General features: G+C 38.2%; 3 protein-coding genes across 39 annotated transcripts; 2 read left to right on the forward strand and 1 right to left on the reverse strand.

Moving 5' to 3' along the window:
* Positions 1-383: 383 nt before the first annotated feature.
* On the forward strand, positions 384-146353 carry CLASP2 (cytoplasmic linker associated protein 2). 33 transcript variants are annotated; one of them, XM_071429702.1, is made up of 43 exons: positions 386-597; positions 12381-12459; positions 24658-24761; positions 28075-28166; positions 28487-28562; positions 30044-30141; positions 37044-37114; positions 57596-57742; positions 73073-73152; positions 78569-78661; positions 79313-79458; positions 80882-81017; positions 84140-84210; positions 85917-85976; positions 87077-87154; positions 87716-87883; positions 90520-90575; positions 91711-91881; positions 95165-95188; positions 97963-97980; positions 99904-100005; positions 100142-100168; positions 103082-103108; positions 105040-105210; positions 106121-106228; positions 109923-109985; positions 110657-110763; positions 114084-114107; positions 114565-114809; positions 115367-115430; positions 120497-120660; positions 121367-121445; positions 121598-121648; positions 126204-126347; positions 130038-130181; positions 130524-130630; positions 131982-132135; positions 132868-133096; positions 137419-137612; positions 138405-138533; positions 140204-140410; positions 141533-141649; positions 142701-146353. In XM_071429702.1, the coding sequence occupies exons 1-43, from the start codon at positions 403-405 to the stop codon at positions 142785-142787; spliced, it is 4707 nt and encodes a 1568-aa protein (XP_071285803.1). In that variant the 5' UTR covers positions 386-402; the 3' UTR covers positions 142788-146353. The 33 variants fall into 33 exon arrangements, with proteins under 33 accessions (XP_071285807.1, XP_071285806.1, XP_071285833.1 ...); XM_071429706.1 differs by lacking the exon at positions 114084-114107 and having other exon boundaries at positions 384-597; XM_071429705.1 differs by lacking the exon at positions 95165-95188 and having other exon boundaries at positions 385-597.
* A 12820-nt stretch (positions 146354-159173) lies between these two features.
* On the forward strand, positions 159174-194712 carry UBP1 (upstream binding protein 1). 4 transcript variants are annotated; one of them, XM_071429738.1, is made up of 16 exons: positions 159174-159842; positions 168934-169085; positions 174113-174189; positions 176385-176490; positions 177099-177205; positions 178380-178532; positions 178671-178781; positions 179331-179438; positions 185927-186030; positions 186696-186750; positions 186933-187026; positions 188342-188432; positions 189486-189592; positions 191328-191470; positions 192045-192096; positions 192836-194712. In XM_071429738.1, exons 1-16 carry the CDS (start codon positions 159730-159732, stop codon positions 192871-192873), a joined length of 1611 nt encoding a protein of 536 aa, XP_071285839.1. In that variant the 5' UTR covers positions 159174-159729; the 3' UTR covers positions 192874-194712. The 4 variants fall into 4 exon arrangements, with proteins under 4 accessions (XP_071285839.1, XP_071285840.1, XP_071285843.1 ...); XM_071429739.1 differs by having other exon boundaries at positions 186936-187026; XM_071429742.1 differs by lacking the exon at positions 191328-191470.
* A 228-nt stretch (positions 194713-194940) lies between these two features.
* Positions 194941-246448, reverse strand: FBXL2 (F-box and leucine rich repeat protein 2). 2 transcript variants are annotated; one of them, XM_071429743.1, is made up of 15 exons: positions 246128-246448; positions 232313-232374; positions 218430-218484; positions 216929-217003; positions 213944-214038; positions 211677-211745; positions 211495-211590; positions 211062-211188; positions 210795-210869; positions 207519-207649; positions 203561-203621; positions 202046-202090; positions 201688-201744; positions 197795-198007; positions 194941-196827 (listed from the first exon to the last, which is right to left on the reverse strand). In XM_071429743.1, the coding sequence occupies exons 1-15, from the start codon at positions 246128-246130 to the stop codon at positions 196720-196722; spliced, it is 1272 nt and encodes a 423-aa protein (XP_071285844.1). In that variant the 5' UTR covers positions 246131-246448; the 3' UTR covers positions 194941-196719. The 2 variants fall into 2 exon arrangements, with proteins under 2 accessions (XP_071285844.1, XP_071285845.1); XM_071429744.1 differs by lacking the exons at positions 216929-217003; positions 218430-218484; positions 232313-232374; positions 246128-246448 and having other exon boundaries at positions 211495-211609.
* Between the last annotated feature and the right edge of the window lie 25351 nt (positions 246449-271799).

Here is a 271799-nt window from a genome sequence, read left to right on the forward strand (position 1 = left end):
CCAGGAGCCCGCGGCCGGGGTGCCTGCGAGCCCCTCCATCCGCAGCGCCTGTTCTCGAGCTCTATTTCCCGTTCCCCGGCGGGGGAAGAGGAGGGGCGGCGGCGGGGAGCCCTGTCGGGATCCCTCGGGACGGCGCGGGGGCGGCTGGAAAGCCCTGAGCAGGAGTGAGCGGCTCCCACTGAGCCCGTCACAGCAGCGCCGGGTTCCCTTCCCGCCGGGGCTTCCCCCTGCGGGGCCGCGAGTGCGCATGGGGGCGGCGGGCGCGGAGCCGGGAGCGCCGGGAGCGGCTCCATGAGGACAGCAGGCCTGTCCGCGCCCCCGCCGCCCGCCCTGCCCTGCCCGCGCTTCCGACCCTGAGGCCCTCGGCTCGCCTACGAAGAAACTTTTCCGCAGCGTCCGAAGATGGAGCCTGCTGGCATGGATTATTTCTGCGAGCAGGTACAGCAGAAGGACGTGGGCCGCAGGATGCAGGTCGGCCAAGAGCTGCTGGAGTACCTGGGCGACCCGGCGAGGTCCCCCGATCTGGAGCAGGACCAGCAGCGCCTTGACAAAGTGATCGACGAATTAACAGCGTGGGTCAACTCCAGTAATTTTAAGGTAAGGCTGCTCGGCGGGTCTCAGTCCAGGAAGACCATGATTCATCATGGTAGGGAGGTACAGAGCCCCGGGTTACTTTTTTAATCAGGTAAGAGCAGAAGTAAAACTACATTTGTGCCAGTATTATCCCTCCCCGCACAAAGGGGAATTCCGAAATTTTGGAAGGGTGGTTAATGTTTTATTGTTTCTATCCTTAAAAAAGCAGTAATATGGGTTTTGGTTTTGCCTTTATTGTTGGCTGGGTGGTGTTTTGGTTTTGGTTTGGATTTCAGGGTTTTTTCACGGCATTATGTTAAACCCCCTCACCCCTCCCCCCGCAACTATAAGGCTCACTCGGGTTGTGTTTCTTACTCAGAAACAAGAGAGATGATGATTATTTTTCTTATTTTTTCCTGGCTACCACTCCCCTTCCATGGTCTCTGCACTTGGGTGTAGTGTTTCATGGGGTTGCCATCGTTTTCTGCAGGCCGTAAAGAGTGCTGCTCCACCGGATTTGTATCACGCTGCGTGTATTTTAGGCGATTTAAGGAATAATTGGCTTCTTGGGGTTCCTACTGTGTGTTGAAAGTTGTTTATATCGTCTTTAGGTGACTTTCCCGTACCTGGGAAGTTATACAGTATCCTCACAGCGGCCCGATGATGACTCACGTTTCGCTTTTTCCTGTGTGCGTGTGTCTTTTAGACGGAGCCACGGGAAAAGAGCGATCACTCCCTCACACAGCGTTAACACTTGCGAGTTGTTCTGACGTCGGTCAGCCGATAAGGCGATTGACAGCGCAGTTTTTGTGCCAAGGACAATCGTGTTCGCATTGGCGATTTTTTAATTTTATTTATTTATTTTGAATTTCGCCCTCCCCGCGGTGCGTGTGCGCGGCGCGGCCGGGGCAGGCCCGTGCTGCCGCCGCCGGGGGGCGCTGCCGGGCCGCGCTGCGCGCCCGGGGCTCCCGGGCGGGCCCGCTCCGCCCTGCCCTGCCAGTGTGATCCGCCCGCACTTTGGACCTTTAAACTCGCTGCTCTGAGCTTGTTCTTGCCTTTTTTTTTTCTGTTTTCTGAGACAGAGGAGGAGGGCGCAGAGCAACCTCGAAGGGCAACGTGTTCCTGAAGTGGAATTTTTGTTTTCCTCCTCCATTTGCTTTAATCCACCAGTGTTTGCACGTAGCAACTTCTGAGATTGAGGTCTGAAAATAATAAAGGCTTAACTCTATTTGTGCATATGATTTATTTATTTTGGAAGCAGGTCTGTCAGTAAAGGTCGGGTTAGCTTGAGGAAGTAGCGTGTGCTGGACAAATATAATTTATTTGCCTTTAAATCCGTCATCTGAGGGTAGCTGGTGGTGAAAAAAATGATTAGTGCAAGACCTAGACAGGTTTTTAAAAATACTCTTTTTCGTGAAGAATGGTAGCTACTTACTTAACAGGGTAATGTAAGAGTTTCTTCCTGCACTTGTAAATTAACAGAATTAGGCATTAAGCCTGGAAATTCAATTTTCAAGATGTATTTTTAATAGTGCAAGACATTTTGTTTGCTGTTGATGTAGGGTGACAGAACTCCAGAGCTGTTGGGACTGTGGGATCAATGAGAACTAGGCAGCGCTCCACAAGCATCAGTCACAGAAGGGAGATCCCCTAGTCCAACCTCCCTGCTAAAGCAGGTTCACCAAGAGCAGGTTGCACAGAATCACAGCCAGGTGGGTTTTGAATATCTCCAGGAGAGACAACACAACCTCTCTGGGCAGCTTGTTCAAGTCCTCTGTCATCCTCAAAGTAAAGGAAATATTTCCCTTGTATTCAGATGGTGCTTTTGTGTTTCAGTTTGAGCCTGTTGCCCTTACGACATGGCTGGGTACCACTGAAAAGAGTCATGTAGAATGAGAGTATTACAAATTCTGAGAATTTTAAAGATAGCTTGCAAAATCATTACAGTATTTTTGTTACATCTTCTTTATGTCCACTTACTGGTGGCTCCTTGTTGTGTTTCAAAGCACGTCACATATGTTAGAGCATGGTGCTAGTCATGGGTTTGATTCCTCTAGGGGTCATCACTTCAGAGCTGGGCTTGATGATTCTTGTGGGTCCCTTCCAGCTTGGAAGATTCTGTGGCTATATTAATGGCAACAGCTCAAGATCTTGGGTGTTTTGCTCATGATCAGTACCAGTGTTCCTGGCTGTGGCAGTGACTGCCAGTGTGTGCTGCTTCAAAATGAAGATTAATATTCTAGAAAAATGGCATGTGTTTTATTTGTGTATTTTGTCTCATGCCAGCATAGATGTTACACATTTAGTTGTTGTGTCCTATTTTGTTATTACACTCAGGCCCTGAACAATAGAAAGTAATGAATGCCACAGACTCATGTGTCTTCTCAAAAAAAACCTAGTGATTTTTGATTGCTGTATTATTTAACATATTGTTAGTCACCCTCTACTGAGAAATGGATACATAGAGCACTTAACAGTTCTGCTTATTGTCTTTCTTTTGTATCTTGCTAAAGGTCTTGCAGGTCTCCAGAGTCCTAAAGTAATGAATCCCTCCCAGTTGACATGACTGGTGATATCACAAACGGTGATAATGGCTGGAGACTCAGAACTGCTGAGCTAGATGAATTGGAGATACAAGTGGGGAATGCTGGAGGAAATTTTGATGGAGAGCATTATTTCTGCTTGTGGTGATGGGTATGGATAATAAGGGGATAACCAATGTGACTTGCCCTGAATGTGCCATATTTTTTATTCCCACTGAAAGCTCAGTTCTTGCATGCAGTGTACTCTGCTGACTATAGTGAAATTGGAGATGCATGATCTGAGAGCTCTGGTCTCAACTCTTAAGCTGTGCCTGTGAAGAGAAAACTTTCTATGATATGCCACCCTAGAAAGTTTTTGGCTCATGTAACCAGAAGGGAAAGACTCTGGAGGAGTAATAGAGTGTTGGCTTGACAGGCTTGATAGTGAGTGGGGAAAAAAGAGAATAAGCATTCAGTAAACAAGCTGGACTCAATGATCTTAAAGGCGTTTTCCTAAGCGATTCTTAATTCTAAATGTGGGCTAGTTATCAGCAAGGTTGAATTAACCCATCCCCAAAAGATTTTGGCCACATAAAACAGAGAGTGCTTTTGCTGTTCTGAAGTTTGCAAATCTTTATAGTTATTTAATAAACAACCTGGCAATTCCATACTGAGAGAGCAGATAGGAAAATTTCTGAGTTCGTCTAGCTCATTGAAGTGGAAAACACAATTACTAGGTTGAGTTACTGGTAAAACAAAAAGGTGGGATTAAGAATGTGTTGACTCATCTGCAGGTGGTTCAGGGTTGTAGCGAAAATTGGTTGCAGAACATAGGGAATGACCTAGAGAGAGATGAGTCAATGTTGAATTATGAGGACTTCAGTTGCGATGTGTATGCAGTGATGGATTGGCGTACAAAGACTCTCAAAAGCTTTGCAACATCAGGGAGTATACAGAAGATGTGCATAATTTAAACTTTTATTTTGTATCTCACTAGAATAGAATTCCCCACTGAACTCAAAATTGGTTGCTTGGTGATCTGGTTTATTTTGTATTGGTTGGGTCTAATCTCTCTCCTACAATGCAGAGATTTGTGGTTTTGGGTATATGTCAGACCCTATCCCCTCTTCCTCAGCTGTTTTCCCAAGGCTATGAGGAGTAAGAGTAGGTGAGTTGAATGCAAATTATTAAGAGTTGAGTGGTAGAATTATTCTGCTGGTATTTGGTCTCAATCTGAAATATTTAGCAGTCTCAGGAAATGAGAACAGTGCTACTTTTTCTGTTTGGACTCTCAGGTGAACTTCAAATAGTAAATGAGTTACCCATTCTGAGCGTGGTACTACTGCTAGATACTTGCTGGTGTTACTGGGTTAGCCTGGATCTTCATCTATGTATACATGGGTTTTGTTTAACACATGTGTTAGTTCTCTCTCATGCTCCGTAGTCACTTGAAATAATTACAAGATTATCTAACTGTGCAGTCTGGTGACTCAAACTGTTCTGTGTCTGACTCAAGTAATCTGGAAATCTGCTTTGAACTCCTGCTGAAGAGATGTGGGATGGGGAAATACTGCTTTTAATGTAGAGCTTTGCAAATTTACTCTTGGTTGTTAGTATGTTGTCGAGTCTTTTAAGAACGCCAAAATTGAACAATTACTCTCATTAAAATTATTGTTGAGCAACAAAGCCACCTTTTGGTTCTTAAAAGAAATCACACCTGATCAGAACTTAGAAAAAAACTATGACTAAAATGGTGTTAGTTTCTCCAGGTAGTTTTATATGAGAAGAGTAATCAGGAATGTTTGTGACTACAAGTCACTTTTGGATTTCTTACCTTTGTGGTCAATATCTTAGCTTGTTTTATTCCTCAGCTGCAGTAGAAAAGTAATTAGTAATCACTAGTTTTATGCCAGAGCAGCAGATTGTTTGCCATGGGAAAAAGAAAATCTGATTTCACTCTATTTCTTTCTGATAGTGTGGATAAGCTGTTTCTTTTAGGCAAATCCTTGGAATTATCTCTTATTCTATGCATCTTGAAGAGTGAGATTTTTCTGAGGTTTGTCTCAATGCCAAATACCAAAAGATACTAAAATACCAGTAATGTTGGTGTTGCATTTTTGTATTTCCTTGGTTTGGCAAGTATTTATTTTGGTTTGTCTTTAGTTCAACAAAAGGCCAGCAGGAGGAGCTTTCAATTTCCAGAAAGGAAGAGAAGATTTGAAGTGTAATTTTGCAGTAGGTAAAGACAAATGGTTGGGATGCTTGTCTGAAGTACTTGCAGAGAGATGACAGCAGTTAAAACTTGGCTGACCACACATATGTGTGCGAAGTGGAACCTACAATATAAAATTACCTGAATACAGTGGAGATACTGAGATCTGAAAAAAGAGAGTTCAGAGATAAAACATGTAGAGTTGGACATTTAATTAGAAATGACCAAATGCACAAATGCAGGATGTGGGGTGTGTGTGTAGCAGACCTTAGGAAGAAAATGTGTGGGTTGTTTTGGAGCTGAAGTTGAACACAAGCCAACATATGCTACACAAAAGGCAAATGCCGTAGTGACATAGTGAGTTGTAGGACTGTAAGATGCAGGACAGAGAAATGGAATAAAAGAGGACCCTGCTAAACATTAATTTTCAGTTACAGTGTAGATTCCAGTATTTCCTTAATCTTTGTTAGCAAATGCTGGTAATTTAAATGTCTTTGTTGAAGAATAAAACTTTGACTTTGAACTCTTTGCTGAATTTCATTCTTTTTTTCTTCAAGTTTTGTTTGATCTTGGCTGTGTGGGAGCTACTTTCTTTTTTCTATGTAGTGAGAATGTGGTTTGTCCTGTCCATGTGTGAATCCAATTTTAGTTTTCAAATTCAATTATTTGATTTCTTCTTGAGTAATAATTACTATTTTTAATGTAATATTTATGTTCTCTTCATGATACATTAGGTGTAATGGAGTATTAGCCAAATAATCAAGCAGATCTCCTGAAGACAAGGGACACTTCCAAGAAGTTTTAATTATTTTAATTAAAATTAATTTTATCTGGTCTTTAGTTGGGAATGGGGAATATGTAGTCTTAAAGTCTCAGGCATCTCCTTCAGAGGTGGAATTGACAGTTCTCAGTTGTCTTGCAGCTTCAGTTTGTGTTATCCAGCCTAACTGTACTCGCTGTTGAAACTGCAGCTCAGCTGCTCATGGGGCCAGGTGTTCTGTTCTCACTGTTGTTCCTGAGGCACTTAACGTTTTGTCAATGTTCAATTCATTTCCCAGTGTTTCAGCAAGCTGATTTGACTCATGTTACAGGCGATTTCAGTGCACCAGATCAAATGCATCTGCAGGCCAAGAGGGATAACAGGAGCGTCACTTTTAGCCTGCAGTTTGATTGATTTGGGTGTGGGTAGAGAGCCTTTCCAAGCCCTGTGCAGTGTGTCAGAGGAGAGGTGCGTCCTTCAGAGCAGAGCTGGCAGCAGTCAGGGCGTGTGAGCCCAGCGATTTTAGCAGCTTTGCTGACTGAAGCAGTTTCTGTCCCTGGCTTAGGAGTGGTGCTGGTGCGTCATGCCTGCATGGCTCTGATGGCAGTGCTTGTGAGGCTGCCCAGCTAGCAGGCTCAGGGGGGAGACATGGCTCAGGAGGTGCCTTCTCTTGTTCTTTGTTGTGCTGGTTCCCTAAAGTGGGCTGCAGTTCAGCTGCGTGAATGCTGCTCTTCCCCACAGCAGAGAAGCTGCTGCAGAGGTGGGAGTAAGTAGCAGAGAATGGGGGTCACTGTATGTTTGATACAATTTAAATAAGAGGAAATGGGAAAGGAAATTAGAGACCTTGGGCACAAAAAGAATTAAATTCTTTTGAAAGAACCAAGTCCTGAAATAAAGTGTTTCTTTGTTTTGCACCATCAATGTGCTTAGAAAGGCTTTCGACTGCAATTTTCTTCGGGGAAAAAAGTTTTTTAATTAATTATTTATTCAAAAGAGAAATGCCATACATCTCATTGTCTTCCCACTGAATCTTGCTTTTAAAGAGGCTCCGTTTTGAAACTTTATGTGCTGCACTAGAAAAAGTTTTAGCCAGACAATCTCAAAAACAAATGGCTTACAATGTCAAGTGTTGCTGCATGTACTTTTGGGTTTTGCTCATGGTCCTTGGAACAATGTTTATGAAAAATTTCTTACAATAGGTAAGGGAAGAATGTTTAATCCACATGTGAAGTAAACTGGAGATGCTCCTGTAATGGATCAAGCAGGAGGCAGTACACAAATTTTAGAATACTGTATTGTCCACATAATACAGAACAGTTCGGAGATCATGCTTGCAGTCTGAATTCAGTTTGAAGATGATGAAAGATTTTAAAATAACAGAAGGTTGTAAGCTTTTTTTTTCCAGTGATCATTTTGAGTGTTACATCAATGTGTTCTAAGAATCAATTCTTAGAATTGGCTAAATGTCTCTTAATTAATGTGAGCAGACAAGATAGGAAGCTAAAGTTCCCAACTTGGGGAAAGGGCATTAAAGCATATTTCCGTTTATTTTTAATAACCTCTACAATTTTTTATGAGACCACTTTGCTTGCTTGTTCTGGCTGCAGTGCAGGAGAGGTCAACATAACAGGGACATTGCAGAATTGTGCCTCTTGGGAGGTCCCCTGAAGAAGCCAAGCCTTTCAGTGCAGAAATACACTTGTCACTCTCTAGATAAATACAGGTGATTCATTCAGCAATCCTCTGGTAGTGTGGATGCACTGCATCACTGAAATATTCTGTGGTTGGCCATCACAGGAGAATTGTGAAGGAAAGGTTATCAGAGGTTTGATAGTCTGTTGTATTGCACTAGTTTATTTAGTTGTTGTTTTGCACTGGAGATTTGCACTGAGTAGTCTTTATATTGCACTGAATAGTTTATGTTATATCACATGGTTTGTTCACACCGATTCTTACAATAGTCTATACCCCTTTTGAGACAATGAAGTTGCAGCTGATAGGTAGTTTAACAGTAACAAAGATGGGACGCTTAGGAGAATCTTACCTTGTAGTCCAAAATATAGTTGCAAAACATCATTTTGAAGGCAGTAGCCTTGCATTTTTAGGTAGAGGGGGCTCTGCATTTGCTAATGAACTTGGACTCCAGTTGTTGATCTTGAAGACTTTTTTAGATACCAGCAACTCTGCTCTCTCCATGCAATGTGATGTGATACGTATTAAGAAAAAAATCATACCATTGGAATTGGAAGTGTGTCATTAGTGCTTTGAAGGTGAAAGAAAAGCAAGAGAATGGAAATAATGCTTTCTTGTCAGCTAAAATATCTACAGTATAGATAATGTGTGTGGTAGCTTCAGCAGCTGGGTCTGCAGTTTTTGCTTCTGTCAGCAGAGGCAGCTGTCCAACTGCTGCTGAGGGGCAGGGAGAATGGAGTCTGAAGATGTTGTGGCTGGGACTGAAAAACCACACAGGTTGAAGAAATGACCCAGAAAAATGGAAGTGTCCTTCTGCTCATGGGGCCAAGGGCATGCTTAAGTATCTGCAAGCTTTTGAGTTAAGGGAGGGAATGGAGTATGGATAGATCTCTGCAGATGGGGGAAGTGGATAGAATTGAAGTGGGAAACAGTAAAGGGAGCAAGAAATATGGAATAGGGGAGCAGAAGTGTGTCCTGAAAGATGAATAGAGAGAACTAAGAATATGAAACTTGAAGAAGTGAAGTACAAGATAGTGCATGAACATAAATATTTTTGTTTCACGTTGAGCTGCTTGCAAGGTTCTTGAGATTATGAGAATTAAGAACAGTGTACCTTGTGTCTTGACTGACAATACTTTAAAAAAAATCATCCCATGAAGTTTTTGCATGTATCTTGTTCCAGCAGTACAGTGCTGGAACAATGCTTGCTCTTGCAGGGCGTAGTTGTTTGGCATGCTGTGTCCTGTTTGTCGGTAGTTGTTAGTGATACCACAGCTGTCCCCATGGTGACAGGAAGTCCAATGCCTTAAATTCATTCTTTGGAGTCCCAGATAGGGACCTCCATAATTCCCCCATTAGATTCTCATGACTAGTTCACAGATCCTGTTCTACAGAACCCATATTTCCATATACAGTTCAGAGATCCTATGACCAAATCCAAGGACATTTGTATTAAGGTCATTTGGCAAGTTACACAAGTAGAGATGTTTTCCTGGTAGTGTCCTGCTCCTAGCTGTCCCCCACAGGGATAGGAAATTACAGAACCACAATGAAAATAACAGTAAGTATGCATGGTTATCCAGGTATGGTTTGAAGTATTTCTTTTTCTAGGAGAAAACTTAGGTGCCTGGAAGTTGTCCACAGAAGGGCAGGGGAAGTGCTGGAAAGTGTGTGCAGAAGGAGAGCTGGAAAAAGATCAAGTTTGCAGAGCAAGAATAGGCTCAATTACTAATCACTGGTTCTATTCATAATCGTTTTTTGGTTGGAACATCTTGATTTCACTAAAGAGTCTGGTCTTTTTTTATCCAGAACAGATAAAATATTTCTCAGTTGGTTTGGCAACTTTGTTGTGATCTGAGAAGTCAAGGATAGGCTTAATACTGGCTTGTTAAAGAATAGCAAATAACCAACTCTAGTTCAAATGAGCCTAAATTTCTTTTTCCCTATGAACTTTAAAAGCACTGTTTAAATGCCTCAGACAATGGTAAACTGATGAATCACTCTCAACATACAAAGGCTCTTTCTAGACAGCGAGCAAAAGGCTTAATGAATGCAGAGTAAGAAACAAATCCATTGATTTTAATCCCAGAAGGCATTCATCCTTCATTGGAGCTGTTGGGGAAAGAGCAATGATGCTGGTGAAAGGTTTTTCTGTTGATAGTGGAGAGCCTGTGTTGGTAAATGGTCCCACACAGTGCCTCAGAACCTGGAACCTCTTTGTTGCAGGTCTTCTGCAGAACCTCTAAGTTCTTCCTCCATTTACAATTTTTTATTTTTTTTTTAAATGATGTTTACATGACCCCGTATAAATCTGGAGCTCTTTCCAAAGGGCTGCTTGAATACTGCACAGATGATACCTACCAGGAGATGCTGAAGCTTAGAGCATTGTGTATCAGAACAGAGAAATATTAAAACTGATGTACAAAACCCAGCAGGTGGTAGTTCACTTGCTATCCTCTGTAGTTGTGTGGTACAGCTGACTTGTTTTGTGATGTGGAATGAAAGCTAATTTTGTAGCTAGAGCAGTTTTCCATTACTTCAGCTTGTGGCCACACTGACATTTTAACTCTTCAGTTATTGTGACTTTTCAAACCTGTTACCTTTTCAGAGTTGCAGACTACAGAAAACTTTGCATGAGGTAAAGCTCATGCACGTGTGCTTTACTCTAAGTTTCTGAGTTCTTCATGAGGATGGAAGTCTTCAAGACAGATTTTGCAAAGATAATCTAATGTGTGGAGAAGAGAGAAACTTTTAAAAATGTATCTTAACAGATGAAAAGGCTCCTGTTTTGTGCAAAACACTTGCATGGAAAGGTACCTTAAAGTTGTCAGTGCAAGTCTCAGGTGGGTTTGTAGTCAGGAGAAAGAAGCATAGGAAAACTGTGGCTCCAGAAGGAATTTATTTCTTTCAGACATTCGTTTTTAGACAGAGCTTTTGACTATGGTTTCATATTGCTTGATAAGCTGGAAAGTAACATTTAAGGAAAAACCTTGTGGAAAGCCTTGACATTACCACAAAAGCTAATTTATATGTCTTTTTTTTGTCTAAGTAAGTTACTAGCTATAGTATTCCATTTCCCTAATATGTAGATAGTTACTTGTTGGCAATATATTAATTTAAGCCAGTGATGCCATCTATTTATATATATATTATCCTGAGTTTTATTATGTAATAGAATTGTGTCTGGGTGAGTTGTACTAACTACCAACTAAGTTTTATATCTCCTTTTTAAAAGAAGATCTGTTGTGCAAATACCGAATTTATTAAAACCAGCTTCATTGTGTGGTTGTTTCTAATCCTAGGTTTTTTGAGGGCCTTATTTTTCTAGTTTTCTGTAGAAACAAGGCTTGCATGATGCTGTGTGCGTGGGCCATGTGTATCACATGCATATCCAGTCTGATTTTCTTCTGGCCTTCTGCCTAGTGTGGACAATTGAGACAGATAGGGATCTTAAGGAAACAGAGGGGTCCAAAAAATGCAGATCCAAATGTTATGAAAATAAACAGCTAATAAAGGAGAGGAATTCTAGTCATGAGTTCATGGGGGAAAACGTGCAGTACATGTCTTACTAGAAAATAAAGAGGAGGAAAAGCTCTAAGGAACACCCAAGCTTGAGGAGGTTGTTCCTTTGACAAATGGTTGTTCCATTTGCACCTTCATGGGCAGCAGCATATTGGGGTAACTACAAGTTGTGAAAATGCAGGTTCTGGTGTTCCTTATGAGCTATTGTAGGAAATACAGAAGGAGGTATTGGAACAATATGCAGGATAGTAAACAGCAAAAGAAGTGTCCCTACTTCTTAAAATAATTTTGTCCAATTGATAATTTCTGTTTGTGTTTTTGTTTCTGTATTAGTGGATATTGTTGTCTCATCTGGTTGCTGTGCCTGAATGGGAAATTCCTCAAAACTCCAGTAGTATTTTGCATTTCCTTTTTTTTTTTTCTGTTTTGGTTTAGTTTTTGTTTTGGGTGTTTTTTTTTTTTTTCATTATTGTGGGTTGAGTTGGTTTCTGTTTTGGTTTAGTTTTTCTTGTTGTTTTCATTTGGTTTTAGGGGGGGTTCTTTATTATATGTTAATGATCAAATGAAAAATTAAGCTTCCCTAGTTTAACAAGCAAGTGGAAAAATGGTCTACTCTGGACCACTAGGGAAAGCAGAATTAGCTTCTCAATTATTTTCTTTGGGGAGTTTGGAAAATGATGTAATGACCTTAGTGGATGAGCTAAGTGGCCAGAAGTAAGCTCCTGGAGGAAGCTCTTAGCATCTGGGAAACGTTTAAAACATGTCTTTGTTTGGGTTTTGTGGTTGAAAATAGGAAAACATTGGATTTCTAATACTTATTTTCTTCTGTTTTAAGACAAGAATTGAAAATCTGAATTGCTCTGGTATATGTAAATAAACTTGATCCATTTCAAACATATTTTGATAACTTTGTCTTGATAGGAACTTTGAAAGAATTGTTAGCTCTTCAACTGAAACTTTAAGATAGCTTTTCAGCATACTTGCATTTCTATGCTTAAGTTATTTGCAATATATTCTAAAAATTATTTGCAATATATTCTAAAAACCAGATCAAAATCATTGATCTGGTTTATAATATCTAATGCTTTTGTTTCAACAGGTAGCACTACTGGGATTAGATGTTTTAGGTGCCCTTGTGGACAGACTATCAGGACGCTTTAAACCCTATATAGGAACTGGTAAGTGAAATACAACTTTTTTTCCTAAGACCAAACAGTAAAAGACACTTCCCCCCTCTCCTAGGAGCTGAAGTGGAACATGTTGAAAACTTCTTGAGCTAATTATAATGTACTGGCAGGCATTTTACTGGTGTTGGAATTGAAATAATTATATAGTAGCATGTCAGTATTCATTTGTCACTGATTTCTTAGGTGGTGGTTAGGACTTTTTAAAGGTTCCAGGAGTGCCTTTCCAGTAATTATTTCCATGCTATATAGTTGCTTACCACTCCCTGAGACAGTCATCTAAAATTTACATTGAAACACAAGTCTTACCTTCAACTTGTGTTAAAGATGGAAGGTTTTATTTGCAGATCACTTTAATCAGAGCTTTATGCCTGCTGAAGCCTGTAGTCTCAGAGGATTATGTGGTCCACCTTCTGTTAGATAACTTGGCTGTAGCTTTTAGTAGTCTAAAGTTTTTATGGGATGAAAAAAAGTACTAACTCTTATTCCTATGTGAAATGTTTACTCAAATGAATTTCAGATTAATGGATTTACATGCGTTGGACTATGAGACCTTTTTTCTGGGAGGTACAAGCAAACTACACTTATCAACTCATTTTACTGCTGGCTTTGAAAAGAGCTAGTGATATTAGGATATTAATGTTGGTTTTATAGCACTGGCTGTTTTTGACAGAAGCTTCTAGTGAATGTCCTTTTTCAAAATTTGAGTAAGTTACATCATTTTCCCTGATCCCCAGCTATCTCAAATTGTCTGTCAAAATTTTATGTGTCTAGTTTTGTTATTAAGAGCTTTGAAATAAAATTTCAAAGTTCAGGAATACAAAGTATAATTTATGACAAGCTGCTAACTAAATTAATTGAAAGCTTACTTCAGTATTCTGTGGAGCTACTGCAGTAGCGTGCTACAGAATTGAAATCTGTTTTGTTGTGGAGAGCTTCTCTTTGGCTGGTTAATTTTGTATTGGAGCAGTGTAAGGGAACTGGAGGCATATTGTGCTATGCACAGTATTGATTTTTGAATAGTCTCCATTTGTAGCTATAAACACTGTTTTGCTCCAGAGTTTGGCTAAGTTTTGGTTTTTATTTTAAGACTCTGTAAAACCTAAAATTACAGTCACATTATTAAAGGATGGTTGGGAAGCTTATTCAGTTTTTCTCTGTTGTTTTAAGTATGAACTATCTGAGAATAGTTTGAAAATCCTCTTGTGGATTTGGGCTTTTCTTGTCACAGTAGTTGAGTGAGACTATGTGCAAACTGCATATTTAAATTTCAGTAGTATTTATATTGAAAAGCAGAGGAGAGAGAGAGAGTACTGGCACTGGGTGACCGCTGAACACACATAACATCTGAAGCTGTGTATTCTCAAAGTATTTTTCAGTTAAGCTAAGAAGCAGTGCTTTCAACTGAAACTGATCCTCAGAGCATCTCCAGTATCAAGACTTCTAGAATATGCAAGTTACTGTTGTTCATGATCAACTTCTGTATAAACAAACCTAATAGTCACAGAAATCTTAGTCTCAGTAAAGGCAGAAAACAGTATTTTAGCTTACTTTTAAAAAGAGTGATATGAATTCTCCTCAGTTGTTAGCTCTCTCTCCAAGTTTCATAACACGATCGGAATATCATTCAGTTTTTGTCAGTGAAGCAGTAATATAAAAACATTATTGTAACTGTATCAGGTTTCTGTAGTCCAGGGCTTATGAGAATAATTAAAAGTACATTGGTGAAGCAGAGAACTGCTTCCTTCAAAAAAACTTAAAGAACTTAAGGAGTTTCTTAAATCATGTTCTGTTGACTCTGCAGATTTGTCTTCTAATGTAATCTGACTCTAGTAAGTCAGACCAAAGACTTGTATTTGACAGTGATTTGTTTGCAGATGCCTGAGAAGAAAGTAAGGACAGGAGAAACAGGCAGTGATAACTCCTTCATCAGTAGGAGTTGTCAGCAGTCTTACAGGTTAGGGCCAGCTGAGGCACATGGTATCTTCAGTGTCTGCCCTTTCACTTTGTTTTCCTACAGCTTTTTCTGTTTAGTTTCTGACCCACATTTGGGTTTTGCAGTGTTCTGTAGAAGTACTTAAGTATGCAAAACTTGTTTGGGCTGATTGCCTGAAAAACTTGGTGCTTGCTAGATCTTGTGTTAGAGAGGTGAGCCAACATTTCGTACCTTCCTGACTGCCAGTTTCTATTTATTGATCTCTTCCATGCCTGTCCTCTGCTATCCCTCCCTCTGCCTCAGCTCAAAGACACAATGGAGCTGTTTCTTGTATATACCTGTTTGCCCTTTCAGTGCCTTTCTGTTGTGGGTGCATTTGAGTTAAGGAAGCCATATCTGTCACACCATACCAGAGAGGTGACATATGTTCATAGTGGTGCAATTGTATTTGTTTGTATTTGTCATCTATTACTTTTGTAGTTATTGATTATAGATTCCTCTGTTGCATAGCTGCTTCCTGAAAATTGACCTAATACATGCATGAGACTGTCTACTACAACACCCTGTTTCCTGTGCAGTGATGGGGGATTTGGGGCCCGCTCTTCAGGGCAGTGTCTTTGCTCCATGCCTCTGTCCTTAGGGCAAGACCCCTTCTTGAGAGCTGTGTGAAAGTCCAACTGCACTCTGTTAGCTGAGTTACCTTCTGCACAGGTGTTTGCAGAGAGCTCTTACAGCCCTGTGAGGTACCACTTCATTCTTTTCATTTGACTTCCCAGACGCTTCTCCAGCTTGTAGCACTACAGTGCGTAGTTGTGACCCAAATAGGGCACCTAGTATTTGGCCTTGTTGAACCTCATACAATCCATATCCACAGTTATGCATTTGACAAGAAGCAAGTATTCTATGCAAACTGCCATTTTAGGGGGGGTTTTGTTGTTTTTTTCTTTTTTTTTTTAAGCTTGGTTATGTCCAGTTAAGTGATTCTTTGATCTGAACATTGTTAGTGAGGTAAATAATCGTGTATTGTGGATGTGCAGTGCATTCAGGTGATATGAGGAGAACACAAAAATCATGGAATTAAGCTTGAAAATGTTGGGAAATTTGTAAGCAAAGTAGTTCAGCTAAGCAGCAAGTTCTTCAGGTCCCACAGACCATCTTAATAGTAATTTGTAGGGTAGGCTTTTACTTTCTCTATTTTGGTCAAATAAATGTAAATGTATTACTTTTTGCAGGCAAACATAACAGAATTTTTCCAGGGAATTCAATTATTACTTTGAAATATTCAAACTATAGTTAACTTCTCATTTATTGCAGTAAGCTATTGTAGGTACTTCCATTCTCAAAAAAAATAGGGATTCCACCATAACTACAGCAAAGCAGGATAGATGTAAAATACCTACCTGCTTTGTTCTCTGCTTTTTTTAAAATACAATGCAGCCTCTTTTCTATGTAAAGCTTCAATTTTACAGCTGTTTTCACTTATAACATACCTGCAACCTTAAATGTATTTTTCTTTTAATAAACAGTGTTTTATTTTGGTGACCCTGAGATGGTTTTATTTGTGATTCAGATCTCAGTTAATGATGGAAGTATAATAACACATTATCCAACTGCAATATGGGAAAACGTATTCGACCTTTTCCCACCCCATCCCAATTTAATTTCCTGTTCTGTTTTGATGGGGGTGGATTTCCTTAAGTGCAGAGGACAGCTAATGTCACTGAATATTCACCCCCTTAAACATTACAGGCTTCTGCTATGAAGTGAAAAACATGAATGCTTTACTATTACTTCAGTCTTTTCAACCTACATATATTTACATTTGGGCAAAACCAATACAAAAGTGGTAGAGCAGATACCTTCCAGTATTCCAAAGAGCATGTATTGAAGAATAATGCCTGATAAGAGACTTAATTCAGTTTCCTAGGCAACTGTCCAATGTTGCACTAAATTTCTTATAAGGTGTTACCCTCTTATGATTAACAACAATGAGCGTGCTCTGCAGCTGGCATCAGTGTTCTGGGAGTCTAGACACACAAATTTGGAATCTTTCTTTTAGTACTTCCACTTAAAATCTTTGAAAATACTTTGAAAGCAATAAATACCGGGGTATGTGTTCTTTCATAAGACTGTGTTTGTATTCTGGGAAAAATAAAGCAGTGTTTGAGTGTTACATCTTTTGGTATTTAAAACTACTGCTTGTTCTGTGATTAAAAGAGATTTTACATAAGAGTACATAATTACTATATCACAGTCTCTTTTCCCAGGTGATGACATAATTATTAAAATAATTGTATATATCCAAAATAAAAGAGACAATTAGAATTATGGGCATATGTGTCTGATGATAGGATTTCTGGGAAAAGTGTCTGCTCAGACTTTTAGTTTTGTTGTCTAAAACAAGTGAATATGACTTGGCCTTCTCCTTATTGTCAAAAGGAAAAGAAAGAATATAGTAAAGGTATTACTAAAATAATTAAAATAATACAGTAAAGGAAACAGAATTTGTTTCAGTTTTACAGTGCAGTATTAAACCATGACATATTTTTCTGCATATATTGAACTGTCCATTAGTCTGTTACATAACTGTATTGTCACTAGCTTTTACATACAACCCTACAAAATGTTGCAAAATATTGTACTTACCTGAAAATTAAAGGAAATGTAATTGACAGTTAAAATGACGACACAGATTATATTTGTGTATGTACCTGTATGTAAAAGTCCCAATAGGGATACACATTTTACACACAAAAACTCCATATGTAAATGTGTTTATATGTCTAATAGTAGTTTCAAATTTATCTTACTATGAAAAGAAACCACCGGGCAAAAATAGTTTTGGAAGATAGTTGTAGTGCCATATATTAACATGTGAAACAAATTTTAAGTGTTTAAATTTTTTACCAGGTAGTTTCTAGAAGTGTTGGAAGAGCGTTTAAATTAGTGTCCTCAGACTAATTGAAACGCTCCATCAAATTTATTGTACCAATGAAGCCTGCAACTGTGGCTGAAGAGTGCACCCATCCAGAACATGAGCAGTGGCTTAAAAACTGGCTGGCTGGCTGAGCCCAGAGGTTGATGGTCAGTGGAGTTAAATCCAGTTGGTGACTGGTGGCAAGTGTATTCCCTAGGACTCAGCACTGGGGCTGGTTCTGTTTAATATTTTTATCCATTATCTGGACAAGGGAATGAAAGGCACACTCAGACAGTTAGAAGATCAGACCAAGCTGGGCAGGAGTGTTGATCTGCAGGAGGGTAGGAGGGCTCTGCAGAGGGGTCAGGACAGGCTGGAGCAGCAGGTTGAGGCCAATGGTTTGAGGGTCAGCAAGGCCAAATGCCAAGTCCTGCACTTGGGTCACAACAAGCCCAGGCAGAGCTGCAGGAAGAGCACCTGGGAGTGTTGGTTGACAGTGGCTGAACATGAGCCAGTGTGTGCCCAGGTGGCCTGGAAGGTAAGTGGTGTCCTGGCCTGTATCAGGAGTAGTGTGAGCAGCAGGAGCAGGGCAGTGATTGTCCCCTGTACTTGGCACTGGTGAGGCCACACCTCGAATCCTGTGTCCAGTTTTGGGCTCCTCGCTGCTAGAAGGACATTGAGGGGCTGGAGCATGTCCAGAGAAGGGCAGCAAAGCTGGGGAAGGGGCTGATGAGGAACAGCTGTGGATTCTGTAGCCTGGAGAAAAGGAGGCTCGGGGTGACCTTATTGCTCTCTGTAACTACCTGCAAGGAGGTTGTAGCAAGGTGGAGGTTGGTCTCTTCACCCAAGAGACAAGTGATAGGACAAAAGGAAATGGCCTCAAGTTGTGCCAGGGGAGATTTAGATAGGATATGAGGAAAAATGTTGTCAAGCACTGTTACTGGCCAGGGAAGAGGGTGAGTCACCACCCCTGGAGGTATTTGAAAGTCTCCTGTAGATGTGACACTGAGGGACAAGGTTTAGTGGTGGCCTTGACAATGTTGGGTTAGTGGTTCGCTATGATGATCTTAAAAGAGCTTTTCTGACTTAAATGGTTCTGTGTTACCTGATGTATTTTAAAGCAGTTGTAAGGGCTTGCAACATGCCTTAAGTTTTTGAGTGAATTTGATTTGAAAGCAGTTAGTCCAAGAATTTGGAAATACTTGTTTGAGGAAATCAGTGTTTAGTAAGTGACACCCAAATTGTAAGTTTTTGCTTTTTCTCTTACTTAATGATTGAATGTTTGGGTGGAAAAGACTCAAGTGTGCAGTTTATTCAAGCTGTGACTCTCTAATAAGTGGTTTTAATGTGGTATGGAGAAATGCTTTGAAAATCCATGAAATCCATGAAGACCAAGAACTGTATTAGGATGAGCTACCATGGATATATGACATGCAAAAAAATGCTGGATCTTCAGGTGTTAGTTCCTGACTTAATTTTATTCTTATTTTTCATTTTGATTAATTTAATTGAAATGTTGAGACTAAAGGCATGTTCTGCTGAGGATTCAAGATTAAAAATGCTTGCAGAACAACTACACATAAAACTTGGAATAATTAGGTTGGAAGGGACCTTCAAAATTATCTGTTCCGTGTCTTAGCTTAAAAAATGGCCCAGCTATGCCGTTAGAGAAAACTTGGAAATTAAATAACTCAAGAAACTGAGTTGTTCAGATAAAGTAAAGCAGGCTTTTCTATTTATATAAAAGATGTCTTGTCTCAAGGATGCCTTGTTGCATCTAAAGGCAAGTCAGGTGTTTTGTCTGATATTGCCTTTTCATTTTATAGCTTACTGACCTCAGGAAAAGCTGTGTTAGATTGTTGTAGGATTTTCTTAAACAATAAAATGCTGACTGTTTCATTTTTTTTTTTCTTTTTTGGAAAAGGCATTTAGTGGATAGCCCATTATTTGTATTTTTTTTTCCTCCATAATAGCTGCTTTTATATTTTTAGATGTAACAAAAATACTGACTTCCTACAACACCTCAGAAAATCCTTAATTTTTTTTTTTATTTCCTCTTTAGTTAATGGTCACAGCTGAAGGTCATAACTGATTAAAGCCATAACTTTTTTCATCTTTGTGATTAGATTCTCTGAGGTTTCAGTTAAAAAAGAAAATAGTAAAAATCTATGTAGGTGTTTTGGTTTTTTGGGGCTTTTTTTTGGTCCTGGCTAGCTAGTGCTGGAGTTTATTAGTAGTGGGAATTCATTTTACCTGAAATGATCCATGCCTGAGTGGTAAGTTGTGATTTAAAATACCTTCTGCTTGCTGTCCATGGGCATTTCAGTGTATGACACCTAGAAATGCAGTGCTTTTAACTCAGAGCAGAGAAATCCTGGCCTTCTTTGCTTTCAGCTTGATTCTAATTAATTCTAGTTATGTAAAAAGCCTAGCTTAGAGCTTAAAAATTTCAGAAGATGCCATGAATATTTGTTCTCAATCTTCTACTTTTCTTTCAGGTTTAATACACCTCTTGAAACTCTTTGGCCGTTGAGACTGTTCTCATGTTCCTGAGACTGACACCTTGATAGGCACTTGGATAGATCATATAAAAAAAGCTTTTGTTTCTTCCTCTCTGCTACTGATGATGAACAGTATTTGTCATTAATCCCACTAATGCTTTTTTTAATTAGCTCCTGGAGAGACCCCAAGAAGCACATTAGTGTCTGAAATTGCTGTTGATTAAACTGGCCAGGACTTTATGTTGAGGAGGGGAGCACTGAGGCCCTCTCTGAGAGCCTGCTTATGATTCTTTGCTTAGAAGTAGCCCCTTGAGCACATGGATCTGTCAGGCTGGCCCTGTGGCTGGCTCTGTGGGATCCTTTTCTCTCCTGTGCATCCTGCCCAGAACAGAGACTGCCCTAATTGCAGGGGCAGCTCTTTCCCTCCCTCCTTTTTAATGACAGCTGTTCACTGCTGCTGCCTGAGCTGGCAAGGTTTCTCAGGAAACAAGGAAGATATTGCTGCCTAGGTTTAATCTCTTTCTGTCCTCAAAGACATTTCTTTTTAGTAACAGAATTTTTGCCAACATTGATAACATTTCCTCAATAAAGATTCCTTTTTGCTTAATGCTTTTTTCTAAGCCTGTAGTAATGGACTATCTAAATACCTATCATAGAAATAGGTAGACCTGAGACTTAAAATGACCACAGGTGTAAAAAGAGCAGCAGCTGTAAGTGGTCAGAGGAGAAGAAAAAGCAACAATACAAACTGAAAAGCTCCAGAAGGAACTCTTATGAAAGTTTAACAGAGGGAAATTGTTTGTGCTACCTATGGCATTCTTTGCTGCAGGGGTCATATAGTTAAACTGCTCAGGTTTTTAAAAATACATTGTTGTTCTAGGCAATTTCTGCAATTTACTTGTCTTATTTTCAATCCTAGTAGAGGAAATAAATATTTAATCTCTCAGGCTGCTCTCTGACTCTGAAGGCTGGTTTTGGCCTTTACTCATGCATCTACTGTCCCAACTAGTGATGATAAAATTATTTGATGAATTTGGATAAAGGAAAATTTATTCTGATTTACTGAGATAAGAGAAGGAAGGCAATGGAAAAAGAAATTGATGGTATAATAAGCTCTGGTATGGATATAATAGAAAGGAAAAAGGCATAAATAGCAGCTCAGATGTAAATGCACAAGCATTGTCAGCCAGTTAAAGGGGATGATTGTCCTGCTCTGCTCTACCCTGGAGTGGCCTCACCTCAAGTGCTGAGGGCAGTTTGGGGCACCAGAACATAAAAAAGACATTAAATCATTAGAGAGTGTCCAAAGGAGGCCAACAAGGATGGTGAAGAGTCTGGAGGGGAAGCTGTGTGAGGAGTCACTGAGGTCACTTGGTCTGTTCAGCCTGGAGGAGACTGAGGAGACACCACATGGCAGTCTGCAACTGAAGAGGAGGGGAGGGCACTGGTCTCTGCTTTGTGCTGAACAGCAACAGGACCTGAGGGAATGGCCTGAAATTGAGCTAGGAGCAGTTAAATTTGGATATCATTAAAAGGTTCTTTGCCCAGAGGAACACGCTCTCCAGGGAAGTGGTCACAGCACCAAGCGTGACAGAGCTTGGTGCTGTGACCACCACAGAGTGTTTGGACAATGAACTGAGGCTCATGGTGCAACTCTTGGGGTGTCCTGTGCAGGGCCAGGAGTCAGACTCAATGATCCTGATGGATCCCTTCCAACTCAGAGTATTCTGTGACTATGAAATATCTGGTCAGTTTGAGGTAGATCTGGTAGAATTTATGTCTGCTGTGGAATATTTTGCTAACACTTTTAGGTTTTGTTCAGTAATCAAAACCTGTAAAATTGTGATGTAGAAATCTTAGCAGGAAATCCTTGGGAGAATGAGATTTCTGCAATGTAGAAATCTTAACAGGAAAACCTCAGGAGTGGCTGGAAGTGGTAAGAAACTTTGACAACATGCTAAAATGTGGCGAAAAGGCAAGTTGAATGAAATAGTGCTTCACAAAAAATAAACAACAGCTGCAAAAGGAATCAGTCTCCTAAATTTACTGTAGTTTTTTTCTGCATATCAGCAGAAATAAATAATAGAAAGATGTCTTATGTTATTAGGTTTTCTAAAATCCATTTGAAATAATTTAAGAATCTAGGCAACAGAAGATAAAAGATGGATAAGGTTAATATAAAGCAGTAGGATTGTTCAGTCCAGACTGCATGTGACAAATTATACACCTCATTGAGTAATTTGTTAGGAGGCTGCCATATTGAATACAGTCTTCATGTATGGTCCTACTTCTTCTTTGTCACCCTTCTTTTAATTCTGACATCTGTTTCAGATTGTTGAGTTTGCAGGCTCATGCCAGGAAAAACCAAATGCATTTATTTGCATTGCAGTATAATGAGAGACACTAATTCAGTAATGCTGGTGAGAAAGCTTGTACATCTTAAAGGAAAAGTAGCAGCCAAAATGATGTTCTGTTTTGAAACTTGATCAATAGGAAACCCAACTTCCAATGATTTCCTGTTGGAGCTTATTCTGACAGAGAAGATGAACAGCCACACTGGAAACCAGCTGGTGGTTGCCAGCATTCAACAGCGTAATTTCTTTTGTCTTGTGCAAATAGAATGTATCATGCCTTTTAAGGGGTCTTACAGAAACTTGAGCTTTTAGGGGGAAAAAAGCCAAGCCTGCAGCCATTGGGGCCCTTTAAAAGCTCCCACAGCGTGTTGTCCCTCTGTCAGAGCTCCAGGAGTGGCAAAGGCTGCTGTGTTCAGTAGCTGCACACACTGAAATCTGGGGGCTGTGTCATGGCTTAGTTTAACTCAGTGACCTCATCTCTGTTCAGCAGCTTCTCCTAGCTGTTCTCTGTGCTTGTCGTGGTGATTTGAGCAGAGCCCTGGTATCTGCAGCTCCATCAAATGACTCAGAGTGCTAATTAGTCACAAAGGAGCCGTGTTCCCGCAGAACTGGCACTGGCTGTGTTTGTTTCCTTCTCTGTAAAGCCAGAATTGCCTTCAGCTGCCCAGCAGTCAGGTCAGTGTAGAGACATCACTAGTACTGTAAGGAATGGGGACAGGGTCAGTTCAGAAGTGCTGGAAATGGACACAGAAAGTACTGTTGGCAAGGAAAATGTAATCAGTGATGTGTAATATGAGTGATTGGAAGTTCATGGGAGTGGTCAGCTGTGTACTCCCAAAAATAACTTCTTAAGGTCTCGACTTTTTTCTCTGTTCACAAAATGGGAAAAAACCCCAAAACCAAACCCAACCACCAAACAAAACAGAAACACTCCTTAAAAGCCCAAACCATAAAGACAAAGTCTCACACTATCAAAACAATGACAATCCAACCCAAACAAAAAACCCCCAAACTTTTCTTTTCAAACTGTAAAACAAAAGTAGCTGTACTAATTTCTTCAGAGGAGGAAGGGTAGAGAAGATAGATGAAAAGCACAAAACCTTGGTAATGGTGGCTGAAGATGTCAGTGGACTATCCAGAACCAGTAGAATTAAATACTCAGATTAGGACACTAAGAAAGCCTTCAGGTATCGCGGGGGGGGAAATTCCAACTTCAGCAGTGTATTTGTCAGAAATAATCGTGGCTGCTGTTTTGATGTAGGAACAGGGGACTCTGGGAACCTCCTCAGAATGTATGACTCTCTTCCCTTTATTTTGCTGGCAAATCTATTGTTTGCTTATTACTATAATATTATTAAGTACTGGTAAAATGACTTCAGATCTGCCTTTCAAACAATAGCCAAATACAGTTATTTGTTTAGTGAGTAGAAATTCTTTAGCAGTCTGTTGAGGTCAGGCAGTAACTGCAAAATATTCTCAGGTGTTCAGTGATGTACCAAATATAGCAAAAAGTTATTTAGCTGTGAAGATTTTTTTTTTTACATGGAGTACCTTACATCACTGTCCTGTGAGGGATGACATCTCCACCAATTCCACCAACTCCATCAGTTGTGCTTCCTGAAGGAAAGCAGCACACTCGGTATCATCACCCCTCATTTAGAAGAAGTGGTACTGAAAGCACTGGGGGGAAGAATCTCACAAAGGGTTGGTCACAGATGGAGGATTGGGAACCAGTACAGCAGCGTGTCTTGCACAGCATGGAGCTGGCTATGTGTTCATTGGGATATCTTTCCTAATGTCATAGCATTAATTTATCTGATTTATCTAATTATAAACTTCTGTCTGGAAAAGCAAACAAAAAGAATTGGCAAGTCCCTTGATTTTGATTTTTACTTATTTTTAGGGTGTGAAATCATCAGCTGTCGTGCAATTTTCCTTAAATATTGTTTGAGGATGCTTGTTTTAACAGAGCAATTTTTAACTGCTTGTACTGAAGTAAGGCTGGGTTTCCTGAAGATACACTGTGTGAATAAAAGGATTTAGAACTTTTGATTTTCTTAAAATAAGCAGCAAAGTCACTGATTTTAAAATAGTTGTATACTTCTATTCCAATTGTTTGCCACTCACCATGCCTAGCGTTATTTTTTAGAAAAGCCAGACATTCTGAAGCTAACTGGAACACTTTTGAAGATGAAATGCAAGTCATTCACACAGTTTTGAACATGGGAGTCTTGGTTTCTTTTTAACCTGTTGAAAGTTACTATTTTCTTCCATTTCAGTCTTATGCATTTGTTGTTAGTCTTATAAAATACTGAGAAATGCACTTGAGGCTTTAAAATATTGTGGCCTACTTAAACTCATCTTTTATTTTTGAATGACATGTATATTTCATCTGTTTCAAAAAAATACCTTTAAGCATTAGAAAATCTTCATTGGGTGTTTAATATTTTTTTATTTTCTCTTTTTTTCCCTGTCTTTCTGTAGTTCTCCTGGCTTTGATAGATCGTATGGGAGATGCCAAAGACCAAGTTCGAGAGCAAGCACAGAATCTTATATTGAAACTGATGAGTGAAGCAGCACCACCCATGGTATGATTGCTTAATGCAGATTCAGATGGAAGCCTCCAGTGAGCTTATGACTTTTGTATGAACTCTGAACATGTCACAATGTTATTGCCACTGTTAATGGTGTAAATGTTAAAGATACTCTTAATGGATTGACACTGATGTATTGTTCAGCTAAAGATAAAAATCTTGGCATGATGTGATTCTGCATATTTTGCACATCATAGCTTAATTCTGAGTAGATGTTTTTATGGCATGTGACAGGGCTTTGTTAATTAAAGGATTTTCTGGGTTTGGACAGTGGGAATAAACAAGTTTAAATAGCTCCAAATTTATTTAAAATTAGATTTGTACTTGAACATGAAGGACTAGTCCTACAGTTAAGGTGCACATTTTCTAATTTAAGAGAACCTGGCCTTCTAGCTGTATGACAATGATGCTCTGTGAATCATGGATAAACTGAGGTGGGGATAAGTTGCCCTTTGGCTTGTCATTTTTGGTTGTAAGGAGGGTTGCTTAACTCAACCTTCAGTTCTAAGCATTATGTGGCTTCTGAGTGCTTAATCTTCTATCTTGACTCTGCAAGTCTGAAAAATGGAGGATTGTTTAACAAGATTATATTCTTGAATAGTGATGTGAGACCCTGGATGTGAATAAGAACTTACTATTTGAGTTTTTAATTCCTGAGGAAGCTCTGAGTTCTAATTCTAGTGGTCAATAGGGAAAAAAAAGGGTTTTTGTATGTGCTAATTCCTGGCTTTGTCTATTCAAAGATTCAAGTTTGAATGTTTGTATGCAGTGAATAAGATGTTGTGGACTTCATCTGGAGTGAGAAAATTATTGTCAGTTGCTTTGTTTGTCGGTTAAAACGTGTAGCATGCTAGGCTATTACAGAACATGTTTATCTCCCTTTGGCTACAGGTCTGGTTGGGATTTAGGCATTAGGGTCTAGTAATATCATCCACAAAGGCCTTCCTTTATCTATTCACAAGCTGCAGTGTCAGTCATATTTATTGACCAAAAGACCTGGCAGTATTTTTTTGTGTCAAAGTGCCAGCAGTTCATAAATGACATGTTACTGTGCCCAAAATGCTCCCAAATACCTGGCATACAGACCAGCACCTCCACAGCAAGAGCATTTGGACAAGTGCACAGCAGAGCACCTTGGAGATACCTTCAGTTGCTGATAAAGAAATTGATGGTAGTTGCTTTGTGCTAAACCCTTGTCAGGAAAGTTGTACATTGTTGTTCAGTCTTTGTGCAGAGTTGTTAGGCTGTACATAGAGGTGATGGAAGGAAGTTTCCATCCCCTGTGAAGATGATGCTGTGTCAGAATGCATATGAGGTTTGTAGGGTCCAAGGAAGAGCATGTGTGTTTAAGACAAGGTCTGGCTCTCCTGGTAGCTCCCCCAGGGTGGGAGAAGCCTCACTGTGGTTGTCTGCTCTCAGGAGAGCTTATGGGTCATTACAACTTTGGATGAAGAGCATCAATCATCCTTGCAGCAGGGACCAAAACAGCAGAGTCTTTCCTGTGCTTCCAACACTGAAATACAGAGCTTTAGGCTCTCTGCTGTAGTGAAGTATCCCTTTAGAAGAGCTGAATGGAATAATTGTTTGAAGATAAGTCCTGTAAATATCTTTCTAGTCAACTTGCCTCTTCTAGAATGTTGTTGAATAATATTTAATTTGTCCTGCCGTTAAATCCCTTTACTTGTTTTAGATGTTTGGGGTTTTTTTATTTAGTTTATGAGCAAGAACTAGATGTAGCTGTTTATGGGCAGGAAGGCATAAAAATATAGGTGGTATAAATGTGCATGAAAGGGGCAAAGAGAGGTTTACATCAACTCTTGCTAGGAACTTGCAAGAGTTAAAATTTCTAAGCAGCCATTTGAATTTCTGTGCTGAAAAAAATTTAGTTCTTAAGGAATAATTCAGTGAAAGACAAAATTTCTCTTTTGTCTGCTTTATTTCAGTAGTCTGAAGTTCCCTCTCTACCTGTATTTTTATACATCCAGCAATGAGATTTCCTTTTTCCCACGTTTGTCCATGACAGTGGGTTAATTGGAAGGATGTTTTCTTCCATAAAATCCTGTTCTTTGTTTTTAAGCTATGCAGTTTTGGCAAGCCATATCCTGCTCATCTAAGGTTTGTTTTCTCTAAATGCAATGAAGTATAAAACAAACAAACAAAAAACCCAGATGGGACAAAATTATCAAGCAGGGCACTAATTGGAAAATTTTATGTCTGCTCTGAAGCGTGCTACCTCATTAATAAAGAGGGTGCATATTCCCTGCTCTTATGCTCTGTTTCTCTTGATCAACAGCTGTTTGGGAAGGCTTTATTATTTTTTTTTTTCCAGAAAGCCGATTGCAATAATTAGTATGTAATACATTTTAGCAGCTTTGTGTGGCGTCATTATAGGTTGCAGTTGCAGCACTCCGGGGTGCAGTTGGCGGGAGGGAGGTGCCTGGGCTGCAAAGTGTGCAGCTCCTGGCAGTGTGCAGCCATCCATCGCTAGGCAACGCTGCCCGGATGCTGGCCGGGCTGCAATGGCAGCGCTGCAGCTGGGGCGAGCTGCAGGCTGAGCCCGTGCATCTGCTCCCAGGGAGAATCCCCCAGCTCCTCTGCTCCACCTTTGTGCTTCCAACACCCTGATACACGGCTAGAGCACGGCAAGGAGATGGAAAGGTGAGGGGATAAAGGCAGCAGGCAGAGAGCCAGGGCGGGCAGAGGAAAACGAGTGCGCAAGGAGGTGAGCGAGGGTTCAGCGAGCCCAGGGATCGTACCACAGGAAGCGGCAGCAGCACGGAGAGGAGAACCGAAAGCAGAGCAAAAATGGAAGTGCAGGAATTAGAACGAGAGGGCAAGAAAATAATCAAAAAATGAAGAAATAGATCTAAAGCAAAAGTAAGGGAGAAGTGGGACAGCAGGAGGAGGGATAAGGACAACCTAAAATGGATGTGAGGAAATTTTGGCAGGGAAACAGAATATGAAGCAAAAAGAATATAGTAACTTCTGCTTGAGTCAGTAGTTTGTAATGTTAATGTTTGTTTTGTGTGCATTAACTGTAACAATTCTGTATGTTTTAAGAGCTGTTTGTTAAACAAGGAAAATACTCAGCTAGATTGCTGAAGGACTTTTTTTTAGGAATTGGTTTCGGTGTAGAATTAATCTGTGTTGTGTTCCATATTGTGCATTTCATAAGTTAATTTTATCACTTTTCCAGTTGACCTGCCTGTTATTTTTTTTTGCAACTATTATGAATGTAATTATATGGAATAGAATTATGTTGTATTGTGCTCCTGGTAATTAAAGACCATTATTTCTGCTTTTATAGTACATTTGGGAACGCCTTGCTGTTGGTTTTAAACACAAGAATTACCGATCCCGAGAAGGAGTGTGTTTGTGTCTTGTTGCTACCTTAAACATGTAAGCTTTTTGTTTCTATGGAGATGTAACGGTTCTATCCTTCTGAATATCATTTTTCTCTGAAAGTAATCCTTTAGGGAGTCTGCTTCAATTAAATTAATATATGGGAAAAATCAAACAAGTAGTGGGCTGTCTGAAAGAAAGACTAAAGCTACAGAAATTTTACCTTATTTAAACGTAGATAAAGAACTAGTAAGAGAGGGGCAGAGCTTGATTGATGTCAGTTTGTATTCTATGAAATCTAAGCCAAAAGTTCACTTCTGCAAAAATAATTTTCTGTTTTTTTCTTAAAAAACACTCCTCTTTTTTTTTTTTTTTAGTTACGGTGCGCAGCCATTAATCCTCAGCAAGTTGGTACCACATCTGTGTATAGCATTTGGTGACTCCAACAGTCAGGTAAGGATTTCAGTACTTACTGGGCCTTGAACAACTATACTTTGACAGAGCAGTGAAAGCAAAATAAATATAAGTATTGAAAGAAAAGCCGATAAGAGTCCTTGTGTGCAGCAGATCATTATTTTCTACCATGAGAAAAAGCAAGCCCAATTTCTTCTTAATCAGTCCATTCACTGGAAGATCCAAGTAGAGTTGCAAAGGCAGCAATATCACGATATACTGGTCCCTTTAGTTTTGTCTTCAGAAGTTGAAACTAGTAATTGCTGAAAGTAATTGTTTCTTACAGAGCATGCTGAAAGGAAATAAATAAAAAAGTAAGCTATTGACACAAAAAATTACCTCCAGAAGCAGCCCTTATATGAAACCTGCGCTAGTTTGCTGAATTTGCTGAAGTTAACATTATGTATAATTATTTTCCGATTGGAACCCAAATGGTATTTAAGAACAAGGACTGTCATTAAAATCATTAAAGTAAGCAAAAACATCTGCAGTGAAAATCAGGAAGTAGTTCATAATGGTGACGTCTGAACTTCAGAAAATCTTCCGGTGGAAACAGTTAAAATATCTTGATTTATCTGAAGTTGTGTTTGAGGGAAAAGACTATGAATATAATAAGAGAGAAGATAACATTGGTAGGAGATGGACTTTTAAACAGGATTGGTCTTTATACTTAATTTCTGAATGCAGCAAAGTTCTTATCTCCCCTGTGCTGCGTAGCACTGTTCTGTTCTAGAGGAATTCTGTTGAGAATTTGTCCTGTTTGCTGATCGTTAGTAAAGATGTAGTTCACATCTTGCTAGAGCAATTGTATGTTTAGTTTGAACTGCTGCAAAGAACAATACTAAATTAATTCCAGACATTCTTTATAGTGAAAAATGGCATTTACTAAAATGCATTTTTGGCAGTTTTTATTGTGATGACCATGGTTTAAAATTTTTGAAGAGGCACTCTATCTCCTTTCTTTCCCCTGTTCTTTCCCCTTCCACTCTCCTGCCCTATTCCCTTTCTTGTGCTGATGTCATGCCACCTGATTCCAGTTGAAATAAATAAAGAAAATGCTGATCACTTTGGTCCACTCTTGTGGGCAGTCTTAGTCTTCCAGAAGGACCTTGCTGTGTGTCAAAACAGATGAAAGCAAGATGAAATGTCAAGACTGAGTGCAGGAGCTAACTTTTGAAAGTATTGCCTGCTGTGAGCGAGTCCTAGATAAAGCACATTTTTTCCACAAATGCTATTCTTATGTCAGATCCAGAAATTCCCTCTAAAGCTGTTATTTCTAGGATTTTTTACCATCTGGACATGCTCTCTAACTTGGAACAAATACCATCTTCATATAACAGTTGTATTTCCTTTCCTTTTCACCCTCACTGTTTCAACTGAATTGGCATACAGGGCCATAGAAACTCTAAGATGAGTGGCCTGTCAGCAAATGTTGTTTTGGTTTCTATAACCCTGAAATTAACAATTTAAACTGTTCACAGGTGAGAGATGCTGCCATACTAGCCATTGTAGAGGTTTATAGACATGTGGGAGAGAAAGTACGAATAGATCTTACAAAAAGAGGAATTCCTCCTGGAAGGTGAGCTAGCTGTTCTGATTTTGTAATTCTGAGCCATTTATGTTTTACTGTTTTTTATCTGAACTTTAAACTCACTAAAAACTGTGGTTTAAAATTGCTGTAGTTTTTATTCTATATTCTAGTTAGTTTTGCCTTTCAGTATGATGTTACTAGAGTTCCTGATTGTGTTGTGTTGATTAGTTTATATGAACGAAAATTTGTTTTTATTATTATTAGTATTATATTAGTTTATATGAAACAAAACATTGTTTTGTTTCTACCTTTGATTAATTAAGAAAGCTAGACAGAGCTTGAAATTGCACTTCGTAAGAAAGACTGTTTATTCCATAAAGTCTTTAAAATTCATTGTTAAGACATTTTATACTTCCTAAAATGTGTTAACCCCTTAGATATTAGCATACCACTTTACCATCACCTCCATCTCACTTCTTTTTGATAAAGCTGAATATGTCTACTACTTGGTTTCAGAGAGAGTATCAGATGAGTGCCTTATCAGACCCATCTAAGAAACTAAACTAAGAGCTAAAACTTAACTCTCCTAAGAGAAGGTTCTTAGGAGACTTCAGAGCACTTTCCAATACCTAAATAGGGTGTAAGGAGAGCTGGAGAGGGACTTGTTACAATGATGTGATAGGACCAGCGTCAAGGGCTTTAAACTGGAAGAGGATAGGTTTAGGTTTGATATTAGTAATTAGGAATTCTTTTCTGTGAGGATGGTGAGACACTGAAACTGGCTGCCCAGAGAAGCTGTGACTGCCCTGTCCCTGGCAGTGTTCAAGGTGAGGTTGGATGGGGCTTTGAGTAGCCTTGTCTAATGAAAGGTTATCCCAGCCCATGACAGAGGGGTTGGAACTGGATGATCCAAAACCATTCTACAGTTCTATGAAAGAAGAAGTGCCATGGAAGAAGGATGTTGAATTTATTGTTTCTTATTCCATGTAGAGTTCAGCCTGTTGAGAGACAAGTTTACCCTCCCTATGAGAATGAGAAGTTGCACACATTCTCTTCTATTTAATGATAGTCTTGTTTTTAGACTAGTAATGGATTATATGATTACCACAGAAGTTAGGCCATATTATTACTAAAATTCAAAAAATTAAGTTTCCTAGCAAATCAGTGGAACATATCCAAGAAGATCTTTCTTGCTTTCTTGCATTAAGATCGGGCCTTGGACATCTTTTGGAACAGAGAATTAAAGAGTGCAGGTATCACAACCTTTTTGCAATGAACGTTGGGTCTGACTGTAAGTTTAAGTTCCTCACCATTTACAATTCCATGTGATACAAGCCGAGTACATCTTGGGATCCAAATAGGATTAAACACCATAGGTGCTTTGTATCCTTAGGACAATCAACAGCTTCTAATTTAGTTGCAGTAGGTGCCAAGTTGTTGTTTCTACTGTCTGAATCAGCTGAATACAAAATTCCCCCTGATCTGAAAGCAAGCATGGTTGTATAATTTGCATTTACATAAAGAAGCAAGACTCTACTTGGTGCATGTTAAATGGGTTGTTGCCACTAAATCTCCAACCTGACAGTCAGGACTAGTGTTAAATAGTACACGAGCTGAGAGTGTCAGTGCTGTGTCCTCTGCAGTAGGTTTCAGGTTGGGATAAAGGGGGGAGTTATATTTTGCTTGAGTTAAACGTGAGACTGCTACTCTCACCATCCATCCCTGACAGAAAGCAGAGTTCCTGTAGTCCTGTCTTACTCCTTCACACAACTAAGAAGGCGTTTGACAAAGCTCAGGAAAGACAGATTAGCTCTGTGGTAGCTCAGACTGTTGTTCCTTCAGAGGCAGACCTCATTTAAGACATTTCTTCCCCTGTGCCTGTCAGAGGTTTTCCCTTTGCTTAGATACAGTAAAATTTTCAGGTGGTTATGCAGGAGCTATGATCTGCATACGGGAAAAAAACGCCTTTGATGTAGAGTATCATCATTATTTTGAGGGGAATCTGTGTTCATGTGTGTGTGTCTGGGTTGGTTTTAAGGGTTTTAAGTATTACAGATAATCTGTAATTCAGACACGGCTGCTTTCAGTTGTTGAGTTCAGCCTTAAAGAACTGCATTGCAGCTCCTTTGCTGTAAGTCAGTGCATTAAAAGATACATGTAAACATAAATATTAGCAGAAAAATCTATTACTTTAGTGTTTGGTGCACACATGAATCAATAGAATGTAGGCTTGTTTTGTTTGCATAACAAATTACACATTACAGAGCTGTGTGTTGCTGCTCGAATGCACTCCATCCTAGAGCACTGGAAAATAAGAGCTCCTGTCTGCTGAAAGGAAGGCAGGAAAGTTAATCAAGCATTGTTTTGAGAAATTGTTCAACTTCCTTAAATATGCAAATGGTATATACATGTTGTGTCTGTATAAAGCCAAATGCAGTCCGTACTTTAATAATAGTAGGCTTAAAAGGTTTTCTAATCTGCACCTGGTAGGGTTTGCCTTTGTGGAGAATCCTGGATTTTCTGCAGGGCTTTACTGGACCTGTCGGAATCTAAGTAATGAATAAAATATGGGATCTTACTTTTGTAGTTCAATTCGACTTATTTATTATTTATTTTTCTTCAGTGCATTTCTCTTCTTTACTGAGATTAATTGGTGAGTTTGTTTATAAATGAAATCAGTGAGTTCCTCTTTCTATTTGTTACTTTTTAACTTAGAAATCTCACATTATTATTATGATTTTTGCTTGAAGCACTTTCTTTTTCCAGAAAAATCAGTGTAAAGTCAGTGGCTGGAAATTTGGATGTTGTTTTCCCTTTTGTTATAATTGCTTCCAGAGAGGTTTGACAGTCTTTGGTGTCAGACCTGAAAGCAGTAGTGCTAATATATTTGTGAATACTGAAAATGGATGTTATATTTACTGCTCAGTGAGCCAAAAATACTGAAGAGGTTTTGTTCTCTATGGGCCAAACTGAATGTTTTACAGTATGGAATCTGTGTGGCTGATCTTCCCTGAATGGAAATAGTATATGTGGCTCTGGATAGCAGTTACTTAGTCTGAGTGTTAAAAGCTTTTATCATTGAGGAATTCGTCTGACAAATTTCCCCACTGTTGCTTGAGAAACAGAAATGCAAAAAACCAGTCATTTGTTTAGTTCCCATGTCTAGGGCCAAACTTCATTTCCTAAAATGCTGAAGCATATTGCAGTATGCGTTTCTGAATACCACATTTTCTACTTATCTGTCTAGTTCAAGTTGTAGATGAGGTCCATCTGTGTGTCCAGATGTGGACACACGTCTTCAAGATCTTTTTTTTTTTTTTCCCCTTGGAAGGGGGAAATATGGAAAAACAACTGCAGAGTTTCATATGGGCCATTTCCTGCTTTAGACTCAGTTTGGACATAAACAACAGACTAGTTCACTATCCGTTCTTCTTTATCCTTCTGCTGTTGATAGGGGAGTGGTGCTCTTTTGCCTCTTCACCAAAAGGTCCACACTGTTAGGTACCCCCTCTGCCCATCATATGAACAGTTGAACTACAGCAAGCATGGTCATGAAAAACAGCTTTTCAGTGTGAAATGTTGTGCACATTCTGTGGAAGCATCCATGTTTCCATGTGTGTGCACGTCAGCTCAAGCTGTGTCCTAGCAAGGGTACATGTGTATTCCTCCTGTTGCCCATCCTCACCGCAGTATGTTCATATTTTGATTGAGACCCGTTGCCTGCTGGAGGAGAGGGTTTGGCAGGTTGCCAGGAGCCCCCATTTAAAGTGCTAAAACTTCATGCATTCATTCATTCATTCACTGACAGCCCATCCAGGACTACCTGCTGTCCCAAATGTGGTTTTTGTCAATGGGAATTTTCTCATCTATATGAGAAGTTGAGGAAGACCTGTCTATGGCTATCTGGGAAAAGGAGATAGTATTTCTGTCCACCAGTGACATGTGGTGACTTCAGTGGTTGATTATGATTGCCACATCCAGAGTTGGGCTTGAAGATATGAGATGAAGGAGTAATAATGCTTCCTTTCTCAAAGAACCTTCCTTATTGCCAGTAAAACTGGTCTTCATCCAGCTCTGTAGAATTTCTTGGACTCCTCTTGGCAGGCTCTCGTTTGCCAGGAGCTGAACCTCCTGTAAACATTCTTAAATTGATGGTGGTTGCAATAATTTTAGAGACTCTAGCCCATACCGCCTTGCTGCTTGTCACCATGTGAAGAAATGAGAGAGGAAGGTAGTAAGAAGAGCAGGTTGGGAGGAGAGGGAGGGAGAAATTTGTTGTGAGAGACTTTGCAAAGTAGTAGTTACAGATCCTGTAAGCTCTTCTAAAGAGAGGGTTGGTTCTACAGTAGTGCTTTACCATGTTGACAGCTGTGTTATAATTGGCTCTTCTGTTGTTGTTGCAATTATGACAAATACTGCAGAGTGTGTCTCTGGTCATAACGACATGCTTTGAAAGTGTGAGGAGTGGCAGTACTGTGTGTTGTTCTCCAGCCTGCAACACTGACAATGTAGCATCCACTGCTGACAAACACATTTTTTAAAATTGTTTATAGTTAATACTTTATCAAATATTTTGCCTGCCCAGAGTGAGAGGCAACATGTATATTATTGTAACATATTTACAAGGAAGCATTTTGCTTTTAGCTTCTGTTTAAAATACTCAGGAAAGCATTTTTGAAAACAAAGTTCAAAAGAGCAGGAAATATTTTTTTTTCTTTTGAATTCTCTAAAATATTTGTGCCAAGTGGATAACATCAGCTTTACAGGATGTAAAAATCAAAGTGAAATTTTAAGGCAAATCTGTTAATCTCTCTAGTCATATTTAGTTTCTCTTGGGATGACAGTTTTAGGCTTTCAGATATACTGTTAAGTCTTCCTCATTAACTATGTGAACTGCTAATGCAGCGTTTGCTGTGAAAACCAGCACTGATGAGGGGAACTCACAACAATCTCTGATAAACACACACATGAGGCAAACACATTAACTTCTTGTTATGAAAGCAAGATGGCCTAATGCATTGTTATAGATATTGATTCTCGTGTGAACTCCTGGCTTGGTACGGTTGAAAGCACATAGCATGTTAATGGGATTTCATGTGTCATTAGTAAATTCCAGTACCCCAAAAACATTTCATTTCAAAAGGTTTTTTTTCAAGTCGAAGTGCAGAAAACCCCATTTCAGTATATACTGCCTTTGGTTTGCAAAACTGGTCTTTTCAAAATTTGAGGTTTAATAGTAAAGCAGTGACATTTGTGAATTGCTGCCGTTTCAGGCATTTTGCTGTGGCAGCACTGGTTGGAAATGCAATGGTGGTGCAAAAGAGAGGGGATAATAGGTTCCAGACACAAGCTGGTGAGTTTGCTAGGGAAAGATTAGGCAAACTACTACTGAGCTACATCTAGTTTTGAGATAAGTTGAGATGGTAGAATAACTGCTGGTTTGTGTTAGGGGTTATTGACTTAAATAAATAAAAATAATGCATTGTGAGAGTCCTAAATTGTTGGAAAGGTGCGGCGGAAGGCTCAAATTTTTTATGGTATTGTCTGTCTGCATTTCATTTTTTTATCACATTCTTCATTATTAGGTAAATGAGGTTTATTAGATAAATGAGGTCCCAGTGAGTGAAAGGGATATGCAAGTCTCAGAGAATGTAGACTAAGGGCACTGCCTCTCTGCATGGATCATTGCATAAAAGTGATGTGTGCATAATTAAATGCTGAAGTGAAATCTTTGTGTGTCCTTGACTTTTCTCCTTGTGAGAATTTTCATAACCAGGTGTAGTTCTTACCCATTTTTCTTGTTTTGTCATAAAACAGTTTGGATTGTGAATTGTAAAGACAGACTATCAGTGCAAATTTTGAATCAGGTAGTATAGTCTCTGGTTCTTCTGATGTAGCTGAACTGTACCTGTTTGGAGACCTGCAGACTGTCATGTGATTTTTAGTTCATAACTTTGTTCATTTAAAATCAGGATTCACTCCTGATAGTCCTGGAGCTAAAAATCCCTTGTGCATGTTACATATTACCATATTCCAAGTAGTCTAAAATTCAGAGAAGTCTTTGGAGAAATACAAGAAAATATTCTCAGTTGTTTGCAGCTGAACAGTGTCAGTACAAATCTGTTGTTAATGTGTGGGTCACATTTTTCTGGGAGATACTTCCACTGCTTTTATTGAGTTTTCTGCAGAAGTGATGAGAAAGGGCTGTTGAAGTGTTTTGCCAGCTTTCTTGATTGAACACCATTTTTGCCCTGTGGGACTAAATTGCAAATATAGGATTGTGGAGTTTTTTGGTTTGGTTTATTCTGAGTTTTGTTGGTCTGTTTGCTGTTACCATGTAGCAAAGCATTTGCAGTGTATTCTCTGTTCTGGCAGTTAAAATCAGTGGTGTGTGGGTTGGACTCATCTAAGTGTTTAGGGTATCTTAAGTTTAGAAGAAAGTCTTGTTGTTTGGCATTTTTTTCCCTGTGGAAGTGCTAACTAGCACAGAGCTCTTTTCATAACCAAACTGAGGAAATTTTGTGGAACAAAAACTTTGAAGAAAAGTATTAATAGTCATAGAACAAATTAAATAGCAGCTCTTTTTCTTCTAAGTGAACATTCCATAGTTCAAATTGTAACCTTTTATTATTGAGTATGAATAAATATATATGTAGACTATATATACCCAATATGTGCTATTACTGAACCTGAACTATAGGTTATTTTTAATCATGCTCATAACAATACTCAATTTTTGTTCTTTGCTAAGTTTGCTTTGTTTTCTATGCATTTCTGTGAAGATGCTCAGCTAAAGAGGAATCCTTTAGGAATTGTTTCTTCATATACTTAATCCCTTGTATATTTTGCATTGCTGCTTTATATATGCTAATAAACTAATTTCTGTTTTTACCAGTAGCCGGTGGGATTTCAGAGATGTAAAAATCCTTTGTTGTTTTTGTTCTTTATAGGTTGCAAACAATCTTTGCAAAATTTGATGAAATAAGAAACTCTGACAATATGATTTTAAGTAACGTCAGTGGTGAGTATGAAAGATCATATATTTATAATCAGCTTTTGATTAATGCAAGATAAGTTTTTAAATACTAGCATTATCAGTGTGAAATGGATGAATAGCAACATGTAAATGCTAAGAAAATGAGACACTTGGTGAAACAAGCTTGTACACTTTACTGGAACTATTTGCGGGATTGTGGTCAGAATACAATTGGAAAAGGTGTTGAAACTGCATGGAAACAAGCAGTGAATATTTAACGAGTTACAGATGTGCTCAGTAGAGGATAGAAGAATGCTGCAAAGTGTTCATGTATGGGAAAAAAGATCAGATGAACCTTTATCCTTAGTATGTTTCTAAGAGAAAAATGTACTTTAGTGATGGGTGTGTTTGATACTTTCTCTGTTAAAATGATGTATCATGATTATAATACAGGGAGTTTTAAATTAAAGAAATAGGAGACTGCAGCATTCAAAGACAACTTAATTGTTGAAGTTAAAACTTCATTGAGCTTGAGCTCCTTATTTTGGTGTATTTCAGGAAAAGACAACCAGTTATACAGAAAATCCCTGTTGCTTCTTACTGCTTTATTGCTACCGTATTTTTTAGTATGAAAATTTAATTTAAAACTGTAAATTATGAAAAAAGTGTTACATAACAGCAAAACAAAGGAGGTGCCTTGGTAGTGGCGTTAGCACAGTCAGTTTTGGAAGCCTCATTGTCTTCTGCAAGGAATCAATAGATCTTGTTTTATTAGGAAGTTTCCTCATATTGTCTTTGGAAGTAACTATGTTGACTATGGTCTGCTGTATCTAAAAAGTGTAATTGTTCAAGAGTAGAGATATTTTGAGGAATGTATATAATTCCTTAATGTACTCAAATTTACCTTTTTAATTTTAAATTTTCTCACCCTTTTCTTGTTAGTGTGAAAACAGAAGTGACTGTAGGTTCAAAGGAAAGTGGTTTTGTAACCTGTTCTTTGACATAGCAAAAGTTTTCATGCTGCATTTTGCTTTGAAATAAAGCATTGCTATTCTTGAACACTTAAAAATTGATTTGTAAAAATTTATATTTTTTTTTAAAACCCACAGCATTCTAATTTGGGTAAGAATGTTTACATAAAAATGTAAATGTTTATGTTCTGTTATATTGTAAACTTACTCATTATGAAAGGGTGAACCATTATCTTTTGCATATTAATACAGCTGCGTAGGTTTCATAGGTTTGAGAGATTCAGAGATGCATTTTACATGTGTATTTTTTCTGTCAGTAGTTCTCAGGAGAACAGAGAAAGTCACAAAGGGGAATATAAGCATTGAAATTATTTAAATACATAAAAATATATATACCATATTGCTGGAGTAGTTAACATAGCACTTCTGTCCTTTTTGTCTCCATTTAAGAGAGTTGAGAAAGTTTATTTTGAAGCTATTTTTATCTCATGTGCAAAACACAGATATTGATGCTGATCTATGACAGTATAAACTATGTATTTGTCTTGTGGGTAGCAATTTCTATGCAAAAGTTACTGTGATCCTGTTTTGGTACCATAAATGACAGAATCCCTCTTAATACTTTGGTTTCAGTGTTTTTGCTTGAACCTAGTTCATCTGTTGCTTCCATCTAGGCAGTTTTTCAATGTTATTGAAAGGTATTCTTCCACTGTTAGTGCTTTATCTTGGCTTTGTGCTTCATTATTCTCTGAAGGACAATTTGTATTTACTGCTTGCACGTGTAGATTTAAAGTTACTGTTGAATTCCTGTGGCCTTGGTTCCAACTTTTCTTTCAGGGGCTTTATCAAACATCTCTGGATAAAGGCCAAATTTTAGTGACTAAATACATCTGTTACAGTGTTGAGGATTTTTTTTTTTTTTTGTGCTTTGTATATTTTGTAGTAGGGTTTGGGATGGTAGGGGGTGAATAGGGTTGTCTTTCCCAAATGGGGGGAGGCAGAGGCAGGGTGGAAAACACTAAACCACTTCAACTGGCTTTAATATCATTAAACTTCATAATTTAATGGGCCTTCCTAACACCAAAGGACAGCAAATGGAATGGCTTTTTTGCCAGGTGGAGTTACTGTCCCAAGTAGGGTGACTGTACTGATGGAGGTCCTGTTCAGTGTGTGATGGATAGGGACAAAGTTGTTAATACAACCTCAGAAGATGTCATCTTCTTCATAGGCCTGAGTTGCACTGCTGTGGTAGTGAATATTTGGTGTGTTGACCTAGTTTCTGAGAATGCAGAGATGTGACTTAGGATTCTCTCATCAAATAATACTAACGTCAGTTGTTCAGTCTTTTTATCCAGCATGTACTTAGGAAGAAAAAAAGGAATAAAGAGTCAAAGCTTGCAGTTTGGAACAACCTGATTACAAAAACGTTTTCCATACTTTATTAATAGTCAAAACAAATATATATTTTTAAAAATACTGATCTAATACTTGAGAGTTTTAAAAGACATCATGTTGGTATGCTTAGGTATGTGGGAGAAGTACAGGTAGGACAGGAAAAAGTCTCCTTCCTGCCATCTTAGCACACTGGTAGATGTAATATCTTACTTTTTCAGTGTGCTGGAGGGGATCTAGTGAGAAGAGTCCCTTCAGTCTTATGTTGCCTCTTTCCTTTATTGAATCTGGTCTCTGATGGAATGGTAAAGAGCGGGGGAGAATGAGTTACTGTTAGGGACTGAGAGATCCTCTTCAAGGGTAGACAAGGTGGGTGGAAGGCACATTCAACCACTTATGGATGGAACAATTGGGGTGGGATGTAAAAAGGAGTTTCAAAAGCCAACACATGAGGAGGAGGTGCCATGTCTAACAAGGGAACTGGGTAGGAATCTTAGTGCTTTTGCTTGATGAGAGTGGCATACACCCTTAAATAATATCCCACTGCTAGCTTGCCTCTCCAGCTGACCATTGATTTTTTATTTTTTACTCTAAGATGTGTATAGTAAAATCAGAGATCATTTATTTAATATGAATTACATGAATGAATGAATGAATGAATGAGCTGCTAGGCAAACCTTGGGATTTATTTACATTCATAATGTTGCATATTAAAAGAATCATATCAGGATGTTTGCCTGTTAAGCAATATCTTACACGTGTTGCTAGTTTTGCCCTTTCACTGTACGAGAACTATATGTAGCCTTCCAAACTGGAGAAGATTCTTTAAAGGCCCCCCCCCACTTTTCAGCAAGTGAATGTTCATTTCTATGGAAACAGAACTGGCAGCCAATCTCAGCACTACAAAAGCCCTTGTTTCTGCTGCCTGAGATTTGTAAATACTGTTTTCTTTAAGAGAATTCAAGCAGACTCCTCTATTGGATAGTAGTGTCATTATTGAGACAGGGAATTAAAACAAAAGTAGGGAAACTATTAATACTGAGCTCCCTGCTGCACTCAGCAGAATGATTGGGCTGAAGATAAATCATACATCTCTGTTCAACCCATGCACTTTTTCCATTTTAATATTTAATGGCTCAAAGGACTGGCTTTACAAACACAAAATATGACAGGTAGGATGTGTGATGTTAGTATCATGGTGTAGGGGAGCTGTGTTATGAGTGATAAAGATACAGCTGAAATACGTGTTCACCTGGAAAAAAAAAGGGGCAAATAAAAATCCATAGCACTAGTGTGTATCTGTTTTTCCACATTACACTATTGTTTTTTATTTCCATTTGCTGTTTTCTATTTGGAAATATAGTTACTATGGAGACAGTGACGACATACTCTTAATAGAGCTCACCAGTGCAGCACAACATGAATATATATCGTTTGGGAATACTGGTGATAGCTGCTGTGATTATTTTATAGAGGTTTGGAGCTGCATGTATTCCTTTGGTGTGCTCATTGCAAGCGGTCAAAATGTAACCCACATCATTTTCCATTACAGCTGCTCTTTCCTGATGGCTTATCATTTTAAACAGGAAAATTTACTGACCAGTGAAGTGTACTGGTCAGTTCAAGCCCATGTGGAGGAAAAGGGCCTCATCAGGCCGATACTTCCACTGGTTTTTAAGGAATTTGACTGAGTTTTTTGGTTGTCACTACAGGGAACTGTGTCTGGCTCCTTGCAAATGCGTGGTTCTCATGCTCTGTGCAACAGCATATGCTGCAGTCTGCCTGAGTTTTAAACTTTTCTTTTGGCAAGACTAAGTAAATTGGTACTACTTACTTGCTACTCTTTTTTTTTGATCACTCTGTTGGATTGCACTGTCAACTCTCAGCATGTCACGCAAAAGGTACATTCAGGTACAAACTCTGATCAGCAGCTCAGGTCTGGGCAGGCTGTCACTGATGCTCCCCAGCGTGTGTTGCACACATGCTTTGGAAGGAGTTTCTCTTTCAAAGGTGCGGGGGGGTTCCAAAGAAGTCTTCCGAAAACTCAAAAAAGAGGCAGCAGCTTTCTTCGCGGAGCCCTTTCCTACTTCCTGTGTCTTTATTGCTTTGTTTCATTTCGTGTTACGTTACGTTTTGGTTGATCTCTGTTCCGCAGAGCGCTCGTTCTTTACCGAGGCTCCTTCTCCTCCTCTGGTTTCATGTTCCGTGGTGGTGGTGGGGGGGCAGAGCTTCCCCCGGGGCTGTGGGCTGTCCCCGGCGGCGGGGGGACGCGGCGGGCCGTGACGGCGGGGGCGGAGCGCCCGGGGGGCCGGGCCGGGGCCGGGCCGGCGCGGAGGCTGCCTCGCAAGGCGGGACTGCTATTTTGAAGCGAGGCGGCGGCTGCAGCGGCAGGGAGCCGGCAGGAATCCGGCCGGGACCCGCCGCGCCCGCCCTCCCGCGGCACCGGCGGGCATGATGGCTGTGGGGGACGGTGAGTGGGGAGCGCCGTGCCCTTGGGGAGCGGCGCGGGGCTGCGGGGGCTCTCGGCAGCCCGGGCGGGCCGGGGAGCTCGGTATGGCAGGTTGGGAGCGCGGGCTGACGGGCTCGGCTTCCGCCCGAGCCGGGCGCTGGGCGATGGATGCTACGTGCAGCAGCCGGAGGGTACCCGGGCACCGAGCGTGGCAGCTCCAGCCCTTCTTGGAATTTTAACCGTGCCTGGGTTTCTGGGATGGCCCGTGATCTCAATTATTTACTACTCTGGCCGATTCCGCTGTGCATTTTTATGTTGGCGTTGTGTTTACCCCTCTCGCCTCGGTGTTACTTGTGTTGGCCACCTCTGCAAGATAAGGCAGAATTTACTATACTGCTCTGTAAACAAGCGGATATTAACCTGCCCCGGTATGTGAAGAAATTGATACTTATTGGGCATAGCCATAAAAGAAGAGCCTTGCTGCTAAAGCTGAGGATGTATATTTAATAAAGACATGGGATGTTACTACGTTTCCTTCACTGCACAGTGTATTGTTACACAAACCAATGGAAAGTAGGTCAGTAAAGCAATACAGACTATATGGTTGTGTTTTCGTTAAAAACTAGACTTATGTTTTATCTTTATGGCTCCCCTTGGGTTTGCATGTCAGCCAGGTTCTCTGAGCTTAATACCTTGATGACTTTAAATATATGCATTATTATTTCTGGAGAGACTTGAGGCACATTCATTGGACTTGCAGCAAGTTTAGGGATGAGGTAGGATGGCTGTGCTTTCACAAGTGACAATGTATGCAGATTTGCATAAAGAAGATGGTTTATAAAGATCACAGATTAAGATTAAATCTTTTATCTGAATTTGCTGAAACAGTAGTTGTAAGAGTCCTGGGAAGGACTCTTTATTGAGGCAGCCTGAAATGTGTGCTTTTCACTTAGTTTTTTCAAATGTCAGAGACCAAAAGAGATAATGATTGTGACCAGAGCAGTGAAATTATGACTGGATTGTACAGTCTAAAAAAAAATATGGGCGGTTCTCTGATGTTTGTATTTTTGTCATATGCAAGGTGCAATGGAAGTCATGGTCTCTGTAGAACTGAATAAATACCAAGCTCACTCTTGCTGAGATTTTTTTTTTTCTTGGAAATGTTTTTCTTCATCTTTATTTCCTTCCTGTGAGGCAACAGTTCTCCATGGTGTAAACATGAATTGTGGTAACTTGCAGATTAAGAATACAAGTTGTAGCATGTTAAGAAATAGCCGTGTTCTCTAGGCAAAGCTGTAGGATTTTTGTCGTTCTGTAATGGTCGAGGTTTATAAAGTGAGGGTGGTTGTGGAGCTCTCTTCTGTATAATTTAATTCGTCATTAACAAAGGCACTAAGAACAAAGTACTGTTCAGGCAGTCAGCTGACATTCTGTGTAGGAGCTTTGAGCAATAATGCCAGATACAATTAACAGTGTGTAGGATGATTATGTAGCTGTTGGTCTCTCTTAAAACTACTGCTTACCACATTTACAAGGAATTCAGTCTTCTGATGTTGTGTTATGAAACTGCAAGGGAAAACAAAACCTTAGTTACTGTTAAGAAAACTTCTTAATATTTTTTTCTAAATTTAACGATGGTTTGGCTGCGTCTTTTGTTTTGCAAATATTCTGTATATCGTCCTAATATATGCAACATAGAAGAAAATGTTTTAAGGTTAGTGATTCTGCAGCCTTTGAGAAATGACTTTTCTCTGCAAAATGTCACTTTGTTGTGGCCAGTATGTATGTTTAACTTAATATTTGTGAGACTAGGCTGAAGGCATTGTGCAGATACTCCAGAGAGCAGATTTTTTTACTTGTTTTATTTGGTTTGCTCACTTAATCAGCCTGGATATATTACAGAATTGCAGAGTATGTTTGGAAATGCTATTTAGAAGTGGTAATGTCAATTTTGTCTTGAATGCAAAACATTGGCTTATGGGAACTTTCTGGATTTTTTTTCCCAGTTTTCTTGAGCACAAGCAGAAATGTAAATAAAACGTGATGCTTAGCAGTTGAATCTTAATCTGATTTCTCAAGTGAAGATTAAAGGGAAGAACCAGATTTTCTGTTTGCCCCCATGTTAACTGTCTCAAGCTCTCCAAGCTATTGTTGGAAGAATGTGGAGGGGGAAAAAAATTATCCTGTGCTTGTGGCCCAGCAAACAAATGGACCGTAACTTCTACTGTAGTGAGTGCATGCCAGTGGGAAAGCATGCGCTGCCTCAGCCTTAAAGGCATTTCACATCCTGGTGTGAGTGCAGGTCTGGGATTGCCCCGCAAGTTGTGGAGGCTGCTGAGGAAAGCCAGCCAGGAGCTGTTCCTCACTCTGGTTTCCTTGTTCCTTGGGGAGGATAATGCATCTCTGCCATTATCCCTTGGTAACCAGATTAGGCTGCTGAGGAGGTGGCGGACGGAATCACGGTGTGTGCATTGCGTTGTGTGCTCTCTCCAGGGTTTGTAGTTCAGCAGCTTCCACTGGTGTTTCCTCACCTTTTTGGCAGTCTGTGCTGTGTTACCCTGCGATTTCATAGGTGAGGGACTCCCTTGATCCCAGCTGAGCAAGGTAATTAGGATAAGGACAAAATTATCTCCCTAAAACTACAAATGGCCTTACAGGGAAGATCAGACATAGGTTTTCTTAAGATCTACTAAACATATTGCAGTACCAGACATAAGGTATTTGAGGGCTATCTAAAAGCATATAATCAGCTTTGTAAGAGGACATATTTGGTACACACATTTGTTGCACTAGTGTATACTAAGTATACTGTTTTGTGTCATATAATGAATAAGCACTTCTTTATTTATTAGTGTGTTTTTATGTAAATGGCATACAATGTAATGATGTTTCATGACTTTAAGCACTTGCCAGATTTTAGATGATAAAGCATATGTGACTGGTTTATAAATAGAAATTATCCTTCTATCTTACTGCATGTGCATATCAAATTTTGTGTTTTGTCTTCTTTCAAAATACTTGATTAATCTATGCATGGTCCTAAAGTATGAGAACAATTATCTTCCATTCCCTGATGTTCTTCTGAGGGAAGGCTGTCTTCCTAAGTCTTTAATCTGATTAACTAGTTTCTGTGAAGTGTGGGTGCTGTACAGCTTTAATATTTTACTTTTGACTCAAAAAGGGATTGGACATATTAAAGGCACGGAAGCTACAGTGATGTTTGAGACATTAGCATGATTTAAAATATATGTTATTTTAGTGCATGTGGATTTCTGAGGTGTATTTCTGATTTTTCTTAACCTCTGGTAGGAGACTTTTTAAACCAACAGTCCTGTGAATGCTGATAAATAAAGCAATTGGCCTAGAAATTGGCCAGGCTGTAACTGTGGTGCTTTGTACCATTCAGAGCTGTCCTCCTGGGTGTGGGAATATAAAGAGTAGCAGAAGTTTTTGTGAGGGATAGAAGTGTATCACTTATTCCCTTTTCTGTTCTTGTTTGGGCCTGTGTTTTCTTTACCATGCAGACCACACCTGCAGTGGTATGGTGTCCTTTTCCTGGACTATGGAAGGATTATGCAGTCCTTTTCCTGTAGTTGCTCCCCACCACTCCTCTTCCGTTATTAGCAGTTGGTGGGCACATGGTTTGGGACATGGCTGTGCCTGAGAAAGCAAGGACAGATACCATGAGCTGCAATGTGATTTCTGTTCGGAACCAGTGCAAAGCTTCTTTTCACAGCAAGGTCATATGCTACTCCCAGTGATTAACATAGATTCTGAGTTGTGTTTTGTCTGTAGAGTGCAAGTACTGTTGCTAACAGCAGTAAAAGAACAGTGGGAAAGTGTAGCAGCTGAGTGGGAGAGGGAGGGAATGTGTAAACAAGCCAAGGGCTGTATGAAAAGATGGAGAGAGAACGGATGAATACAGCAAGGTTCAAGAGTGGTGTGAATAGAAAAAACAATTGAAGGAAGAATTCAAGGTGAAACTCAGAGCATTTTTAATTTAAAAAACAGAGCTGCAAAATATGACAGACAGTTGTTTTCTCAAAACCAGCATAGCTTCTAGAATAATAAGAGCACCTGATTTTTTAATATATTCTAGGGTAATAACTACAAGTTTTGTCTTCCTGTTTCTAAATGACATTTTCAAAATGTCAAAGAATTTTGTGGGTAGTGGTGGTTGTTGTTGTTTTCATTAAACATGAAACATAAGTTCACTAAAAAGATTCCAGATATGTTTAATCTATCATCCAAAAGTGTTGGTTATCTGGAATGCTGGAGTCAGTTTTTATTAGCTTTTAAGAACAAGTTACATAATAAAAAAAAATTATTTTGGTGTTTTCCGTTATATCTGTATATTTTTGATTATTGTTTGGTGGTGTTTGGTGGGGGGTTGTTTATTTTAATTATTTTTTCAAGTACATTTTGGGGAAAAAAAACAAACCAAAAAAACCCATTAAAATTGTGAACAGCCGCAGGAGAAATTTAAGGCCTACTAAGGGTTTCCTTTCATAGATGTTGCACGAATCTTCCACTTGACTGATTGGATATTTGCCTTGCAGGGTTTATTTTCATCTTTGTTATCTATGAAATACCAGGAGTATTTCCTTACTGTTACATGTTATTTTTAATAAATACTGATGAGCAAGTAAGCTACGTTTGGATCATTTCAGTGTCTGAAATGCCTTCAGAGGTGAAGGGTCTCCTGTAGTATTGACCTGAATCAGAAATTCTATTCTGTGTATTGTATTTATAAAAGCATCTTAGTTTTAAAGACTTGTGGTTTGAATTTTGTCTGCTTTCTTTGCCCAGCTCGTTCATCAAAATGCACTTTCATAGCAACAGCTGGAAAGAGCAGTTGATAACTTGAAAAAATGCCTTTTGAAAACCAGCTGTGTATGTAGACGCTTACAAGAAGTAACTACAATTTAAAACTCACAGGAATTTCCCAGCTATATGGAGTGTAGACAACAAGATTTTCATGGTACCAGAATCTCTCTGGTACCTCTTCATGTGTGTTTAATTGATGTGAAAATTCTTCTGTTCAACTGAGAAACGCTTAAAAGCCCTCAAACTTATGGATAGTTGGAGCCTGAGGAAAGGTGAGAAGGACTGAAGTTGTAGAGCATAGCTCTTTAAGAGCCTGCAGAAAAACCTTACTTTCTTCAAATTAGATATTTTTGCTTTCATTAGATGTCAGGAGCTGCGTGGTGTTCCATGATTGCCTAAGCAATGATCATGAGTAGATTTCTATTTGACAAAAAATCCTTTTATCATTATGGATTGTTTTGTTTGTTGACCTGATAAAAGTCCTTTGGTCAATGAACTTACACAGTGTGATGTTGGCTATTGAACTTAAAGGTCAAACTTCCTACATTTCTGTGTAGGTTGTTTTTGTTTAAAATTTCTTAGCATTGTTGAGACGATTTTTACAAACTCATTAGAAACACTGTGAGGGAACAGTCTCTGTATATTATTTGGGAGTTGGATCATGTTCCCACAAAATCAGAGAAATGGCAGCTACTAAAGCTGGCTAGCCATATACCAAGCACTTCAGATTTTCCAGATCTGGTGTGAGTTTTTTAGCTTCTGGGGTGCTGGTGAATGAGAGGCTGGACATGAGTTGGCAATGTGTGCTTGCAGCCCAAAACCCAATTCTGTGCTGGGCTGCATCAAAAGCAGAGTGGTTAGCAGGGCAAGGGAGGTGATCTGTTCAGTGAGTACACAGGAAGCCACAAAGATGATCAGAGGGCTGGGGCACCCCTGCTGTGAAGACAGGCTGAGAGAATTGTGATTGTTCAGCCCTGAGCAGAGGAGGCTCCAGGGAGACCTCACAGCACCCAGCACCTTCCTGTACTTAAATAGGGGGCATACAGGAAAGCTGGAGAGGGATGTCTTACAAAGGCATGGTGGAATGGCTTTAAGCTGAAAAAGGTATATTTAGACTAGAAATTCTTCACTTGAGGTGGTGAGGCACTGGAGCAGGCTGCCCAGAGAAGTTGTGAATGCCCCATCCCTGGAGGAACTCACTGCCGGGTTGGGTGGAGCTCTGAGCAACCTGGCTAGTGAAAGGTGGGTAGGAGGCGGCCCATGGCAGGAGGGTTGGAACTAGACAATCTTTAAGGTCCCTTAAACCCAAACCATTTTACAATTTTATGTTAAGAAGTCCAGTGTTAGGAGAATTGGGCCTCTTAAAACCGCCTGTTTTATTACCCACAAGTGAAGTGGCAGCATTGAGAGTAAAAGAAAGATAATTTGCCATATTTTCTTAATCTCTACTTCTGACTGTGTAAGGCAGAGATCAGGTGGGTCAGTGAGCCAAAAGACCATTAGCAACCTCTTTCATTCTGTGCTGTGGAGTGCATGTTTTCATGTGCAAATACTAACTTGTAATTCCTAAGCTACCTGGATCTAAAATGCAGAAAAATAAATCTCTCAATATTTTATCTGCTGTGTGCTCATATTGCACTTTCTGCTTCTTGGATCCTTGTTTTATCTGTCAATCTGCCTTGCTGTTTTACATTTTCAACATGTAAGTGGAGTTGAACGTGCAGAAATTGGCCACACTAAAAACTAATGCAAATGTTAGCTGCTGTCATGATCTCTCTGATGGTAGACTTTGATTTGTCACTGTCACGCTCTAATAGTAAATCCCAATTTAAGCTCCCTGTTTGTCAACCTTCTAATTGATGTTGCATACATCCAGTGCCCCTTCCCTATCACATACACTTGTGATGTATGTTAAACATGAATGAACACTGTACTTAGGGGTGCCTCTCTTACCTTTGCTGTGATGTAATTGATAGTTTGAAAATTCAAGTCATTAAGCCCAGGTGCTTCTGTGTCACTGAATTAAGTACTGGAAGTGTCCTGAATGGAATATTTTCTCAATGGATATCAGTTGTTTGACTTAGCTGAAGATAGGTAAATATGGTGGTTCTTTTTGCTATTTTCCTGAAATTACATGCATCAATAATGCTAGGCATATTATTGCAGTTCATGGATAGTAGTTTCTAGATAAAACCCACTTTTGTGATAAATATATTGGTTTTAAAATAGGTCATCAATAGATTCACTGATAATCTATTGAGAATTGGATACTTGATGTATAAGCAAAAGGAATTTGTGAAGAAAGAGATAAAATTACTTCTGGGGATGAAATAATAAAGACAGAAATTAAACCAGACCTACTGAGCAAAGACTGTCTGCTGGCTTACATAGTATTTTAAATGCAAATAGTGGAGTTGATACTTCAAGAAGATACTTCAAGTGGCAGTGTTTTAGAGGGCATCTTAAGCAACTGAGTGAAGGGTTTGGCCACAAGTGAGGACTGAATTCAGAAGGGCTTCAACAGTTAAATAAACCATCACTTCTGATAGAAATTAGGAGCCTTTTATGTAAAGTGGCTCACAAAAATTTACCAGGCATCAAGTAAAAGCTCTGTTAGGGCTTTTTCTTTTTCTTTTTCTTTCTTTTTTTTACCACATTTTAAAATGAATTACCTGCTTTTATTTTAATCAGTGTCTGGATAGGGAAACTCTCTGAGGGAGTAGTCACTCATTTAGCAGAAATCTTGAGTGCTCCAGAAGTTACTGTCTTTCTCAGCTTTAATTCTGGTATTTCATAAGAGAGCAAAAAATTTGTGCTGTGGTAGGCATGTTTTACTTTGTGCTAAAATAGAGGAGTATCCTGTCAGTTTCTGTGTTACAGCTAGTGATTCAAAATTTGTGTTTAAAATGCCAAAAACTTTCAGTCTTTGATTTCTTATGCAAGACAGGTCTGTGTCCTTCTACACCTTGTTGCCTTCCCCCTGCCTAAAAGGCACCTGACTTGTTAATGCCGGACATAATGCAGTGTGGTCCAAACAGCATGGCCTAGAGCAGTAACATAGTCCAGATGTTGAAGAACAATAACGTTACGTAGTTTTATTTTCAGCCTTGCTGTTTAGTCTTGAATCCTATTTTAGAAGCTGACCTTGTCATGAATTCTGGAGAACCTCATTATCCTTTCTCTTCCCCTTTTACTGAGAAAATTATGCTTTGTTTGCTAATAGGTTGTAGGCTATTAAGTGTTGATTCAGAAGGCCATTCATTGAATGTGCCTCAGGAAGGATGTAAAGACAGTGAAATTGATGATTTTTAAAATACAGTGATACTGGTGGCATCTTCAGTTTTCAGTAAATTTGCTGGGAAATGTTCAGTAACATTTGGGAAATGTTACACATTTGTAACAAAAGAAAGTCCAGTTGCAAGAATTTAGGAAGGACTAAATTATTTATTAATTAATTTAAATATGTGGACTATGGTAATTTTACAGATATTGGAAAAAATTAAAATATGGGAGGATTTGCAGAAACTGTCTTCAACTTTAATAGGTAAAAATTAGATAAGTACTTGGGTTTACAGGAGATATTCTAGAGCTAGAAATGGGAATGAAGCTTTACTTGGGGGCAAAATTAGCTCAGTTGCTTATTTGAGCTTACTGCAGCTTTATTTGAAACCTGTAAAATCTGTCTTAAGTCTTGTCTTACATCCAGACAGTAGTAAGATAAACTGTAAGACTAACTTTCCTATGGGGTTAGAAAAATAATACTGGGGATATGTTAAATTTTTTTGAATTCATCTTTTTTTAACATAGTCCTTCATGAAACTGTGGAGCAGAATAGATAAATGTCTTTGGAATAGGCCTGTATTAAATGTGGATAATTTTTTTGGCATGTGCCATTGCCACTCCTAAATATTTCTTTTTTAAAATGTTTGTTAGGTCTAGTATTTTCTTCCTTATTTTCCTTGTTTTATTTTGTCCTATTCATTGAGGGTCATATTTTAAAAGAGATCAAATGCATACAGCAGAACAGATCAAGGCATACAGCTTCCCCCAAAAGCACGTGTGAGCTTCTTTCAGTGCTGTAACTGATTAATGGACTGTAGGAGAGCCATATTTTTCTTTGCTTGTTGAAAAATTAGGGGAACTTTATTAAAATTTGAGATCAGATCAACAGCAAAATTTAACTGATAAATATTTGACTTCTTTCAGTTACTGACTCTTGCTCCCCTTACTTGCTGCCGTTTTGATTCTTTTCTTTTTTTGAAGACACCAGTTCACTGGAACTGCCTGAAAAAAATAGCATATGAAAGAATATGGTTGGTTTTAGAACTCTGTTGGATTTTTGAACCAAGTTTTGCTGTTCTTCAAACACTGTTCTCCTTGGTATTTTTTTGTCTTGTTTATCCCCTATGAAGTTTCTGCAGAAAAAGGAGTCTCTCCTGGTAGGAGTTTGAGATTTTGTTGGTGAGCATGTATTCTGTGCATGTATTGCACAGAAGAGAACTATTTGCCAGCACTATCATTGGTACAGTTGCTTCCTTCAGGAAGGCAAAGAGGAGCAAAGGAGGTAACATGAAGTAAAGTTAAATCCATCAGTAAATGGCCTCATGTTACTTCTGTGCCTCCACTGTTGTCCCAGGAAGAGCCATGCTCCATCACTTTGGGAAGCAGGCCTTTGTTTGAGCATGAGAATTTGTCTCTCAATGGTTTAGGAACCCAAGACCTGCTGTGGCATGAGGAGAACGCCAAGGAATGATGCCTTTATGATAAATCTGAAGCTTCTTAGGTGCAATTCATCTCTCCAGCTGTAGGTGTCTGGTGTCGCCACAGGCCCCCAGCTAGTTAATAATTAGCATTGACTCCATGATTCTCAGCAGGCTGATCAATCACTTTATTATTCTATACTTATTAAGAAACCCATTGCCCTTGCAGACAGTCACGATACAGGTGGACCCAACTGGTCCTTCCATCTAAACAACCATCACCATTGGCCAGTTAAGAAACCATCCTTTGGTAAACAAATCTCCATAACACATTCCACATGTTCAACAGGTGCAGCAAGTGAAGATAAGAATTATTTATCATTCTTTTCTCTGATCTTCTCACAGCCTTCCTGAGGACAGTGCCTGGGAAAGTTGTGCCTGTTGCTCTCTGTAGGCAGAGAGCTGCTGCCACAGTCTGGTGCCACACACTGGAGGTGCCTTGCAGGATCCTCAGTAGCCACGTGGAGTGAGCGGGTGTGACACAAGAACTGCAAGAGATCTGTGGCCTTCTGGAATGTCAGCTGGCCGCCAGACAGGATGCCCAGGACTGTCTAAACTGGTTTTAGATGACTGTGCTTAGGCAAATGAATCCTGTCCTTTGTGTCAGGACAAACAGATTTGGACTGTATGGAATGCCTGATGTGTAAGGGATAAAGTTCTCACTCAATGATGTGGGACATTGGCTTGAAGTATGGATTAGAGGGATCAGCTAACTTGATGCATGTGTAGTGCTTGCAGCTTCATTTTCATGCTTGACTAAAGTTGTTGTAGGCCACACCAGTTCATCTGGAATTGAGCTAATGATCCAGTCCCAGATGTTCCAAGTAATTGATGCAGTCTATGTTTATAAGTCACTGAAGGGAGACTGGGTGGGTGTCTTGGTAGGCACAGAATGGGGGAGTGACTGGGAAATTTAAAAGAGTTCATCTACTTGGGGTTCTTCTGCTTAGGCAGGATTTTGCAGTTGTCCTCATAAATATTTTGTGGTGTGAATGAGGAAGTGTTAACAGTAGGTAAAAACCAGTATTTGTTGGCAAAGCTTATAATAATCAGTTATTGAAGTAAAATTGATACAAATGTTTTGAACAGAAGTCAGTTTAAAAGCAGTTTCATTAAATATGTAAATATTACGTATACTGTGTTCTCTAGTTTGACTCTTGTCAGTCTACAGTAAAATACTGCAAGTTGGTATTTACAAACCCTAGTTGTGTTAGATATGTAAGATGTTGCTACTGAAAACAGTATCTGGATTTGCCTTTATTGCCAGCTTTAGTTAAGTTTTACTGCAGCGGATCCAGTTTTTTCACCCTCATGGTGTCACTTGAGGATCTCCTTTAAGTCAGTTAACTTTTGATTTCCTGCTGCTGAGTAGCACAGGTAGAAGATAGATCTTGTATTTGTACTGCTGTGTAGGTGATACTGTGTTTTATTTCTCTGTTATTGACTATGACTTAGAAAATGTTAAGACACCAGAATGTCACATTAGTTATATGAATCTTCAAACCAGCTAAGGTGGAGGCTTGAGTTGCAGTAACAATAAATGTATTCTAATTTAATCTTCTTTGAAAATGAAATATTTTTTCTCTCTGGATATGAAAAACTTGAGATTTCTCCCTAGATTCTCCTTGTCACTGGATATATCTTTCCATTTACTGGATACATAATTACCTTTACTGCTGTATAGGCAAATGGAGTAAGTAGATTGTTCTAGAGTTTAAAATATTGGGAGTACTAGAATGTTCTTTGAATATCAAGTTTCATTATAAATGTTTATGCTTTGATCTCCCGGAATACTTCAGAAAACATTCACTACATATTTGTGATTTGGCCCCCAAGAGTAATACTACAAGGAAGATAGCACATATATTTTGTTTATTTTTAGTTCAAATGACATCGTTTGTTTCTTAAGAGTTTTAGTGTTTAATGCTCTGTGATAGTTCAAGTTTTGATCTGTCTGCATGCATTTAATCTTCAAATAACTTTGGTAAATCATAAGGTCTGAAAATGTAGTGGACTTTGGGTTCTGATGTGTCCTGCAGGTTGGTTTGGCAGCTTTTTACTGGAAAGATTTCTTAGACAGCTCTTCAGAGATTTTGTAGAAATGCACAGCAGTTTGTTGATAGCAGTTCACTTGGTGCACTGTACCTGCAAAGCATCCCCTATGGGCAGATATCTGCCCGCCATTAGAAGAGAACGCTTATAATGCTCAGATCCTGAGTTCCTAGCTTTGTGAATGTAAAAACAACCTTTTCTTGAATTTTTTCTTCCCCTGCTTTGAAGTTGTTCATCTGGAAGAGAGCTTGTACCAGAGTGAAAGCATTTGGTGCTCATCAGGTTTCTTCAGGAGTTTTTGGCAGTACAAGATTCCAGGGTCTTCTCTGTATGGTGTGCTTACCTCCAAAACTCCCTATGCACTATGGTTTAAAATACTGTATATCAAGTACAAGAACATGTTGTGGGATTTAACTGAGGCTCAGTGTCTTTAGTTTATTGTGTTTTGCTTTTAATATGTTCTGTGGGTTGCTAGCAATTCATACAGCTTTTTATATTTAGTACCTTGGAGCTTTGTTTTAAAACACTATTTGAATAATGCTTTCTCAGCTGTCAGGTCTATTTGCATATGTAAAATTTGATCCTCTGAAAGTGTTAAAATGACCTAGAATGAAAATTATCCAGCCGTTTTAGTATGAAAAAAGTTTGCATCTATCAGATGGCTTTGTTTTGAAATGCCAATTACATTTAGGCTTTTATGACTTCCTGTTATACAGATATATTTTTGTAGACTGCATAAAACTAACATTAGAGGCACAGTTTGATACTGAAATATAGTGATCCCTGTGCTCTGTGTGTTGGCTGTCAGGAGCTCCATCCCTGCTCCTTTGGCCAGCCAAAGGCACGTAGTAAAGCCAGATTGAGCAGAACTGCTCCTTGATTATGCCCTGGGGACCAACAGTTACAACTGGAGCTGGGCTTCTCCATGCTCTAGTACATGGAGCTTTTTCAGGAGCTACCAACAAGTGGATCATTGCAGATGAGTGAGAGCACATGGAGGGTGCACTGTAGGGGAAGCAAGTATTGGGCTCTGTTTTCATGAAGTGCTGTAAATACAGACTTCAGGTTTTGGATCTCCACAGTGTAAGGTATATTTCTGAAAATGGAATGTCCCTAAAATCACTCGGGATTTTGATGGTAAATCCTAGGGAAGTAAAAGTGTAAAGGCCTAAAAGGGTGGGGAAAACCTGTGGTTTCTTTAAAAGACAGTATGAAATTTTCCTGCTTATGTTTATTTAAAAAACAAACAAATCCAGAACAAAAGAGGCTCAGCTGCATTATCACTTCAGTGTTAATAGAATTCAAACAGATCCTTTTCAGCCATTAATTTTACATGCTTATGGTACTGTGCTCTTACTTTGGAACACTTCAAGTAACTGCACAGCAATTTTTAATTTATTTTAACATAAACCATGAAAAGTCTGGTTAAGAACACCCATGTATCAGTGGCTTAAATGAGTTCTGTGCATCTTAAAAAAAATAGACATTTATTTTAAAAATATGAGTTTTATGTGGACTGAAAAACTGTATATAACTATTTCATAGTGTAGATTTTTAATCCAGTGTTAACAATTATTAAAATGTATGAAAAAATACTCTTTAACTAGGCAAAGTAATCTGACAGTATTACCAAGAACATCATTTAGTGTATCCTCTAATATACACAGTACGTCAGTAGGTCGAAACATTTGTTTTTGCATGTTTTTTTTTCTGGAATTCTATTTGCACATTTTGGGGTTGAGCAATACCTTGTAAAATTACCCATCTTTGGTACATCTTTAATACTCCTTCATAATGAATTGTTTGGTAAAAATAAAATTATTTTATCTGAGTCACTGGTTCCCAAAGTACACAGTTGTTTGGGGTTGTCTAGATTTTTCTTGATTAGGAGATGTTGCATAAATGAGGAAATGTTTAGTTTCTATTTTTAGGATTGTATTGCAAATAACTTTATTGTTTCAAAGGCTTGTGCAATATTTGCATATCAGCGCAGCATTATAGAGCTGTTGGGTAGTAGCATGAAAGTCTTGCCTGTTTCTTCATCAGATTTGGAAGTGCAGCAACAGAACTGTTTTTGTTTGCGAAGCCTGTTTTCACTTTTAGTCTGTTTTCATGATTCCATACTCACGTGTCGGTGTTGATCTGATCATGCTGTTCAAAAATCTGCAAGATATTTCTAATTTAAAATTACCTGTCATGCTGCAGGTATCCTAGATATTAACCCTTGCCATTTACCCTTCTATGACAGTGTTTAAGTCATTTCACTTAATCTGGCCTTTGTGTTAGTGGTTTTCCTTGCTCAAATTCTTGATGTCTGGTTCTATTTAAGATAGTGAGAGTAAAAGCATCAGGAATCAAAATGTATTCTGGCTCAGCCCGTATGCTGAGCGGGAGTGCTGTTTCCATGGCAACACACAGGACAGTGAGGGGGAAGGCTGATGCCTTTTCCTCCCATTCGGAGAGTTTACCGATCCAAACAATTACTCTTAGCAAGATTCACTTAAAAATCCATGTTTATAGGAGAGGAGCAAGTAATATTAATGCAAATTGGTAATATGCATCCATATTGTTCTTGTGATGGTTTGTTTCTTTGATCATGGAGATTCATCAGTGCAAAGCATAGCTTTTGGCAAATGCTAGAAAAATGTGCTAACTATAGCAGCAGTGATGTTGGACACATTAAATGCAGGGTGTTGTGACGTTCGATGGTGTTGCCAGTGCTGCTGGACAAAACCTTGCTATACCCTTTAATGTAAGCTGCCTTCCTCTGGGAGGCTACATTGTTAAATATAGTTGACATTTCCCTGGGAGCGAGTACTGAATTAGCAAAGGGTAAACATTTAACCATTCCAGAGATGATGAAGTTTTGCAATATATTTTTTTTTTAACAGATGGCAGGTTTTAGAGCAGGTAATATGCTAAATTGGTTTTTCATTACTGTAGTGCAGCTGTGTCTCAGCCTCGCCCATTTTATTTATTATAGGAACCATAGGCTGGATGTTTTCTGTGCTCAAGCTTATAGATAAATCCTTCTTCCCTAAGTGGGTGGGGAAAACATTATGTTCTACTGTTGGAATATGTTGGGGTTCTTTTAAGGCACAGTATTTTGAATTGAGACTGTTTAGTCACTAGGCTTGAATTTCTTTCATGATTAAAAATACACAAACCTGAAATTATAGGAAAGAGGAGTGCAAGCCCTCTTTCTGAATATTGTCTGCCTGTCTAATTTTTCAAACGAAGGATTGGAATAGTGGCAAATACCATGTGTGGGAATGAATTTATTGGCATGGAGAATTTTCACCTTTTCCTCTGGCGTTGGCTCCCAGAAGATGATGTCACCTTGCAGCTCATTGGTTGTGCAGCACCTAGTGCAGGGAAAGGAGAGAAAGATGCCGGCACAAATCTCAGTGGTGGATCTAGGGTGTTTGCGAGCAGATTTTGATAGAATCTTGGATTAGTATTAAGAATTTACTGCATGTGGCCATGTGAGGTGCTGGGTCCGTCCTAGGGTGAGGGGATTGAAGAGCTATCAGAGGAATGAGGCGGCTGATCTGCAAGAGGATCTGTGATTGTAAGTTGAAAAATCTGGGTGGAAGGAAGGAGACAGGGAGTGCTAGTTAGACACATTGTGGGAGGATGTGTAGCAGAAAATGCATGCATGAGTGAAAGAAAGAAAAGGAGAAGCATTTTTCTTCGGTAGACTGGAATGATTAAAATTATATTAAGGGCTTTCATTTGGGGAAAATATTAAGAAATTATTAAAAAAATTCGGGCTCTGCAAAGATATTTTTCCTTTGTGGGAGTGGATGTGTAGGATTCGTTTTTTTATGCTCAGTTCTACTGTGGTTAATTATGAAGCTAAAATAATATTTTATAAGAATGTGAAATGTGGAAAATGCTGTTTATCTCCCATTGTAATTTATTCCTAGATCAGAAACAGGACAAAGTGATAAATACTTGTTTTTATTTATGCATTTTGTGAATTTCTGTGAAATGTGAAGGAAAATAGTTTGTTAGGAAATGAAAATACACCCATTCTAATAGCTCTATTTTTATTTAACGTATCTTTTTCTAGACAAAAGCTTTGATGATGAAGAGTCAGTGGATGGAAATAGGCCATCATCAGCTGCTTCAGCCTTCAAGGTTCCGGCACCTAAAAAGCCAGGAAATCCTTCAAACAGTGCAAGAAAGCCAGGATCAGCTGGTGGGCCTAAGGTTGGAGGTAATGTAAAGCTATTCAGATTCTAATCAGTGTTCCCAGAAACCTTGCCAGAGAGGCACAAAACAGAGAACTTTGGAAGGTGATGTTTAATTCATGACTGCAGTATTTTTGCAGAGCTGAGAACAGTAAGGGACCCTGTTTTATGTAATTATTCATCTGGAAAGGTGTGTGCATATCTGTCTGTTTTTGTGAGTGTACACTGAGCTTATAAAGGTCTCTCATATTATAAATAAAATTAATGTCTGGAGATAGCATTTATGTTGGTGAAAGGAAAAAAATACATATATATATATATATGCATATATATGTATGGGTGTCTCTGCTGGAATCCACACTGCATTTATTGTATATATAAATATCCTGTGAAATTCTGGAGAAGGTCTGTGTAGATTAATTTTTTACTGTAGGTCTGCACTGCTTCACGTGGCTAGAAAGGATTAGCCATCACCCAGAGCCTTCATCAGAGGTGTGTGTTACATCTGGATGACTTTTATTATTATTCTTTTAACTGTCAGTATTGTGAAATTGGTTGTGAAAGATAAAATACAAGGGCCAAAACCCTTGGCAGGATTTTTTTGCATGGTGTAGCTTTAAAGCAGTGTATGAGGAATGCTTAGTAATTATGATCTTAGAACAGGGAAATCCGCATTTTTTTAGGGCGGGGGTAGTCTAACAAAAGCAACTGTTTACTGTTAAAGAAGTGGCTGCTTTTTTGATGGTTCATGTACACATTCAAAAAAAACCCCCATAATTCTGTGAAAATATACCATGCTTCAGGTTCAGGGTTCTTATGAATAAGTGATTCTTTTAGTAAGGGGTTTTTGTAAGAGTAATTTTTCCCATGTTCCTATTCATGTAATCTCATATGTGATCTGCAAAGCAAATATAAAATTTGGAAGAAAATATGCATGGCAAATAAGCTGCTTTAAATTTTCACATTACTAAGATACAGTTGATGTTTTGAAAATTTATTGGTTTTCAATAGTAATCTTAAGAATTCCTAATAAATTGAAATGATTTCCATAGGGCTGCATCAACACTGTCATAGTGTAACTGAGAATTGATAGGAATATATATCAGAAAATACCACCTAAAAGACTCCATAAAGGAAATTATCCCACTGATATTTATTATTGTTGTTATTATAGCACATAGTAAGTGTTATAAATGAGTAAATATAAATCAATAACTAATTATAATGTAATCACTTTAACCTGAAGCATGGGTGTTTTTTGCATGCAAGACTAACATACACAGTACCAGAACTGAATGCTTAGGATTTGTCTTTATTTCAATATGGGCTTTTAATAATATTTTACTAAATATAGATGGTTTTAATGTATTTTTTTTTTTGCATGTAGGCTTTCACTTTACATGCTCTGCAGTAAAAACATGGAGATACAAGGTGAAGGGAGATAAGAACAGAATAACCACTCACTGATTTTTCAGTTTATCTGAAAATATAGTAGTAGTAAAGCAGATTAAAACCCAAAAAATTTGTACACTATTTTTTATCTTTTTCCTATATTGCCAAACTTTAAAAGAATTAAAATTAAGCATGCTAAAACCAGAATACTTTGGTCATTCCTTGCTTTATACCATCTCCTTTCAACTGAGGAAAATATTGGGGTGTGTTTACATACCCATCTATTTCCCTTCTTTTTTCATTCTGTAGGATGTCTGTAGTCAGAATTTTAATACATTATTTACAAATCCTGCATCTTCTAGCCTAATCAAGAACATTGGTGTAGATGTCAAATGTATTTCTTAAACAATAAGGTCATAGTCTCTTCCAGAAGTGAGGAGTTTTCTGTAATAATCTTCATATGAACAATGACACTAGGTCAGACAAGAGGCCTGGGCAGTCCACTGTCCCATCTGACAGTGGTCAGAAAGGCCTGCTAGAGACATGTACAGGAACAGGAGAAGTGTCTAGTGGCACACTGTCATTATGGGACAAAATGCTGGTTTTAGAATGCTTTATTCCACAGAGGACCATGGTCTTTAGAGAGCCCAGTTAGGGCATCCTATTCTGTTTATCCTAGAGACTTCCTGGACCTTTCTGGCTGCAACAAAACCTTGATGCTCTTTCACATCCAGTTTCTGTAGGATCAACTTTGCAGATGCCTAAAGGACACCTGTGATTTTTCTCCAGCCTCAAAATTGCCATCTCCATGGAGTACATTTTTAGTTCTGGAAGTTGTTTGTTCTTGCTGATGTAGTAAGAATCTGCTGTATCCTACAGTCCCAAATCCTTGTGCACTCCACTGCATTCCAAGTCAGTAGTCAGTGGGTGTGCCATTTCTCGCCTTTTCCTCATAAGCTGGATGGGTATTTCAGGCTTTCACTGCAGACCTCGTGCTTCTGCCACCTGTTGGTCCTGCTTGTCCCTTTTCTCTGACTCTCAAATATCCATTAATCCATATTCAGATGTTACAGTTCAGCCTTGGAGGAAGGAGCAGCTCCTTTAACTGTGTTGCTTTTTATTTCCCTTCCACAAAAATGTCCAAAGTCATGGAAGTGACCTGCAGTTGAAGCAAGTTTTTACTGCAGTTTCTCCTCTTCAGCCTTCTGTGACCAGGCAGAATTTATTGCAGATAGAAATTGTGTTGAGCAAAGACTGAGATTACTGCAAGTTCCATTCATTTAAACTGCCTTTTATATTTTAAAGGATCCCAGAGATCCTTTTCATAGAATATTGCTTGACAAAGGTATATTTTCCTATAAGTTGTAGGTGGCAAAGTACAGTTTTTTTCCGTGGGCCCAGAAAGGGTTGGAGGCCACCCTGTCTTGAGGCTAAGAAAATTGAAATCTATAGCCATGCCTTTGGCTTTCTTACCTGCTGACACCTGCTGAATTATACCTCAGATGCCTGTGTGCTTGGCTTTTCATTATATACGTCATGAAGATGGTTCTTAAGGAAGAAATGGGTAATTCCACCACTGCCTAGATATGCTGTTCAAGTGAAAGGACCCATCTGATATTAAAAAAAAAGAATTTCTCACTGTTTTGGGCATTTTCTTTTTAATGTAGGAAACATACTTTGGTGGCACTGGAAGTGCAACGTCATTGTCCAGGAAGGCAGGTAAAACAGGTCTTACATGAGCAATAGCAGTGTCCTACTCAGCCTGGAATTCTCTCTCCTTGTGCTGGGAATGACTGTGCCAGACATTTTCCTATTGGCAGTCGAGATGGGAAGGTTTGTAGAACTTGTGGATTTGCTGACAGGCATGATCAAGCCTGCTGAAGACAGCTTGCCAAAAAAAGTACCAGATCAGGCAGCCACAGTGGTTTCCTGCCCTGGGAGTAAAGAATCCAGCAGGCTGTTTCTCCTCCAGCTTTTCTGCTTGGAGATGTTCAGACCCTGAGCATCTTGTTAGTGATGAATGAGAAGTGATAGGTCTTCCACTTAATGGGACAGTGCTTTGTTTGGCATATTTCTTATTCCATGGTCAATACACTTTGCCAAGTTAGACTTTTGCCAGCAAGCACACAGCTGATCTACTTACCTCTGATACACTTGCTCTCAGCTCCTCATTCAGGTGGTAGAGCCTCTGGAAATACCTCTTTGCTCTAAAGCCTTCTTATTACTGAGGATATGCACTCTGTGTCCTGCCCTTGCAGAAATTGGATACTCAGGGGCTTTTTCTTGGCAGTATGGCTCAAACAGCTCTTACTTAATGGTAAGGGACACCATAATTCACAGTAGAAAAAGGCTTGAGTTCATGTCAGCCAGATGAGCTATATTCCTCTCCCAGTGCTGTTCAAGATCTCTCAGAGGTCTTTGGCAAGTTCTCTTGCAAATTTGAAAGCCCTGTTCCAAGTCTTCTAGGGAATTGCCTGCTTGTATACCATTTGGAAGCTTTATGTAATCGAAGTGTGGGTAGGAAACCTCAGGCTGCCTTAACAAGAAGTCTGGCATCCTCTCTTTTCCCAAAATGTCAGTTTAGGTCAGTAGTCTTCAAAATGGGTTAAATGTAGAAATGGTGATTCCTCAAGAGAGCCATGTGGCCTTTGGAAGAAATGCTTGCTGATGAAATATAATAGTGACAGAAATTTCTGTTAAATTTCTTTTGAATTTTTTTACAAAAACCTCTGTGGGGTGGAGCATTAGTCATAGTGTTGTAATTTGAAACAAGGTGGACTTCATACTTCTTGCAGTATTTTCACCAGGAAGATACTGCATGATATATTTTTATCTGTATTTCATTGGGGATTTTTTAATCTTTAGTACTTTGGCAGGCTGGCAATATTATGTATTGGTTATTGCTTTACACTGACAATATTGTTACACTTTTTGATGTATCTAATGTATCTGTAGAAATCAAGTAACTGGAAAACCTGGTTGAACCAGGTGAGCAGTTTGGCAGTAGAAGGCTGCGAGCACTATAGTAGTGGGATACTATACATGAGGGAACTGTAGAAAGCTGTTCCCAGCTTTAGGAAAATTTAAGCTAGGTTTTTGTATCTGTCATTATGCTTTTCCCCCCTTCTCAATAAGATGTACAGATCTTTGTTGAAAAGTATTAAAATGGTGCTTATTTGCTTTTTTTGGCTTGATTTCCTAGCAGAAGACATTTTGAAGCCTTTAGAGGCTTTAGTAGGACAAAATTTAAATGAAAAGGCCCTGCATAAACAAGTGTGAGACTGAAAGATAGGTGAAATCTCAGCCAGTTGAAGTTAATCTCATTAGAACTAGGTGCTGTAGTTAAGAAACATTTGTGTTAGAAGGGTTTCAGTAATTGCAGAACTGTAAATACACAAGGTTAGTGAATGGACTTGAAACAAGATAGAGTCATGTTCACTGTATCGATCGTCTCCAGACTCAAGAGAGTTCTATGTTCACTTGTACAAAAACCAAAAGAATTCATAATAATCAATGCCCACAAGGGGTTTTTTTTAAAAATTTTGAATACTGAAGTTCATTCATGTCTCCTCTCTTATTCTTGTTAGCCCTCATTAAGTAATTTCCAAAGTGCTCTATTTGTTGTGTAAAATAAACTAGGACTTTTTGGTTTTCCTTGTTCTACCCCGGCCCTTTGTATGATGTAAAGCTGCTCTGAGGTAATATTAGTCAGCAAAGCACCCCTGACATTCTGTGGCACTTTGTTTCCTTTTTTATTTCTGGGCGGTGGTGAAATTCAAGGACTTTTCTTCAACATCCCAGCTGAAAAGTCTTTTTGTCATTCCGAGCAGCCTTAGAGATTAGCCTTGGGTGTCAGAGTCTGAATCAGAGAATTTGTTACAGAATGCCTGTTTGCTTCCTTTTCCCCACAGTTAATGTCAATTAACTTCCATCCCAGGAGATCCTTGCCCATGGAATTGCTGGGTTGCAATCCTATGGTCATGAACTGCAGCTATTTTAACCTAATATAGAGTTCAGGGAGGTAGGAGGACTTTCAGCTTTCTGTGTTCCCTGAGAGTTACTGGATTTTGTTGTTTATTCCCATGAATGGCATTTGAGGTTAGGGATCCCTTCCATACGATCAGTCCTCTGTTCTCCTTGGACATTATAAATGGTTGTGCAATCACTGGGGTTTCCATTCCTGTAGCAAATACCTTCCTTTGAAGCTGTCTTCAGGAGGGGGATTGAAAAACCCACCTTAGCAAGGCATCTGAATGAAAACAAACCAACATGATAAATTATGAATATATCTATATGTATACACATCTATACATATACCTTCAGAAAATATGTCTATGTGTCCATAACACTGTTCATTAGCCTCTCTGGTTTCTGTGTGTCACTGAAGTGATAGTTCATACTACCCTATTTTTCACTAAATTTCTAGAAGTTTCAGTTAAATTGTAGGATTCATTATGTTGGTATAAGCATGATAGAATATCAGACAGTCATTTCCCAAAAGGCTCATAGTCTGGAAGTCAGCTTGTAAATGGATAAAATAGGGAGAGAGTACCAGTGGAGCACAAAAGAAGAGGTCTGGAGATAAAAGCACACCACAAGATGTAGTCCAGCCTGCTTGTGACATCTCTGCCTGGGGTTCTAGTCCCAGACATCCTACTGGCAATCATGGTTGTACCAGACAGTGATGAGAATAAGGAAGACAACCCAGCCCTTGTTAGCTGCTGACACTGAGTACCGATTATTTGAAGCAATAGGAAGGGGAAGCAATTTGTTTGTATTTTCATGTGAGTTAAACTAGAAGAAAAAAGAGGAAGAAGGGAGGAGGAAAGTGGACTAAAATCAGCTGACCCTGCTGCTTGGAGTCCTTATGGACTGTGACTGTGTTGAAGAGTAAGCAAAGACAACCATTCCAAAATGTTCCTGCATTGCTGCTTTGTGGAGTAGCAGGTGTGATTTCTCTTCATAGGGGTGGTGTGTTGGTGTGTGGGAGAAGAGGCTTAAGAAACTTGTTTCATTTCTTTTGACAATGGTATATGCTTTCAAACAGAGAAGCAGGGAATGGAATTTATTTTTGTAATATAAGTATTTGCACCTGTGTTGGAAATTATTTTTTGGAACGTATAAATTAAATTATTTTTACAGTGTAAGAGAAAAAACAACACTTCAAAGTCAAGTTACTTCAACCTTCTGTCTTGCCCTAGTGAACTTCTAGAAGATAAAAATGTATTATCTAGAACATGCAAAAATGGTAATTCTGTAGTTTGTGGTGACAGGTGGTGTGAATTGTTGTTATTAAAGTGTCTGTTTAAATTGTTCCAGAATGGAATACACAAATGGATACTGACAACAATAATGAAAATTCTATATTACTGAAACTATTACGTCACAGTATCTCAAATCATTCTGTTTTGGCATCAGAATTACAGATGGTATAAACCAATTGTTTGTGTTCCTGCTTGCTCTCAGTAATTTCTGTAATGTAAAATAATTAGTGCAATTTTCCCCATTCAAATGTAAAACTAGGATGAAATTAAAGTAAAATGTAAATAGTTTATTAGGAAGTTACATTAAAAACTGAAAATAAGACTAATGCTATCATGTTCATAAAATTAGCATAACTTCCATAACTCACCTGTTGAAACTGAACAAATGGGCCAGGGTCACAAATGTATGACCTTTTAATTATTTATGAAAACTGAGTGCCAGTAGAGAAAAGAAATACATGAGTGCTTTGAAAGATTACCATGGGAGCGTGAACATTGTGCATGAGTAGAAAGATGACTGGATGAGCTTCCAGTTGAGTAGAAACCAACATTAATCCATTTGAGATAAGCCTAAAAAGTCAGGCATCTCTGTTCTTGCTGCTCGTGGAACTGCTTGTCTTCTTCCACATCCAGGCTTTGGTCTTACCTAATGTATGCTGTCTAAACTTTGTGCTAAGTATAGCACTGTTATTTTCCTTGTTTTGTAATATTCGTATTTACTGTGTGCTTGGTAAATGTTTATTAATTCAATTGATTGCCACAGCATATCTGTCAAGAGCTAGTATTATTAATCTTTCATACCTGTGAAACTGTGTACAAAGGAATTGAGGCTAAACTTGTTGAAACTATGTATTCAGTGTTAAGAATCAGCTTCAGACATTACTGACTAAGTTTCTTGAAGCATGTTATATTCAATACATAATTCCAAAGGAATTTGCACGCTCAAGAGCAGCTTCAAATTTTACCGTATGCATGCTGGTGCTGTCATCTTCAGTCCACCTAAGAGCTATTTTGTGCTTCCTTTTAGTACAGGAGTCCTATATTTGTACCTGATTAACATGCCACACCTCAAGGCTTGAGATGTGCTATCCTAATAGTTGAAAATCTGGCACCACTTTCTTCCTTGTAAGTGCAGCTCACTTCTAATTTCTGCTTGTCCCTCCTGCTCCTGTTCTCTCATGGAGTGTATAATTCTATGGAGAGATCTGCTTAGCATCTCAGCCCTCAGTGACAGCACACTCACTTCATGAGCAATGTCTCTGGCATGTAAGAGGAATGTTTTAATGGAACAGGCGCAGTACAGGTGGGCTGTTTTGGGAAGTTCTCTACTTCTACTGTCTGCCAAATTTCTAACGTAGGCAGATAAAGTAAGGAATACAAGGTATTGTAAAAGTATTTCAAGATACTGTGCTGTTTTGTTCAGTTTATGCTGCTATTCCAGTTTGAATGACTTTCTCGGTGCCTCAGGGATGATGACTTTGGCATTGGAGGAAGCGGGGTGGACAAGTCAGTACAGAGTGAGTGTCAGTCACTGGGGCTGAACATGACAGAATTCATCTGTCAGTTTCCTTAAAGTGGGCTTTATAGTGAATGCTTTTCTGTTCTGCTTAGTCACTTGAATTATTTTCTAAGCTGGTTAAAAACAACAGGAAGGCTTTGCCAGTGGAGATGCTGGGGGAAAAATAAAAGGTTCTTTTGGATTTTTAGATCTGATGATTTAAAAACATTTTTCTGAAATTCATTTCAAAAACTCTGGTGGCTTGTGTTGGAACAACTGAACGGGTTTGCTGATACTAGTTGCCTACCTGGGTGTCTTTGTCAAAGGCAGTTCAGCTTCAGTCAGAGGCATTTTAGGCTAAGTTACTGAATCATGAACTGCAGTGGCCCATGGGACAGGTACAGGTTCCTTTTGCTGTTCTCTCACTCTCCTGTTTCCCTATATGCAGATAATAACTACCATAAGACAAATGTGTTGAGCAACCCAGTAAGTTAATCTCCCAGTGAAGTTCTATTTGAGAGGTTTCTCTGGTAGGCAAGGTGTGTGCTTGCAAAAGTTTATAATAACAGAGAGGTTTTGGAGAATGGGGAATTACTTGTTTGCAGATCAGATGCTGCTCTCTCAGGAAATGGACACAAGGCACCAGAAATTTAGTGATGAAAACTTCTATCTAAGCTAGGATCTCTGCAGCTCTTCATAGTTTAGTCTTCCCCAAAGCTTTATTGGCAGAGTTGTGGCGATTAGCAGCATGATCTGTTTCTTAACTTGCATAGCAAAGCCAGTAAGTGATGCTGACAGTATAAGTTACTTAAACTAACATAATTTTATCTAAGTTGGTCTAATTATATCCATCCTGTAGGATTTACAAGAGTAACTATCTGAAACTATCATTCTTGTTTAAAAAAATAATCTTGTCTAATGTTGATCCAAGTGGTTTTTACTTGAGCAACTGCTGCTTCTTTGTTGCTCTCAAATGTTTTCCTGACCTAAGGCAAACTGAAAGCATCTATATACTAAGTGACTGTCACTCACCTGAAGATGAAAGAACACCTTTGTGCTTCATGCAGATACTTGAGACTGAAGAATACTTATTTGGTAGTTTTATGAGAGGTTTTATATAGGTTTGTGAGTTGAAGTTCACAGATCAGTTTTTGAAACATGTAAATAAGAACATTTAGAATGTTAGAATGTGTTAATACAACAAGGTCTCTATGCACAGTATATCAGATAGCTTTAGCTAACTCAGTAGTTTAAAACCTGAAGGGAAATTTCAAAACTTCTCAGTCTCCAGCCAATTTTCTGAACATTAGGTTCCTGTTTTACAGAACCAGACTTATGGAAACATGCTATTCTAGACTATTTTTGTAATCTTATGATACCTGGAAAGATAAAGTTATGAGTTACTGAGATTGAGATCGGTCTGTACAGGAGGGTAGTATCACAGTCATTGCCTTAAAAGTCACCCTTGCCATCTCAGAGGTTGTAATTCAGATCAGGAAGCACTGGAATTTCCTTCCCTGGCCCCCAACAGATACCACTTTAAAAGTAAATTATAAGGCCTGACCCAAGGATAAACAAGTAGATGTTGCAAAGATTGAGAGCTACAGAAGATTCAGGAAAAATCCCAGTTACAGAGACTAACAGACAACAGAATGCACATTCAAAGAATTAAATATGACCTTTGCAACATCTGCCCACTATGGCTGGGAACAGAATGTGGTTATTATTGCAAGTACCATGCTGAAGAAACAATTAGGTTTTGTGCCTTCATCATTGATAGGGTTGTTGTGATCTATTATTTATAGTTTGTGTGTGTGCACTGGCTTGTTTGTTTATCTTTGTTTGGTGTCAGCAGTTTCCTTAGATCCACTCCCTGTCTTGTGAGAGGCGCTGTCCATTTCACCATGTAGCTTCTGAAGTTGTCCTTCCTTGAGTTCATTTTGTTTAAGTATTGCTCTATTCCCCTCAGCCTATACTTAGACTTTCAGCAGCTGTACTTTTTTACTGCCTGGTCTAATTTCCTTCCTTGTCTAACTCATTCGTATCCTGAGTCAGCTGCTGGATTGTGCTGCCTTGGTGTTTGTATGGCCCCACAGTGAGGCAGACTAGGGAACTTGCTTAGTGAAACTATTCATCTTGGCCAGTTTATTTTATTCTTGGTTTAGCCCCTCCCTGTAGTGACTTAGTGTTCAGCTGTACCAGTGCTGGAGTGAGAGAGGTCAGTAGGAGTGAGTGGGAGTTGCCAGTTAACCTATTATATGAAAAGCTGAGTAAGTACTTGAGCTTATCCTGGCCATTTATCCCACGCAGAGCTGAAGCTGCTGTCTGTTCCTAATTTACAGCTGATTGTTGATTAACCTACAAAGCCAAAAGGGTAACAGTAATTTTTTCTTTCAGTTTAGAATGAACTGCATCTTTTGCTTCAGTCTCTGATAGGTAAGAAATGAAGCTTTTGAACTAGGTGAGACAAAGGCAAAACATTTTGTTGTATTTCAGAAAGAAAAAAAAAATGTACTCCCCATCATTTTACTGTAGGTATTTTTAAGTAAGATAATTATTGCCTACAGTTAGAGTTTTCTGAGGGATAAAAGAAATCTGAGAAACAGTATCCCTTTCAGAGTTTACTAATGTTAAATTGAGATGCATGTTGTATCAGAAAATAGTTAAATTTTTTAAGGGAAACATTTTGAGAAAACGATTTAGGAACAAAAAGTGAAACTGCTTTTGGGTATTTGTTACTCCTAAGTGTCTATACCCTGGAATTCCCTTTTTTCACAGGGAAATTTTTTGTTTGACATTTTTGTCAAAAGACTTATGAAAGTAGAAAAAAATAATTTGACTAGTAAAGGCCTGCTACGAAATAAAAACGGAACAAATTTTTTTGTACTTTTAAGCCAGCACTTGTATACTTTATTTAACAGTTAGACATGCTTTGAATAAGCAGTTCTCTTTTTCAAAACAGGAATACAAGTGCAAAATCACATCAGCATCTTTGTTTTTCCATATTGTTTTGTCATCTCATGATGTACAGATTTGTAGATAATACTGGGGAGAGCATCAAGGCCATAAAGCAAGTGAACATTCCAAAGCTGTGATATATTGGAAGTATTTCAAGTGTTTTAGTCTGAAGAGGGAAAGAACTCAACCACAGGAATTAACTCCTGGGTGAAAAAATTGATTTCACAAAAGACTGGGTAGTTCCCTTGCTTGCATACAGTACCCTTTCTGGTGTTGAGTTATTCCCAGTGCTGAACTCAGCCTTATGACTGCAATAAACTGTCTTCCAAAAAAAGACTCCTAGGGCCTTGCAAAGTGTTAGAAACCTTTAAGTATTACTCATGAAAGTGTCATCTCTTTAGCAGTCTGCAGGAAGTGAGGGATTTTTTTTTTTGGCCTCCATTTCTAGACTCATTGAGCTTCAGTTTAAAAAACAAAGCAAACCTGAAAATACACACACAAAAAAGAGAAACCTATCAAACCCCCACCACTCCACTGTAAAACTGAGAGGGGCTTCAGGTGCTGTGATATGCTTCCATTTCAAGTCTGTCTGTTATGTTTGGTATATCCTCACCAGCTTCCTGAAGTGGAACTGAGGCTTCCAGGGCTCTATGGGAGTTTATCTAACTAAAAGGCTTGAAGGATAAGAAAAAGTAAAGGTTAGGAATGAAAACTAACAAACAATGCGGATAAATGTCTTGCATGTATTTTTATTCCTCTCCACGAGAGAATTTTTTCTTCTCGGTCTCAGCTGAAAAAAAAAGCTCAGTTGGATTTAAGTCCAAAGACAGGGTAATATAATTACCCAGCTGATGTGGCTCTGAATTTTAGCTGCACTTAAAGATGTTAAAAATGCAGTGGGGTTAAAGCCCCCTAGAATTGTTTATAGTATTCTTGCCTTTAGGAACGTGGTAGCTGAACTTGTCCCTATTTGGTCAAAGGACTGTGTGTTCCCTGGGGAGCCTTGAACATGCACTGTTCAGTGGAAGGAATTAATACTAGAGAGAGATACAAGAAATTTGTAATCACAACCTTGGTCTGAGAAGGTAAGCAACAAAACAGCTTATATGTGTGCTCTGTCAGATATATCAGTTTGGGGTCTGGAGGCAGCACTGTCTGAAATTGAGAATTTAGTAAAGCTCTGGTGTTGCTTTTGTGGAGGAGAGTCAAGCCTTACAAAAGCATGAGAGATCCTTTGAAGGCATCTGCATGTGTATGACTGTTATGTATCTTGTGAGCACAGTAAAATAGTTTCTCCTGAATTGGGAAACAGCAGGTGGAGTTCTGTCATTTTTTGATTGTCTCTACAGAAACAGTGACTTGGTAAACAGACTTGGTAAAAATACTTACAGAGAGATGGAAAGGGAAAGGGAAAAATTGAACAGTATTTTTCCTCTTTAAGCAGTGTGGACTTTTGACTTCTATACTATATGAAGAAAAGTTACTTCATACTTTGTTCTGGTATGCATATGTCATCATGTAGTTGAGGAGAAGGATCAGTGAAATAGAAGTGAAATGTGGTTTACAGATAACTTTGAACCATATTTTTTTTTTTACCAGTCAACAAGATAATAAAACAACTTTTGGAGAAAGAAAATTGGATTGTAGATGTGAACTAGTTGTTAAAACTCAGGAAGATGGAGAGTTCTCTGTGTCTGGACTATGTCAAATGGATTTTAAATAGTAGTCTGTCCCTCTTCTTTCTCTTTTTGAAGTAAAAAATTGTTATTCTTTGGATAAAGGATTTTCCTTAATCCTCAGGAGGCATTACTAGATGATGTTCAGGTGTTAGAAATATCTGTCATGTAATACATGCTGTTTCCTAATTTTAAAAGTGATACTTTAGGGTGGACTGAAGGTGACAGCATGTACTTACTTAGCAAGGGCAACTTCATCTTCTTTTAATCTTTATGACGTACAGCAGTGAGCTAGAAAGACTTGCAACCCAAACATTTTTCTATATTTTTGTGTTCATGGCCTATATGTGTCAATTTGTAATGTTTCTGTAGTTCATTCCCTAGAAAAAAAAATTGGTAAGTAAAGGATGGGAATGCAAAGTACTTTTTTCCCTGTGTTAGCATAGGTATTTGTGTATTTATGTAATTGAATAATAATACAGAACTTTTATAACCTTACTTTTCTATTTACTTTTCACGGGTAGGTATTGTATATTGACTCTATTTTGTTTCCATGAGATTTAAATGTCAGAGTATTTATGGCCAAACAAATGAGGTTATGATCTGAGCATCGAAGCAGCTGTTTGTGCCACCTACTTTAATGTGGTGCCTCTGGGCCAAATTATTGCTTTCAAGGTGTCTCTCCACAAAATTCTGCTCTGACAAGGATATTCTCCCTTTGAAGAGCTGTATAAGTTTGTGTGGCAGAAGGGTGTGTTCTGGGTGTAAATGAATCTTTCTCTCTTCATTTTTTTTTTAGCTGGTCAAATAGTCATTAACTTTATGGAAGGGTTTGTTCCCTCTACTCTCTGGAAGGAGAAGAAATAGGTGGTTATAATTTCTTTTTGCTCTTCTGGCTGCCGCTGGCAGTTGTGACAGATGGTGTTGGAGATACACACATTGAAATGTGTTGTGTACAGCATCTCTTTGCAGCATCCTTGAGCTAAGGCACTCAAAAGCTATTAGATATTCCTATATCATACTGCAGGTACTGTGTTCAGGTTCTGTGTTTTTACACTAATGAGCCACAAAGATATATGAGAGCTCTTGTTCTGCACAGCAGTGTTGAGATCTAGTAAGTTTGCCACCAAATTTGTAGAAGTAGTGCACCCTCGTGCTTCCAAACTGGACATGTATACAAAGACAGCAGGCATAATTTCCTTCACTAGAATTAAGTGATCAGGGACTGTAAACCATGGCTCTTAGAGTGCAGCCACCAAAATTTTGATTCATCAAGAATTCCTGGCTTTTTTTTCTTGGTTGACCATTCAGCCTCTTAAATGCTTTTTTTTAATGGTTTTTATTTGTTCTGTAGTTAGTGAAATATTTGTCTTCTCTGTGTGATGCCTCTATTTCATTCTGCCAGTTAGGAAGGACATTCTGCCATCTACCCTGTAGGCCTCACTCTGAAAGAGGCACTTGTTCCCAAATGCTCATTTGCTATGACAGATTATGTTTTTCCTTTCAGAAAGGAAATGCTCAACCGAACTGATTCCATGTGGTTAATATGTTTTGTCATATTACCTTCCTGATGCAATTATTGAAGATACTTAAAGATTCTGCCAAGCTTCACCTTGTGCTTGGAGTTCTAGACTTGTAGCATAGCCTGGATTTGATGACCTTTGATTTGATAGCAAACTTGAGCTCATTTCTTTAAAAAGGGGGCTTTCTTGATAAACTGAGTTTTTTCAGGAGAGCAAAATCCAGACATTGTTTTCAGGTAGTTTTCTTGCTTAGAGTTGTCTTAGCTTCTAAGACAAGATGTTAATAAAATTTGCAAGGTATACCAGTGTGAAACCAGCAAGTTACCTGTCAGTATTCTTCCCTGGTCCTTCTGCTGGGCATCTTTGGCTGTCATGTGAAAATAGTTCCATCATGAGTGGTCTGAAAATAAGGTCACTGAAGTTCAGATTTTGCTCCAGTGCAAATTCTCCTCACTGTGTCTTTTTTTTTGTGGCTGAAGATCTTGTAACCTTAAGACTAAGAAATGTGCCTCACACTTCTTAGCTTCATGTGAGCATACTGGAAAAGACAAAAATCAACCCCCAGACTTTTAGGGTTGATTACTTAAGGCACATATGTTAAGATGAAAATTCATCCTGAGGAATTCCATTTAGTGATAAATAGCTCTTGCTCTGGTAAATAATTTGAAATTTGGGGCTTTATTTTAGAACATTTTTATTGTGAGGGTCTCAGAATCAAATGCAAACTGCTGCTAGAGGATTGTTATATAAAACATGTTTCCAGTTAGACACAAAAATAAAAATTATTGCACCATTAAAGTTGTCAAATTGGAAATTACTTGGAATTGCTCATTTGGGGTAAAAAAAGGTCATTTATTTTCTTATGGTGAAGTCAGAATTCAAAGTCTTGTGATTCTACACACAATGTACAATTCTGCACAAAAATGCAGCATTTTTGTAAAATATATTAAATGTTTGAAAGTAGGTATGGTGAAAGATGGTTGTAAGAGATTTCAAACCTTGATGTATATTACATCCTATTTAACAGTATTTTATGTTTATTTAGGTTCCTCTAAAGAAGGAGGAGCTGGAGCTGTGGATGAAGATGATTTTATTAAGGCATTTACAGATGTTCCTACTGTACAGGTAAGATGCTGTGTATATTCATGTTTGTCTTCAGAAATATGTTATTTGCAATAATGGGTTAACCTGCTTTTTAAATTTACATAATTTTATATTGTTCTAAGCAAGCATCATTACTTTTCCCTCTGTCTGACCTTAGAGTCTCCATGGAAAGCTCTTTATATTTTCCCAGGAGTTACCAAAAAAAGTGCCACTTTTTTTTTACTCTCCTACTAATTATTACCACATTGTGTTTTGGCTAAAATGCCTTATTACTTTTCTCAAACTTTTTCAGGGAAAGTAATTGGATGTTTTAGTAAGAAAAAGATTACCATGATGTTTGGAAAGTTTGGGGCTAAAATTTCAAGGCATAATCAAGTAATAATAATATAGGCAAATAATTTAAACAGCAAGAATTGTATTTTCAAATTTGCCTGAATTGTAATGATGTGTGTCTGGTATACATGTCCTTATTCTAGTAATACTTTAAAAAATTATTCTAGTGCCTTATTTTCATACTAATGAACTTGTTGGATTCTGAGTTCTTAATTAAGAAGATCAGATTTGAATTTCTATTCTTTTAGTGTGGGAATTGCATGTATTTGATACTTTCACATAGTTGAGTCATTTAATATGTGTGTAGTGTACGAGGGCTATTTTGACTAAGTTTTCCTTGAGGAGCTGAGGTGTGGAACACAACCAAAATCTCAGTAAGCCATAGTTGCCAAATGACAGAAGGATTTTGTAAGACTCCCCTTTCCTGATATGTACTTTTGTTCTATTTTTATTTCCCAAGCATAGTTATTTGTTAGATCTGCTTCTGCAGGCAGCAATACTGTCTGCTTTCATGAGGGAGCCCTCAATCTCCATGATCCCTGTCACATCAAGGAAGTCTTTGTCTAACACTGTAAGAGCTTTATGTATCTCTGCCTCTTCCGACTGTGTTAAGAATTCTTCGGAGGATAAAAACATGCAGCTCTTAATATTGTTTATCCCTGTTAATGTTGAACAGAGCCATGTTCCACAAAACAGAGAATGTGATGCTTATAGTTCAGTGCCTTAGTGTGTGCAGTCCCAAGGACAGAGTCCCACACAGAGTTCTCTGATTACTCAGGCTGGTTGGTAACACTGCAGGAACAAAACTGGGGTGACCACAGGACACAGACCAACACATGTTATTTTCTGTCTGATTGCTCAATGGCCTAGGAAGGCAGGTCATTCTCTAAACTGCAGGAGATAGAGGAGAAAGACATTTGTCTTTACTAATCTCCCTCAAGCTGAGGTGAGGAGGCAGGAGAGAAATGTGTGGCTGACTCCAAAATTACCTATTTGTTGCATGGATGAGCACACAAGAAAAAAACATTTTTTTTTAGTGTCCTTAGGAATAATGACTTCCTTGCCAACTTCCTGCTTCTGGTCGTGGACAGTCTCTGATCTTTCAGAAAAAAAAAAGCAAAGCAGATTTCATGTTTTGCAGCCATGTTAATTGTTAAGGAAGTGGGAAATTTCTGTTTGACTTGTGAAGAAAGAATGTTTATGACCTACAAATATTGGTAGTTTACCAATAATTATTCTAAAAGCATAGGACAGCCTGAGGAGAGAGAGTTGTTTGGATGTTACTGGGCCCATTCCTGTGTCTTTTCTGTTTTCATTACATTTATGGGTTTGAGTAGTGGCTTCAATGAAAGTAAGAAAGAAAAACCAGATTAAATTCTGGATCAAGATTAAATGCATTTGAATTAGTCAAATAAATTGAGATTACTTAATCTGTAGGTATGTTTTAAATCATCCTTAAAAGTCTCCAATGACAGATCTGTCTTTCCAGTAAGCTGTTCATATGACTGCTCATCTTTTTTTAGGAATGTTATGTTGTTTACCTGTACCCAGTTTTTAAATCCCCATATTGAAAATACTTTCCATCTGTACAGTTATTATTCCTACTTGTGTTTGATCTTTTAATTTTTCTGTCTTTGATGTTACAGTTGCCTTTAATGAGGTGTGTTTATGTTGCCCTCTAATGGATAGCAGCAGTTTATGAACAAGATGGGTGATTTTAGATGTAGTCTCATGGATCTGTGTGCTAAAAAGTACTGTAGTGACATCATTGTGCACTCATATTCAAGGTTACAACCGCCCTGTTTTTACAACTTAAGCCTTTGCTGAAACAGAAGAAAATTCTGTGTTCAGATTATTAGGAATAACTCCTGTTAATAGCTAAAATTTGTTTGAAAGAAGTTCGGTTCTTTTTATAAGGTCTGATGTGGGAACTTGTGAGCAAAAAATGCATTATGTCATTGGCTGAACACATAGTTTCATCTTAAAAGTGTAATTAATTGAGGCCTCCTAAAAGTGTAATTAATTGAGGGCAGGGAGAAAAGAAATTATTAGAATATTACTTTTTATTCCTGTGAAATTAAGGTAGGCATGTATAACATTGAAAATACAGGATTTTTCAGTGGAATTATGGTTTTCATTTCATGACAAAATAAAATTATACCACTTATTAAATTCTACACTGCAATGCCAATTTAAATATTCCTAAGTTCAGTTCTGTTTGTGCCAGGTAATTAAAGAAAAAATTCAATTCCTTGCCTGGAAATGCTAATGGGATGGACATTAACCCATTGCACAGTTGCTTCTGTGTTTGCCTGGTGCCCAGCAGGTTTTAGTCTTTCAGCAATAACTATACTGTACAACATGGTCTCTTATGACACAGAGGCTGACAGCAAAAAAGTTATATTTTCTGGATTTGCTTAATGAAACAGCTTGCAAAAGGTTTTTGTACCTTGACCAGGACTTCAGACTGGGGTTTGAGTGTGCATTGAACAGTCCTCAGTTAGATGCCACCAAAAGGCATCATCCTGCTTCCATTCTTGTTGCACCTTGCTTTGTGATAAAGTCACAAAGCTGAGTGATGCTGAGAAATGCTGAGTTGGCAAAGAAAATCTTGCCTCTCCTCTTGTAGGATGAGCTTTCTGTGTATTAAAGGTCTGAACTGAGCAGGAGACAGGTCAAAGAGAGAGTTATGGTAAAGGGAGATTCTGAGGAGGTTGAATCATGTCATGAATTCTGATGGTGTGAAGTGTCACTGTAATATGAAACTTCATCTTGAGTTAACCAGTGACCAGACCTTTACACTTTCAAATAAAAATAAAAAATTTCTTTCAGAATGGAAATTAATTTTGATAAAAAAGCTTACTGAGACACACATAATACTTTTTTTTTTTTTTTTTAAGAATATGGTACTTGGAGAATTAGTGTTAGAATAAACTAGGGTTGTTTAACAACTATTAATAGGCTACCAGTATACACAAATATCTTAAATGGTGATACAGAACTCATGTTTTGTGGGCGGTGGAGTAGAAAGTATCTTACACTTGGACCCAATTTTTTTCATTAAGTCATTTCTTCATTTTAAGTAAGTTATACATCAGATATTTAGTGACTTCCAGTGAAGGAAACAGTAATCATGAGGAATAGCTTTCTGGTTTTTATGGATGCAGTCATGTCTCCTGTATAGAAGTGCAAAGCTGCTTCCACAGTGTATCCTGGAAGAGCTCACACAGCTGCATGGTAATAAAAATCTCACTTTTGTTGGTAAAGTATATTCAGAAATTGTTTTCCACCTTACAGTGAAGCTGGTCTGGGCGTACTGAGTAATCTGTTTCTGAAAAGGTTCCTACCCTGTTTATTCTGGAAATCCAGTATGAAGGTGTTTCAGAGCTGTGATGTCTTTCACCTCCTCCATATTTCAGCATGAAATATGCATACCTTCATAACCATATTCTGTTAAAGTGTTGGGAAAAGAGTGGATGTCAATAGAGTTAAGATTCCATATCTTTTGTAAGTTAAAATAATTTGATGCTCCAGAAACAGGAAAACTAGACCGCATTTGGAATAACCCTTACAGTAATTTGAAGATGCCTGGGAAATTAAGATATTTTAAAGAAAATATCATTCAGCATAACTGCAGAACAGAAGATCATCATTTTAATGATGATCAAAGATGCATATATATGTACTAGAACAGTGTGTTCCAGAGACAGAGCTCTTAACCAATCTCTGCAAAACAAGGTGTCCTAACCACTGGCTCTCATTTCCTCTGTGTGCTCTTGCACATACAAAAATTATGTCTTAAATAATGAGAGAGCTTCAGGCCCTGCTGTTTAGGTGCTACATAAGTTATCATGCTGGTGTCCAGCTTTCACTGTAGAAAAGTGTGAGTTTCCTTGAAGTCCTGACCCACATCTGCGAGCCCCATGGCTTGGAGGTGTCTCAGGTGGTGTCTGGTATGGGCTTGTGTATGGGCCAGTGAGTTTTGCCTAATGGGTTTACATAAAAAAACTCGTGATCTGAAAAACTGGAAATGTTAGCCTGAGGATACTTTAAAAAAAAAAAAAAAAAAAAAAAAAGAAAAAAAAAAAACCACCAAAAAAATGAAACCCTGGCCAGATTAGCTTTCTGTTTAGTAATTTGCTTCATATTCTCTTACACTTGTTCTCAATCTGAAGGGAGAAAGAACATTAAATTTTGTGTATGCAGTGGAAACAGAAAAAAGCTTCCTTTGAGTTATGTCTAGGAAAATAGAAGGGGGAAATCAGTTAATTGAAAAATAATATTTTTTCACGAGTAGTTTTTTTATTCCTTTCTTCTTTAAAAATCTGTTCTTATACATGTACAGTTCAATAAAGACATTAATGCATTTATAACCAAATAGTGACTGTTGCATGATTAGATTGTTCAGGCTTCAATATTGGTGGTCTTACTGTATAGTGAGAATTTTGACTAGAGGTCCTTATATTTATTTACTGACTGTATAAGTTAATAAATGTTAGTCTTAAAGTAGCAATACATAGAGAAGCTGTAGAAGCCTTTTAATTTAATTTTTCAGACAAATTTTCATTTTAGTGTTCTCACAGCCCAGTTAGTTCCTTAGAGAGTCCCAGCTCCAAAAGAGTTGCAATGAATTGAAATGTTGGTTGAGTTTCATTATCAGAGTATGAAAATGAAACTGAGTTTTAGTAGTATTGCAGCAGATTGTCTAAAACCTCTGCTCCTATTGCATTATTTATTTTTTTAAGTGGAGTTAATGGAATTGTGGCTATGATTATCTTATCATAAAGGTGAAGGGTAAAATCTTTGTGATGAGCTAAAAGGAAAGGAAAATGCTGAAAGGAAAATGTTGCTTCTTCAGCCTTTTTTTTTAAAGATATCACTAAGTAATGAATATTCATTACTTAGTGATATCCTTACAGATTGGTCTTAAAATGCCCATTTATAACTCTTACACAGATCTCTGGAACTTTGGGGGTAAGATTTGTGGAATTAGAGTTGTATTTTCACTCTTCACAAGCTATTTTTCTTCATCACATTACCTGGGATATTAACAATATGAACTTCCTGTTTGGTTTTTTTTTATTATTTATTTTTCATACTTCAGATTTATTCTAGTCGAGAACTTGAAGAAACGTTGAACAAAATCAGGGAAATTCTCTCAGATGACAAACATGATTGGGATCAGCGAACTAATGCGGTAAACTTTTTACCTCATTTTAGGCTTGGGTGGGTGCATTTCATAAAGCACAGACAGTCAGATATTCTAAAATTTTTTTTTCCTAAAGTCATTGCATTCCATGTAATGAAAGAAATTCTCATCTTAATTTTTACACTTTGAATTTCTCTATACCAACTAAGTTTGAGTATTTTTTTAAGTCTAAAATGCATTTTTGCTGACATTTCAGTGGAAACTTTTCTAAAAGCCATCAAAGATGTTTAAGTTTGGCATTTATATAAAGTTGCATATTCTACAGGTTAACTGCTAGCATTTAACTGCACACAACATCTCTTGTGTGCAGCTATGAAAAGTTCCACTCACAGGGTTAAAATTTTTGTGTCTATGTACCATTTATATTTTTTAATCAGGTTTATGGCATCTTAATGCTTATAAACAGGTATGTGAATGGAATTATGTGTTTGTGTATTTGTATTCTGGATTATTTATTTTTTTTACCTCTAAAGCTTAATATAAATTTTTCACAGTTCTTTTTAATTGCCACCATATATTTTGAAGATTTTGCTTTAAAGACATGCTAACATGTATTTTTGCATAGTGAAGCTGTTCCTTTTTCTTTTGTTTTGAAATGCATATTGGCAGTGTCCTAACCCCACTGTGTTGATTTTTTAGCTGAAGAAGGTTCGTTCCTTGCTCGTTGCTGGAGCTGCACAGTACGATGGGTTTTTCCAGCATTTGCGGCTGTTGGATGGTGCTTTCAAGCTGTCAGCCAAGGATCTCAGATCCCAGGTGGTCAGAGAAGCCTGCATTACTGTAGCGTAAGTACAGCTCCTGTGCCTTTGGGCACCTTGCTAGATGCTGCTGTGGGCTTGGCTTAGAGGTGCTTTACCAGTGTCCCAGGAGAGGTTCTCTTGTTGGGCTGATGTGCTCTGTGACTGATAGAGTCAAGTCAGGATCTGAAACCACAGAGGATAAGAAATGCTTAAAGGAATTTGTTCTCTGAGGGGATACACATAGCTGATAATCCTATAATGAATTGTATGTGAATAACCAGTTACCACCATTGCCAAGCTATCATTAGTGCAGGTTAATGCAAACTGCTGTGAATGATATTGGGGTCTTATCTTAGGATCACTTATGCTTGGGTGATTGGCACAGCGCTTCACTGGCACTGCTTGTAAAGACAATGTGGATAATGCTGTAGTGGTTTGAACATAGAGCATTTTGCTGAGGTAATACCTCTCAGGAAATCATGGAATTGGTTTGGGTTTGAAGGGGCCTTAAAGATCATCTAGTTCCAACCCCGTTGGCAGTGCAGGGACACCTTGCACAGGACCAGGTTGCTCAAAGCCCCATCCAGCCTAGCCTTGAACACTTCCAGGGTTGTCTCTCTGGGCGAGAGACAGATAACCATGATAATTTTAGAAGCTGTGGCTAAACTGAAATAAAGTCTTCACCATTAGCATCTCGTGAACTCCTTTAAATTCAAGGGCAGAGAGGAAAACCAGAACAGTCTTTCCCATTTTCATGTTTTCCATGACTTTTTTATCCTCTGGAAAGACATTAGTGTAACCACTGATTTTCAGTGGCCATCTGAAACAGGACCACCATGGAGTTAACCCTTGCTATTCTGGTTTCCTGTTTGAACAGACTGAGGAGAAATGCTGAAGCATACAACTGCCCTTTCCAAGGAAATTGAGACTTTGAGAAAATTGTAATAACCTTTCCTAACATGAAGTCAGGAGCAGTTTAAAAGTACTCTGCAAATATTCTCATGCAGGCCTAACAACCTGGAATTCTCCTTGATCCCTAAAACTTTGATATATTTGATGTGTCATTTGCTGCTGGCTACAAATCCTTTTTTATGTAGTCTTTCTGCATGAAAGAAGCATTTGTTGTCACCAATGGACAGTTAAATTACTGTGTGTGACATGTGTTTTAATATTTGTTAAAACTGAAAACCTAACCTTTAATAGACAAGGGAGTCAAATTTTATGGCTGGCTGATTGTGGTGAGTTCAGTAGTTTTGCCTGCATTCAAAAGGAAAAAAAAATCTCAATAATTTATTTAAAATTTTAGATTTATACATCTCAAAGTCTGTTAAAAAAAAGAAATACAGTGATACTTTATTTGGACATGAAAATTTAGGCTTTCCAGTTGTAGTACTTGTTTTTTCATTATGAAGCAAAGTTATTAATGTTTTTTAAGACTAAGAAATTAATTTATGTTTCCTCTAAACAGCCACCTTTCAACTGTTCTGGGAAACAAGTTTGACCATGGCGCTGAAGCAATTGTGCCTACTCTTTTTAACCTGGTTCCCAACAGCGCCAAAGTGATGGCAACCTCTGGGTGTGCAGCCATCAGGTTCATCATTCGGGTAGGTGTTCCAGTCTCACTTCGCCTGCTAGGAATTTTCAGGTTGTGGCTGTTGGCAGAGATAACAGCTACACTGAAATATAGGTTTTTAAATCATTCTTTAACAGAGGAGTAATGTTTCTCATGGGTGGACAAATACTACATATTGTTGAAACCAATTGGCAGCATTGTTGTAGTAAAGATGGAAGAATAGGTGCCAACAGCTACTGTTTTTGTGTTTCTGGAATTTTTTTGTAATGTGTTAATTGAAAAAAGACCAAGTGTGTTTCAAAGGGTAACTGCTTTTCACTGCCTTCTTGGACAAAGTTAAGCTAGTAGCTAAGAAACTAGTAAGAATTTAAATAGTGCAAACAACAAAACAAAGCTATTTCTTTCTACATATACACTTACCTCCAAAAAAAATTTGGAATCATGGAGTTAATGATAAAATGTTGAAGAGGCTACACATACCTGGATCAGTTCAGAAAGCACAAGTTCATGAAAGAAAAGTCCAGTAGAGAATTGAATTTTTAAATTCAAGAACTTTCTAAGCTGAGTCCCCAAAGCTATAGCCTATGGAACAGAGGAGTGCTCTGTCCTAGCTGTTTTCTACTGAATGTTCTTTGAGCATCTACTGACTGGTGTCTCAGGCAAGATATTTAGAGTTTGGGACTTGTACTGCTACTTTTGTGTTTCACATAAAGTGGGAGATTGCCTGTAGTTTCTGCATTAGAAGTTGTGGCGTTCTTAATGCCAGGCACTTACTGCAATTTACTGTGATCTCATCGGTGGTTTTAATTTTGTACATTGTAGGAAAACCTAAGAGGTTTCACAACTTACACCTTTTGTGGCCATCTTCAGTATGGTTCAGAATGTATATTGCTTTGTCTCTCTTTGCCTCTGAGAATGTGCTCTGAGACCTCTGCATGCATGACCTTTGCATCAGCACTTGGGCTAAGACCAATAAATACCAAATACCAAAATCCCTTGGTATTTTTTTCCCCAGACTCTTACACTCCACTGTGAGTTGGCACAGACTTGAGAGGGAAGGAATACACCTTACACAGGATAATTAAAGTTGCAAGAGAACAATACTATTTGCAGTAGTGTAAGACAAGCTCAGGCATGTAAGAAATTATAAACATTCACCAATTACATTAAATTGACTTTATTGGTTTAGTTCATTTGAAGACAAGCTTACACAGCTATAGTTGCCCTGATTTTGTTTAAATTTCTGTTCTTCTAAGCTGTGACTTAACATAGTGGATTTGAAGCATAAAAACAAGAAAATCTTATCCACAGTGTTCAAATACTCAACCAAATAATATGTGAGGTTTTTTAGCAGAAAATTCAGATTTCAGAATTAAATATCAAAAAGAAGTGCAGCCCCCATGCCTGTTTGGGCTTCTGTCCTTTGGACGAAATGAGTATTGCTCAGGGGGTCTTTGATCAATTGAATATTTAGAACCCTAGCTACTGCAGTTTTTGGAGTCAGTGTTTTACTCAAAAATTCCCACCAGCATCCAGTGACAGCCAGTTCAGATTCTGGTGCTTTCCTTTGTAATTGCTGTAGAGTGAGTCTGCATAGAAACAGGGAGGCTGTATAATACCAGTGATCTTGAGGAGGTTCATCTCTTCTTTGTGCCTTCATTGGATTTCATGTTTCTTCTCCAGGAAGTTCTTACAGTGTAGTCCGATTTCTCTTTCTTGACTCTTAGTACATCAGGAAGGCAATTAAAATAAACGTGGGGGGCCAGGGAGGGAATCATGGAGAGATGGCATGGTGGCAGAAATCTTTCTCAGAAGGAGGTGGGATTCAGGTTTGTCAACTGATCTTCAAGGTAGTTTGCAAGGAAGCACATATCATTACATCCTCAAAGGAGCAGAAGATGAAGTATCTCATGTTACAAACAGAATTAAAGCAAGCCTGAGGCTTTGATTCCTTTGCAAAATACTTTCTAGAAATTACAACATCGATAGCTCCAAACAACTTGAATTTACAGGTTTCTCCATCTGTAAAAAACTATTTTTACCCCTGATTTGTTCCTTTTCCCTTTCTGGAAGTCATATGCTTCTTTTCAATCTATACAAAACACAAACAAACCCCCTAAAACTGTTTTTAAAGTATATCAGGACAAACAAACATAACTGTTAGGCTCTTCCAGAATTTTTGATTAATTCCTTCCTAATCCTAAAATTGGCAGTGCTCTGTGAACGATGATTATCTCTGATTTTTTTGTGATTTGTGTGTTTATATCCTGCAGCTGTGATACATGAGAGAGTTTAAATTCTTCAATACTGTACTTCTGAAGATCTTGGATTTTTTTAAATTAGCCTACTCTTTCACACTGTATTGGGGACTGTTTACTGTAGGTATTTAATCAAGAAAGGACTAAAGAAATTAACTGAAAATAGATTTGTTGAACCACATTACTCTTACTTGAAATTAAGATGGTAATGCTTTGTGTCTACAATTAGTTAAGAAAAGCTGAAGTAAGGCAGCTTTAATTCTGAATTCTGTAATGCATTTGGGTTGAATGTAGTTTATCTTATGCATAGTTTAATAGTTTTCTTCTCCCATCAGGTGTTTCCATATAGATTATCTATATAGGCTTGCTTATATGTCAGTGCTTTTATTACTTTATTGACATATTTTGCATTAAAGGATATTTGATCCTTGTGGTACTAATCATACTGATCCTTGTAAGAATGCTTATATTTTCATATTCATTGATTCACTTTTTGCTCTATAACCCTGACTTTTAAGACAGCTATGTCTATTACTTCTTTTTTTTCCTATGGCAAAACTAAAATAGCATCAGCTTTCAACTCCTCTGAGGAGACAGCTACTTTTGAACTTCTTATATTACTTTTGACAGCAAAGTATTGCATATCATGATGTTATTGTTGATGGCACTGGAAGTGGTTTCTGCTTGACCTTTTGGAAGAAAATAGCTTTCTTTCAATTGACATGCTAACAGCAGTCTTTCATTTAATAGTATTCTATGATTTAGTTTTGGTAAGCAGTTTAAATGATTGCAGTTTTTATTATGGTGTTAATTCTGTTTGAATTAATAAGTACAGTACACATTCAGGATTCAGGAAAATGCTTTTCTCATTAACTACTGTGTCCTTTTTTGGCAGCATACTCATGTGCCACGACTCATACCTTTAATAACAAGCAACTGTACCTCAAAATCAGTTGCAGTTAGAAGGTGAGTACATTATAAATGAAAATTACCAAAGCTGTTGCTTTTTAAAATATGATTATCATATGTTGAAAATTAACAAATTAGAAGATTTGTGGCCATAAATGCTGAACACACAAAACTGTTAGCCAGCGAACTGCTAACTGCAAAATTTAATTTCAGCCTTGAGACAGTGGCAGCTACCTTAGGACACAGAGCATCCATGTGTTGTGGTGTTCAGCAACTCAGCTACATCTCCAGCATGTTGCTTTCTCTGAGAACATGATGCTTGAACACAATGATTTTTTTTTTTGACAGTGTCATTTTCTGCACCAAATCACACAAAAGCAGTTAATGCTGTTTCTGGACCGACAGTAGTCCTGAAAGCGATGTCACTGTGTGTATGCAGGAAACAACTTGGGCATCTGAATTACTTTCTTTGAGTCTAAGCAGCTTTTGCATCCAGAGCAAGTGTTACCTCAACCCAGATTGTACTGACCTGCCACAGCTTCTGGTTTGACCGCTTAACAGTTCACAGGGCTGCAGTGCCTCCACATGCTGTGCTTTTACTGAGGAATATTAGACTGTAGGTGGCTGTGGTACTGCAGTTCACAATCTAGTGAGCATCACTGAAGGCGTTGTCTCCATTGGAAAGACAGCAAACCACTAGATTGGTTGTAATAGTGAAAAGCATTGCAGGGTTTCTTGACATGCCTTGCCGATGTCCAAAGGATTTGAGCGGAATAAAAACCAAATTTGTCCCTCCAGAATAGGTCAAAAATGCTGAATAACCAGAAAAAAGAGAGTTTCAGGCTGTCAGGTTCACTACATGTTTGAAAATTTTCTACACCTCCCTAATCTGTGTCAGTTTTATTTTTCATCAGGATCTAGCTTCAGACATAATTTTTAAAAGTATGCCCTTTTGCTACTGGCAGTTTGCTAAATTGTCAAGATTCCCAAATTAATAATGAATACAGTTAGATATCTTCATTAGTACAGTGCCAGAAAATCTTTTGCAGTGCTTTCTATATGCAGAGCCCTCTGCTAATGGTCTCATGTTTTCCTTTATGCTACAGACTCAGTAGTGACAGATGGAAGGATGGGAATAGTGTTTGGGACAGAAGTATACCGCCACAGAAATCCTATATTGTGTCTTTAATATTTTTATGTTAGTGTTAATATTTTATAATTATTATCAAAATTTTAAAATTAAAATTACATATTATATAATATACAATATATAATTATATAGTAATATAATAGCTTATATTTGTATTATAGATAAAGACATTATAATTATATTTATTATTAATATTTTAAATTAAATTTTTATATTCATAATGATTATTAATATTTTAATTGATTTTTAATGTTTTTAATTTTTATGTTAGGATTTTATACTCGGTACAAATTTTTCAACCTCATTAATTTATATCTGTTACTTTGGGACTAATACAGTTAGCATGGGGTATGTGTAATAACATGACTTGAACAGCACATTGTTAATTGAACCATGTCTGTTATTTTGAAGTTTAAAATTAGTTAGCCTGCATGTTTGCTTAATATAGAGAATATTTTAGCTTTCCAATAAGGTGACCAATGCCCTTATTTGACAGATAAAGGTATTTTATTTTATTTATTTCCCCCAGGGCGGGAGAGTAAAGTTAGTGTTTATTCCACAAGCACATTAGAGAAATGAGTATTTAATTATGACTTTGGTTCTGTGTTTTTAGGCGCTCCTTTGAATTTTTAGACCTGTTATTACAAGAGTGGCAAACACATTCACTGGAAAGGTATGGGCTAGTATGCTTTTTCCCCTAAAATAAACTGCTAATGTAATTTAAGACAGAAATATTGTCGTTGAATCCTTTAATTGGATTATGTTGTTCAGTGTTGGCCAGCCTTTCTGGCATAGACAGCCTTTCTAGCACAGCAGGTCATGCAGCTAATTCAGGTGCCAGGGGGAAGGAGAGCTGTATGTTCCAGCCTTGGCTTCCTGTGGCCTCCTCTCCTTACCCTCTGCCTCTCCTATCCTGCATGTGAGCAATGCATATACAGGTAAGCAACTGTCTTTTCTCCTGGCAGGGGGAGGTCTGTGTTTGCTGTGAAAGAGGGCAAGTGGGCTTAGGCTGGAGGACTTCTTGTGCTAATGAGTGAGGGCACATTGTGGCTTCTCCAGATAGATAGGAAAACTGTACGTTCATCAGTTCTGCAGGTTGGTCACTGTAAACACAGGGTAGGAGCAAAGAGAATAAAAGGCATCCAGAACTGGCTCTGAAGAATTCATCCAGCTCCTTCCAGTCACATTGCTGCTTCCCCAGGGTGCTCCTGAGAAGGGGAGTAATAGGGAAATAATTTATGCCAAAGTGTCTAAAAAAACCCATAAAACCACTACCTCTCCCCCAACCCCCAAATAACAATCCTCCCACCCAAAACTTACCTTGAATTAAAACTTGTTTATCTTCACAAGTTTGTGTTCTGAACTTGTATTCAGGTTTAGAACTCATATGCCAAAAGCTTGCAGAGCTGAAAGAAAACTTACAGTCTTAATTTTTCCCCTTTTCCTACTATTGATATAACAGTGGAAATAGGTTTTCCATTTCAGGATGGCAGATGTCTTATAAAAGGTATTTTTAAATAACTTTTTAAGTGTGATAGGTGGGTGAATGTCAGAAGTAGATTAAAATCCTTTTAGATTGAAGGAGTAAGCTGACCTAAACCTTTACAGAAGGTACAGTTATGTCATCAGTGTGCTTAAGTGTTTGTTTACTGCATATTTTGGAAAGAACTAGGATTGCAGCTGTTTTTTACTTGGTGAAATGTTAATTAAAGTGTGAAGCTACTGCTTAGAATTTGGAGTAGCAAAATAGCATGAAGAATGTCTTTCTTCTAGGCATGCAGCTGTCTTGGTTGAAACAATCAAGAAGGGTATTCATGATGCTGATGCAGAAGCAAGAGTGGAGGCAAGAAAGTGAGTTTTGATTAATTTTGCTCTGAAAAATTGCATGTGCTAAATGAGTGATAGAAGGCTCTAATCCTAGGTGAGCTGCTATCCATGGCTGAAGAAGTTACAAACAACTTTGTTTGAAAATTGATGTTTTTTTGTCCTGAATTGCTACCCAGTTTCTTTTGCAAAAGACATTCTCAAAGCTAAGTCAGTCAATGAAGTTGTGCAGCATTTGATGATTCCACTGAAAGAAGAGTTAGAAAGGTTGATACTGCTGCATAATCATTCTGCTCCCATTAATTAAGTCTTTAAACAACTGCAGCACTTTGAGAAGGCCAGAAAACAATTCCTTTTGCTTCCCCACACAACTGGTGAGTGAATGTGAGACATTCAGAGGATAGACTTAAGTTATTTTGAAAAGATTAATTCAGTCCATGCAGCTGACTTGATGAGCATTGCTGTGTGCTTTACATACTCTCAGTTCCTTTCACTCCCATCCGTGGTTCATTCTGTAATCTTTACTTCCTGACTCCACCCTTTAAAGAAAACACCGAGCATTTACATGTGGTTATTCTTTTTTTGCAGGGCTTATCTGGGTCTTAGAAATCACTTTCCTAGTGAAGCTGAGACTCTGTACAATTCTCTGGAGCCACCCTATCAAAGAAGCCTTCAGACCTACTTGAAGAATTCTGGCAGTATAGCATCTCTCCCTCAGTCAGACAGGTCATCCTCCAGCTCACAGGAGAGCCTCAAGTAAGGGTTACTTCACTGTTTCTGAGCCAAGAAACAAAACTTTTGTTTTGAGAAACAAATGCAGCAAATTATCCAGATTCCTGTTGAGTACAGAAAAGCTGCAGTTTTATTTTGTGACTTCTAATTTTTTTAATAAAAATTTCTTTTCTGGTGTTTTGTCATGTGACAGTGTTACCCCAGCAAAGTGCAAAGTACAGACAGTCTTTAACTGGACATTAGGATGCTGTATTCATACATTCATTCCTTAACAGCTGCTTTAAACACCAAAATATCTTCAAGGTTTATATTGATGTCCAGCATTATGATGTGCTGAATAGGTCTAGGAAAGCTATAATGGTGTAATTCCTTTATCATCTCTTTTCACTGGCAAGCATGAAAAGAACATCAACAATGAGATTTGTTGGAGATTGGTTTGGGTTTTTTTCCCTGTCTTCACAGTACTGAATATGTATTAGCAGTATTTCATAGCTCTGCCACTTACTACAGGGTGGTCTGTGCTGCAGTCAGTGATGTATTAAAATGCATAGACAATCTTGAGCTGAATAAATTAAAGTTTTCTTAGGTACCAATAGTAAAAGAAATCTACTGGCTTTTTAGCAAAAATGTGAAGTAGTAGTAGAAGTAGTATGTGGTGATTTTTACCTTTAAATGCTGGAAAGCTTCCTCAAAGTATTTCAACCTTTAAATATTTCAAATCATCATTATCAAAACCAGAGAGCTTGTCTGCTCACTTGTTACTTGAAGGCAAAGACGGCTTCTCACATATTGGAATATTTTTTTTTTTTTCTGGCTAATGCCTTAAATACCAGAGGTTTACCTTATCTTTCCTATGATACTTGTAATTATAAAAAATTGTTTAAAAAATAATTGTCTGTGATGCAAGCAATTGCCAGCACTTCATTTTCCACAAATGTTTATTCAAAGATTAAATATTCTTGTTTAAATTAATCTATGTTCCCCATCTGAAAATAAAAGTGCTGTTAATGAGTTACTGGTAATATATTGTTAAAAACTAAATTGCAGGGAAATTAGAATCTTAAAATACCCTTAAATCTTCAAATGTTGCTTCCCATGTTGCAAGATGTGTAAGTGTTACAGTACAGGAAGTGAGGGGTAAAATAAGAAATTAACAGAAGAGGTGATGATATTGGAATTTAATGACATTGTAATTGATTTATTACAAACTTTGCATTCAGATGGATGTTTGTTACCCAAAATTTTATTTCTGGCTTTTAGTGTAGTGAATGCTGAATTCCCCCTTTATAGGCTAAATTAGGAAATATGGGTATGATTTCCTAGAATTCAGATACTCTGTGATTTTTGACCTTCTGAACTTACATTGCATACAGGTCATTAATCCAGAATTGTTTTAGAGAAGATGGAGGAATGAGAGAGAAATGTAGTGACTTCTGCCTACCTGTATGAAACTGTTTACATAAAATGTCAATTGCAATAGATTGTGGCAGTTGCCTGGGACTTCTGTTTGGAGCAAGTTGTAAGGTCAGGAGCTCTACTTCAGCCTCCTTACCTTACTTGAGGCAAAGTACCTTCAAAACACTAGTTAGTCATGTCAGAAAAGCAGGTTTATTCAGAGCAAGCTGCAAACACATATTCTTCTGTGAGGATTTAGGTTATGGTGCTGACCTTTATATTACTGCTGAGCACCTGAGTTAATAACTGGGATAAATCCACAGAATGAGGCGTCTCTTTGGTTTAAAATTAATCTCTTCTAGGTTTAAAATTAAAGGAATTATTTTTACTAAAGCTGAGACACTGACTCAGCTTGAAATTTGACTGCTGATGAAATACTCAACTATTTCATCAAATACAAACTTTCCCCATCAGATATTTAATCAATGAATATTATCCAATGAATATGCTATTATGTTTTCTTCTACGAGTCCTTTTCATTTCCCTGGTCTCTCCAGCTGCATTTTACCCTTCCAAACAGGCCAAAGGATGGGCTCACAATTAAACTTGGCTAGACTGGAAGATTGTGCTTCAGTGACTACTTGTTTTTGCAGTGGGAACAAAATGAAGACAAAACATGGAGGAAAATACATGGGATTTTTCTCCTTTTATAAGTTATGGGAGCCTCTACATTCCAACAGGAGAAATGGAGTCTAGCTGCTTGGAAGCATCAGCATTTCCTTTTTTAATTTATAACTTGATTCTTGAGACACCTGGGACTGGAGGAGGCTTATGAGTTGGACACCAGTTTTTCTTGTTACTGCAGACACCACTTCACATGTCTTTCACAAATAAAGCTTTTTGGGTAGCTCCCACTGTTCTTATTTGATGGCTGATGTGTAATATCAGCCCTGTGGTTAAAACCTTGTACTGACCACCTTAAATGTTTCTCTGACCTAGTCTGGAATGCCTGAACTTTGTTAGCAAAGTGTACCTGTCAGTAGCTGGAGGATTAGTGCTTTGTGATAAGGATGTAGTTTTATAAAATATAAGGGAAAAGATAATTCTGATTTTCTTATCATTTTCTGTTTCAAGTATTTATCTAAAAAATACGCTGAGAAAGTTGAAGGGGAGAACAGAACAGAAATATTTTTGTTTTTCTCTCTCTTATTTTTTACTCTTGCATCTGATACATGAGACTTACTGGATTTATTGACTTTTTTCAGTCGGCCTCTGTCATCTAAATGGTCTGCAGCCAGCCCAGCAAGTCTTGCAGGCAGAGGTAAGGTGGTGGTAATTTTGTGCACTGCATAGTTCTTCATGTTCTTTGAATTAAAAGTTCTATAATGCAGCTTAAAAATTGACTATCAGCATTTACCCTGTTTCCAAGATAAATATGGTATGGTGTCACTACAAACTGTACCTGGAGCTCAGATTGCCTCACACTTACTTCACATTTTATGTAGTTTCAGTTGTTTCAATTATAAGACATAACTTACTATGAATTTTGAATTCATTGATCTCTGTCCTGGAGTTTTGTCATGGAACAGTCATTCTCAAAGAAACAAAATACTATTCTTTGGTCTGTTCATGGTTAGGCTTATGGCAATTAGAAATTAAAGACTCACTGTCTCTTTCATCTGTTCCCATATTGCTCTTGCTCTTTCTAAATAAATAAATAAAGAACAGCAGCCAAATGGCATATTTGTAATTCAAAGAGTTTAATTATGTGTTTAGTTTTTGGAATTTAATAACTTCAGTGTCTTTTCCCATAATGTCTTAGTAACTCTTTAAGAGTAAATCATTGAGCAGCTTTTTGCAAATGGCATGTAATGAAATGAATGGAATGAAACTGATAAGGGGAGTCAAGTTTAGAAGACCTAAAACAGTGGTTAAATTAAGTGAATAGTTAAAATTCAGTAAATAATAGGAAGTGAATACGAAAATACTAAAGATTATACTCTTTAAAACATTTCAGAATATGCATTCAGCTTACCTTAGCTGAAGTGTGGGAATATTTTTCTTCTTTCAGTGTCTCAAGGAAGGATGTGAATTGTTACATTTGTGAATCATTCCATAACGTAATAAATCACACGAAGGTTAAGAATTATGTCATTTATGCTAGGGTGGGAGCAGACAGCTTGCATTAAATAATGCTAAAATTTCATGCTGAATAAAGATAAATACTACCAACACACAAACTGTTTCTATATGCAATTCATGGCAAGACCAGGTCTAGTTTGCTTTTTAATCTCAGTAACTTTTGGTTTAATACTAGTTTAACCTTTTTTACAGAGTTTTTCATGCTTTCATAAAAGCACAGTGCGGTAGTAGATGATGTTACCCTCTTAATTGTCATTCATTTTATTCAATATCAACTCCTTGTTTGGTTTTTTTTTCCCCCCCTTTTCTGGTAGTTCCAGGCAGCAGCAAGGGCGTCCCAAGCCCGGGCACCCTGCAGAGGTCTCGCAGTGACATCGACGTGAACGCTGCGGCGGGCGCCAAGGCGCGCCATGCTGCTGGGCAGACAGCTGGAGCCGGGCGCCTCTCAGCAGCCGGGCTGCCCCCGGGCTCCTACGCCTCCCTAGGTAAGGGGAGCACCTCTGCTGTGCTGCTCTCAGAGGTCTTTGGGATTTTCTTGATCAAAAAGTTACAGTGCAATACTCCTGTGTTTGAAAAGCAGTCATGGTTGTTAGTAGCACTGGAGTGTGGCAAAAGAGCAGGTGTTCTGATGTAAGTCACAAACTTTCCTACGTGCTTTATTGTGCTGGAAGAATGCCAATGCAAAGAGTGTGTCCATACTATGCTCTCTGAATGTCTTCATCTAGAATTAGGTGTTGGAAGGAGTGGTACCTTTACTTAACAGCACATGGTGATCGTGCCTTTTTTTGTTCATAAAAGTAACAAGGAAATGAGTGTGAGAGCCCTTGTTTTTCCATTTTTCTCAGGTCTTCAGGTATTCTAAGGAGTGCTAAAGAGATAGCTTCTTCATGAAATAGAGAAGTGTTTTACACAATAACTTACTACATTGAGTTCATAATTTCTTCCTAAGGGCATTGATGGAACTATGTGTATGCTTTACCTAGCTGACAGTCTCCATTGGTATTTGCTATTAGACATAGGAAGTGCTACAAGTGGTAACAGTGCAGAAAAGTATTTGATAATTGTAATGGGGGTGGTGTAGATGCTAGAACATCCACTAAGTGGCAATGGTAAAGGACTATGAACATATTTTTGTTCTAAATTTTTTTAGCTTATTGGTGCTATAGGGATAACAGTAGGGAAAGAGAAGTTCAGTGTTCACAAAACTGTTTTTTTCTTAGCTTCTGTGCCCCCTAGACCACTAAGGAAAGACATGTTAGTATGGCCATAGGTGATCACAAGAGGCAAAGAAACTGTATAGTTCTGATTTGCATTGTGTTTGGGCAGGTGTTAACATACATGTAGGCTGTGGTTTGCAAAGGTTTTAGTTGTGCTTTTTAAGATCAGAACTTAAATAAAAAGCTACCTAAAATTAGTTGATTCTTTTTGTCATCAAGGTCCGCTTGAAGTGCTGTGAAACGGCATTGATTTTAGTGTTTATTTAAAGAGTGAGCAATCCTGAACTAAAAGGAATACTTGGTACTTGCAATAGCAGTTTTGGATGTGGGCTCCCTCTGGTGCCCAGAAAGGGGGCAGCAGAACCTCCTGGGTCGCAGGTGGACACCGACATGAGGCTGCTTGGTGGAGGGGATACACTGGTGGTTCCTCAGGGAAATGATGGATGCCCCATCCCTGACAGTCTTCAACACTAGGCTTGGAGCAACCACTCCAGTGCAAGGTATTCCTGTCCACAGTAAGGGGGTTGGAACTTGGTGGTCTTTAAGGTCCCTTCCAGCTCAAACCATTTTATAATTCTGGAACTATCAGTTCCTCCTCACTTAGTGCCTAAAAGCCTGAAATATGCGTAATGATTATTTTCCAAGATCAGAGTATTGCCTGTGGAGTGTTTTGATGTGCAATAAAACATATTTTGAACCTCAGACAAAGCTGGCATTCAAAGTAAAAGTGATGCAGAGCATGATGACAGAGGGAAAAGAAAAGTCAAATGGAAAACAAAGAGAGAGATCCTGCTCTGGTAATGTCTTCTTTGTGCTGCTCAAATGAAGGGACTATATTGTCTTAAGACTTTCACAGAAAATTATCTCTTGATTGGACTATTCGTTTGCTTTTACAACTTTTAAAGCAATATCTGATTCATGCCAGGAATTTTGTAAGCAAGGGTTGAGAAGGGCACAGAGGTTTCCAGTGAAGTAAACAGTGGTGGATTTAGCAGGAAAGTAAAAGAAATAGCTTATTCTCTTTGTAATTTAATGATTGGATGAGTGAGAATTGGGGGAGAGGAATAGTAAGCAATAAATCCAGGTCCTCTTCATTTGAAGGATTTGAGTTGCTGGAAAGCTCTACCTTGCTAGCAAATGCAATCACTTGTGGAGAACAGTGTGATGTCATTTGAAATGGCAAAATAATGTAATACTGGCAAAGTACAGTGAAAGTTAAATCCTAGTGCAGACAGTGAAAGGGCAGTGGTAGTCAAGGAGACCAAGGTTTGTTTGCAGTCACATAAAAGCTGTACTGCTTGACTGATCTTGGCTCAATCTCCTGACAGTTTTTTGACTGTGGTAAGGTAATTTGAAGGATACATACGATGTAGACAGTGTGACTGTTGTTTGTTGTGGATTAGCTTCAAAATATTGTTTACTCTTAGTTTTCAAAAGGTAACCTTTAAATTAATGGAGTGCAAATCCAAGCAAGTGCCATGTTTCAGATAATGGGCTAATTTGTAAAGTTCTTTCTTCTGTCCATTTTAAGGGATTTATTTATAGTAGCCCAGATATGGAAAGTTAAATGACAGAACTATCAAGCCAATGCTGACCATGATCTGAAAAGGCCCAGGCAGTGTTACTTTATTTCTGTAATGCTTTCCACTTCCTTTAGGTGTTGCTGTCAATACCAAAATAAATGACATTGTGTCCTAGAGCTTGAATTTATTTCCAGCCTGGCTTGCAGAGAAACATCCACCTTTTGCTTACACAGCTACCAAATTTAAAGTCTCAGAAGGCCAGAAGCTTATAAGCCTAGTAATCCATAGTTGTGTTCACCCATCTCTTCCTTTTTCATTATTAATACAAGAACTCTTGCTTATTTATGATTGATTAAAAGACTATGCTAGAAGCAGGAGGATACTCTCCAGTTATTTTAAATGTTGACTATCTTTGACATCCTTAAGTATTAATGTCCTTGTTGAGGAGACCTGAGCTGTAATTATACATGTCTTGTGCTAAATATTTTAATTTTGATTGTTACTGTCAGAATATTTATGCCCTACCTTCCAGCTGAACTGGTAAATATTTAATACTTTTAAAACAGAGTGAAACTTTCTTTCATTTGTCCTCTGTCTTAATTGTGCAGTTTTTTCCCATCCTGTCCCTTACCCCAGGTGGGGCTTCATGCTCAGAAGCAAATTTCATAAGAAATATAAATATGTGGTTCTGTAATGATATAAATATGTACCAATGCTTCAGTAACTGTTTACACCAAGAATGAAACCATTTCTAAATGTTTTAGTGTAAGGGTTTTCTCAAATTTGGGAAATACAGAATCAATATCACTGTGCAGGGTACTTGTACTCTATTTTGTAATTTTGTACCTTACACTGGGCAAAACCATCTTTGCTTAAGGTAGCTTATACATGCATTAATTAGATAAACATGTCTGCTGTATTTAATATTAATGTATTTTCCTCAATTAATGTTTTATGACTCTGCTGTGAACACCTTTATTCTAACACACTAAGTTTTCCATGTTTCTTTGCCTGCTTTTTCAACAAAGAGGATACTTCTGACAAGATGGATGGTAAGAAATTATTTAGTCTGTCCTCTAATTCTATTAAATATCTAATAAAGTGTCTTTTATGTAAAAGTATTGATGTTTAATATAATTGTCTGGTCATTAACAAATTACTATGCTGTTTCCATTAACTCCTGTGTAATCTTGATGTCTTATGTGTTATTGCTGTCAATTTTGTGAATGTTTGATCTGTGACATTACCCCTCTTTTTTAAAAGAAGCTCTGTTAATTACAGAGCAGTTTTTTAATGGTTACATGCTGATTTTAACTAGTTAAATACATGCTTTTGAAATTAATCTAATTCCAGCTGATTCCATAGTTTTACATGTGAAGTCAATTTTTTTGACTTAGCAGAACAGCAGTGGGAGAGCAGAACATGCTTGTCCACTTAAGTATGAAATAAAGCAAAAACCAAAAAAGTCTCCTCTGTCAAAATCTAGCCTTCCTACATAGTTTTAAGTGCCTGTAAATTCTGTAGTAAAATGTAATTCTATTAAAGAATCATTTGTGAAGAAGACCTACCTATTAAAATAGCTTATCAAGTATCCCACCTAAGTTTTAGCACTTGCTTTTTCTTAATTCACTCTGTTACAAACACGTAGACGGACTGCAAAACAGTTGAGCATCAAGCTTCTCATAGCAATTGTCTGTTTCAGGTGTGTGCAAATAATGCTTCTCATATAATAAAGTGACAGCCCCAGCCTGCTGCTTGGTGATTGTAGTTCTAATTTATTGCTTGGGAGGACTTAACAAGCCCTTAATAAGTTTGCTGCTTGCTTAATATTTTGTGTGATGTATTTATTAACTGTGCATGTTTGGAAGAATTAGTAGCTTATTGGAAGCAATTGTATCTCACAGAAATTAAAAGAGTATGAAAGTAGATCTCTAAACCAGAATCCTGGATAATTTCAAAACAGATACTTCTTGAAAGAATTGGAGCTGGTTTTGAGCACTGAAGATATCAAGACTAGTTTAATAAAATGAGGAGCATTTTTACAGGAAAGTGGAATCTCTATTGCTTATTTCCACATTACATTTACTTAGGCTACATATAGTAGGCTTTATTTATAGCTGTTTGTTTATAGCTGTTATTTATAGCAAATCATTAGCTTTGGACATTGTCACCAGAAATAAATCTTCTTAGGGCCATGTAGGCTTTTTCTTTTGTTCTTTCCAGAAGTCACAACTAACGATATGTTGCACATTTTTGTTTAAAACAGCAAGGGAAGCGCTTTACAATTGATCAGAGTTAATAGGTTGGGGTTTTGTTCTAGAAGCTATCTCTAGATATGATCTGCAAGATGGAATGAAAACAGCTCAGCTGTCCAGCTGTAGTTGTATGATACAGCTGTTGTGATCTAACCATCACCAGGAGGAATTAATAATTTTTCCTGTGCCCACTAACCTTGTCCACGTATTTTTTATCTCTTCTTTTGCTAGCACCATGTGATATTCCATTATTGATGACTGTAGGTGAACAAACTCCATGAAACTGATGTCATAAAAGTGACTAATACTCTGTTATTTAGCTTTTGGAGCTGCCAGTGAACCTTTAGCCATGCAGACCGGTGGTAGCACAAGGCTGAGAGGAACGAGAAACAGAACCACCCCTTTTAAGAGCTTTTAGGAATCTCTTAGGCAGTCTTAGTTGTTGCATAGGATCTGCCTTCCAGGATCCATCTCTCCAAGACTGTTGGATTTGGAGAGGTAGCTCAGGGTTTGAGGGGTTTGGTTTTTTGTTTGGTTTTGAGTTTTTGCAAACTGGCAAATTTTATCTTGGTACTTAGAGGCACTCCTACCTACATATTACTGTAACTGATTTTTGTGAAGAAGAAGCATTGAAATATACACTGAACTAGTTTTTTAGAGGGAGTTTTTAAAAATAGCTCTGTGAAGATATTGTAACATGAGGAAAGTTTCCCAGCAAATCTGACTGAGTTCAGGCTAGCCAAAGACACACAATGATTTCATCATTGTCGTTCTCTTGAAAGGCCAAAAATGATAGAGAGTGAAAATAAAAATGGAAGTATCCTTTGATTTTTTTTTTAGGACCATGTCCCATTTTTATCATTACTAGTATGCATTTTATTGTGTAATAAGATCTGTTTCAGAGGAACTTGGAGGAAGGACTGCTGATGAAGCAGGGTCCCATCAGTTCCTGGTACTGATGGGAGAAAGGCTTGTCTGACTCTCACATTATCAAAAATCAAGCCTTGTTAAGCTCAGCATACTTGTCCAAGTGTGATCTGATTTCAGCAAGCTCATATTCCTTCCATGTCTCTGAGCAAGACTTGATCTTGTGCATGTGTATCTTCAGAGTAATCACAGGCTTAATTCAGAGGAATCCTTCTTGCTGGCAGTTCCTGTCAAATTATCACTGTCCAGTGTGGGAAACACTGTCTCTGTGTTTTTCTCTGAGGTTATGTATAACAGTATGTTTCATATTTTCAGAAGAGCTTGCTTTACAGTATTTTTAATGTCTGTTTTGATCTGTATATGTAATTTTTTGACTGATCTCATAGATGGAATTTTCTTCTATTGAACTTTTTGTGTTTTGAAAGGCAGTGATGTGCATTTTGCTCTTGTAAATTGCTCTCAGTGTAGTATGGATATTTTCTTGATTATTTTACTTCAGTTCAGTTATGGAATTGCAACATAAAAGCTTTAGCTCTCTTGACTTGATAAAATTTGTCAAGATTCCCAAGATTAATCTCAAAAAGAAAATTCAAAGACATAGTATTGTTTGGAATATCATGTATTTTATTATTTTTTCTGTTTAGGAACAGCTTCTGAAGATGGTAAGAAACTATTTCGTTAGACTAGCTAATATTTTCAGCTTCGTATTTTCATTGATACAAATGGAGCTTTAAAAGTAGAACTTGGTGTTTCTCGGGCATTGTGGAGGTTCATAACAGATATGGGCTTATGGGCTAACAGCTTATGCATCTAATACTTGGTTATTATATACTATTTTTAAAATTCTTTTGCTTTTATTTTAATTCTCAATTACTCATCTGCAGTCTTAAGTACCATTGCTTAACATTTCTACTGTGAAAATACAGGGGCTTTATAATTTTGCGTTCATTTTTTAAAGCAAATCTTGTCACAGAATATTTCATCAAGTATGTTCATGCTCTGGGAAGCAGGTGCTACTATTACTCATCTCTGTGAGACTTGGAAGCTAATTTTCTATCTGTTATTAGCATTTAAACCTGCCATTAGTGAATGGATGTAGAGACTCCAAATGAGTTAACAGTTCATTTAACTCACAGACACAAACTGGTTTATTTTACATTGATAAAACTGAAACAGGTTCCAGGTGATACTTTAACATAGTATTGAAATAGTGGCACTCTGTATTCCTAGGTTTTGGGCCAAATTCTGAATGCAGTTACATGTCTTGCAGTCTCACAGCTCTCAATTGCCATTGCACGGGGATAACTAGTAGAGTTTGGACTAGTTAATCTAACTGTTCTTGCTAAGCCTATTGTTTTAGTGAATAACCTCCTTTATCCTGATTCTCTTCTTATAGACTCTCATCTGTGACTATTCCCTCTACTTGGATGAATAATATTAACTTGGTTGATGTCCAAATTTTGCTGTGGAAAGCCTAAAGAGGCTAGAATTAAATAACAGTCTATGTACTTAATTCTTTTAGATCAAATATTGACTCAGCATGTCTACGAAATATTTTAATCATGCTGTGTTTAAAAGTGTTGAGCTTGTTGAGCTAGATCTACCCTGTACAGACTTTTTGGCGTTTGTTCTTGCAGCTTAGAAGAATTATGGTTAGCATGAGTTTGGTTTTGATTTCATTTTGCTGCTGTTTGAGAGGTTGGCTTGGGAAATGTAGTATACAACACCACTATTTTCTTTTATGAATGATCTTTCAGATAGCTATAATTCAGACAACTGGTATCTTCCTTTCTTCTATAATTTCTTTGTATATGCTGGATGTTACAAGGAACATGGCTAGCAATGCAGTAGGGTTTGACCAAGCCCAAGAGAATTTGCCATTTGGCATTCTAGGGAAAAGTGAATCTTGTTTTATTTGTAGATACTTAGTTTAATTTGTCTCTTGCTTGGCCTTTCTGTCTAGTGGGGAAAGTAGTATTTCTTGATATCATGTTGTCATGAGAAGTACTTGAATGTATTTAGTGTCTGCAAAATGCTCTGGAAGGTTTGGGAAATCCTGTAGAAGTCTGTATGACTGGGGCCAGGAAAACAGTAGAATCTTCAGTAATAAAAAAGCTACTACTTAGATTTCTAAAAAGAGGAGTGAAGTTAGGAAGAAAGCTCATAATCTGCAGTTTTATGACAGCAAAAGTAGAATTAGAAGCTCAAGTAATCATGAGAAGACTGTACCTGATACAGCAACGTTTGCATTGCATTGTATTGAGTAAACATCCCCTTTTTTAATGTGCTCAACACATATATGTTGGAAGGAAGAACTAGCTAGCCAGTCCAGGGTGTTGAAGGTGTAATGTGCAAATTGTTTGATGAAACATGTAGCATTAGAGGAGAAATATCTTGCTTCCTCAGCTATTAAATTCATCAAGGTGTTCAAATTTCTACTAATTATCCCAAGCAAATTGTCACCAGTTGAGTTACATTGCGCTTCTTTTATATGCAGAAACTTTAAAAATATTAGTAAATACTACTGATGCTCTGCTTTGTGCATGACTGTGAAAAACTGATTTAATGCCCTTTTTCTTTTGTAGGTCGTATACGATCAAAGCTCTCCACTCCTTCTGTTGGTATTGGAAATTCTAAAACAGATTCCAGAGGACGGAGTAGAACCAAAGTGGTGTCACAATCTCAGCGTATGTATTTTCTGTTTATCAGTTATACTTGATAAAGAGGCCAAATTCTTAAGCATATATTCATTGACCAATGGCTACAGTCAAAGTTAATTTAAAAAAAAAAAGCTACATACTGAGTTGTTGTTCTGTGCCTTAGGTTCATCATCGCCAGACCAAAATGAAGGTATTTTTTTCAGTGTTTTGGGTCAGTGGTATTTGCATGCTTTTCTGATTCATGTTGTTTTTCTCTGGACAAAATACTATGTTAGGTCTTAGTTTGCCAATTAAATTAGATAGTGTAGCAGGAAGTGAAATCTATCCTTAAATTCTGTCTTCAATTATAACTTCTCAACATTCTTTTCCCCCCTTTTCTGACTTCCCCAACATGAAAGGCCATAAACGTGGACTAGTAATAGAGAAGAATGGGTAGGCTGAATGGTGTCCTCATTGTTACCTGAGAGACCTAATTTTCCATTTTTAAAATAGTCTTATTTTAGCTAGAAATGCCCATTTTCTTTAGGCTAAGCACTGCTGTAGCTCTTGGGTACAAACTCCTTTTTTTGTGTTTCAGCTCTTGCCTTTACTTAACTCTTTGAAGGAAAAATACTAACCCCTCACGTTACAATCAGTTACTGAGCTTGTCTTGAGTCAAAGGGTTAAAACAAGCAATTTAATATGTGTCAGCTAATCCACAGTAATTTTCTGTGTGTGTTTAGTAACCACTGCAGATGTAGCAAAGCACTTGGTCATTAATTAAAAAGACCTGATTACCTCACACTCTTGGCTCTGGCTGACCTACAGCAATTCGTCCACACATCTGATGTCTCCAACAGACATTTTCTGACTAAGCTCTGTAGCATTTTCAGATTCTTATCTTTGTCTGATTAAGTGAAATGCAACTAAATTAATGAAAAGAAGACAGATGCACAATAAAATTAAAATTAACTTCCCACTTGTATAAATTGTCAAATCAGTAAATTTTGCCAGGTTTAAAATTTTCAGTACAGTTATTTTGCTATCATTAACCATACCCACTTTCTTTAATAAAACCCTTTAATAATTTGTTTAATGACAGAAGCATTTATCTTCATAGCAATGACTGCATCTGTTGTAAATAGAATGATTTTACAAGTTAAAAAAGCAGGTAGTAACTGTTTTTTTCCTGTTAGAGTACTTGCCATAATTTAATTTCCCAACAAGTACAGTTGGATCAAACCTGATCTAGTGTATGCAGGTTTTCTGAAATAACACTTTCAAACAATGTGATCAGATAAATGTAGCATACTAAAAATTCAGTGGAGTTACTACTAAAATTCTACTACTACTACTAAAATTCAGTAGAAGAAGTTCCCTTAAGGGCTTTGACAATACTCTAGTCCCAGAAATGTTGGTGAAATGAGAGCCTTCAAATGAGTCGTTGGGACAAAAGTTCTGCAAAACTTGTTTTACAGATTGCAACACTGTACCATAAACAAAGAATATGTGAATAATTTAAGAGGGAAGGAAGGTAAAGTTCCTTCTAATCCCTTTTTCCCTTCTATGAAAAGCTATAAGCAGAGTCTGTAACAAGTTTTTCATTAGTATTAGGGAAGTTTGGAATTAAGTTTTTTGAAAATACTTTTGCATTTTGAATAGATTTGGTAAATTTGTTAAAAAGATGTTTGATAAATGTCTGGGGAAGGGGATAAATTTAGGTAGCAATATAATACTTTAGTGATGATCACTGTCATATAACATTAAATAAATGTATATCCAGAGAAGCAGAATTAGGCCTTTCCAGTTTTTCTACTAATAATGACAGGGTTGGTTTTGTAAATACATTTTTACACAGTATTAATGTCTAAAGAGATAAATTGAGATAACTAGATCTGAGTATATGTGATGATGTGTGAAAATTAAATGCATGAATGCATCTTTACAGCCTTTTATTACTACTTCTGTTCAGAACTGATTGCTTCAAATAGCTCATTATAACCTGTCAGTGGGGGAGAACAAGAATTCTGAGATGTTTTAAGGAAGATAAACAGGGCAAATACAAATGGACAGGCAAAGGAGAATTCTCAGGCACTGTATGCCAGCTATTTGGGTGATGCTTCTTTATGTGACTGAAAATTTTCACAGCATTGTGTGAAGCGTGATGCTTAATGTTTCCATACAGGGGATTGTTTTAGTTCCCCAGCTTATATAATGAGAGAATAGCTGCATACTAGATTTAAGCTTTTTTTTTTTTTTTTTAAACCACTCTAGCACAGATGCTTTTGTTAATTTTTGGGTTGCAGCTATCTTTTGTTCAAAAATCATTTTATGAAAGACTTGCAAATTTGAATGCTTTTACAAAAAAACATTTATTAGGGTTTTAAAAGCCCTTTATTCTTCTATTTTTAAATTAGCATAAAGTAAATGCCTCATTATTTTATTCTTCCCTATGGAAAAAAATGGTTACATTTTTTTCCTCTTCTTTCCAGTTTGGTTGTCGGGTAATTTAACAGGGTCTGCTAAAATTGCTTTACAGTTGACATTCAGAGAATTTCTGAATGGAAACAAATTCTTCCTTTTGTATTCAAGATTACTTTAAAAGAGGAAAACAAAGAATTCTATGCAAGTCTTTTCAGTTATACCATTGTGAATTTGGTTTTTTTGTTTTGGTCATCCACCGCACCTGCAGCTCAGTTCCTTTACTGTTGTGTCTCAAAAACAAAGTTTTGATCTCGTGTGTAATTTTTGTTCAGCTGTTGAACTTCTTGAGCCTTTTTGGCAATGTAATATTCTTTTCAAGTAATATCCAGGCTACAGGTTCATGCTTAATTGAAATTTAATTCTTCAGTGTTGAGTTGTTGATTAGAAAGCTGAAGAATTGTAATTTGCTTGTGCAGCTTTGCTTCATCTGCTTTGTACATAGCATCTGAGTTTAATTCTTCAATTGTGGAAGCTACTTAATAGCACTGCTTTAGCATAACCCCCTTGTGGCTTTTTTTCCTGTGTGAAATGACTAAAGCTTTCTTATTTCCATTTGCCATTCATTTTTTAATCTGCTCTGCTCCCTCCCTCTTCATGGATTATAAATCCCTACCCTAATCCTGCCTTTACACTTGTTCAGGATCACAGTCTGCTAACCCCATTGGTGGTAAGAGTCTACAGAATTTGTGTACACATCATTGTTTGATCACCTGTTTGACATACCTCATTTAAGGATCCTATTCAGCAGAAATTCTGGCTGGCTTTTTTCCATATGCTGCGCGTAAATTAATTGGGTGCGATCCTTATGTAGAAAGGAGAGATGGGAAGGGTTTGTCATTTTGGGGTAGTGCCTTAGTAATCTTTCTTTCATCGTTCAGCTCACCTAGATCTGCTGGTAGTGGTAATAGTGACAAGAGTGTGCCAGTGCTGCTGTTTTCAGGCTCTGTAGCTGCATTCAGTTAGTTTACACTGCAGTGGTACACTTTGCAGGTCTGACTATAGAAAGATTAAATAAAGTATTAGAACAAGTGGTTGCATTTCTTCTGGATATTCTGAGAAGAGTAAGTTTTTTTAGATTTCTGACCTATTGAAGAAAATAAGTCTGCACCACAGTGAAACCTTCAACAATATTTTTACTGTTTAAAGAGTTACAAAACAGGAATACGGCATAGTAATATCAGGTCTAAGTTGAAATACCCTGATATGAAGAAACTGTCAAACCCTTAATTTTTGCACTTAACAGCAGTTTTATAGGCTTGTTTATTCTTTGGTTGCTATAGAAGTTGTGCTTGTTTTTTTCCAGGCTGCATAATACTTTATTTATCATTTCTGCTGAATAGGCCCATAGTCTGGAAAAAGGATTTTGCTAAATAATCATTTCAAGTTTGAATTCAAACAATGAATCTGAAAGTACATGCATGGTACATTTTTTAGATTTCTCTCTTCCACCCAGCATATGTTTTACTTTGTTTGGGATTTTGGTTTTGTTCCATATAGTCAAGCTTTAGTCAACTTGTATCTTTTTTTCCACATGTCTCATAAGAAGTAACCCATGAAATTCACTTGAAAAGTTGCATGTTGTCTGTAAATCTGATAGCATCACTGTGGTCATACAGTTACCTGATTGTATTTTAAAGATTAATGAAGGGTTCAAATTTGTATGTAATTAATCTTTGATTGAAATTCTGGTTTGCTTTTTATTTGGTCATATTTCTTGAATTGTACAGCTGGAAACAACATATTAATATCAGCTGGTGATATAAATTAGTTACAGCTAGGGAAAAATTAATTCTTTGCTAAAAACTTAGAACTTAAATGTTCTGTAACTGAAATATCAAAATTAAAGATAAGTGACCACCTTTTCTGGTAGTGATACTGTACCTGGAACATCTGTAGTACTTTGTACTATATGGTTTTAATTAACAGAAATTTAAGACACTTAAATATATCCTAGTCAATTTTTTAGCTTGTTTAGAACTAATTGAAGATTTTCTGTAATTTGTGGGGTAACCTCCACAGAAATGTGCATGAGTAATCTGTCTTCTGTCATATTTTATTTAATGTCAGAATAGTCCTTGAAGACACCATGCATTTAAAAGCAAGGGAGAAGATTTCAAATATTAGGAAAATCACATTAATTAACTCTAACTCTGGTTGCATTGGAAGAGCTGGGATAGTTATGAAATCCTAGTTCAAAATTTCTCCCTTTAGCTTTCTAACAGGTTTGTTTGTTTGCTTTTCTTTTTTAATAGAAAATGTGGTTAGTGAGAGCACATAGCTTAAAAAAAAAAAACACATTCATTTTAGGGACCGTGGAACTCTTGACAAAGTCCAGAAATAATAATTGTGGTTTCTTGAGCTCATGTAGTGCTAAATACCATGTCAAGTGCTTCCTTGCATCGATAATTTTAACTTCCTTGTATGCAGTACTGTAAGAACTCGGACCAAGGCATTCTATTTCATGTTTTTACCTTGTAAGTTTTTCCTGATCATTTCAGTCTGCCACCACCTTCCTACTAACTTCAGGTATTATTTTCTTTTTAACCATGGTTGTTTGTCCACTGTGGTGTTGCTAATATTTATTCATTCTACCTTCAGCTGGCAGTAGATCTGGGTCTCCTGGAAGAGTTTTGACAACAACCACACTTTCCACTATGAACACAGGAGTTCAGAGAGTGTTGGTGAATCCTGCAGCTGCACAAAAACGGAGCAAAATCCCACGAAGTCAGGGATGCAGTAGAGAAGCTAGTCCTTCTAGGTTGTCAGTAGGTAAGAGTCACCAAATAACTCTTGGTTTCTTTATAGCCATTCTTACTTTAAGTGCTGGATATCTACAGCTGCTGTTTAATTATAGGTGGATGAAAAAAATAGAATACATCCCAGAATGTGGCTGTTTTCTGAGACTAGTTTTCGATACACAAGACAGTTTTAAACTCAAGCTAAAATTTGAGGTTTTTCTTGTCAGAATGTTGTAGTTGTTCTTTTCCTCACCTCCTTTCTTCCTTCTCTTTTTTTCACTTCACACCCAAAGTGTCCATATCCTTTGAATGAAAGTGTAATACCATTTTGGAAATATGTTCTTCATTACTTCATGTCTTCCGTGTGTGTGTGTGCATACATGTGTAAATGCTGTGATGCTAAAATGAAGGTTACATGTCTTCAGCCTCAGAATAATCCAATTACTCTTTATTGCAAACAATGTTATTGAAACACATCTGTTGATTTTAATGGTATTGATGCTTCTTCCTTTGTATTGTTGATTTTTATTTTAGCTGCATAATTTTATTTTCCTTCTTTATAAAGCTGTGGAGTTTTCCATTGGTGCTACTGTTGATTAACTTCATCTTGAGCACAAACTCTGAATCATTACTCAATGTTGTTCATTTTTTCTCCATCCTTTCCAACGGGTCTTTCAACCATTCTGTGAAGAGTTAGTAAATTTCCATTTTAAGCTGTGCAAAAATATAATTTCATTGAGCTGACTACACTTAGACTAACCCAGCACAATCAAGAAAGTCTGTAAAAAAGGTTATGACTTAAAATGCGACATAATCATCAATGTCTTTTCTTAGAAACGCGTCTTTGATCTTACTGCGGAACAGAATTGCATTAAAACTGCAACTTTTCTTATGTCTTCTCCCTTTGTGCCGCTGTTTGCCTGCACCCTGAATCATACTAGCGCGAGGCAGCCGCATTCCTCGGCCTAGTGTGAGTCAGGGCTGCAGCAGGGAGGCCAGCCGTGAAAGTAGCAGGGACACGAGCCCTGTCCGCTCTTTCCCGCCCCTGGGTAAGTACTCGGAGCCTTGTCGTGCATGGCTGTCCCTGCCCTGCCTAACGAATCCGTGCCTCCTGCCTTTAGCTTCTAGCTGGTCACCGGCTTCTCCCTTCCTTTGGCTCTCCCCCACTTACCCCCATGGAGGACTGAGCAGTGTGTGAATGGACTGCACACAGGGAAAATACAGGCTTTGCTAGGCTCAGTTGGAAGTACCAAGTCTAGAAAGGTTTGTGATGCGCAGTGTCCAGATGCCATTTTGAAAAGGTGCTCCTGGTTTTGGATATTTTTTTGAAATTGCATGTTTCTCTTTTCATTGCTTGGGTACTTGAGTGCAGGGTCAGCTTTTGCTCAAAATTTTCTGCCTAGTCAATGAATTATTTTAGTGTGCAAGGAGAAAATACACTTAATTATGTCCCTTCAGCTATAGTCAGCAGCTTATTCATCTAACACAAATTGCAAGGTTTTGCAAGATTATCAGTCTGTTTCTGAGATATTAATGAGGCATAAGGATATTAGTTCATTATTTCCTTAACATGTTGGTTAAGGATTAGGGAAGGTTTTCATCTCCTTCTCCATCTCCATGTATCTTTGGCAAGGTTAATACAAAGTTGATAGTAAATCTTGCTTAAAGTGCTTTTACATATTGGGTTTGTTGATTGCGTTTTTGTTTTGCTTGTTTGGTAATATTAAACTCTGTGCAATTGAATCTGAAACAGATCTCTTTTTGGTGTTACCTTTGTCTGAAATAATCTTCAGTATATATCCTTCTTATTTGCTTTGTTCAGTGTAGCTTACAGTTAAGGACTTCATAATAGTAGCGTTTAAATATAGTCTGAAAATAGTAAATCTCTGGTTTCTATCTCAAATTGAGGCACCCTACTGTATTCCTAATTAGCACTGGACATATGTTGTGGTCTGTTAGAGGGCTTCCTGCCAGCCATGGTTTTATTGGGAGAGTACAGATAAATTGAGTGAAAGCTGTTTCAGTAACTAATGCTAGTTTGCCCAGATGCTGTTTAATTGGGAAATGATACTAACAGTAGATGTTTCACAGGGTCCATTAGGAAACCTGTATTTTTTTTCTAAAACACAGCTGGGAGATTGTATTGAAGTACATACGTACCTTCTATTCTTTTAAAAACAAAGGTGTTTTCCAGAACTCTTGGTGCTTCTTTTGCAGCATTACAGCTTGATTTGAATTACATGCATGCAAGACCAGATTTACATTTTGTAATTGGTTGGATGCTTGCTATCTTAAGAAGTCTGTATTAGGCAATAGCATGAGATATTTGGCATAGATGCCACTGGAGGCTTTATTCTTATTTATGTAGTTCAGTTTTATAATTTAGATATCAAAACAAGTACTAGTGAAATAAGTGGAATTGTCTGGTAGCACAGAGAATACAAAGTAATATGTATAGGAATCCAGCCTTGGTTAAAAAAAAAAAAGGAAATTATACTGGGAATGGGAATAAATGAAGATTTCTTTTAGTATGGCTTTTTATTTGAATGATTTAAAATGTCATTAATTGTTTTGTTGGTACAAGTGAAAGATGAAATAAGGCAAATTCAGCTCTGTGTATCTAGAGGCAGTTTGCCATGGGGATGAATAGGGGAATCTAACTTGTATTGCCTCTCATTGTCAGCACAGAAATTTTTGCTTACGAACACAAATGAAATAGAATGGATTTTATCCCCCTTTAGGGTATAAAATGACCTAAATGCTGCATAATTGCTTCACTGTATACATTGGTATGAAGTGTTTATGTAATCTCACATCTCAGTATAATGTTATAAACTGGGAGATAAGAGCCATTAAGAAGGAAGCAATTTGTAATTTATATAGAAGTGTCTACTTTTGTTAAATATAGTCAGTATTAAATATCAGACTAGTATAATGTCCATATTTTAGCTAAGAAATCGTTCATTTCATCTTAGTGTGAGTCCATTTGAAGTCTTACTTTGATTCATACTTTAAAAAAATGCAACAGCAAAAGTAAATACTTGACAATTTCTGCAGTTTGAGGGGTACAAAGAATATTCTTGAAAATAAGTTTTGGAATGAGGTATGTTTCACCCTATATATAGTGGCTTTTTTCACCGTCTTAAAAACTTGTCCAGCATATTTCAAATGTATGTAGGGACAGGAGTAATTTCAAGTTTCTTGCCTGAAGTTTGAATTTTTAGTTTTCAGTTGAACCTGTAATTTTCAGCATTCATTGATGGAAAGTAAGGGGAAGGTTTATCCCATTAATGCTTGTATTTAAAGAGCTGTCAGCTGTGATGTCTGTTGTGACATCCTCAGTCCTGTCTCCTTTTCCATGCTGAGATGCACTTTCTGAAGAACCAAGCATTCCATGAAGCATTAATTCAAACTAAAATGCCCTAGCCAAACATCTTCATGTAGGATTAGTTAGAAATAAAGTACATCACTGTACCTTATCTAAGGAGTGGAGAACTTAATGTGGAAAGACACAGTGTTGTTTCTGGGATCTTTACAGGGCTTAGGATCATTGTGGAGGTGCACTCAGGTTAAAAGGTCCTCCCCAAAATGTTGTTTGATCCATGGTTCACCTGTACGTGATGCAAATCAGACTTTTGAATGGTCTTTGCTAATCAGAGAAAAGGATGATTAATTTGATTTGCCTGTTTGTGCTACTTTATATATCCAGAAGGAGTAAGATATGTGCTTTTACAGTTATTTATTAAATTGTAAGATTTTATCTAGGAGTTTTGCCTCTGTGGGTGGACAGTCGGGTTCAAGTTTAAATTGTCATTTATGTGGCAATAAAATTCTAACTTAAGTGAGCTGAAGAAAGAAGTTGAATTGTATAAAAACACATTTAATTTAAAAATTGCTTTTTTTAAGAAAGAAAATACTAGCAATGGTGAGTCAGCTTCTTGTGAATCACTAAAAAAGCAGTTTTATACAAGTGCCATAAGGAGTGGGGTACTCAGTTTCATTCAGAAATCCTTAAGGATCTCCAGTTTCCAGTTGCCATAATTTTAAAGAATCTTAATGAGTTGTAGTTACTAACATGTGTTTCAGCTTCACATTTTGTTCATTTAAATAAAATAGTAAGTACATGAATTATTAATTGCATTGGTTGGCTTATGTTAAACTTTTAATTATAATTGGGTATTTTTAACTTCATTTTCATAGTGGTGAGTTTTTACTGAGGTTGAGTTGTCTGCAACATAGGCAAGAATTCAAGTGTGTACAAATTGTCAGCTGCCAGCACAGCAGGTTCGTGCAGGAGGCACTTTTTGCAGATATTGTTTGATATGTGAGCTCTGGCTCTGACTGGAGCACACAGAATTTAGTTAAGTCCACAGTGCAAGACCAGTGTCAGTGGACTGATACCTTTTTAGCTGTTTCTGATGATTCTGTTTGTGTGTGAGTGTGTGCATGTGTGTCTGTGCACCTTTTCTTCTTTGAACTTAAACGTACTTGCTTTTACCCTGCTCTTAATCTTGTAAATTAAAAAAAAAATTATGCATGAAATGTCCAGTGTACATAAACCTATATAATCATATTTGGTATAATCAAAGAACTACTCTGAAGATTTTTGCTTCTGTTTAATATTCAGTTTCTTGTGCTTAAGCTGAATCTTTTTGATAAATACTCTCTTGTTCGCCTGAGCAGCTATTGCAGCACTTTGATTCCATGGTCATAGATAGGGTTTATTTAATCCTGTTATTGCAGCTTCCAGACATCACTCCAGATCCACTGGTGCCCTCTACGCTCCTGATGCTTATGGGGCCACAGGTGAAGGATGAGTACCCTTTGCTGTCATCTGTGCAGTCATCCTGGATTTTTTTTTTCCCACCCACTTGGTTATTCTCATAGTTCAGTTTTAGAAAGCATTATTTATATTAATTTGAGTTTTGTGGTTTTAATAATCCAGATAGATGTGTTTATGTTGCTAGATGTTGTCTCCACCCTCATTGTCCAACGTTAATCCTTTTTTTCCTTAACAACATTTTTTTTACTTGCAGAAAAACTTTTTTTAGTTTTTTATTTTTTTAGTATTTGTAGAGCATTCTTTATGCATGTAGTTTTCTAATCAACAGTCTCAATAGCCTTCCTATTGTATTTGCTTTCTTTCTAAATGAAAACAAAAACCCAAAATGAAGAAGACATTAATTTTTGAAAAAGCAAAACTTCTTTCAAATAAAACCATTGTTTTATAGGGATTTTTCCATGTGACATTGGAACAGAACGTTTGTAGGTGACTGGCTTTTTACTTGAATTCTTATTTTGTCTGTACCACTAAAGACTTCAGAATGGAAATGGTTATTTTATCCACTACATAACATACTAAAAATGCTAAGCAAATGCTTTTCTTCTACTTGGGTTTTTATAAGTGAATGTGCTATTTACATCCCAGCTTTCTATTCTGATGGAATTCTTTGTATTTCTTTTTGTTGTTGTAACAGGTACTGGCTTTGGAATTAGTCAGTCGAGTAGATTATCGTCATCAGTCAGTGCTATGCGAGTCCTGAACACAGGTTCTGACGTGGAAGAGGCAGTAGCAGATGCTTTGGTAAGAATCACACACTTACCTTGTGTAGGTTACAGGCTCTTCAAGTGTTTGGTTCCTGTACATTAGCATGCAGAAGAACTTGTAAATTACTGTTTTATTGGCTTCTCGGGGGCGGGGAAAAAAAAAAAAGATAAACTGAGTTGGTGGAACTGCAAGTATTAGAATTTTTATTCCCTACAGGAAAAAAAAACAACTTTAACTTTTGAGAAGCGTGCTTTTTTTCATGGCAGATAGGAAACAGTCTTGGACTGTTGTGTTGGAGTGGCCTAAGGAGCCACTTGAGCGGGCAGAACTAACCAGCAGTTTCTCACAACAGCCAGAAAAACTTCAGGATAGGTTGAAGGTTTGTTAGAGCTAGGAATGATGACAGCCAAAGCCCTCTGCTTACCAGAAGCCTGGGTGCCATTTAAAGTTTTTCGCTCTGACAGCAGGTGAAATTGGATGCTGAAGAGAGAAAATGATGGCTGGGCAGCCAAGCCCCACACAGCCACTCTCTCTCTCCCCCACTACTGGTGCCACAGGGTAAAAGGAGGGTAAAAGCCAGAAATCAGGAGGGTAAAAGCCAGAAAACTTGTGGCTTGAGATAAAAACACTTTAATATGGAAAGCAAAACCCATGCACCCAGGCAGAGCCAAACAAGAAATTGTTTCAGCGCTTCCCATGAGCAGGCAGGTGTTCAGCCATCTCCAGCAGAGCAGGGCCCCATCACATGTAGCAATGACTTGGAAAGACAAACACCATCACTCCAAACATCCCCCTCTTCCTCCTTCTTCCCCCCACTTTATATACTGAGCATGATGTCACATGGTCTGGAATGTCCCTCTGGTCAGTTTGGGTCACCTGTCCTGGCTGTGTCTCCTCCCACTCTCCCATTCCCACCCCCAGCTTCCTGGCCAGCGTGGCAGTAGGAAAAGCAGAAAAGGTCTCGGCTTCATGTGAGCCCTGCTCAGCAATGAGGAAACCTCTCTATATTATCAAACGTGTTCAGCACAAATCCAGAACACAGCCCCACACCAGCCACTGTCAGGAAAAATTAGCTCAGCCAAAACCAGCACAGCAGGTAGCACCTCATAAGTTTAGTTTTTGTTTTCCTTTGTTTTCAAAATGTTACACTAAGTTAAAACCAGTTATTCTCTTTCTTAAGCTGTATTGTTCTTTAAAAAGGTGGCTGTGGCTCCTCTGCCTTCCTGCCCCTGTAAGCCAAACTGAACACTATGATGTATTTTGCTGTTCTGATACTTACATCAGCAAGCTGAAATCCTCGGTTAAAGTCCTGATGCTATGAATCAGATACATTTTTATCAATTATTGTATGCTATTTGCATCTCATTAAATACTTGTAAGTATCTGTTTTCTAGTTACCAGAATGCTTTAAAGGAATGGTTATTTCTCTTGTTTAAGAAAAACTGTTATTTTTAAAGTTAGTAGAAAACTACAAATTAGACTCTAAATTACAGTCAGATATAACTCAATAGAGAGGAACAAAATTTCAAATTCTGAAGAACACTGTCATATTCTTAGTATGACTATTTATTGCTTTCTTAGTTAATACTTCTTTCTTGACATATTAGTTTAAAATTTGTGTACCTTCACTGGCGTACAGATCAGAATATCTGTGAAATCTTGCATAAGAAGTCATGGTGAAGTTGAGTGCATTTTCCCCTTTCTGTTATTACGAACTTGCTAAAAGTTTTCAGCATTAATGCTGGTTTGTAAACTGGAATTCAGTCTGGATTTTGGAATAGGGAACAATAGAAAAACAATCTATGGAACATGGAAATTTTCTGGCTATAACTGGAAAGCATGTGCTATTGTCCTTTCCACACAAGTGCATCACAAAGAGTATCTTCAGTACTTTTAGCAGCCTCCTAGTTTTCAAATTTGCTGGGCAAATTATCTAGTAAGAATAGAACTTGAGGAGAAAATCATGTTTCCAATGACTGCTCATGAGGCTTTAATATGTCCTGCTTTGTTGAAGCAATAAAGCTTCTTCAGAGAAATGATGCTGCTAGAAATCTTAGAAGAAAATGAGTTAGTATATTGTAACTAGAGTGTGACATTACAAAGAAGGATCAAGAGGAGCATAATTTTATTATTGTAGCACTTGCATGCCTGGTTCCTTGCCATGTTCTAAATGGTACAGGTTGTCCTGTACAAATGGCTCCATGTAAATGGAAGTCTGGTAATAAACACTCTTATTGTTTTACCATAGACTGAAGATTCACACTCATAGTGGTATTTTTAAAAGGTAGAATGTAGAGTCCTGTCATATGTAATATAAATTCAAAAATATTCCAGGTTGTGTTACTCTTTTTTGTTTTATGAAAAATACTTGGCCAGTTTTAGTGGTGGTGAAGCCAAAGAGGTGTCAGTCTTCTGCCTAAGATCTCTTTTGAATATTGCTATATAAAATGCAGCAATAATGGAAATCATTCCATATTTTTGTCTTTTACTTTAGTACCATCCTTGGCATTTCAGATTCATGTACTGAAAAGTTTTTTTTATTTTTGCCTTATGGTGTCTCTTTTCCAAAACACTTAACATCTCTGTGATTTTTCCCTTCAGTTATTCTCTTGCACATGTATGTATGCTCATTCTGTTGACAATAAGCCTGCTTCTTACCTGTTGTATTGATTAGTTTGTGATTAGTATTGTGATATCCTTTAAGTTATTCCATGGTTAAAAATGAGAGCCTTGTGCAAATGGCAGTGGTAATTAAGGGGAAAATGATCACTTATACTACTGCTTCTTTGAGTATGTAATGAAACTGAGTTTTTAAATGCTGACTTCAGCTCCAGAGTTTGAATGGCAAGAGCTGTTTTGCAGAGGTGTGGGGTTTTTTTTCATTTTAGGATAAATAGCTTTTCTTTCCCCCTTCTGATCTTTGGTATGTTGTGTTTTGTTTTGTTGGCTTGTTTTTTTGTAGAACATTGACTCTTATTATTGCAATGACAAAATTTAGATACTGAATAGTTCAAATCAAGGTTTGGTCCTTAACTTAAAGTTGATTATAAAGTAAAAATTGACTGCATGTGTTAAGTTAATGTGTTCATGCTCAAATATCACCACATAAGACACAAAGATTTTGACAGAGAAGTCTTTGTGACCAACCTGCCCATGATATGTAATATTTTACTGGAAATGGAAACTTAGCAGACTACATCTTGACAATGTGCTAATCAGACACAGAGAGCTAAGAACAAAATTTACAGTAAGACTATATATTGTCCAGTGGCAGGAAGTTTATTACTCACAGTGCTGCTATGCCTTACCTTCCTGTTCTCAATTTCTGTTTCTTTTTGATAATTTACTGCTAACAGCTCTTAGGAGACATACGGACTAAGGTATAGAAACTATTTTTCTTCTTTAATAGTTTAATATTTTGATATTAACATGTTTGATACAAAATTAGCTAAAATGTCAAAATTTGTGTAGACCTCTGATTCTTAAATTCTGTAATGTATATAAAGCTATGAAGTGAAATAACTAACTTGCAACAGTCTTTTGTCACCCCATTATGCAATTTTATGGGTTCTTGAAAAAGAACTAAAGTTAAATATTTCCTCAAACGTATGTCTTCTCTGCATTTGCTTTGGGTTTATGTTTGGAATATTATGTAAGCCATACTTCAAAATATTTTCATTAACTTGGTTTGACCTGCTGAATGGTTGGAGCCATTTGTCACTGCAGGGAGTAGGGGTTACACCAGTTATTCAAACTGTTGGTCTTATGACCCACTATGGGTATGTTGTATGATCCCTTTGAGAATCAGTGCTGATCTGGGCTGTCTCTGTACAATAGAAGAAGCCCGTGCGAAGAAGATACGAATCGTACGGGATGTACTCAGATGATGATGCCAACAGTGATGCATCAAGTGCCTGTTCAGAAAGGTCCTACAGCTCCAGGAACGGGAGCATCCCAACCTACATGAGGCAGACAGAAGATGTGGCTGAGGTCCTGAACCGCTGTGCCAGCACCAACTGGTCAGAGAGGAAAGAAGGCCTTCTAGGCCTGCAGAACTTACTAAAGAACCAGAGAACTCTAAGGTAGGACAGCATCTCAATAGAGAAACATCTTGTTTCAGTGTTGGTGGGAGGCAGCGGGGAGGGAAGGCAGGGTGTGTCTTTGAGAGTAAGATAGGAGAAGGAACAAGGAAGCTTTTCTCACTTCTGGCTACTAGTGTATGTTTATATACTAGTGGATGTGGGGAATTCCAAATAGAGAATTATTACCATACAGAGGGTTCATAAGATGCTTCCATCTACTATCAGTAGAAGGCCTTTTTTTATTATTACCATAATTTTGGGGATATTTATTCAGAAGAAATAGTTTACTACTCACTACTAAGAACACCTTTTTCAGTATCTGCGCTGTTACAAAAATATGGTATAATAAATGAGACAGTTTAAAAGAGACATTTGAAGAGGTTTGGAGTCTCATTTTAGATGAAATTTATTACATTTTTATCCATGTCTCAAATAAAACCTAATTTACTAGATTACTTGATTCAAGATTTACTAGTGATTTCACTGATTGCTATGCATTAGTGTTCTAGCAGAAAATAGCAGGGGAGTTGACTAATGTATTGTTGTCATTTTGACAGTCGTGTTGAGTTGAAAAGATTGTGTGAGATCTTCACAAGAATGTTTGCTGATCCTCACAGTAAGGTATGTGTAGGTTTTTCTTATTTTCAATAAATTTCTGAAAACATAAATTAAAAGAAAGGCAGTTATGGTAAATTATGTCAGTGATATTTGCATATGTAATATTTCCCAAGCAAAAGTAGTTAGTGGTATCAGATTTCAATTAACTTAATTTGGAATTTTGAACAAGATAATTTTCCACCCTTTTTCTGCAGGATCATGGAAATAAAGCGGAAGTCAATGTCATATAAAATGCATTCATGTAGTTCAGGAGTTTGTGCTGAAAATCTGTGTTTTTAAGAAGTTGTCGTTTACAGAGGCCACTTCAACACAAGTATAGGTTTTCTCTCAATGAGAAGAAAAGGCTCAGCAGTAATTTAAGTTACTAATTAAGTTGTCTGACTAAATCATACATAATCAGATAAACTATGCCAAGTGTGTACTTATTTATTTTCTAGGACATTACGTGTTGTCATAGCTTATGACGTCTTCCATGAATTTCATAGATAGGGCTGGGAGTTGAGACTAGTGAATAATTTTTACATAACTTTTTAAATATTCCATAAGGAGACTATACTTATGTATAAAAGAAAATGTGATGGTTTATTCACTTTTACTTAGGTAATGACTCAATATGGATGATATAACAAGGAAAACAATGCTTCTGTTTCCTAAGACAATTAAAATCTTTTTAAGTGAGTTACTTTGCATGATAGTAATTTTACAGTTTTTGTGGGAAGTGGGTTACTAGTACAGCTTGATTAAACATCACAGTTTTTCACAGCAGAAGGAATGCAGGTAAGGAAGGAGCCTAATAAATGTAATAATGTAAAAAAATACCTAACTTTATATTTTATTTAATTATAGGCTTGTTTGGAAGAAGTGGTGTCTTTTATGTTGAGTATAACATGTCCCACTTTGTGTCAGTATTTCAGAATTGATAAAATTGTGAAGATGAATTCATAATAGGGTATTATTTCAGGAGTATTGACTTTTCCCAGAAGAATCCTGAAAAACTATTTTGATTATGCAATACAATTTACATGTTTCTAAAAATATGTAAAATTCTTTCTTATTGCTGCAATGGAAAATTAAATTCAGAGTGATAAGAGGTCTTGACAGGTTAACTTTAGTGTTCATTTGCCCTCTTTATTTTTCCTGTTGGAAAAAGTGGCAGCTGCTATCTCTGGCACCATGTATTTTGGAAATAACTTGCACTGCCAACAGCCATGTGGCATTAAAGTTGATCACATACTGCAGAAATCCAGAAGAAAAGACTAAACTAAGCAGTTAAAAAGAAAAAAACATTACATAAAAAGTCAAAGCAGAGGAAAGAATATTAAATATTGAAATATTGCTGGAATATTTTTTTAAATGAAGTAATTACCAAATTGTTAATAGCAGCTTGGTTTAATTGTGCTTGTTCTGTGATAATTAGTATTGCAGTAATGTATATGTCAGACCTAGAAGAGCATTTTACCTTTTAAATAAGCCGTTAAAAACGTTATGTTGACTTGTTCTAGTTGATTGTTCTGTTTACTGGCCACTGTGATATGAAATAATGTAGCTTCAAGAAAATTTGGCCTGTGTTGTAACCTGTGGTACAGGTGTTCCAGTCCCTGAACTTGCCTGCTTTTTGGCATTGCAAAACTATTAATATGCTATCAGACATAAGTATTAAGACTATCTTTAAGTATTAAGAGTTCATGAGCTGTGATTTTTTTTTTTTTTAATCACACACATACGCCTACATAAATCTCATCTTAGACTCTACTCAAGTGTCTGTAGCAATTATGCTGTCATCACTTTTATGGGATTTTATAAGGTTTACTTTTAACATGATACCTGGATGGAGGGAATTGCATAGAATAAGAGAGTAATAATATTTGGAGGAGAAAATAGGAGAATGACTTAAAGGACATGCCAAGTGCTTATTTTAAAATTAAATTGGGTATCCCAATAAAATTACTTAAATTTGTCATAGAAGTTTTGAAGTACCTTTTTTGTTTTATTTTGGTTTATATTCCATACAGGAACTTCGTATTGATGGCCACTAATTTGTGTGTTTTTATCTTTTTCCCTTTTTTGTTGTTTGTTTTGTTCTGTTCTGTTTTTGTTTCGTTTTGCATGCTGTCCCCTGTGTTGGAACTCTCTTTAGAGAGTAAGTTGGTTCAGTATTTGTTGGAAGCCTAACCTTACTTTGCATGAATGTGCAATTAACCCCTTTTCTCTATTTTTCTTCCCCAAAGAGTTCATGCAGTGTCAAGCCTTTTGCAATCATAAAATGCTATAAACAATTAGTAAAATGTGTGGTAAAGTTTCGAGATGTGCTTTATCTACTAATTAACTGACGTTGTTTGGTTATGCATTCCTGCTTTGTATTGTGGTGGTTGGCACATCTGAAATAATTCACTTTAGAGGTAGATCACTTATAATTATTTTCATATCTGTTTATTTTTTTCCACTGTCAAATTATTATGAACTTCAACTTTAGATGGTTGATTTCAGTATTTTAGTTTGCATCATAAAAACAGAAACTGCAATTTTTGCAGTATCCACATACATTCTTCAACATATAGGTGCTTGAGTTCCATTTTCCATTCCAAATTCATTCTTTACCTTAAATGCTCTTTCAGCCTTCTTAAATTCTTCTTGCTGAGACAAAATGATATGTTGAGTATTTTTTTTAAATGCAACAAAATTACTTGACTTATTTTTGTCTAAACGTTCTCTGTGGTAAATCTAAAATGAAACAAACCTTTAAAACAAAACTGAGTCCTCAATTATGTGTATTTTTAACAGCTAAAACATCAGCACAGGATCTTCAGAGTACTTTAGCCTTAGTGAATCATAATTCACTTTACAATGATTTCAGTTTAAGCCACTTTACATATTTGAAGTGTCATAAGAAGTCCATATTACTCCATCAAGTCAGAGCTTGTAACCAGTTTGTTCGGCTCCCGTGTTTTAATGGAAAAGCCATGTGTGTCAGTGTCTGCAAACTCAAAGAAACAGGTGCAGGTTTAAATTCTGCTGAGCTGTGTAGTTCAATTTGAAGGATTTTGTAAGACACCCCACACACACACACACAGTGTAATCTTTGTAGCACCAGAATTTGTTTGCCTAAGTGTATTTTCCCCTTACTTTAGGGCTGTGAAAGCCAAAGACTCCATATTACAAAACAGAAAGTACATACTGGTTTGGTTTTGCCTCTATCTTATTGCTGTGGCTACTGCTTGTAGCCACAAAATTCTGTATAGTTTCAGTTTAGCCTGAGACAGAAGATGTTTCCAGTCTTGCACATAAAAGTCTTGTCCCACTAATGGAAAGGGTAATTTTGAAACCTCAGACTTGAACATACATCTACACAGACAGCACAGAAGTTGGCGGGGTTTTTTTTTCACAATTTTTAACATAATTTGTCCCAAAAGCAAAGTTAAAGTAGCTATTCCTGATCGGCTTTATATTGAGTAGGAATTTGTGTTGTTTTCTTTCTAACACAGATTTTCAGTATTTAAGATATCTACTAAAAATTTTTCCCAAGTCTCCAATAGATCCTGAAAGAGTCATAAAATACCTGGTTAAAAGGGAACCTCAAGCATGGTCTGGTCCAACCTTTCTTGATAAAATGAATCTGGATCTGTTTTTTGTTTCTAGAGTAAATTTGGAGGCACTACTCTAAGAGATACTTGTTTGGAATTTTTCCACTTTATGGTATGAGTTTGCTTCCCCTGACTTGATGATCATCATGAAAAACAATCAAATTTCCTCAGCAAAGACAGTGTGCAGCAGCCTATGCCAGCTCCTCCTTACTTGCATCGGTGCTGTGGAACAAAGTCTGCTTCCATGGCCTAGTGTGTGCAGCTGTGTGAGGTGTGATCACAATTTGGGGTTTTCCACTCTCACAGAAGCAGCAGCAGAATTTGCCCTAATGACAAGGCAGGTCAGCTGCAGGAACATGTGGGTTCTAGCCCTTGCTCTGCACCAGCTCTTCTAGCCTTGCACACAATGCCATAAACATTCAGGAGGCAATATCTGCCCAACCCTGTTTGCACCACAGCAATGCTGCTGTACCCAACTCTGTGCTGGAGTGTGTATTGTGAAGGAACCTTTTTCAGCTCAAACACCCATTTTTCTTGTCAGAGAAACAGAAGACCCATGGGCCACACAAGTATAGAGTGTATACATCCTGATTTCACTCTTAGGTCTGGAAAAAGCTTAAAACAAGTCAAATATATTAAAAGAGCTCTTTAAACAAAGTTACCTATTTGTCACACCCTCCCTTCCCTCCAAAAAAAGCCCTTCTTCCTGATGTGAGTCCAATTAAAAAATACATGGTTTTGGTTCTTTTGGTTTTGTTGTTTTGGTTGTTTTTTTTTTTTACCTAATGCAGTCTTTTCAACATTATTTGCTGAAAAGAAGACAATGGATATTATGTTTTCAAAAAAATAAAACTATTTCTGTGTTTTAAACACCTGCCAATCTGAAATCTATTGTGGCTTTTTTCCCTACTGTGGTGAATAATTTTGTGTTGGGATACCTGCAATAGTAGAAGAAGCTTGTTCTCTTTTACAAGTATTTTCTTAAAGGAATTGGCCAGCTGTCATCATTTTGCAGTATTTAATAATGCAGATATTTAAAATTAATATTTTGCCAAAGAATTCTAGCAGCTTTTTTGGTTTTAAAAAGAAAGTGGTTTTGTAGTCTTTGAGTCATATGACAAATCAACTTAGTGATAGATCTTGAGAGGGTAAAAAATAAAGTTTTACTGGAAAAATTGAGGTTGCGCCAGCCATCACAGTAAGCATTCCTTTTCTTGACGAAACTGCATGGAATACCTAACTGTCAAACTTCTACAGAAGTCGGCTAACATTTCCAAAGTACTCTTATATCAAAATCTAATGAAAAAGCAAGGCAGATTTCTTTCTTTTCCTTCCTTTTTTGCTTTTTTTCCCGCTTGGCTGCAAAACACTGCCTTTCTCTGCCTCTGATTCCCTTACTGCTTTCTTCGTTTGTAAGTTCAGCATACGTCAGTGTCGCTTCCTCTTTTGCCCCATCCTACCCTCTTTCCATCTTCTTCTGCCTTGTAGGTGTTCAGTATGTTTTTGGAGACCCTGGTCGACTTCATCCAGGTCCATAAAGAAGATCTGCAGGACTGGCTGTTTGTACTGCTGACACAGCTGTTGAAAAAAATGGGTGCTGATTTGCTTGGGTCTGTACAAGCAAAAGTTCAGAAGGCACTTGATGTCACAAGGTAATGAGCTCTTTAAAAAGTAATAGTAACATATTTGTTAGCTATTTTCAAGGGTTTTGCAGCTTTTATTTTTTTTTTGTGTGCTGTTTGATTTCTGGAAAAATGCACAGCTCATAGCAGATCTTGAAACTTGAGTAAACCTTATTGCTTCAGCAATAGTTTTGGTTTCGTGAAATGACTCCTAATTGAAAGGGTTTGAGTCCTCAGTGCTGAACAATTAATATGATACCACTTACCTGATTCCAAAATGTGCATTTGAACTGTGTATGTTTGTTGTTTCACCTTGTGTTCAGTGATGTAGAAATTGTGTTTACACTTCTTTATTTTGCTGTGTTTCACTGGAATATTCATCTCTGCATCAGCATTAACTTTTAAGGAGTTATGGTAATAATGGATTTGCTTTCTGTCTTCCCTTCCTTCTCACCAGACTTCACTAATAGCCTGATTTAGAATCAGAATTCTAGCCTATCGTTATTATATCATTCCTCATTACTTGGATTACCTGTTCTAGCTATAGTTACTTAATAGCAGGAATTCCTTAAGTGTTGTCCTGAACATGCTAGGTAAATGTTTCTTAAAGGTCAGATACAGTGGCAGCTAGTAGCAGTTTCAGCTCTACTGAGAAGGGTGAGGGCTTATTTGGTGCATCTCAACAGTTCTTAAAAGAAAATTTAATGTAACTTAACATTATTTTGTTTGTTTACAGGGAATCTTTTCCAAATGACCTCCAGTTCAGTATTTTAATGAGATTTACTGTTGACCAGACCCAAACACCTAGTCTGAAGGTAAGACTTTTTAGGCTTGCTTTGCAGACAGGAATTATCATTAATAGAAATTTGCTTAATTTTTTAATTTGGATTCTTATTTTTGTTTTGTGTAAAAACAAAGAAAAAGAAAAGGTTTTCAATTAGTGGATTTTGTTTTTATAAACTTTCAGACAGTCAAGCCAGCACTGCAGGACCAGCTTCGCTCTTTTTGGAGCTCAAAGGTTTTTGTCTGAATTACTGTCTTTATTCTTAACCCTATGTGAAACTCTTACAGTGTTACCAATAATTTGTATTTGAATGCATTGTATGCTGCTACTAACCTTTGCGAGAAACTTGAAGCATGCAGATGCTCAGTTTTAAACATGACACTAGTATGAAAATGTTTGCTGCAAGAGAGATCTAATAAAAACACAGTACAGTAAAAATGAGCAACAAAAATGTGGCTGCCTAACATCAAGCTGGTTATGCAAACTCACTCTATCAAGTCTTTCCTAATTTTATGTTTGTGATTTCCCATACTTTTTTCCCTAGTTCATATATATATATTTTCCTGTGTTCAGCCTGATAGGCCTTGAATTATTATAAATTATTCTAATATTAATGTGAACTTGAGTTACTATATTAAAAATCAGCTACTTCTGTGGTACACTGCTCTGAAAGCAGTGTGTAGCTTTATAATTACACACATTTTTACCTAAGAATCTGTAGTCTGTAGACCTTCCAGCATATCTGAAAAGTAAAAATGTATTCTGTAGTATATTTGCAGTTCCAAAGAGTGTTGAGTTTAGAACAAATGCATCAAATCCTAAGAAGATTTATAAGTGATGAGAATGGGGAAATAACAAGCATATGATAACTGGCATCTTCTGCTCTATCCTGCACGAAATATTTTTACTCCGTTTGATACTGCACAAGAATATGACTTTTCCAGAGTTATGTTGAACCTGAAGTCACATGAATATGCCTTTTTTGTCTACAATACAGTAAAACTTATATTTTTAAGCTTTTGAGGACAGTTGATACGTTGACCACTGTTGCTTCGTAGAGCTGTGTTAAAAAGGGACTGCTGTCATTTATTGAAGACAGCAAATGAGGTAGTAAAAATCAGTTTGTTGTTTAAATGAATCCTTGGAACAAATTGAGATTGGTTTTATTTTTGCTTGGTTTTCCTCTCCAGGAAGGTGAATTTGATGGTTGAGATATTCCTTTTTCCGTACAGTAGTGTGTAGCTGTTAAAGGTGTGTCAAGCACATTTCAAAGCTGAGAGTGTAGATTTGGAACAAGACATGGACTCCTACTAGGCTAATTTGGGACTGAGTTCAAGATTATTCCCTAAGTGGTCCAGAAGGAATTCAGAAATACAAAACACTTGATGGGAAGACATTCTGAAAATAATTTTGAGAGGGAATTCTGAAATCAAGATGCTGGTAAAAGTTATCTCCATAGAAGAACCTATAGTTCTATACTATACTATAGTATAGTTTGAAGCAAAATCAAGAGTATTTAGAATGAATTTTTGGGACAGTAAATTATGTAACTGTTTAAGAAAAGGTAAGCTTTCTTTTTCCAGAAGAAAGTGGAATCTGCCCCTTACTTCCTTTTTATATGGTAACTACAACTTCAAGATTCAGACGGTAAAGTTATTTATTACCCACAGATCAGAAGTATCTATTTAATATCCACATTATTGAGTATTTTGCCTAAATCCCATCTTCAGTGCGTCCAGATAGCATAATTGATATAACCAATTGAATAATAGGTGTGGTCAAAGCCCACTGAATAATTGATAATCTTAGAGGACTACTCCAATTCTTGAAGTCTTGAGCTTTTGTTCTTTGATATAAATTATTATACCATTGCTTTTCTTCTAGGAATATTGAGAAACAGCATTCACTGTGACAGTAAAAAGTCATAGAAGGGATTTTCAGCATCCCCAAAGATGGTCAGATAGGAGGAGGGGATGGTAGATCAGAAATTTGAGCCATGTAACAATTCCCTTCTACAAATTACTTTTTCGTCTTTTTCACATGATATTAATAAATAATCATCATCCTTTGGAGTAAACTGTCATCGTCATTCTTACACTTAAAAAGACAGCTAAGTCTCAGGCAGTAAAACTTGAGCTTTAGAGGGGCCACAGAGATGGATTTGGATAGCTGGGCAGTAAGGCCAACTATAGAGGAGATAGAATTCTACTGCCTAATCCATGAGGGATGCAGTTTAGGGTGTTGTGCTGTATCTGTCATGCTTCTGCAGTCACTTTATGTTTAGGTGTGGTGAATTACTGAGACACAGTTTAGAGGTGCCAGATGTACGTGTCTGGTTTGGTCAAATGTTTGGATGGGCGTAGGAGTCAAATGTTCTAGGTGGGATATAATCTATTTAGCTTATTTTTGCAGGTGCAAAACATACAGTTTCCAAAGGATGGATATTGTCCTGAAACACGCTTCCGATCATCACTTCATTTTTCTTGTGTTTCATATCAACTCAGCCTCAGTGAGGAGTTGATTTAAGCATTGTGACCAAAGTTCAAGTTTCTGAATCCTTCTTTATTTTGAAAATGCTGATTTGTTGACAGAGGTTTTTGCCACAGTTGATCAGAAGATTTTTTTTAGTCTAAGTCAGCATTAAAATTTCTAGATTAAAAAAACCCTGAGTAACACAGATTCGCAACAATTTATTTGTAGCGTATATTTTAGTGATGTGGTTATATAAGGGCACAGGCAATCACTCCTAAGTATTCAGTAAGTTAGAGAGAGGCGCCTGGGAAAGTGACAGTATTGAACAACTTCTTGGAGAGTGGTTTCAACTTAACAGCAAATATTCACTATAAGAATTCTGGAGATGCTTTCATTGCAGTCCACAAATTTTTCTCTCAGAAACATGAAATGGATTGTTGAAGAGTGAAATAGATGGTTGAAGATATTAGCCTTTTTATTTCTAAATTGCAGCTCTGTATGTAGTTACTGGAAATATTGGCAAATATACTTCTAAAGTAGATTTGCTGCTCTTATGGAGTTTTACTTCAGTGTGGAGTTTTTAATCTGTAATAATACTGACCACAGAAAGGTGTAGCCCTTCCAGAATTTCTTACCTCAAAAACTGCTTTTTTTGTTAAGTAAAAAATGCTTTTTTTTGAAATAGCTGTCAGGTTTAGCTTTGGCAATTCGCCTCTCTGTGAAAAGCTCTATTAGTAAGAACTCCCTCCATTCATTTTCTGTTCAGTGCTGTTCTGTCCGAGAGCCTCCATTTTTGCTGAAGTCTGTGCAAGTTCCTCAGGAAGCAGTTCTTCAAACACTAAATAATCCTGCTCTCTCAAATAAAGTACTTCAGAGTCTCTTCACTGGGAGAAATACCTCTGGGTGTTCTAAGTGTTACAGTCCTTAACAGCAACCTTTAAGTCTTACATTAGATTTATTTAAATCCTCAGCAGTCAAATGTAGTGGTGTCACAATGGTTTCTCTATGTAATCTAGAAATGTCAGCTATTGCTTTGAATTTGGAAAGCCATGTGGCCTAAGGTTTTTTGCTGCAGAGTTGTTCATGGCTTGTTTTTTTCCTTGGAAAATAGCTAGCAAATAGTGTGCATTTGTAGATATTGATCTGCATAAGATGAAAGCCTTCAGCTGCTGCTTGGTATGACTTCAGAGAAGTTGAGCTTTAACAGCTGCTTTGGAAATGAAGTATTCATTATTAATCCTCACTGTGTGTGCCAGTGTACCTTGAGTTTTTAATCACTTGCAAGTTTCATGACCAAGAGAAATTTCTAAATAGCTTTGCACAGAACACTTGTACCACAAGCCATGAACAACCAGAAATACACCCAGAACTCTTTTTCTCTCTGGTTACGATGGACATAGGTCTCTCCCTCCGGGTAGGTATTTTTGGTTCACTATAATTACTAGTGGAAATAAAAGCAGCTAAACCTGATAGATGGTCTAAATAAATGTCCACAACTTTCATTGACAGATTAGGTGACAAATTTCTGAGGTAGTAGGAGCTGAGGAAGTAAATATTTTAGACATGCACCGGTGTATTAGACCTTTGCCCAAAAACTGTGCAGTGGTGCACAGAGAAAGCAGAGAGGGGCTGCAGTCTGGGATGTACAAAACAGGGATTCTGCATAAGGAGTAAAACAAGTTCGTGGAGTAAGAGAAAGATCAGATAAATGAGGGAGCTCAGGAGGTTTTTCTGTCCTCCTGGTAAATCCATGTCTCTATTATCTGAATATATTCAAATAAAGTGTGCATGTGACCAGTCTTAAATCTTTCCTAGAAATGCTATTCCATACATCTTTTAGTATTTAGTGGGAAGATTCCTGTGGCTTATTTCCAGAGACCATGACTGCTCAATCTGATGTTTTATGAAAAAAGCACTGAGTGTTAACTACCTGGTAGGAGCTACTAGGAAGTGATCATTGGTTCATCAAATGATGTTCATTTTAGCACGTAAAAAACTTTCTTAATTATTCTGAATTAATCTTCATTTCTTTTTTTAAAATATAAGCTTCTGCATATGCAATGATTTATATCTTTTAGTTGCTATCAGTGAAATGTAAGCTTTCTATGAGTATTTGAATGTCTGTGGAATAACTTTCTTCTTCAAATGTTAAATCCATTTGTAGATTGTTTTATTGCAAAAAAATATATTAATGCTGAAAATGTGTAGTTTAATTGGAAAAAAAAATCTTTATTTTAGGGAATGAACACTCTGTGAGCTCAGTTGTTCTTGCAGCCCACCATTGTTATTGTCAACCTGACTCTGTTTCTCTTTGCAGGTCAAAGTTGCAATCCTAAAATACATAGAAACTCTTGCGCAACAGATGGACCCAGGAGATTTTGTAAATTCAAGTGAAACTAGGTTAGCAGTGTCTCGAATCATCACCTGGACCACAGAACCTAAAAGCTCAGATGTTAGGAAGGTATGTTTGTTAATGTGTCCTTAGAATTGCAAAGCATTCCAGGTAATTAAGAATATTTAAGTAAAAATTTTAAATTAACATCTTGAAACTCTCAATTACAGTTGTGTTTTTATATATGTTAGTATGTTGAGATTCTGTTTCATAATTTATCATTGTTCATTGCAACTGTCTAGTACTCAAATCTCTTTAGTGGCCATTTTTGGTACAGTTTTAATATTACATCAGAGACCACCCCCTGTGATACTGAAGAGCACATATGTAACAAGAGTGAGAGGTAAATTTGGTAGCAAACTCAGTGTAATCTCTGTTGGATTTTCTAGAGTCCCTTTTTTTAACAACAGGTAGGTAGATAGCCATTGAACCTTGGACAAAGCAAGTGCTTTGATAAGGTTATAGGCTTATTGTCATGGGCTTATTCTTGTAATGCTGCACTTCGAGTGCCAACCTCCCTTTTCCACATCATGATGTGAAGTGAAAATTAACATCTATGAGCTACATAGATACAGGAGGGATAAATAACCGTAAGAAATGTACTAGTGCTGTCTTTGGAAAGGGTTTCTAAACAGCACTTGAATTTGTAGAAAGCAAAAAAATTTTATAATTTTATTTGCGGTTTGATGGAATAGTTTTGTTATTCTGATGATTACAGGTCATGCTGTGTAGCTGCCATTTCTAGCATGTAAACACTCCAAAAATGTTGTACCTTTTTTTGTTCCTCAGTGCAAGTGTTTATGACAAGGAGAGCTAACTCTTTCTCTTTTTCTGTCTATTTCTGCAGTTTGAAAAACAGCAACAATTAATTTGTTGAGATCTGTTTTGCTACTTTCAATTAAGTTTGAGTTTTGGCAGCTTCATCATTTCTGGAAAGAGTAACTTCCTTTGTTTAGGAGGGATGTAGGAAAGAATAGTAGGGGCTATCTTAAAAATTGTAATGTGAAGAAAACAAAAATAAAAATAACTTACAAGACTTCTTGGTATCTAGAATGTTTGTAATACATAATAAAAAAACACCAGAGAGTTTTTGTATTGAAGGTAATGTTTTAGTCATTCACTTCTTGTATACTTCATGAGTTTGAGAAGACAGTAATAGATTACATCAAATGGATTTTCCTTGCCTGAGTATCATGTTCTAGTAACATATAAAAGATCATAGAACAGGAGGAGAATTGAAGCAGCACAATCTTCTAAATCTGTGAAGTTTTAGTATTGAGACACGTGGCAAGCTGTCTTATCTGATGGTTCATAACCCTAATAAGCATTTTTATGTCAATAAGTAACTGAATCAATGCAAAGAATTACCAGTGAGTTTATTCATCTGGAACACCTTAATTATGTAAGTTTTCAGAATTTATTTTTCTTTCCATAACACAGCTCTTTGAGGCAACTAACTGCAAAAATCCTTTAACAGTTGAAAATAAAATTTTGCCAATAAGAAGTCAAAAGAGTTATTCTGATAGTATAAAATGTTTAATTCTCTTAACAGTCTTCTCATCCTGCTATCACGGCCTTCTTAATTTTATTGGGTGTAATAAGCTTTATAGAACTTGGTGTAATTTCTTTAAATTAAAAGCTTTTTCTAAGTAATTTCTGTGTAATTCATGGGTTTGGTTTTTTTCCTTAGCAAAAACAGTTCTAGTGCTAAGTATTATGAAAAATCCGAGTTCATTAGTCTCACATTGGGCACTCTTAGTGTAGTTCAGTGACATGGGACTTCTTTCTGGAAAGTAAAATTCTGTTTCAAAACTTAGATTTTTTCTAAGATTAGAATGCTTCTGGAAGAAGTTTGAATCTGTTCTTAGAAAATTTCTAAGAAGAAAGCAAAACCAAAGAAATATTTCTAATCTTTATTTCACTCTTTGAAAGATTATGTCTACATGAGTGAATTTAAATCTCAGCAGAGACCTTATGCTGGGGAGAACAAAAACTTCTAAATACTCTAAAATGCAGGATTTCTTGGGTAAGGAAGAAAGAGAGATAATAGATAATTGTATTGAAAACCTTCTGCAAGTCAGTATCAGTTTTGATACTATAGACAGAGCTTCATTTTGGGCAGACTTGATGGTATCAGTTTCTGTCCTGATACAATCCTGGACTGGCTATTGTGTTCTCTTAATAGCAGCTTAAATAGACACAGTATTAAGGAGTGGAGATTGGCTAACCAGACAGAAAAAAGAAAGTGGTGATTTCCAAACCTCTGCTCAGCTGCTAAATTTGTCTTGGTTTTGCTTTGTATCAGTTTTGATTAAAAGACTGACCATTAGAAATTACAAGAGAAACATCAGACAGATTGCAGAGGACATTCAGGGTGATCATTTGAAGGGAAGGCTATCAAAGGGACAAGGAAATAAATGTTAAAGAAAACAACCAGTCACGAGTATGCAAAGACAATTTGTGGCAATCTGACATGCTAGGATTTTTGTTGTTTAACTTAATACTGAGATGTGTGCAGGTATGTGTGCTCATACCTTGGCTCTACACTTTTAATTAAAAAATGCTACAGTTCATTGCTCTGGAAGCAAAAGGAGGGAAATAAATGTCTAAAAGAATTTTCTAAACTACTTACTTGGAGTGTATTGGTGGTTAAGCAAGCTGCCTATCATTCTGTTTAGCATGAGGCACTGGTTCTCTCCAGTGCATGGCAGATCTTGAGGGTGAGCTGTATAAACTGCACATAGTTGGTTAATCTTATAACCACAGTCTTCTGCTACAAAGTCATTCTGGAGAACTTCCTCCAGCTCTCATTTGCACTTGTTAGTTTAGTGACTATGTTGACAGGTTTGTTATACTATCCAGTGAATCTTCATCAAACTGTACAAACATTGCTTAATTCTTTCAATCAAGAGTTCCTGTACGAGAGGGAATCCAACTATTGTGTCATTTACTGTGTTGCTTTGTCAGTAGAGAGCGCTGACTTTTTTATTCAGGTAAAAAAAAAACCCAGCATGTGTAAAACATGCTGTAGGCTGAATGTGATAGTAAAGATGAACTGATTAAATTGAGAGTATGGGAGGTGACATCCAGTACAAGCTACTCCACAGATTTCATCTTCAGAATATGTAGTCAGCTAAATTCCATTGCCCATTATGTTTGCCTACCTTTTAGAAAGGTTAAAGGAAGCAGGCAAGGTTAACTAACTAGCTTGGCTGTAGGGTAAGTTATGAGGAGTATCAAGTGCTGTGATCACTACTGTCTCATTCCACGTTAGGGTATCTTGTTTGGTTGGGTTTGTTTTAATTTCTACAGTGCTAACTGTTCCTTTTTAGGCAAGTGTGTTACCATCTGTAATTTTTTACCACTTGCAGAACTCAGTAGAAAGGGTCACATGCTTGCTCCTGCCTGGAGTGTTTCATTTCTCTAAATTTATTCAGCTTCCTAAACTCTGAAAGCCATTTTGCAAATTCCTTCATTATTTTTTTTTTAGTAAGGATCTGGGGCTAGGGGGCTTGAAAAGCACATTTCTGAAAGACTGCTTGTTACAGTGGTAGTTCTGTGCCTGAATTTAACAAAATCAGAACTTCCAGCTTGCCAGCAAATATGAATTTCTTTTGTTCACATCTGTTAACATCTTTATTCAAGCTTGATCAAGACTTAAGTCACATTTTGTGATTACCACTCATTATGGCATCTTTTGCTGATAAAATTACTTTGAAACTCTAATTAATGTCTTCAGTTTGTGTTTTCTTCTTGTAGGCTGCACAGTCAGTGCTGATTTCCCTTTTTGAACTCAACACTCCAGAGTTTACAATGCTGTTGGGTGCTTTACCAAAAACATTTCAGGATGGAGCCACAAAGCTTCTCCATAATCATCTCCGGAATACAGGCAACAGTGGTCAGGTATCCACTTCTGCTACTCTTCTTTCTGAAGTTACTATGTAAAAGTCTACTTAGTAGCTCTCTATGGAATGTCTTTTCCTTTTCCTCTGCAGTTACAGTTTCTAAGTCCATGTCACTTCCAAGTGTCTTCATAGGTTTGGTTGTGCTTTTTAAGAGTAGTTTATCTTGTGCTTTCTGATTTCAAAGTTACACACGATTGTAGTTACTAGTAATGGGTTATACAATCCAGGAATTTAGTTGAAGCTCTTTAAATGTTTCTGGGCACCAGAAAAATAAATATAGTAAATTAAAAGGGAAGCTTTTAGTCCTACTAAGTATCTTTTCTCACCTCTCCTCCTCCAGGGATCGATGGGAAGTCCTTTAACAAGACCTACTCCACGCTCCCCAGCAAGTTGGTCAAGTCCTCTCACTTCCCCAACCAATACATCACAGAACACTTTGTCACCAAGGTAATGTAGACTGGTGGTGTTAAAATTCCGCATCTAAGGCTTATAACACATTGTCCACAATGTAACCCCAGCAATGAAAGCATTGGCAAAATTTTGCACAAAATGACAGATGCTCAGAAATAATCCCTCTTCCTCCATAGAATGAAACTGCTCAGCCTCCCAGAAGGGTCTGACATGCTGGCCTGAGGTGGGAAAGGGCTGTCCATCTTGGAATGCAAATGGATTAGCAAGAGAACGAACCAGTGGGCTTCTCTAACAAGTGTTAAAATATGTCATGTCATGGTTTAACCCCAGTTAACAACTAAGCATCATACAGCCACTCAGTATCCCCATGGTGGGATATGGGGGACAGACAGAATATAAAAGAGAAAAAACTGAGATAAAGACAATTAATTAGGTAAAGCAAAAACTGCATGTGCAAGCAACAGACAATGAATTTGCTACTTCTTATGGGGGGTGTCAGGTGTCCAGCTGTCCCAGGAGAGCAGGGCCCCATCACTTGTAGCAGTGACTTGAAAACTCAAGTGCCGTGACCCTGAACATCCCTCCCTTCCTCCTTCCCTCACTAATATATGCTTAGATGGTGATGCCATATGGTGTGGAACATCCCTTTGGTCCGTGGGGTCAGCTGTCCCAGCTGTGTCCCTTCCAGCTCCTTGTGTACCCCCGGGCTGCTCGCTGCCAGGGCTGTGTGAGGAGCAGAATAGGCCTTGGCTCTGTGTAAGGACTGCTCAGCTGGTACAGGAACAGCCCTATGGTAACAACCCCATTTCCAGCACACATTCAAAGCATAGCCCTCCAGCCAGCTACTGTGAAGAAAGTTAAGTCTGTCCCAGCCAAAAGCAATACACTGGGTTATCAAACCAGATTTAATACTGGGGAGATTAAAGAAGTAATAGTTTACAAGTGTTTTTTATAGTAATGATGTTGTCAGCAAAGTGGACTCTGTAATTTCGCTTTTATCAGTCAACTTGCTGTTGAGTTTTATCAGTGCTCCTTACTTTAGCACTTTTTTCAGAATAAGAGGATGGTGTAAAAATTCCAGTTGTTTCACATTCAGCAGAGTAAAACAGAGCAAAATAAGTTTTTCTTCAGGCAGATGCTGTTGCCTAATGTAGCCTTTCTCTTATCTACTTTCAGTACTTTCTGTGTCAGTGGTAGTACACTTACAAAGGCATACCATAATACAATTTTGTATTGTGAAGAGACAATTTTCTTAATGTATTTCAAGAAAAGTAATAATTTTAGTACTATTTCCTGAGTCTCTGTAGTTGCCTGCTAATGTGATTTAAAAGTACAGATCACAAAATAAATCCATCTTACTTCCTATGTCCTTCTCCATGGCCCACAGTGCATTTGACTATGACACTGAAAACATGAATTCTGAAGATATTTACAGCTCTCTTCGTGGAGTCACTGAAGCCATTCAGAATTTCAGTTTTCGCAGTCAGGAAGATATGAATGAGCCTGTAAAACGAGATGCTAAAAAAGATGATGGTGATACGGTGAGTATTTAAACTCAGTCCAGGTTGGTATCAGCAACCTAAGCTAGTGTCTGATTGATTGCAGATAAGAAAGCATCTGTTTCAGGAGGTTTATATTCTTCTTAAATTGGGCATGTCTCCTGAAATACTTAAGAGCTTTAGAAAAATACGTTCCTAGTCTTGAGCTGCATTTTGAAAACGTAAATGTTGATTTTATGTAGCAATGTCTGTGTGTTTAACATGTTAGCAGTTTAGAAATCAGTGATCTTGCCAAACAGCTGAAATTATTTTTTTGAGACATTTGTATCCTAATATATGTTTTTCTGAATGTTTTATTTTATTTTGTATACAGCCTGTGGGCTATTAAGATGCACTATTTAGGACCCCTGTTTCTGTGGAACTTTGGCTGTAAGATTTGTTGACCTTGCCATGTGTAAATATGCTTAAATACATTTTTAATCAGTTTGCATGAGACTTGTAAGATAAAATACAATTATTTTTGGTTTATGATTTTTTGGACAACATACACCTTTTTTTCTGGGTTTTTTTTGTTTGGTGGGTTTTTGTTTTAGTTGTTTTTTTTAAGGAAAGCAGCGTTTAGGGAACTAAGACTCCTTACTTGAAGGCTAGTTTAAAAATTCTAAGCATTTTGAAATTTGTAAGTTTTTGCTACATAAATGAATTAATGATGTATTTAATGGAAAGGTGTAAGAGTGTGTTTCAGATGCTCATGTGACACTTGCTCTGGTGCAGATTTGCAGTGCTTCAGGAATGGTGGACATGCGAGCAGGAAGTGGTGTGAGCGATACGGGCCGGACAGCTCTGGATAACAAAACGTCATTACTCAACACCATGCCTCCCCACTCCTCACCACGCTCACGAGAGTACAACCCATACAATTATTCTGATGGGATCAGTGCATTCAATAAATCTGCTTTGAAGGAAGCCATGTTTGATGATGATGCAGAGCAGTTTCCTGATGGTAAGATTTAGGTTACATTCTGTGCTAGAAAAAAAATGATGAGATTTTCTATCTTGGAGTTCAGCTTCTGAAGTTATTGTTAGGAAGATATGTATCACTTCTTTGAGAGGTTTTTACAAATGCTGTATTTTTAATTAGTTTATTTGTTAGTCATCTCTTTGAGTTACATTGTTGGATTACCTGGTATCTGTAGAGACTAAGGGTAAAAATGAAGGAAATGCTGAACTATATTGTGTACTTCTGGAAGCACCTCTTTTATCAGTATTGCCAGTATAAATTTACCTATCAGATTGTTTTATGATTGAAATTTAAAGTAGGAGGGTGGAGAAAAGATTTACAGCAAGGAAGTAAAACTGGATCAAACTGGTTTGGGAATTAGGTGAAAGATTAAGTATTTTGTTAGTAATGTATTTATATTTGAAACATGGCATTGGCATTTTCTGTTGACTAAACATTATTTTTAAATGAAACAAAACAAACCAGCTTTTTACCAGGAAGGTGTTTCATCTAGCCCATGTAAATATAGGAACATGGGTTGCTGTTTTGTAGGCTTCCAGAGCCTCTTTATGATATTTCTCCATTTATCTTTAGGTAATTTTTTCTATCTTTATGTTAAGAAGGTTCCAAAGTAGCACTACTCTCATTATTTTAACAAATAGTCAGTGGTTCTCATCATCTGGTATTCACTGTTGTTCAGCTATAGATTAAGCTTTTAAGTAAACACTTTCTTAATAACAAGGGACAAAATAATCATCTCCCTTCTACCTGTTTTGCTTTTGTCATTCTGCAAAAGATGTGTTACAGAAACAGTTAAAAACCAGTTATTTTTTGACATGGTGTTTTATCCACCTATTCTATAAGTTGGCTTTAAGTTTGCATCAAATCAAAACCAAATCCAAGTATGGTGCATTTTTCTTTGTTTTTCTTACATATCATGGAGAAGCATATAGTGCAGCCAGATACTATCTTCTGAAAAAGATGGAGGGAAAATCACAGTTTTACAAATCATGTCATGTACATATTAATAATTAAATAGCTTTGCCATCCACATACAGAGTCAGGTTATCTTCGAGATTCTATATTAAGGGATCTTGTTTTACATGGGAGAAGCCTCCTACCTTCTGACAACTAATTTTTGGGTATTGTATTAAACCAGATGCAGTCTGTGCTGTGCCAGCATGATCCAGTTTTGTAATAACTCACAACTGGCTGGAGTGAAGCGTCTCCATCTAGTACAAGTTTGTCCTGGTTGGAAGAGTAGTGCAATGCATTATTTGGGTCTGCTTTTTCATGGGTCTTGATGAATACTTGCTTTCATTCCTCTGCTGTTCACCCATAGTATTTAGCTGTATCATGTACATTCTGTCATTTGTGTGTTACTTTTAGAATTTCACTGGGAATATTTGCAAAAAGTCTGCAAGAGAAAAGATACAAGCAAAATAGCTTGTATGTACAACTCCTCTGTTGAGAGTTACACACTTTTCCCATAAACCTGAAGGGCTAGTTAGTTATCCATTTTTGGAAACTCCACAGAATTGCTGCTTGTTCCTGACACAAAATTACATTAGTACTGGATTCTCAGCTATCCTGTCATGCATTACTGACAGAAAGATGTGGAAATACAAGGCTAGATGGGAAAACCTTAGCTGCTTATACAGTCCTGTCAACAGCACTGGGGCAGGAATGTGTATTTTACAGATGGTTTGTCTGGCAGTTGAAAATTTTCTGTGGAGGAGATGCCACAGTGTCTCTCACATGACTCACATTTGAGTGTTATCCTTCTCTTATGTAAAAAGGCTTTCAGAGTAACAGCCTAAATCCTCCAACCACTTGCACTTCGTTTTTTTCCCCAAGGAAAATGCACTTTATCTGAAGCATAGGGAAACCTGGCTCTCCAAGTCACTTCCAGACTTAAAAGCAGTTCACAGTCTCTGTTTGAAAAACAGCGCTCTTCTCCAAAGAAGCTTATTTATTTCAGCTTACTTCCATGGATTCCACTTTGAAAACATCTTCCTTTTTACCTCCCACTTTGTACATGGACTAAGATTTCTGCTTCTGTCTCACCTTACACTTGGCATCTTTTTTCTTCCAGACCATTCCTTTGATTTAACATGGTAATTTTCAGTTCTTATCCTGTTCTTCAGAACGTTTGTGATTGCTCCTAAAGTGATGTCATCTACAGGTTTTCTAAGTTGGCTCCACATTCCTTTGATAGCACTAACAAATGCATCCAACAGAGCCAGGCTCTGCACACATCCAAGCAAGGACATCACTCATATCCTCCTGGATTAATAGAAAGCCATTTATAATCCAGTCACCTTGCAAGTGATTCATCAAGTTTTGCACTTGCTTTGTTTGCTTTTTTTGGCCATCATGTTTGCATAGCTTTTATATTAGGATGTTGTGAGTGGCAGTAGGAAAATCTTTCCTAAATTCAGGACATACCTACATGTTCCCTTTTAACCCCTACACTGTTTGTCCTGTCAAAAGGATATTATTTGATTGGTTTGAGAAGAGCTGTTCTTCATCAATTATTTATCTCTCTAATGCAAATTTTAATTCATTCAAATGAAGGAGTTGTATCTACTCCTCTTCATTTTTCCTTTCTGAAAAAGAAATTTTGAGAGTAGACTTTGAACATGACTTATGCTCCTCCATTCTTACCTGAAGAATGTTTGGAAACTAATTACTGGGTGCTAAGTCACACAAAGGAATGGAAAAGGCAAGCTGAAAAGGCACATCCCTCTTGGTTATCTTCAGGTTTTTCAGTTATGTAGTCCACAGATACTGAAGCTTCTTTCCTCCCCTTATTCCTGCATGGACATGGCTATTACCTTCCCCTCTCTTCAACCCTTCCATCCATCCGTCTGAGATGACATTACAATGAACATACTTTATTAAAACAGATATGAGTAGTTTTGCTAATGAAGTGTCAATATGCATTCCCTGAAAATGGATTTGCTATGCTATAATTCTTACAGTTTGTTAGAACAAGTATAAGAGTGCTGCCAGTAAAAGTAATGATGTTGCTTCCGTAAAAATGACTGTCCATTCTGCTCATCCGCTGTAAATAATAACTGACCTAATGCAATTTCAGTCTGCCCTTTAGTCAAACATTAATCATCCATTAATACAGAGGCAGCAGAAGTGTTTGTAGTTTGATTTCAGGTGCTGGTGCTCCTGTTTATTCATGCAAAACAGAATGCAAATAGGAATGTGGGGTTTAAAACCAGCATGATTTTTACAGTAGCTGATGTGCGATATTAAGATATTTAATTCTGTAGTACTCAGCATTTACTGTTTTATTTGTACAAGTGCTTTGTACAGCATTTGTAAGTTCAAGGGCTGTGGTTTCTCAGTGTATGATATAATTAATTTGTTATGGAGGATATAGTTCATGTGTTAGTAGTTCATGCAGTTCATGTTCATGTAGTTCATGCAGTCATTTCAGGAAAGGTGCAATGAATTTGCATTGTATGCCAGAACTTCCAATTTTTTGCCTTAGGAAAAGGCATATTTCTGTTAATTTAACCAAATGTTTCAGTGCAAAGATGGAAGCTATATGCTTCCCTTTCTTCAAGGCTAAATGGGTCTCAATGATGGAATAAAGATACTCAAGTTGATGCTTAAGTTTTCATCAAGACCATATTTAAGTTTCTTGACGGTTTGTAGATCACTCTGTTTGCAGTCCAGTGTTTACAAATGCAGGCTGTATTAATAATGTATTTTTCCATTCTCATGGAATTGTCTCTAATAACAATTAAAATCCAGAGCCATCTCTTAGTGAATTGGTTTTGAGAACTATGGGACTAGTAGCCCTGGTTTGCCTTTATTTCAGCTCTTTTGTACCAAGAACTATTGCCCTTTTTTTTCCCCATTTGTTCTAGCAACCTAGCTATTGTGGAATCATGGCTAACAAAAGTCTAAACAATTCTGTAATACTAACAGAGAAAATATTTTTTTTCATCTTGAATGGAAGGGTCATATGGGAAAGATGGCCCTTCTTGTATAGATCAAATTTTAAAGGATGCAGAGTACTTAGTGGGTACTGCAAGCCTAAAAACTCCTGCAGTAGACTAGCCTGCAAGGGAGCTTTTGCTGTGTCATTGTAGGGATTTGGGAGTGATTGTTAGCTTGTTCAGCAATGTTGGCTGCACTGAAAATGTAGTAGCCAAACTGCAATGCTTGCAGGCAAATGTGGGGGAAAAAACAAAAGCATGCTCGAAAACAAGCAAGTAATACTAGAATATATCCTTTAGTTACGCAACAGACGCTGTTATTATTATCTGCAGTAACTGTGTTTGTGCATTCCTTTTTGACAGAGCCTCCCATGGACCATTCTGATCTGGTTGCAGAGCTACTGAAAGAGTTATCAAACCACAATGAGAGAGTTGAAGAAAGAAAGGCTGCCCTGTATGAGCTCATGAAGTTAACTCAGGAAGAGTCTTTTGGTGTTTGGGATGAGCACTTCAAAACAATACTTCTGCTGCTGCTTGAAACACTTGGAGATAAAGAGGTAAATTCAGAAACATCCAGTTAAGAATGTTAACGAAGTACATGGCTTACTTTCAGTACCTTTGACATTTGTATGAGTTGTAGAAAGGGCACAAATTCCAGTTAGTGATGGAAAAACAAAAAACTGTGAAAATAAAAAAATGCCATGAAGTCTAATTCCTCTGATGGTGAAAAGGGCATCAGCAATGCTTACTTTTCCAGGATTCCTGTTTGTGGATTTAGACGTATTAGATTGAATGAAACATTTTTGCACTGAGATTCGAAGCTTATCTGTTTATAGCCCCTGAACGAATCTGGAATATCAAAGCATCATGTGTGGCAAAGCATTTAAAAATTTGCTTCTAAAATACAGTAATACTCATTATGAAGAGACTGAGTTCTTTATATGTATTAGTTCTCTACAAAGGCCATGTTTCTGAATTACTCAGGATCAAAAAGACAATAGTACTTGCGTTTGTTTTTTAAAATAATTGTATACAGAAAAAGTAAAAAATGGATTTGCATGATGGTTTTATCAGCCCTCGTGTTTGCAACTTCTGGGTAGCATAGATAAGTTAAAATAATATAGTAATGTGTTTATTATATGTCACCTGCATTTTGTGCAAAAAAAGAGATTGAAGAGATTTCTTTCCTACTTTTATTTGCTAACACTAGATTGAGCCTGTATATGTGTGCAAAGCATAATCAGATATTTTTTCCATTATTAAAGACTTTTCCAGCAGCTAAACAAATGTGAAAAGCATATGTCTGTTTAAAGATGCATAACTAATTTATTTTAATATTGAATCTTTAGCATGCAATTAGAGCTTTGGCACTGAAAGTTCTAAGAGAAATTCTAAGAAACCAGCCAGCAAGGTTTAAGAATTATGCAGAGCTCACAATCATGAAGACCTTAGAAGCACATAAGGATCCTCATAAGGAGGTCAGTAATCAGTTATTTTATTTGTTTAAGGTTATATCATTATAAAATTATTAAAAAATGAAAGAGCTGTCCAGAAAATGTGAAATAATCAGTTCTTACTGAGGAAGTAATTCTTTTTAATAATGATCATATTATTATATGTTTAATACAATGATGTTATTAGTTAACATGGGTATGCAAGGAAAAAAACCCTGCAGTTCTAAAAGCTCTTGAATGGGTAATATCATCCCTAATAACGTTTGCCTTGGGTGCCATCCCACAGGACTGTGTAACCAACAGTGTGTCACCGTGGCTCTTCAAGGAATAACTGCAAGGTGCTTTTTCCTTGTTTGGCATCTTAAGCAGAATATAAGTGTCCTAGAGATGTAAAACAAGCTTTTGGATTGCAGTGAGATTTATGGTTGAGAGATGAGACTAAACAAGACAAGGAACTGTCACCCCTTTTCATTCTGCTCCATTTGAGAGCATGGCTTTGAATGGTGTTAAGGGAAAATGCAGAGGAATATGTCAGTGGGGGAGGTACTTGTGCCAGGAATAGTGAGGGGATTGAGAAGAAGGGTAAATGTAACCTTGCTCAGAGTTATTTGTGATGCCTGCATACACAATAAAGGACAGTGCATGTAAATATAGGAAACAGAGATACAATAACAAACCCAATATTCAACTTCTGACATCAGTGTTGTGGATGCTGTGGAAAGAATCTATGTTTAGTATTAAATGAGTACATCTTCCCCATGCAAGGGCACTTTGTGGAATTTACTGTGGAGTTTCAAGCTTTAAAGTTGACTGCAATTCCTCCCATGCCATGACTTTATCACTCATTTGATACTCATTTCTCTTTTCCCTTTGCTCTCTGAATTTGTTTCATATGCTGTATTTATTACAGTGTCATTTCCCCATTGTTCCTTCTCTGTTCCTGTGTTTTTTTCCCTCTCATCATTGTGTGTGTTAGGAGTGAGAGAATAAAGGATGGAGAGAAAATTTTGAAGATTTTTGTACATCACTGTGTACCACCCATTGTGTACAGTGATTCCCCTTGTTAGACGGCAGATGCCACCACAGCACCAATGTGCAGATCAGATGTTAATTTTCTCTGTGGTGCCCCTGTTGTGTTTTGAGCTTGTGTATCTGTTAAATCCTACCTTATTATTCGTGTTCTGCATATTCTTCAGGGTTAAAGTACTCTATTGTCATAGTTTCTTTCTAAATCATAGGGGAAGAAAAACAGCTCGATTGGCTTCTACAATTAGCCATCTAGGCATGTCATTAAACACACCTTTGAAATTAATGTGAAAGCATGTTTTATCAGTGATCTCTGACCCAACAAGCAATAACAAATGACAACACAAGAAATTACAGGTTTACAAAGGTGGTGATACTTCAATATGTAGTTGGGAGGGTATGCAGAATACAGAAATTTTAGATCCTATTAAACAAGCAGATTTGAAAAACTGATATGTGTATTGTCCAGGGCATAGTAGCCACAGAATATTGGGAAGAATTGTGGTTTTAGAAAATAATGTCCAAAGGCTGGACTCTCTACATATTTCTATAATACTGCAGAGGTCTTGATAGAAAATTTTTATGCTCAAGACCATTACTGCCAGAAAACAGACCACGGAGTAAGAGTCTTATACAAATCACTTTTCTGTGTATTTTTCTTTCAATAGGTGGTGAGATCTGCTGAAGAAGCTGCTTCCATGCTGGCCACTTCCATTAGCCCAGATCAGTGCATCAAAGTTCTCTGTCCAATTATCCAAACTGCAGATTACCCCATTAATCTGGCTGCAATCAAAATGCAGACAAAAGTTATAGAAAGAGTATCTAAAGAAACCCTTACTCAGCTTTTACCAGAGATTGTGCCAGGTCTAATACAGGTAAGGAAATAACAAAGAAGCAGCAAAACAGACTAATAAAAAGAAACTATACGTAAGAGTTGCAAAGACTTTTAAAAAATAGCACCTCTTGGTTCTTATGAAGGATTTCACTTGTCTGATAGTTGATGGCTGCCTTGACCCAAAATACTTTCAATAGTGGGAGCAATCTCTTTGATTAGCAGGGAGCTAAATTATAACCATGATTAGGACTCAGGAAATCTCAGTAGGGTATATTACCTGGTTATAGGTAAGCTTGGTAGATACTTCCAGTTCTAAGATAGTTCTTTGTTGTTTGTACATTTTTCCAAGTTATATAATTTGGTGTTTTATTTGTGTATAATTGTAGGGTTTCATCAGCTAGGGCTTTTGGGAGGCAAGAGGAAAGAAGCAGTTTTATAAAGTTAAATAAAATTAGAAGAATATCCAAGTTTTCTCTTCCCTTGTTTTGAAAACTGAAATTTTTACCATCTTTTTATCATATCAAGAGCCAAAATACATTTATTTCCTTCATGGATCAAGACTCTTTAGAGTTGGCAGCTGTAGTCTGCAGATTTGTGTCTATAATGAGTGTGATCCAGCCATACAGCTGCAGGAAAATAGAGGCAGAGAAGGGGCCTTCTGGGAAGGAAGTCTGAGTGAGACAGCCAGGCATGGAGTGATAAAAATGGCAAAAAAACCCCAAAAATCATAGAAGAGTGAGATGGGGGTTAACAAAAGAGTCTTTAGCTATTAAGAGCTGTTTCTTCATTCAGAGCCAGGAAGCTCTAAACTGTGAGTGGTCTTTTGCTTTAAGTAAACATCTGTATAATCTAGAAAGGTTCTCTTACATGCTTCTCTTACCTGTTGCATGGCAGCAGCTCTGTTTTCAGTGTAACTTATGAACAGGGCTGTGTGGGTTTTAAATTCACCCTGGAAAATGATTATCAATGGTTATTAATATGCAGCCTGCTTTTTTACTGCATGCTCTGTATTTGTGTGTTTGGTTTTTTGTTGGAATGCTTTGTTGGGTTACAGTGGCATTAATTTCCCATAGACTCCAATGTATTTCTTTTGGTAAATAGCTTTCTAGGGCTTTTAGTCATTAACTGAAAAGGTATTAAGGTTAATTTTATTGCTTTCTAGGGTTATGATAACTCAGAGAGCAGCGTTCGTAAGGCATGTGTTTTCTGCCTTGTAGCCATTCATGCAGTAATTGGTGATGAACTAAAACCACATCTCAGTCAACTCACTGGCAGTAAAGTAAGTAGAAGATATGGGTCAAAGAAATCTTGGCTCATAATTGCATCTATGAGTTTGCATTTTGGTTGCCATTGCCTGAAAGTTTCAAAGAAGTGTATAGTTGAAAGAGACTATCAGTTGTATTAATACAGCTTTGCCGTAAAATATTCCAAACTGAGAGTCCACAGGTTTTTTATATGCAAGTGTGCAAACTTTTGCATAAAGAACATTACTAAACTGTGTTTCTTACTTCTTTTTAATGCAGTCAGTTTCTTGTATGCTGGTAGCAGTGATAATGGCTGTATTCAGCATTTGGTGTTTGTTGTCTCCGTTTTCATGCAAGTTCTGATTGAAAAACAAGGAACATAGTATGTCCATGTTACATACAGCAGTTGCATTTATTCTTCCTCCTTGTTATTTTGCTTTCACCAGTCTTTTCAGTATCTCTAATTTGAAATAACAAGAACCAGTCTCTGGTCCTTTTTGTTTCAGGATATTTATTACTTCACTGGTATCTTTTTCATGCAGTTTTTTTGCATCTAAACAGCTGTATGTTAGTTGTGAATCTCTTTGTCCTTGGGAGTAAAACAGGACAATTAATTTTGTGTGTCTGTGAATAAGACAGTTCAATCTTTAAAATAGTCTCTGGCAGTGATCATATTTAAAGTGACTCTAGACAATAGTGGAAGCTTTAGTACATACCAGCATTAGCATTTCTGACTAGAGGCTTAAACCTCAGCAGTAACTTAAAAGATAAAGGAACCCAAACCACTACCATATTTAGAAAAGCATTATAATTGGAGGAAGATACTCTATCTATCTTAATCTAGCTACTTGATATCATATTCTTTACATCCTTAGAGAAGCTTGAGCAGTTTCCTTGTGTCAAAGTTTACTTGTGTTTGATGTTTTCATTGTCATGTATGTTCCTTTTGAATAACTGTGTAAAGTACAATTTTGCTTTTAGGGAAAAGAAAAAGGATTAATGTCTTATTTTGTTGTACCATTCCTGTAGTCAGTCTGTACAGCTTGCAAATACTAAACAGAGTTAATTTCTGGCTTAAATTTGCAGATGAAATTATTGAACCTTTACATCAAACGTGCACAAACAGGCTCTGGAGCAGGGGATACAGCAGCAGATATGTCTGGACAAAGCTAATGAAGCTGACAAGAGTTAACCAGGTCTCCTAAAGCAAGGGCAAGGCCCTCTTCAGTGAAAGGAAGATCCTTACATGCAACTTCTGGAACTTTTTTCTTGTTTTGTTTTTTTTTCCCCCCTTTCTTTTGTTATTTTTCTTTTGTTTGGGGTTTTGGTTTTTTTTTTTTTTTTTTCCCATAACCAATGGCTGTCTTCAGCCTGCATGAGACTGTTGCAATAGAATTATTCCAAATCTAAGGAAAAACAGTATTAACATCAGTTGATCAAAGCAGAATAAAAATTTTAAATAATCTTATCTATCAGTTACCCTGTTCATAATCCTCTGTGTCTTCCCATTAACTTTTGCCAGTGTTACTGTATTAAAAAAAAAAGATTTTTTTAATGCTAATTAAAAAGGTATGCTTTAAGCTTCAGAAGTTAAAATATAAATTCTGTTGCTTTTCTTCAGCTGCAGATAACATTACTTTTTTATTGCTATTTTGTTTGAGCATCATGTCCTTTGCTAGAAACAAGAAGTGATGTGAAACAAGGCTGAACTAGTCTGAACTGCAGTGAGACTCGTTCACTGTGTTGGTGGTTCATCATCTTATTTACAGCTTGTTTGGGATATTCTGGAGATTGAGAAATATGCCTATAAAAAGAAAGCTGGATCGATCCAGTTCTGTCACAGTGATATTGTTCATTGGTTGTATGTTTGTTGCATAAATAAGAATTTGGTGTGCGCAGCAGAGGACTGGTACAACCAGTACCTCTTAATGTGGGAGCCAGCCCTGCCAGGGCAGCACTGCACTGCCGAGCTGGTGGCAGTGTGGCAGCCTGCTGGTGAGCAGCAGAGTTCATGGTCACTTGATGGACGTGAACCATCCTTGTCACCTTTCGTTCTTCAAGCAGGATGCTTCAGAATGGAGTGCTCTGCCCAAGCATGCTCAGTATGTATTTAACTTTATCACTAGAATGTTTCCTCTCAACCTAATTGCTGGAACAAGTAGTCTTGTATTGTAACTCACATGGGATCTTATGACAACAGTGCAGAAAACTATTTATTCCTTACTTTCCGAAAAGCACCAAGATTTTTCTGCATTGAATTTAAATGGGGGGAGGGGGGAATAGTCACAAATGCTATGGATCTCGCCACCTTTTAATTTAAAGAAAAATATATATTTTGGATGAGTAGGAAAAGCTGCACCAAATTATTTGCATGGTTTTCTTGAATAGCATCCTCAAGACCCATCTGGATTAAGGTGTGGAAATGTTTCAAGGGTTTGTTTTTCCATTTTTGAAAAAGAGTTAGTATATTGTGAATAATGGTTCTTTGTATTTATGAAGTTGATAATGGAAAGAGAACAAAGATAAGTAAATGTGTCCCTAAATGTTGTCTTTTCCTTTTTTTTCATTCTTTTTTTCCTTTTTTTCTTTTATATAAGCAGCAAGCTAATTAAGTGAGAAATGGGATGAAACAGTGCCCTTCCCAGGAATAGTGGAACTTTTTTTTCCTGGCATTATTTTCCCTTTGACTGTGATTTTGTCTAGTTGGAGGAAATGTATCCTGATAAGAGAGAAAATAGTGGTGCCAAGGATGATGATCTATGCTAGGCTAAAATTCTCTCTACCTCTTCAGGGTGACTAATTTTGACTGAGCTGCTGCATATAGCACCCAGTAGAAGAACTATCTAGAGAAAAATCTTTATTTTTTTTTTCCAAATTATCACTTAATGTGTATTCAGAACTCTATTCTTCAACACTGCAGCCAAATATCATAAGAAACTACTTACATACTTTAACCTGCTAGGAACCCTGAAAAACAAAACTGAGTAAAAAATTAAGTCAGATGCTTGTAGTTAACATGAAAGGTTGTTTCTACTTTAGTTTGAAGTGAATGCAATAGAAAGAGCTAAGATGTGGTTATTAAAGAAGCAATGCCATTGCAGAGATTTATTTGGAGGAAAAGTTGTAGAAATATATGTAAAGACTTAAATCCAACACTGTCATAACTCGTTGCTAGCCCTTTTTAGCAGCTACATGAAGAAAATAGTATCTCCTCCTTCTTTCCTTTGTTACGTGTAACATCCTTGTTGTTTTCTACTGTTTAATTACATTGTGTATTTATAGTTCTATGCTTACCATTGTGCATATACTGGCAATAAAATGTACATAACATTACTTAAAAGATTAGCAATGTATACATTCTGGTTTTTCTGTTTTATTTGATCACATGCTATAAGAAAAATTATAAATGTGATTCATACAGCATTGGTTAAAAAAATTTATCTTCATGTTTTGTGCATCCAAATGATGTTTCTTTATATAGTTTTGTTACTAAATCTGACTTGGCATTTGAGAACATGCTGTGAATATAGAGATATTAGACAAATTTTTTAAAAAATCGAATAGAATCTTTATGAACACAGTTTCCTTCATGTAGGCAGATTTTTTATTTGTACATTATACATCATTTACATTTTATTTTTTTAATATTTAAAAATATTTCTCAGACTGCAGTCTTTTAGTTTTTGCATTTTATGATACAAAAAGTCACGTCAAAAAATTGCACGAATTCTAAGCTTAACAGCCCTGTATGTTGTTCCTGCATTTTGTATAGGTAATATTTATTTTAAGAGAACCATTGCAAGATGACTGTTACTCGTCATCTTTTTGAAGATGCTATTTCATACTGAAAATATAAGTTATTGAAACATACAGTATATATTCTGGATGAAACCTAGTTTTTTTACATGTAAACAAAAGATATGTTTTTTATCCCCTATATGACTGAAAAAATTTGCTCCAGGTAGGGGGGAGGAAGATATTTACCTGAAGTTTGTTCATCAGTTTTGCTTTGAAGTCGTCTTTAAATGTTTTAAGTGAAGATATCCCATGTATTAAAAATCTCAATGCAATATATTTAAATGAATATTTTACTTATGATATGACTAGTTTTGTTTCCAGCAGGCATGGGGTTGCTATCTTTGTAAACTGATAGAATCTATTTATATTACGTGAACCCATCAGAATGTAAGAATTCGGAAAGAAAATTATTTCCACAGCAGCCAGTTGATCAGATTCACTGCATTGCTTTTTGCCTTCATTTCCTATATTATAAGTAGATATTAGCTCAGTTAAATTCAAGCATGATTAGTCATGCCTTATGTTCCTGCTGGAGGTGGTTTCTCTAATGGATTAGCATAAAGATCTAGGAAAAAATAGGACAGTTATAAGTTGCTGTTTTTTCAGACAGGGTTTCTATATGTTCCTTCTAATATCCTGTGAAGATAGGTCATTGCAGTCATTTGAATATTGAAATGTAATTCTTAAAGGTTGGGTTTGGGCTTTAAAAAAGAGGAAGGAGAAGAAAAGCTACATGCACAATCAGGATGGGAAATGAATATTGTGGATGTCTCAGACTTGGATGTCATTTGCTTTAAAGAATTTTGAGTAACACATTATGTTCAGACGAAGTCTTAGCAAGGAAGTTGGGATAATAAATGTAAATTGAAAGGAGAGCTGATCATGTAAATTTTCCTGAGTTGGCTTGCTTGTTTGTTTTTGAAGATAAAGGTTGGAACAGATTGAGTCGTGTTTATTATTTGCGGTCTGAGTCACAGAGCATAAAGAACAAACATCTGGATCCTGAAACACTTACGTATTCTTAATGGTTTCTGTCCGTGTTTAAACATTTAAGTCACAAACATACCCATGAAAAAATTCTGTTGAGAATGCAGGCCTAAAATGCTCACAAGTTTGAATTTTCAGCAAAGGAATTCAAATGCTGAATGTGGCATTGTCCCTTTGGAAACAGTCATAAAAGAGAAAATAATTTTGAGAAATAAATCTGTTGAATTACACTACAGTTACTCCCTATGGGAGGTGAGTGAGAAGGGTTCCACTGGCTTGCACTGTGTTAGGCTGGGACTTCACAATCACAGAGAAACAATAAACATCAATGTGGTGGGGATGCATAAGCAGTTTGGAACTGGAGGATTATTTGGAGAACAATATCTGTTGTTTTCTCACAATTAAAACAGTAAACTGATGAGTTTTGCAATTGCAGTCTACTTCCAGGTAAGAAACAAGTCAATACTTATATTGAGCTCACTTAAGAAAGCATCTTTAAATTCTCCCCCACGTGAGTTTTCCAACTCATTAAATGTACGTACCTTAAAGATTTGCTTCATAATTTATATGTTTTCTTCTTTTTTGTTAAAACACAGACAATTTTCAGAAATGTGGGAAGTTTGAAGAACTAATTGTGCTGGTCTGGCAAAAAAAAATCAAACTTTGCTTACTCTTTTCCTATATTTTGTTTATGTTTCCATGTTTTAGTGTACTTTAAGAGCTCAGAGTTTCCAAGCTGTGCAGCTTGGATTATCCCAGTTAAAGAAGTTTCTTCATTTGCTGATGGCATTTTAGGATAGTAAGTGTATTTACTAAGAAATTTGCCAGCAGTTTTTGAATACTGTGTGGTTTCTGTTGAATATAAAAATTCTGTCACTTTTGATGTATTTTAGATAAGTGATCCTAGTGGAAATACTTTGAAGGGAGTAAGATGGGAAAAAACTATGGATGGTGAAACATGGAAAATACTTCTTCAGTGGAAAAAGGAACATACATGCATGTAAATGTTTCATAACCACTTTTATTGATATCAGATAGGAGGTGGAAAGGTAACTGAACTTGATCTTGGGCATCACAGTTTTACAAGTTTTCTTTTTCAGTATCCTTTCTTACCTAGATCTTGATATTGTCCACCAATGCTGATCTTTGGACCTGTGTAAACTCGCATTGCAGCCAGTACTGGAGATGGTTCTGATAACCTTATATCAGGATAAATTCAGAAGCAGGTCCAAGGAACACCTGTAGCAGTTAAAAACAAATGTGTAGATTTAAGTTAGGCAGTAGACAGATAGTCTCAAAAGTCAGCTGGACTGGTTTAGGTATTCCTTCACCACCTCTTCATCTCTGCCTGTGGCAGAGCCAACAGAATACCTTTGGGGAAGCTTCCCTAATATGTTCCCCAATCTGATTTGTCTGGAATAATCTCAGACTGGTCCTCCAGCAACACCAAGGGCTCACAAACCTGTGCCAGACAATGAAGGAATGTCTGTCCTGGGCTGAGAGGGTCTGCCTGTATAGGGGCAGTGGTGGGCGAGGAAATATGAGAACACCCACCTGTTTCTTAGCACAGTGTGTTTAACCTGAGCACATACAGCTCATGGCAAAATACCAGGGAAGATGAGGAAACTCTTGATTTCAGCTTGGATAAACAGCTCAAGTGCAAGCCTGTAGGGAAATGGATGTGTGTTCCATTTGAAATTACAGATCAGCATGTTTTAAAGCCCTTAATTAATTTATATGCTAGTCTGAAATAATACATGTGAAACATACCTAACGGTATGCAAACACCAAAAGCCTCCAAGCTGGAAAAATAGTGATTTCTGGACTGTTACTTTGTGTCCTTCAGCACAACTTAAACTGCTACATATACATTTTTACACTATAGTAAATGTCTTTTACAGATGATTGTATCTTTCCTAAAGAATTTCTGAGCTGTTTGATGCTGTTTTTGATCTTAGACATGACAGCTATTGCCATGCTAGCCAACTAATCAATTGAAGTACTTTTCCAAGACAAAATTACCTGCTTTCCCTAAGGAATTTTCATGCATCACCATTTATTATAGTCTGTACCTGCCCTAGAGAAGAAATCTAAATTGGATGTTACCTGATTGTTCAGAAAGTGTCAGCTTAAATTTTTTAAAACCTTACTTGAAGAGCTAATACTGTTGGAGGCTGCCTTTTCTCAGAAATCTATTAATTGGCCAGTGTTTGCACCATGTAGGAAGAGGTTTTTGCGTAGGAAGTGGAAAAGGCAGGGTTGCTAGAAAATAAGAGGAGAAAGACATGGTGTATGTATTTAATTTAACTCCTTGTATGTTGCAGCTAATGTTCTGAAAAACCTTAATGCCCCTTTGTGATTTGTAAAGTTTTTAGGAAGGGAATTTTCTTGGAATACACAATGTCTTTCTTTCTGCTTTGGGAATTGAGAGGAAAATACTGATATTGGAGGACTTTATTTACAAATCCAAGCCAGCCCAATGCTAGAAAATGTTAGACCTGGCAGGATACCAAAGCTGCCTCAGAGCCTCAAGTAAAAGGGAGTCATTCCATTAGGAGTGAGAAATAACCAAGCTCTCTTTTCTGTGTCAGGCAGCCTACATTGCCACAGCAGTCTGGAAGTCCAAATACTGATTTTTAGGCTACCAAGCACAGAATAGCAGAGTAACATCAATTTGAACTTGTCCACCTTTACAGACTTCTGAGTAATATTAAAATAAAATGGACTCCACCCTTTGTCACCATCATAAAAATCTGCTAGCTTAGGTTTAGATTCAGGTATGATGTAATGGGTTAAATCAAAATACTCTCTGGTTAGTGATGCTGTCGAAATCTCAGTGCCTGCAAATGATCTCCATGTTACAGATTTCTTTGTAGGCCATGGTCTTCCTAAAAGGCAGCAGATAGAAGAAAGCAAAAGTAATACTTGTCATGCTTCATCTTGTAAGGTGTGATGTCAGTAATGCATTTATTCCTCAGCTCATACCTCAGCACCTTGCTGCATCCTGAGATTGAGAAGTAGGTCATGTGAGGAATGTGACTATGGAGGAATAAACTACAGACCAGGAATTCCTGGCAATGGAGACTTTCTTAAAAGGGGACAAGACCCCGTGAGGAAAGGAGCATATCCTGCTGCATTCTTCAGAAGCAGCCAAATCTATGTTTTTTGTAACCTGACAGTTGAGCATTGGAAGCAATCCATATTTCTCCTTTACATATGAAGTTACTTCTCCAAGTGAGCACTCGTATCAAGGAGACACTGAAGCAAGTTCACAGGGTCTGCTACTTATCTGATGTATTTGATCAAAATGCTCAGAAGGAGCTGTTGAAGCATTTGGCACACTCAGCAGGGTTATGCATCAAGCAGAGTTCTGTCAGATATCCTGTGGTGTGTTGCCTAGTCTCTATGCTGGCACTCTCCTAAGACTACTACTGGAACTTGGGAGTTCTACTAAAAATGTTCATTGTGGGTTTTCCCATTTCCCCTTTATTTTTGTTGGCAGGCCTGCTTCTCAAGAGATCTGTATCACAGAAAAAGGGCTGGTAAATGCAGCAGTCCTTCAGCATTCAACAGGCCCAAATTACAACACCTAGAATATCCAAGAATCCAGATTAAAGTTGGCAGGTGGACATGGAGAGCATGTGGGGGCATTGCTGCTCATCCTCTGCTGCACTCCATGGACACAGTGCATTGCTGTTGTCAGGCTGTCAGCAGTGACCCTGTACTTCTGCCACCTTTGGATGACCAGACACAGCAAACGGACAGGGCTGGGCCAGCCCTTAGTGTGTCAGGAGGTGTGTGGAGAACGGCAGGTCAGTGCAGGGATGGATCACATGCAGAAGTTATTCCTGCTTGTGGCTGTTACCCAGCATTGTTTAAGTTCACTGCAGTAGAAGGAAACACACTCCCACTAACAAGGTGAATAGGAGAGACAGAGAAGTTGTGCTCTCAGAAACAGAGGGGCTAGAAGTGTGTGTCAGCACCTTTTCTAGAGATGTATGATGGATTCATAGCCCATCCAAGCAGGAGTATCATCTAGACATGGATAGCTAACACTGTTATCCAAGGTCACCCTGCATTAGGCAGCAACTGCTGTACAACCAAAAAGAATCCAAAGACCAAATAGGATGTATCAAAATAACAATACTTTTCTCAACTCTGTTTTGGGAATGAAGTATGTAGGGATTGCTTCTGCATCAATATAAAACTTTCCTCTGACTTTAAACTGCAAGCTAGTATTTTAAGCACAACAAAAATCATTGGACAGTAAAAACTTCCATTAAACAAAATTTTCAGAATAGATACTGAATTCACAGTGTCTTATATTGTGCCTAAGTTTTTCATGTGTTGTCTGTAGAACAATTTTTACTTGGTGAAAGCAAAGAGCAAAGATGATATTTGGTCATATGTAACCAGTTATAATGCCAGTATTTAAGGTCATTTGTTGTAGTTCTCAGAAGAGCAATCAGGAAAATTATATGAAGAGTCTGATCACTATAAAAAAGATTAGCAATTTGAGTGATGCCCTAGGAGACTTCATCATTTTGAATGCAACTCATGGGAAAAAAATCCAATAAAGTTATCAGGTACATATGCTAAAGTACTTAACTTCATATCCACCCATTAGCAAAACATGAGCCTCCCCACCTTAAATTTCAGGTTGGACTTTGTATGCCATACACAAGCCTTAGAGCAAGAGATGTTTTAAATAAATAATGTCTTGTTGTTTGTGTATACAGTGCTCCTTTGCTGAGATCTGTGTACTTACTGGGCAGATCATAAAGCAAGAAAAAAAATAGCTCCTTAACAATAAACAGTACAAGGTAAAAAACTCACCTTATTTGTCCCCAAACTTGAAGGACCGTGTAACCACATACCTTTATGTCTAGAGGTTAGTCAAGGGCAGCAGGTGTGGGTGTGGGGAATATGCAGTTTCACAAAGCAAAATACCACATTTAGATGTAACTTGGGAAGTTTATCCTGATTTTAAAAACTGAGTTACACTGTACTTGAAGCTGTACCCATATACTGTTGACAACAGAGATCAGCCAAAACACAATACTCTGAATAGGACAAAGAAAAAGAACGCTAAATTATTTTGAATAATAATTAGTTTGAATAATAACTTTTTTCTACATGTTCTGTCTACTATATTCCATACGAGGAACTCAAAGCATCATGATTGATAATCATCTTGTCAACCCTTGGAGGGAAAAAAAAGAGCAGAATTTCCTCTTTCACAGTGCTTTTGCATAGAAGTCCACAAGACCTGGTTGTGCTTTGCTTCTGTTATACCATCAGGGACAGCAGTCACGGGTGGGATAGGATGGTTTGTTGCAGCAGCTTCTGTGGTCACACTCTGTCAAGTATGAAATAGTTTGCATACCATGAGAGACACCTGTCACACAGGCCTTGGGACTTCTACCTTTTGTAAGAAGCAGGTACTTAGATCAGAAAAGCTGCCATTATTTCACCCTCCCTACAAACATCTCCTAGAGGCAGTAGTTTTTTGGATATTATCAATGACTCACTTGTCCACCTAAGGGTAATATTTGAAGAATCAAATGAAGGTAAGAGACTGAATGGGCACATTTGCTGTGATGCTCCTGTGTTTTATTACAGCCTTCTGTTGTGGTCAGGAGAGTCAAAGCTCTGGTAACAGCTGGGCAAGCTAATGACAGAGATCTGAAATCACAGAACTAAAGCTCCTGCTTGCTCTCTGCCTACGGAATGCACGGGCTGAACCCAGACCTGCTGAATCTGCAACTGTTTGCCTGGGCTCCCCTGGGGTGGTTATTTTCAGTGACAGCAAATTGTCTATCCTGGTATTAAGAACAAATCTGCAGCCCTAATACATGGTGTTTGTGTTACTTAAAAATACCAAAATTCTGAAAGGGGTAGGAACCAAGTCTATGCTAAAGACAAAAAACAGGTGTCTCAAATGCTCTTGCTCCCAAGTTCTGTCTTGGACTTCACAAAAAAAGACTAATCAGAACTGCAGTGTTCCTTCTCATTTGCATTCTGACAAATGAGCATCTGTCAAAAGCAGTGGGCTGCTTTGGGGAGGGGAAAAAGTGTTGGACAATTTAAAGCCACATGAGCTCTGTGGGATATGCATAGAGAGGTGGGAGCCATTTCGTGGTAGAGCTCTTAGAGTGAAAGGGAATCTGTGGTATTACCCTTTCCACTTGTAGAAACACAAGTCACAGAACAAAACATGCCTGCCCTCTGTATGAGAAGCTTTTGTAAACCCCAGGGGAAGGTTGTGAAAGTGTTTTTTGGCATGTGTAGTTCTCTTTAGAATAATCAGTGTAGATGGAAATGGAGCTTCCAAATAAATGCAGTGCATGCATTTAACTCCTTTGCCAAAATCTAGGGCTGAAGACAGAGTAGCTTTATTTTACAATTTACTGGTTTATGGAGCAAACTGGATACCAGGATATATACTATTTTCCTACAGTCACTGAAATCAAAATAACTATTTAAAAAACAAAACAGTGATCAATGGGACATGTGCAGCCCTTTCCATCTGTGAGGATGCTTGTTTCAAGTCTGCGATTACAGAGACATGTAAGAGGAACAACCAACCTTGAAAAGACTCATCCAGCTCTCATCCTTGCTGGACCAAAGATCAATTTGTGTACACAAGCAGATCTGTGTCATAACAGCCCTCCTCAAGGTACTTCTGTGCCACTTGGAGGAGAATAATCTCTCGGAATCACTAAGGCAGCAGTCCCAATTCTTGTCTGCTTTCTTGGGCAGCGTCACCTGTGGGTGTTTATTTCTCATCCCACATTTACAGTTCCTCTACTATTATTCTGTATTATTATATGTTGGGGAGATGATTCTGCCTCTTTTCTCTACTCTGGTGAGACCCCACCTGGAAAGCTGCATTCAGCTCTGGGTTCCCCAGCTCAGGAAGGACATGGACCTGTTGGAGTGAGTCCAGAGGAGACCACCAAGATGATGAGAGGGATGGAGCACCTCTCCTGTGAGGAAAGGCTGGGAGAATTGGGTTTGTTCAGTCTGGAAAAAGAGATGGCTTAAGGGTTACATTACTGCAGCCTTGCAGTACCTGAAGAGAGCCCAGAAGAAAGACAGAGAGAGACATTTGAGTATGTAGTGACAGGACAAGGGGGGATGGATTCAAACTGAGAGTAGGTTCAGATTAGATATTAGAAAGAAATTCTTTGCAGTGAGAGTAGTGAGATGCTGGAACAGGTTGCTCAGAGAAATTGTTGCTGCCCTGTTCCTGGATGTGCTCAAGATCAGGTTGTGTGGGACTTTGAACAACCTGGTCCAGTGAAAGGAGTCCCTGCCCATAGTACGTGATCTCTGTGATCCCTTCCAACCCAAGCCATTCTGTGATTCTGGTCTTTGCTTTTTGTTTGCATTGTTTGATGTTAAGTAAATAGAGTAAATTAAGGGAGAATTGTCTGAGATGCTGTTAAAAAATCCCCAACCAATTATGTTTATTTGAAGTTTTTTGGCTGCTACATATTATTATCATTTTAATATTAAATAATTTCTTTTTTTTTCCCAGAACCTTGCTCTCTGATGTCCTGATTTTTATAGCTTGTGTGTTGCCACAATATTGTAATACGTTTTACAAGTATCTTTTTATAGAATGAGCTGGTATTTTAAAAAAGAACCACAAAAATAACAAAGCCACCAATGAACTACTACTATTTGTCAGTAGTCCTTCCTATTTCAAGCAGAATGGGTGCCCTCTGCAGGTAACTATTTTCAGATGATGATTTTGGATGTGTGCCTCCTATTACTTCTGAGTGTCAAGATCTTTCCAAGACCAACCTGTACTATTTTGTGTGTTTTAAAATTGATACTGCAGTCCTGGCTGCAAATTCCAGCAAACAAATGGCACTGAGTGCACCAAGCAGCTGGTTTGCATCTGAATATGATTTTTCCCTAAAGTGGGGGTGTGAGGAGTGGTGTTGAAGTAAATATTTTTCCTGCAATTTGACAGTGTTTTCATCATTAAGTTGGGTTTTTTTTAATCTTGGTTCATGGCAAGAAGGTGACTGACTATAAGGTTGCAGTCTGCCTGCCACCAGAATGAAATGAACAGGCAAAAAGGCTGCAATCTAAACACTGAGAAAGCATCTTTCTCCCTTAGAGAGGTCTTTGTGTATTCCACCTTTTATCTTCTTCTCTGCAGTCAGTGGTGCCTATGCAGGTTACAGTGTTCAAGGTCTCTGGACTGTGTGAAAAGGGAGCTGGGTGCTTCTCTGAGGCCAAGTGCAGGGAAGCAGCCCTTTCCTTGGCTCTGTAGCACAGGGTTTGTTCACTGACACTCTAGGACAGTGTGGGGGGACAGGAGGAGAGAAACAGGGATGCTGGTGAGGTCTGAGCTGCACTTATGCCACATTGGTAGTAGAAAAGCCCTGCAGCTGGGCAGCAGCAGGAGCACAGTGAGCCTGGGGAGCAGGAGAGCATGTGGAGAGCAGCCAAAGCCATCGGCTGCCTGCCTCTTCTGGAGGGAGGGACAACTTGCTGGCAGCAGCTGAATGTAAAGGCCTGAGAGCAACCCAACTGCAACTGTAATCTGAATTTGAGTATTTGTTTTCTCTTTCCTATCTCCCATCACTGCAGCGACCATCTCTTAGCTGAACACAATGCTTCACCTTCACCTCACCCCAAAATGCTTTTCTGGCACAGCCAGCCTGAACATTATCACCACCACCAGTATCCCACCAGCAACAACAGCTACCTGCGGTAAGTGAAGGATGGGGGTGACTTATAATCATAATAATTATAATTATAACGCTATAATACACAGGAATGCAGAGTGTATGTGCAATCTTTGCTAATCCACAAGCTGAAGCCTTCAAATAGAGCTGGTGATTTGAAAGTAATTGGAGCAGTAGAGTCAAAATGGTGGAGGTCTACTTTGCTGTAGTCTTACAATTTTCACAAGCCATGTCACTGTATGTGCATGCTGGTAATAGTGTTAGAAATGCTTTGCTGCTTAATATGATATTCACAGATGTGTTTGGTTTGGTTGGTTGGGATTTTTTAATTACATTTGCAGTCGGTAGATAAAACTCCCTTTATATGAAATAATACAGACTTAGAAATACCTTGATGTCTAATAGCTACTTTGATAATTTTCTGGAGCTCAACTGATCTGTGGGACCAGGGGTTTGGGCTGCTTGTCATATCAGTGCAGGGTAAATGTTTTGCATTGAAATTCTCATGCAATATACAGCTTATTGCATCAGCATATTCCTGTTAGCTACGAACCTACTTAACCTCTGCATGATTGAAATATTATTTGTGTACAGTATTCAAATTTTCTTATAATTAAAAATTATTGTGCTTCAACAAGACCTAGGCTCATAGATTACAGATAATCTTGATGTTAATTAAGTTTCAATTTATAATGTGGTTCACTCTTTGTATTAAAGTTTAGTTTATTACTTTCTCGCTAAATACAATGTACATAAACATAACAGCATTTAATAATTTATGTTGATGTGGCTCTTATGATATTGGTAGCCTTACAACTATTGCTGCATCACAGCATTACTAGTTCTCTTACAGAATTGTTGAGTAGCATGTTTTTACTAGAAATGTGTTAAGTTTTAGATTTTAAAACAAACAAACCAGCCAAAAAGAAACCCAAAGGAATTGAGGCTATATTTGGGTTCCAAAGCCTGAAACTAATGAAACCGCAGTGGAGTTTTATAAAATCAATCCATCTCAGTACAAAGGTGAGAGTGATTTGAAATTTAGATTGGCTAACACAAAGAGATAGCAAACACAGCGCTGTTTCTATTGACTCAAGCAATAAAGCAGAAATGAAGGACGGGTGCTCAAGTTCCCACCTTGTTTACAAGTGACACGCAGGCAGGGCTCCAGCACAAAAGGAAGTAAACCACAAGGGAAAGTGAGGGTGCAAAGTGTCCACTCACTCCTCCAGTCTTCCCTTCTTCAGCCACAAGGAGGTTGGTCCCCTCACAGTTTTTCTCAGGGCCTGTCTTCTCCATGTCCTTTCCTTTCCTTGCCTTTGCTCCCTATATTTGCTTCTATTTTCCCACCCTTATCTAAAAATCTGCCATTTGAGTCCCTCTGAAGCTGCTCTTCCCACACACTGTTGAGCAGCTGCCTTTAGGTTTGGATGGCAGCCTGCATCAGTGTTTTGGGATTGAAATACAGCATAGGGGAGGCCCTTCCATCAATTATGGGCTGTGTACAGCAGCTGATCTCTAATGAAATTGCCCCTCGAGGCCAACTACCTTGAGGAGAAAGAACACAAACCAGTTCAGGCACGAGGCTTCAGTCTGCTCTTAATCATTGAGTTGCTTGGCTCTGTCCCCAGTGCACCTTTAGGGAAACAGCACACCTCAGTCCCACATCTGGGCATCAGTAAGGCTGGTAGAGAAGCAATCAGCCTCAGGGGAGGATGCCAGCCAGCAGTAGTGATAAGCAGATGGAGAAAGCAATGTGCCAGGATCCCCATATCCCAGCAGAACTGTACTTGGAATGCTTTTTGTGCAGATCTATTGGTGAATCAGACTTCCACTGCCTGCACTTTCTCTCCATCACATCATGTCTCCAATTCCAGTCACTGGGTCTGCAGAAATGGAATGGCAGGGCCACAGGCAGTGTCAATTCTGACAGGTTAGACTTGTGGATCTGGCTTGCTCAGAAGCAATTTGTGTGCATTGCTGATCCTCAACTGAGGATGTGAGAATGGCACTGATCAAGGAACCTGTCCCAAAGGAACACGTCACAAGGCTTTACTTTAAAAACAGCAAAAACCAAACAACGCACACCTCTACAAAACTTGTTCTGAATGAGCCAGGGATACAAATAATGCTAAAGAAAAAATACCTCCCCTTTAATACTCATGTTTTAACAGAAAAAGGGCATTTTGTGTCCTAAAATAGGTAACGATAACATCTGCAGAAATACTAGCTGTCACCTTGTTTATCATGGACAAGCTACACCCAATTTTTAAATGCAAGAGGATGGGTTTCACTGTGTCCTCTTAGGATACCCTCAGGAATGATTGGAATTTATGTCACAAGAAAACAATTCCCAGTATAAAAATCACCAGTTTATGATCTCGTAACTGCTATGTAGCTATGTTAGCAGAGGTCTAGTAAGCAGAGAAACCAGTTTTGCTATGCATAAATCAAACTGCATGTGGCCTCTCTGGTCTTATAGCCTGTGTTATCTGTCAGAAGTAGAAAGTGCACTACTTTCAGTTTCCCACGAACCTTCTTTTGTAAAACTTACAAAAATGGGGGTTTGTGTTATTTCTGCTGCCTGGGTATTGTTGTCATCTTGTCAGGCATAAAAGAGGAATTTTGCCTGTGGTTATTTCAGTTCTTTTCACTCAAAGCTGTAACATGGTAGCTAATGCCCATCTTAGTGGCTTGTCCATGAGCCCCTGCCTTCTTCATAAATTTCACTTTTTCTAAGCTTCCCCTTATATGCAGATGAGCTGTTCATCTGTGGCCAGACAGGCAGAGAACTCTTACAGCAATTATAGCAGAAAAAACACCAGTACTTTTTTTTTTTTTTTTTGAGAAGATGGCAGACATTTTAACTTACAAACTTTATTTGAAGATCATAAATCATGGTCTGCATACCTCTCTTTATCTTTGAGGATGCCATATGCACATTTGGAACAACAGCTCGTATTTTGTTCACCATTAATGAAGTTAGGGCCCTCCTGCCTTTATCTTTTGCAAAACTTGTGCAATTGTACTTCAAGCATATTACTATAGGATCAAAACACATTTTACAGTCTTAATAGTGTTCTGTCTTAATAGTTTTTTCTCCAGACATAACACTTTAATGAAATTAATAGTAATAATGAAATCCTAAAATTATGTAAGTATTCTCTGAATTGTTAAATATGAAGGGAATTGTTTTGAGAGTAGAGAGGGGCCCTCATCAGTATGTATCACTATCTGAAGGGAGGGTGTCAAGAGGACAGAGCCAGGCTCTTGGTGGTGCCAAGCAAAAGGATGAAAAAGGCAATGGGCAGAAATGGGTGCACAGCAAGTTCCACCTAAATGAGAAAGAACTTCTTTACTGCGTGGGTGACCGAGCACTGGAACAGATTGCCCACAGAGGTTGTGGAAGTCTCCCTCACTGGGGATATTCAGGAACCATCCGGATGCAATCCTGTGCCATGTGCTCCAGGGTGTCCATGCCTGAGTAGGGAGGCTGGACCGGCTGACTCAGTGTGATTCCTTCCAACCTGACCCTCGTGTTCCCCGAGGATCCCTTCCAACTCAGAATATTCAGTGATTCTCTGGGGTTTGGCTGTTTTTCTGGGTGTTCTGTTTTTCTCGGTGTTCTGTGGAAAAAGCAACCATGCAGCGGTTTGGGTTGGGAAGGGGCCTTAAAGCTTATCCTCGCAGCCATGGGAAGGGACACCTTGCACCGAGCCCGGCTGCTCAGGGCAGTCCCGGCCCCGGAGGTGGCTGGGGAGCGGTCGGGGCCCGGCCAACGGCGGCCATTCGGGGCGGGCCCGGGTGCCACCGCCCCTTCCCGCTCCCGCCCCCGGGCCTGCGGCCACGGCCGCTTCCGGGGCGCGCTCCCGCCATGCCGCGGGCCCGGGGAGGAGCACAGGTCCACTCGCTCTCGTCACGCTGACGTCACCTGGCGTGAGGAAGTGCCTCCTCATTGGCCGGGCTTCCCCCTCACCCCTCCGCGCCTGCCCCCGATTGGCCCTGCCGGCGGGGCCCAGCCAATCGACGGCGCCGATGGCGGGCAGGCACCGCCCCGGCAGGCGCTCGGGGGTGGAAGCCGCCGCCATGTTGTCGTGAGCAGCGGCGGCGGCGGCGCTGCGGGACGCGCCGGAGCGGCGGGCGCGGGCCCCCGGGGCGGCCGTGACCTCCGGCGGCGGTGGCGGCTCCTCCCCGGCGGGCGCCCGCGGTGCTGCTGTTGCTGCCGCCGCAGCCTCCCCCCTGCGAATGATGCGGCGGGAGGCGCCGCTGGGCTGGGTCGGAGCTCGGGCGGCGGCAGAAGCGGCGGCGGCGCTGGGCAGTGTCCGGTCGGAGGAGGAGGAGGCGGCGGCCGCCCGGTCCCCAGCGCCCCACGGCGGCCGGGCGGGCGCAGGATGCTGAGAGCGACCCCACGCCCTGGTCGCGCCGCGAGGAAAGGGCCCCCCCGGGGCTGAGCGCGGAGCCGCCCCCGTCCCCCCGCCCCGCACGTGCTTTTTCCCCGCTCTCCCCCCTTCTCCTCCAGCCTCCTCGCCCGCCCGGCACCGCCTCCCCGGCGGCGCCGGTGCCGAGCGGCTCCGCCCCGTCCGGCTCCTCCCGCGGCGGGAGCGCGGCGGGGCCGGCGGAACATGGCGTGGGTGCTGAAGATGGATGAAGTGATCGAGTCCGGGCTGGTGCACGACTTCGACGCCAGCCTCTCGGGCATCGGGCAGGAGCTGGGAGCCGGTGCCTACAGCATGAGGTAACGCGGCCCGCAGCGCATCCCCGCCGCTGGGCGCCGGGTCCCCGCCGGCCTCCTCGGGCCGCGCAGCCCTTCCCGTGCCGTGGGCAGGCTGAGGATGCGCGGGAAGGAGCCTGAGTTTCTCCTTTCCCTCCCTTTTTTTTTCTTTTTTCTTTTTTTTTTTTTTTTTTTTTTAATTCCTTAGGCTTTTCCCGAGGCATGGGCACGTGCCGGAGGGGCTCCAGCCCTGCCCTCCCGTGCCGCTGGCAGGTGGCCGCTCGGGAAGGGCGGGCAGCTGCCTGCGCCAGGGTGCTGCTCCCTTTATATGCGATATCCCTGCCCTAAAACTGATATTTCGCTGTCCCTTCGGGGTGTAACCGGACCCTACGTTCCAAACTATGGTCGTCTTACACTCGGCAAATGTAGTTCTGTCGTGATAAACAATAGGTGTTTCCTGCCAGGTTTAAAAATGTTCTTTCTCGACCAGGTAAACGTTGTCGTTAATAGAGTGGTAGTATGGCTGTACTTTATTCAGTACTTATTCTGTATTTCTGTGTAGTGATGAGGTTTTTTCTATGTAGTGTGTCTTTAATGATGGGGTTTTTTTCCTTGCCGTGTAGGGCTCTGTTCGTAGTCAACTTGGCGGTTTCCTTACCTTTTGATTGTTTTCCAGGTATTACAAAGTTAGTGTTTAAGTAGCGTTTGGATGTACCTTTTCGAAACTAAGTTAAAACTGTACTTGTTTGAGTAAATTTTAGCTTGCTCATGGGCAGAATGTGTGGATTCCTGAGTGACGACTTAGTGTGAAAAAGAGAAACTGTTTTGGAGGCAACGACAGACATTTTAAGTCCAAGGTTTTCGACAGGGTTTGTCGGCGTTAAAGGATTTTGTCTGGAGAAGTAAAACACTTGTATTTGATAGTTTTGATGGCCTAGGCTGTATAAAAGGCACGTTCTCTCTCAGGGGAAACTGGAGCTTGCAGGTGACCACAAGCTTCATCTATTATGTATGCTTTAAGGCAGTACTTCCCAGGTAAAATGGAAGTGTTTGGAAGTTTTGGAAGTGCAGTGTCTTTGCTGGAAGTTATGGAAAAGGGCTTCTGCTGGACAGAAATGAGGACATTTTGATAGTATTTGGTATTGTGAGTTCGGTGGATTTATGATGGGACATGTATTTGATGGGGGTTTTGTTCTGTGTAGGGTTTGGATTGTGTTTTGGTTGGTTGGTTGGTTTGTTTTTTGTAGTTTTGTTTTGGGGTTTTTTAAAATTAAAAATAACGTTGAGAACTTGCCAGTTCAGAGAACGAAGTGATTCATTTCTCTTGATGAGAATATTCCTGATTTTATATTCAGCTTGTCTGGATTTTATCCCACTTCTGTCCCGTTTCTGTCTCTGCAAACCTTCAGACATTCATCCCATGAAGTGGTGTGCCAGTTTTTGTGGGCAGCTGTGTGGTTGTTGCCTGGGTGGGTTCTAAGTGCAGACATCAATGGAAAATGAATGTGCTCATGTTCAAGAGCTGCTCTTCTCTATCTTGATTCAGTTCTTTCTAGGATCTCTTATGATTAAAAGTTCTGCATTTTGACTGTTAGGTTTTTTATTTTCCTGTGTATTCCTAACTTCATTTCTCATCCCAGTAATGCACCTACTTCAGTTTCTAGGAACTGTAAGAATTATTATTCTTATTGTTGTGGGATAGTTTGTTTTTTTCTGGTCATATCATCCTGTTGTGGTGGCTGGCTTTTTGTTACATACACCTGCCTTTTTGGACATTTACCACAGAAAGAGTTGTAGCAATTAAAAACAGCACTTCAAAAGCAATGTTTTATAAGCTAAGCTATATATTAGTCTTGAATCTTGTTAAGCATTTCGTCTGCAGAGTATTTTTAGAAAACATACAGAGTAGTAGTGGTATTTGTAGCTACAGTCACAGACCCTATAGTTAAAGGGGTCACCTAATTGCCATCAGTGTTTGTTGGATTCAGAGTGATTCTCAGCACGTATGTAAGTTATTCTATGTATTGGTTAGATTTCTACTTCAGAGAAATTATGGCCTGTCAAGTCATGTGAGAGCAGAAAACCAAGAGAAGTGGCAAAGCATGAACAGGAAGGATACTGCTCTGTCACTGTTCATTGTGCCACTAGAAGTTAATTACTTGTCACTTTCTAACAAAGCAAAAGAAGAAAATTAAATATTGCCTAGAGGAGAGTCCTCGGTGAACTCAAGGTATTGGCCCCCTTGATTTTCTTAGAAGATCTGCATGTAATCTCTTTAACTGTTGGGGTTGTATATAAAGGAGTTGATACTTCCTGGAGTTGATGATAAGTCAGAGCCCTTAGATAGAATTTATGGCATTACTCCTGTGTTTATTCTTCCTGATAAAGTTGCACATGTTCATTGATCATGAGTCCATTTTAGGACTTTTGTTAAAAGGCAGCCAAGTGCCTCCTGAATTTCCCTTCAGATTCACACAGTTTTAGATACTTTCTGAAATTTCTTTATAAAGTCTCAATACCCATTTTTTTCTGGTAGCACCTTCTCATGCAAAAAGAAACTACCTGTAATCACAAAATTAAATTAAATATGTAGTAACAGTTGTCAGATGTGTCAACACCTGCACCAAAACCCATATAAAAACATTGTACCCTTCAGTGATACTGAGTTTTGAGTTAATTTAAGGAAGTTAATGTTTGTTTCTGTTGATAATGGCATCTCTCATGTTTTCTTATGAATCCCTCATAATATCCATTGTAACACAGAAGTAGTTGTGTATGTTTGAGGATCACTCATGGTTGCTATGAACTATAAAAAAATGGAGGCTGTTTAAAGACAAGTTTCAAAGAACTGCCTGTCATCTTTCTACCAGAATTCCATTTTTTATCAGTGAATTATTTGATTATTAAACCACTATACATTGGGTTAATTGACCATTAATAGACAGAAAAATACCTTAATGACTAAATTTTTACGGGTAATTTGAAAGCTTAGTATATGGATTTAGTCAAATGTTTGCAATTCTGGTGGTGTTTGTCATGCTACAATCCAACCCTGTCATGGGGAACTTGAAAATTATTTCAAGAGTAGCTGTTTTAGTACATATTTGTAGGTTAAAACCTGAAGTTCATCAAACTAAGTAAACAAGAATGACTTCTGGTTCTGAAATGGAAAAGTCTCTACAAAAGACTGTATGAAAATTCATGCAGGCAGTCCTCCATTTTTGGAGAATCAAGTCAGTTTGCCTGTGCTGCATCTCCCAAACACTCAAGTGTCTTTGGAGAATGCAGCTGTCTGCTGCCTTGGTTGAAAAGAGGGAAAGCCTGATGCAGTCTTCAGTCTTGTCTCCTCACTGTGGTGTGGAGAGCCTTGGCTGGTGAGGGCACTTTGTGTACCAACCTCTCCAGCACAGTTCAGGCTGACAGAACTCTGAGACGGTCAGTTGGGAAATGTTTTCTGACAACTTAAAGCTCTCTTTTCAGGAGGAGAAAGGGAGAGTGTTCTCTTCTAACAGCTTTTGGGTCCCTGACAGCCTTTTTGGCTTCTGATAAACATGATTGGGTCGTGACAGTTACTGCCTTAACTAAATAATTGCTGGGCAAAACCAAAAAAGAGTTCTCATTCAGGCCCTGGTTTTGGCTGCTGTTTCATTATGGCAGACAAATAGCTGTTTATGTTTCCCCTAATATCTCCCACTCTAAAGTGTGTCCACTCTACTGCTGGTTATATTGGATTTTTGAAAGAGGAATCTTTGCTGATGCTATCTTGGTTTTTTTTTTTTTCTTTTCTGCTTTTTTAGATGTACAAAGTATTTTCTGCAGAATACGATATAAAGCTTCTCTTTTGGTTTGTTCTATTTTTTTATGCATTGCACTGTAGAAAAAAAAATCACTCACATATACACTCTAAAATAAAATGTCAGGTACTGATTAGAATTGGAGCTCGAGTCTTCTTGCAAGAACACAAATAAGTAAATACCTGTGAGGAAATAGGCATTTGAAGGAAAAGTGTGTCCATAAACCTAAGCTTCGTTGTCATATTACCACAGAGAAAACATGTTGAAAGATAAGCCTCATGTTCTAGATCATTGACATTGGCCTGGATTTGAGTTTTTTTGTTGTTTTCTTCCAAGTTGAGTGTGTGAATACATTACAAAAAGTCGGGGGCAGTTTAATTTTTAAGGAAAATACTTGAAAGCGCAGAACTGTCTTGTTTGTTCCTCTGTCACCTCTGGTGTTGGATGGACATAGCAGATTGAGAGCAGGGCAGCAGGTCTGCCTTCATGTGCTCTTCTCCATGTAGGAGCCATCTGTACTGGAGCCTGCTGCAAGTGAGAGAAGCTGCCTGACCTCCCTGTGTTGGAGTGGATTTGTCATGGTGAAAATTCTTCTTTTCCTTGGTAGGAAGGACACAGGCGTTGTTGTTGGCATTTTCTTCTTTCTTTGATTGGTGTTTTTTTTGTATTTTGTGCCAGACTCCCCTTAAATTGAAGCCTTTCTCTATCTGAGTTTCTGTGTGATGGTCTGTGGGACTCCCAGGAACAGCATTACATTTGCACCTGTTTCTCGTGTGTTGGATTTCTTGGACAGCTGCTGCAGAGAAGGTTGTTTCCCAGAAGTTAATTCCAGGGGTCTTTCCCCCCCATCAAACTTGCTTTTGTGGACATAGGGAGTGTTAGGAAGTACCAGGTCTCCCATTGCCTTACATTTTCCTATGGCTTGCTCATACCTCTGAACAGTTCAGAGCTTGGCCTTGAGATCATAACTCTTAATTCAAAGACTGCTTGAGAAAATTTTTTCCTAAAGGTATTTGTCCTCGTAAAAAACATGCTTTAAAGTTTCAAAAGGCCTGTTCAAAAGGCCTTGGGATGCTTTAGTACTCACACCCAAAGGTATACATATGATCCAGAAGATAGATGAGGCAGATGATTGATGGAACATCAGTTTGAATTTTGTTGACAGAGTAGTTCCTGTTCTTGTAAGGACAGGAAGTTCTTAATTTATTTTTTGACCCTATTATTATTATTAGGGAGGGGTTTTTTTTTGTATATGTGTGTTAGGCTTTTTTTTAAAATGCTTGGGACAATGTGTGGAAAGAAGGTTTTAAATTTTTAAGGAAGGTGATTTTGAAGGTTTACAGACACATTTCACAAGCATGGGGGGATAAATTACATTTTTCTTGGTCTTTTGAACTATATTCATCTAGGGTACATGAGACATAGGACAGCTTCTCACATGTGGTGCATCCCACTGGACGCTTTCATTCAAGTGGTAGCATTCACCTTACTTCCTCTTCTAAGCCTTCCTGCTTTTGTATGATGATGTTTCATGTAGGCTCCTCTGTAGCATAAATAGCTAAGACTCAATGCCTTTCATTTGAATACTTTAGATAACATATGCTGAGGAACTGAGATAAGACTCTTCTTACTAGAGCTAGTAGTTTCAAAACTTGGTCTCGGAGTTCCATCAGGAGAGTAAATCCTGCTAGATGGACTTTCTCAAATGATATCAGAAAATATAACAAAAGATGCTACTTGTCCTTCCAAAGATTACTACTCACCCATACATCAGCTTGCCAGTAGTTCTAAAGTTCACTTAAATGAGACAAGTGAAGTAAATGAATCTTTACTTCACAAGATCAAAAGTTAATAATGACAAAAAAAGGAACAGAATCAGTCTCTTCAGGCTCTCTGTTCTCCTGTAGTCTGAAATAATTTCAACAGTAGCTATTTTGGAACACTTGACTTTTCCTCCATGTGGGCTGCTCTGCCAGTGGGCACGACAGTTTAGGTAAGAACTTTAAGTTTAGGTTCTTTGCTGTGTGAAATAACTTTAACAAAGCTGGCACTACAAGTCCCTGTCTCTAATCTGTACTGGCCCAACAAAACCAAGATTTCACCAGGTGAGTAGGAAAATGACTGAAGGACACCTACATAAGTGTATGTGAGCATGGGGGCTGCCAGGGCTTGACTGTGGGCAGATGATTTGTTCTGCTGGGACATTGGCTCATAAATGCAGAAATTGTCATGGGGGTCTGGGAGGAAAAAGGCTGGAGCTGACAAGGTTGATCTGTTCTCTGTATTGTGTTTGTTTGTTTCTGGGATTTCTTTATGGGTTAGGTTTTTTTGATTGTTTGATTTTTGTTGTTGTTGGGTGTTAAAATAGAATCAGTATAAGATTAAAGGTGGTAAAAAGACTGATTTAGCATCTCCATAGTTTCTGGTAATGTGATTGATGCAATAGCATATATTATATGCAGTTTTTCATCTTTAGCTTCAGTAAAGAGTACTATGAAAAATATTAAGTTTCTGTTTCCTATTCTGTTTCCCATTGTAAGCAGTCTTTGCATCTTTTCTTCACCTGTGCTGCAATGAATTTTTATTTGTAGAAATAAAAATTTTATTTGTTTGTTGCTGTGAAATTTAGCTAGTCCCTGATCCTTAAACTGATCCTTCAGGTCTTAATTTGAAATACGTTATTGACTGTTTTAATTGCAGCTTTAATCTGTTTTTCGATGGGGAAAGAGTGTATGTTGAAATGCAAAAAACACCAATACTTCATTGTTTGCAAGTGAATGAATCAAAATACTATTTAAATGATATTGATTTAAAGATGGTCTAGGAAGGAGTTTACATTGCATTGGCTTGTCTTTTCCTTTGAAGTACTCAGAAGAGTTTTATAGGAAAAAATTGTCTTGTGCTGTCTTACGGAGTATTTTTTAGAATGATGGCATTTAAGAATGAACGGTGTGCTCTCTTTACAGCTAAATTGTAGGGTTGTAGAGCTGGATGTCTTTATTTTTCCTTCTTCTTCTGCAGTGGCAGTTAGTCATTATGCTTTTTAAGTATTAGCAAAAGCTGGTTTAAAGCTGCCTAAATTGGTGTATTTGTAGGCTTCCAATGCAAAGTCTCTTAGCTAATTCATTAACCCCACATCACACTTTCTTAAGCCAGACCAGCTACATTATAAACTTCCAATTGTGAGTGGAAAATGAAGACTTTAAAGATATTTTTCACAAATACACAAAAGACTTCTCTTTAATCATATGTGTTATGTGAAGGGAAGTGTTGCAGAGCTTAGTCAAGAATTACAGGTAATTTATTTGATGAGATACTTCTCATGCCTTGCTTGCTGCACTTTGACTCATGTGTGTATTTTAAACATTGCTCTTGTTTCCATGTTCTTGCCATTTTAAAGTTCCTCCTCATAATGGCACTTGTGTTTTGGGTGCTGAAGTGTGTGGTGAGCATGGGTTCCTGGTGCAGCAGTCCTGTCTTGAGAGCACACTTGCTTCCCTCTGCTTGTCACTGTCAGGGCACTCACTCCCTCTTGTGTTGGGCTGCTCCTGCTGCCCTCCTGATGACATCAGGGCTTGAAGCAGCTCCTTCCTTCAGTTTTTTCTGAGTCATCCTCAAGGAGCGCTCACCCATCTATGGATTTTGCTGCCCTACTCACGGATTCTTGTCTCTGTATGAGAAAACTCTTTTAAGGGTGTCCACTCTCTGAAGTGGTTATTTCACATCTTCATTTGTAACTTAATTCTTCTCTGGGCTACAGTTTGAGGAGGTGGCGTCAGAAGTAGCTAGGACACGGTTCAGTAGGCTTGTAATGCTTTTTTGGGCAGTGTACTGCCCTGTCCTGCTTACATCAGTCTTCATAGCATCTCCTGTGGTTTCTTCCTACTGAAAGGAAACCTGTATGGGTGTCTTTTTTTGGTCTCTTTTTGCGGAGACACGGTACAGTCTCTCCAAGGCATAGACAAATTTCTTAGGCTCTTTCACCCTTCATAAATATTTTCTTGTCAATATAACATCTTCCAAGTAGCCCAGGGAGTAACATCCCTAATGGAATGTGGCACTTGCCCTGAAAAAAAGTTGGGGTGCCCCTGCACTCTGCATATCTGAGACTTAAGCAGACCAAGTCTTACATTCTAAGCCTATGTGACATGAAAATATTAGGTCTAATTTCATTTTTTGAATTTATTGTGATATACTTTTTTGATTCTTCAGATATGAGCTGGAATTCAAGAGCAATTAATAGCCTTTAAATAAAGCAGACTCTTGCAGAAATGATGAACAGTTATAAAACAGTTTTACTTCTAAAATTTTAGTGTACAACTAACAAATAGTTGTGCAATACAGGCATTTATAACTGTTTTACAAAATATATCAAATCCATGTTTGAGATCAGTGCTAGAGATAGAAACAAGATACATGTTGGTTAAAAACTAAATTAACAGGTGAGGTGGTGTGAGATCTTAATTCACATTTGCAACATTTTTAAGGAAAGTTGCATGGATATGCAGATGATGTCATCATGAACAAAAATTCAGTACAAGAAAAGCTCCTAAAAATCTTAATTTATGCAGGATTTCTGTACACAAGGAAGATTATTACTAATACAGATTATTAATTTCTGTAGAAAGCAGAAGATGTGTTTGCTGGTTGTGGTGAAGCTGTCTCTCTTACCACAGCTTGTGGACAACATGATTGCTCTTTATTCTCTAGAAATGTAGCAAAGTTTTTCTGGTGGTTATACATCGTAGATAAGTGAAGTGAATCCTGGCATAAACTTTTTATAGCTTATGTTTTGTGAATATGCTGCTTGATAATTTGGAGCTAATCAGTCTGCCAAAGCCTAAGAAAAGCTTGAGAATGCCAACAGAATTAATAACTTAGACATAATGGTACTAAATGAAGAGAGAGATACTTTCACAGTGTAGGTAACTTACTTTGGGAAATACATTATTCCAAAGAAGAAAATGAAAGCCTTGCTTTCATTTGCATGTTTATTAGGCAAGCTTGGCTGTGTTGACAGGTGAAAAGTTGAGAGAACTGAATTTTTTAAGTGGAGACAGGAAACAAAGTTTAGATTTTCAAAGCATCAGCAAAATTGTTTGTCTGCTTAAGTCCCATCGTATTTTGTTTATGTAACCTAGCCTAAAGTTCTGGTGGAAAATCTTTTTGATACTGCTCATATAGATTTTACTAATAAAATGAGTAACAAAATTCTATATGTATTTCACTGTGGAGTTTTTTAAGTCACAAATAACTTTTTTCTTTAACTTCAATCAAAACAGGGCCAACAGTCTCAAAGTTGTCTGGTTTTTTCTTTTCAGCGATGTTTTGGCGCTGCCGATTTTCAAACAGGAAGATTCCAGCCTTCCACAAGAAAATGAGACCAAACATCCACCTTTCCAGTATGTTATGTGTGCTGCAACATCTCCAGCAGTAAAATTATATGATGAAACTCTCACATATTTGAATCAAGGTTGGTATACGTGTGTGAATGCAGCTTATGGTGCAAGCCTGATACTGGAGTAGTATTTCATGTTTTGATACGTGTGTGTCTATATCCAAAATAAATGCATGTCAGAAACGAGGTTGTGGACATTGAGGTTGTAAAGATGCCTTGCTAGTAGTCTTTTTTTGTCCAATTTGTAGGCTCACAGCTATAGTATGATGTTACTTTCCCTTTGGATTCTGGTAGGAGTGGGGTCTTTCTTCCTTTGTTGGTTTGGTTTTGGTTTTTTTTCCTGTTGTGTGTTGCCCCTCTTCATCCCCCAATAAAATCAAGCCAACAGACCTTTTAGGAGACAAATTTCAGGCAGTAATAGCTGAAAATTCATGACTAATTTGGCATTTCTATTTAAATTTGATTGATAAGAATAAGTTAATTGGATATATGCATGAGGTACAGACAAACAGCCCTCAAAAATCATAATAAATGTTAAAATGTCAGTCCCTGAGGTGGTGCACAGAAGGAACCACTGTAATTGCTCTCAAATTAGCTAGACATGTCTGTCCAGAACTGTATTATGTTTAAACACAATCACAAGTGCAGTTACCTTTGGAGTTTGTATACATTTACCAGAAATTAACTGGATAAATACTTCATGTGAATCAGGATGGTTTTTTTTCCTTTTTCCCTGTGTTTGATTTTTTTTCCTGAAAATTGATTTTTTTTTTCCCAGAGAGACCACTGACTGCTGGGTAGAATAATCTGAATGTAGTCATTGCTATATGATAAAACCTTCCTCGGAGAAGATTTACATTGAGAATTACATTGGTGTCCTAAGTTTAGTCAGCTAGTATTTTGAACTCAAAATCACTTATAATTTGTTTGGATCCTATCAATGGCTGCATACCCTCCCACCTCTTCTTCCCCCTCCTCTGGCTCTAAAGCCCTATGATCTCCAATCCTTTATCTAGTTCAGCTTTCTTTGTCTCGTAGATTTTGACTCTAAATCTCAATAGACTCTGATGGAATATTTAACATGATTAGATGTTCAGCTGAAGCTGACTCTAGAAGTTCAGATCTTGGAGCAACGATGGTTGGTTGTTCAGGGGGTTGCAGAGTTCTTACTGTGAAATCTGTTAAATGGATCCATTGGAAACGTATTGGAGTTGTGGGACAGTGTTTTGGGTTGGCTGCTGTTCAGCTAGATGTATATGGAACAGTAGAAGTGATATGGAAGAGAATTGCTTTTAAAAGGGAAGCATTCTTTGGGTTGGTTTACACAGTGCAGCAAAGCTTGGAGTTCTGTGAATGCAAAGAACTGCTAGGGAGAAATGGGATCCAGCTTGGAAAGGGCAGTGGAGGTATCTTAGCCAGCTTGTGTCTGACCTGGTAAAGAGGGCTTTGAAATGTGAACAGTGAGGGAGGGAGTGACTGACAGCAGCATTGTGAGGGAGTGATGGCCATGGCTGATAAGCAAAGAGCATGAAAGAGAACACAGTATCAGCAAAAGGAGGCTTAAACAGGGTCATCTCTAGCATTTGGATATGAGCAAGTAAGTGCCTGTAGAGCATGATTCCAAGGAAGCAGCAAAGCCCTGTGTGGTAAGTCAGCATGGTGAGGTGCCTCTGAAGTGCACACATGTCAGCAGTGCAAGCAGCAAAGGAAGTAAGCACGAGGATTTAAGACATCTGTGTGATTTGGGATCACTGTGACATGGTGGGATGGCTTTCAAAGTGCCACGTTACAGTCTGGGGAGTTTAGCTCTTAAGGAAAGGCAGAGCAGGAGGATAAGGGAGGGGAGGTTAAGCATTATGTAGGTGAACAGCTGAAATGTCTGGGGTTCTGCCTAGGGATAGGTGATGTTCCACTTGAGAGTTATGGTTAAGGATTATAGATGGATATTTTGGATTATGTCATATGGATGACATTATAGTGGGTGTCTGCTGTAGACCACCTGACCAGGATGAACAAGTAGATGAGATGTTTTTTGAAGAGCTGGAAGTAGCCTCACATTCACAGGCCATGGTCCTTGTAGGAGAACCTCAAGCAACGTGGTGTCTCCTGCAGGGACAGCACAGCAGGGTATGAATGGAAAGTGGTGATTGACAGCTTCCTGATCCAAGTGGCAGAGGATGGCTCTGCTATACCTCATGAAACAGGGAAGGGCTCATTGGGGTTGTGAGTATCAAGGTCAGTCAGGCTTGTTTACCTTCAAGATGGTGGACTTTATGATCCTGAGAGGAAGAAGCAAGGCAGAAGACCAAGATTGCATCTTTGAACTTCAGGAGAATAGAGTTCCATGGGATAAAGCTCCAGAGGGAAGAGGGGCCCAAGATAGCTGGTTAACATTCAAGGATTAGCTCCTTCTAACTCAAGTGCAGCAAATCCCAGTGAACAGCAAGTCAGGCAAAAGTGGCAGGAGGTTTGCATGGGTAAGCAAGGGAGCTCAAATACAAAAGATAGGCATACAGAATATGGAAGCAGGGACAGGTAACCTGAGAGGAGTACAGAGATGCTGTCCATGCCTGCAGGGGTGCAATCAGAAAAGCCAAAGCCCAGCTGGAACTGAATCTGGTGAGGAATGTCAAAAGCAAGGTGGTCTTGTGTAAGTATATAAATAGCAAGAGGAAGACAATTGAAGTGGGCCCCCTGGTGAACAGGACATTGGCCATGGTGACATGGGCCACTGAAAAGGCTGAAGTACTGAATGCCTTCTTGGGCTCAGTCTTTTCTGATATCACTGGTCTTTAGCAATCCCAGGCCTTAGAGATGAGGGGAAAGTCTGAAGCAAGGAATATGTACCCTTGGTGAAAGAAGAACATCAGGAAATACTTAAGCAAACTGAACAGACATAAATCCACCAGTCCTGATGGGAAGCACCCACAAGTGCTGAGGGCAGTGCCCTGTGTCACTGTGAGGCCACCATTAATAGTCTTTGAATGATCTTGGTGACTAGGAGAGGTGCTAGAGACTACATCAAAGCTAATGTTGCTCTGATCTTCAGAAAGGAGGACCCAGCAAACTACAGGCTTCCTGGGAAGGTGATGGAGCAGTGTTTCCTGGTAACCATTTCCTGGTACATAAAGTTCAAGATCATCAGGAGTAGTCAGCACAGATTTCCCAAGGGGCTATCATGCTTGACCAGCTTGATAAACATCTGTGATGAACTGGGTGGCTTGGTAGACAAGGAGAGGGTAGTAGATATTGTTTACAAGTGATTTCCTTCAGGAAAGCTTTTGCTGGTTTCTCCCATGAGAGCTATACGAAGAAGCTTACGAGGTATGGTCTCAATGATCATCTTTGAGACACTCAGAACCAGCCAGGCTTAGTGCTAGGCACTTGGCTGTAGGTGGCCTTGCCTTGAGCAGGGGAATTGCCAAAGATGACCCCTGGAAGTCCCATCCAAAACTGAACATTCTGGGATTTTTGTGAATGAAGCTGCCACAGGTTCAGTGTGAATTTAGTTCACACTGGATTCACTTACTGTCCCTAGCTGTGTCACCTTGCTCCTCTGGCTGTTCTCCAGGAAAGAACAGAGAAAGTAAGTGTATGTAGGGATGACAAAAGTGAGTGCTGTGGTGCTTTTTACACTTTCAGAGCAGCTACATGTCCAAAACTGAATGTATCTATTCCCCTGTCTTGAAAATTTTCAGAGCTGTTTTTACATTTTCAAGTCTCGTATTCTTTGTTTTTTACCTTTATCAAATCTACTGTCTATTTTGTACCTATGAAAGGCTAGCCATACGTATTGAAGAAATAATCAGAATTTTTTTCTTAACCCACTTCCCTACCCCTCCAAAAATGTTGAGAGAGGACAGAGAAATATTTGAGAAAGTTTATTAGTATTGCCAGGTCCAAGAAATGCTGACTTTAAATATAGTTGAACTTACATGTTATAGCTGTGTGAGTAGAAAAACAATGGTAATTGAACGAATCACACTAACAGGAAAAGTTTCCTCCTGTTGAATACAGGAGGATGAATTATATATTATTTACTCAGCTGTACCATGTGAACATGTGTTTCATATGAATTTATGTCATCAATGACTGTATCAATGTTCACATGCTGCTTGGGTAAGGAAAGCATGTACATGTGTAGAGTATATACATAAATATGCTTATTGTGTTTGAGCAAAAAAAAACCCTGAAATGGTCCATAGTTGGAAGTAACATCAGTCTGTGAAAAGTGAAAGGCTATGAAGAAGTTATTTCCTCATTCACAGGGTTATTGCCTTGTGGGGCATGTCAGAATGTCTTAAATGTGTTATACATTGGGCCATAAAGGTAGCCTGAAGGGCAGTGTAGGTGATGATTTTCCTGCATTTCATCTTAGTGAAAGTGTTGAAATTTATTTGGTCTCATGTTTTAGTTAGGGAAGCATGATTTTGCAAAGGAATATGTGCTGCTCACTCTGGAAAGAAAAAAAATCCTTGTAATTAAATAAATTGCTACAAGCTTTGCTTTTGAAGCACAACAGTTTATCATATTCACTGGAAAGATAGGTTTGCTTATACTGTTGATATAAATGGTAACTGTCTCTTTTAAAGGTCTATTTCTGAAACCATACAGAGCATAAAATGTGTACATAGGCAACATAAAATCATACAAAGGCAACAGGTATATGGACAAAATTAAACATGGGAGAATAGTACGTATGTTTTGGAGAAAGTATGAAAACTCTGCAAGAGTTTGTTTTGGAAGACCAGTTAATGGTTCTCAGTATGTTGCCATTTGGCATTTTTAAAAAAGAAGGAGTTCAGCCTTGAAATGTTTTGTTTTCAGAAAAAAAAATAAGAGAAGCAAGTAGTTACACTTGATACAAAATTAAATAATTAAACTTTGAAAATATCTGTGGTTTTAAGGGGACCAAAAAGTGTCACTTTGTTTTGTTAATTTGCATGGTGTTAAGTGCATATTGCTATCTGGATCTCTCAAACTCAAGTTTCAGGTACTGGTATCCTCATGAACTGTGAACCAAAAGCTAATCTAAATGCATTAAACACAAAATAACCTTGTGCTCTTGCTCTTTTACCCATGCAATTTTTTTCTCTTTAAAGGTCAGTCCTATGAGATCCGGATGCTAGATAATCGGAAAGCTGGAGACATACCAGAGATCAATGGAAAACTGGTGAAGGTGAATTTAAGTTCACTAGATAGTGTTACTAACAAACCAAAGACTGTATATTCTATGGAATTATTTTTTCCTGTTGTCACTAGGTATTGGTCAGGATGTGTGGACCAGTGATGTTTAAAATAAAAACATATGGATATAAGTACCCAATGCACACTTGTGTGCACTGCAGACCTAAGTATTTATGCAAAGCTTAAGATAGTTGTCTGTAGATTTTGTATCCAGTGTCTGTAGATTTTGTATCCAGTGTCTTCTGAGCCATGACATTGTCCACTTCAAGTGATCAGGAGAGGTGAGAGGAAGGTAGAGGATCATTTGGATAAAAGTGGAGGTATTGTGATCATGTTTCTTAAGTGTTACAGAAAGCACATGGAGCCAGCCTGTGGGTTTTGCAGCAGTGGGCTGTTAGAGATACATCCATAGGTGAATGGACCTCTAATTTTGCTGCTTGTTGAGCAGTTTGTTCCACAGCTGAGCCCCTCTCCTCAGTTCCAGATTTGTCTCCTTGTGCTTCAGTGTTAGTAGAAGGTACTGTTGATCTGAGGTATTTTATGAAATATGAAAATGAGGCAAACTGAAAAATTAACCTATTTGGAGCACAGATGATTAAAAGAGCTGATGGAGGGGTTTGGATTTTTCTTCTAAGCACCTGATGATTATTGATTTTATTGAATTCTCCAAAAAAATCTTATTTGCGTATTAGGAAAGAAGGGAAAAATTTCAATTAAAGTCACTTTGAAAGTGGTGCTGATAAATGCACCGGAACAGTGTTCCTGTGGGAGGCTAAATCTTTACCTGCCAGCTTTGGGCTGTGTAATTTGTGAACTTTGGCTTACTTGTATAGTCCTAGGCCTTGTTCTTGTTGTCTGTGGGATGCTTGTTTAGAGACCATTTCACAAAGAGTTAAGCACGAGCATAAAAGTGGGATTTGAGAGTTCTGTAATTAAACTTTTTGCATCCTGGCATGGTGACTTGCTGTAATAAGAACTGTTTTGCCCCCTTAGCTGCTATTCTGCTTGTATTTCCTTGTAGCCTTGGGTGTCTCTCTTCTGTAATTTTCTAGCTTTGTGTGTGGGTGATGAGTCATTTGGTTGGTACAATAGGGCAAAGCAGCATGAAAGTTTAGAAAAGTCAGTTTTACCATAGCAAGGTATTGTAATGCTGCATCAATGAATTTTCCATTTTGGACAATTAAATATTGGAATCCTAGTATTTTACCAAAGAAATAATTTCATGGAGGTGAAGGTGGCTACAGATATTTCCAAGTTCCAAATGTGCTGGTTTGCAGTGCAGAAGGAATGGTTCCTTTGAGTGTGTGTGTACATGCACACACATTTGCTTTCCATTATCTTTGAAATAAACCCAAGGAAGTGCAATTCATCTTGAAGAGGTGCTCCATTTAAAAGTTCTTGGGTTTTGTAGACACTTTAAGCTGCTGTTAATACAAGGAAGACTGTAGAATAATGAAAAAAAAATATGCTAATCTGTCTACATTCTCTTTGTTGGGTAACAGTCAATGTATACAGTATTTTTCCAGCCTCTTTGTATTAAATTGCTTTATATGTGTATTCATTTAGCAGTAACAAAACTGCCTGCAAAAACAGGTATTGTTAGAGAATTGCTTCTAGCTGAACAAAATTAATCATGTTGTAGTTGTTCTGGATGAATATTTCATCTAAAGTAGTTGAGAAAGTTTGGAACTTTTTAATTCTATCAAGTAAAATCATAGATTTTTTGTAAATATCTTACAAGTACTAGTAAGGGAATTTTCTTTTTTTTTTTCTTAAAATGTCCTGTACAAATTCACAGAATTCCCAGTGAAAGAATGATCAAGTAATATTCACTACTTTTCCTAATAAATGAAATATTTGGTGTTTGCTTTCTAAAATAATTTGGTGTTGCCTACACAGGGTTGATACTGTGCTGCCAGTGTTGTTCAGTTCTCTGTGTGTAACTCATAGTTACCTTTTGAGTATCCAATCAGATGTAATTCTCCCTTTCATTTTTACCACATCTTCAAGTATTTCCTGCTGCTCAGTTCTATTTCTGTGTTCTGGAATATTTTGGGATACTGATGCTTGCCAAATTTTTGCTGTAAATAATGTATTTATTAGCACTGTGGCTATTTTGGGATGGTGTAGTACTTTTATCTGTAGTGACTGTGTGGCTCATCACAGGCTTGTTTTCTTCTTTGTTAGAGCATTATAAGAGTTGTGTTCCATGACAGAAGGTTGCAGTACACAGAGCACCAGCAGCTAGAGGGTTGGAAGTGGAACCGCCCTGGGGACAGACTGCTCGACCTAGGTATAATTGCTTCTGTTTGTTGCCCCTGTATGGAATTCAGTTTCCAAATTAAAATTGGTCACATTCACATTTATGCTGAGGCTGATGGAAAAGGACAGACCAGATTTCTGGATGCTGCTTTGTCATAGTGTGTGTTTTGAATTCAACGTTCTTACCACTTCTACATTCTTTTCAAAATTAAGGTGCTATAAAAGTAAGATAGCAGCTCTGCAGCCATATATATTTAATATTCTTTCTGATTTTGATTGCTGAGTGTTGCAGTGATTGGGAAAACACAGACAGAAGTAACTTTCTCTATTAGATTGTGAAAACGGTGCCAACATGATTTCTGTACTTTGTGTAACTCAATCATTTTTGGTGCATAACCTCAGGGGTGGCAGCAGGGGAGGAGAATGAAAAAGCACCCAAAACCTTGAGCACTTTTTATGTTGAATCTACTAAGATTCTATGTATCAGTCCTAAGAAACTGCTCAAGCCACCAAAGCCCACATTTTTCCATCCTACCTTGTGTATGGTGATGGTGATTATGATTATATTTATATTACAATTTATTTATAGTGTTTACTTGCTGTTTACTTTTCTGAAATGCGTGCTATTTATTTTAATAGATATTCCAATGTCTGTTGGAGTCATTGATATCAAGACAAATCCAAGCCAGCTCAACGCAGTTGAATTTTTATGGGATCCAACAAAATGTACATCTGCTTTTATTCAGGTTTGAAACTTTATTTGACTGGATGTCTGTGTTTGGTGCCTTTCAGGTCACAAACAGCAATATACTTGAACTACAAAGCTTCTTGGTTTATTATTTGTGGGATGGCCATTAAAAACCAAAAAATATGGGTTCATAGGCTTATTGGAGTCCCTCATTAGGTTTTTCTATTTAATTTGGGTTTATAGAAAAAAAAAACTTTCAAAAAGCTCTTTGAAGAAAGCTGTCATAGTTAAAATATTTAGTTGTATGAAGTATAAGAATTAACTTAAATTCCTCTCAGTAGCTCTTACTACTAGTTTCAGCAGAAGCTTGGCTTAAGGATTCAAAATAAAAAGTATTGTCCTACAAGAAAAGAGTTTTAAATCAGGCACTCAAAAGATGTTTCTTACTATGTCACTAGGCTTCCTTGTAGGAATTCTATTATATGTGTATTTGATATTCAGGGCAACTGAGCGTGCTTTCTTTGGAAATTATTTAGATTAAATGTTCACGTTAACATTGCCTACTTTTGTCTCAGATCTGATTTCATTGTAAAAAAGTATGGCCGTGAGGTTTCAGGTAGCAACTTTTCTTACTTGGTTGTTGAAAGAGGTTAAATTCTATATTGTCAGTAAATTAACTTTTCCTAAAATAGGTATCTTTATCTAGATCAAAGTTACATAATTGCTAAAATTTAGTCGCCTTGAAGGACTGTGAGATAAATTAGGGACTAGTTTCATTTATACATTTCCTTAGAAGAAATGATAACAGACTGACAATGGAGCTGATATTATGCCACTATAGTTGGGTTGTTCTACAGGCTCACTTAAAATTCCTTAAGAAAGCAAAATAAATTGGGAGCAGCGTCCAGTGAGATTATTCATAATTGCACTGATTTTCTCCCTAGATACCCTTAAGGGGTCTTTACAGCTTATAAACACAGCATTCATTCTGATTTAGCAGCTGAAGCTGTAACAATTGCATACTGATTAAAAGGTCTCTGGACTTTTAAAGGAGTTGGGCATGTTTGAAAATACTCTGAGATGAGATGAAAAACTCTTCTAGTCAGTGGCCTTCTATAGCTTTGCTATATTTTTTTACAAGAAACTGTTCATGTGATGTAGGTAACAATAATAAAGTTCATGCCTGAAATGCTTCTGAAGGTCTTTTTTGTTTGGTCATTGTTTCTTTTCAGGTACATTGTATCAGCACTGAATTTACACCTCGTAAACACGGAGGGGAGAAAGGAGTTCCTTTTAGAATTCAGGTTGACACCTTTAAACAGACTGAGAATGGAGAATACACAGATCATCTGCATTCAGCCAGCTGTCAAATCAAAGTTTTTAAGGTAACATTAGAAAACAGATCCTTAAGTCTCTAAGTTTTCATAAAGATATGGGAAACCGTTATATTACTGCTTGTAATGGTTCATGTCTGAGATCAGATTTCAGTTATAAAATCATTTCCCATTTGTGTTCATTTTTAGCCCAAAGGAGCAGACAGAAAACAGAAAACAGACAGAGAAAAGATGGAAAAACGGACTGCACATGAAAAAGAGAAGTATCAGCCTTCATATGACACCACAGTTCTCACAGAGGTAACAAAATAAAATTGCATTTGCTGACTGACGAGAATATGCATAGACACAGCACATTACTTAGCTGCAGTCTTGGAAGGGTTGGGGAAGAATTATTTCTGCATAGAAATAAACTTTTTATTTGACAAACTTGTCCAGCAAGCAGCAGCATTCAATTTTAAGATTTTGTTTCGTAAACTTGGATTTAGATACTCAATAGATGCTGTATGAAAACACACTTTAGATTGAGCACTGTTTGACTGACTGTACTGAATCCTTGAGCAAGACTTTTGATACAGATTTCAAAATCTTGCAGCTGAAAAGCAAAAAAAAAAAAAACCAAAAAAATTGAGGGGGGACTCTTAAAATTTATTTACCAAATTTGAGCTTCCAAAGTCTGTTTTTCAGAGATTTTTTAATTTAAGGCCAGAGCCTCATTAGGTTTTTTATTTAAACATCAGTGAGTTCTATGCAGTTTTCTAAATATTTCAGAAGTTTTTAAAAGGCTTTTAGATCTTTCCTCACTGTATAATGAAAAGAAATTGATCCACATCTTTGGTGTTTGTCCAGATGAGGCTTGAGCCTATAATTGAAGATGCAGTTGAACATGAGCAGAAAAAGTCCAGCAAGCGGACTTTGCCAGCAGACTACGGTGATTCTCTGGCAAAGCGAGGCAGTGTAAGGGACTTCTGCTTACCTTTTGATTATGCAAGATACCTTGTGCAGTGTTAGATATAGGAGAAACTTCCATTTTGTAAAGTAAAAATACTTTGATTGCTGTCTCTTAATTTTATTCACTTCTTTGTATCTCAATTACTCCATGTTTGTTTTCAGCAAAGGAATCCTTCCTAAATCTAACACTTAAACTGTTGCAGAGGGACTGTGTAACTTGAGTCAAGAGCTTTCAGTTTTTATGACTTGAAATGAAATAGCATTTTGCTTTGCTATACTTGTGTAATTAGTGGAAGTAAGAACAGTTAAATTTAGTGGTTTGTTCCTATTTGTACTTATATTCAGTAGAAGTTTTCATGTACATCAGTATTTTTAAAAAGCCATGTCATGTTGCAGATAGTTGTCAGTGATTTTTCCTTTAGTCATCTACATACCGTGCTCCAAACAGGTTTAATGCAGTTCAGAAGAGTCAGCTCATCTTCATGATCTGTGATATGTTAACCCTATCTGTGTACCTCAGAGGGAACCTGACATATCCTGTGCCCTCCCTGACATATGTCCTGTGCAGTTGTCCTGCCAAGGATTAGCATTTTAGATTTCTTAAATGTTCCTTAAGGAGAAGCAATTCCACATCTTTAATTTGGCATGTTTAAATGTCAATCAATAACGTGGCTGTGGAAGGCCATTATTTGACTGTTCTTTGAACAGCCATACTGTGCTGAAGCTCTTTACCAATAGTGCTTAAGCATGATTTGGTTTGTATTTATGAACTGTGAAAGTGATGTGTAAAGTTTTATATTTAGGTTATAAAATACTTCAGTGTATGCTTCTTGTTGTTTATAACCCATGTAACTGGGTGGGAAGGAACAAGCAATATTAGTCGGATGGGTTTTTTGGAGGATATTTGGATTTTTTTCTTTTGTGCACCCAAAACTATTGTATGCACTAAGCTATCTGAATTTACCTTCTACTGTTCTTGGCTGTTGGGCTTTTTTTTTTTGGTTTTTGTTCTTTCTTTTAAAGTGCACCTTTATGATTCTTTGGCAGTGCATTCTTTTACTTGTTCCAGCTGGCCCTGGGGGAGAGGCAGGAGAAAACAGACTTTTATCACTTCTACTTATAAAGCATCTTCTGAAGCTTGTCCTTGGAGGGATTTCTTTGTTTTTCTCCTGCTGTTAGAACTATTTCATTGAATGATTGTTGCTCATAGGAAGAATAACAGAGAAGGATATTTTTAAACAGATAAGACAAATCCATTGTCCAGAGTAGGACAAACTGTAGCTAAATCATAACTAGAAGTTGTCTAACATTTTCTTATCAATCTCTTGGAATACTAAGCTTCTATGAATTACCTTAATTCTACACTACCTTAATTGTAGTGAAGAGCTTAGATAGGACATTATTGGACTTCTCATGTCTTTCCCAAAGCACACAAAGGATAATGACACTCAGGCTATTTTGAATAGGAGCTATGTACAGCTTTCCAGTTCTCTTAATTGTGCAGCTCACTATTCCTGTTTCTCAATTGCCTGTAACAAAATGCTGTCTTGAGATAATTTGGTCAGTTTGTTGAGACCATTTTGAATTTTGTCCACACTGTTTGAAATCTTTTCAGCATTGCAAACTTGGTATTGTTTGCAGATTTCAAAACATGCTATTTTCCATCATTGCAATGTTTTTTATCATTAGCAAAATTATTAGAAATCACCAAGCCCATAAAAAATACCAAGAGACACGATTTTTTCTGTATTCATAGTAAAGCCTTAGTTACTTCTATGCACTCAGTGCTGGTTTTAGCTATAGAAGGTGAATGTAAAACTTGTTTGCTTGGTGTAGAAAAGGAGTATCTGATCTACATCTTGAAGGCCAATTCATTGACCTTTTTCTTTTGTCACCAGACATGCTTATTTTTGTGGGCCCTGTAAATATGGACAGGGATGATAAATGTTTCTACTTAAAGCAGTTCTGTCCTTGCAAATCTGTCTTCCTAAATGTGGCCATCAGAAGCTTTGGCTGTTTCCAGACTTCCTCAGGCATGCAGATCAAGTGTTCCATATTGAGCAGTACTGTTGTCACAGAGGTGCTAACACACAAAAAGTGAAGACCTGTTTCCCTATGTTTAAGTATGAGATGGACATTGTTTCACATGTTGTGTGTTTCTATATGATAAATCTTTTTCTTCACATGTCCTGTAGGAGCTGTAGCTCTATAACAGGAAAAAACCAAACCAGAATTGTTTGGAATGTATTTTTACTAGATGCAGTCAAGACTGCTGACTTAGTGCTGCTTACCAGTTGCCCAGAAATAGTGCTCTGTTACTTTTTTTGAAATTTGAAATTCATGTTGATCCTGGCTATAATTCTCTTTGATTTTAAAGCTGTGAATTTTATCTTCCTGCTACACCTAACCAACCTTTCATTACTCGCTTTTTGCATCTCATTGTGTATGTTAGCTTTTTATTTTACCCCTCCAAGATTCTACTGTTCTATTTGTTAGATATTACAAATTTTTTGCTTCTTTTTTTTTTCTCCTATGTGATTATTTCCAGCTCAGTCACAATTGGATTTGGACAGATTGGTTTCTTACTATGCTTCCTTCAGAAAACATTGAATCTAATATGTTTCCTTTCCAATTTAATTCTTATGGCTTTCTAACATAATATAAGGAATTTGGTGAAGCTTCCTTTCTGAGTGGTCATTCTGCTCTTGTGTCCTTTCAAAGAACCAGAGGGTTTTTTTTTTCTAGCTACCATCACCCAGCTTTCCCTTATCACTTACTTTAATAAGAATGCCATCTAGATAAGCTTTTCTACTACTTCTCTGAATTCACTGGATGTATCAAAATTCAGTGCTTTCACTGCAGTTCTGTAATGTTTATCTCAGTGTTGTCCAAACAGACAGGACACAGTTAAACTGCTCGTTAGACTCGTCACACTATGCAGCTGTAGGTGTAAAACGCTACAAATTTAACCTTGCCTTCTGGACCTCAGAGTGGATATTTACATACATGTGACCTTCATTCAGGGGCCACTTTAAGAAGGAGGCACTTTGTTTTCCTCTCTCTTTGTACATAAAAGTTAGTTCTTATCTAATGAAAAAGGGAAAAAAAACCCACTGTTTTCTTTCTCCTGCTTTGAATTTGTAAAAGCGGGAAAATTTGTGTTGTAGTAGTTGGGCCTTTGCACTTTTTTCTGTCTGCAGTATTTTGGTTGATTTTTATAGTACTGTGCTTTATATGTCATAAGCTTGAATATATAAACTACAAACTGATTAAACTTGGTCAAATGGTCAGTTTTTGCAGATAGAGTTGATTATAGAGCACCTGGAAGTTAAAAGACTTCCAGGTACAGATCTTGAAATAAATTGGAATGTTAAATTGTAGACATGAAAGGTTGTTCCATACCATGTATAAGAAAATTGATGCTTTATTCTCTAAGGGGTTCTGTGTGTCCAACTATAAATCTAAATTGGGGAACAAATTGTACTTACTGTATTTTGGTTTTGTATTATGTTTTTATGTTTATTGGGTCTTTGAATATAGTATAGATGTCTTTGTCAAGATTCAGCTTTACTCTCTTGTGAGGATTGAATTATACAGATTCCAGTATATTGGAGGTAGGAAGGGATATTACATTACACCATGGCTTAGAATAACTTGAGATTTTGCAATTCCTCTTCAGTTAGGAATGTTCTGAGCTTAAATCCTGAATCTGATAAGTGATACTTAGAAGGATCTCTTACATTTCTTTTTAACTCAGTAAATCTTCATTCATGGCATTTTACAGAAGGCTGTTAAACATCTGAAACCAAAATAGTTTTCTCCTGAATTAATCCCCATTTGGAAATAAGACATAGTTTCTGGAGTATAGTAGTATCAGTGTGCTAGTAATGGAGGGCATTTAGTCTTGAGACCTCAAAAACATGATCTTGGTAAATTCATCAGTATATATTAATTGTTTATTACAGGTAAAGACACAATGCCAATCTTCTTTATGTTCTGTGGTGGCACTTGACAGAGCTGAATGCTTCCTTGTGACAGGGTGACATTTTCTCCTAGGTTTGTGTCTACTGCTCAGGGACTTCTGTATTAGTATCATTAACTTCCTGAATGTCCTTTGGTTAACTCAGTTTTGGCTTAGGAATGTAAGAAATATTCTGATGGATCAGTCCACAAGGGTGAAGTCATGTTCTGTCCCTGACAGTGACAAGGGCAGGTGCTTTTTCAGGGAAGCAGTGCTGCTTTCTGTGATCCATTCTCCTTGTAGCCCTCACCCCTCTCAATCCAGAATCATCATGCTGGATGTTAGAAAAGAAAACACGTCCTTGCTTAGTCTTTGTAGTGTTAATGGATTTGGTCTGCCAGGCATTTGCTTAATCCAGTTTGTGAAGTGCAGGACATTGGGGCATGAGGGTGATTCCAAAAGCATCATCAGCTTGGGTTGATTACTGAAAGACTTTCTTGTTCCTTGAACCTTTCAGGTTTTAATATCTCAGTGCTCAAATGCTCATTTTTCCCTTCCTAGCCTGTAAGACAGAAACAAGGAGAACAGAGGCAAGAGATGTGTTGCAATAGTATTACACTTACTATTTATTTTTTCTTTTTAACCAGCCTATTGAGTCTCAGTGGATAGTTAGTGGTGTTTTTCCTGGAATAGGAGACAAGGCAGGAAAGCATGTTTATTGGAGAAGAAAGGCTACTTGCTTTGGATTGGGATTTTTTTTTTCTGAAGACTTCAAATGTGCTTCTTCCTGGATTTAAACTCAGAGCTTCGTTGTGAAGAACTTCAGCTGGGTTTGAAGGGCAGAAACACCAGCTGCAGTACCTACCTTGGGAGTGGCTCAAAAGGTGTTCTCTGGCACCAGTGTGTTCTTCTCTGCCCCTGAATTTAAATATATGGTGGCTAGAATTTTGTATGGGAATGGTTGCTAAGGATGTGGAACTTGCATCTGTGTGTCCACATAAACATCTTGGATTAAAATTGAGAATGTCACAAAATTAAAGAATTTTAATTGCACTTTCAAAATATTTCAGAAGAACAAAGTTAATACTTCTATGTCGAGCTTTTATTTTAAAATTACAGTTTTGGATCACATATTTGGGGAATGAAGGCTACTTGTAACTACCTGATGTAACATCGTTGAGGTTAATATTAAATCAGCTTGAGAAGAGAGACAGCAGGTGGGAATATACAGATTTGGAGGAGGAATGTGTCACCCTACCAGCTTATAGAGGAGCATGCGCTGTGTGGGGGCACTGTTTGCAGCCCAAAGGGTGGCTTTGACCATGTAATCAGACTGTGGACTCTGGTGAACAAAAATGCTAAATCTCAGATAAAGCAAGTTCTTAATTTTTAAGCTATTTGCATGCAAGACAAATCTATTTTAATTCCATGTGCCATCCTGGGGAACTTGCCATCTTATGCTGACAAGTGAAGACTGGGGTCCAGCACAGAAATGTTGCTAACTTTCTTACAGATGGTGGCAGCTGGTGTTGCCCTTATTTACTGTTTCCCCCAGATAAAGGAAGGATTTTTCAACACAAAATTGTTGAAACAAGTTTCTTTTGGTATTAAGTCATAGTTGTTCCCCTCCACCCTGTTCTACAAGGCTGTGATATAAATCTGGAAATTTCTTACAAGGTATTTAGCTGGTACATGATAAGTATATCAGAAATCTTTGTTGTCTTAAAAGGCATGGTCTTAGCTTACCTGATCTTGGGCTGCTTGCTTGTTTTAATCATGTCTTTGAAGATACCAAACCTTGTTTGGTTTTTGTTTTTCTTTAAAAGACTGCATTTTTAGTACTGTTGGAAGCATTAAAAAGTAGCCTTGTTTCAAAAAGCTTTATCACGACGATTTTAAAAAATACCCAAAAAAACACTGACAAAATTGGACAACTGGCATATGATATACTTGTGATGACTTAAGCTTGTTTAAAAAATTCCAGTTTACCAAGCTGTTCAGAAAAATCAGTCCATGTAAGTAATCACAATTTTAGTCCTGCAGTAAATTATTAAAAATATTGAATTCACAAAATTTCCACTGAAAATTCTGTTTGTATTTGATTGTTCTCAGGGCAGAGACATTAAATTTATCCACAAGGTGCAATCTAGCTTCACAGCTTTACTTAATATTACTGAACACTTTTTGTTGTAGGGCAGTTTAAACAGCCCTTTCATCCTCTTCAGGATAAAAGACTTTTTTTCCAGCATGTGGCTGTGGGGGTTGGTTGGTTTTGGTTTAAACTGAATAATCTGTGCATTTTTTTAAAGAGAAGACAGTATAAATAGAAGTCTTCATAAAAGAACAAGATAAAACGGAGCTGATTTTTACCTAGAATATCTGCATGTAATGTGTGGGATAGAGGGAGTCTTTATTTGGAAGTGCAAATCAGAATAGTCTGTGGATAAACCCCTGGCTTTAAATGAGAGAAGTGTACATCAGAGTAAAAAAGGTTTTGTCAAGAGAAACTTAAGTTTTAATTCTTTATCTTCAGTGCTCACCATGGCCAGATACTCCTACAACATTTGTAAACAACAGTCCTACTCCTGCTCCGACTTTCACCTCTGCTCAGCATAACACCTACAGTGTCCCAGACAGGTGGGTTTCTGTTCTGTATCCCCATTAAAGGCAACCTTGTAATCAGGCTTATTCAGAACATTTTCTGTCTAAATTCAACTGTGTTCTCTTTCCACTGGGGATTTGGGAGATTGTTTTGACCTATATATTCATTTTAGAGTATGACATTTGTATCACATGGTTCAGTTATAAGGTAATTACTTCTGCCTCACCATCTTTCTTTCTTACTATACATTTTGTAAAACAATTTCTTGTCCTTTGTCATATAGCAAATGCTTTACCTTTTCACTATCGTAATTTAGTCCTTGTCTATGGAAACAATTTTTAGCTTTTTTCAGTACAAAGAGTCTTCATTTCCATCATACACAGTTAGTATAATTTGCAAGAAAATTATACTAATATCTTTAAAAACTTATCAACAAAAATTGCATTGGTGAAAGCATTTTGTTTTGAAATGTTAATTAAACTACTGTAACCAAACCTGCAGTTCATCCAAAAATTATTGGCAGTGGTGTGGTCTGATCCATATACTGTGGAATGGTCTTTCTCTTAAGTTTAACAAGTCTTTTAATTCTTTCAACTGTGATATTTATTGTTTTGGAAATTTCAAGTTAGTTTTCAACAATGGTTAAATATTTTAGTTTATAGAATTCTAGTAATACTTTGTTTCATTTTTTAATCTGTAGCAATTCTTCCTCCCCAAATCATCAAGGAGATGGAACCTCTCAAGGGTCAGGAGATGTGAGTGTTTGCTTGTTTGCTTTCTGGTATTGATCATATATTTATATAGCTGTGTTAGAATATTTGATTTGTACTTGATGTTATAAGAAAGTGTTGAACTGAGGGAGATCTTTTTTAATTGCTTGGGTTTTGTTTGAGTTTTTTAGTATCCAAATTATCATATCCAATCTTGTTTCTTACAGCAGCTTCATCCTTCAGCCACAATCCAGGAAACTCAGCAATGGTTGCTCAAGAATAGGTTCTCTGCCTATACAAGGCTTTTTTCAAATTTCTCAGGTATCTATAGTTTACTTTTTTCCTTTCATTGTGTTACTGAGCAGGTTCTGTGTGGGAAAAGAGTTCTCTAAAAACATTATGGTATCCATATTTATGCATCTTTATTTACTAATTTGCTGGTTAAAGAGCAGTGCAGTTGCCAATCTATGTCTGAACACAAGACATGGCAATAGATGGACTCTGTGGGGCTGTTTGCTTCTTTAGCATTCCTTGGAATTGTGCAAAGGGTGGTATGACACACTTCTCACCATAAGTAAATTCCTTTTTCTTTGGTGACACTTGATGGGGACACTGTTGTGAATGATGCCAGCTCTCTGCCTCTTGGCTTAGCTCATGCTTCTGTCAGAATTCCTTTGTACCAGGCTTTTTCTCTGGGAAGGTTTATTCTCCTGCTGCTGGTTAGTTTTTGACCTGTGCTTCTTGTATGAGTATTGCTGAGCTTTCTCCATTAACTAGTACCAAATTTCTGACAAAGACTCTTGGAAAATTTTTCTTCTTCTTCATTATTATATGAAGATGATTTTTTTATATTTTTTATTATCTTTATGAAAGTCAAGTACTAGCTAGCTGGCTTTTTTTTTTTTTGAAGCAAGAGGTGTAGTATATATGAATTTTATTATGCTACCTCAGGTCTGGGTTATTTTTAACTATAGTATTTAAGGGCTTTGATCAGTTATTTTTGCTGGCTTCTATTTGTGCATTCCTGGATAGTCTGTGGAGTATTTTCATACATAAAGACTATTTTTTTCTTGTTTTCCCACTCATCCATTACAGTGACTGATATTTCAGAGTGTTGTTTTCTTCTCTGACACACATGCTGCTTCTCAAATAATCTGTCCTCCTATTTTTTGCTTCAGCAGCACCTCCTGTACTTGAGTGCATTGTTGAAATTTAAGTGCACAGAGGCAGTGATGGATGGGTAGTTGAATGTCTGGGGTAATTCACTGCGTGACAAACCATGGAATATTTTTGCTCTGTATTTTGAATGTGTTCAAAATACACTACCCTGGGGTGCCAGCAAAAATCACTGTTTCTCTAGAACAGTCATCTCTCTCCACAGAAACTGTGTGCCTTGCAGATTCGTACTGTTCCAAAGCTGTAAACAGCATAAACTGTAACTCACCACCTTTGGAAAACAGGTTGATTTATTTGGCACTCCCTAGAGCCTGGTCTGAAGTTTACTTATTCCTGTGTCCCAAATTCTGCTTTTGTCATGGTGAAGTTTGGTAGTCTTGGTTTAAATGAACATAGCATTTTTTTAGAAAGAATTTATGTGCTACAGTAATCTTTATTAAATCCTCATGTATTTGTCCAGGTGCTGATTTATTAAAGCTGACAAGAGAAGATCTGGTACAAATCTGTGGTCCAGCCGATGGAATTCGGCTGTATAATGCACTGAAATCCAGGTGATGTGCTCACTGAGACTGAGTGGGTTTAGATGGGGGATTCTAGAACTGGGAGATTTGGGAAGTTAGTGTCAGGATGGGCTTTGGTGCCTGTGTGATCTGCCTCAGGAGTTGGCAGCAGTGTTTAAAACTCTCCTCCTGTGCACCCCTCCAGCGCATGCCCAGGTGAGGTGCAGGTGGCCTGTAAGGCTGCACCAGTGCAGTTGGGCCCTGCCCAGTTTTTTGGACATGGATGAATTTATTGCCAAGGCTCAAAACTGGGTCATTTGGGGAGCTAAGAACAACCCCTGAGGCCTTTTGAGGTTACAGGTATTGAGTGCTAACACAGGCAGCATCCCAGGGGATGTCTGATTCTATCTGAAATGGGTGTTTGGTACTCCTGGCCCTCCTGGAAGAATTGCTGTTGTTACTTGTCATGGTGTTCACAGGGGTCTTAGGATGAGGGAAGAGATGAGAATGTTGACTCCATGTTTCAGAAGGCTCGATTTATTATTTTATGATATATATTATATTAAAACTATACTGAAAGAATGGAAGAAAGGATTTATCAGAAGGCTAGCTAAGAACAGAAAAAGAATGATAACCAAAGCTTGTGACTGACCGAGACAGTCTGAGACAGCTGGACTGTGATTGGCCATTAATTAAAAACAACCACATGCGACCAATCACAGATCCACCTGTTGCATTCCACAGCAGCAGATAACCATTGTTTACATTTTGCTCCTGAGGCCTCTCAGCTTCTCAGGAGAAAAAATCCTAAGGAAAGGATTTTTCAGAAAATATCATAGCTACAGTTACTCAGTAGTCCTGTTACAGGAGTCCAACAAGCAGCATCCATAGGATGCTGAATCTGAATGGATTGAAGTTTTGTTTAAATTCAGCAGCATCTGAGACCACTTACTTAAGTAGAGATTTGATTTGGCTTTTAGCACTGAGCCCAAAAAAATCAGTGTACTGTCACCATAACAAACCTACAGTTGTGGCATATCAGCCCCTGTATTTGCAGGGCACATACCTTTTGTGTGACTGCCTTGTGATTTCCTTGGCCTGCAGGTCCGTGAGGCCCCGTTTAACAATCTATGTGTGCCAGGAGCCCCTCCGGAGCATCCAGCTGGAACGGCAGGACGCGGGCAGCACAGACAGCAACGGTGCAATATACGGTACCATATACAGCTCATGGGGACACGGCTGGGCTTGGGCAGGACAGCATGGCTGGGGAAGGGAAAACAACAGGGAGGGGGCTCAGCTGCTGCTCCTGGTGTACAAAGCAACTGTGGGAAGTTGTATCACAGCACAATTGCTGCTTTAACAGCACAGAGCGAAAAGAACCTGAAACCTATCAAGGTTAAACCATTGAGTGTTTTCAGTCTGTTGATAAAACTGTAGTTACATCTGTGGTGGTGTTCACAGGGGTCCCAGGACAAAGGAAGAGATGAGAATGTTGACTCCATGTTTCAGAAGGCTGGTTTATTATTTTATGATATATATTATATTAAAACTATACTAAAAGGATAGAAGAAAGAATTTCTTCAGAAGGCTAGCAAGCATTAGAAAGGAATGGAATGATGATAAAATCTTGTGACTGACCAGAGAGTCTGAGACAGCTGGACTGTGTTTGGTTGGCCATTAATGAAAAACAACCACATGAGACCAATGACAGATCCACTTGTTGCATTCCACAGCAGCAGATAATCATTGTTTACATTTTGTTTCCGAGGCCTCTCGGCTTCTCAGGAGAAAAGATCCTAGCAAAATGATTTTTCATAAAATATGTCCGTGACATACGTGGTCATGAATGGAGGAGCTCTGGAATCAGCTGTGCTTGTTGTTCAGACAAGGCATCAGCCATATCGATGTAGGTGCATGTAAAAGCTTCATGCAAATAAAACAATTCTTTCCCATTTTCTGTAAGATTTTGCTGTCACTGTCTGTGCAACTGAACTAAAACTGTAGAGCCTGGACGAGGAAAAACAGCCAAGTAGTGAATGCGCTCTTGATTTTAGTATTATTTCCCTGACAACTGCTGATTCAACACAGATGGAAATGTAACTGTTTATTCGTAAATCCATGTCACTCTTACAATTAAGAGAATGAAGCTATTTAAAATTATTCTTTACTTGCTCTTGGCTTTGAGAGACCTCTCTCCCCAGCTAAAATCTGCACAGGCTACTTCAATAGTGCTTGTGAATTTCCATGCAAGAATTGAGGTGGAGGAGGATTTTTAAGTAAAATACTGCTGCTTGTCAAATACATGTTTTCTCTCAGGATATCTTCAGCCAGAAGAACATGCAAACTTGGAGCTGCCAAGGGTTTGTTGCACTGTTAAATAAAGATATTGAACGGTAAATACAGCTTCAAACTGAACAGCTGTTTTGTCTTACTGTTCTCTTTACTGTGTTCCATTCAGCTCTGAGATCATGTGTAGATAGTTAATTCAGACAGTTGCGAAAGGCTTTATTTACCAAAAACACAAAATCTACATCTGCATTTAAAGCAGGAGCATAGGCACATAAGTGGGAGGTAGGTATTACCTGATTCTTTTGAGACTGCCCAAAATTGCTTTCAAAACCATCTTTAGGTGACACTCTAAAGATCCATTTTTAAATCTGTTTGACATGATTGTACCTTTTTGTGCAGGATACAGGAAAAAATGTGGAAGTTGCCTTCAGTCTCAGAGCAAATAGAAGCCTCCCCCATTAGAGCTGTGTTTATGACTTTTCCCTTGAAAGAAAAGTTAGGGAAGTTCATGTTCTTAATGAGAACAGGGAGAGAGAGTAATCTTAAAGTTTTAGGTTTTAAAATTTTTGAAAGTATAAAGTAAATAAATAAACAAATTCAGGTATTTTTCACATAGCCATTAGTAACATGCTTATGGAAATGATGTTTTTCTTGCAGTTTATCATGCAATCTACTTAGAGGAGATGGCAGCCTCAGAAGTCACACGCAAGCTTGCTTTGGCATTTAATATTCCTTTGCATCAGATCAACCAGGTTTACAGACAGGGTCCCACAGGCATCCACATTCTTGTTAGTGATCAGGTAATTGAGATTCTGTTTTTTTGGCATTTTATTTATGACTGGGAGTGGAGGGTTTTCTTATGCTTGCTCATTTATTACTGGTTTTTCTCTTTGATAATGTAAACCTAGTGTTTGCTGACATTTAGAGTATTTTTTCCTTTACAGGAACAGACAAATTCTTTAAATGTGACTTTTCCTCTGCCTGACTAAACTGAAACTATGAGGAGACAGAGGCACCTGGTTTCTATAGTTCTGAGAAGCTGCAGCAGTTATTTAGTACATATTTATTTTAAGCACCCAAAGGCAGAGAGCATTTAAACACTGTTGAACTGTGCTTGTTCAAGTGTCTGCTTCACAGAGTTCCAAAAACACAGCCAGCAGTAATAGGCTCCCAGCTGGTTGTCACAAGAGTAAAGAGCAGTATTTTAATAGTAATGGATTTTCATTTGGTGTATGCCTGTCACTTGCTGAACAAAACCAAAAATACATGATTGCTCACAAAAGGCTGTGTTTAATATCACGGTTGTTGAGGGTTGTTTCTGTTTTGTGTTTTGGTCATACTCAGAAGGTATGAAAACTTTTTTGTTTCTTTTAGATGGTTCAAAACTTTCAAGATGAGAGTTGTTTCTTATTCACCACAATAAAAGGTATGTTGTCTTTTCTGACAGTCTAAAACTTAATCATTTATTTCAGCCAGGAGCCTTCTTTAAAAATTACAGAAGTTTTGCATACACAGTAACAGAAGATATTCAGAGTTCCTCCTCTCCTAGCCAGATTTCAGCCTCTGTGTAGCATCTCAGGCTCTTCTCTGAGCTTTCAGTTCAGAACCAGTGCAGGATTCAGTAACAAACCTTATGTAAAATTCAGTCAGCCATCACTGGACAGGGATGCTGCTAATAATTGCTGAGAATGGTGAAGTTTCAAAATAGGTTAAAAAAAAAATCAGAAATCCTGGCAGTAGTACCTCTGAAGTTAAGAAAATGAATCTTAATTGAGTCCTGAGAGTCAGCAGAACTGAGCATAACATTCTGTTATTTCTCTGCTAGACAATAGTCAGCTTCATTCAATAGGCTGCTGTTGAATCCCACTCTTCCATAGAACTCCAATTTATTTCTGGTACAGGGTGCCAGCAAATGGCTGTAAACAGTGGACAAGTTTGACTCTGTGCAAACTTTACCTACAGAAACTGTCCCTCTTTGAAGATCCAGTTACAAATCATTAATCATAACACTTTTGTTTAGTACAAGTAGGAAACCTTTAAGTTTTTGTTGTAGTTGAGTTTATTTTCAAAACCAAGTCCATACTAGGGTGTTTTGGTGTATTTGCTTGTATGTCTGTGATTCTGTTCAGGAAGGACAAACAGACATTTCCTTTGTTTTTTTTCAGCTGAAAATGGAGAAGGCTTCCATATAATTCTGAAGTGACATCACACACTTGCTAGACTGATACTCCAATGCAGAATCAAGTCCTGCCTAAAGACTATGAAGATCATCCAAAACCTTAGGATCTAACTTCACTGTATAAGATGTTTCATATTGAAAACACAAAATGACCTTTCTAATGAGCTGTTTGATAGGTGAACTTTCTTATCACTGCCATAGCTAAGTGTCCTCATGAGAGGTATAATGCCATGACAGCTTCTGTACAGGCATGGAAGACAATGTAAGCAAAGGTGCTTGCCCTTCACTGAAATAAGGCAAACTATGGCCAGTAGATACAGTTTATAGAAGCGAAGCAGTGCTGCTTTTCTATTACCTGTATCCAGTTGGAGATGAATGTAAACTTATTTTGGGGCATTTACCTTTCTGTGCCAGTTTGTCTATTACGTGCTTGTACCTTAGGCTGGTTTTATTTTTTGATGTTAGCAGAGCACATGCTAATCTGTGTGGAGATGAGTAGTTAAGGTGATAGTGATCAGGTTGTCAGGTCTTTGAGAGTCAAGCTGTCAAAACAGCTTCCCGTGTAAATTGTGTATAAGAGTGTATGTAAGAAGTGTAAATGCCAGAACAGGGCTTTTAAGAAGCCCTAGACAGATGCAATATATGCATGCAGCAAACTGCATTATCAATAGTACCTTATTGGAGGGATTAATATAAATCCTATGGGGTACCAAGTAATTGTGTTTTGCTTTAATGAATTTAATGGAAAAGAATTGCCTATGCATCCTTTATGTTTAGTTTCCTAGGTTCCTCAGCAGAGCACTGCTGCAGTTTAACTCTTTGCTTGTAAAATTGTGGGTTTAAAAATACTGGCAGTGAGAAGTGGGGTTTTCAGTGGAATTATGCAGATGAGGGAAGATGACCCACTGGCACCACAGGGCTGTCATAGCTTTCAGCAGCATCAAATAAATTGCTTGAGAAACACTAAATACACACCCTGTAAGTTTCCTTCCTGGCAGGTCACTGCCCTGCTGGAGCTCCTATTCTGGACAAATCTCTTCTTACCTTTTCAGTTGACCTTCCTGCACCCTCCATCCATCCATGCTGTACACCTGTTACAGTGCCTCTTCCATATGACCAAATACTTATGTTCTCTGAAACAGGCAGTGTGCTTTCTTGATGTTTTGGATGTGTCTTGTAAAGTCATGGCACAGCATTTCCTAGGCTAACATTAAGTTTCAATTGGTCAGGTACTTAGAGGGGAGTATTTCCAGAGGTATTAAGCGACAGTTTCAGAGCTGTTATTCTGTGCCTTTGGAAAGTTCCAACTTGATCTCTGGCTTAAAAGCTTGGGAATAGTTTGCTTTTTATGCTGCGGTGTTCCGTGTAAACCAATACTACAGCATGTAAAAAAGCAACTTTTTCATTTCCCCTTCCATAACTGGCTCAAGTGCTTAGCAGAAAAGCTTCTGAAAGCTGTAGCATTTTGAAAATTTAAATTCATCAAACCTAGAGTTTTTTTCCTATTTTTGGTTGGGTTTTTTTTTTCTGCACTGAAAGTAAAATTTTATGTACTTAAACATTTCTGCCTATAAGTTGTTCATCTTTGGGTATTGTTTGGTCCTAGTATTTTCCTCAACTGACACTTGTGTCTTTTTAGCTCACACCATATTCAAATCCAAATGTGTTATAAAAGTGGAAAAATCCTTGATTGGAAAGTATCCAAATAGCTAATTTTAAAGAATATTGAAAGTTGTACAGTAGTTTGTCCAGCTCACTTGAAATTGGAATTAAATTATGGCACCAGCAAATGGCTTTTGTTTTTTAATAAGATGTACACATTTCAATTTAAGTATAATAAATGTTTTTCAATAATTTTGTAAATGTGCTTTTCTTTTTGTTTACTTCTTTTTTTCCCACACCCACATTACAGACAGTCCATTGCTAAGATTTAGATTAATTACAAGACCTGCCCTAGCAAGAATAGTTAGTCAAGGTAAGGAAGGGAAGTAAACCAACCCTGCAGCATATCCTGCACACCATGCATTCACATGAATCTTCTGCTACTAGTAGAAATCTTCTTAGATTTGAAATAATTCCAACAAATTCAAGTTTGACATCAGCTGATTGTTTATTTAAGTGTCCTATATCAGAGTAGATTCCATTTGTTTTTGTACATCTTCAATGCAATAGACTTACAAGGTTCATTATGGTCTTAGAAAAAAAAATGAGCCAACAAAAGGCAACACATATTGACATATTGGTACCAATGACTGCCCTGGTACAGTTGAGAATAAAATCTAGTTAAAACTCTCATTAGACCAGCAGTGTCTGAATGGAACTCTTCAGTATGACTGTAACAACACTCCACTACTCTGCAAAAGAAGCCCAGAGTGGCTTACTTTGTACAGAAATCCATCTAAGAAATCCATCTGTAGTCTAAGGTGTAATTTAACCCCAAAGCTGAGCTCTTAATTTACTGTCCCCATCCTCTGTGAGTCCACACAACCCAGCCACTGCTGGCCACAGAAGTTCAAGATCATGCTCACTCCTTCTTAGAAGTCATTTAAAATTTGCAGGGGAGAAATGGCAGTACTGTCCAGTAGTAGCTTTTCCAACTGCTTTTTAATTTTCAGTAAACACAGGCCCTGAACTCTTAAAACACACACACAGTCAAACTTACACAAAAAAAGCTTTCTGAATTGTCAAGTAGTTTCTCTCAGTTAATTAAATTGCTTAATATAAAAAGTTTATCTAATTGTCTAGCACTGAAAAACTAAGGATGAAAGCATGGCCTTAAGAGTTAATACACAGATTTTTATCATCATTATTATAATTCAGAAGCTGACAGCTTCTTAACCAAATGTGAAGACTTTGGCTTTCTACATTTGAAAACCACAGGTTTGGTATGGTTCAACTCCTGCCTACAGCTGAGCCCATATGCTTGTCTCTAAAATAGGTGGGCCAAACTGAATTCCTTGCTCCATCCTGCCTTCTGTAGCTGAACCTGTTTTCCATTCATCTGTAGAAAAGCATGTGTGCTACACCTCTCCTCCTGGAAGCGCTGCATCCTTTCCTTCCAGCCCACGGGGATGGCGTCGGCGGAAGCACCATGGCTGGCTGTGGCAGCAGCGACAGCAGAGTGCGCGGGCTCCACCACAGTGCATCTCTTACCCCGTTCAAGGCCGATGGCATCGGGCACAACCTGCATCGGCGACTGCCAAGCTTTGTACCAGCAGAGTTCAACTGAACCAAGTCCAAAAACTTGGGAAGTACTTCTAGTTCTATGGTATCTGGAGGTACTACCTTACCTTTGACATTACCTATCATGTCCTGTTACATAATTAAATATGAAGCTGAATCATGAAAAAGAACAAGCTGCTGTTTTACTGTAAGAGCTTATGATTACTTTGCATTTTTTGGTCAACATCTGCTAAAGCTGATTTGTCTTTAAAACCTGATACTTGATCTGTGGTGTATATTACAGAACAGCAGGCTCAGTTCCTTGGCGTGGCAGCTCGAGCCCCACGTTACAGCGGCACTTCACACCAAGTAGTGCTGACAAATGCAAATTAACTTCCAAGTTTCGTGAACTTCCACCAAGTAGCTGCTCCGCTGCAATGCCCACACGTTTGACAGGGTACCACAGTTCTCATGCCAACAGAAGGAAGGAGTTACTAATACAAACCAAAGCATCACCAACTTAATCCACAGCTGCACATTACGTTAAGATTTTTACCTGGAAAAAAAAAAAGCTTTTCTTGTCACAAAACTGGATGACCAAACACCCAAACACCACCATTAGGACTTGTCAGGAAACCGACTCCTTCTGCTGACTTGCCGTCCCATTCTTCAACAACGACATCATCTTCTGTGTGGCTGCACTGGCTGTCAGAGGATAATACAGCATCTGCAGAGGCGCTGTCCGCTCCCTCCGACCGACGGAGGGGGAGTCACTGGAGCAAAGTAAGCATGAACTTTCACATGAGGTAGATGAGCCTGTGGGTGAAAAGGCTGCATTATAATGGGAGAGAAAGAACAGAACTGAAAAGAGAAGCAGCAACATCTCACCTGTTGTGCCAGCAAGTGCTATCTCATTAAGGTTAGTTAGCTATGAAGGAAGCATCTATACAGTGGATACCAGCCAAGCTGTCTTCTCCTCACATGTCATTCCTCATGACCCATCCAGTAAGGCACACCAGTGTCTGGGCGCTCAGCCTGCACAGGGCTCCCTCTGGTTCCCCAACAAAGCACTGAGGAGCCCAGACAGCACAGCAGGAGAGGCACAGGTTTGCTATAGGGGCAAGAGGGTGGACCCTGGCTACTAAGGGACAACTTCTCTGAACCTTATCTCCCATATTTCTGCTGCTGTTCTCATCCTGGAAAGTAGCATGAAATAAAATTGTGCTTCTGCCTTCAATTTGAGTCACTATCACCATCAGGGATGATCTTTCCAGTTGCAAAAATGTTTGGATGCAAATTTGGGATACGAAGCCTCAGACAAGTTTAATTTGAAGGCTAAAACGCTGCCTCTACAATGCAGGTGGTCTCTGACCTAATGGGTGAGATACTCAGGGGAAAGGTTTGGGGCTGGGTTCCAGGGCCTGAGGCCCCACAGCCCATCAACTGAAATATCCATGCAGATGTTTTACTGTTGGCTCTGTGTATTAACATGTATTTAGGATTTAGCATGCCACTACACCCTCCTAAAAACAGAGGACTCTACTTGAAAAAAATACAGAAGGCAGAAGATAAGAGCTCATCATTCCAACAACAAAATGTCACAAGTTAGAACTGACAATTACTGCTGTTCATAGAGGGAAGTTACACACATGGGGACCTAACAGAAGGACAGTCAGATGGTTTATCCAGCCTTCCATGCCTGGGACACCTGTAGGACTCCTACAATCTCAAGCAGCACCAAGAGCTCTGGCATTTCCACGGGAACAAGGCAGGAAACACCTACTCTGATCCGTTTGATGCCAGCTCGTGTGACCTGCTGACAGTCGTACAGCTCGATTCTCTCCAGGTTGTGGCAGTTCTCCAGGTGCTCCAGAGTCACGTCCGTGATGAGGAGACAGTTATCGAGCTCCAGCACCTGCAGCCTCTCGTGCCCACACGTGCTGTTGCTCAGATGAAGAATCCCATCATCAGTGATCAGTTCACAGTGAGATAAGCTCTGAAACAGAGAGAAAACAATTAACAACATCCCTCAGTTACTCGAGCCTCTGGACAGCAGAAGTCCTCTTCAACCTCCTTCACTCCAGTGGTTAAACAGCTACAAATAATAAACAGCTGAAACCCATAAGAATAAAAAAAGAAACTGCTTTACTTAACAAAATGGCTGTACTTGATTTTAACTTTGCTTCAAAACAAGCTGACTCCCAAAACACATCACCAGCAAAACTCCTCAGGCCCCTCTGCTCTCTATGAATGTGGGAATTCTTTTCCAATTGTCCCACACAGTGCAAACAGCTCTGTGCCAGAAACAACTTTAAAGGATGATCGAGAACATAGGGGAATAGATGAGTATCTGCTCAGGGGTTACTGTTTCACAGCTGCCATGGTCTCATACATACACCAAGCCCGTGCAAGTCCACACAGATGGAGAACAATCACAATAGACTGATTTGCCAAATAATGATTTCAAAGAAAAACAAGCCATGAACATTTGGCACCTCAGGCTGTACAGACAAGGAGCAATAAACATCTTGTACAGCTGCAGGAGCAGTCTTTTCTGCAACAGTCAGCATAATAAACCAAAAAAATCTGCTCCTCTTCAGCATATTTTTTTACTCCCTTGAATTTGAAGAACACGGAAAATGATGTTGCATCTCGGGCAGTGGCACCACATAAAGCACTCTCCTCATTTCTTCAGGGAATTCATGACTTTTGGAGAAGCACGGATGATGACAACAACAGGAAACAGACATTCCTCAGAGGCAGCTGAAAAATCCACTCTTTGTCACCACTGAAACAAATGCTCTCAAGTCTTCCCCAGTGAAACGTGCAGGATCTGTGAACTCTTCTCCTCTTGCCCTGGGCTCTGAGCTGGTGCCTTGCTTTATGCTCAGCCCTGAGTTCTGCCTGTACTTGTACCTAAGTCTAACAGTGTTGGGTAATGAAGTAGCATTTCCTTGCCCCAAGTAGTTTTTTTCAGACAGTAATTGATGAAGAAACATCAAGCACTTTTTAACTCAGGGCAAGCAAATAGCAGGGCTCAAAAGGACCTCCTGCCAAACCCCCAACTCTAACACACAACTTTTCCCCTCTCTGGGTACAACACATCTTTTCATTCCAGCCTGAAAAGGCAACCTGGGGACTTCCAACCTTACTTCACCTCAGGTACAGTCAGAGCATTTCCTTCCTGCTAACAAACACATGAGGTCTGTCCTGCTCTTTGAAACAATTTGGCCTCAACATTTTTCATCTTTGCTCTACAGAATGAGCAGGGAACCCAAGAAAGGCTGGGAGACAGGTCTGCATCTCCCTGGAGTCTGACAGGAGCCACCTTCAGCTCCAGCTGGTCCAATTTTACACGCCAAGTGTGAGCACCCAGCAGGGACTCCAAGCAACACCACGAGGGCAATCTGTCTCCAAAAGACAGCAGAAATGAAGTGCTTGTCCCTACCAACAGTGTTTTAACTCCTGACACCCATTCAGGCAGTCTCTCAAGTCTTCCAACACATCAGCTCTCTCCTGTATCTCCTTTCTCTGTGCACTTGGTTTGGCTCAGAGCCTGGGGACCACCAGCAGTTGCAGGGTTAACCAATGTTCATAGCAGAGCTGCTGTTCCAAGGAAGGACAGGAGGCTGTGTGAAGCTGTTGGCTAATTAGGAGTGTTCCATCCCAGGAAGTAAGCAGCTTATAAAATCAGCTTTCCTGGGACACGGTATTGGTACTGCAAGGACAATACAGGATGTACAGCTGAGTTCGCAGAACTTTGTAGAACAAATATGCCAAATTATACACACTTCATAGTAAACCACAGGATTTTTCTGACTTTCCAAGCCTACTAAAAAGCATTAATAATGTGGAATTTTACAAATACACACTTGAAATCATAAGAACAAAGAGATATGGTCAAATTCTGTTATTGTTGTTAATACATACTAAAAGCTGTGCATAAATCAAGTATGGCATGACATACTATGAGAACTTCACATGCTGTGAAGAATTCAATTCTCTTCTCATCTTCAGGACTATCATGAGTATTTCACAGTTGCTCTACTAATTTAAATGTACAATTAAATACATTAACCAGAAATAACTTCTTAAGTGCATTAGGCAATAAAACATTCTAATACTGATGAAGATTTGCCCATTTCCACCATCTACTGAATCTCCAAACAAGACAAAAGCAACTCCAACGTCAATCTCTGCAACTCCAAAATGTTTGTTCTAACTGCAAATACCCTAAAGCACAGCTGCAAAGGAGTTTACAGGACATTGGGAACACCAAGATTAGCTCATGCACTGTATTTGGCACCTGCCTGCCTTGTCTTGTCTTTTCCTGTAATTCTCAGCCACTGCTGTTCACACACAATCTCTGAGTATGTATCCTTCCTATATATAAGGATCTAAATACACCAAAGAAATCAAGTTTTCTGGTTCCCTTAGGAAAGCTGTGATGTTTTACCAATGCCACACTTCCCTGTCTTTAGGCAAACACACAAAGGCCAGCAAAGAGGAGCAGGCTCAGAAAAAAATGCTTGGGATTTATGAGGTTTTATGGTATCTCTGTTGAAGCACTGACAGAACTGATTTTGTAAGAGATCTTTTGTACCAGTTGAGCAAGAACTGGCTGCAACTGAGATTACAATATAAAAATGTGTCCCATATAAATGGCTCCACAGCTCCTGACAACTCATTTGGTTTTACATCAAGAATGAGAGTTCAGAAATGAAACTGGACAGTTGATAAGAAAAAATTAAAAAACCAACAACATTAAATAGTGAACAAGCTCCTTTCAAAAGCCATCTCTCCTCATGCTGCTACCTTAGTAACACTAATCATAACACAATTTAATTAAGGAAGCAGAACACCTTCCTTTAATCCCATCTAAGAACAGATTATAAAGATACTTGTTCTCTCATGTAGATCTAAGTAGTTATCACAAATCTACACTAAAAAGACAACTGGCCTGAAATACAGGAGCTCCTACTGTAAGAACAATCCAGCAATTTTCAAGTACCTTTATTGAAGAACAAACAAATTTATGTTACCTCAACATAAATGGGTTAACCCAAACACAATTGGGTTTGATGATCTGAAAGATCTAAGCTACCACTCCCTAGAAAACAGTTCTTTGAAATCCAGTAAGCAAGGTACCCCACTCTCAGTCCTCTCCAATTATGTTCAAAAGTCAAGTCCAAGGAAACCTTCCATAATTTATTATGCAAATGTAAAAAAGTGCTTGGAAAAAAGTGCTTGCATGCAAAACTGCTTACAGAGTGATTACATTTATCTTCTCTGGGTGGTTTTGTTTATTCAATATTTGATGTGAAGTGTCATACTCCCTAAGAAAACCATTACCAAACACTTGAGAATATCCATAAAGAATCTAAGTGCTTTAAGTTAAATCAAATATGAAGGATGTTAACCATAAAATAAAAGCTTTCTGGTTTTTACTCACTGATTTGGTAACATTTTTTTAATCACACACAATGCATATAAATATTTTAGGAGTGCTGCTTTTAGAATACTTATGAAACTTGCACATATTTCGCACAGTGTCGCTGTACATCAGGAATTATTTCTAGACACAGAGTGAACAGCCTGGGCTTGTACTGCAGGAGTTGTCCCTGTGTGTCCTTCCAGGGGGAGCACCACAGGCCACAGACCAGGAGTTACACTTACCAATGCTTGAAGCTTAGGACAGTGTATGGAAAGTTGTATCAATGTGCTGTCAGTTATCTGGGAATAAAAGAAACCAAACATCAGCCATAAGCAACAGACAGCAGGAGAGGCAACCCTACAACATCTCTTTCTGTACCCTACATCTCTTTCTGTACCAGATGAGGGTTCTGTTATTTGTGGAAAACAACTCCTCACCTGTTACTCTCCAAGTATTTCCCTGTATAGAATTTCCCAATAATTATTTTTATTTCTTACCATAAACACTATTTATAAAAACCAAAGAACATCTAGACGAAGGTGTTAATGTATTGCATTATTACACTGGACATTCAATATTCCTTTTCATATCAAATCTCACCAAAACACACTCTTCCAAGTCCATCTTCTCCAGCTCATGGCAATTCTACAATAAACAAAAAATGAACAGATAAACAAAAAAAATAAAATAAAACAACATATAGACATAAAATTATGCACAGGGCTTATAATATGGGACAGCACAGCTTGCAAGACGAAACTGTGATCTAAATCTCTTCAAATATTTGATCACCATCAAATGACAAAAAAAAAGAAATAAACAAATGAATTAACAAGCAATACCCCGCCTCCTTCTGAAACATCTACATTTCAGCCTTTCTCCTATGAAGTGAAATGTCTCCTCCTAGTCCTGTAAGGTTTGAACAGGACATAGCAGTGCTCAGCAGCCCTGCTTCCCTTCCCCCCTCACTCCAAACCCACAGTATTTACAGCCCATGCACTAAAGCCAGCTCCTCTGCACACACATGAACCCAACTTCTGCCTTTATCAGCTGCACCTGACTCACCTGGAATACACTTAAGCCCATGGCACATTTCTCTTTGTTGTCATACATTAGAAAGAAGCCTTAAACCCAAACTGCTTTGGCAATAAATGCTGAAAATATGAAAATAGGGTCTACTTTAAGGGCAGAAGGAAGCTGCTGTCACACCTACACAATTTTCTCAGAGCAACATTCTGAGAGACCCCCAGCAAGCTTTCAGAAGTGCTTTCAGTATCTGATCATGACTAATTTCAAGAAAAGGATGTAACCTTGTGACCTTGCAGCAGACCACACACTGCCAAAGGTTGGCTCAATTCCCAATCTGTTTTTTCCAGGAATAGGGAAAAAAAGGTTTAAGAGCAGGCTTGAGGTGACCACCAAGAGCCTGAGGATGTAGTGCTGGACAATCAGAAAACCACTCTGGGTTTTAAACAGGGTTTTAGTGGTTAAACAGAGTGGTTTTTTTAGGTGGCCACCAAAAAAAAAAAACCTTTTCATTCACATTAAATATCAGCAGCATAAATCCCATTTACAGAGTAGAATTTTAGTGTTCAGATTTCCTAACCAGCAAACACCCAAGTCTAACATGAAGCATTTGACACCACCAATATGCTTTCTGTATGGATTTACAGCATGAACCAGGGCACAAGTGCTTATAGTTTATAATGGATAATGTAAGTGATCTGTAATTTAAAGTTATCTTCAGAACAATCAATTATACGCTGATTTTTTAAATGTAAATATCACAAGGGTGTGTGCCATCAATATAAGGGAAATTTGGCTAGAATATATAACATGAGTCTAGAATTATGTTAAGTGTAATAAACACAATTGAAACAAATGAAAAAAGAGAGGAAAAAAGTGAAAAATGCAATGATAGATGGCAAATTAGATCAAGTTGCAGATCTAAGTATAATCCAGAAATGAAATAGCTTTTTAGTCCCCTCCTCCACTGGCTTCTTTCTACTTTAATTTTCCTCTTCTCAGGTTGCTTCCCAGCAGGACTACATCGATTCACAGCTGCTCAGCAGCAATGAACCAGGGCGAGCTGTAACCTTCTGAAATGACCCTTACCCGTGCGAGAAGGGTAAACCCAGCATCTGTGAGATGTGAACATCTTGCAGCTTCCAGAATCCTGGAAAAGTTTTAAATGTTAAAGAAAACATTAACATAGAGAAAAGCAAATGCATTTGAGATACAAATCTGTCTTCTGCAACTTCAAGGTTCTCGATAGTAAAAGTATGTGTATATATACAGAAATACACTCTTACACACATCCTCCCCCTATTTTTCACCGTGACTTGAAATGAAAAAGCAGACTTAATTCAGTTTATCAGAAGATTCTGACAGTCAGAGAACATTTAGTGGAAAAAAATTATACACAATGAGGGTCATTTTAACCTCTTGTTTCACTAAAAGCATAGTGACCAAGTTTTCTCATGTGTTATCTGAGGAAAGCTTTGGGAAAATAAACCCTGAGTTAAGGAAAATGCAGATGAAGCCTACATCTGTTATCTAAGCACAGGCTGCTGGGAAATGACAAAACTGAGAAAGTGCTTACTAGAAATCCCCTCAGAGCCTCTGCATGAAGCACAGTGAAGCAAGTTACCAGAAAGCATGGAGCTAAAAACCTCCAAGCTGCAGTAAGAACAACAAACTATATCAACACAACCTTAAAGAAAACAACAGTGTTTTGGAAAGGTAATCCTAACACTCTTCCAACAGGCACTGGGAAGTAGTACCAAGGAAAAAGAAATCCCAGAAGGTCAACTGCCCCAAAGAGCACAACTAGTATGCACAACAGGCCTCCATCCCATTTGTTGTCTTTGTCCTTTTTTTAAGGAACACTTTCCTTTGCAGGTGGAGTGAGTATCAAGACGAGTAAGGGGAAACCGCAGTGCCATGGGATGAGCAGCGCAAACTGAGTGCAACTTACCACAGCAACCACTGCTAGGGCTGGCAGGGAGGAGCAGGCAGGGAAAGAGGGACAAAAGAACTTTTTGTGGCAATACTCAGAAGCCTCCAGATCCTTCCACTGGTTTGGGAGGCCATTAGAACACTCTCTCCCTAGAGAGAAAGTGCAAAGGGAAAAGCCACACTGGGTATATGAATGAATTCCAACCCCATTGAAGGGGGGAATGTGGGGATGTGGGGCTCTGACTATGACTTTGCTGGGTCAGCCTCTTCCAAGGCAAAAGCAAGAGGGCAGCAAATTTAGAGCTGAGCAGCCCCACAAGCTTGAAAAGCCACTTTCAGAGTTCCAGTCTTCCAACAAGGTTCAGAAGTATGAGGGAAATTCAAGCTAAGTACAAGACAGGCATCTCTTCCCAAATTGATGGTTTTAATACTTCTGGGACTTACTTTACAGACTTATATTCAGGAATTCTGTGCCCTTCACAGGCAGTTAGCAGGCTATCATAAAATACTCTCAGCTATTCTGAAAGTTGCCCGTGATACCAAATAGGAAGGAAAAAAACACCACCACCACAAAAAAACTCCCACAGTTCAGGTCACATTTGTCACCCTTCTAACTCCTTTCATCAATTACTTGCTACAAACCCCATCTCATTACATGGCTGACTTTAAAGGGGGGTGGATAGGCAATGACATCTGCAATGATACCCAAAATAGTGAGGACACTACTTCCTGCACACCCAGTTGAAAAGACAACGATAGAAACAGAGGAATAAGAAACCAGAAGATAAGCAGCTCTAGCTGCCCTGAAATTGGGTGTGCAGACAGGGCAGGAGAATGGGGAGTGAGCTTTAATCACACATGCTGCATTAATCAGGCCCCAGAATGAAAAAAACAGGTGGGACGGCATTGGGTAGCATGGAAATAATGAGCAAAGTTCTAATTTTTGCTTTTGTTTTAGTGATTGTGCTTAAATACAGAGGGCTCTTTTTTTTCCTGTTACAGCTGACATGAGTTTCCCACCCAGTGACTTGTGAAAAAGTATCTAACATAGGAGTTGATGAGACAAAATGATATTCAAAGGGGATTTGCCACTCTTATGAAGAAATGTTCTCTGAGCCAGACTCAGAGTTGCATTCATTGCCTACAGCTGCTTTTGGGCACACCTGGAATGTCTCTGCACTCAGCACCTCCCTGCTCCTGTGGAATTAGCAGCTGGTGGGGTTGAAAGGAATATGATCCTGACTTTCACAGTCCCACCCAGACAAAGGCATTCATTGTTCACAGGTGCTTTGCTTGACAAGCCTTGCCAAAATACCTACAAGTATTATAGCATTAAAAAGTGCTAATAAAGAAAAAAAAAAGAAAGAGATGGTACCAAGCCCCTGAAAGAACAAATGTAAAGAGGGATGACAAGATATCTGTATGTTGATGTGAGATAAGAAATATAGCTGAAGGGTCTGCTGAAAGCTTGACCTAAGTTTCTGCCCAAGGAGATACTTGTGACTGGTCACAAGTGAATCAGGGAAATGCAGCACTATCATGGAAAGCAGCATAGTAGGACTTTCAAGATCCTGAAGTGAAGTGAGAGTAGCACAGCACAGAAAATACTCAAAATTTTCCTGACAGGGTCAGCAAGTCCAACACAGGCAGCAGCATTTTCTTTCACACTCAACACTGAAATATTCAAAAGGTACAGAACAGGTGTGGAATTACATTTCCCTTTGATTTCCAACATAATTTTTATCAAGTACTTTCCATCCATGGTCCCAAAAGTCTAGCTGTAACCAGCTGCATCCTCTGTCCTTCCAATATGCAGTAATCCTCAGCAGCAATCACTGCAAAGGGTCATTTTCTTTCCCTGTGCTGCTCCTCATTACAGGAGCAGAGCAGCAGACGCCTTCCCCCTCGTGGCTGACAGTTTTCCTACCAAAGCTGAAACAATTCCTGCTGCACTTGTACTGCCCTTGGAAAGAACTGCACAACTAGCAACAGTTTAGACCTCCTTTTATTTCCCATCTGAGATGCTAATTGAGAGAATGAGAGAAATGGTGGAAAAAGACCAGCAGTAACAGCACAGCTTTCTAGAGAACCCAGTAGGTTTGCCAAAAGGCTCCTAAGCTCCTAATAAGTATGAACAGGGACACAAAGGGGACTGTCAGCCTGGAATTGTCTTAAGGACAGGTCTTCTGCAGTAACAAAAGCTCTTTTTCACCCATTCAGCTAAAGGAACACTGTGTGTCAGCATATGGTATACTGGAATTTGAATGCAGCATCCCCTAATTTTTACAGACTACTCATTCCTCCACTGTCTGTGATTTAACTCTAACTTCTGACTCCTGCATATTCCTGTCATAAATGGCCATTTGTCATTCAAAAATCTTTTTATTTACTCTACATTAAAATTAGAAGTATTATCTCTCTCTACAATATGTCTCCATAACCAGGGAGCTGCTGCATAACTGAGCTATGGTTTTAAAGCCCACCATAACATATATGTTTGCACAAATTACACCAATGTGGAAGCTTATATTATTTTTAACTGATAAGCCCCTATTGTTCAAAACATCTCTCATAAATATCAGTCCATGCTTGCCAAGGCATGAGCACACTTTATTTCAGTTTAAGAACACCAGGCTGTACTGCAGAGCACATTAAAAGGACTTTCATAATAAAATCTTTAAATATAATAATCAGATAAAATATAATAAATCAGATAAATAGAATAATCATATATAATTTAGCTATTTTTCAAGACAAATGACTGCATAAAACCACATCACAGTACAAACATCAAAAGAAACAACACAACCACAGATCTTAGCTTTTAAAAAAGTAATGGGCTTTATATCTTTTTTTTCTTGCTTGTAGTTAGTACCTAAAATATTTAGCTAGAGGCACAGAACTGAACTGCTGGGTCCAGCACATCTTATATGTTATATATTAACTCTTGCTTTTCTGATATGCAGTGAACTACATTAATATGAAGCTACAGAGGACCAGCCCTCAAGTTTATGTACCTAATGTTTTGGTTGCAAATGTAGCTCATCTTCAGAAGTGAATTTCTTAGATCAGGCCAGTAAGAACATGACATACAACACAGTCATGACATACTCACTTCAGCCTTGGACAGTTCAGACCAAGTGCTGTGAGAGAAGCATCTGTCAGGTTGCTACAGCCTGAAACACAGAGTGACTGCAGTCTGTGGCATCCTCTACAGATTTTCACAATGCCTTCATCTGAAATTTGCTGCAATACAGAAGAAGGTTGAAGTTACTTCCTTATCAAGTAATCAGCCAAGAACAAAATTCAAGACATTGCCACTGAACTGCTACTGTCACACTGTATATAACCAAGGCAACCTGGATTTTCAACCAAAACACACAGTCAGGAAACCACATACAAAGATAACACTGAAGATAGTAAACTTTTACAATTCCTACTTAACTACGTATTTTTCCACAGACCTTAAGTTCTACTCTAAGGCAGTCTGAATCACAAAGTGAGAGTTGTTTGCTGTTGTCTTCCTCTTTCCCTTTGCTTTTTGTTTTGTAATTTTTCACTTTTTTTAAAATTGTGCTCACTTCCTATATATTGGTAGGGTCCAGGTCTTCTGTTCCAGTGACTGTGTAAGTTTGGGAACAGTGCAAAAGAGATTTCAAAGCCTCACAGCAGGAGAACTAACTACCTAATTTTCCCTGAAGCATTAGAACCCAAGGGAAAAACCCTTCACCTTCTGATAATTTTTGAAGCAAGAGTTACAGGAAAACAATTACACATAATCCATTTTTTACAGAAGGTAAGCGTAAAAGCCAGATTTGCCCTACCCTATACATTCCCCTTTGGATGAAAGATTTAACTCAAAAGAGGACTTTTAATTTCTCAAAAACGTTTTGTAGTAGATATTCTGTAAGGAGTAACTCCAAATTTAGAAGATGAATAAATAAGTTTTCTCTCTGAAACAGGAACTATAAGAAATAGCTCCATTGCAGCTGCACACAAAATAGCAACAGGAACTGGATTACTGTGTGTGTGCAAATAAGATTTGGTTTACAAGTCTTCTATTCTGAAAAAAGCTCTTGGTCCTCCTCCTAACACTATGAATTTAATTTTTCTGCTGTGTGGAACAGATTGTTTTATTTCCTGGCTTAATAATACTCTTGCAAAAATAGCAAAGACCTTCCAGTATTTTTAATAGAAAGCCTTGTATAAGCCCCTTATTTGAGTATGCTCATACAACTGTAGCATATTTCTGATGCTATTACCACAAAAATAACCATTCCTGGATGAAAACAGGATGAAAAATCGCAGTAGCTCAGCACAAAGGGAGATTACCTTACGCTTCCCCCTCCCCAGCCCAGCACTTTTTAATATCAGAAGTTTAGATTCTGCAACTAATTCAGTCAAACTATTATCAGCAGAAAATTAAAAGTCTCTTTTTCTTTTTGGGGATCCAGAAGATTTTGTATAATCTACAGGTAAGAAGATATGTTTTGGAGTTCTGTCCAAATCAGGAGTCTGGATTTGACTCTCTAACACCATGTTATTTTCTGGAACTGTTCTGTTTGCTTTGAGAAATACACATGATGCTGTTCCTAGAAAAAGGGATGGCTTTGAAGACAAGGACTATGTAAATTTTATGCTGCTGTAACAAGCCCTCAAGTCATATATGAAAATTTTCCACTCTGAAATTGCTTGTGATTTCAATGCCCATATCACTGTCAGGAAAGCAAAGTGTTCAAAAAATGCCTGCAAGTTCCTGCAAGTTTCTAAAATCTTTCTCTAAAGATGGTACCTTTCAGATGTGCAGTTTCCAAAGCTAATACAAGTTCATTCCACAGCTGCTGGAGCTGGCCTGGCATTTTACAGGGCCCATAAAACAGAGTCATTGGAATTACAGTGGGGATCATATAAAGCACAAGGACACCTGCTGTGTAAAAATCCCTTTGATCATATGGAGCCTGGATGCTTCTGGAAGCATGCTTCCAAGCCATAGTAAGCAGGACACACCTCCAGTGAAATCCAGCTTTAAAGCACATGTAATTAGGTAGGACACACAGACTAGCAACTCAGAAAACTGAAAGGAAAAACTACTTTCCCTCGGGAGGATTTCTTGTTTGTACTAAATAACAGCAGACATCCTGACCAAAGGAAAGCTGTGGTGCACTTCTGTGCAAATGCCACTGTGAAGTGGGAGAGATAAGAACTGATTATCCACTTGAGATCCTTCCATAAAAACAGTCAGAAAAGGCTCATTAGTCTTGGGCAAAACACAACAAAAAAGAACTTGTGAGAAGGGCAGCAAAAGGAAGTGTAAAAGGGGAGGAAATGACATACTGACTTTAAGTGTGGTTCTGACCAAAAGAAGGAACTCCACTGCCATTCTTTTCAGTGCCCAGCTTCAGTGGGCACCTACATTCAGACTGAAAAATTCTCTTTCATTAAACATCTGTATCATGGAAGCTCAAGCTTTGTATTCTTATTGTTCTTATTTTCTGCAATTTTAATGTAACTTTAAATAATCCCTAACACTCAAAAATATTCAACACTTTAAAGAAATCTATTAGGTTCAATCTTAACAAAAAATGTTCCCATGCTACATTCACTCTAGAACAATCTGTAAAGATTTGAAAGGTTTGCAGGTTTTTATGATACCTTCTAGCAATAAAACTAGAAAACTTTTCAAAAACAAACAAACAAAAACATAATTTCATTATTCAACTCTGCATAACTGAAACACTGAAATTCTAATTGATTTCAATATCTTTTAAGGCTTATTTGCAGGGAAAGAATGACTTAGATATATTTAAAATCTAAAAGAAGGCCTTTCCCATTCCTGAAAAGTCACATCAGAAACAATGAAAAAGCCAACATAAACCAGAGCAAAGAAAATTTGTGTTCTTTAAGTAGAATTAAAAGTACATGAATGATTCCTAGTCATTTCATGACTAATGAATGTGTTCTCCATTAATATTGGAAAGGCAGGCCCTTCTGCCACTTAGATGGCTCTGAATCATCTTCAGTTATGATGCCATTACTTTTTACTCTCTATTATGTAGCCCAGAACATGACTTCTGCTCAATTAGAAACCTTAGAATTATGAATAGACCAAAATGCTACACAGTTCATGAAATTTGAATGAATGCAGTTAATTCTTACTCCAGAGCTTACCACACTTAAAAGATGTAATGAAGGGGAAAAAAATAACCCAACACTTCAAGTCAAAACTCAGCTGTAGAAACAGCCAGCTCATTTAAAGATACTATTTCACACAAAATACTGTAAACTCCAGAAATTAACTATCTTACTGAAGTATATAGCAGATCAATTGATTAGCATTCAAAATTACTTCTGATTTCTAGAGAATGTACCTTTGGAAGCTTCAAATACTTACTGTACACGATTGCAAATTCAGGATTACAAGCTCATGACAGTGATTTTGAATGTGTTTCAATGCTTCATCTTCTAACTGTATTTAGTAATTAAATTGGACATAGGAAAAGAAACAAGAAATTAAAAGCACAGCAAAGCAGCCCAAAAAATGTACACATCTTGCAATATTGAACAAAATACTATAAAAAATGACATTTTTAATTCATGGAGATTTCAAAAACCCAAAATAAAATTTTATTCCTAAAGGATCACCCAAGCAATTATGTACCTGTGTGCAACCTCTAAGAAATAGAGCTTTTAGTCCACTACACCCTTTCACCAGTGCTTCAATACCATCCTTCGTAATCTGATCACACCAGGAAAGATTCAAATGTTCCAGATTTCTGCAACCCTCACTGGGAGAATTAAAAAAATACATAAAGTTAAATCCAGCCTTCAAATAGTCATAACAGTGGGAAACCCAAATTAAACACACTGTTAGAAATTAATGATAGCCAGTGGACTGTGCCAGGCCTCCACAGAAAAGTCATGAGAAAAGACCACACACAAGCACCACAGTCTACACCCCAGAAGCCTTAGATATAGAATACAGCCCGTGCTGATTCACAGTATAAAGGTTCAGCACCAATTTTTTAACTTCATTAAATGCTGAACAGCTCTTTAAACACTTTTCTTTAACACAGAACACTGAATCTTCTTACCTTAAGCCTTTTAAAGAACTGTTTGTGATGGCTACGCAGGATGTCAGATCCAGATGTTTCAGCTTGGAACAGAATCTGCTAAGACTGTAACACGTGCTGCAAAACAGCAGACACACTAAAAATACCTTCAGCTACTTCTTTTTCCAAATTTTCCCATCAATCAAAAAACTTCTTTGACTTACCTGTCAGTGATTTTTGTGCACCCATTCAGATTTAAGTGTTCGATGTTTCTGCAGTTCTGTGCAAAGGTCCTACAACAAAGAGCTGAATCAATAAAATGTCCCGAGTGCAAGGCAGTCACTAGAGCGCGCTCTGTCCCACCTGTACCTCCTCCCACCTTGGTCAAAAAGCCGGATCTTCAAGGCACAGAGTAACTGCAAAGCATGCTTCAAACACATTTGTCTCAGTGGTTGCTTCTTCCTTTTCCTACTGCAAGTTCCTGGCCTTAGGAAAGTGCCATTTCTCTCTCAAACACCACTTGGGCAAGGTGCTTATTTCTGTCATATATCAGCCAGAACTTGCTGCAAATACCATAACAAAAACTCAAAGGGCATGAACAGAAAGCTTCAAGTGTTACATCAGTTACACATTAGGCTTCTGGGAAGAGTTTTTGCACATCTCATTACTGAAGCCTTTGCAAGTCTCAATAAGGAGCTTGCTCCCACAGCAAATGGAAAGGGACACACCTGGTACAATAGCAAGGGTAACCTAAGTTTATTGAACTACCAGTGGAATGCCCTGTAGGCTGCAAATTGCTTCTTTATTATTTTAAAAATTAAAAGGCATCAGTGTGCACTACTGGATATGAACTTTAAGGATGATTGGAGCTATTATACTGCTTGCATATATCATTATACTAATCAGCCTGAAGAAATACATACATTTTCTTTTCATCTGTGCAAAGTAATATTTACAGCTACATTGCATTTCAGAACACTGTTTTTATGCCCAGGTTTCCTTCAGCTGCATGGATTTTATAGGCAGGAGGGAAGGAAACACACAAAAACAGTTTTGTCTGGAGGCTTGCCCTGGTTAACAGATCTGACTACATGCTCAGCTGGTAACAGCTTCTGGCTCTACAGCATGGGTTGCAAACAATGGAAAAAAAAAAACCTGTAAGCAGTTATACTGGTGAGAGTTTCCACTTGAATACTCAAAACAGCTATTCCAAAATTCATATACTGGAGGGAGATTTACAATCAAGACACTCTTCAAATCACTTGGAAAGATGTTACACTTTGGAGGAACAGCAAACTGCCTCTGAGATTCAAGCATGGGGCATGTCCTGACAGACCTGCCACAAGCATTCAGTGCTTATATGGCCAATACCTACATCAGTAATTGGCCATTTTACTCAAAGTTTGATGTAGAAGAAAGATAAATAGAGCAATTAGTATTGCCCACAAAACTAACAGATCTAGAAACAACTCAACGCCAACAGCCTTAGAGGAAAAATCACTTTCAGAACAAGTATCTGAAAATGAATGCTGCATGAATTTACTCTAGAGGCAAAAGTTAAAGAATTGACTTACTTATAAATTTTAGAAATAGCTGAAGGTCACAGGACAGCAGCTTAATACCCACTGATAACAAAATCTTTGCACTTATATTTTCCACCTCAGAATGGCCATAGTACTTGAGACTGAACACCATCCAGCCCAGGCTCCAGGGAGAGAGGAAGAAAGCATAACTGCAAAAAGCCAGACTCCAAGACTTCCTCCAAATGTTATTTGAGCCCTAAAGTGCTTGTGGTGCTCCACCTTCAGCTGGAGGTAGGATCTTAGGGTTTAAATACTCACAGAAATATCACAGGAACCTGGCTAAACATTTTGCATTGGAAAAAGCTCATATGGATTCAAACATTCTTCTGGGAACAAACTGCACAGTTCAGTTCATATGCTGTGTAAAAGAAGGGTCACTGTCCTCTCTAGAGCCTCCCACGATGTTCTTGTCACCTGCCTGTACTTATTTTGACCCAGAAAAGAATTCCAGATCCTTCCTGATTTTGAAGGCACTCAATGTAGGTACCAGTCTTTATCCTTCCTCCTGTTTCTAGGGTCACCTCTTGTCCAGACTAGATGATAAACAATAAAATGACCACTAATCTTGATACTCTGACTATTGAAGGAAGCCAGAGTATAGTCTGAAAACATTTTAACCACTTGAAAATGGAGCAATATCAACATAATCCTCATGAAAGAAAAAGCCACGCTTCTGAAAAGCACAAGCTTTCATTTCTTAGTTCATTGCTAGAAAATAACAAAAGCTATATTTTGATCTCAAACTAATGTCTCATTTAGTCAATACTAAGGTATTTAGTACTTACCTAAATATCCCACTTTGCTCATCAGTCAGGACTCAGAAATACAAACAGACACAACAGTAATCTAATTGCAGTTGGTGCACACATTAGGAAACAAGTGATGTCTCCATCAAGGATTTTACTTACTTTAAAGAGGAGTCTCCAACACCAAGACATCCTCTCAGACTAAGCTGTCTCAGGAACCCACCACACCTTTTTGATATATTTTCCACAACACGACCCTTAAACCAAATAAAAGGAAGATTTAGCTGAGTTTTATTCTGACACAATATTCTAACCAAATTAAAAATCCCAGGAGTTAAGACTAGTCCCAGCTACAACCCACTAGAGTAAGAACTATAACTCTTGGAATTTCTTTTTCTGCTTTAAGAAATAACAGTTACCTGTTGGGAATCTCCACTCACACCCAGGTACTATTCAATTCAATCTTTAATTCTTTCTTCCTTTTTTTTCATTCGATCATACACAGCTCAACTTTTTGTCACAGCAGACCCTACCCATTACGACTACTAAAATGATCTTCAAGTTTTGTCAGATGGGTAGGGAACTGCCCCAGAGGTGCAATGGGAGGCTTGGCCACTCCTCAAGGGTCCCAGCCACTCTTACAGCACCTAAGTTGAAATTGCCCACAGAGATCTTGCTTAGGCCAGTACATCACAACATCCCCCAGCAAGTCCCTGTTTTACAGCTCCTGCCTAGGGAAGCTTGCAACTGAAAGATGCCAAACACCTGGGTGGGAGCAGCAACAACAGGACTAATACCTAACAGCACTGTGCATTTTTTCCTCTCCCTTTATTTTTTGAAAGAAGAAATATGTGTAGAATTACAGGCCGGTGGATTTTTTGTTGTCATGTTGTTACATCTTATTGTCCTTCTCTAATACTAACATCCTGGACATCACTATGGGAAAATATTTTCTTAGCAGAGCTTGTTTCTTGGTCCATATGCAACAGTGCTTATCTTATCACTCCAAAAAGAATTTACACCAAAACAAAGAAACTGAAAATCTAGTTTAATTTTTTAAGTTTTTCAATTAATCAGTATTATTTCTCAGTAAAGGCCAAATACCTTTACTGTAAGAATAAATTCTTCAATGAATAATATATGATACAAGTTCAATTTACATTGCAGAAAAAAGCCAAATCCTAAAGAATTATTCAAAGAAAGTTTTCCCAAGTTTTCCCAAACTCATTTATGTAAAACCTCCCAAAATCCAGCATGCTAAAGAAGACAACTTTTGTGCATTCAAATACATTTAGCTGTTCGAATAATTTGTCACTCAAAAAAACTAGTTTTTCAACCTACCCCAGCTTACAATTAGTTCCACATACCAAGAAATCATAAGGTATGTTTAAATTCAAGATCACACATTTTTGATATTAAACAAACACATTTTTATAGGGTCCCTCCCATTTTATTCTCTACCATGTGAAGTCTTAAATAAAGAAAAGTTTCACAAAACCTAATTTTTCATAATTTGATATTCTCAGATCAAGTACTGACTAAAAAATCACCAATCAGCACAACATCCAACTGAGCACAAAGCTGCCAAATATAGTTGGGAGCTTTTACCTGTCCTAAATTCATAGACAAAAAAATATGATACTAAAACAGCTAAAAAGAGTTCTTAGACACCAGATGTGAAACTCTTTTGTTGAAGAACTGATTTGTGAAATAATTTCTTGCTGAACACACTTTTATGAGTAAATTTAAGAGTTATGTATTACAAATGTACTTAAATACAATACTGAAGTAACTGAATTGCCACAAACCACAGCAGCTTTTTACAGCAATAGGACATCATAACTTAGTTTCACTCCTTCTCCTGAATCCCATGTTACAAATATCTCAGCATCTCAGAGAGCAACACCACTAGGTAAAATATAGGACAAAAATATTGAAAACTTGAAAATACAATTCTGTGTTTCGAAATACCAAAGTGACTGCAAACGCAGAAAAGGCCTATCAACGGGAAGGACTGCAGACCTGTGGGGTTTTACTTTATTTCTTAGCAAATGAGGAACACAAGATTAAGGGCAACTGAAAACATGACATTAAAGCTCCAAGTCTTCTTTGGCACATTTAGATTGAAGCAGATGCCAAAAATCTTTCTCCTACCTCTGCAAGATCCTCTTGTTTGAGGTAAGTAGAGCACAGGAGTTGGCAATAAAGTTTTTAAAGAGTGGTGAAAAAAATTTACTTTCTATGTTACTGTAAAACTTTAGGAACAGTTTGTACCATGGTTAGCAAAATACAGCAAATGAAACACATCTGGATTTTATTCATGCAACTAAGAAGTTAAAACATAAAATACAGAAACAAATCTACTATTGTAGTCTACATTTAATTTGTATCAACAAATAATAAAGCAGTTCAGATTGAATCAAGGAATTTTTGTTCCCCACTAATTTTTTTCTTCATTTTCAGATGTCATATTTTATTTTGTTATGCACATCTATGATAGCATTAATGCAGACATGTTTTTCTTACAGAAGACAAGCCTGCCCTTAAACCTTTCATTATACACTGGAAAGGACTTTACTTCACATGTTCCTGCATTCACACAAGGTTTAAACCTTATGAAACAAATGGTCATAAAATGGTAATCAGATACACACAAATCAAATCTAGGCAAGCCTGCAGTAAGAAAAGTTGTCCAGCATTTTAATGCTTTAATCTCCAAATGCTGTAGCCAAGTGTCCAGTGAGCTTCCAGCACTAGATGGCCCCCTCATAGAAGGATTTGGGACTAGCAAAACTATCCTCTAGATTGTAAAAGCAATTCCAAGAATCTCACTCCATCCAGAGGCACCGTTTACACCTTTCCTTTCTAGAAATGAGCAGGCTTGAATTTCTAGAGCCTTATATGTATATGATATATGAAAATCATCTGGCACACAGCCGGCAACCAAAACTGAAACACACATCCAGGAAAAAAAAAAGGCAAATATAGAGTTCATTTTCATTTGCTCCTTCACAGTGCTATTTTCGTGATCTTAGTCTTTAAAATGTGTGAAAACAAGCTCAGTATGCAGGGCACTCAAAATGGGCTATGCTCTTCAACATCTCAATAGGAATAAAGAATACCCTAAAAATGAAAAAAGACACTAACCTCTATATCCGTTTGGAAGTTAAAGAGGTCTATTCTTTGCCAATTGCTTCCATCCAGAGCTAAAACATTCCATGCCTACAGAAAACAAATACAGTTTATTTATTACTGCCACTGCCTGCTCCCTTCATTTTCCTCTCAGTAATGCAATTACAAACTTGACAATTTCAGGTAGCATTTAAAAAAAATTGTAGATATTAGTACTCATACATAGTTAAAAACATAGAATTTGAAGAAATTAATCTCAAATCTCCTAAATGGATTATACTTCAAAGGTTAACTTGTGGCTACAAAACATATGGCAAAGCAAGATATTAAATGCGAAGCACATACACAGAAAGAGTTAACCCTCCATTCTTAAAAAGCTTTTGTAAAGTTTTCTAATTAGTTACTTTTGCTACATCTAAACGGAAAAAAGTAGCTGCAGATGAGATTCCTTTCAATAAAACCACAGTTCCTCAACCTCACTAGTTACTATTCTGAGAAAACAGAAACCCTTCAGAAAACTGCTGACTTTCCACTATTAGGACCAGGCCTTTCCTTTCCATCTGCTAAGTTACATGTACATGTTTGAGAGCTTGTCCTTCTTCACTGTCAAAGCAATAGTTGTTCAAAGTAAAGCAGAATTAAGAAGCCAGAGATATGTGCAGAAAATGAGAGAAAAAAGAATACCACATCCAACTGAGGAGTTTTCAGAGAAAGATAGAATTTATTCAATCACTTTGGTTTTCTTATGCAGTTTTGTAGGTTTTAGATGAAACCTGATGTTACCTGACTCACAAGATTTACTGAAGTTGCAGGACAGGGTGATATGGGTAAAGAATGAAACAATTACACAATTATACATTAAATCAACCAACCAATTAAATCCCAAACCAAACCAAACTGTAAGAGGAATGAAATTAAGTTCATTTATGTTGTATAACAATATAGTTCGTTGTATGCAGCTGATGTAGAAATGGAGTATTACTCATTTTATTTCAAGAAGAAAAAATGAAGACAAGCTAAACATAAAAACTTAGCATGCCTTCACTAATATCTTGTGTGTACCTTTTTCCTCCACTAGTAGCCCATCTACTTAACATCCATCTACTTTTGTACTTGGCAAGAAAATGATGGATCTACTTCTTAGACACATGGTGCACATTAACCAAACTACATGGAATTTTAAGCAGCAATTACCTGAAAAATAGTGTTATACAGCCACATGCTTTATAAAAAGCAAATGCCATTATACCAAACTGGGCTTAATCCCTTCTCCAGATACAGAGCAAACAGGACTGGATATCTTTTCCACAGCCTTTAGACAGAACTCCTGGACACAGCAACTAAGCCCACATCTACATACAAAACTGGGACCGCTGCTTATATGCTTTAATAAACTAAGAGACTGAGAAAACATTTTTTTTTTAAACAGGAAGCAGATTGCAATGAATCCCATGATTTGGAAGTAATTAAGAGAATAGCATAGGGAACAAGAAAAAAAACCAAGAGAAATACATACCTTGGAAACTTGTGCACAGCGACACAAAGTAACTATGTCCAAGAAAGAAAATATTCTAGAAAGAAAGGAAAACAACTACAATCAAAATGTTTAATTATGAATTCCAACTATTGCATGTATTCACGTTTCTGTAGTTCTATGGAAGGACACCAGTTACACAAGAAACAGGTTAAATGCCATATGAGTGTTTTACCAAATTATTTTTGGTTATTGAGACTTACAGAATAATATCATAGCTATCATCTAAAGACAGTCAACACCAACATATGAGAACCCAGCAGATACTGCTTCTGAAAATCTGTTTTCTGTTCCCTCTCCTTACTAGAACAGATTATTTTTTCCTCTTAATTCAGAGAAAGTAGCTTATATTCCTTTAATTGTGCTAGAATTAAAGAAATAACTTACACAAATACTGATGACGATTTCAGCAGTTGGTGAAGAGTAAGAAATAGATAACACATAGATAAATCCAAGTTCAAGAATCTAAGTATTAACACAAGGGACAATGACCCAAATTTGTGAAAGGGTTCACAGTGACTACTAAGTCTAACATAGTATCTTTTTTTAAAAATTTACTCTACAAGAAACAACTACAGAGGAAAATTCAGATTTACTATTCTGATCATGGAACCAATTTCTCAGGGTTGTCAACTCTTAATAGTTTACAGAAAGAAATTTTTCACTGTCAAAATGAATTTTGCTAAATACCATTTCCAAACACCAATGAAATTGGTTCAGAGAATGTTCTCAGTGAAAAAGAAATAATTAGCTCAAGCATAAAATATAGATCCTATTAAAAATAATTTTCTATTTCAGAGAAAAATAATTTTCTATTTCAGAGAATGAAAGCTATGAAATATATGAAAGATGTTCCTGTAATTCACTGATAAACAGCTATCTGATTGCCAAGGAACTTTTTCAGTGATCAAAATCATGAACAGTAATAAGAACAATTTCATATTATAGTTAGATGTTAACATTGAGGAGCAAACAATCTGTAAGAGATGTTGAATTTAATCATGTAACGTTCTGGTTACTGTTTTTCAAATTAAAATCTGAAGCTAGAGCTCAAAATGGATGCCTACATCTTAAGCACTGTTTTAGCTGTGGTAAGAGTAAAAAATGTAATGAAAGTACTTCTTAAACATAACAACCTTCTGGACATTTATTATGATCACTTCAGATAGTAGTCTTCCAATATTTCATTCGACACCTGGAAATTTTTTCTTCTCTTCTTTACCATAGAGTAATATACTTTCTCAAAAAAACTAATAGCCAAGCAAACAGAAGGAAAGATGTTTTCAGAAGCCATGAAACAGTTTATAAAATCCTGTCAATAACACTTATTTTGATAGCATCTATTTTGACATTTGAACATCCTTTCTGAGGCCTGTCCACTTCAGGAAACTTAGCGGCATTGAATGCACAAAGTACACAATGTGCTCAGAAAATCACTGGACTGTTCAGATAAACACTGAAAAGTGTTCTCTCTCTTTTAAGAGCAGCATAAATATCAGCACCTCACCAGGAACCCTCTTCTGACATCACCTTTCTCCCTACCATGAGGGAAATGTCAGCAGATGAGGTTGTAGAGATTACACAAGAGAGAGCTGCAAAAGCTTCCTGGCTTGCAGAAGCTTCCTCACAGAACCACTGTGAGAGTGGAACCTGAGGGTTATCTCAGATTTACAGAAGCACAAAAGACAGATTTCCATGCTATTTGTACAATGAAAGAACTTGTGACACAATACTCTTGTCTAAATAAGAATGTGACATGCTTTAGAAGTGAGGTATCCAGTTCTACCAAAATAACAAACAACAGAGGAAACTGTACGATGTTAAGGAAAGGGTTTTTGATATACCCCCACCACTCTTGAGTTGTCTGGCAGTCTATCTTCATGTTTCATTGTTTATTGCTGTTAAGAGATTAATGCTGATGCAGGATTTCTGCTAAAAGAAAAAAAGTTAAACTAAAACCAAATGGAGAACAGATGTATTTATTTTTGCTTCATTCTGTATGAAGTGACTTTTCAAAAAGTTAAAAACTGAAAGTGGTTATTCTATATTAAGAGAAGTAATATTTTAGCAAGTATAAACATTTGTAATGCTTTTAGGTTTTTTTTTTTGTTATAGAGAAGAACCTTTCCTGCAAGGCAGCCCAAGCTGTCCCCATCAAAACAGGTAACAACATTAAGATGCATTACCAGCAATCAGAAGCACAATTATTACCCTTCACTTATACAGTACAATAGGTAAGAGATGCCAGTAAGTACCTTTATAATTCCAAAGAGGCATCTCGCACATGTGCTTGAAAACACCTTTTTACATGTTTTTCTATTTATTTACCCTCTACAATACAGTCTTTCACATGTACCACTGACACGCACTTGCTTGTCTCCTTGCAGTCCCACAGAATTACCAGCAAATCCTTACCAGTCAGGAAAACTGGTCAAGAAGGCACAAGACTCTGAGGTCTAAAGTCATTTCAAGTCTTTAAAAGACTTCAGAGTCTTTAAAGACTTTAAATGCAACCAACAAAATGAGATGGGAACAGACAGTGACATTGTCTGGCATTTGGGTGAAGGACCATCAGCAGACACTTGCAATTTTAAAAAGTGGAAAAAACTACCAAGCAGGGCAGCTGCTGGTTGTATAGCACTTCTGTCCTCTACGACCACAGCTACGTAGGTGGAAGCAGCCAGCAGCAGGATTCATTTCCACTTCAGTCTTTGGCATGTATTAACACAAGGAAATGGAAATTAAGTTAATAGATTCACAGTAACGTTTAGAATCATCTGGTCTGAGTTCTAGTGTCCCAGGCTATTCAATTCTCCATAGTTCGCCTGTATTGAGCTCAAGAAGGAAAATACACTTACCAACACTTGGAGCCGTTCAAGCCTTTTCATCCCTAGGCACACACCACTCTGGACACGTGCCTCATGAGTTTGGCCTTGGAGACCTTTCAATGTTAACAGTCCCTGCAGCACACATCAGCTTCATGCCAAAGGCACAAAGAGTTGTACAAGCTCAGAGCTCCTCAACTCCCTCACAGCAAACGAGCATTTGGCTAAAGCCTAACTTACAGAAAAGGATCTATTCTTTATTTGAAAGCCTTCAAGACATGGAAAATCATCACCTTCTCTGGTAGTTTGTTCCACTGGTTAATCACTCTGTCAAAATGTTTCCCTTATTTCCAAGGTGAATGTCTGACTTCCAGCTCTATGCTGTTTTCTACTTTTCTTCACCAAATTAAACAGTGCTTTAGCAGTTCATACTTTATCCTCACCAAGTTTAAAAGCCACTTATCATGTCATCTTTAATTCCAATTTTAACAGTTGTTTTACTTCAGTTCTTTAAATCTCCTTTTCTCTGCCCATTACTTTTTCAGTATGTTTCTTCAAATGTAGATATCAGAAGCATGTGCAGCATTAATTAGTATCAACAAGGCTGTATACAGACATGAAGTATGATTTCATTACCCCCATTTTCAAAGCCATTTCAGGCCATTGTAACAGCCTTTTTGACACAGCATCAGACAAGAATCTTACAGAATCTCACCTATTTCTTGCCTGCTTAAAAGTGCTGCAGTTGGGATTTAAATGCTTCTACTCTGGAATTTGCTTGATACTCAAGACTCACCAAAACTCAGCATAAGAGGGCCACAGACCTTCTAGGTCACCTTTTTGAGACACTTTCACTTCAATTTATATGGTTCTGCTGACAGGAAGTGGTTATCTACAGTCTCCAGCACCTTCCCATGTATTTCCACATGTGCTTTTTTATTCTCTTATGCTATAAATAGACTGCCCAACGTCTTTCCAAACACAGAGACAGCTGACTCCTAACATTGTTTCCTTCCCTAAGGGGTAACAGAAATGAACAAGCTAGTTCTCAAAACCCAACACTGTACAGTGTACCTCCTACAGAGGAAGAAAGCAATTTGTGCAAGAGTCAAACTGCTTCTCTCTTGCTTTTGTAAGGCCCTTCCACATTTGATCACATGAAGAATAAGCTTTTGAAGTAATACCCCAGCAATTACTCATTTTAGGTATTTTGATACAATGCTATAAGGATTGATAAAAAATGGATAATGAGACGCATGCAGTGAGTATGACACATAGACACTTTACTTCCTGGAAATTCTGGCCTCACACCCAGAATTTGGTATGACAGAAACACCAGGTAATTTCTAAAAAGCTTCACTAAAAACCTAAGATATGGGTTTGTTTACAATTGACTTGTGAATGGAATTCCACAACCAGAACTTTTGATTTTCATGCTGTTTAAATTTATAGTGGCTTTGCACACAAGGACAAAAACAAACTTTATCAAAATGAGAACCAAAGTAATAAGGATGAAAAATGTCTCACCGAAGACAGCACATCAACTAGATAACTTGCTTAGAAGATCCTTTCAACTTTGCCACACTGTCCAGTTGTTACAAAACATGCACACAACAAATCTGTTATGTCTTTCCCACTTTAGACTATGGATTTCCTACTGACTTGTACAATTCCTTGCATAGCAAATCTGTTCACACTAAAGTCCTTCACATGCAATACAGAAGAGTAAAGCCTACATGCATGGGAAAAATATCAGGGAGACCAAGCACAGCTTCCACAGCTTTCATTTTCTTTTTTTAGTAGTTTTTTTCTCAGCATTTTCTCCATGCATGCCCAAGCAACAGTGGAAATGGGAATCAGACACTCTTAGTTCACTATTTGTGAACACTAATTGTGTCTGAACACACATAGTGGCAAAGTCTGATAACCACCACAGAAACTGTCTTGTATTTCTCCTAAAATGTCATACTTAGCAGATAGAAATCATATTTACAAGTCTTTACACATGGAAGGTTTCTCTTCACTTCTGTCCTCCATTTTACTAAACATCCTACTGAGGTATGAGGCATGTCACGGTTAAGTGTAGTCCAACAGTGTGTACAAACACTAGAATAAAAATATGCTAGAAAACATACAGGTAAGAGAAATAACTTATAGCCTTAATTCAGGAAAGCAGAATCTTTAATAAATATTAAGTTCAACAAATAAACTTATATTTATATGATTAAATTAGCAATGTTAATGCTGGTGTACTTCTGAACTTTGCAGCTAAATCCTGTAATACCTTATTCAATAAAACTATGAAATAACACTTGTCCTGGAAAGATAAACAGTGAGGCACATTTAAATCTTAAGAAATTTGACTATTCTCTATAAAAAACCAAGTATCTTATCTGTCAGGACTGTTTCAATAGCAAAAGGCTGAGGAACACCAAATTGCTACACAAAGCTCACATGCATTGATTCACCTAATGCAGGTCAATTATTAAAACAAACCCATTTTCACTGTGGATGAGCTATTTTGTAAAATAAAGCACTTCAACTAGGAACTCTGCTACATGCTCCAAAACTTTCCAGTAATTCAACTCTGCTGTTTCCACTTGTAAACAACTCAGATCTTTCTCAGGTGATCGCCATAGAAAGTCTTTCAGTAAAAATGCAAGAAACACTTCTTACAAGCCAAACCTCCTTTTCTTTCACCAAAGCACTTATTACTACAGAACATTGACATAAGCATTGGCAATTGCAAAATACTAGGCTAACTACAGGATGTCTGACATCTATTTTCCATTGCAACAGAAATCAGCTTTGCTGGATTCATTTTAGAAAGGACAGCATCTAATCTTTTATGGTCTACATGTTACTTGCAAGACAAGTGGATCCTATTATTCATTCTTTGAAAATGAGTTTCATTTAATTGTAAAGCATGATCAAATATAACAACACAACAGCAACCTTTTCAGATACTCTCAGGATCTGAAACAAAATGCCCAATGATAAATTCAAAAAGGGCCAGTTCTGTTTAATTTTCCAGCCTCAGCTAGTCTATAATTTTTTAATATAGATTTTATTTTTATGAAGTGATTTTATGAAGTACAAATTTGGCAACTATAACACATCTTACTAAATAAAAGCAGTCAGCCTAATCATTAGTTCATAGTGGTTTAAATTGCAGCCCACAGTCCTAATACAACCCCTGGCCATTCCAACTATCCTACAGTCTCTTTTTTCTCAGGAGTGAAGGGATTATAATCTGGGCACCAAACAGCCAAAAATCCACCATACCCACCCTGCACATTAGTGTCTAGCTAGAGAAGTGGATAACTAACCTGATGCACTGCCGACATGCAGCTTAGGGACACTCCATAAACCACAGATTTATGTGCTTTGGTTAGTTGCTGGAGTAGGATTCAGTAGATCTGATCCAAACTGTAGCTCTGCTACTGGCCTGGAGGATGACCTTTAACAAAAGACTTCTCTTCCTGATGTCTGTGTTTGCATCATGAAAACACAGATAATAATGTTCACCTCTCCTGTAAGTACTTCATGAATTACAGACCAAAAAGTCTCAGGTATTTTTATGTATGGTTTTCTATTTAAACTGTCTAGTATCAATATTGAAGAAATACTTTTTTTTCTTTTTAGAAAGCAAGAGTATCTTTTGACTGCCTTTTTGTTCTTTGATGGCACTTTTCACATGGAAATGAGGGAGAACATTTCCCCCTCTGCCTCCATATAAAAAGCAGCCTTCCTTATATCACTAATATTTCTGAACATTTAGTCCTGATAATGAACAAATTAAGAGACTGAGTTTCAATAAACTCCAGTTTCAAGGTAAATAAAGCCCTACACTGAATTAAGTCATCACTAAATATGAGATTCCAAAGAGAGGTTTAGTAACAAATAAAAGAAAAAAATGAAACAAAATAAATGGTAAAGTACAATTCCAAAGGTTTTGAAAATCACTGCTATATTCCTTTCAGCTGTTACTCCTCCTTCAAATACTTCTTTACTTTTGTTTTTTTTTTGTTCCAGTGTGACTAATCCTTTATCACAAGCATCTTCTTACTGAGAGATAATACTTGTAACTTGAACCAAGTAAAGCTAAAGCACTCCATTTATAAGGAAGCCTCAAGCAGAAACATTAAAGAAAATATTTGCTTTTTGAAATTCACAAATTTTACTTAGCACCTTGACACAATAAAAGCCCACTTCCATTTCCATACTTCCTCTTCCTCATTAACACAGTATACAAGAGCACTAGTGTGAAATTTTCTGCATCTGTTCTTCAAGCCTCTCACTCACATTTTTAAAGGAATTCCATCTGAAATATCGCTGCCCAAAACATTCCTTATTGAGCTTACACTGGCACTTGTTTGTGAACAAAACCAAATCATTTAAAAATACTAAATAGAGGATGGCAGCTACCTACTCCAATTTCAAACTGGATTGTTCATATAATCATTTGCAAATGTTTAGCATCTTATACAAAGAAGGCAGAAAATGCATACAAAGTGCCGACTGGTGAGGCAAAGAATTGAAAAATATCAACTTGCATCTGGAACTGATCTTGGTAAGAATTTCATAAGCAGACAAACAATGCATGTAGCAATGTAAAAAAAAAGGTCAACATGAGACCTTCTCCACATTCTGAAGGGGGTATACTGACCACCAAGTACTGATTCAGCCTTCAGTTTCTTCAGGCAGAGCCCAAGTTCTGTCCTGAACATGAGATAAGTCACTGGGAAGTTTTAAAACACTATCCCTCTTCAGAATAAAAGGAAATTTTTCTTTAAAAAGCTGATTAATGAGAAAATTGCAACTTACTGCATTGTCTGTGTGTATTTGAAATTAGATACACTACCTTGAAGTCTGAAGAAACAGAGAAACTAAACAACTATACATTGTAACATTACATAAATCATGTTATAACAAAAATAGCATTGATAATGTGATATTATTTTTTAAATTGCTGCCAAATCACATAGGAATTCTGAAAGAACCCTGCATATCTTATATAGTCCTAAAATAATTATAACTCTGTTGTTTTTCTAGCTAAAGATCAAAATATTTAACTAATTTCCAAAGGCTTTATCTTGTCCATGACCTGTGCCTGTGGCTCATTCAGATAATTTACTCATTTTAATTTCTGATCACTTTTTGGGAGGTAAGGACCACTGGAAATGAATATATGACTCCACAGAAGTGAGTCAGGATTTGCTATTATGCTGTCATCTGTTGCATTGTTCCTGCTTGATTCTTGTCAGTGTTAGTCTCCACATTTCTAGTTAGCAAATATTTAAAGGATACTCACACCATATTGAATAGTGTGAATTAGTGCTGCTCTGCACTAATTCTTTGGACAGATGTACTTCAGGCATGTTAAATTAAAAGAATTAATGAAAATTACTTGTTATGAAGCAATATTAGAATTTGCTTTACAAAACCTATAGATTTGTGAAAATATACAGAAAAGAACTCTTACTTTCATAAGAAATATAATCCCTTCAGTTCATAATCTGTGAATAGTTTATATACTTGTATCAATTTGGCTCTTTCTAATTCTAAACAGTTTAACTGTAATTGTTTGGCAGACTACTATAGAGGAGTTTGAAGACTTGCAAAACACTCTAAAATCAAAATAAAAGATTGCATGTGCATTATAAAACTGGAATGTTTCCCTGAGACTGTCAAACACTAAGCAGCAATCTCAGCTATTCAGGGTGAAATATTTCCCTATTTAATTATACAGATACTTGTAGTGGGGAAAATGAATCATGTCTGAGATGACAGATTGTTTTTTCCTTTCCCCTTCAAAACACATATATTGTTTTTCTGCTTATAAAATTCTTACCAACCAAGAACTGCTCCAGACAAAAGGTTTATATTTCTCAGTTCTTTGACTCACTAGTCAGTACTCGTATGCTAAGATACAGCAGCCAAAGTTTACAGCAATTGTGGGCCATCCAAGTACCTCCAGGACCTAGCTAAGAAATACCCATGACATCACGACAATTTCTTATTGTAGCCTTTGCTGTATTTCTTTTCTATTTCCCTCACAGTTAAGCACACAGATGGTAAAGCATCGCTTCAAATATATCAAATACTATGTTTGACTTCACCAGTTTTAAGCTTTCGGTAACTTTTTCTCTACAGCAATGAACACACTAAAAGCTCAGCCAAAAGCAGCATGCAGTAATAAAAAGAAAAAATAGAAACATGAAAACTTTATTATAATGGAAAACTTTATCAAAACTTTATTACATGAAAACTTCAACTCTTAAGCTGCATATTATTGCCTACAAGAAATGCTGCTGCTGGAATGCCACTCCTGGGTTCCTCTCCTAATTTCAGTCCCAAAACTCTACTTATCCTCTTCTAAATCTGATTGACCACTCAAATTTTGAGACTGATAGCAAAGATCTACTCTTAAGTACATGCACTCAAAAAGTATGGTTTACAACAGCACTCACAATAGTTTCTATATTTGAGGTACAATTTATGAAGTTGGTACCTTGTAGGCGGAGAGGAACTGAAAATGGTTTAAGCAGCTGAAAGGGACAAATATCTCCGTTCCTTAAGCTTACTACTTTTGTAAAAACACTTACAGTTTTCACAGAGCATTAGCAGGTAAAATACAAATTAACAAATATTTCTCATCTTTCTACATGCCAAAAGAACTGGCAGTATCTGCCTTTTCAAAAGTGCTTGGTTACTTTTTATCAAGCCAAAAAAAATCAGGACATTCTAAAATTAATTACATATACTTCATTTTTTTGGTTTCAATTTATTTTCAAATGCACACTGTAACTGTAATAATCCATTGTTTTAGGGTTTTTCCCCAGCAATTAAAAAAAAAAAAAAAAAAAAAAAAAGAGCCACTTTAAGGCAGTGAGATCTTACTAGGAAAGTTACTACTAAAATCGTATTAGCCTGACTTGATTTCTCATTCTTCTGATGACAGGTAAGTGTTTGTGAATTTCAGACACCAATTCAATTCTACAATGAATGTCCTGTATATTCAATTGATGCTTTCTCATAAACACATAGGTTAACAACAAAAAAAAAAAAGCTACTACAATAATCCAAAAACTGTTTCAATTGCACAATTTATAATACCACCACACAATTCTTAAACATCATACAAATGAGCATTTATTTAACCTTTTACTCTTGCAATATGTAACAGTAGAGGAGAATGAACATTCCTTGCCAACTGGCAAACTAATAGCACTTCAACAGCTAACAGGGGTGATAATTTTTCCTTTAGCCTGAATACTCCAAAAAAATTTTTTAGAAGCAGACTATTTCTTTCACAGGTAAAAATATACTCCAATATTACAAATAAAAATGAATGTCCATAAACCAGAAAAGGTTACACATTAAATACCTCCCTCTCTCCACTCCAGCTATACCACCAACCTCAAAGTATAACTGGCCCCTCCAAACAAGGGTCTTCTTCAAAAGCACCACTGTCCATATTAATCAGATATCCTCTTCCTCCTCTGCCCAGTTATCTGAGTCTGCTTGAGAAAGAACAAATAATCTCTCATTTCTAATCTTTTCAAACAAGTTTTGTGCTTGGGAAGTTCGGGGTCTCAACCATTTACTTAGAAGCATACTAGATACTCCACAGAAAATGTGCAACAGACATGACACTGGCTTGAAAACCTTCCAATATAATTCTGGTTGTTACATTAGTAATTGCAATCATAATATTAAAAGTGGTGATGATGATGATGATGAACTGCAGTAAAAGACCAAGGGATAACTTTGTTCTTTAGAGTATGTTCAACTTTAGAGTATGCAAGTATAGCAACACTATTCTATGAATAAATTTCAAAGTGGTTTTATTTTTTAAGTCTACCATCAGGAAAAAGTTTTTCAATTTTAGAGGAAAAAGTTGGACTGACTGCTTGTTATAGCCAGATTACATAAATTTAAATACTTCATGCAAATGAGAACAAGACCAATTCTGGAAATAGAAGAAATTGTGTTTACATTTAATTTCCAGGTATTTGTAACAAGATATTAATCACATTTTTTCCACAAGTCCAATAGGATTTTTTTAAAAGTGGGCTGCAATGCTAACAGTTTTCATACATATCTGATACAAGCAAGAAGCAAACTAAGTACATTTGATGACACTTTCAGTGGTATTTACTGTTCAGTTCCAGCTCTCTGAGCAGAATGTTTCCACTGCAACTGGTTTACTCTCCTTTTAATTAAAAGGTAGACTGCAGAGCTAATAAAGGAAAAACAATTAGAATATTAATTACACCCAGTGCAGCAATACTTAAGCTCTCCTGTCATTGTCTTGCCATAGGGCAAGGCAATTTTAAAACATGTTGCAGCATGAACAGATAGTGTTTCAGGAGTCCAAAGGCATTCAGACTCAGGCTTACAACAGCCTTCAGGTGAAGGCTCATAAAACAAATTCCCCACTGATAAAGCTTTAGACAGGCAGGTCTGTGCCCTGAAACTTCCTTAGATATCCACATGCTGTGGGGATCAGAACCCAGATGCATAGATGCATGTCCCTCTTTCTGACATGCTCTGCCATTGGCCTTGTGAGTTTGTCCCTGCAGCAGTACAATTTCAAAAGGAGATTTACAGAGCACCTCTCTCACACTTCTCCTTCCATTCCGTTTCAAAACCCTTGTGATCAGCACAGTCTTGTGGGTATAATGAAACATGCACTTTATTTCTCTCTGGCAGAGCAGACCCATGAGATCATCATGTTCTTTATGGAGAAAGCTGACAGTCCCAGTTCAGTTTCTCAGATCATCAACTCTTCTAGCTACATCTGCAACACTGCTTTAGTAAATCACCATGCAATTGCAAAAAGGACATTTGTGTACAAAAAATAGATGGTTGGCTGAATCAGTTCCATGTACGCTTGGCCTGGGATATTTTATGTTCTAGTTTCAGCCCCACAAAGCCTTTCAACCATGCAAAAGGCTTCTTTAGACACTGCTGTAACAGTGTACAGGCAGGGATTAGCTGCACCACTTCCTCAAATCCAAGATAAGCCTCAAGTTGCTTTGTATAAAGCTAACTTGAATATAAGAACAAACAGCTAAGCCACTGGTAGAGTCTAATTACTTGGACTTGTTTGTTTGGCTTTTATTCCTGCTGAATTCTTTAAAATCAGAGAATCACAGAATGGGTCAGGTTAAAAAGGAAACACAGAGGGTCATGCAGTCCAACCTCCCTGCTCAAGCAGGGTCATCCTGGCGCACATGGTACAGGATTGCATTCAGATGGTTCTTGAATATCCCCATTGAGGGAGACTCCAGCACCTCTCTGGGCAATCTGTTCCAGGGCACGGCCACCCACACAGTAAAGAAGTTCTTCCTCACATTCAAGTGGAACTTCCTGTGTCCTAGTTTATACCTGTTGCTTCTTTTTCTATTGCTAGGCACCACTGAGAAGCACCTGGCTCCATCCTCTTGGCATCCTCCTTTCAGGTACAGATAAACATTGACAAGGGCTCCTCTCAGTCATCTTTCTTGATGCTGAACAGGCCCAACTCCCTCAGCCTCTCTCCTAGGAAAGATGCTCCAAAAGAGATCCTTACTATCACAGTACATTATACTTTTCATTACCTAAACCATATAAACAAATTATAGTCAATTACATAAATGAGATACTTAGCATCCATAACAGTGAAAAGGCCAGTAATTTCCATAATTATTGGGGAGTCCTAATGCTTGAAAACAAGTGCTTGCAGATCATGATTTTTAGCTAAGGAGGCACCATCCTACACTGACATTTATCTTGTGGCTCATGTGCGACATTGAGGTCAACAAAGCAAAAGATATGAGAATTCCTGTTCAGGGCATCCTTCAGTGACTGTCTCTTTTAATCACATTTTCTAAACAGTTCCAAGAGTCTAATTAGTCTGCCACCACATGGAATATATCTCAACAAAAATGAAAAGCCTTTTAAAATTCAACTCCTTTATCAACAGACTGCTTTTTAAATATCATTGAGAGAGCACTGTGATAGTCACAATGATTTTAGGAGCATTTTCTTTGAGCACAAGATGCAAAATACCATTGAGATATTCTTCCACTTCAAATCGGAATGAAGCAGTGACATACACACAAGCTGACCCAAACACCTCTTCAGTATATTAAGATATAAATCATCAACTCAATTTTAATAACCCCACTACTAAAAACTGTAATTGCACCATCATAACCAAACCTTTTTTTTTCTTTTTTTTTCTTTCACCTTAAGGATTAGTCTGTAACAAATCCTCTCTGTAGGTACAGAAGACATTGCTGACCTGGTTCAGTTCCAGCTCTGCAGTGGCCACATCCAACCAAGCAATAGCTCCACATTTGGCAGTTGGTTTATTCTATGCTTTAAATCAACTTTCAACCATATAAGAACATGAACACATCCACCAGTCATGGGCTGAACTTACTGATCTTGGTGTTCTAGGTAACTTTTGCAAAGATGATCTACTCACACACCAGCAAGCTGATAAAATTTATGAGTAATCCAATGACTACAATAAGAAAGATCCCTCTGTTGGTTCTGTCTTATACAACACAGACTGGCAGTAATGGTGATAGATAGAGATTTTCACTTTATTATTTAGATAGAGCAGTGACTTTTTTGGAAGCTCTGCCATTGAATTTGTATTTTATTTTGTTATAATAAAGTTCATGGCACAAAGAGTATGAACTATGTTAGAGAATTAGGCTCTTCAGACAGATATAAAACACTGAGACTGTGGAACAGCTGACTACTTGGTACACCAAAGTTTAATGGACATTTTATTTCACTTCTTTTTTTGACATGCAAGTCAAAAATCACAACTAAATGACATCTTCCATGGTACAGTATAACTTGAACACATTAAAACAAATCAAGGCAACAAGGTCAAGAATTCCAAGAACTAAATCAGGTGTGTTATTTATTTCAAGAGGATTTAGGAAAGAATGAATAGCACTTGATAGCCTGTAAAAGCCATAAGCAACATACAATCCTCAGGTTTTTACTCCTTAAAATGTTATGTACAATTACCTTAACAGAAGTTCTTTGGGTAGTTTTTTGTTAATAAGGGCTTCATCATTATTTGAGAAAACCTAGAAACAGAAAGAAAAAACACTATTTTAAAAATCAACAAGAAAAACATCTTTTGAAGAGGCTATTAACCTTCCACTTAGGTGCTTAATTCTCTTCAATTACTGTTAATATCAAGTTTTCAACATGTTAGTTGTCAATACTATAAAATAATTTCAATGTACAGAACAAAGCCACACCCCCATATACACCTGCTCTTTAATGCTAATTTAACCACACAGAAATTGTGGAGCAACTTAATAATTATGAAGCCAACCCACTTACACTGCACAAAGAAGTATTTCAAGCAGTAGGGAAACTTCAAGCAAGACATGTACAAACACTCAGTGGCTGCACAGTCCTAAAACTGTCCCATTACAAAAAAACCCTAGACACTTCCCAGTTATTCAGGTCCCTCCCTTCACTGTCTACAGCGCAAATACTTTGGCCCAGGCATGTGAATATGGATAAAATATAACTATCTGTACATTTAAAGAATTTAGTGCCACAGATAGGACAGCAACTGCTATGTAACCAAAGTAAGCAGATCAAAAAATGCTACAAGAAAAACTGAAAATACCTCTCACCCAAGCTTTATATAATTCATACTTATCCTAAGAGGGAAAAAAAAGAGACTAAAAGAAAACACCCAAGGAAAAAAGCAGGCAATACTAAAGTTTTAGTCAACAGCTAAATAGAAAGACTAAAACAAAGATGTTGACCAGATTTACAACTTAGTCTAAATATTTAAATTTGAGAAATTTTACCACAGGAACACAAGCACTAAACAAAACAGAAGGTGAAATGGAATTTAAGGAACCATAGCAAAGACTGGAAGATGTCAAAGTCACAAGCAATCATTTCCTGTGTAAAGAGAAGAGCCTTAGGGAGTTCATTTGCTGTTCATAATACCAGAAACAAAAACTAGGAAGAAGGATCCAAAACAGATGAGTTTTCTGAACACTAAAAGGTAAACCTGAAAATCACACAAAACATTAAAACAACTGGAAGAAATCTTCTCCCTTTATTAAGCATATGCTGTTCTTGACATCAGGATATTGTTGTTCATCCTACTATCCCCGTACATTGAATACTTGCAAACCATTTGCTTTGCTTCTTAATTAAAAAAAAAGAAAAAAGAAAAAAGGTCCATAAAAGTAAAGAAAGAAAAAAAAAAAAAGCTGAATATAAGCTTGGTTCTGTTTTCATAAAGGAAGGGAGACAGCAAAAATTACACTCCTGGGAATTTTGAAAATATCTCCCCAAAAAATATTGTAAGATTTGAAAACTCGAACCTTCTTCTGGCTGCTGCCAAGAACCTTTTTTCTCTTCCAGTACATCCTAGATTGATTTTAAGTTTAACTGCATACTACTGTTTCAATTTTGACACAGATTTCTTCACCCACTACCTCTGTGCATGGCTATCCACACCTCTAAAGAGAATAAAGCTGTCAACTTTCAGTAGGACTGACAAGTTTAATCAAGCTTCCTTTTCCAGCAACTGGAGCAGCACATTTATTCACAGACTGGATACTACAGATATTCAAAGCATAAAACAACCATGAACACATATTTCAATAGGACAATTCTAGCTCCTTCAGAAGAGAGGCGTTGGCTTTAAGCAGCTCCACATGGCTGACCATAGGCTCAGCTTTGCTCTGGTTGTTTTATTTCCAATACCCATTGCTGCTGATACTTTCAGCCTTTAGGCTGAAATATACCATGTACATCAATGACATTTTTAGAACTGGTTGACTGCTTCTGACTTTGACAACTCATAGGTTTATGAATTATCCATGTATGCCATTTTTACATTATACACTACTCAAAATTTGCAGTTTGGGGCCTGAAAACAATAGCATATATTGGGATTTTTTTTTTTTTAAAGAAGGGACTGTATGCCTAATTGTGTTTACAGCAGAACTCATCCAGAAGAAAGGGGAATATATGCCATCCTCATAGAAGTTAGGATCACTAAACAGTCAAGTAAGGAAATATTCCTGTGCATTGTAGGTTAGCAACATAAATCACAGAAAAAGGATGTCACTTCCATGAGAGCATGCAAAGTCTGTGACAAAACAGACAAGTTAACTTACATCTCATTAATCCTAGTTGAGAATCTGAACATTCAGTATCATAAAACTAAAAATCCTCTTTTAATGTAAATTATTCCATAGCTGCAGATAATGCCTCAAAAGTTATATCATCTAGCAGACACATATATGCATAAGCATATATTTTTAAATAAAGCTACTTTGCAGAGTGCTACTAGTTTACATGTGTGCTGTCACTTTGCCTGTATAAAAAAATCTAATTATCCTTTTTTTTTGCACCACAGATTCTCAAGTACACAGTAGCATGGAGATATATATATATAAAGATATATATATATACATACATATATATATATATGCTCATTGTGTGAGGATAACACAGGATTTGAGTTAGTAAGGTATGAGGCAAGTTGCTCTAAAGACCTGAGCATGCATTATAGCTCCCTGTGTTAAACAGTATTTTCAACTACTCATCAACAGAAGTGAATTGGCTACAAATCACAGCACAGCAGTGATTATTGTCCCTCCGAGGCCAAGCTGAAAAGCTAACCTACAACCAAACCAGCAACTCTGAGGAAAAAAGCTTATCATCTTTATGTTTATGTAAGAATATTCTAAAGTTAAAGTTGGATGGACAAACTATTTGAATACATGACAGCTTTTCTGATCAATATGGTTCATTTAGGAATCCCAGCTAAAACTGAAAAAGCACAGCTTTTACTACATACTACAAGACGTGTGTGACCTGCCCTGCCACACAAAGTACCACACCTGCTACACCAGCCACAGATGAGGCCACAAACACATTCAAAGGTGTTTTCCCTCAAACAGCAACTTTTGTGTGTTCTTGTATGTAGTAGCAGCAGTTCTCATATAATAACGTATTACTATTATGGAATAAGCACATCTAGAAAAATGGAAGTGTCTCTTTAAAGTACTCTTTTACTCTGTGAAAGTTTATCAGCGTCCAGAGCCATATTGCATTTGCATCTCAGAAAAAGAGAGAGGCTGCTTTAAAGGCCCCTCATTAAGTTTTCCCCCTAGCAGAGAGCAGACACAGGACAAATGGAGGAGTCATTTTTTAGATAAACACTTGTAACATGATTTCAAATGCATGCCAGCAAAGAAAGAAGACAGAAGGTGCAAATAACAATAAATTCATTGTTTGAATAGTTTCTGATGATTTAAAACTTCCATTACTGAAGCAAGAACCCTAGTACATTCATGTATTGTTATTTTTATTTTTGACTTAATTTTTATAACATAACCTCTATTTTTCTGTTTCTATTTATATAAAAAAAAAAAAACCTCACCAAAAACATTCCGTTAAGGAAATGTCTGATCGGTGTAACAATATTATAGTATTCTTGCCAAATATAATTTTTTTTCTTTACTTACAGATCATGCTGACAATGACATGCCCTCAGAATACCTGTATGCAGTAATCTAAAATAACAATTAAGAATACCCTGAATGTAAAAAGAATATTTCTCCTCTCATTGCTTTAGTATTTGGTAGCAAGTTTACTGTGTTAAAGATAGGGTATCTCAAACTCTACAAAAGTATGGTTTTAACTGTATAAAATCCCCAAATACAACAGACAAATCTATGCACAAGGTAAAAGGATGTGATTGAACATGTGTAATAAATGTTACTCCAAAATCAGTTTCAAATTTCCTGTAAACACAAGAAGAATTACAGAAGGTCTCTACATTCTAAAAGAATTGCAGGAACAAATAACGCAAAACAAAATCCACAAGAGAAAACTGTAATTCCTTATTACTTGACTCTTGAGCCATTTCTTACATTCCTTAACTGACCTCTCTTGGTAATATCTTCATTGTACTTTTGGAAGATTGGTTACGAGCTAAAAGGGAGTATTTTCTTTAAAAATTACCTGAGAGCTTCTTACATTTAATTTCTTTAGCAACTACATTTTTAAAATGTCTTTATAATATAAACAAAGCACCCATTGTGTAAATCTGTGAAACCCAGAAAGGATAATTTCTCCATTTGAATTCCCTTTCCGTATTATTAAACATACTAATTGCCACTAGTCCTAGAACATTACTTCTTGGTACACCACACTTAGCATGCCTCCACTGAAAGCACCACATTAATCTCTTCTGGTCTAGCAGCTAGTGATAAGGGTCTCCTGTTTTCATCAGAATTAATGGGATGAAGAAATCTTTTCTGATAGAGTTATTTCAACATCAAAATAAGGTTATACTACTAATTTTGGTGACAGTCCTTATATATATATATACTTAAGCATGCAATTTCAGTTGTCATTCAGTCTTCTATTGAAGAGGACTATTTTCTTAACAGATGAAACAGTTTTGGTAGCAGCTCATCCATTATGGCTCAGTTCCACTGAGATATTTATGTATCTAATTTCCACTGAAATCAGAGAAGATAAGGACTTTCAACCTGTCAACTTCTCAAATCAAAAGTTATTAAAAACCCAGACTCTCAAAAATAGCCTTGCTTAGTAGCATGCTAAAGGAATTATGGGCAAAAGTAGGTTTGGGGAAGATGAAGTGTGAAAGACTCTTAAAGAGCATCAGCAAAAGGCATATATACTGAAAACAAGGCTGAAGTATTTATCAATTCAGGAATAAAACCAACATTGGGTCATTTTCACCAAAGGAGAAAATAGGCTGGAATTAAATCCGTATATTTCTGTCCCTTCTATGGTTGACAGAGCACACATGCTATTTAAATTGTAAATGCAGCCATATGTATAAAGCATCAAGTCTTTCAGGTTTTCACAGGCAAGAACAATTTTTATTAAGTATTATCCATGCAGTAATAGGCATGGTAAAACCAAATTTTAAAGGAAAATCCTGAGAAAATAAAATTCAAGTTTTATTCAGTACCTTGATACACAGATTTTTGTTGCCAAACAAAATCCAGCAGCTTGCTGCACATCCCTCCTCCTCTATTGAGACACCTAATTGTTGCCTGTGCAATTTTATTTTGCTGTGGTATTGAAAGCACCTGGTGCTATAGTGGTAGGAAAGCCACCAAATTGGCTTTGCTACCCAGAGCACCTCTCACAAGCAAACTAAAGTAATGAATGGCACTCTAAAAAGCTCTCTATTTAAATACACTACAAAAATGGAGGAGGAAGAAGAGGCAAAATAACCTTCCTTTACCATAAATTTCAGATAATGCCATGTTACACTCTAGCATAAGTGTATAAAATTCTCTAATGCTCAGGGAATTGCTGCTAGCTAGGGCTTCCTCCAGAAATGTACAATCAATGCATCAGACAGGCAGAACCATTTAACACCATGCAAGTGGTGGCAAAACGTATCCAGGCAACAAAAGGAGCGTTAGACAGGATATACATTGCCAACAGAACTGAAGGAAGTGATATTGAAGACACAACAGCTGATGACACAGGACTGCTGCTAAACTAGAACCCATGGTAAAGCTTTCTGTATAATCAATAAAAATTATAACACACCAAAATGAACCTTGAAATACAATCCCATCTTGAACCAAGCTTGTCTGCAGCACAGACAGACTGGCAAAATCTTTTGTTTCAACAAACAGATACTGTCTGCCCTCCAGGCTCTTGTTCCTATGCTCCAGCTGTTCACCCTGCTCTGGCTCAGGCTATGCCTTTGTGCATGTTAAAATTCAGCCTTCTTGGCCTGCTGTGGTTGCTAACATTTTCTTTCCTTTGGACACACACTGCTAGAGCCTAGGGCATGGTCTTCAGTAGCCTTACAGCTTCCTCCTGGCTGCCAGATACCTCCTGGACCTTTTGTACTCGTCTTTCCTTGGGGTATTTTCTCTTCTAATGTTGTGATGACAAATTGACTGAACAAAAGCAACACCCCACATCAGATACTTCTGTTCTTATTGTGCTGGTCATCTTAAAGAGTTAAGGCTGACATTCAGAGAAGATCAAATGCACCTGAGCATATCTCTCTGTTTTTCCTTAATGTTTCCCAATGACCTAAGGCTGCTTATAAGGGCCATAATGCTTTTAAAATTTCCCCAGAATAAGTGCTGTTTAACATAATAAAACCTTCCAGGCAGAAGCAGCTGGCCACACTGCCCACTTTGCTGCTTGATTCTCTTCCAGAAAAGCCATCTTTCCTGTTTTGCCAGCACTGGTATTCATACCACATCATTCACATTTTACTGGAGGGCATCAGCCTGGCTCCCAAGGCCCTGTTCTTACTGGGTGACAGAACAAGGTCACTTGTGAACCTCAGAGTTGAAGTCCACAGCTGCACAACTCTACCTCAAGGCTTCTGGTTGCTCCAACTCCAGTGCTTCTCAGTGCAGAGTGGGAGGTGCTTGGAGCTTGCCTTTCCTGCTGCCTCGAGCACACCAGCCCATTGTTTGTTGCTCAAACAGCTCTCAACACCCTTTCCTGTGTGTTTTTCTCAAGAGCAGTCGCCTATTGCCAACAACATATTTGGAAATCACTGCTCAAGCCTTTTAGAGAGTACAGCTTCATTCCTGCAAGCAGCCAGGGTATTAAGGTCTAACAGGTTAACCTGACCTGCTGAGATGCCCATACCCTAATGCAAGACTCACCCTCTCCTACTAAGTCACCAAGGAGACAGCAATCCTCTGACTCCACTGGGACAGCTCCTATTTTTGCTGGTTAGAAAGGGGAAATCCAATGGTTTGCAGATTAGTGATTGACCTAATTACTTGAAGGCCTAAAATTCAGTTGAAAGATAACATTTTATCAATACTTGCTATCATGTAGCTGGTGTTTGGTAGCCAGCATGGCAGAAAACATTATGTTCAATCCAATACCTCACTAAAAGAAAGAGGCATTAGACTTTATTGGCAAAAAGGGTTTGCAAGCTCTGCTTTCCCTACACTACTGTGAGATAGGAGCTACATGGAAGACTTAATCCTTCACTCAGGTGCACCCAGCTCATAGTTGCCTTTCAAGACACTTAGTTCTAACCATTACTAGAGATGGCAGAACAAACCTAAACCACATAGAAAAATAAACTTCTCCTTACCTAATCTTCCATGACTAGAGACTAGTTCAGATCAGGAACGAAAAATAAATAAAATAAAAAATCCAACAACTACCACACAAACACTAAGAAATTTGGAAAAGCTGTTTATTGTATCCCCGTATATTCTTTGAACATATGCAGAGAGACAGCTGAAAAAACAGGTTTGACAAAGTTTTATCCTCATCATCTGTTAGTCATATACTGATTGGCAAATCTTTCTTTCAATTTGCTTTCTCTTAAAAGAAATAATGACTGAACATTTCCTTTTTCAGATAATTATCCATTACTTGTCTTTTAAGATTATACCCTTCCAAACAGTACATGATGATGCATTTAGACATCATTCCTAAAAAAATAAATTAAAATAAAGCATTTAATTAGCAGTCCAATGTATAAAGTACTTTGAAGTGGAATATGGGGAAACCCATATCATCATCTTTATGGGCTTGGAAAGCAACAGACTCATTAATTAATGGGAGAATGGCAGAAAATTAAAATCAGATGGAAGAAGCAGTTGTTGCCTGTAACCCATCACAAGGGTACAAAGTAGCCCCTCACAACCTTGATTATACATCCCACAGATTCTGTATTTCTTGACCAGGTAAATGACAAATCCCTCTTTAAACATCAAGCAGAGTCTCAAATGGAATTTGCAAAAGCATAAGTTTGAAACACCTGAGAGATTCTTTTCTTTGACCATTCAAGTAACTTTGAGACTCTAAGCAAAAATACTGCTGAAGATTCTAAGGTAGTTTCCATCACAACATCCTCAAGGACTGTGTGCTCAAATGAATAATTGTGTAATCACAAAAATAATCCAGCTGGTGTCACGCCATTTTGTAGAATCATGCTATAAATACACGTTCTCAAAGGCATTCAGAACATGATATATTCCTCAACAAAATCAGTCCAAGAGAAAAGTGTCCATTCATTTCAATGTAGCAACATTTGCCTAGGGACAGCCATGTCGTTTCAGCTATCCAAATTTAATCCACATCACAGATTCAGAGCCCTTAGGAGAATACCTATCAAAACTTCTCTGAATCCCCACTTCTACATATAGCTGTTTTTATTGACATACATATGGCTAAGTTTTATTCCCATTCTTCAATATCAGCACACAAACTAACAGGCTGATGGCACGACAACAGAGACCTGAAATCCTCCTGGAGTGTTCACATGGAGATTCTTCTGCAAGTCCATTTCCCCAGGAGTTTGCACCATTCTAATCTGAACTGACAGAGTCCTCCCTCCAGTCACACAATCCCATATCCAGATAGGTGATTCTGCTTATTGCACTTAGCTCAAACTGTAAGTGAAATCACAGCTTAAGTACTGACTGCATGGTTGAAGCTGTCAGAACCCTTGTTCTAAGTACCTGTGGAACAGAAATTTTGAGTACGAATCCTCCCCCTCCACAACTGCTCTTCAAAAAGACATTTGACACATAAAAAGTATGGCTTATGTTACGGAAATGGCTCTACAGTTTCTACAAAGCCATTTCAAAGCTGTGCTTGATCTGCCTCATAAACACCATGCCAGAACTGAGGTTTATCCTAGTACTGAGTATGAAATCTTTACTATGAAGGGCAAATCTTCTCTGCAAGGCAAATCTCCCTAGAAAATGAACAAGAAAGAAACAAGAAAAAAATCTGCTTTGTGGCTACATATGCCATATATGTAGTGCATAATTAATAAAAGCTGCCATACATGAAATGCATTATTAATAAAAGTTTTCAATTATAAAAGACAAAACTAGATACCTCTTCATGATTACAAGCAGTAATTACACTTGACTTCAAAGGAAATAGCATCATAGTAGCATTTCCAAAACATCTTTTTCAAACTGTTTCAAGAAAGGTAATAGGTTGAGATTTAGAAGAGAAACTGGAGATTCAGTATTTGCCAAAATTTACGTTTCTGCAGAAATAAAATTATCTTGATACATTTGTTTCAGATGTAGTTCTGAAAATAGTCTATAATCTGCAAGCACACTTAGACATTTGCCCCTTAATATTTATATAACTACCATGTAACATCAAGCTATGATATGGAAATGCCTTTGCTCTGTGAAGCTCTGACCTCAATTTCAACCTCTGAAGACTGACAAACTTGACATACTGGTAGAGTTTCACATTTATGCAGATTTGATTATGTCCTTGTCTCCTTGATTTAAATTTACAGAATATACTGGGTAACCAGCTGAACAGCAATCAAATCCAATGAAAACCAAATTTACTGTTTCCTTCTGCCTACCAAGGAGAACATAGGAAAACAATGAAATAGAAAAAGAAGAGTGTAACAAGAATTAAGGTAAATATTTTGAGTGCTGCAGCTTGATACCAAATATTGGTACTTTCTTGTGGGCTACACAGCAGGAGTTCATAGCTCCAAACAGTCAAAAATGTGCAAGTCCAGAAAAGGGCAAATTTCTAGTCCTCCTCTAGCAGTGGCTCCTCCAATGCAAAGATAAAAAGCCAGGGGGAATCCCTCAATAAATTGGCTGTAGTTGATTTTGTCAGCTGAGGTGCCCTTGTGTCAACTATTGCTGCATTTCCATTACCTCCCAGTACCCAACAGAAATTATTTACTCCATTTAAACATCTAAATTCATGCTGTAGTTTTGTTTGGATGAGTTTTGTTCTGTTTTGGTTTGGGTGGGTGGGGGCAGATGCATAAGAGGGAGGTCATTTGAGACAGCAAAAATTAAGCATTTACAGATCCTGTGCTTACTTTTCCTTGACCAAGTACATAAAAAAAATCCCTCTATAAGTATCAAACAGTCAAATGTAAATTGCAAAAGCCAAAAAGCAAAAACATCTGAGAAAGATACTTTCCATTGACTACTCAGGTAACTTTGAGACTCTACTGAGACATACTGAAAAAGAATCTAAGGCAGCTTCCACCACAAAATGATTCACAGGGACTACAGTTGCATAAGAATTAATTTTGTCACAAAAATAATCCATTTGGTTTCACACAGTGCTGTAGAATCACACTATATACACAGATTTTCAGACATTCAGAATACAGCACATTTTTTTGAAAAATTAGGCTGAGAAAAATATTTGATCTTTACAAACCCTTTGTTCTTCAGTCTCAAGAAGAATTAGTTTAAGCTTTGAGAGATATGCAAGTCATTTATTGATCCTGAAAAAAATGGAATTGACAGAGGAGATACCAGTATATAGAGAATTTTAAGTTCATCATTATACACTTTTAATGCCTCACGTATACGTTTTTCTGCATTTATAAGAATGCAAATCTGCTTATCACCATACAGAATTTACTCTGTTTACAACCTTCCTTCTCAGAAGCTTTACAAAGAATGAGAATGTCCCACTCTGCATTAAAAGTTCAAGTGGGAAAGTTGTTTTGTAGAAGCTCAGGGGAACAGCTGGACTCAAGCTCCATCACATTCACATCAAGTATGATGAAAAATTTTAACAGTTCTTGCATTGTCCTAAAACACATGGAGGGGTTAAAACAAACCAAAGCAATCCAAACAAACCCAAACCCACAAACAGCAAAAAAAAAAAAAAAAGGAAAAGCAGAACTCTATGGAGAGTATGGATCACCTTCCTAAAAAGATTATTAGAAAGAATGAAAGTGGATGTTGTGGCTATTGTCTAAACTAGCTTGAGGGAGAATTCCTTGGTGTCACAATTTCATCTGGTTTTGTCCTACTTCGCATATCCCACTTATGTGCATTTCTAATTCAGTAGAAAGACTACCAGAATTGCCAGTTGATAACAATTTACATTAAATTAATGCAGTTATTCTGACTTCTAAATGATGAAACAGCTGAAGTACTGTCAATGTGTAGCCTTCTGCTGGGATTCAGATCAATATTGTCCCAGTGCCAAGACTAGTACTACTTTTCTACACCTACCTAAAAATAGTTGCCATGCTTCACAGAAAACCTGACTTTTATTAGCAATTTTCCACATCTGCTAGCCCCATGTTATCCCTCATTTTAACTAGGATGACCAAATATTCCAGTCTGTTGTAAAATAAGCAAGCAGTAAGCTAATAGTCCTTCTGATTTTTAGGAACATTGATATTCCCTGTACTAAAAGGTCTGGTGTTAATTGCTCAAAATTAATTCTATGAAGCTATGAAAAATTAAGAAGGAAAGAACAATTTGAATAGGACTAACACTGTAAGACAGGAAAATTTGAATTACAAGCATGCATTGAATAAAATACTTGAAAATTTTTAAAATAATACCAAAAATGGTGGTTAACAGCTTAACAGCTGTCAAGTGCAACTAAGAAGCTGCCCAATACAAGAATCTGCAGAGCAGATGGTATAATTTCTGAGATTTCCCCTGTGCAATTACAGCACCAATGCTGTTTTGCAGTATGTCTGCTGAGTTTAGACTGCTAAAGGGATCTCATTGGGAATGTCAAAACGGACCACAAAGAAAACCTCCATGCCTGGAATTTAGTAAATGGAAAATATTTACTTACAGAAAAATAGAATTATTAAGAATGAAAAACATCTCCAAGATTGAGTCCAGCCTCTGTCCAAATACCTCCATATGGTCAATGAAACCATAGCTCTAAGTGCCACAGTAGTTTCCTGAACACCTCCATGGATGTTAAGCATTCCAATGCTTAACAACTCTTCCAGTGAAGAAATTTTACCGTATGTCCAACCTGAGTCTCCCCTGGTTCAGTTCACAAACATTTGGTTAGTTGTTTTTCAGTCTGTAATCTATCTTAAATTTAGAAGATGAGAGAAATCCATTTTCTTGAACTGACTTAAGATACTACATCTTCTCTGATGGAATATTAATATGAAGAACATGTCACTGAGTCACATCACAATCACTCCACCGTGCTACGCCATCCACAGTCTCATTCATGGAGGTTTACTCCTCCTTGTAGCAACAGATACATCCTAAGACCTTGGCAAAGCAAATCCAAACTGATTCTACACAGAAGAATACTGCAATCATGCACAGTCTATCCATATTTTTTATTCCACCTCACATTTTAGTTTTCAAGGTTGCTTTGTTTGGGTTCAGAACATGCAGGCTAAAATTGGGAAGGAACAGAAGGCAATGTGCAGGGGAAGAAAGAGAGAGTGCATGAACAAGCCTTCATGTAAAGGACAAAAAGTTGCAACACCACAGGAATACAGTTCTTCCCTTTGGGAGGCTGAGCGCTCCCTCCGCCTCCCCAGAACCTGATCCAGAAACCCTACTAGCACTACACACACGGAAATATACACATGAAGTGACTGCCTTAAAATACTGTGTACTTCCTCATGTGGGAAAGGCCAGCAACTGCGCCTTCCTGCTGCATCTATTGTCGTAACTATCACTGTGAAGCAGTAAGGCATCAGACAATTAAGTTGTAATTGAAAACAGGGCTCAAACCAATCATCTTTCCAAACACGCTGTGCCTGTCCCTACACACTGCCCCTTACGTGCCTTGTCATCTTCCTTTCACAAACATCTGATGCATCTCTGCCCTGCCACTCGTGGCACACACGAACTGTGTCACATCCCCACAGAGCAAACCACAGCCACTCTTCCTCCTCCGCTGCAACCCTCCTCACACATGTGCTCCGTGTCGTGCCGTCCCCACATACAGGTGAAACAAACCTTGTGCCCGCCACGCTCGCCCCACAAATCTATTATAAATGCATCCATGCACACACATCACAACATCACAGCCACGCACGCTCACACACCCAAGCCACTGCTGCTCTGTACACACAAATACCATACCCTGTATCTGCTACGTACGTACAGGACTACGGATAATCCTTGCCCCACCCATAGCATACGTGCCTTTAAAAATATCCACAGATTATGCCACACCCAATATTCACTATATATACACACAGGAACAAGCCCGTACCAGACAGCAGCAGGAAGACACAGCTACATACATACGGTGCCATGTCATGGCCCTGCACACAATGTCACATCTCTGCTACAACACAAACACACCATACCCGAAGCCCAAATCACAGCAGACACACACAGAGGCACAGCATTACGCTCATTGTGTATCTGCTATGTGCACACATCCCAGGCCACACCCTGACTCACGGCACATGCATAAGGATACAGCACAGCGCCCGAACCCAGCATCCCGCGCATCCACACGGTGACACCCCATCCCTGCCCTGCGCACCGACACACACCCTGGCTTTTCCTCTCGACTTTATAAGGGGAACGACACACCTTCATCATTCCCCGGCCGCCCGACACACCCATATAAACACACCATATAAACACACCATCCCTCCCGTGTTATCCAGGCGGACAACACACCTGACTCGCGTCACACGCCAGCCAGAGCCCTGCCATGGCTGCTCCGGCGCTACACGGGAGGAGGAGGCGGCAAGGCGCCCGTCACATCTCACCCCAGACACGCAGGCATGTGCTACAGCGAGGGGCAGCGCGGCCCCACCTGCTCCGGGCAGGCACGCAGACAGACAGAGGGGCAGACAGACAGAGGGGCAGACAGACACTCTCCTTTCTCTTCGTCTACAGCGCGGGTGGGCGCAGCCCCGAGCCGGGCCGCACGCCCAGCCCCGCATCCGTACCCCGCACTCCCCCGCCCGCCACCCTCGCCTCGGGCTGAGCCGGCCGGCCCTGGGGCCGCTCCGCACGGCCCGGCCGGCACCCGCTGCCCGCCCCGGGCGGCCGGGCCAACCCGCTGCGGCGGGGCGGCGGGGCCGTGTCGCGGGCTCCTCACCATGGCAGAGGCGCGGCGGCGGCGATCCCGGTTGTCCCGGCGACGAGGAGCCCCGAGGAGGGCGCCAGGTGCCCCCGCCGCCGCCGCTGCCGCCGGAGCCGGGGCGGGGCCGCCGCGCGCCCGCGTGACCGGCACCGCCCCTGCGCCGTGGGGCCGGCCCGCCCCGCACCGCCTCCCGGGGGAAGGCGCCGGCGGCCCTGAGGGAGCGGCCGTGAGGGCGGCAGAGGGGCCCGGCGCTGCCCGCCCTCTCTTCCGGGGCTCTGCGAGGTGCTGCCAGTGCTGCCAGGTGTGGCTGCGCCCTGCGCCGCCCGTCTGCAGCCTGGATTTGTATTGGGCACAGTGATCTCCTGGAGACACGCTGGAGACACAGAATCGTGGAATCGTCAAGGCTGGAAGGGACCTTAAAGATGATCAGGTCCAACCATCAACCCAGCGCTACCACTGGAACCCCTAAACCGCTAAGCCACATCACCCAGCGCCAGATCCAGACACCTCTTAGATACCTCCAGGGATGGGGACTCCACCACCTCCCTGTGCAGCCTATTCCAATGCCTGACCACACTAAGTGGATTTTTTATTTTCTAATGTCTAGTCTAAATCTCCCTGGTCTCAGCTTCAGGCCATGACATCTGGTCGTCTCACTGCAAGGAGGTAGAAGAAGCCAGCTACCACCTGGGTACAACCTCCTCTCAGGTAGTCGAGAGCGATGAAAAGTTCAGCCCGAGATGCTGCCGTGGGGGCGGCAACTTGCAACCACGGCTGTAGATGACAGGGGGACGATAACATCCGAAATCGCTACGGAAAAATCCACAAAAGCCGGCCTGTCAGCCAGCCAAGAGTTTTCAGGCAATGCGTGCTGTCAGTAAGAGCACGGCTTGCTTCTGCAAACACTCTCTGCATAAAACCTCTGTCAAAGCCAAACACAACATTGTTAGTAGCGCACTTACGGGTCACATCTGTTCAGCAGTCACAATACCCCATGCAAAAGTGAGGAGATGGGAAAAATCGTGAGGAAAAAATTGCCCCAGCAGGTATTGTTTTCTGTTGATTCAGTCCTTCAGGCTTCTAAGAATCAAAAGTGGTCATTGCAGAGGAACAGGAGTTTGCTCTTTGGAACGAGCTGCCTTCATTCCTTTAAGGAATGAAACATTCTGGTTTGATTAACAGTAAAAAATAGTTTCTTATGAAAGTGTCCTTTCTCAGAACCCGCACGGAAATAGTTGGTACATGCACATATCATTTGTTGGCACATCTTTGAATCTGCTGTCTTCTACTCTCCAGATTTTGGAGAATGACCTGGTTGATACAGCTGATCTGGTTTGTATAGTAGGGAAGAAAGCCTCAGAAATGTGAAATATGTATAAACAATTTAGACATGTTCAGCTGAGTTGCAGAAGGCCCAGACTAGCCGTTTCTAAATTCTATTGATTCACATTTAGAAAAAGGAAAAGATTACTGCCCCATGATACTTTTTTTTTTTAATTTTATTTCATATGGCATATGGACTGTATTGTAAGGATAGTGACAAATTTCCCTATCACTACAGTAAAAATAAAGAAATCTAGGGAATTAGAATGAATTATAGTTGCAGCAACCTGAAGGAAAAAAATGATCTTATTTTGCAAGAAGAAGGGGCATTACAAAACATCCACCATCTTTGATGATGAGGAATCCAGTATAATTAGCTAAAATTGGATGTGTTTTTGCAAGAGATGCAAGACAGGAGGCAAATGTGTGAGCAGCCTCTCGATTGCCCCAATCAGTTCTCATTTGATTGAAAACTGTCAGAAGGAGTGAATTGTTGCAAAGTAGGTTTGAATCAGTATTTTATTTATTAAAAAAGACTATATGAAAAAAGGTGTCTTGTTTCATCCCACAAGAAGGAACAGACAGCCATACATTTGCCACCTATGGATATATTTAGGATGTGAGAGACAGAAATCCAGCCTTTTGGGTCTGGACCAACTAGTGGTGTTATAGCACCACACTACTGATATTTTGGACTCCTTTTGTCCATATTGTGGTATCACCGGAAAATTCAAAAAAATTTTAATCAAAAAACCTCTGCTAGCTGAAAAAGTCCGTCAGCTGGGACAACTACAATCTCATAGCTAGAAAGCAGTTTATATAAGAGTTTTGAATTTAAGAGTAAATTTCTTTCCATTACCTCACTATCTGGGAGATCGCCAATGCAGCAGCTGGGCAGAGGTACCCAAGCAGAGACGCAGACACCGTTAAACTCGATTCATGCTAGAGGATCACTTGGCTGCTGTTCACTCAGGCTCATCAAGAGTTATTCCCAGCTACAACGTCAATTTACAGTCCTCCTTGCCAGTTCTCTGCATTTAAGCCATTCCTCCCAACTCTGACAAAGTGGCACGGTGCATCCTCAGCCACCTCAGCCCTGGATCATGACAAGTGTGTCACTTGCTGCCAAGCAGGGCAACCATTCAGAGGAGCCTTTGCAAGCTGCAAGAACGGTAACCTCAAATGCTGATGGGAATCTCAGGACACTAAGCAAAGGCAAATGCCAAATCCTGCATCTATGATGAGGTATCCCTCTGCAAGAGCACAGGCTGGGGCAGCTCTGTTCATCTCTGGTGGACAAATGAGAGGAACATGAGTCGGAGGTGAGCTCTGCATTAAAAAACTGCATTAGCAAGGGAGTAGCTTGGAGGCTGAGAGAAGTGATTGCATCCATCTATTCAACACCCATGAGACTGCATCTGAAGTGCTGTGAGCAGGTCTGGGTCCTCATCATCAGAGAGGTGTTGACAAAATGGGCAGAATCACGTGTAAGAACGCTACAGGTTTTGGGGGTCTGCAGACTGTGTCAAGCAAGGGGAGACCTGGTGTTCATTTAATCTAGACAAGAATCCATGAGGGATCTAATTGCAAGCTTCCACTACCTAAAATGGGGGTTATAAAGAAGATGAAACCAGACTGTCCTTGAAGATGTCCTGTGAAAGACTGAGATAACGGTCACATGTTGCAAAAAGGGAAATTCCAACTGGATATAAGAAGGTTTGTAGCAATAAGAGTGGCTGTGCTCTAAAACAGAGATCATACAGACAGTGGTGTCTCCAATGTTGGAGATTTTCAGCAAATGGCTGGACAAGGTCATGAGTAACCTGTACTTGCTTACTTACAGGACTTTCAAGAAGCCTTCTGAATGTCAACCAGACAGTATTTTCAGGCACAGACAGATGATGTGTGAAAGCTTTGTGTTTGAGACATTCCCATAACAGCCATTTTTCCTAGATTTGATAGGTCAAGGTTGGTCCTTCTTTTGTGTTCTCATTGTTCTAGAAAAATTTAAAGTGGTGTTTTTAGACTCAGTTTTGTGTTAGTGAATCTTTGCATCAGAAAATTACTTTATGCAAAAAAAGAACAAAATTTCAGCCAGACAAAGTCTTTGAACTTTACTACAGTCAAATAACAATAATGAGTTGGCAAAGTTTGACAGTTATCATCTGTGTGAGAGACTTTGATAAGCCATGGCATCAGTCCTGTAAGTGTCTGTGTGATTGGTTATCCTCACCTACTGATATAATTCAGTAAGCACAAAACCAGAGGGCTGCTATAGAGGTTCCTCCATATCCAGCTCCAGACTTTTCTCACTATGTACTTCTTCTAATATGGTGTATTCAAACTGCATTTCAGAGCACACTTTCATTTGCCATGCAGAAGGATCTCTGCTCGGGTGTTTTTAATTTAATTTCCAGTTTAAGTAAGAGGTGTTGAAATTTCTATCACATTTGCCCTTAGAAAATATTTGTTTGGGAGAACTAGTCTGATAAAAGTTTGGAAAGGTAACTTGGGTTCCAGAGAAGGACATAATACATATGTTTAGCTGCTGTTGCATATGTCTGTCAACAGCACAGAGGGTACAGACATTTGGTAGCAGTTTGACCATATATGGTTTCCTCAGTAGCCTAGCGTAGTTGGCTTGCAGCTATGTTTAAAAAAATGAAGCAAAATTAGAGGTATAAAAAGTCACTGTTGTAAGATTTGTGTGGTTGCAAATAAAAATAAAGCTTAGGTTCACAAGCAGAGTGGTATTTTATTGCATGTCCTAATGTTCTGTCTGTGTCATAGTAAGTGCCCATAAAACTTACTGTTTAACACTCCTTTGAATTAGTTCCCATTTGTTGCAGTCATGTGAATATATTAGGGTGGCAGAAGCAGTGATGGAATAGGATACCCTTTGCAAAGTACAATAAAACCCTTTGTTTATACACTGTGCTGCAGCACTTTTTGGTTTTTTAAATCTTTTTAATTTAAAGACATTTATAAGCCACTCACTAAAGAATATGAATGTGAACTCTTAAAGATGCTTTACAAAGGCTTTCTTTCTCGAGCTTTGTATTTTGAGAGAATGTATATATATTTATTTGCATAAAAGTACCAGAAAAAAAACCTCAGCTTGTTACACTCAAATTATTCATAGTATTTAGCAGACCTAGCATTTGAATTTAAGTTATATGTGTCATAGCTTCCAACAATTCAGCTGATGAAAATTATGTTTGATAAACCCATTCTATGCTGTAAATCAAATCTTGGAATTTTCCAATAATGTTAGTTTGCAACTGTGAAATAAAAGCCTTTTAATGTAGTTAGGTGTTGGTCACCTAAACTAAAAATCCTTGCATCTGTTTTGTCTTGGGAGGCAGAAACCTGAATGGAGTTTTATTGAATAAAAGCAAAGGAGAAGAAAAATACTAGAATTTTAAATGAAGAATGAAAATTATTGTGGTCAAATACCTATGCAGGATATCTATTTTCTCTAAACTTTGAAAACATTCTGTTGCTTTAACAGAAGAGATATTTCATGCCTCTGGCATTTCCAGTATCATATAGTTCTTATTTGAGATTTCTTAAATTTTAAGAATGTGCTTGGTTCTTTGAAAAGCAAACATTGTAAAACCCTAGACTCTTTGAATTGGACTTAAATGCAGAGAGGACCTTCTCATCTGGCTCACCAGCAAAAGGTTGGAGCACAGTAAAGAACACAGATGAAGAGATAGCAAAGATACCTAATTTATACAGTTATTGCTCCTTTTGGTAATGATGCTTTCCCAAATTGCCAGTTTGAACTTCATGCCTGAGGTTTTTCTTTTGTTGGCATTCAGTTGCTTCAATGCACAGTTTTGGACATATCTCAGTTGTAAGCATCTAAATTAGCTGCTTAGGCTAGAAGAACATATTGTCTTTATAATGACCTGTGAGAAGTAAAGAATCCATGTGCTCCCTGTTGACTGTATAGGGAGCCTGAAATTACATGCCTCAAGATGCAAACACAAATATTTGTACAAAGTGAAGCATAAATATTAATGCTGTCAGGATGTTTAGTGTTTAGGGTAATGGACCCCTAGGTGGGACCACTGTATACAGAAACAGTGGGAGTCACAAATGGGATGCCCATTTAGATGTCCATATAGAAATGATGGATAGGATAAGATTTTTTTAATTTCTTTTCTTTTCATGGATTTTCAGAAGGGTACATTTCCACTGAAAATTTCAGTGTACTTCTGTCGTTGGCACTGTTAGTTCTCAAATTATCCGATGGAGCATTTTGTTCCCAAATGCCCAGGAATAGTTTTTGTTTCTGTTCTAAATCAAGATAAACTGCAGCATGGCCTGGTATGACCCCTGTTCAATGTCATACAGCTGGGCAGAGGCAGGGTTAGAACTAGAAGGAAGGCATTACTGAACATGGTGTGTACACTTCTAGTGTGAAACATGGCCTGCCTGAATGTCTTCCCAAAATTAAATGAACATTTGCAACCTCATCTCCAGTCCTCCAGACTCCCATTACGAGGTAAAGTACTTGTGCTTTGATTTCTCAGGGACTATCAATGACAGCAAGCACTGCTTTGGATAGCAAGTGTTTGCAGATGGATCCTTAAATTGCCTTCTGTGGAATAAAAATGAGAACGAGGGTTTTGAGGGAGGTTGAAACAACTGCTAAACCTATTACTAATGGTTGATTGGAAATTTTGTAACATATCCAAAAAAGTGCACAATAACATAGAAGAACATGCAAAATCAAAGCCAAGACCATATTTCTAAAGAATTTCCATAATTTCTACATTTTTATGTAGGAAATATCTCTTAAATATTGGATACATAAGAGATAAAAATAGTTTTTAGTTTGATTTGCGTGAAATGGTGACAAAATCCTAACAGCAATGCTGCAACTATCTGTTGTAATAAGCACATTTATGAAGAGAATAATAAATTATGAAGGATGAATCACACTTACTTCATATTGAATATGTTATTTAGACAATATAGGGATCCATACAGAATATCTTTTTGTGTCCCTTCATTACCAAAAAAATAAAGGCACACCAAAAAGACAAAATTTATCAGTTTCTTTCCTCAACAGTCACAGAATTAAATTAATCTGCATTCTAATTCTACTGGCATTCATGAAAATAGTTCAGGAGTTCATACTCTGCAATTCACTTTTTCTTTTGATTTTACTTTATTTGGAAAATAAAAATGTGGGGTGCTGTTTTAGTTTTCTGGAGGACAAGAGCTTTTCAGGAATAGAGATTTTCCAGAATTACATCAAATAACCACCACAGTGTACCTCATATAGAGAAAACATTTCAGAGATACAGAATGGAACAAATAATCACTCTGGGGGAAAGATCCCAATTTCAGTAAGTCCATTGGAAAAATGACAGACATCAGTAGGTCAAGGTTTGGCATGGTTTAGGATTTCCTTGGAAGTCCATGAACATTTTACGTCCAGTGCTAAGTGGTAGAAAAGCATTTACCTCGTGCGTGGAGGGACCCTGATCCCTTCAATAATTGCTGTTGGTCACATCCTGACATAGGTGTGATGTCCCATGACTCCATGGGAGGAAGCAAACAGATGTTCCCTGAGTTGTTCCTTGTAGAGCCTGAACATCATCTGCCTCTATGGAAATGTAAGTGACATCTGCAGACAACACAGAAGTTGGGTGACAGGTCTCACATTCAACTGCAATGTCTCCTTTCTTATGCCAATTAATGTGTTATTTAAGGTCACTTGCTGGAACGTGCCTTGCCTCCTGTGTTGTTCCTCTATAGGATTATTATGAAGCCTGTGCATTTTGTTGCATCTGTTGCATGTGTTTTCTGCAGCAGACTGATTGACCTTATATGCTTCCACTTCCTGCCAGTCACAGTCTGGCTAACAAGGAAGGCAGGAAGCAGACAGAAAATGAGCAGGCTTGGGATCTCTAAAACTGTGGGGAGAAGAGTCAGAATTTGGAGGAGAGTGAGGATGGATGAAAACCAGATGTTTTGCAGAGGAGTGGTGGCAGCAGGGTGAAGCAATAGCAGATTTCAGGTAGAAAGAGTTATCATTGTTAAAAGTGTGAGTTTGATGCTAAGCTATTAATACCAATAATGTATAGTGTGACTTTTTGTAGTGCAATCTTCTGTTCTGAGAAAAAGTATCAATCCTAAAGTGGCGGTGAACAAGGTCATCTCATGCAAGGAAGGTAGAAAAAAAGCTTTTTACATACCAATTAAATGACTTGGCTTGGAAATACTTATTTTATAACATTCTGCAGCATTATTATTTCTTCCTGATGTTTTCCCTCTGATTTTATGTGGTTGCACTGGAATTATCCGTGGTCATCCTTCTGCTGTATTCCTGGCATTTACAGACTACAGCACCAGAACAGGGTTGAGGTGGGGATTTGGGAGATAGGGTGTTGGAAGAAAAAAAGTCAAATGGAAACACCAGAAATCTCTACATTTCCCAAGAGTCAGCTCTATAGAGGTTATTAATCAGGAAGAAAGGCATGGTTTTGGACTATCCTTAAAATTCTTCAGTGTGCAACCCAGCATTCTTCTGAGTGCAGAATGTCAGACAGGGTAAAATCAACACATAGGAGGTAACTAAAGTGTCCTTTTCCAGCAGCTGTTTTTCTGAACAGTACACATAATGATTTAGTATTACAGAATCACAGAGTAATTCAGCTTGGAGGGGATCTCAGGCAGTCATCCTGTCTGACTTGCTGCTCAGAGTAGGATTGGCTCTAAGATCAGAGCAGGTGGCTTGGGAATTTGGCCAGTTTGGTCTTTAAAACCTCCAATGAGGGAGATGGCACAGTCTTTCTAGGTAACATGTTCCACTCCCTGATTATGCTAACAGAGAAAAAGGATTTAATATTACCTAAAAGCAGGTAAAAGCCTGCTTTTTATCTTGTAACTGTGGTCTCCTGTGCTTCCATCCTGTACCACTGTGTGAAGGGGCCTGTCTCTATCTTCTCAACAGCCTCCCAAGAGATATTTGCAGTCTTCTATTAGGTCCAAATTCTTCCATCCTCTAAACTTAACAAGCTGTGGTGCCTTGGCCTTTTCTCACAGGACAAACACTTCAACTCTCTCTAACCATTTTGGTGGCTTTTCACTGAGCTTACTCTAATTTATCTTGTACTGGGGATCAAAAACTTTATGCAGTACTCCAGATCTGATCTAATAAGTGCTGAGCAGAGAGAGATAACTTCTTTGAAGTTACTAAATGTGTTCCTGTTAATATAACCCATGATGCAGTTGGCCTTTGTTGCTGGCTGATGCTTTGCCTTGCTGCCCCCGGGACAAGAGAGCTGTGACCAGAGGAGAGGATGCTACTTGATCCCAGATGAGGGGATGCTACTTTGTTCTGGCTTTGCCTCTTACACCTACCTCTTTTGTTGGCACGGTCCTGGAGCCTGAAGGTTCCAGCTGTCCTGCAGATGGATGAATCAAAAGGTGTTTCTTCTTAGAAAAGGTGAGGACAGTCTAGGGCTGCAGATATTGCCAGATGAGCCTCAGACTTTGTGGAATGGACATCATAGAAGTATATGTGTTGCATGTGCTGGCTCTACAAACACGGTGTCTGTATTCCCTTTGTAATGAATGGAGACAGACAGGTTCCTTGTTCAGTGAGGCAGGAGTGAGGCACTGACTCTTTTAATTTTTCTTAGAAAAAGAAAAATTTGCTCCTATTATTTGCTCCTATATTTTTTTGATTTTCCTTTGCTCCTATTATTTGATTTTCCTCAGCTGATCAGAAGTCTGAGAATCTTGATTTCTTACCCTTGTTGCAAATCTGAGATCACTAACAAAAAAACACCAGTTCCACTTTCCTTATAAATTTTTTAATTTTGCAGACATATTTGTTTGTCTTAGCTTGTCTTTTTACCCTTTCAAGATGAAAATGACACTAGGCAGCAAGAATGGCCAAGCTGCAGAAATGAACTAGGAATTGATACTGAGAGGCAAGGCATTTGTATAAGCATATTTGTAGAGAACTAGGCTTTGGGTGGGTGGAATGTGCCTATTGCAAAGGTTCTGTGGTAAAATTTACTGGAGCATAACACAGAGGATCTGAAAGACACGGATAAGCCAAACCAACGTATGTGTTTGTGTTTGCACTGTTTAGAGTGACATTTACAACACAGGGTGGTAAACCAACCTCATTTCAAAAGGAACCCATTCTCCAGGCACCATGTGGATCAGCAGGAAGTGAAGCCTGTGCTCAGAAAAAGGCCAGAAGAGAAACTAGTACATTTTGATGGACTACCCAGCACTGCACTGGGGTCATGACAGGAGTGAACAATGAAGAAAAAGCTGGACGTCAGTGTACTTAAAGATCAGAGAAAGAAGAGCAATTCAATTGCCTTTAGATCCCATGGTAAAATTTTTCACCTACCAAAAATGTATTTCTCAGTAATATTGCATTGAAAACAGTGAGGTATTGTGGTGACAATATCCTTTATTAAAGTTATTTCCTGCCAAAACCAAGCTGTTTTCTGACAATTTTATAGTAACCAAAGAATAAGTCAGCTCTTATGTAGCACTTAGCCTAGTCAGATACCAGAATATATCATACTTCAGCTCACACAAGGTGTGGTCACAGGTAGATGTAGCTGTAATATGTTTTTCTTGAATTTCACCAATTTAAGAGCACATGATTTGGCATTCACAGTAGCTGTTTGATTAAAATGTTACTAAAACTACTCTCATTCGCGATGCCACAACTTTACACCATGCATTCATATTCTCAGAGATTCTATTAAATTTATCTGTTATTATTTTCCCTGTAGTTAGAAGTAATACAGACAGTCCAAACATCTGCTACAAATTGTACATCAAATTACCTAAACCTGTCATTCAAATAACTCTTTCAACTTTTTCAAACCAAACAGTTGTATCTGGTCTGTGTTCAGTCTGGGGACAGGTGCACTTGCCATAAGATTGCATGTACAGCAGCTGTGTGTGGACATTTAGGCTGAAAGTTTTAAAACAGGAAAAATTACAAAAGATATTGAGACCTCTGAAGTTTGGAAATCAGTAGTAGGTAACTGAGTAGGTGCTGACTTATGAGTCAACCTTCTGACTCCTCCTGCTCATTGTTAGAAAATGGTTTGTTGCTGGTGTTTCCATAGTCATGATTTGTAGTCAGTTCCAAAGTGCAGCAGAACCTACATGCACACAAAGAGAGTTTATTTTACAATGATAAACAAAGTGAACAGCTACTTCAGACTGGTGATTATATTGTGCTGCAAGTCTAGGAAGATAAAATGTTGACTTCCTAGAAACTCCGTTTTCTTTAAGAACCACCAATTTCTTTCTCGCTTTCACACTTTCTAATCTCCAAATTGTTTTTTTAAATGGCACAGCTTATATGCATGTAATGCTTTTCACCCAGAATAATGCCAAAGTGCCACACAGATCCAGCATTGTATTAGGAAAGCTTCACAACAAATGCATGTTTCTGTATTGGCACTCTCTAGAAAAAGGACCCTGTGTACATGACAGAAAGTATGTTAAGAGGAGATTGTGTATATTGATGTATGATATAAATTGTTATATAAAGAGTGAAGATTAATGTACAACCTTCAATGCTGCCTGTATTCACTCTCCTTTTAATAGTTCAAGCATGTTAAAGACACAGTTAGTTAAGGTTTCATGATTTGTAGAATAATCAGTAGATATTCCTAGCTCCTCTAAATTAAGGGAGAAAATTAGGTAAAAGCCATAAAATGTACTATTAAAAAAAAAAGAGAAAATTGTCATTCTGAATTTAATCTCACTATATAAATCGAGTTTTCATTTGCCTTTCACTTCTTTTGGTTTTTTGACACTAGATGTCTACAACTCTTTTTTTTTGTAAAGGGCAAAAAAGCACAGATTTTATGATGATTGTTTAGTAAGTGAAATTAGAATTGAATACTTTTTGTTTTACTTTTAGTCTCCAAAACATTGTCATAAGGTGTACAGCAATTTTAAAAGCGTATGATATTACAAACCCTATATTAAATATAGCTAAGGCTTGCATTTTTTGAGTGTTACCTATATTTCCCCATAATTAGTTATAAACCTTGCCCTTGGTAAGTCCTCTGGGATATAAACAAGCTGAACTTTGCAGTTATTTATTGTCTCTACAGGAGATTTAATAAAAATCTTGCATAAAAACCTCTCAATTTCAGGGAATTTCAGTTCTAACTTTGACCCTAGTGTTTCAGCAAAGTCTAAACCAGGCTGAATATCTCTCTCCATAATTACAGTATTACAAATGCAGCTCTATGCCCTTGTAATGACGTGAGACTCTTTCTCCTTTGCTTGTATCTCAGATCACCAAACTTTTCACAGAAAATCTACTTTGGAAGGAACCACTGAACAGACCAACCTTGCCAAAACTGTGGGGACCTCAACATCTAGTGCCTCTGCAACTTCCATTTCGCCACACAACAAGAAATGGCACACACTTGGTATACTCTCTGAAAGTATTTCTGAGTCCTGGGTCTGTTTGTACATCCCATCTAATAGTTCTTGCTCACCTCTTGTATCTCCCCTGTGCCACTGTGTGCCCATGAGAACTGGTCTTGAATAACACATTTCCATGCACTCCCTTACTGACACACATTAAAAATTTAAAATAGGATCTCAACAACAGGCCTATCATGCTGGAATGAATTTTCCCAGCAATGCCAATTGCCAAGCAAAACTCTGAACTCCTTATCCATAGCGATAGCCCTGTTGACACAAGTACAAGGCCAGACATTCAGCATTGTTTCCTCATCCTCATAAGCAGAAGTGCTCAGTGGTATAAAATTAAATTCCCTGTCACAAGTGTAACAAAACTGGAGCTACTCTACCATTCTCTGCCTTGTGCTCAAAACTCTGGTGACCTTTGCAAGGGTAGGAAGTTGCTGTGCCATGACACAAAGGCAGCGATCACCACCATCCTGCTTAGTGGTTTGCCTGGAAATTGCTTGCAGTTTAGGAAAGCTTTCCTCTTAATTTACTGCATATGTGAAATAAATTATACTATGGAATGGTGCTGTCAAATATTTATTTAGTATCTCAGTACTTTAACTCACTTGCCAATCAGATAAAATTAGTTTTGAATTCTTTTGTAGTGACATCATTTTCCTAACTTACAAATTCCTTCTCAGACAGAGAAGTAACAAATGTTTGCATTGGCCTGTTGTGAATAGCAGTGATGTTTAGGAATTTTAATGTACAGTTCAGTGTTTTCATAATGTCACTGTGAATCAGTGCTTAATTTTAGCTGGAGACAACTTTGTCCTTAAACAACTTTCTTCATGTATTTTTCTATTTTCTAATTCAGCCTGAGTGTTAATGTTGGCTTCTTTTAGATGATTTGCATGGAGTTTCAAAGGCATAGGATTTCCCAAGACATTACTAAGCAGCAACAGTGGCTGCAAGGCCAAGTGTATATTGCTGGATCAAGAAGATTGGCTTCTAACAATCAAATAAAAAACATAATTGAAAATAATGACTAGTATTTTGAGAATTGTTTTACTGTGTGTGTTACAGTGCCAGCATCTTTCCACGTAATCCTGCTGATTATCTCTCATATAAATAAGCATATTAACTTGTGAAGTTTATGAAAATAAGTTCTGCTCTAGAATGTGTTGAAGTCCATGCAACCAGTTTAGCTTTTCTTCTCTGATATTTTCTTCTTACAGGATGATAAATTGTTGTCTTATACTTTAAGCCTTTATTTGAAAAGATTGTACAGAATTAAGTTAACGATGTACTATGCAGAAGTTGAATCTTATTTGGATTCATTTTATATTGCTAAAGGTTGTTCAAAATCCAAAACCTAAACACAGACAAAAATTAATCCACATGGTTTTGCTGAATTTGCTTGCTAAAATGTAGACAATCTTGAACACATAAGTGCTCTAATAACACTGCACTCCTACTGCGTATTTACCTTTTTTCTTTGTGCTTTGCATGACTGAGAATTTTATCGCTGTCAACTTTCAGTCAGAGATAGAACATACTTGAATAAGTTTTGCATGGCCTACATTAAAAAAAAAGGAAACTGTGCATGAAATGATGGGAAATTCTTCAACTCCAGCTTTTCAGGTTTCTGGTTGGATTTTGTACCCTAAAGTTTTGTCTCTGTGGCTGCCTTACTTATGCCTACATCACGAGTGAGGGAGCACCAGAGCAGATGAGTTCTTGGGACTGCTGGTCGGAAGGTTCCTGAAATCATTAATAGTGAACAGTAGAAACACAGGAAGGTAAAAACATCTCTTCCCCTTGTCTGCCTGGAGAGAAAGTGAATCTCTCAGTATATATGCTGACTGACAAAGGTAAAACTTGAAAGATTAGTTTAATTGGGTAGCTAGTAAAAAAAGTTACTTTCAGTGTGTTTTTTAGAAAGAGGCATGACATCAACTCTGTAATTCTAGTAGTTATTTTAGTCTTTATTGATCAAAAGTCCTAACTGTGCTTTTATAAGGACTGCTTCTGTTTAACTGAGCCATATCAGCTGTGTACTAGAAGTTGTAATGGAAACAGAAATTAGATGTAACTTGGCTATACGGCCTAACCTGGTAATAGAGTCCAGCTTCTGTGGGACCATTTACATCTGCGGTCATATGGAACAGTCTGTTACAGGATTATCCAAGAACAGAGTGAGCTCAGGCTGAAGAAACCCCAAATAGTACTTTTGTACTCAGAATTTCTCAGTCATAACCAAGCATGTAGCTTTTTATTTTTTTCACAATATGTTCTGCACAACCAGACCATAGAAAATATTGCTTCCACCATTTACAGTGAAGAAGGCCAAGAAAAAAGGGGCTGAGGAACTGAGGAGCTGAAACTGTGGTGTGTGTATGGATGGACTGCTGAGCTTTTTTTTTTTTTTTTTTTTTGTGGTTCATTGAAAAAAACATTTAAGAACTGTAACATTGTAGGTTGAGCTAGCAGCACTGGAAGGGAACTGAGTCTGCAAGTAGATATTTTCCTTACAAAGTGGTCTGCTGACTGAAAATCTGGAGCACCATCAGAGTTCAACTAATTGAGCCAGACAGCTTGTTAGACTGTCTTATAAAAGCTGGATGTCTGGCTAGATAACTTTTGGCACTTTGAAGAATAGGGAGGCAGATTTATGAACTGGACAAATGAGTGTTACAGTCAGGAATTTTTCTAACAGCTTGGCTCTATCTCTGAGACCCTTTGACTCTCGAAAAGGTGCTGCTTCAAAGGCCACTTTCTGCCAGCTTTTAAATGCACCATTCAGCCTTAGATATTACTGCAGATTTTAATCACCTTATCTTCCTGTGCAGCTCAGGAAAGGAACAGGGTAAGTTTAGAGCCAGTTTTATTCCCATTTACTCAGTAACATGGAAATATAGAAATGGCAAGAATGTTTAGGAAGGAGACAGGTGTGCCTGCACACAGGAGAGGAACAGGGTGACATTAACATGCAGAAACAGCTTGGTGCACTTCAGGAAAGGTGAACCTGAGTCTGTGATAGCATTGCTCTCACTAGCCTTGCTTTAGAGACATCCGCCTTCCTCACACCATGTATGCAGTCACAGCAGGCACGCACCTCTGCAGTGCACCCACAGACCCCTCCTGCTCGCTCCTGCTTGGACAGGAATTGCTGAACCCCTTCCATGGCTCTCTCTCAGCAGCCGAGCCCTAGCTCGCCCATTAGCCTCCATATGCTCGACCCCAGCAGGCAGCCAGCAGCAGCACTGCCAAGATTTCTGCATTTGTTTCTGCCCTGACAGTGTAGCACGTCATTCCAATCCAGATCCATCAAACTGGCCACCGCAGAAACCGAAACACTGTGGGCAGAGGAATACACAAAATAAGAATTTCTTGGAAAAACCCCAGTTGCTGTCATTGTAAATAGCTGGTTTTCTTCTTTGCGTGCTATTTCCCTTATGGATTCCACAGTTTCTGATTTCTGAGCTTTAGATCAGCTCAGAGTGGAAGAGATAAATTCATGCCTATAAGGGACTGAAAAATAAGATAGCAGCTGCACAGAGAGGCACATGTCATGGGGTATTTTCAGTATGACCAGGGTGCCAGACACCTTGTCTACACAAACAGAAGGAAAACAACTGAGAACTGGGAACATCATCATAGGCTTGTAATTTTTCTGTTCCCTCTCATAATAAAACCAAATAGAAAATACAAAGGTTGATGGGAGATAAACACACAAAGATCTTTTCAAATTTGGAGAAGTTTTTTATGTAAGCTAAGCTGTTACTGAGACATCTTTGAGACTGTTAAAAACAAAGCTAAGCAATTCCCCTCACACCCAAGGTGAAGATAGATGATGCTGTAGCTTAGCATGTTCCCTTTTTGCTCCTGAGCACAAATCATGCTCACCACTTGCCAGTGTTACCACACTGCCTTTCTTTTTTGCCATTATTTGGTCTTTGTGATCACAAGACTGCAGGTGGCCTGGGGGACCAGCCACAGAAAGGAGGCAGAAGAGTATATTGTTTTCAGAGCCAGACTCAGACACTATCCACACTTGGGAATTGAGAAAGGAGGAAGCACGACAGTCACAAAATTCCTCTATTTCTTTCTTGAATCACCACTTCTTGTTTTCACAGATTTTCAGGGTACACACTTCTGTTTTGCAGGCAACAGATTTTAACAGTCAGTCCTGAAAAATCCTGCACTTAGATTTAAGGTAAGAGTAGAAGAGGAAGCAAATGTATGGAGAAAGCTCAGACCAATTTTTGGCAAATCCTCTGCTTGATCTGTGCTGCACTGTTGCCAGCTCTAAGTGTTCCAAAATCATACGTGATGAGGGTGGCTTAAAAATAATCAATTTGGAGTTACTTTTTATTTGCCTTCTGGCTTAAAAATAATCAATTTGAGGTTCCTTTATTTGCCTTTGGTTTCTTAGCCTTCAGGGTACGCTCAGATAATGTTTTCTCAGAAACCATGTGTGCTAGAAAGCTGCTTTCTATTTTCCAAATAAAAATTACTATTTCTCAAGTTCAGCCCTAGCCCTATGCTAAGGTTTCATGTACCAAATAGCATAAGATGTGCAATGAACTTACTGCAGGTAAAACCATTCATCTTGTTCACCTCATGTTTTGTTTTGTTTGCTGTAGTCTAGGGCAGGACAGAAGAAGAAAGTGGACAAGTTAGTATGAATAAAAACATGAGAACAGAGAGCTAGGGAAGGAGAGGCAGCAACTTAAGGAAACAGAAAAGAGAAAGGAGGGCAAGGGTGGAAACCAAGATGAAGCAGGAAGATGGAAATATTCACTATGGGAAAGATTTAGGAGGAGAAAGCAGAGCTAACAGAGAGCAAAGATAATTCTGCCTATACCTGTCCTTTAGTACAACGGCAGCTTTGGAGCTCTGGAATCTATTAGGGCTATAAATAGCTATATATCTGTAATGAATTATTTCAAGTTGTGCCAATATTGAACTAGGAATTAGTGCTGCCAAAGCAAAAGGGCAGCAGCAGGTGGACGTTTAGAGACCAGATATTTTCCAACTTCTAAATGCTGCACACTTGTGTAGTTCTGCATTTATGTGTCTTCTACAGGGCCAAGTTAACTTGAAATTCAGAGATATTTAGAGAGTTGGGTTAGAGGGACAGTCTTAAAATTCTTAGATCTGAAATTAAATCTGCAAAATTTGCTTTCTTTAGCAGGCAACTCAGGTGAGGGCTATCACAGTCTGATTTTTTATAGTGTGAGTATATGTGATACATGACTTGCAGAAGATTTGAAGGAACAATTCAGCAAAACACAGAAGTCTGGATATTTCTTCAAATGAAAAGCTTCTTCTCTATTTTAGAAGAAGCTCCCCCTTTTATTTTTCTGTATGTTTTTGCTACAGTGTCTCCTGTAGCATTCTTACCCCTTGCATGTGATGTTGAATTGTCTTTCCGTTACTCTAACACTTTTATGTTTCTCTCTCTGGCCCAAAAATTGGAGATGTCCTACTTAATGTACATTGAACTGCCTCCCATCTTCTTTTAAACATGTCAGTGAGCTTGCAAGATTTCTGTAATATGAGCCATAACATGTTCTCTTTGCAACCATCTATCTTAGAGCTTGTGAAATAGGTGTGTCACGTTTAGTACCTGCTTACCACTCCATGTATCCCCATATCCCTATGGAATGAAGAGTAATTAACATGGTATCTAGTTAGGGAGGTTGGATTTAGCTTTGTTGTAGTTGGTGAGCCATATTTAATCTTGGTAAATGTCAGAACTTTCTCCCCCTCTCAGATTTCACATGCAAAGGCAAAATTAGAATAAGTTTCCTTGTATACAATCTACCTGGAAGGAGGTGTTCTCACTGAGTGATGAATACATAACCAGAGAAGCACTGATTCTGTGACTTAGATGAGAAGCTAAGATGGCTATTGTGATACAACTCTGACCAGTAAAAGGTTGAAACAAAGAAAAAACTTGAATTTTCATTGACTTCCCTCTATTCCACACAAAGGCACAGAATATTTGCACTTGGCATTCACATGCAAAGCTCTCTCTCATCTCTCCTCCCTTAAGACTGCTTGGCTTAGTAGTAAGTACTGGTTGTGCTCTGCAAAGGCAACAATTAGACTGAAAGAGACCAAAAAAGATGAGGCAAATAAAAAGAAAACATGGATTGATAAATATGCTATGACCAAAGACCAAACAACATTGAGACAGGACTTATTTCAGGCATCATGTGTTGGTCAGTAATTTGTTGCTGATTTAAAATTGACGTTTAGTAAAGTACCTTGGTCAGCAATACCTCAGCTACTGAAATGAGATCATAATTATTGTATCATTAAATGCTGGTTTATTTATCAAAATGGGGTTTGTTTAAAAATTTATTTATTTATTAAATAGCTTGGTATTTAACCTTCCTATCCCATAGACTTCTTTTCTTTTGTGAATATTGAACTTTAAATCTAACTTAATTTGATCCTTTAGAGCATCTTTTCAATACATTTGATGAAACATATCACATGCTCATGAGGCACACAGGAAAAATACAAAAGTCCTCTGAGTGGGAAGCCTTAGCCACATATGCCATTATCAGCATTTGATGAAGTCTGCACCATTAGATCCACGCCTGGAAATCACCTATTGCCAGGTGCTGAGCTGCAAATATAAAGAACCAAGGAAAATATTTCTCCTTTTTTCTCTCCCTCCCTCCTTCTCCTACACCCAGAGGAGCACACCCACCCGCACGTGTGGGTGTGCGTGCATGCATGCACGTACACACAAAAAGCTTCTGTTTTCATTCCCTTCTCCCAGCTTCTTTGTACAATTACAAATTGCAGATGTTCCAAACTTCAGGGCAGAGCTCAGTTTTGTTTGCCAATGAAATATATGATTAATATGTTTAAAAAAATTGCGCATCTTCTCAAAAGGAATATTCAACCCTTGAACTGGCCTAGGAATACAGAGTTATTTCAAATTTCCTTCTACTTATGGAGTTTAAATGATCAATTATTTGAGGACACACAGTGTTGATTTTTCTTCCTTTTTTTTTAACCAAATGAGGGAGAATAGGTTTTTTCTTTTCTCTAAATAAATATTTTAATATCAAAAATATCCTGGCTACTTCCACTGCTAAAAGAGCATGTTTTGGTGTCCACTTAAATTTGGTGTAACAACATATTTATATTTTCATGGGTTTTTTTAGCTAATAATAATCCACTACTATTTTTGTAGTGGGTAATGAAAATCAATGGTTGCAATGTTAGTAGCCAGGCATTTGTGGGCACACCAATTACAGTTCCTTACATTATTCAACTCAAACCCATTTGCAAGAGCTGACCAGTTCCAGGGGCTGACAGTAACTCATAGACTTTTAAGACCATATTTTGGTACACAAATTAGATTATTGCCCAACCCCCACCACCATTAAGGGGTTCTGGGGTTTGCCTTAACAGTTGTTCAATTGTTAGTCAGCTCCTGATACTGGGACTCACTGCAAGGATGGAAGTGTAATGAACTTCAGGTGTTTTGGATGGTATTTGGCAGGTAGTGTGAATGTGGTTTGAATGTTGTGTATCCATTTTCCTGACACAAACTGAAGGGTGCTTTGAAAGGGAGGAGATGTAAGGTGATGCTCCCAAAGTGAACCCCAACTACTGTAAAACTGATTGCAGATAGGTCTGCTGATCTAAGTTGCTTGGGTGTTTGACATACCCCCATGCCTACACATACCACCAGAAGAGCTGAGTGTCACCATGAGACTCAGAAGCTGAAATGTTGGAGGAAAGATGCAAAAAAGATGCAGGAGAAGAGATTGAGAGAAACCTGATAAACAAATTTTCTGAAAAGATGGAGATGGGGGGATTGAGAAAACAGAAATTAGGCTTCCCTAGCCTACAAGCAAAAGAGCTTGATAATTTTCCTTCTATCCTCTTCTCCATGCTTCAATTCTCCAAACTCCCATAATAGCTTGGAAACCTCTGCATCTGCATGAGCTTTTCTAATCTACTCTCTGTTATACTAATTCTACCAATGATCTTCACATGTCACTCAGAAGCCTTATGCTCCCAAATGCTCAGTTCCATGCTTCTCAAGTACCTGTATATATCGGAAAGATCACAGAAAGGTGTGAAACAAGTCTGACCTGAAAGCATGCTGTGTGGAAAAGGGAAGATGGGGAGTGTGGAAGGTTATTTTCTTCCCAAGTACAAATGAGCAGCTATGACAAGAAAGACTCAAAGCTTCTTCAGCATTTCCCATTTTCCTATTCTTTATTGTCTTACCAAAAATTATAGTGACCTTAGTAATGGCATGCTTGGCTTGTGAAAGGAGGGAAGGCATTTCAAATATTTATATCAACAGCCTTGCTTTCAACTCCCTGTACTCAGTTCTGCTGAGTTAGGAAACATGACAGCTTTATCCTAACTGCTACAGCACGTTTCAGCAATGTCATTTTCCCCAAGTGAAATTAGGAAAAACACAGCATTTTAGAGTCTGCATAAAACTGAACTTAAAAATACTACTGGCTTAGTGCAAAGCACTGTCACAAGTTCTTGCATAAGGTTTGCAAACTGCGAAGCATCCAGGCCAAAACTCACTTATATTTCCTGACTGTACCATGGCTGGTGGCTGTGACAGTCTGCCATAAAAACCTTCTGCTTCAGCAGAGCCCTGTACTCCCTTTGGCTCAGCTGTTCCTTTCACTGGGACCTTTAATTCCAGGCACTGAGGTGAAGAACTTTCTCAGTTGCCTTTGCTCAACAGAGCACTTGGTCACATCCCAGCAGCCAAGAGCCTGTGGGGTGGATCAGAGCCACAGGCTGAGCCACTTAAACATGCAATAAATAGATTTTAGTTGAACCGGTTGGTGCTGTAAAATGCTGGGGTATAGGCAGGCTGTGTTTAAGAGGTTTGCTGTTTAAATGGTTAGAAATAGACCGGTGACCCACTCCCAGGAGGCACAAAAAATGTCAAGTCAGTTTAGTCAGCTTGTAAGTTTTTGGCAGTTCGGTGTTTGAACATCAGCCATGGCTCTGTGACACACCACCCTGTGGCAGGCACAGCACTAGAGGGCAGAGCTAACACCTGACGAGAAACTAGGGTGCCTTAAGGTCCAGGGAACATTCCTTAGATTGCACATAAACGAACTCCTAGCAAATAGCTGGAGAAGGAAGCTGAGACATAAATGTCAAAATATGAGGTGACTGGTAAAATAAATGACAAATTAATTGCTGTGCTGGAAGCATGGCAAACACTATAACCATGGCCTTGCGTATTCCCCACAGCTTCTTGGGAGCATTTTCAGCTCTGAGGGACTCCTTCCATATTTGTGGGGATCTGTTTGCAAATGGAAGGACTGGAGGTGTCCCTTTGTAAACCATAGCAGAGGCGCTGGAGGACAATTCTGCAAGGGGAAGGAAACTCCATGCTATGAGCTGTGTGCCAGGGAGGTGGCAGCTTTACTGGGACCAAAGTCCTCCTGCCACTGGCCCTGGAGTATTCCTGGGTCTCCATGCAATGCTCACACGTGGTTGGAGGCAGTTAAAGTGGGAGTGGATGGAGACATTGCGAGGTTTTGTGATAAATACTGAAGGTCAGCTCTCATGTGTTGGTCCCTGTTGGCCCTGTGTGTGCAGGGGATGCAGCATAGCACCTGCTGATGCAGGTACAGGTGTGGGCAGCCGGCTCTGGAGGAGACTCACAGTATCAGTGAGAGCTCAGGAAGGGACTGTCTTTTATCTGGTTGTTGCCCTGGGACTGTGAGAAGATGAGCCACATTCCATACTTGCTCATGCCATGCCATATATCCACAGTGTGGGGCATTCAGCAGCTGTAGACAGGGTAGATGAAGACAGCCTTGAATTTAATTGCTCTCTCTCATCTAACTGCAGGTCATGGCTGGTGAAGGTTGGAGAGTGTGAGAAACTGGATGAAATAGTGAAATGGGAGTGTTTTCTCTGCAGGCTCAACATAGAAATCTAGGCAAGGTATTAGATTCTTATCCACCTAGACTTTTACAGATGCCCACAAAGATAAACCATTTGGGTAAAACTACATAATTTTCTACACTGCTACATAACTTTCACCCTTTAAACTGATGCAAGGCCTCAAAAAGAGAAGAAAGTAAAAGTTATCACACTCCCCCAGCCAAATAACACCAACCAAGAGCAGCCAAAAGTTTGGTTTTCCTCTGTTTGTCAAAAAAAAAATCGAATTAATTTTTATATCACTAATATTGCAACTGTTATTTTATGACCAGATATCTTCATTCTTTTCTTGAGACTGCTCAGTCTCCAAGAAATGAAGTGTGATTTTTACAGTTTACATGGCAATGATTTATATGAAGGTCATGGCCTGTCACATGATAACACCTGACCCCACACAGCATGATGTAAGTGTAAGAATCACACTCTTTCTTAGGGTCAGCAGCTCCATGACACAGATCCCTGTGTTCAACCCACCACCCACAAAGTGGGGGAAATATGTCTTTTCCTTTTTAAAAAAAATTTTCTCCTTTTTTGTCAGCTCCCTGAATTACTTTCAGGTAGTTCTGCACATTTCTACTTTTTCATTTAATTAGGTGCAAACACTCTGTATAAACAAAATAAAAAGTTCTCTGCAGCTAGTAGACTGTTGCAGACTGCCAGACACCGAAAAATGTTTGTCTGTGTTGCCGTTGCCTAATAATTCACATTTTATAAACAAAGAAATCTTTCTCTCCCACTTTTTTCTCTCACATTTCCTGTTAGCTTTTGGGGGTTAGAAGCTTGGATCCAGCTGCAGAATAAGTTTGGATCCCAGTATACAGTAGGTGTACTATCCATGGAAACAATAGGTGTACAGTACTACCAAGGTTCCCTGCCTGCCTTTCAGTCACACAGACTCCATATCCTTTAGGAGATGTCATTGCAGTGCTTGTATGTAAATGCTACATAATCTGTTAGGTATTTCAGATCTCTTTACGTGATCCTTGGGAAGCCAAGTCATAATTCTTTATGTCCTTTTTCTAGCAGGAGGCACAAGACATAGACTTCCCCCATTACAATGATATGATACTATGGAAGTATCTATGAAGGACTTATGTTGATTCACTAAGAACATATCAGAATGGTGTGTAAACTTGGTTATCTCTTAATATGTGAAGAGAGAGAGTCTGGAGAAGCTTTGCAGGTTTATGAGTTGATGTGCTACTAAACTGCAGAACCCAAATCCTCTTGGTTTCCACAGTCCCACAGTATCCACAGAGAGCCATTGTCAACATGTCTGGCCCACAGGAAACCAGTTATTTGGTTGCATTTATATATGGATCAACTGGTATCTGAAAGCTGGGAACTCATACCTGGGCATGGTATCACTGCAAATAGAGTTATCCTATAGTGCCATAATTCTGTGTAGATGCTGCAGCTGAGTGTAGGGCACTGAGAAAACTGTATGCCTCAGTTACTGGTGCATTTAGCTCCTTTCAACTGCTGCTCAAGACAGGACTTCAGAACTTCCAGACTGTATCCTAAATTCTAGTAATCATGCTGGTTAGACTAATTTAGTCACCACCTTGTTCTCTTTCTGGATCTCTTTCTTAAAAAGAAAGTAGTGAAAATTTAGGATGATAAGTAAACCTGAAGCCTATGTCCCATTTAAATTCAGTTCTTCAAGCTAAATTGTGCAGACTGTCAACACCTATTGAAGCTATTGCATTATGCAGAGAATCAATTTAAACAGCATCTTATGCTTTAGTGATGGAAGAGAGAGGTATCTTTTTTCTGAACAGAAACTTTATTTCTATTGTGCTTTACTCTGATATGAAAAGTGACCATTCCTGCGACTTTCCATCATTCTTTCTTCAAAGACCAGTTTCTTGGCCAGCTGCAGCACTTTAACAAATCTCCCAAAATCTGTCCAGTTTGGCCTGAAATAGCAAATATTTTGGAGTATCTACTTGCTCAACACTTTAGGACCCTAGTTCTTATCTTGAAGAGGCTCAAGATCATGTGTTAGAATCTGCAGAATTGGAGCAATGTTTACAGTATATAAATTTTCAGTGTCAGAAAATAAATATTCCTAGTAGTAGATCTGAAGAGACCAAATACAATAATATGTAATGTAAATAATTGTGTTGCTGTTTGCAAATGTGTCTTTATTCACTTCCATTTCTTTTAGGTGTTTTATTTAGTCTTAACAATCCACTCTAACTTGAATGACATATTCCAGATGTAAATGTGCACAGATGCTGTTCAGGTTGTAGATGTCCAAACCTTTATTGTGTGCTTCACAGCACACAAGTGTCTTGTGTGTGTGCATTCATACCTGTATGTATATGTTTATAACCCAGTGCCTTCCTGTGTCTTACTCACTGCATAAAAGTTTGCACACAACGAAACTCTCTTTTATAAAATATCCCCATTGGCACCTTCACTGCTCCCAAGACAGGCACGATCTATCAGTGGTGTAAAGCTGCAGGCACAATTAATCTTTTGTAATCTGTCATAATACATTGTATTTCATACACTGAATAGTCTGACTGATATGTTACTATAGTGCCATGAATGCCAGAGTTTCTGAGCAAAAGGTTATATCTGTTTCTAAGCATCTTAACTTCCAGATCTCATTTTGAGATTTTGGTTCCAAGAAGGATTTGATTCTAACAGCAGGATTTTTTTTCCTCTATTAATGTTGATTTCAATGCAAAACCATGCATATCTTCTAAGTATAAAACCTACTCTGCTGAGCTCTATAAAAATCTTCCAAAATACACTAAGACCAGGAATTTTTGCTGGAATCTAAGACTGGAAGGACAACTCTTTGGCAGTGAAATACTTACCTTCCAGGAATTCATAACTGGTAAATATCCTTACCTTTCCACACTTACAGACTTCCTTTACAGTTGAGATGGGATGGCAGAAAGAAGCCAGGTCATTCTACAAACTGTTCATGCCTTCAAAAAGGAACAGATCTTGTGGTCTTGTGGTAATTCTTTAAAATCAATAAGATGTTCTACTCAAGAATACAAGCTGAGATTTTCCAAGACAGAAGCCAGAGTGGCAACATGCCTTTACTTATATCAACACAAGGAAATGAGCCAATTATAGCAAAACTAACCCAACAGACTTTAGGAATTTTAGATGGAAATCCAGAAGATACTGCCCTTTCCTCCACCTGCTTTGGCCAAACTCATGAGGACAACAAAGGGCCAACAAAGTCATCATCTCTCTGACAAGTGTCAGGGAAACCTGGAGCTATTGCTGCGGTCATGGTAGGTCTCTGTTAATGTCTGTGAGTCTTGCTGTAATTACTTACTCAGTTCCATGGAATCTCTTTGCTGTCTCAGTGAAAGCGTCCACCACTTTTTAAAACAGGGACAGAACAATTGGTGTATCAGAGGGTTAAAACTGCATTTTATGCCATTAGCTACGTTGCTAGTAAAAGAAACAAAAATTCAATGCATGTTACAATTTTCTGTTTCCCTTTCTGTTATGTTGTATGTTCATTCCTGTTACACAGAGCATGGAGTTTCTGTTGAAATGAAATGCACTTCTGGAGCTGTGTTATGCCAGCCATCCTAGGTTAAGGATGAAGTGAGAAAGAAACTTCCTATCCTTCTAATTTTGGGGGCAGTCCTTATGAGTTAGGCTAGCAAGGCAATGCAAAAAAACCAACCCTGCTGCTCTTCCTATTCTCTGGCTAAACAGAAAATTCAAAGCTACCTAAAACCTATCTGCAAGTTTTCAGCCTGTAGATTCATATGCCAGTTATGGGTATACAAGAGAGGAAGAAGGCTACAATTCTTTTGAAGTCAACAGGATCAGAGCATCATCTTCCCAAATTCATCAAATGAAGGTGTTTTACAAACTTCTACTGCTATAGTGTTACTTGCTTCCTTGAATTTCTTATACAGGAGTTCCTGATCTTGAGTCATTTTTGTGAGACCGAAACCAACAC

Source organism: Agelaius tricolor, unplaced genomic scaffold, assembly GCF_023055355.1.
Source record: "Agelaius tricolor isolate 1412-34295 unplaced genomic scaffold, bAgeTri1.0.p SCAF_6, whole genome shotgun sequence".
In the NCBI taxonomy this organism is placed as follows: domain Eukaryota; kingdom Metazoa; phylum Chordata; class Aves; order Passeriformes; family Icteridae; genus Agelaius; species Agelaius tricolor.

Excerpts from the sequence above, each read along its gene's own strand:
- CLASP2 (XM_071429702.1), top strand. The coding sequence starts at position 403 with ATGGAGCCTGCTGGCATGGATTATTTCTGCGAGCAGGTACAGCAGAAG. Across the intron at positions 598-12,380 it reads TCAACTCCAGTAATTTTAAG|GTAGCACTACTGGGATTAGA; the intron begins GTAAGGCTGCTC and ends TTGTTTCAACAG. Across the intron at positions 81,018-84,139 it reads CCATCAGGTTCATCATTCGG|CATACTCATGTGCCACGACT; the intron begins GTAGGTGTTCCA and ends CTTTTTTGGCAG.
- UBP1 (XM_071429738.1), top strand. The coding sequence starts at position 159,730 with ATGGCGTGGGTGCTGAAGATGGATGAAGTGATCGAGTCCGGGCTGGTG. Across the intron at positions 179,439-185,926 it reads CTCTGGCAAAGCGAGGCAGT|TGCTCACCATGGCCAGATAC; the intron begins GTAAGGGACTTC and ends CTTTATCTTCAG. Across the intron at positions 186,031-186,695 it reads ACCTACAGTGTCCCAGACAG|CAATTCTTCCTCCCCAAATC; the intron begins GTGGGTTTCTGT and ends TTTAATCTGTAG.
- FBXL2 (XM_071429743.1), bottom strand. Across the intron at positions 211,591-211,676 it reads TGCACAAAAATCACTGACAG|CACGTGTTACAGTCTTAGCA; the intron begins GTAAGTCAAAGA and ends GCTGTTTTGCAG. Across the intron at positions 201,745-202,045 it reads ACTTGGAAGAGTGTGTTTTG|ATAACTGACAGCACATTGAT; the intron begins GTGAGATTTGAT and ends TTTTATTCCCAG.